General features: G+C 38.6%; 4 protein-coding genes and 1 long non-coding RNA gene across 5 annotated transcripts; 4 read left to right on the plus strand and 1 right to left on the minus strand.

Annotated features, from left to right (window-relative positions):
* Positions 1-56,742: 56,742 nt before the first annotated feature.
* Positions 56,743-63,441, minus strand: LOC111588373 (alcohol dehydrogenase class-3-like). The gene is made up of 10 exons (XM_035943119.2): positions 62,943-63,441; positions 62,772-62,818; positions 62,478-62,579; positions 62,003-62,153; positions 61,814-61,901; positions 61,510-61,729; positions 60,452-60,712; positions 60,094-60,226; positions 59,130-59,268; positions 56,743-58,270 (listed from the first exon to the last, which is right to left on the minus strand). Exons 2-10 carry the CDS (start codon positions 62,787-62,789, stop codon positions 58,207-58,209), a joined length of 1,176 nt encoding a protein of 391 aa, XP_035799012.1. The 5' UTR covers positions 62,790-62,818; positions 62,943-63,441; the 3' UTR covers positions 56,743-58,206.
* Positions 63,028-66,359, plus strand: gar1 (GAR1 homolog, ribonucleoprotein). The gene is made up of 7 exons (XM_023298747.2): positions 63,028-63,125; positions 63,405-63,594; positions 64,870-65,024; positions 65,149-65,208; positions 65,298-65,412; positions 65,585-65,713; positions 65,837-66,359. The coding sequence occupies exons 2-7, from the start codon at positions 63,420-63,422 to the stop codon at positions 65,845-65,847; spliced, it is 645 nt and encodes a 214-aa protein (XP_023154515.2). The 5' UTR covers positions 63,028-63,125; positions 63,405-63,419; the 3' UTR covers positions 65,848-66,359.
* A 1,749-nt stretch (positions 66,360-68,108) lies between these two features.
* Positions 68,109-73,033, plus strand: LOC111588371 (alcohol dehydrogenase class-3). Its single transcript, XM_023298742.3, has 9 exons — positions 68,109-68,216; positions 68,751-68,852; positions 69,978-70,119; positions 70,231-70,318; positions 70,424-70,643; positions 71,204-71,464; positions 71,607-71,742; positions 72,173-72,311; positions 72,843-73,033. Exons 1-9 carry the CDS (start codon positions 68,199-68,201, stop codon positions 72,865-72,867), a joined length of 1,131 nt encoding a protein of 376 aa, XP_023154510.1. The 5' UTR covers positions 68,109-68,198; the 3' UTR covers positions 72,868-73,033.
* A 1,687-nt stretch (positions 73,034-74,720) lies between these two features.
* On the plus strand, positions 74,721-80,833 carry LOC111588375 (eukaryotic translation initiation factor 4E-1A-like). The gene is made up of 7 exons (XM_023298748.3): positions 74,721-74,771; positions 76,097-76,200; positions 76,533-76,628; positions 76,999-77,062; positions 78,321-78,434; positions 78,755-78,894; positions 79,371-80,833. The coding sequence occupies exons 1-7, from the start codon at positions 74,754-74,756 to the stop codon at positions 79,483-79,485; spliced, it is 651 nt and encodes a 216-aa protein (XP_023154516.1). The 5' UTR covers positions 74,721-74,753; the 3' UTR covers positions 79,486-80,833.
* Positions 80,834-85,081: 4,248 nt separating this feature from the next.
* Positions 85,082-167,644, plus strand: LOC118469578 (uncharacterized). The gene is made up of 4 exons (XR_004846483.2): positions 85,082-85,334; positions 89,059-89,186; positions 138,616-138,688; positions 160,269-167,644. It is a non-coding gene; the product is annotated as an uncharacterized LOC118469578 (long non-coding RNA).
* Positions 167,645-288,358: the final 120,714 nt, after the last annotated feature.

The raw sequence follows: 288,358 nt of genomic DNA on the forward strand, positions 1-288,358 counted from the left end.
GCACTGTTTTTATTTGTCAAGAAAACATTCATGCAGCGTTCAGCCGTGTCGGTACTCCCTGTCGGTCTGATTATCGCTGCTGTTTTGTGTTATGCTTGTCTGTCTTAAGTTTCCAAAATGGTTTCTGCAAAATATCTATTTGCGTGTAACAAGATCTCATGCTTCTTTTTTGTGCAAATTGCAAAAGATATGTGAATAACATTGCAACCTAGCTCTAACAAACACAGTTCTGTTTCATTTTTAGTTTTATAAATGAGAGCAATGAGGAGTAATTATTCAGGCTTAATTTCTAATTTTCACCAAATCCAAGGCAGTGAGGACTAGAAATCATTAAAGGTAAATAAATAAAAAAATACAACTACTATTCAAAGCTCTGTGCACAAAACTGAACCTATTAACTGAGGCCTTTAACTGTTTATGCCACTTATTCCACGAATGTCAAACAAATCTTTAGTGAAATCATAAATAAGAGAAAAATGATGAAATCAAACATACATAATGTCTACATTTGTTCCTCAACAGACGCACATACGTGATACGTCTGTTTCTTTAGTACAGGGTGGAAGCAATCTGCTCTGCCCAAGTGTGGCATGCATCTCACTATATTTCTTTTCACTGGAAAATATGAGTCAGTTGTAGAAATCTATCCATCTAAAAGCCCAACGGCTACAGCATCAGTGAGTTAGTGAGTCAGTCAGTCATTCCAGCTGCAGCTTGCAGCTCTCCTTTAGTGACTTTAATTTATTTTGAAATAAGATTATGTGGGGAGTTTTAGGTCTTAATCTGTCAGATCTGAAGTTGGTTTGGCTGTAACCCTGATGCTGAAAAACCGCTATACTGCATTTGATCTTCAGCTTGAATAAACACGAAGAATATCAGTGAAAATTCCAAGAACAATTAACACGAGCATGAAAATATTCAACAGGAATTCTGCTGCTTGAAGCTCTAATAAATGCTGAGAGAATTTAAAGATGATCAGAAAACATTCTGCCTGCTTTGTTTCTCCAGTTGGATTAATATATATTTTTTGGCATTTTTTCATTATTATTCTATTCAAAATTGAAGTGAAAGGAAAAATGTAAATAGTAATAAGGTGAATCAAAGGGAGAAGCTGTATTTTCCAAAACAGGCAACATAAGAGAGATTTGCCAGCATCTCCACCCATAATCCTTCCATACAGTAGCATGATTGTGATGTAGCTTATGTGCTGTCACCACCACTGACAATACCTGTTATTCCATGGAACACCAACTAAACACGACCCTGCTCAGTCTAATGAAGTCACTAATTTAATATGCCACTGTGCTTTGGTGGCAATAGATTCAAAATCTAATCTGGGCCAAAACTGATTAGGCCTATTAAGTGGTAATGGAGCAAGGAGCACTTAGCATGCTTGGAGGTTAAGCACCTTTATCTAAGGCGTGGCTGCTCTTTTGTTGTCCTGCTGTTAAGCTGATTGCATCGCTGTGACCAGCTGTCTACTTGTGTGGTCTTCAATTTTGGTCAGATTCTCCGAATGTGTTCATTTGTGACACTGATATTCACAGACTCAGATCTTACAGATGTCTCCTGAAAAGCAAGAGTCATCTGCAAGTAAAGAAAATTAAAATGACATGTAACACTTACTACATTTGTAATTTTATTTATTATTTACATTTCTCAGGGTTTTAGACACGGACTGTGCCAAATAGCTTGATGTATGTTGTGAAGTATAATTGTTTTTTGACAAAAATCTGAAAAGAAACCATATTAAAGACTGGTGAAAGTGTGACAAATGTTGGAATGCTGAACATCTGAAGCATTATCACGTCATTTTGACATATGTCACATATTATCAGAGACACTTTTAAAAATATATGTTATTTAAATAAGACTGTCTTTTTTTTTTAAATAGCACCGCCTCCAGCTTAATCAAGTGCCAGAGAGAGAACTCTGTATGCAGTAAAATCTTCCCAATGGCGAAAGCCTATTGCATAGTACTTAAATAGTAGAATAAGCCTTCGACATCTTTTGATGTGTGACTGATCTGCCGACCAGCACAACCAGAAGGCATTCCTTACCCAGAGAGCTGGCTGTGGATCCTCGCTCTCTGCCAGCTGAACGCTCACTGCCACGGCACGTTTTCTTCTCACTCCCAGAAGGCCTTGACACTTTTCTGGCATGTAGGAGGGATGGATCGCAGGGCATAAAAAAAGACAATGTCCTGCAGTGTTGAAAATTTATGGTCGAACAGCTCGCACAGACCCATATGTTAAGCAGGGAAGATGGGGCCATTCTGAAAGCAGCAATCAAATATATCTCAATTAGAGCTTTTTTTCCTCCCCATAAGACCTGCTTTAATTTGATGGACTCAAGACAGACACGGCAGAGTGCGATACAACAGACATTTAAAGCCTCTGACATGATTTTTATGGTAGCTGTGTGTAAAGTTATTTCTGCCTTTAAAATCAGTTTCTCATAGGGCCAGATTCTTTAAAATGCTAAAGAAAAAAAATGTATATATATTCTTTAAATGGTACAAAATATTGCTTGTTTTAGTGGGCTCAAGACAAATAGTTAACTAAAAATTAATGTAATAAAAGAAGCCTCTACAGCCTTTAAAGAAAATTAAAGGTTTACAAATCCCTGAATTAATTAATTCAGCTAGAATAAATAAGTGAATCTAAATTACACTGATAAGTCTGGGATTTTTATTAAACAGCAAATGTCTTCATTCTTAATATATGTTTAGTAGTTTTCTTGTCATTATTACAGTTTTACTTTGCTTTGAATATTATAGGCTTATCCATTGTTACCTAGAAAGTGGTATTTTTAATATATTTGTGTTTAATGGGAATTTATTTGTAACTAGGAATCCACCAGTAACTGTAGATGTGCAGGGGGATGGACTGTGGGGCAGTATATGCATGTAAAGCAGGTATCAGATGCCATCTACTGGCAGCTCAAACTGCTGCATCTTTCAACAAGCTGCTTCACATTCACAGTCTTGCAGAGAACTTACAAAGATATGGTGAATTTCGAGGTGTTTTTATTGGAAGGCCATGAATATTTAGATTTACTGAGTGCAAAATAAAAGCAGAGCTGTAAGGTGAAAGGAAACCAAGGAGCACGTTTGTGTGATGGATGAAACAATTCTACGATGCATTACTTCTAAAAATCTTAGAAAAGAAATAAAATAAAATTCAAGTAACAAACACTATTACATTGTGTGATTTGAAATATAAATGTGATAGAATAGTGGCACGGTCCAATAACTGATCAGTAAACATCCCAAATAATTAGAATGTGTCTATTTTGAGTGCTAAAACCAAAGTTAGATAAACAACAACAACAAAAAAGTAAATTTGTCCAAAAAGCCAAAGTCAAACACACAAACTATACAGTCTGAATAATTCCACTCAATCAACTCCCGTCCCCAGCCGTTTCACTGTGGACTCATAAGATTTCGAGGCTGACAGCAGAGACAGGGAGCAGCTGAGCACCATCCTGTCTGTGACTCCACCATGTGACCCTGCGGCCTGTCTATCCAGATGGCCACTTTTCTGTCTGCCTGTGTGTTTGCCTCTCTTCCCCGTCCTCCTCGTCCCCGTCCTAGCATGGGAGCTATTCCTCTGACAGCTCGCTGAGCCCGGCTGCTAACCAGCAACCAAAATATCAGGACTGGCCCGGGTTGATCGCGGTTCAGTGTGTGAAGGGTTAAAACACGTGTGTGCGTGTTTATGGACGTGGCTTTGTGTGCGTTTTCACAAGGGGTTATAGACAGCTCGTACGAATTCCAATACAAATTGTAGTAAAAGTGTTGACGTCTCTTTGTATTCCCCAGCATTTAAAATTGATTGTTTTTCATGCTAAGAAAATGCCTCAAATTTTAGCATGATAGTCTTCTTTGAGCGAAAAGCCTGGAGAAAAGCATTTAGAGCAAACTGGAAGACAAAATCTGTAGTCAAAACTCAGACTGATAGAAAATTCCTCCAAGCAGCTGTGCAACTCTTTGAAGAGATGACTCAGTTTAATGGCAGCAAAAACTCTGAAATATAATTCTCCCTTTAGATGAAGAAATAAACTAATTAACCTGTTACATAAGTAAAGCGTTCTCACTAATGGACTGGTATCTGCTGCTTCAGTATCAGTCTGATGTGTCAGTCTAGTGTGGATATAAACGTCTGCTCATCTGTGTTTATCAAAGAAAAATGAATTCAGAGAGTAAATCATTCATGTGTTTATAATAGAGAGAATGTAGGTCATCATGTGCAGGTACATAGAAGCATTTGTAGGTTATTTTTACTGATGCCATTTTCCATGACCCTGTTCTGTAAGATGACTCTGCCTCTCCTTTATAAGCAGGAGAGATGGCAGAGCTCAGGTGGGTGTCTTCCTCACAGAGGACTGTGCAGACCACGCCCCCGACATGGAGGATCTCCTTCGAGTTGTGTTTTTATCGTTTCTGGACTTAAGTGTAGGCCACTTAACTATCTAAGCTTTCGTAGTGATCATCCCATTTATCTGGGATTATTGCAGTGAATTTACTGTTTGGTCTTCTTCCAGGCCTAAAATGTCAAGTCCAAAGTCATGTATGCAGTAGCTTTATTCGGTAAGACCTTCGCAGATCCGTCCAAAGCTGGTAGCAGTTGATCTTTGGATAGAGCATGAAATAAATAAATCCTCTTTAGCAGATCAATATTCATCCTATTTAATGCTGGATGTGAAACTGCTGGATTTGAGGTGGTAATGCTGATGTACAGCTAATCGTTGGAAAATAAGCAGCAGGGCTTTGCGATTCTCCAGCAGATAGTTTAAACAGGAAGACGGATGAGTAAATGCCGATTGTCTCGGCAGTGGAAAACCTGATAGTGATTACTTGTAATTTATACCTTCCAATTAATACGCAGAACATCTCCTCTGGAGTGGGAGGCGACGGAGTGTAAGGACTCATGTTGATGAGTGTGTTACTGAAGAAGGAAAATGAGCCGGTGACACATTTCCTGCTGCAGTTTCACAGTAATGACATTGTACACTAATGATATTAGTTGACACTGCTTGTATAAATAGAGAGACGGGATGGGAATTGATATAACAGAGGGAGAGTGAGGTTTCGTTATTATTCTTACTCCCCGTGTAGCTCATTGTGTAAAGAACAAGCGGGAGGACATGACCTCTGGCTGGATTGGGTTTTGGCATGAGGGAGGAACCGTTTCTTCCTCCATGTGTAAATTCACTCTGTAGTAACAGCACTAAAGCACCTGTGACAGAGTGTGACAGCGGAGAGCCCTGTGGACTCCTGACAAGCACTGACTGCTGAGTTTTTCAGTGTACACTCGGGCCGGTTCCCATAGCGTAAAATACATTAAAGCATCGAGAAGCTGAGCGGTGTAATTTATGGCTGAACTTTCGGTTCCCTGTTGTGAAGTGCCCCACCCACACAGACTCTCAGCCTTACTGGCCAGTGATTTACTTCACTTGTAGCTGCTACCTATCGAGGTCTAAAGTCTGCATATCTAGTCCTTACAGTCGTCTCTCTAACGTTAGCTGGACTGCAGCTCACTTTGGTGGATTCTCCCAAAATGTGTCCCTTGTAGCCACAAATGAATAAGGAAATACTTTGCAAAAAAATGGGCATGTGTCCTTTCAAAAATTCCAAATCATTACTGCAGTGCTTGTGTGCCTTAGCTAAAGAGCTTTACTGGGATTTTAACTATTTTACTTTTAATAACAAAAAAGACCAAAGCATTTGTTTGCACATAATAGGGGGTTTTGATCTCTTTTGTCTTCATGTCAACAATGTTTTCCCATAGAGCATCAAACCTTTCAGTATTATAATGCTCAAACAAGCTAATAAAAACTTCCTCTTTGTAAACTTGCTACACACATAAATATATATTTTAAAAAGGCCCAGATTTCCTTGTGCACCTTGTGTAAACCATAAGCTTTAGTGCTGTCAGTTGCCATAAATCATCTCTTCATAATGAGCAGGAGTGTGACACAATGACGAAACTCTACGAGACAATGACACCTTAAAATATAAATATTAGGCCATAAAGCTGGTATTTGCCAGTATGGGATTACACTGATGAACCAGCAGGTACAAAATATAATATTTTTCCACTGGCCACATGATAACCATATGGCTGTGGAGCGGACACGAATGCACATCCAGGAAATTTTAAAACATAGATGTAAAACACCTGTTCTTGTGGCTGCAGTTTTACTAAATAACACCATCTAATAGGGATGATGATTTACTTATTGTTGTTTGGAGCCTATTGCTTCATAACATCACTGTCTATGGTATTTTTAATAGAATAAACAATGTCTATAGTGAAATGAACACCAAAGTGGTGAAAATTGTTAATTGTTTGATACTTTGCTCCTTGTTTCTGTGAGTATTTAGACACCACAGACTAGTGGGAATGTAAATTCATAAAAGACAAGTATTAGGTCACCGAAGCTGCACTGGAAACCAAAGATCCCAGTGCAAAGGGGGGATGCGAAGAGGGAGACCGGCTCAGTGCTACAAAGCTGCCGGGCCGGGATGTTTACCGAGGATTTTTGGCTCACCAAGCTGAAGAGCTATGAGAGAAAAGAAGAAAGGAAAGACGAAAGAGGAAGAAGATGAAAAAAAAGATATTTGGCATTTCTGACTTTTCCTCAACAAACACCCGAGGGTCTAAGAGTCTCATTTAAATAAACAAAACCAAGGGGGCTGGATCAATTTGTGGACAATAAGCTTTGCCTTGGGGCCCTGTGCTCTGACAAGCTTTGAAAGTGGCGCCGGACTGTGTCTCGCTGAGTCAGAGGTAGAAATCCCATCCTTCAACAAGCTGTTGTGAAGCAATGTTCACAGGCTTCACTGGTGGCCTCACCCGTCTCTGCTAAACTTTGAAGTTAGTGGAAGCAGACGCAGGCTGCAAATAGGCAAATCTCCATGTACAAAATGGCCGCTTGCCACAAAGTGTGTAGGAGTGGTGAAAAAAGCAGCTCTTGGCTGTGGGGAGTGCAGCTTGGAAGGAGACCATCTTGGACCACATTTCGAATTTTAGGAAACCGACTGGAGCACCTGCAGGCTCCATCAGCCAGGCCCATGTGCTGAACCGACCCCAAAGGTCACGATCTCTCTCCAGAGGTAAATGAGGGGGTTTCATCATGTTTGTATCTTTGACAGCATTAATACAGTAAAGCCAGTACTCCTTGGTCTTTGCAGTTACCATATGTGGCCAGCAGATGGCGGCCATGACACAAAGAAATCCCACAAAATCAGTGTCAGTACTTTTAAAATGTCATGAAAGATGGCAAAAAATCTTTATTTCGACAATTACTTGGCAGTTAAGGCTGGAAAAATGTGTCTAATATAGTTAAGAAAAAATGTTGGTGCTTCATAAGATATAAATTCTATTCAGAAACACTGTTGGGTTGCTCTTATTAAAGCATGTGAGCCTCAAGACAAACAAAATAACACTAAAACCTACTTTTGCTTTTATGAATGTACTGGAGAAAACTGAGGCAAGATGCATTTGCTTAGACTCACACTGAAAGAAAGAAAGAAAGAAACCATTCATTTACTTTGTTTAGAGTAATTATGTGCACTTAAGTGGATAAAATTTTGTCATTGAACTTGCACATTTGAATAGTTGGGCTCTGAGGACTGATGTACAATATTACAGGTTAAGACATTAAAAAAACAAACTACTAAACAAATAAAGTCACTATAAATACAGTGGTGACTGTTTGAACTACATTAGGACCAGCTGTGATGTGTGTGCTACACCACTAGAGACTGAACTGCATCCACAAAAGACCCCTTTTTTGACCAAAAAGAAAAGTTATGAACAAAAACACAGATTTCATAGAGAACTTTAATAAATGTAGTACTGAAAAAATGTCACCAGCTTTAATTTTTTTCATATATTCTTCTATGTTTTCACTTTCTATTTTTTTTGTTGTTGTCCTGTTCTTTTATTTTCACTGGAATGTATAGTTCTGCTTTTCATGTAGTCATAACACCATTTGATCTATAATGTATCATAAACATATTGGGCTGTTGTTATCTGACATGGCTAATGAACTTGCGGACATCAAATGTGACGTCTCATTTGCTGAGGTGTATGATCACGTAGCAGAAACTATATTTTGTACACAATGCTGGAATTCACAGGATTGTGGAGCAGGGAAGCAGAGGTGGGGTTTTTTTAGGCTTTTTACACACAGATCACCTTCATTTTGCCAATAATTGCTTAGGAAAGCTTGTGTGCTGTTGAAAACCAACTGGCTGAAGCTGAAGGACACACTTGGACAATTTTACACAGAAGAATTTGAAGCACATTAATAGAATAGAATAGAATAGAATAGAATAGAATAGAATAGAATAGAATAGAATAGAATAGAATAGAATAGAATAGAATAGAATAGAATAGAATAGAATAGAATAGAATAGAATAGAATAGAATAGAATAGAATAGAATAGAATAGAATAGAATAGAGGATCCTTTATTAGTCTCACAAGGGGAAATTTGCAATGTCACAGCAGCAAAGTGACAATAAGAAAAGCAAGGAAGCACAATAATTAATTAAAGAGGTGACGTATACACACTATGTATGCAATATAATTAAGAAAAACAGAAGAACACAAGGATACTAAGAACACAAATTTAAGAATATTTACATGAATGAATTGCACTTGAATTGGCTTATTGCACATAATGACAGTTGGCTAACTGTTATTATGTGAGTGGACATATGGCATAATAGAGGACAGTATCGCTGGTTAGCATAGAAATGTTAGTAAATGTTAATTTTATTTGCTTTAAATTGCAAATAAACATATAGATTTACTGTAGATTTAGTCTGTAACTCCAATAATAAATTCCTAAACTTGTTCCCAGTAGTGATGAACTTCACAGCCGGGCCTTTGGCAACTTATCTGCTCTTCATTGTGCAGTGAGGGGTCACCTGGGGTCACTGACAGTCTTTTTGACCCCCCTACTCTAGTCTCCAAATCTTATCGGGACACAAACGGCATTTCCACAATGTATGACTGTCCATAAAAGGTCAGAGACCCGAATCCGACAAGCCTGTTACAATAAAAAAATATGGCATCAGCACCGAGGCGGGACAGAGAAGTGCGATACCGGCACCAGTGTGGTCCAGCTGCTGTCAGGTTTGCTCGAAAAATCTTGCTTCCTGCTTATCAGGGAAATGAATTATTGACAGTCTCGGCCAGCTTTGCCTTTAGCTGGATTTGGTTTTGGGAATACATTACCAGAAGTAGCGGATTCAGTGAGAATGATAAACAGAAATTTTCCCAGAACATCGGCTGTGCAGGAACCAAATGTTTGTTGAAACAAGACTGACAAGATTTGCAGTGTTCTTAATTTTCAAGGCTTTTCCTGCAAAATTAAATACGTTATGTGGCAGACATATTATTTATTGTTATAGGGAAAACAAGAATGAGCCAAAATGTTCCATTTTGTGGGCTGGGATTATTAATTTGCCAGATTTTGGCTATTAGCGCTGCTTGATTAGGATGGAAACACTGAATTTAACATGTGACATTTTTCAAAATATTTTTCCACAATTATTGTCAGCCCAAAATCTCACAGTTATTATTTTTTCATCCACTTAAACTGATACCATTAGCATGAGTGTATTACATCATCAGCCACTCCACGACATTCCCAAGAAAATATCTGAGAACTGCAGTCAGTAAAACTTCTTGAATCAAAGAACAGTTTACACTTTAAAACAGATACTTTTAAGGTCCTGTTCGAACCTCTGAATCAGTCAGATGTAGAATTATTCAACTAAAAGTCCTTCACAGAGCTTATGTCACACCCTCCAGACTTACAAAACAGAACCTAGTTCTTGTGATTTATGCTGCAGGGTTGTGGATGACGATTAATTTGCTGTCGCACTGCAATGAAGTCCTTTCAGACAATATTTTTATTCAACGTGATAATTAATTAATATAAATCTTTCCCCTTGTCCTGACATTTTTTAGGGGATGGGACTGCACAGTTAAAAAAGATATTGAACTTAGCTGTTCTGGCTGCCAAAAGATTGATTTTGTTCAACTGGAGGATTCATAAAGCAAAATGTTTCCCAATAAAAGCTTGGTTAATTGCGTTTTTCAAACTTTCTGGTGTGAAATTAGCTGATGTGATTACTGATAATTAACCTTACTATTCAGTTCTATTTTCTACAATTTTGTAGGGTTTTAACCATGATATTTAAATTACACAGATAAATTCACATAAATAATTCTGATCTTAGCCTTAATATTAAAAAAACTTGTTCGGTTCATTTGCAACTTCAGTCTTATTTCTCTACTGGAGCATACTTGGGCTGCTGTCTTAAATGTGCTTTGCAAATAACAGTGACCTGGCTTTTCATTATTTCACATCTGCATTCAGTACAAACTAATACTGAGCAGTCCCTTATGAGTTTATTTTGCAACCGTAATTCCCTTCATATATGTTATGCAGAACCTAAAATGATGAAAGATTATGTTAAAGTACAATATTGTATGACTTTGATTCATTGTTGTGGTTATTTTTGTTGTCTAAATAGTTTTGTTTTTTATTTTGTACGTCTATCTTCAATGATATTTGTAAATGAATATTAAAGTGCAAAAAAAGTAACAGAGACTTTTAAAGTTCTTTGATTGTTGTGATCTGAGTTGATTGCTCTTATCGCTTCATGCTGTGATGCCACAACCGCATTAAAAGAACAGCCTTTCATTTATCCACTTGCTGCATCTTTACTAATTTTTGTGTTTGATATCAACACTTTCACAGGGGAGGTATCACTTGTTCTTCAGATTGTATAAATGAAGGAATTGAGACTCTTAATTTCTTTGATCCCATGGCTTCCTGAAATTGCCGGCTTAAACATTGTTCTGCTGTTCTCTCTCTTCCCACAGGAGACTTTCCATCCCATCCCAGACACTGAACGAGCTAGTGTAAGCCTCACTAAGTCACTCTTAGCTCCACCGCCCCAGCTTGTGTGAGCCAATTCATGCTGAATAAGACCATGTTAATCTGGGGTTTACAACGGGACTAAGTAACTTGATTTCCATCCTCTGTTAACCTGAAATTGCTGCGATGGCCAACTGGACTCATAGCTGAGGGGTTTTTGTTGTTACTGTTCCCAAGATGAAGGCATGCACACACATAGGCACAAACAGGGTCTTTATACACACACAAATTCAGTTTGGTTACTGCTGTCACAAAAATACAAAGAAATGTCCTCAACGTGTTGCATTTGAAAGTACCGATAATTTAAAGAGGCAACAGTTGTCTTTTATCATTCTCTGCAACTCTGTGATGTAGTTTGACAAGCTTTGGAGAGTTGTCTGTTACTGGTAAAAATAAAAATAAAAACATTTTCTTACATTTTCATATGGTTTTATGCAGAGTTTCTGGATTTTGCCGGCAAAACTCAACTATTGTCTTCTGCAGTAATAAAATGCTTTAAAGTTTCTGAACCTGGGATAATAATAATTACATAAAAGTACATTTAAAATTATTATTCAGTTGACTTTTATGATCTATCCATTTTGCAAACAAACCTGCTCTGTGTATTACTTTGGCAGCCCTGACAAGCAGTTTGAAGTTGATGAAAACCTGTCATCAGGAATCCTCAGATTCAGGCCTTGTGGCGTTTGTTGCCGTGGGAGACTTATCTGCAACTGTCTGCACAGTGTGATGTACGGCAGGACTCGTCTGCATGAGGTAAACACACAATGAATGGCAGCTGCAGTTGATGTATTGTATATTTAGATGACTGATCCATGAAATTTTGATGTATAAAAAGAGATGGTTTGTTACTGTCTCATATTAAAGGCTATAAAGTGATTATATATTTAGCTTTCAAAATGTCACTTCACTCACCCAGTGGGTAGTTGGCGCCACTATAAATCCATCTATCGATTTATCTATTAAATACAATGGTTAAAAGTTTAACCTTCATATGTTTCCTACAAAACTGAATACAAGACTTCAGACTTGTGAGGCTTGCTCTCATTGAGTCCATGTTATCCAGAAGATCCATCCTGCTGGCTTATCGAATTTTCTGGACAAAACACAGATAATCATTTCACATGTCACTTGTGCAGCTCTTTACATATTCACACAAAAACTAATCCACACAAAGTGTCCAACATTACTCAAAGGTACCTCTAAAAATGCAGTTATCAGAGGCCCTGTGTGGAGTACAGTCAAAGAACACCCTGCCTTCTGCTCCTTATCTCCACACTCTTCAGCGTGGGCGAGTGTTTGGTGGAGGGAGATGGGGAGGGAGATGAGAGGGGTCTCGGTTGTGTTGTGTTCGGGCAGTGGAGCCTCTCGTGACTGGACATTGTCAGGTGGGGTCAGCAGCAGGGCTGGCCTGCGGGCTCACCAGGAATGCAGTCATCTTATCAGTTGTAAAGGAGCTCAAGGCCCTCTGAAAGAAAAGCAAATGTCTCTGTAGGAAGACACAGATATCCTTCTTGTTCTGCTTCGCTCTGCTTGGCAGATTTAAAGCCGGGGTGTAGATACCAAGTGCTCTGACTGTCATGGAAGCTGTGATTTAAGGCATGTCTCCCTTTTTATCCCTTTACCTCCCTCTCTACTAATATTTTGATAGATGTATATAACATACTGACAGGTGATTGTTCATCAGCCAGTACAGTAGCTGCAGAAGCCTAAGAGACTATTCTGTAATGCTTGAGATGTATCCAAATTCAAATACTCAGAATTCATTATAAGGTTCCATCATTTAGACTGAATGTGTTCATATAACCTGGATTTAAGCATTTTTAATAAGCCTGATGAAGCTTGTAGCATCTTTACAAAGAGGATTCAAAGTAATAAACAGAGCGGGAAGTTGGCGAATGTATGCTTTATGGAACTTTTGTTCTCATCATTTCAGGTCGCAAACTTTTTAAACAAACAGTAATTGCAGCCCCAGTCTGTCACTTATGGCATAAAATGGAAATCAGTGAGACTGGAGTGTCCTGAATTGTTTACAGTAATGATGTGAAAATGTCTGCAGTCTCTTGTTAATATCAACCTCTTCCCCATGATTACATAACGCAGTGCAGACACCAGGCAAGAGCTGGAACACTCAGACATCCACAAAGCCAAACTTGTAAAAAACTAAAGGTGACACAACTGACACTGAGCTTGGGGCTACAAAGAAAAAGTTTTCTATTTTCATGAAAATTCCGAAGGATTTGCTATCAGCTGTGAAGTTGCCGAACTCAGACTGCCTCTTTCTCCTGGGCCATTCCTCATCCCACAATCCCTTGCTCTGCCTCCTCCTCTCCTCCTTGGCAAGCTTGGCCAATCAAAGACCTTAAAAGGGTGAGTGATAGGGGGTCGGATGAACCAATTACCGTGGTGATGACTGCAACCCTCCGTACAAACAGCCAAGTCACTAAGTCGCAGACTTGTTGCTCAGCGGGAAGCAAGCGCTAGTGGATTAGCGCTGCAGCAAACAGGCACAAGGGCCAACATGGCAGGGGGCTGCGACCCCATGAGAGGGGGTAGTAACCCCTCCATGTGAACCTCATAAAAAACATGCCATTGGAAGGTAGGGGAGGCCCCTTCATACTGAGCTGACCAGCTTTGCGTTGTAAGGACTGGCGTGGCGATGCATTTGGGTGGTCATGACCCCGTCTCCATGGCGCTGAGAGTTTGACAAACCAAAAGTAAATCCTCCAGCTCAAAGAGAGCAGATTTATATATAGACTCAGTCTGGTCTCTACTTTAAAGGCATCGTCGCTGGAATAAAGCGGGGCATGTGTGATGATACAGTGAAGTCTACGACAAACAAATTGTGTATTTTTTATTGTGGCACCAGGACCTGCTGCTACACCCTGACCCAGAGAAGGAGAACAAAGCAGGAAACACAAAGAGGTCACCCATTCCAGACACATAGCATGTATGAAACCAGTACATAAGTATACTTGTGTACTTAAGTGCACTTGAGTAAGTTAATTTTATAGCACTTTATCCCTTGACTCCACGACATTTGGAGGCATATATTATACTATTTATTGTCCCATATATTTGGCAGCTTTTCTTTCTGTTCATTTTCATGATGATGCTGATAATACATTAAGATACTTAACATTTTACAGAAGTGCCAAAGTGCCAAATCACATATATTAGGAGCTTGGAGTTTAGATTTGCCACCATCATTTGGCATTTACAAATTACCTTTAATATTTTACACTAAATAATCATTTTGGGATGGTTTTCTCAAAAATGATCAATTATGTGTCATACAGTCTCAGTGAAATCTATCACTGAAGGAGCTTGAAGACCTGTTTTGATGTAGAAAAATTCCACTACAGCTCTTCTGCCAGGAAACAAATGTACCACTGTCAGTGTGTATAAATGAGTACTACCTTCAACTGGCTTTGGCCGTCGTCAGGTGCACACACACAAGCCTGCGTTGCATGTGTGTTTTTATTCCCACTTGAAGTTAACTCAGTTATTTAGTATTTTCTGTGCATTACATAATTTACAGACAATCACACCTAAGTCATAGCTATAAGGTTGAAATTATGCATCTACTCACATCACATATCATTTCTACGTGACTCTTTATATGAACATTACACATTTCATGCTGCATTCCTCTCAAAATACAGAAAACAAATGACACCAGACAACATACCTATCAGCATCAATGTAAATAAATTGACATGTAGCTGACCCCAGGAGACAGAACATCTAAACAACCAGAGAGATGTGTATATTACACACACAGACACACATTCTCCCTCTGCCTAATGACCATTACAGAGATAAATTAGAGAGAAGAAGCGTTATATTCAAGTTTCATTAACATGCAATGAATTGGAAAGTTCAAATCTCTCAAATGTGTCTGCAAGCAGCACACACTGTTGTTGCTTGAAGGTGTGAGAGGAGAGATTTCTTGTCCTATAATGAACAGAAAGACAAGACACTAATCTCAAAAGGAAGCAGCAGCAACAAACTTCTCCTGGTGTTTTTATTCCATCCATTGTACCATTGTCTCACTAAAGGCACATACTATATGTTGTACTTTCATAATATCACCAGTGTTTCTGCTCTATTCTGAAATCAGGCTCGGGTATCCACCCATTTCTTACTGAAAGCAAATGCGTGCTCAGGAATGTTACTGCTTTCGATTTATTCACATGACTTTTCCATATATTACATTACAGATTATTATACAAAAGAAGCGTATTAAGTACTTTCAAAATGATTAATAGCACAACAGTTGAAGTCCTTGGCTGGCACTTTTGCAGACTGGATCCTCTTCTACTTAAGACAGAATCCTGAACTGATAGTTATCCGAAGAGTTGTTATTCCACTGAACTCCTCACAGGGCCTTAACGAAAGTGTTATGCAGGGCAACGGTGACAGAAATAAACGTCTGATTTAAACATCCAGCATTCGGTCCAAGAGTGGCCCATAATTCTGTGGTGCGTTGGTACCGTTAGGCCACTGCGTCCTGCTGAGCCAGAACATCTGAGCGATGAGCTGCAGGAGCGCCAAGGCTCGTCTCTGCAGAGGCAAGCAGGGCCTCATCTGTGACTGAGTGGGTGCTAGAACGCCAAGCAGAGAAGTGCCGGGTCGCGGTAAAGGTTAACAAAATCAAGGAAGGGAATTTACGAGCGTCCGTGCTTCACAAGCGATGTCGCCAGCAGTGAGGGAGGGAGTGCAAAAGACAAGGGTGGATGAGAGGATTATAGAGTGTGTTGCGGCATGTGTGCGCCTCTACGTGTGTTGGTGTGCGTTTGGTAGTGAGATTCTCGCCTACTTTGCAAGCAATACATTGTGACAGAATGATGAGGGACCTTTACTGGGAGTGTGTGTTCGTTTCACACACTGTTGGGCCTGGTGCCCTCCATACTAGCTGGGCTGAGGACAGTGCGTGCATTATCTTCAGATGAGTCCACACACACACTCTCATCTGTCAATCTGTCATTTAATTTTTGCCATATGCAGTTTAGCCTGCTCATAATGTGCAAGTCAAATCAGGAGCAGTTACGATCACAACGATGGCCTCAAAAAGGTAAATTAAGCAGCTTCTTTAGACAAAACAACAAAATCCTCCATCTGCGTACTTGCCATATAATGGGTTGTCAAATAAGATTTAATTAATAATTAACAAGGTGCCCCTGAGTTATATTCTTTGTAAAACTGTTGGCCTGCTGTGTCATGGTGGCCACCATGAATCAAAGCATCCCAAATTTACCGCCCAACTCCTGAAGTTGAAAGATGATGCATGCACTTAACGTAATTGAGCATTTTGCAACTCCTCCATTAGAGGTTTATTTGTAAATCATCCCAAGAGGTTCATGTTTCTGGAAATGTAACTAATATCAGTAATATGTTACTGAGGAGGCTGACATCAGCTGCCAACAGATGCTGCCAGAAAATGTGCTTCTCAAAACAAAGCAAGAATTACAGCGAGCATTTTCAAGCATACGAAGTATCGGCTGTCTGATTGGTCTTACCTTTCTGTGAGGCTTCTTATTGTTGTATAACAGATTCTGTTACAAAATGACTGAAATAGGCCAAACCTTTTTTTTTTTTTTTTTTTTTTTGGTTTCAGATTTTCAGACACTGTCGAAAATAAATTGTCACTGTGACCGCCTTAAATATTTCTCACATTAAAATCACATTTAATGTATCTATTCATATCAAACCAATTTAGTCTTTGTCATTATTCAACTAAAAACACTATCCAAGCGTAAAGATACTGACATGCAATAATGGGGAAAATACACACACACACACACACATCGCCAACAGACACACATATAGACACTCACGCTGTACAGATAAGATGCCTGGCCGGTGTTTTGTGGCTGGCTATAAGTGGAGTAGAGGCCCTAGATTTTGGGAGACAACCTAGCGATAGGACACTTCATCACGGTGGTTTGGTGAAGGTTCTCAGCTCGCTCCCCCACTGATAGCTCCAGTTTGTCTGGAAGAAGTTATGCTTTGTGATAGTCTGACAGAATCATGGATTTGTCTCCCCAAACCAGTTGGAGCCCGTACAGTGTATCAAGTTCTAGCAGCATGTGGTTTCAATTTGATCCCTCCGAAACTGCTTTCATTTCTCTTGATAAATGGCAAACAGTGCTAATGCTATTATTCTATGCATTATCAAAGAAACAACAGATGATATAAGTAGTGAATTTCCAACCAAGTGAGCGGCTGTGGCTTGAGCACGCATGCTTAATGCTGCGCCACATTCTGGCCTCCCGACTGGCTCCTTGCTGGCATCTTTTGGTCCGCACCACATGTCAACACATTCATCATTTTCACATTTAACAACACAGAGCGTTGGATTTCCCTTTTCTTATTTTTACAAAGCTGCCCCTGAGCTTAGTGCACAGTAGGCATCGGTCTGGCTGTCCATCTAACCTACTGCGGTGCTGATGGCTGATCTAATTTGAGCAATATTTTGAGTTTCCAGAAAAGCTGTGGGGGAGAGTCTGTGGCCGATGGCTCCACCCTGCACCATCCATCTCTCCCCCTACCCGTCGCCTGCTGGCCCTCTGCAGAACGCCGCCCCACTTGAGATCCATTCGGAGAGCATATTTGCCAGATGACAGCGCGCTCTGTGTACCATCCATTATGGCTAGGGCAGATACATTGTCATCAGGAGCCTCTCATGCTGGCATAAATCCAGGGTCCACAGTAAGTCTAGGTCAAGTGATTTATACACCGGGGCACGTACGGACATACTCTCGCTCGTCTCTCCTACAGACATATACATAGAGGCATGTTCAAACACACATCTGCCATGCAACTGCTTCGGGCAAACTATGGAAACCTGTTACTGTACTCACAAGGGCTGTAATGGGAGTCTTGTTTAAAGTACAGAGGAATCTGGTAAAAGTCTGGCGGCGGTCAGTTTTTGAGGAAATGCAGAGCCGGAGGGAGTGAGTGCTAGCAGTTGTCCTCCTCCCTGCTCCTCTTCACAGCGGAGGAGGAGGAGGAGGTGGTACAGTGTGAATCACACAGATACACTTATACTCACGCATTTTGCACATACATGCAGGCAGCATGGGAGCAGAGAGCTGTGCACAGACAGGAGAAGATGAAGTGCTAAGTGGCTTGACTGTACTTGACCGTAATCTCTGGAAGAGAATTGAGGAGATGCAGTGTGTGTCTTGCAGGCTCACATCTAACATGTCTGGTAATACTAGTGCATTACAATATTCCAGAGAGGGACATCTTACTTGAGTCAATGGGATTGTTCTCAAGGCCACCCAGCGTTAAATTAGCACACAGCCACGTTTGAAGAATTGATACATTCAGTCAATAAAAGGATGTCTCCCCTGTGATATAACTCATATGTGAGTCTTATCAGCTATAATAGCAGCACAAAATGTAACCATTGCGGCCTGAATCCGGATTTAAAGTGTTTCTAAAATAGCTAAATAATGTCTTCTCCATCATAGCAAACAGACAAGTGCTATGACAGGACTATTGGGGATCTGTCAAAGTCTCATCACTGCAGGCAGAGCGACTGATCCTTCTGATATTGCCCACTGTCTCGTCTTTGAAAAATACAACTGACAGTTGCTTGTCTTAGCCGTAGTCTTCATGGCCCCCCGTTGTACATCATCAGACTTCAACAATATTGACTTCTGTTGAGGAGATTAGCTGTCAAGCTTTTATTTTGTTAAGGGATCAAGGTCCTTCATGTTCTTACCTAAATATAACTTTACCCCATCGCAGGTTTGAGATTGCTGGTGCAGGTGGTATTTCATTTATGCGAGCGCTCGAGACCCAGAATGCCTCAGCTTGACCACTGGGGTTTGGAGGGATTATCTGATGAATTCATGTTTTACAGCAGCTGTTAGTGAGAAGTCACCAGGGGTCTAAAAGTGGATGCGAATGCCCTCCACCAATTGTGCCATGTGGTCACTTTCATTTTTCACTTGTTTGAAAACTCGGCGTTACCACATTCATTTTAAAACTTTGCTTTGCCTGTTTCATTTAACATGTTGTTGGTGGTTTTGATTGGTGAGGGAATGGAAAAAAGCACCTGACACCAGGAAAGTACTGTGTGATAGGGGTTGTATCAAACTACACCCAAAATTAAACGTCCTTAACCCTGTCTCCGAGAGCATCAAGTTAATCTTGTGCACGTCTACACTGATAAGGATCTCCTGCAAGATAACTATGCAGCACCTCTTAGGTCATTGGAGATTTTGATTTATGAGGCAGGAGGGGTCACGATTGACGAACTGCTAATGCCCACTCGGATGCTTGGATTGCCATTGCCATTCACAAGAGGCCAGCAGACCAGGACTAAATGAGACTGGGCTGGAAATGTCACCTGCGTGCACAACCTTTTACGCCCCAAAGGCCTTCTCAGAACTGTAAACTCTATCTTACAGGCCTCTGACCACTTCCATTGATGGCTTATGGCAGAATCCTAGCAGCGACACCGGCCTTCCCCCACTTCACTGTAAATCAAATTGCTATCTAAAGCAGCAGGACTCAGCCTTACAGTGCTGGACAGCGACACATGGGAAATCCCCAGCGCTGCAATATACCACTGGACGCCCAACAAGATCATAAAGGTCACAGGCTGCACTTGGCAAAGTGCATTTGGATTTCTGTTACATGGTGTGCAAGTACAAAAGAGGCCGAGTGGCAGGCCCCCTTCAGCAAGAGAAGCCTTGTTGACAGAGTTTAAATAATTGAAAGCCAATTGACTGTGTAAATGAATATTGGGTTTAGCGAAGAATACACTCAAGCATTTCAGAAATCCTGCTTCTGATCAGGCCTCTAAAATTGCTTAACCTGCAAATGAAGTGTGTTTAGATCCTTTAATAATTAGATTAATTAAACTAGAGGCAGATCTCTACAACAAGAAAGTAAGATGTCATAGGTATTCGTTGTGTATTATTTAGAAATCACAGTTTAAAATATATTGGTAAATGCAGAGATAGTCAAACTTTTGAAGCACTGAGATGTCAAGGACTCTCATGCTTTTGGTTTAATATGAAGTTTATGCTGATGAATGTTATTGTCTCTGACTGACTTCAAGGCATTTTTGTGTCTGAAGCAGCTGACTCTGTTGCTTTGGCTCACCAGATGCTACTGTCTCTCCAGATGACTGGATCTTATGAATTATCTGTCACCAATGTCCCAGAGATAAGGCAGACGTGTAACTTCTGAATTCCTATTTTGTCACCGAACTTGAAGTCTCCATGACTGAGTGCAGTTCAACGTGAGCTTAGTGACCCTTGAACAACTGGAAATTTTTTTTGGATAGGTGTTATTTTTAAATAACAAATTGCTTTCTGTCTTTCAGAAATGTGCACCCTTGTTTTCAAAACCTAACTCACCATGCACCTGTACAGGCATGATCACTGTGTGAACACAATTTAAACTACATTAAGCAGAAAAATTTTGATAGTACACCTGTATCACTTCAGTATTTGTGTTGTGACAAATGCTCCAATTCTTATTCAACTTACAACATAATATTAGCTTGAATTACAGCTCATTGTAAGCGGTGTCACGGGCTTGTCAATGCTGCTGTACTCTTGAAAATTTGAGATATGAATTTGAGTCTACAGCACTGATGTGTCAGTGGCAGCTGGCCTCTACACTGCGCCTTGCTCACCACATGCAAACTGCTATCTCCTCAGCCGTCTTCTATCACACACACACACACACACACACACACACACACACACACACACACACACACACACGCACATGCACACGCACACGCACACGCACACGCACACACACACACACACACACACACACACACACACACACACACACACACATGCAAACCCTCCCCCAGGGAAGCGCTCTCTGAGTAATGAGACATAGCTGGGCCTATGTTCAACGTCCCGTCACTTAATGTGACATGAATCTCCATGGCTATGTGTGATCGATCTATTTATTACCCTGTTTATGTAAAGCCAAGCAAAGTCTCCTGGCGCGGGATTTCGTCAGGCTGAAATATCAATGGCCATCACTCACTTTTTATTGCTTTTTTCTTGTCCTTTGTGGTCTTGTGGCATTTGTTTTGTGGTGTATTGAGGGCAAGATATAAGATATGGAACAGCACTGCAGCAAATCTACAAGTACATGTACTTGTTCCCTCTATCAAATTTGTGATATTTGCCGTTAGTCAGGAATAGAAGTCCTACACAGCAATTGGGCCACACAACATATTTTGAAATATAATGCAAGAGTATTGAGAGATAGTATCAACAATTACCATTTGTAACAGAACAATGAAGATGACCTCAGCATGGAGAGATCCTGAAGTCTCTCTGCTCTACTGTAGTTTGATATGTTCTCCATCAACACCTTTTCACAACTATTTTTGTCACATTGTGTGTTTACAAAAGCATGTAACACTATGAAAGCCTTCTAGGAGAAACTAGCTGGAGGTATTGGCTGCTTTCCATATTTAAATATTTGAAGTACTGTCTGTATAATAGCAATCCTGAACACTTTTGTCCTCCAATGTAGTGGAACAATGCAATATACAAACTATTTTTTTTTTGGAATATGCTACATCTTTGATTCCGAATATTTAGCTTTCAGAGAATGTTCTGCATGAACAGCTAGAACTCTGCGTGAAATCTGAGGGATGTTTTCACCCTATAAATTTGTCATTGTCACCAGCTGACGTGTTCACATCACCTCAGAAAGAGCAAGTGTGAGGTTCAACATTTCAACACGCTATGCCAAAGCTGATGAAGTCAACCACTGGAACATACACTGGAGCAAAAAGATATGCGGTCCATGTATTATTATATAAGGAGTTTGCTTTATTTGACATTGTTTTTTTTTCTTGTGACTATACAGAGGACCAAGCATCTAAATTTCCTAGAAATAAAGGTTTATCAACTCTGTCACCAATTCAACTAAACTGCATTCTTAGTCACATTTCAAAATAAATGTAATTTCTCTTTATGTGCAGTGTAGAACCAGTATTTTCAGATTTAAGTTAGGTTTTCACCCATTGTTTGGTTAGATATGGGCACCAAGTCCTACTTGGTTAGGTTTAGAAAAAAAATCATATTTAAGGTGTAAACACAACCTTTCACAACATGTTAAAAGCACCTCCTCCATTTTCTGGGTGATCAAGGTGATGAGTTATGCCAAATCTAATATATGTCTAGTTGATTTAACAGGAGAAACAGGTGAAAAGCAATGCAATTAATGATATCCTGAGACACAGGGCTCTTTACGAAGCTTCCTGCTTTTTGGTGATTCTTGGTTGACTCTTGACCATCCTGAGCAAATGTCTTTCAGCAGCAGGTAATAGTTTGCGTTTTCTTGCTGATTGTGGCAGTGACACAACTGTAAAATACACTGTTTGCTTACAGTTGTCTGCACAGATGATTTTGTGATCAGTAGATGCTTTGAAATGACTCCAAGTGATCTACTGACTTGTTCAAGTAAGTGACTTGCTTCTTTAGAACAGTGCTGAGCTCTCAGACTTGTTGTGGCTTACTGTGATAAGTGGATCAAATGCACCCTATTTAAACTGACTCAGAGAAGTCACCAGCTGTAGTTGATCATAGTCATTCATGAGATGTTCAGAAGCCATGGCACTAAGAAACATATCATCAAAACTGATAATTCAATCATTTACTCTATGAATTTTTTTAAAGACAGAATCTAAATTCAGGATTGTTTTCTTTGTGACAAATGTTTCATGTTTCAGTGATTCTATCATGGAAAATTAAGAGTTTTGGAAGTCATTTCAATCTCAGGACTGCTATGATACACATGGTCCTTACAAGTGTATGTATACTTTTGTTCAGAACTTTAAGTCGGTGCAGTGTCTGGTTTTCCTACCACTGTTCATCTTCAGAGGTGTGCTGTCTGCTTTTATCCAAACCAGCATCCAGACCTGCTGTGTGCAACAGTCGTGTGAGTGTCAGGGCTTTTGCTATCGTGCAGATGCCAGGCCCGCCTAAGAGAGCTTCTTGGGGCAATCCCAGGTACAAGCTCTGGTGTTAACCCGCTGGAGGACTCTTATCAGCTACATGTCATGTTCGCATTTTCCCTGCAGGTCCGCCAACCCTCTCACTGTCATCTCAACACTCTCCTAAGCTCCACCCTTGAAGGCCAGTTTTATCTGGAGCTCTAAAGTGGCAAACATATTTGTCCAGAGCTTTCCCACAGTCTAGGGAGTTGGAAAATGTACAAAGAAGCAGCACTGTAAAGCAGAACAAGAGTCAATATGTCCACGTAGAGCCCCAGGTTTCAAGTGTGCCTGCTAGCAACTTGGTGTTTATGTTGCAGTTTCTTTAGAGGATCTTTATTACATTAATGTGCTATATGTGTGTAGCATTTCTGCTGACCATTTCCCAAGACATGTTCTTTTAGATCTGATTATGATGCAGACTGTCATTACTTTCTGTTAATTTTAAGAGACGAGTCAGTTTTGCCACTTTTATCTAAAAGTGCACAGTAGTATTTACTTGCTTCCTTAGAATGCTGCAGAATTTCAGACAAATCACTGTTTCTTTTTATGTGGCACCTTGATCGTTTGGGATCTGTGCCCTATATGGCATTTTACAACACACTATATTTTTATATTTTCAGTTTTAGTTGCACACAAGAAAAAACCTAATGAATTTACAGAACAGTTTTATGTTTCCAAAGATCTACTGATAAAGTCTGATAGACATTGACAATGCGATCTTCTAACTGTTTTCCTCTATTGATAGCCACAAACCAAGACCCCCACCTTCCACAGACACCCTGCTGAACCACTTCCTTAGAGGGAACAATGGAAGAGTAGAACGAGGGTGAAAAAAAAAAATCTGGTCAAGTTTTATTTCTAGTGTTGAGTCATGTCCACTTAGAAGTTCCTGAAACTTTGGGTTTTGTTGATGGGGGAGTTGCCTTAGTTCGCCTCCCTTTGCCTTTGACTACTGTCAAGGCTTTTATGTTCTTTCTGTGGATTTTGGGTCACTGTCAGGGAGACTGTGAGAGGGTGTGAAAGAAATTTAAATGTGGCTCTCCAAGGCTGGGAGAGAATATTGATTGGTTGGTTTTCTTTTGGGGAAATACAGAATTTGTGCCCGTTAAGTGTTGGAGTTCAAACCAGTCTTTGATGCCTCTGGAAAATATGTGAGTATCTGTTTTGATATACAAGATAAAAAGGGAATTTACTGCAGAAGTGTTTATTTTTCCTTTCTTTTGTTAGTTTGTAATCTGGTATCCTGTGTTCAGAAGAGGAATTCATTGCATTGATTAGATATTTTGACATAGAAATACGCAAATATTTAGAATTACATAGTGCAATGGTGCAGTTTTCCCTATTTTTTAATGCTGTCACTGAAAAACTCCTCACGTTGGTCTTTGAAGGGACACCCATCTCTGCCTCATGTTGGCACCTTTTTCTCTCCTTGGGGATTAGGAGCTGTCAATGGGCCCCTGTGCTCCACATGCACACTCATACCCTGCACACACACGGCAGTAGCCACTCAAATCTCTAGTTCTTAGGGTACTGTGTATGATAGTGACTGGGCAAGCTTGGGGCTTGATTAGTGCAGTTAGCCCTTCTAAGGCTCTGGCTGTTTACAGTGGATTACAGGGAGGGAGGCAGGGGTTAAGTCTACCCAGGCACAATGCTCCCCCCACCCCACCTCACGGGAGCCACTGCAGCAGGGCTGGCAGCTCGTCTGGGCTCCGCATCGCAAGGCCAGGCTGACAGGTAGCGGGATTTGGCAGAGCACTTTGCATGAGAGCCAACAAGAAAAACTGAACATGGCGGATTAGCTCGGGATTATGTTGTCAGAGTTAGCCTTGACGGACAAACTGCAGAGGAATAAATTGCAATCTGTTTGAGGAGCGCGCTGCCACGCAAACAGGAGAGGCATCGGCTTGCTTCACAGCCTGTCCAAAATGACAGGGAGGGGAGAAAATCATTAATAATTTATAAACAAAGTCCATGGCCATTACTGACGTCTGCCCACTCTGGCTGGACAAGACGTCTGGTTGTCTAACCCCTAACATCAGGAGCTGGTTCATGTTAAATCTTAAAACCAAAAGTGACAGGGAATGTGTGGAGATAAGAGGAGGTTATACTGAGACAGGCTTGTAAAAATGAACTGCCTACTTCTGTGATTTAAAGTATATCACTCTGTTTCTGATAAGACAGTGAGTAGAAAGCAGGCAGAAAGATGTAGATCTCCACTGGGCATTTTCTGAACTTTAAGTTTAATATTTATCAGCATGGGGTGTTGACTAATTTTGACACCTGCCTCCTTAGAACAAGGTTTCAGTAATGCTGTGTAGGCAGGGAGACCAGTAAACAAAGCCTGGCGTTAAGTTTGTGATGCAAAAATTGTAAAAAAAAAAAAAAAAAAAAAAAAAAAAAAAAAAAAAAAAAGCACCTTACTGTGTTTATTTCAAATGTAAATCTGTAAATGTTTTGGTAACTTGCAGCTTAAGTATAGAGCTCTTTTGTGTTTTCTTTCGCAATATTTTAACATTTGTTTGCGTACATTTGACATGCAGTCAAATATTGTCAAGAGTCTAATGTGAGGAATTGTTTCACAAGCACTTTTACCAGTTGTTGCCTTTTTTTCTATTTATTTTATGCATTCTGTGCACTTTACAGACTAAATATATATCTAGCAGTCATAAATATTTTCACCTGCGATGAGATTAACCACAATACTATTGCCATTGCATGCAAACATTAAATGTACACCCACATGCTTCACAAACCCATTTTTCATAGTGGGATTTAAAATGATTTAGGGCAGTTTAAATTGACACGGCTTGGGTTCTCTACCCTAAGAAGAATAATCAGTCACTTGTACATAGGTGAAAGGGCAAACAATCTGACTGTTAATGTCTCATGTGAAAAGTGACAAAAAAAAGCTTCAGAACTGAGAAAGTAGTGTCTTGGTGAATAAGAAAGTGTCCTACAACCATAAGAAATATTAATCAGAAAGTACAGATTCTCCACTGAAAGAGCAAACACACAGCAACGGCTACATTTCATTTTTCTCTGTTTTCTTCTCACATTGGAGAAATTCTTTGTTGGTGAAATGAATTAGCTCAATTTGACGGCGTGCAGCAGCGTTCTCGTGCTGAGGACTGACTGGCATGGTAAAACGCATTAATGAGCTTTATTGCATTCTACTCTTCCCTACATCATTAGGAATGCATGTCTGTATGTTAAACATATGAATATGCATCGGCATAGAGCATTTGCTCTCAGAGTTAGCAGTGAGCCAACATTGTGCCTGGAATAATAATCTGGCTGAGAAATGAACTGCATTTTCTTCGCCTTCACCTTGTAATTGAAAAGAGCTGACAGCACTTTTATTTTTTAATATTAACATCAAAGTGTGCTTCAATTTAGATAACTGCTGAATTTGTACATGATGATATTTGCCCAAATGATAAGTAAATTTTGTGTTACATGTCTAAATTAATCTTCATTCATCTAACCATTGTGTGTATTTGTCATGACAGAACAGTATCTTGTAATACATTAGCAAACAAATGGATTGAATTATACTCTTTTATTATGGTAATTGGAGGTATAAGTTGGTCGGCAAACACGTTAGACCAAGATATATTTCATTCCTGTCTGTTTCACTAAACAAATCCAGTCCAGTGTTCCTGGTCTCGCTGTCAGACTGAGGGTGATCCTGAGGTCAGCGCAGATCACTGGATAAAGGTTAACAAATTACCGCAATGCCTCTCACACACCTGATTGATGTCGAGTGGGGGAGGGGATGTGCGTAGAGGTTAGGTCAAGATAAGGTAAGCTTAAAGCATTGCTATTAAGATGTGTTTTACAGATTCTAAGAGCTTTAAACAAAGATAACCCAACACACAATTAACAGTGATACGAAGCCAGAGTTTCATTATATTTGTCTGCAAGGGAGACCAATAACCAGCGAAAATGCCATACTAAAAAGAAACCTATTTTCCAACACAAAAATAAATGTACTAAACTTACATCCATGCATTTGTTTGTGTTGTGGGGCTGCTGTAGAGCTCATTTTCTATGACGATGAAAGAATATGTTTGATAATCCAACAGCAGCATTCAGTGGTCTCTCATGTAAATGAGAAATAAGGGTCCCACAGGTGGAAACTGGAGCGTTGCCCGATTCTAACAAAGGACGATTTAATTGATCTGTTCATGACGCACTTTTTTTTTCCTTCTCTGGGTTCCAGTTCTCCTACCACCTGTGCTCCCGCTGTGTGCTCCAGCTTTGGCCCAAAGAAGACCTGCTTTTCATTTGCCTCACAGGAGTGGCCAGTGAAAGCAGCCGGTGCCTCTCCTGAACAAAGACACTGTCTGAAAGCATCAGGCAGCATGTTGTAAGAACGGGTGACATGAAGCAATGAAGCGAGGGAGGAACCAGGGCTACTGATTTACTGACAGGACAATTAGAAGGAGCTAATCTGCTATCAGAGCTAAATATTCCAGATAGGGTGGGCATGCAGGGAGGGAGACTCTCAGAGGAAGGGGGCACTCACCCAGTAGGGCACCATGGGGGTATTTGTGTTGACTGATTTATCTGGGTGAAGGTGAGAGACTCAGCTGTATCAGACTTCTTACTATTACTGCTGAGCTACCATAGATCTCATTATGATCCAAGCAAAAAACAGAAGTCTTTCCTCTAAAAATAGCAGCAATAGCAACAATCCTGAATCCCGAGGATAAGTCCATCCAGTCCATCCAGAAATATAAATGCCAGACATCAAAATAGTTTCCAGGATAGACATTAAGCATTTCCAAAGGAGACTAAAAGCCCAAGTTAATCATACATGCTGCTCATCTTCTCTCAGTCCCCACTGCAAATAAATAGATTAGCTACATCTGTTAATGCAATTTTTGACCTGTGGTGACTTCACTCACAGAAAATTACAGTCTCCATTTTCTCTTTGATTTTCTAACACTATTATCTTTGCTCTCAAGTAGAGGGAGGGCAAACAGTAGCGGCGGAGAGTCATATATCTCTTTAAATAAGCTGCATTGTCTGATGATGTTTTAATGGGCAAAGCTCGATCCCCTGAGCAGTGACCCTTCTCAGCGTGCTTCAGCTATGTACTCTGCACAGGGTGCTGAGATGTAATTGCTATGTACATACCAGGCTATTCTCTGGTTACAGCACTGCAAAAAATATCCAACCTAATGAATCTTGACGTTTCACTATATAGAAGATGTTTCCTTCAATACATGGTCAAAAAACAAATCCCAAATATGGTCTCAAAATTCTCATTTCAGCAAATTCCATGCCACTTATGGCAAATTATTTGTTTTTTAAATCTTGTAGTAGCTAACCTATATGCCTCTTAAATATTTCTGGAATCAACTTGAAGAGACTTATTGGAGAAAACTGATAACCTGACTCCACTCGCAGATTTGGTAAAATTTCACAATCAACTTTTGCTAAGATATGAGTAAATACAGTATGCTAATTGTGTGTTTCTTTTTCCAGGTTTGTTTTCAACAGAATCCAATGCAATAGAGTGCTCTTTGGAGCATGAATATTTGATCCAAACTGACGCTTTAAATATGTCATGAGTCAACATAAAAATGATTAGCAATATAACGAGTTCCTATGAGCACTGGGCCCATTGTTAGCCAATGCTCAGCAGTCCCACTGGTGTTTTGAGCACTCCCTTATGACTGTGTGACTCAACAGATTAGGGATAACCGCTCTCTCATTCTCATCATTTGTCATCACCACAACTGGACCAGTGAAAGTGACGCACTGTGGGAACCCTTCCACTGCAGAATGCACTGAGCATGACTTGCCGATGACTCAACAGATTCTAATATAACACAAAAGAAAAGCAATATCTGGTGGAGATCATTGCTGACATAAGCACGCTAGGGCAGCTTACTGTGGAAGAACTGCAAATGAGATTTCCCAGATATGGAGTGTTATAAAGGGGCAGATGTCTGGTACATAACCAGTGCTTTACAGGCTTGTTGATGGGAAAATAAGTATTGTTTCAGTACTTACAGGACTAAGACATGCTCCAGCCAGTTAGCACACCATTCCACAGCCACTGCTGTGGAAAACACCAATGTAAAAGCAAAAAGATTTAGCTTTTAGCACTGTTTCCACAAGCTTTTTTAATATGGTTTAATTGTTTTTTGACAATAAAATTGTGCATGATAGCTACATAGTGGATATTCTATCACAAAAGAGTTGCCCTAATGGGTATAACACCAACCACAAAACTATAACGCCCAAGTTTCCCATACAAGAGACCTTTGTTGTGTGCCTTTGTGTATTGGCCCCAGACTGTCAACTGTCAAAAAAAGAAAAAGTAAAAAATCTAATGTTTTAAAAGTTAGAAGAATTAAAGTTGATTTTAAAGTACATTTGTCAAGGACGACATTTTTTTACAGTGCTGTCTGCCAGTATGGTCCTTCTAGCTTATTTCCACATGTTGGTCTATTTCCAGTAAAAACAGAGAGGGTGTCCACAGAACAGGCAACACAGACTTTTCTTTTCTTTAAAAAAAAAATAGAAACACCAACAGCTTCAGTGATGTTTTCATGGGAGGAAACAGAAACATGTGCTGGAATGAGGGGATGACAAAGAAGATGGGAAACTTTTGTGGAAAAAAAAAGAACAGAGGATGTTAGATTGGAGGAGTGAGCATGAGAGGAAAAAATGAGACAAAGTACCTCAACTCAATATGTGCACTATACTCCCCCGTTTTCCTTTTCTAGCTGAAACTAATGAATTTTTGCGGGGAGAGGAAATGCTTTGGGAATAGGTAAAAATTTCATCAAACACCGGATGTGTGCACTTGATTAGCAATTCAGACCAAAGCTAACTTTGGTAAGACAATATTACAAGAGGGCTCAAGGAAATAGCTAATGAGCAGCTAAGCTAACTTTATCTTGTTCCAGAGCATACAGTCATCTGATGTTCTAGGCGTTGAACCCTAATTGGATTGTGGAGAAGTGAAGAGGACAAAGAACATTTATCTTTCACAATTATCAGGAATTCATATCTTGGGCAAATTTGCTGGCTTGCATTACCATTTGATTAAATTAAGTATTGATGAGCGGCAGAAACCGATGTCATTTCAATCTTCCGACCCTTGACAGTCAAAAGATTGTTCTGATTCTGGATATTAGAGAAAAGTTTGAAAATCTTCCATGAATTTTGACTATCTTTTTCTGTCCTATGCCTCTGTTTCTGTTCCCCTCTCAGCACCTGTCTTGCATTAGGATTCAGTGATCACCTATTGACTCAGAGAGCACAGGAAGCGAAACAGTGACGCGCTGGACAGTCTAGAATCACGAGCCGACGCTGAGGAAGCGGCCTGATGAAGACGTAAAGTAATATCCCAGCAGCACATGAGGTCAGTCGGCCCCCTTTTACAGACAACATGAAAAGAGGTTCGAACAGCGGTCACGAGACAAGGCGGGGTCCTTTTGTTTCGACAAGAGTTCATCAGTTCAGATAACATAACAGGGCGAGGTGGCTGCTGCAGACCATTTCTAATATAATTAGATAATATCGCACGCTTGCATTGACATTTGAAGACATAAGCAACGTTCCGAAGTGAGAGATATCTCATTGTTGTCACGTGAAGTCTCATATTTCCCGAACGTCAGTTTTTAGAGATTAAAACTTTGATTTAAAATAAAAATAGAAGAAGTTTCATGAGACTATAAGGTCAAAGACTTTGAAAACCTTGTAATCTGATACTGGAGCATTAATTTCTTCTTTTTTTTTAATATTGCTCATTGACAAAAAATTTTTTTCGTGAGAGATTTCAGCTTTTTACGCCTGTTTGTTCCCACAGTTGAAGGTCAGTGGCCACAGTATATTGTCGAAGTAGAAAACAACAGAGACAGTTTTTGTCTATTTTGACCTTTTTCGCATGTTAGGGTGGCAATTAAGCCCAGATGGATGGAAATCGCCCACACGAGAGGTGACATGAGGTGATTCGCCATCACTTTGGTATTAGTTCCATAATGCAAGCCGATGGTGGGGCTTTCAGAAGCAGGGGAGGGAGAGTGGGGGGTCTACAGGGTTCGTGTTCAGGCCTCTTCTGTGAATCATGCAGCCTAGCGTGCAATCGGCACACTGCCCTCCTCTTGACTCCTTCATAAGCTCTGTTACAATAACACACTTGCCTTTCACTCTGGTCCTAACCCCGAACCTCCCCGTCCTAAACTCCCCCCCTGCACCCCTCCACCACTAACACTCCACTTCTCTGAAAAACACAAGGGGAAAATAAAAAGAAGCAACAGCCCCATACCTACAGTTTAAACATAAAAGTTGGAGGGTATTTATTTCAGCAGCTGCCTTCCCTCAAACCTCCAGTACCGTTGTTAGCAGAACTGTGATGACAAAGATAGTCTTTGTTATCATTATTACTATTATTATTATTCCCTACTTTAATTAATTTCTCCCCGGGGCTCAGAGCGGTAATGAGGAGCAGATACTGGCTGCTTCCACGCCACTCCACTTCCTCAACGCTAAAGTCCCAAACCCAGTGCAAGTCAAGGTTAACAGTGCCATCTACAGTAGAGAGAAAACTAGTCCATCATGTGGCTTGATGATACAAGAGGTACAGACATGGACAGATCTGGAGCATCAGCCATTTTGTACTGATGCGATGTTACTGCTTATTTGGGGTGGGTTCAGCAAAACTAGGCTTCTACTTTTTTGGCAAATGCTCTGCAGTAGGCTGCAACAAGAATCCACTCGCATTAATTATGCTGTCAAATTGTGTTATTCTCCATTAACTAACCATCACAGAATATTTTAATATTTAAATTCACATATAAAAGATTACATATATACTTGTACATATGGATTAGAAAATAAATTTACATAAGAGGGAAAAAAATGTGCTTTCTTATGTTGGACCCTAATCCCTAAAACTGGACGTAGAGCCAGGATATGGCTGTAGTGCTAAGAAAATATGTTTTAACATATATATATATATATATATATATATATATATATATATATATATATATATATATATATATATATATATATATAGTAATACAGGTATACAGTCAGAAAATAATGAAAAGTCATAATCATTTAAATTGCAACATCTCTTGTCAGGCACAATCTGAATAACAACCTCTACATTACAGCAGAACAGCTTTAATAACATGGACTAATTTGTATTTGTCCAATATTGAGTAAAAATTGCAGGAATGCAGCAATGAATGTAAGTGTTAAAACACTAAGAAAGCATGTTTTGTATGCTCTTAGTTTTGAATAGGGAGACTGAAAACATGCCTTTTTAACATGCAATGCTTGCAATAACAGGTCAGTTTCTACTATTCTTTGTTTTTTAGCATCCAGATTACTTGCCGGTTTGCTTTCCATGAACAAATGCCCTTCTTTCAATTTGCTCATATCCACAATAATGTAACAAAATGCAAAAAAAAAAAAAAAAGTCCCATAACAAAAATTCTTGATGAACACAGAAACCTATTTTCAGCTTGTTTTATTTTTTCCTACATACTCAGAGTATTCCTCAATTTTTACATCTTTTTTTGGCGAATATAATCATTTAAGCAGGAATAAGGCTCATTGAGTGACACAAACTAATTCACAGCTGACTAATTTAGCACATCAATGTCAGGGACTACACGCAGGGATTCGGAGATTTAACCGTTTGCCTTGACAAGAGAGAGAAAAAAAATAGGCTGAAGACGAACCATTACTGTTTATCCTCAGCCTTATCACTACTGGCGATGGGCTTGTAAATATTATCCTATTCTCCTTAATCCACTGCACGACGCCGTGCTCACCCACTTACCGGAAGCTCCGACATTTACCTCGGGATTTGCCGGGGCTTGGGCTAGAGTGGCTGTGAGTGGGAAAGTGCTAATCTACAAGGCAGATTTAGGATTAGTCGGTGAGCCAGGTGACCTGAGGGCCTGAGATCTTATTGGCCACAGGAGATGCAGGCCTGTGGTCCGTGGCGGGGGGCGATGACTGAAAGGGAAACGAGGAAGGCGAAGGGGGTTCTGTCCGACTCCACGGTCGCCTTGTTTCTCCCACTCTCCTTTTCTCTTGCTCTTTCTCGTCTGGTCTCTCTTCCACGCTCGTTCTCACTCTCTCTCACTCTCTCTCTCAAGGAGCCTTGATGAGAATTCCACTAATCAGCTGAGGATTAACAGGGACTCAGACAACACTACATCTAATTCCCCCTTCACCGCCACTGGGGCAACAAGAGGCCTCACACAGCACTGCAGCATATCAGCACACCAGCACCGGAACACATCACTATGCACGAATAAGCAACTAGGTTCTAGAGATTTGGATTTAATAGAAATTCACGTGTTGATTTCTGTATCACTGATAACAATGAGCCAAATTGTGTTATCAGTAAGTTGATACTAAGTGTACTGCTTGTTCTGCCATGCGCTTTTTGCAGTAATTGCTGCCTGGATTATGTTATGCTGCAACATTTTGTCCAGTGAATAGAGGGTTACGTTTTGGTTTGTTTTGTACAAAGAGCAAAACTTAGTTTGCAAAGACTGGGGTTTATGCCCTGAGGAGGTCTGCATCTGGTTATAGATTTAGAAGATAAAAGCACTTTGGTTAAAGTTAAGATTGTAAATTAAATGTAATTAGAAAGAAAGAAAGAAAGAAAGAAAGCAAAACACTATTGACTATCTAAATATTTAACCAGGGCCCATGTATTCTTTGTCTTTAACAAAGTGCTGTGGGTGCCGAAAGTTTGTTTTGTAAAAATGTTGTCCGTGAACATTTTTTTTTTCATGTGTCCAATATGACCTTTCAGTTTCTGTGCATGAAAACAGGTAATTCTAGATGGCATTACCTTTTTCCCACAATAGTTTTATCAGTCTGTACAAATGGAGAAGAGAAAGTTGTTTTGTTGTCACCTGTTGCTTAGTAGATTAATCAGTTCACAGATTAGTTGACCAACAGGAAATCAATTTATGATGTGTTTGAGAAAAGAATTCAGTTAAAAAACAGAACAAATATCTTAATTGCGAGGCTCTTTTTCCTTTTAAATATCATTACATATTGACTTTGTTGTGTTTTAGACTGTTTGCGATAATATACACATTTAAGTTTTCTTATTTTTTATTTATTAACAGAGATGCCAACACGTAAAGAGAGGACATATGACATAATTCTTTCCATAATTGAATCCACAATGGCAGCAATTTATCAAAAATCATAAAATGAAAAGAAAAAAGACAACATTTGCTGCAGCGATAAATTTAAGTGAGTTCCTCCTGCAAATATGTTGAGTGACACTATTGTTGAACTCAACAATGTTGAAATATGTCATAAAAGAAACGTATATTTAAAAAAAGCAATAAAAACATTGATTGAATATGGGACTCATCTTGGCAAAAAGAAATGCGCAGTTCAAAGGCAGCAAAGCACAATGTTTAAGTCTCAGTATGTTCTCTTATGTTTTATTTTTTTCTGTAGGAGACAAGCCTACATGACTGCTCTGGGTGTAATCCTGTGAGCTCGGATGAAAACACGATGGTCAGCTTGTGTTTTTCAAAGTGACACTGGCATGAGGAGCTCATTCATTTTAATGCCGAGACTCATTCACTTGCCGGGTCATGCTGGGCCACCCACAAAGCAAAAATACTCCTGTAAAAAGCTGAGCATCAAAAGTGTGAAGTTGAACACCTTCTGACACAGGATACGTGATACATCTCACAGTCAGAATGTCTCCATCTACACAGTATCACTGCATCAAACTGTGCATTGTGAGCCATGCACAATTCAGGGTAATATATTAGAGACATCGAGGCTAAGTGGGTTGCATTTTCAGTCTGGTTAAGTAGATTTTGGCAGCCGTCCCGTGCTATCTCGGAGACAGGTTGGCTTCCCAGCCTCCCACAGTTTTGCAGTAATGAAGGAGCTGTCTTACCCAAACAAACAGGCTCTCTGGAGATGTACCTCAACTACCTCCTTAATCCAGGAAGTCTCTCTTATCTCCCCACAAATGGCCCCGTAGTGAGGCGCAGCACACTACAGTGTCATTCATCAGTAAAACCCCACAGCGATGAGCAGGTACGATTGCTTCGGGAAGTGAAAAGTGACAACACACGCTGTGGTGGCGTGGATCAGGGTGCTACCGTCAGTTTTGTCAATGTGGCATCAGTTTATTTGTCACCATGCCGAATCCACAGAGAATAATGTGCTTTTATATTTCATCGGCAGAGTATCAACAATTGTTTTCCTCAAGTCCCCCCTGGGTGTGGCGGCGCTGTTATGTTGGACACTGAGGATTTTAAGATTATTCTGCTCTGGCATTTGTCATAAATCTTCAGAGGAGAGTGTTTTTGGTCAGTTCAGTGGGAGTATTTTGAGCAATTCTGTTCACAGAATTTGATAACTGGACTTTGAACTATGATGAAAAAGCATATTTGTAGAGGGGAATTTGCATTCACAAGTTGTAGCAGCTTAAATTTCAGTTTCAGCTTCTATAAGTTTTTAGTTTTTTTACTTGACAGTTATTTTCCGATCAGTGTTTCTCCCTTTTGCTCACATTCTCTTTATTTTTCTCATTTTTCTTTTTTTATACTGACCTAATTGTTATCAACAGTGTTTGTCAAAGACTTCGATAAAACCCTGGGCATCCTGTGGAACTAATTAAAACACACCCTGTACTGTATCTTTGTCTTTGCCCTGTGTTCTTGTTGGTTTTGCAAGAAGAGAAACAGAAGTAGAATCTTAATAGAAAAAAAAGACACAGTCATCTGGGTGTATTTGTGCATTTCATAATCATCTCAACCCAGTGTTACTTTTACACATAATACTATTATATTTAATCTGTGAGCTGGTTGCTTATCCAACAAATTACTTTTTGTTCTACATGACAGATTTCCCTTGAATGAACCCTGTGGTCAGATTTCATCATCATGTAGTAATTTCTAGAGCGTGAAGTGTCTGATGGAAATGTACTGAGATGTTTGATGGCTTGTCCCAAGAGAAGGCAGCGCCTGGAGGTGTTGAAAAGGAGAAAATAGGAGCAGAAAAAGTAGGAGAGTCAGAAGCAGCAGCAGAGAAAAGTCATTTGCGTAGGAGTTGTGGCGCTTGGCGCCACTCATTAGACAACTTCATAAAGAGCTAAAAGCTTTGCTTCTCCCACTGAACACACTCCCACACAGAGCTGACTGGACCATGTCAGGCACCACACTGTCAGATGAACAAAACACAGGAATCTACAAATGCTTGTCAGAAATTTTAAAAAGAACGTTTATATTGTACACATGTACAGCATTTTTTACATATAATTTTAAGACATTTTCATTGGGTTTTAATTAAATTTTAAAGGAAAAATAGTTAATCAGTCAAGCAACACACATTCTCACACTGAATGTTTTTTTGTTTTGCTTTTTCTTTAAATTCACAATTACAGGCATGACAGAGAGTTTGATAATGTCAGTTATTATGACATTTGTGATGGAAAATTGCTAAGAAAATTCAAAGCAACATTACTCATTTTTCTCAGTTAATTTTATATGTATGTAATGAAAAATATACATCATTATATGTGTTTAGTTATTCACTTAGTAATTTAGCATTCAACACTTCCATGTAAATAATTAAACTCTTCAAGAAATACAATTTTAAAAATGAAAATAAAATCACTCATAAGTTAGGAAGCATGTTTTTTCATCTTTTCTTAACAATTGTAATTAATATAATTTTTTTTCCCTTTTGCTCTTTGAAATTTGAGTCATTGCATTTTCCCCCCTTCTTCTGCATCTATTTTCTGAGGGAAACAGTTGTCATGTATTTGCCTAAAATATTAAAACAGTTTAAAAGAATTTGGGCTTGAATAATGAGAAGATAATAATAACTTATCATTTTATAAATTAGGGCCAATTGAAAAAAAGGTCATATTGTTTGTTTTATTTCTAATATTTCAAAGTTTCTTTGTCATTTGTGTGTGTAGTGTAATTTGAATGCTTATATTTTTCATCAAGTACCTGCTCTCTTTTTGGTCATCTATGACTGAATTGTTCTCTCTCATCCTGTGTTAATATGTGTATGTGTTAAATAGCCAAGCAGTTTCCCATTACTATCAGTTACTCTGAGGCCGGTTTTGAGCCAGTTGCTAAGAGCTTTCATCCAACAGTGTTGATCGTTAATACTGATCTGTACATTTTCCCAACTAAAGCTCTTATAAAGAGCTAAGACCATAAGACTGTGTTTGCGAGTTTAGTGACTACGCCAACAAGGCAACAAGGAGCTGGAGAGAATTGGAAACCGAGCACGCAGCCGGTTCAGAAAGCTGAAAACAGCTGTGTTTTTACAACCACTGAAACACAACGCTAGAAAGGATTTTTTTTTTTTCCATTGGCTACCCATACTGCACCTGCCATTTCCATCACAGCCATGTGGTCACAAAGGGAGCAGTATATCTGTCAACAGGATCAAGTCCTCAATAGACCGCGCAAGCCACTCAATCCTTCAAGACACCCCCTCCACTGGCCTCAACAAAGCCTCAAAACCCCTCAACCTGGCCATCTCAACCCAATTCATTCAGGATATCCTCCTATTTTCTGTGAGGAAGATACTTCCTCCACCTGTCTGAACTGCCCAAACTACCCGGGGAGCAGTATGTTACCAATGCAGGGGCCAGTGTGTGAGCTGTGTCTGCTTTTGAACATTGCACCCCTAGTTTAAGAAGATTACCAAATAAACTTCCTACTGCACTAAACAAAAACTTTATCTGCAAACCTTGTCCTGGTGTGGTTTGGTTGCAGCAAATGTCGCACTCAATGTCACTGAGTTGACGACAATATTTACAAGTGTCAGGAGAACAATATCACGGCAAATAAAAACTCACTGCTCCTCGTAAAGACACTTGTCAACGTGGCTGAGCTCTGAACTCGACATGAGCATTAAATAGTCTGGGTCCTGACGGTCTCCCGATCCAACTCAAGTGTCATCATGGGGTAGCTGCCCTCCGAGGTGCAAACCAAAAAGGAGACCAAAGAAACGGAGGGACTGGGTCGACCTGCTGGGGATTAAGGAGGGGTCGCGGTGGATCAGCTGGGTCTTCCTCTCCCGCAGAGGAGGGAAAACAAATATTAATCACCTCTAGCACTTCACACACAAAGGGCCCCGAGGCACAAGGGCAGGAGGGCTAGCTTAGACGAAGACACAGGCCTCGACAACTAATGAAAAGCCCCCTTAGAAGCTTTGCTGTGGTAGGGCCGCTGCGCTCAAGACACCTCAGTGTGCGAATGTGAGTTTGTAGTGTTTGGATTCAAATTCAGTTGCACTTCATGCAGGTGAGGGAGGTAATTGTAGTTGTAAGCGCATGTTTACATCCATGAAGTGTAGAAGTATTGAGAGTCTACAGAAAAGAAACGGAGTGAAGACGATAGAGAATGAAACTGAGTGTATCAGCGAAGGTAACTGGAATGCGCCTTTGTTTACTCTGTTCCTACTTGGCAACACGCCTCTTTTCCTCCCACACCTCCTAAAACTCCCCCCCGTCCTCCGTCCATGAAGCATCTCGCGAGTGGCAACGACGAACCCCACCTGGCATACTGGTGACGGTGCCATCTGGTTGCGGCCAAGGCTCGCCATCGGGCCTGCAGTCAGTACCCACAGTGCCAGTGTGGTGTTGTTTAATGAGCGCATATGAGCAAACATTTGACTGCCAGGTGGCGTTGCAGCCACCACCACGCAGACCAGGCGGGGTTCTGCCATTGCCGTTCAAACCCGGGGCCATCAAAGGGGGGCCTTGGATTTCTAAAGTAACTAAGCCATAATCCACCCCCTTATTGGTCCCATTCATATTGAAATACATGATCAGAGGAGTTGCAGAGGCCCTAATCTTGCCAATGAGCGGTCCGGCACAGCTGCAGGGATAAAGTCAGAGTATGAGACTGCCAGTATATTAGAAAAACTCAGGCCTTGCTGATTGGATTAGGGGAGACAAGGGAAGGAGGGAGGGGTGCTCGGGGGTGTGGAAATGTCATCTTCCAGTGTTATGTGTGGCGCGGTGGTCTCGGTGTTTGGCGACCAAGGATCAGGAGGTGGAGCAGACACACTTTATCCCGGGGTTCGGCGACCCACAAAAGAGAAATCGGAGGGGGTGAGACGAAGAATAGCGACAACAAAATGGAAAGCAAAGGCAAAGGCTGAGTGTGTAGAGTCAGGCCTCGATAGCACCTCCCAGCCGCCCAGCGTGAGCTCGTCTGGTATTAAGTTGTAGCATGGCAGTTTTTAGGAGGGAAAGAAAGAGAGAGAGGGAGAGAGAGAGGACTAAACCGGGCATTAGCTGTCGACTTAAAGGTTTGTTCTGGTTCCTCTGGTAGGAAGAGCCGCCCCGTTTAAGTGTGATTGAGCGTGGCTTAGATGGGGATCAATGGTTATCCTCTCGACTGTTTTGTTTTGAGGTTTCTTTTCTGTATTTACTGTGAGGAAAAAGAGAAGCCATTTTGTTTCACAAAGCAGGAGCCAAATATTTCCATAGTTGTATGTCTGGCACTGACAATATGATTTATTCGTTTAAGCTGGCAAATACATCTCAAAAAACAAAATTCACTATTTATCACTGTCTCACGCTTGACTCCGCCTTGGTTTTTATCTTTAACAGTGGCTGCGAATGCATTCAAATTGTGGAGTCTTACTAGATTATCCATGGGGCTCGATTGATACACTTCTTTTCAGGGGGTTCAGTGGGCATTTGACCCTGGACCTCTTCTGCAATCTGCAGTGATGTACTGTATATAGTGATAACTTTACAATAAAATAACGTGACTATGTTCACATCATAGCAGGTAAAGACAATCTGCAGACACAGGGTGAAGAAAACTTTGCCATAACTCTGCAGGTTTTTGGAAGCTTAATACGATTAATTATAAGTTATAAAGATACTATATTCCAAATAAAACAATCATAAGTCATAGATAGTTGTTTATGGCAGGTGTAAATTCGTTAATGAACAATTTGGGCATTGTTTTTCTGGTATTTTCTGCACTCTAAGATGTTTCGGGGAGTAGCAATTAGACATCACTTCATTCTTACAACTTTTTTTCACAAATATCTCACATTTCGTCATCTAGATAAGATTAATAATTGTTGTAAAATGCACAATTAAATGTGTTGTTTTCAAATGTAAAAAGGACAGCTGCTTATTTTTTGCAAATTTCAAAAATGTTCTTGATATACATTAAAGGGATTGTTAGCATGCTGGGTTTTGTATACATGGCATAATATAAGCTACAAAGCAAATCAACTTAGCAAAAAAGGTTTTTTAAACACGGCATTTATTGCATTTGGTGATTAGACTGATTCAACTCGAGTCTCTCCTCCACATTCTACAGTTGGGCACAGATGCATAGAGTCACACAGACTATATACGCAGGGCTGACGGTGGATTTTTGGCTCTTGGTACACCTGCACAAGATATTTGAACTGGATTGACACTTAGCCTGCTGTTAGGGTGCTGAGAGAATGACATGAAATCCGTTTCTCTTCCTTTTGGAACTTTGGAGATGGATAACTAGTAGGCAATACAAATGATATTTTACCTTACCCTAAAGATGGCAGGTCATAGACGTGTCCCAACTGTTCTGATGAAGCTTGAAAGGATCTGTCAGGAAGAATGGGATAAACTGTCCAAATCCAGGTGTGCAAAGCTTGTAGAGATTTACCCAAGGAGACCTGAAGCTGTAATTACTGCCAAATGCACTTCGACAAAGTACTGAATTAAGTGCCTGAAAACATTTGCAAGAGAGAGATTTCAGTTGATTAAAATAAAATGTCTATAATGCCTTTTTTTAAATGTCATTACAAGTTCTTAAAGGTTGGAATTTTTTTCAGTTTAACAGTCTAAACACAATTAAATGTGCAAAAAAATCTTTGAGTCCACTGTGTTTTTCAAATATTATAAACAACAGACTATAAAGCGCCAGTATTTCTTACTGTGACTTAATATATTATTTAAAATGCGCATATAATTATGAATGGGCAAATGTATGCCTCCACAGACATACACGTATAGTTGTGCGCATGTGCACAAACACACACACAGGTGGGACGTCTAATCTCAATCATCATCTGAGTTTGTAGACAGCAGACTTTCATGGAATCCCTCTGCAAATTCATACAGCCACAGTGGAGAAACTTCACCACTTCTTCCTTTGACTGGGAGGATGGTATGCCAAGCACATTTCTCTGTAACATGTTAAAGATAGATTTTAGATCCAGGAAAACAATGTTTTAATCTGACAGATGTACCACAAATAGCAGCTTTCAATTAAGGTACTTTGTATCTTTATTTAGTTTAGATTCATTTTGAAACCATTCCTTAACTGGAGGGTCAAGATTATAACTCTTTTCCTAACTGGATTCCCACCATTTTTTTCTTTCTTTCTTTTTTTTTAATCAGGGCAACATATGATCACACTAGAGGGCAATATGTAATGAAATAACATGCTATCATGCGTATATACGAATGACTACAGAAGGTTTTTTAGAACAGTTACACATTTTTTTGGAAATATATTCAGGTATAAGTTACAGCTTTCTCACATTCATAAAATGTTTCAACAGAATTGTACCCTTATATGTGTGATACTATCTTTGTATTCTTATATATGACTAGCTCATTTACTTAAACATTTTTAGAAAATCCTGCCTCAGTAATTTGATGCATTTCAAAGGGAGATGGTGAAGGGAGTTAGATTCTTTCTTTGCACTTACTGTTATATTTAAACAGGCAGCACAATGTTTTTTTTCTGAATAATTCATCTATATCCTCAGAGAATATGCAGACATATGAGTCATCCTGCCTAAAAGCACTTAATTACAATTGCTAAAAAACTTTCTTAAAGACTTAATAGATATCAGATAATAAAAAGTGGCTCAATGATTAAAATGAAAGCTTTTCTGTGTCACTACAAATGTCAGTGCCACATTATATATCTAAATTCCACATCACTTGAGGTCTGCATACCTGCATCATCTATCACATGATCATCATCTGTGTTGGTGCACTCTGAGGGTCACTCCAGTCTAAAACAAATGTCAGCTTTGGTCCCCGTGGACTAAATGTGCTAGCTCAACAATGCTATTGTTCCTCAGAGGGATCTACAGTTGATTAAGTGCCTGTTGAGAGACTGGAGCCGTTGCCAAACGCATACTAAAATGTCCAGAGCAACAATGGTTGGTCAAGTGCCAGAGCTCATTATCCACTGTGCACATCATTACATTAGCAATTTGAAAATGAACATTTACAAGTGGTATTTTTACACGTGCACAAGTAGAATTAAGCGCAGGACACGAAGGGGCCTAAGCTGTGCAAGTAGAGGCAGGAGTATGAGGTCAAGGTGGAAAGTCTGCTGTGATCTTTTTGTGAAGGAAAATATGATGATCAAGTTCTTGATGCTTACTCTATTTAAGGAATCAGTGAGCATTAAAGTCTAAAGTTAATTCTTTTTAAATGTTTATATCTCATTAAACTACTAAAAAAAATTGAAATACAGGAATATATAGTTCTGTGAGTTAAAAGATGTTTAAATATTAAACAAATCTGCCATGAAAAAACAAACGTCCGTGCAGTTTTTCAGTCGTTAGGCCTCTGTTGGCATGACTTTGCCCGATGACAGAGCACCACCGAAGTACACTGATTCAAATTTCTCACAGCGTGAAGAACACGTTGATAGCCATTAATATTTTCTTCAGTTGACTTAATTATAACCACAAAGATTTTCCTTCTCGGCATTGCAGGGGTTTTAGGTACCCTCCCTTCTGCTGCTCAGGCTAATAGCCTGTGCCAATATGCCAGACTGCAAATCTGCAGCCCCAGTGCTCCCTGGGAGTTGGCTGACAGTTTGTGTCAGCTGCGTCTTTTACCTGTCGTCAGAAAGCGGCTGCTATCCCTCATCCTCTATCTGTGAGCGCGTTTCTTTTTTGCCCACTTGTATCCGAAGGCTTCCCACTGGGTGACATGCCCAAGTAATGCTAAAGAACTCCAGAGCTATTTATCTCCATCTCCGCACCTTTCGGAATTGGCGACATCCCATTTCGCTAGTGATTCCTCAGTCAACAGCTGAGTGTCTGACTATCTGGTTGTAGCGGTGACACTTGTATATTCTTACATGCTGGAATAGCAGCAAGTAAGTGAGTGAGTAGGTGAGTGAGTGAGTGTTGAATCTGTCAGTGTTCCACCATGTTTAGTGAGGCCTTCAGCTGCAAGCAGAGGAGTAACAGCACAAATGTATCAAGTCTCCAAACAGCAATGACTGATATCATTATGAGGTTGTAGAGGAGCTGCACTGAGAAGTGTTGAATATTAGCTGGATTTATTGTCTAAATAAACTAAATAACCAGCTGCCTGCTAGCTCCTGGTTGCACTTTACACACTGGACAGCGTGCTTTCAAAGTAAAATTCCTGAAAACCAAAATAAAAGCTACTTTCAAAATAATTATCAGTTAGTATTCAACACAAAATAGCATAAAATAAATTCTTGTGCCGCAAAACTTCTATTTCCCCACATACTGTTGTATATTTACTTATTTTATTTCACTGTATTGTTCTACGGACCCATCACTCCTCAAATCTGAATGAACTGTTGCTCAGTAGTTCAAAACTTACAACGGAGGATGCATTACATCACAACAGAGCAAATACAGCCACTGTTGAGCTGGATATTCAGCCACGTCAGACTACAAAATCCACCCATGTTTTATGAGACAATGTTTGTCTAAAATGTTGAGATTTCAGTCAGCTTTGGATCCATTATAGCACACATTAAAATGCTTTACTCCCCTTTATGCTGTATCCAATAAATTACCTGAAACTTACAGACTGCTGAGCAAACATTTAGAAGGAATGCTGGTAAAAAACAAAAATCTTTAAATTACTTAGTTCTGTCGCTGCAGCTTTACATTAATGAGAAATTAAATTGTCTGAATTCACTGTTGACACAGAAGTCAGCTTCAATGCTGAAAAGGCTCCATTTTAACTGTAACCCCTCAGATTATCTTAATTATACACAATAACCGAGTCATTTCTTTGAAGGTTAAGCCCCACTTACTTCTCCATGTAACCACACGCACCAGTAGAAGATCGCTGGAAACCCCCTGGAATCGTGCGAACATGTACGAAATCTGCTGTAACTACAAAGAGAATGCATGCATGTAGCGATGCTGTGCTTTCCATAAAATAGCTTTTCCATGTATTTAGCAGGTCCATTACATGTGTATTTACACGTGGATTGTGCAGCAGTGACTTCAGCTTGACCTCAGTAAGCAGCTTTGATATACTGAATATTGAGTAGACATTATAATAAGAATGTTTTTATAGGGTTGGGGTTAGGTAGTTAGCAAATGGAATAAAGATATATGTTTTGTTTGTCCAAGATCCACTCAGGTTTGTCACCTGACGATTTGTTGTTTTTGGCCTACTCAGCAATTTCAGCTCAGTACTTAAGTGATTTTGACAGCAATTTTGTCAGGCCTTTTTTTCTAAATGAGAGAGACGATAAGGTAATCTTCTCGGGTTTACTTGAAATAAAGTTGAAACACGCTCTTAAATCCATCTGCTGCTTCACTGCTTGCATGAAAAACACCTTAAAAACTGGTTTATATTCCTAATTTTTCTGCATTACAGCATAAAAGTTTTCTTAACGACATTCTTCATCAACATTTAAAGCACTCCTTGAAGCTCTACCACACTTGTTGAGGAAACCAGAGTGAAACCAACATGATGCCTGAATGTTCAGTTAACTTGATTTATTATAGATAATAAATCACATACCTGCTGTTAGGTCATATGACTTTATTGAGCACTTGTTGGATGAATCATATGGTGAGCGAACGGCTCCTGTAATGGAGAAATGTGTATTTTGCTTTTCTTTCATCCATGTTTTGGTGTCATAAAATTCTGGGATGTGTTTTACCCAGTATGTTTTAAACATACACTACTGTTCAGAAGTTTGGGGTCACTTAGAAATGTCCTTATTTTCAAAGAAAAGCGTTTTTTCTCAATGAAGGTGACATTAAATTAATCAGAAACACAGTCTAGACATTGTTAATGTGGTAAGTTACTATTCTAGCTGGAAACGGCTGATTTTTAATGGAATATCTCCATAGAGGTACAGAGGAACATTTCCAGCAACCATCACTCCTCTATCTATATCCTGTATCTGAATCTAGCATTAGAACATGCTACATTGTGTTAGCTAATGGTGTTAAAAGGCTAATTGATGATTAGAAAACCATTTTGCAATTATGTTAGCAAGTAAGTAAATGTGTGAGTTTTCAAAACATGAAATTGTCTGGGTGACCCTGAACTTTAGAATGGTATCGTGTATCTTTACCGAACAGCTGAGGCATAATTCAGCGGTTGTCATAACTTCGCCATAACTTTTCTAACTAAGGTGCAGCTGATCTTCCATATTGTGTTTTTGGCTTCACAGCCACATCAGATTCAGTCAGTAAACTACATGTATAACTTCCAATTATGTCTCTATTTTCTTTCCATATTTCACTTATTGATAGAGGGAATCGTCTGTTGAGGTCTTTTGAAGTAAGTTTGGCCATTAATTCTTTATGTTTATTGTAAATTATGGTTATTTTAGCAATTTAAATGTGGACATCAGAAACATAACTAATTAGATCTCAAAAGATGTAACTGTGTCATCAAAGCCACTCTTTTGGAATGGGAAACAAAAATGAATGTCAATTCAGCACACTGAAGGAAAGTGTTTCACATCAGAATGGGAGCCAACACGATGTGTAGAGTCATTATTCGAAAACTTTGCAAGTTTCTACATTTTTCCCCACACTATTAAACAGTGGAGGTCATGACCCGACTTAGAAACAGGAGGATTTTAAAACAATATACCTCTCTTACATGGAGAGTTTAATGGCCATACATTAGGATCTAAGTGTTTCAATTCTGCCAATAAACTATTTTCAGTCACTTTTTTCCAATACTAGCACAAAACATCTATTATATACACATTCCATACTGTTACAGATCCAGCCTTATTACATAAACATAAAACAGCACTCATGCTACACTGAACCTGACAATATCAGGTCAGAGCACAGAACACATACACCACTGATGGAGACACACTAATGCATGCAATATTCTGTTTTCAAAAATGTTACACAATAAAGAGTTTTGGCAGTGAGGGTGCATTAATTACGCTTAGATGTTCTGGCTCTCAGTTCAAACTAACTCATTTTCTGTTGGAGAGCAGTAAAGGTTCAAATTTGTCCTCTGAGTGATACGATTGGAGGACACTAAATCCTCGTTCTGTTAATTAAGGCTCAAAGAAATATTGTGGATGAGAGAGAACGTCTTGGCAAGAAGCACCCGCACGGGATGCTCATGGGAAATTATTGTTTTTAAGTTAATAAGTTATTTTACTCTTAGCAGAGAGAAAGGGGATTTTAAGGGATTCGCATCAAAACAAACAAAATGTCCAAATGCACTGAAGTGCAAGGGAAGAATCTTTGAAAGGAAATCAATTTTACACAGGCTGTGACCAAAATAAAGTCCAGATGTAGTCAGCTGAAATTCTGCTTCAGCTGTATTTATGCACATGCGTTGACTAACACACACGCAATCTGAAAACGGCTTGTCAAAGATGAAAAATTATAAAGGAGCCCACAGATTTTTTTCACGCTAATCAAGATGAATAGCTTCTACTGTAACAGACTGAACAGGCTCCATTTAATGCTTCCCTAATTTCTTATCTCGGCAGAGGTGCACCATTAGAACAAACTGCGAACACGAAGGTTTAGATAATATTTAAAAGCTAGAATGCACAAGTCACATGATTGATGTGCTACAGTTGGCAGATAAGAGGCAGACTAATGACTCGGAGAAGATGCCAGTTATATACAGCAACTTGACAGCCGACGTTAACTGAGCGCTTTTCTAACCTGCACTTTGAACACATGTAACTTCTGAACTGATATTTCCAATAGATTCCTTGGATTGTTGGGTTCTCTGTTTCTTGTTTAAAATTCGTACGGTCTTTACCTCACTATGTGCAGTGCTACGGGATGACATATGTTGTGAATTGGTGCTATATGAACAAAACTGAATTGAAAAGTAATGTAACAGTTTTCATTCATTCAAAGTCCTAAAAATGCAACAAAAAATTGCTCACATTTTTTAAATATGTAATTAGGAAAAACTGAACAAAACAATCAACAAAACAAAATGCAAAACAAACAAAGAAGCTGCGTTAATGCTTCCTTCAATTTAGACTATTACGAGAAAAATACAGATGCAAATATTATAGTCAACATGACAGGAAACTAAAGGAAAATTTGATAATTTGCATGTCGAGGAAAATTATTACTGATGTCAAAGCTACAGTATTAGTGGTGCAATGATTTAAAGTGACCCTTTTTAGTATCATATAAAATTAACTCTGTTTTATTGTCTCATCAAGCTGCATACTATTAATTTAGTTGTTGAAATTCAAAATTGGTTTAAATGAAAAAAGATTTTGTAGATCAAAGCTTAAAATTTTGAAATCTACTATTCTGTCTGATTTTAATTTTTACTGTGCAATAATGCAGTCTGTTTACCATCAAAGAGGAAGATGCTGATTTATTATCTAAGTGGAACAAAAGATTGCAAGTAACTGGTTCTAAAATAGTAAAATATATCTAAAGCATATTTTACATTTAAAATAATGAATATTAACTCGACACTTGAAGATGAAAATGCTTCTTTGGACTTTTCTGCTTTGACAGAAAATGTTTCTCACACTAATACATTGGCAAGAATTAGTGCAGCCTTGCTCCCCCCAGTGGACGTAAACCTCCACTGCATGTACAAGAAAACATACACAACCCAACACAATGTGAACAGGAGACTTTGTACAGGCAGAACTAGTTCTTTCTTTATATCCCTGTTAGCTTTTAAAAATGCAACACTTTGCTTCCAACATGTTTGCAAAGCTGCAGATTTCAAGTCTGATGGTGAAAATGAATCACATCAGGCAAATCTTTCTCTTGTCTTCAAACGGCGACTGTATCTCAAAGAGCAATGCTGTCGCTGATCATTAAGCACAAATATTTTCCGGTTCAAACTCTCCTTGAAACGGTCCAATTAGTGCTGATCCCTCTGGGGCCAGTCTCTGCAGCGTTAAACCTGCTTTCTTAATAAGTCCAGAGATGAGGTCTTGTTTGTTGGGAACCGGGTGGGACACGGACACACACTGACCATAAAATCAACCAGCTTCCCCCCTCTCTATAGGCTCTTATTTTTATTTCACATTGACTATGCCACAAACAAAGTCATTTTCTATTTGCCCAACACCTAGGTAAGTTACTGCCTAAAAATAAGGGTTACATCCATGGTAAATTGTGTTTAGGTTGTTCTCTTTGCTCCTGCTAGTTCTGAGGTAACTACGTGTTTTTTGCAACTGTTCAATTTTGCCAACTTTGCTGTTTGTTGCTTGCTGGCATTTGAGTTGATTCCCCTTTTGAGATCTTTTTAAAAATCATTTTGGTGAAGCTAAATGCCCTAAAACCGATATCTGGTGGTGGCTGTGGGTGTTCCAAGGGCCTCTGCAGCAGACTAACTTGTCAGGGCAGGACGCAGCTCTGAGGTGGGTAAATCTTCCTGCAGTACCCTGGGGATGAGGGATTACTCTGGGCCATTTGGCTGTTTCCAAACAGGTGAGGATCCAGGTTAGACAAGACAGACTTTGTTGGGGTGTCCAGGGCTTAGGGGATATTACTTTAAAAGCAACTTGGTGGGTGTTCTCGGTGCTCTCTCCCCGTCTTCTCCTGGTTGTTTGTTTGTCAGTCATTAGACGTGGAGCATTTTGTGCGGGTAGTAGTTCTTAATCCGAGTGGTAGTGATTATAAGGGCGGTCAATAGAAGCTAATTGTGTGCACTGCAGAGTTAATAACACAAACAATCAGTCAGCTTTAAATGATGAAGCAATCTTGTGTTGTGCTGCAGGGCTTTCTTTGCTTTTTGTAATGAAACAACACACACAGCACAAGAAACTGTCCAATGGTGAAATATATTCATTTTTTGGTGCTAATGCAATCACTTTTGGCCTTTGTGGGTGATCAAAACCCACAACTGGAATTGTTACTGGGCCCTCTTGTCAAGCATAAACCCTATCTAGGCTGGGGACTTAGTGTGCCTTAATAAAGTCCTAATAACTGGGAAGCATTGTTTATTTTCTGTTACACTGGCCCTGGGGCCACACAAATTTAAACCCTCTGGCACTATGGCTTTGCCTCAAAGCCTCACATATCCGCTAAATACCATCGGAGATCTGAGACTTTTCCTCGACCGTCCCTTTCATTAATGTTGGTGATGACCTGGCTCGGCCTCTCGCACCACTTTCGGTCACTAATGGTGAATCAGCAATGCTTTCCCTGTTAATCATAATGGACTTCACTCCACAGGGACAGAAATTATGTGCTATCGATTGCTGAGACACTGTGCCTGATGCTTTCGCTCCTTACTATTTGTCACCTCACGTGTAATGTTTGTAATTTAGGATTTGTAGCTTGTTTTGCTATTACTTCCACTAGCCTGGTTAAGAGTAGCAATTTAATGCTGAAAAAGACAAGAGGAATATCTCTAAAATATCAATGTAAAGCTAGAGTTCTGTCAAAATAGAGAATACATAAGCACTTGAATAATAGACAAAGAATAATTTTGATTAACAAGCTAAATTCGAGTAAACACGGCAATCTGGTCTTTTTTGTTGTACTAACTCTTTAAAAAGTTCTGCGTATTTGCAGTAGCAAACAAATGTTTTAAAAAGATTTGATAGTATTAGCTTGGAGTATTTATAATGTGGATGTGTGGATCTGTGGTTCTTGCGGATAATCACATCACCACCTAGTGGAGCTTGTAGTTTTTACAGCTCCAGCAGCCTGCTCTGAATGAAAAGGGGGCTGCCAACAGAATGAGTGAGAAAAGTCAACACCAAATCATTTGAAAAATAATATCAGACTTTGTGTGTCACTTTCTAAGGTCTCTGTACGTCGGACATTTCAGTGAGGATCAAAACATCCCATCCCAATTATCACCGACTGTCACTGATATTCATATCAAGGCCCAGATTTTCCCCGTTTGCTCAGGCAACATCCCATTCAAGCAAATATGTTTGCTCAAACTCTCAAGACATGTGAGCTGAGGAATGAAATATCAAACAGGACAACTGTTTAATGGGATGCGCGCATGCTCGCACAGCCACATGTGCGCGCACACACACAATTATGCATGCATTCAAATACACACACACAAGCAAAGTGAATCTGTGAGCACACACTCACTGACACTCCATACCTCAGTGTCCTAAATGATAATTAGTCCTCTATCGTGCCTGCTGAATGATCAATGACTGCACTGTAGGTTTTGCATTAATAATTTGCAAAGGAGAGAGTGTGACAAAGAGAGCGAGAGAGGCAGGAGATGTGTCCTGTTGTGTTCTGGGACAGGGGAAGGCTAGATTATCCATGTGCCAGGGGAATCTAATGCAATTACGAGTGTTTGCTTACACCATGTGTCCTCTTCCGTCTGCGCAGCGGCATCGGGACTGCACCCACCGCCATCCTCCCATTCAGCTCTCTTGTTTGTTTTCAGTATTTACGCCACCCCAATCCCCTCCTCCTCCTCCTTCACCACCACCACCACCACCACCACCCCTCCTCATTTGCCCCTGCTTTCACTATCACTAATTAAAGTAAACCAATAAGGCTGGGGGAGGGCAGAAAATAAGATGTGTTTGAAGACCAGATTGAACTCTACCGGCAACTCAGAAGTCAAAAGAGACATTCATTGTGGGGGTTGTTGTTGTGTGTGTGTGCGCACTGGTGAAATATACATTATTTATAATTCAAGAAAGGAGGCCACATGGGAAGAGAGGAGGTTTGTTTAAAAGATTAGCGATGGCCTGCTTATTAGCTTTAGCTCTCATTCCCAGTCATTTGCCTATTCTCCCATGCCAGCCACAAAGAAGTGGCCAGATTATTGATTAAAATCCTTTTTTTTTCAAATTATGGGTTCACATACACATTTCACTAGATAGATAGATAGATAGATAGATAGATAGATAGATAGATAGATAGATAGATAGATAGATAGATAGATAGATAGATAGATAGATAGATAGATAGATTTCAAACATCAATAGGTAATTATTTGTGGATTGAAATGTTGCCCTTTGCACTCTAACATATAAGCAGGGCAGCCCTAGTTTGACTTTCTTATTTTGACGTTACCCTGGGACACGGATGACATTTAATTTTTGTGTATTTAGTGCCAAGGATGATATTAAGCTAATCTGCCCATGCTCCTGTTTGCTCTTCGGGATTTGGGAAGTTTAGGCAAACATGAAGCACACAGAGACTCCAGCTAAGATCAGGGGCAACGGAGAGACTTTTGGCAAAGCGAGGGAGCCGAGGCGGTGGCAGCGAAGTGTTGGCTCTCTCAGTGTGAGGCTGCTGAGAACACTGCCCATCTCCAGACCTCCTCGGTTAGGATTACATATTTGATGTTTAATCTGTTGCTGAAGTTTAAATCTGTGTGTTTTACTGGCAGCGGAGTTGACCTTACCGTGTGAACCATGGTAAAAAACTAACTTCCCAAAGGCATTCGGGATTTCTGCAAACATGAGACAAGATCAGAGGGAAGGGGTCGCACTTTAAAGCAATAAACATATGGATTGCAAAAGTGGAAATGACGGACTAACTGCAGATGGTGTATGATCACCATGATGCACCACTGCAAAGTCAACTTGAAGTTTAATTTAACTGGTAATTGTGTTAATGTTATATATAGGAGTTGGCAGCTTTAAGACCTTTAAAAATCCACACTCACTCTTACTGCAGACTTTGTTGCACATGAAGTACAGTATTCTTACTCTGAGAGGTATCTGACCAGACTTATACATTGAAAGAAGCACATTACAGCAAAACGACTGCACCTTGTACTGGATGACACAGTAATATACTATGATGTGTGTTGTAGTGTGTAGCATTCTGTTTTGCATCGTTTATAGAATACAGCATAACATTCGTATAAAGGTCGTCTGCACCAATAATTATTTGTATTTAAATGGCATAATATTTATAGTGTGCATAGCTTTTAAGTGCCATTTCTTCATTTGCTGAATTTATTATTTCTTTATCTGTTTCCTACCCTGTTAGATTGTTTCTTGAACTGACTAAAAATCTACATTTTGCCCCTGGGGATCAATAAAATTGTACACATCATAAATCATTAATTTCCACTTGTCACAGATAAATTAAGCTTCTGTCAGCTGTCAAAATCCAAGTCATTGTTTGCTGCTGCATTTTAAATTGTTCAGTATTTACAGAACAGAAAATAACTACATATCTCTTTGAGATTGATTTTGAGCAAGTATTTTATCAACTACATTGTCTTATTTGGAGCTTTTTGCTAGCTATCCAGCCTCCCAAAGGCAATACCAAAGTGGATAAGAATTATTGAATCATTTTTATGGCTTCAGATATACGTAAATGTAAATTCAGCATTACTCACATCCATCCCTCTTGCCAATGTATAATTGAAAGTGTGGGATGCTTGAGAATGAGTAATGGGACCAGGCACCTATAATGGATCATTTCAGGTTTCTTTTTCCTTCACCACAATTACCAGTCAAAGAAGAGTGTTTCAACTACGCTCAGTTAGGAGTGTATTTTTTGGGATTGGCCCAATCTTTTTGTGGCGTGGCACTGAGCCACAGAACTGTGATTTGGGAGACAACAGTGACTTATTGTGAGGAGAAGGAGAAAAACAGAATGATGTACTTTACTGTGGTGGTATAACAAGGTAACTGTGACCAACCACATACTCATTTTGAATTTTCCTGTCTTACCGCGACCTTGAAAATCATTTGCGCAAGTGATGCAAGATACATGAAGCAAGACAGAAATGTAAAAAAACCAGACATACTGTAACAACTCAAGGCCAAACACAAGTGGCTGTCTTCCACTGACCTGCAGTCTGGACAAGTTTGTTTATTCAAGTTATACATTTTAGTATTAGAAATCTCTCTAGCATTTAGCATTTAGTTATAAAATGCTAACCTGCAGTTGTTTCAAATGATAATAGTTCATCGCTATACCATAAATAGACCATTGTAGATTGTTCCATAAAGGTGCACTACCATATTTTTTTGCACTAATCATATTCCTGCAATCACAAAAACATGACTTTCACAAGCATTCCCAGAAATTACCTGAGTCCCATGTGGCTGTGGGAAACTGGGCAGCAGCAAACTGAGCAGGTTTGGGAGGTAGCTAAATCTCCCAGTACTTTCCTCACGCTTGTGAACTTCTCAGGGATTAGGGGGTAAACACATAGGGTCTGTGGGAAATATCTTCTCCTACCTCCACCCCACAACCACATCAAATGACTGTGTTGACTCAACGTTGGCACATTGAAAAGAAGCATAAGTGGCAGAGGGGATGGGGCTACAGTCAAGTTTGTCATGGATAAGTCCTGTCAAGCCCACAGGGTCAAATGATTCAAAATAAAGTTATTGTACTTCTTTTGTTCTAGGGTACTACAATCAAGTGTAAATGAATAAAGGTGTATGAGCACATTAACACATACATACCATCTGATTTTACCTTTCTGACCACCAAGGTATCTGCATTCAAAAGGTTTTATTGTCTATGTCTTTACCACGGATGATATTTTTCGACCAGCTCATGCATGACAGATTCAGAAGAACTAAAATAAGGCAAACTACCTAAACTATCTGAGCGTATGACTCCTTCTCATGCCTGCTGGTAATGTGCAGTGTGACCACTATGGGAGAGACCAAACAAAGGAGTGCCATGATAGCACCTTAGAGCTAATCTCTCAATTACTACTTTACTGCTGCTGTCAGACAAAGCACAACAAAAGCTTAAACCTGTCACGCATATATCTCTTTGTGTGTGTGCATGTGTGTTTGTGTCTCTATTTGGTAATAGCCATGTGTGGTCCATCTAATCCTTGTCTTTGTTGTCTATTTCTGTTGCAACTTAACTATAAAACACCGTCGCGATTGACAGGTTACAAAATACAAAACACATGGTCCTGCATGGCTCAGTGAGAAGAGCATGATGCAGTCATTTTCAGGGTTAAAGGTTATATCTTACCAAAAGGCCTCTGAGGATTGGAACAATAGATTTTTATACTGTATGCATGGAAGCACTGACAAAAAAAATCTGTGACTACACGATTTTGTAACCCATGTCATAATTCTTTATTTTTTATGCATATCCATCCAAAATGTGGATCTGTACATTATAATAAAAGTCGACTAGTGTTGCTCCATGAAAAAGGTCAGGACTGGCACTTTCAAGATTCAATTCTAAGATCTTTTATAATGTCAAAAGCATTGTTATTCAACCTAACACATGGCAGTCATTTTATATTTTCTAAAAGTACTGATATTTTCCAGATAAAAGTAGGCTTTTGCTTGAAAACAACATACCCTGCTGTGCTAGATTTGTCACTGCACAGTGCACTAATGCAGCGGAAAACCAGTTGTCCTTCCAAGACACTAAGCACCGTATTGTGCTGTCCTCTAGTGAAGCTCAGTATATTCCACTGACACAGAAGCTAAAGCTAACCGTGTCAGTGAAAGACCGGGGATGTCACAGGCAATGCCTGGCATTAGGCGTATAATGGCCAGGATTTGCTGATAAAACAGGGGCCTCACATTGGCAGTCTTTAGTGACTTAAGTGGGCCGTTCTTCCATAGCCATGGGGCTATACAGTATATCTGTCCCTAAGTCTATGTCTCTTTCAAATGTGCCTTCCCTCTAGCTTATTTCTCACTGATGTGGAGTTTCTTGGGATGATTAATTTGATTCCATATTTCACGTTTATGATGTTCACGAGATATATGGCACACATTATGAGCAACAGGTGCATATAAAATTTGTGTGACGGCACAGAGATGCCACCTCTGTACAGAACATAATCCCTGTAATGACTTTGCACAGGAAAGAATAGAAAAATGCAGAATGAAAATAGTCAGTGTTCATAATGTAATAGTACTTTTTTCATAGCAGACATTTCGACTCGTGTCACAAATTTGAAGTATCTCAGTAAGCCATGGAAGGATGACACACAATATTGGAACACTGAAACAGAAGCTGTAAAATGGAATTGAGCTCCATTAATTATCTAAACCTGAGTTTTTCCTACTGTGGCATGTCAAATAGTTTTCTTTGAAAACTGTGTATCATATGGAAGATTAGTTGCTCTAAGTTCAACTAATGGTTCCATAAGGTTTGCATGACTTTAAGAGTAAATATGCAACATTTATGTGCCCCAGACAGAAAAAAGTACTTACTCAAGGTGTGGCATCAGAGTGTGTCAGACTCTTTCATCTGGTCTAACACATTCTGATCTTGAGAAATGCAATCTGCAGATCACTTTCCAACAAAAAAAAGCCATTTACTCTTGATGCCTGCTACTGAATTCTCACCACATGTTGTTTTCACTGAGAGAAACAGCCAGAATGTAAAAGCAGAACTAACATCAGGTAAAGCTAAACAAATATAAAAAATATCCTAAGTTATTATTGGACATCTAGTGCTGGAGAACACATCACTGACTAATTCTTTCTTGTGCAGAGAAGCGCTCTTCTATATGTACTGAAATCATTTACAAAAAAATCATAAGAAAACATGTAAGACTAAGCTGGGGATACTAGACAGTAGGAGTTGTAGCTTCTGGTTTATATCTTTTATGCCTTGAATGATTTGAATGATCGAATTATTGTGAGAATTCCCATTTACAAAGTGTACAAATGGGCAGCTGTGTAGTCTATTATGTGTTGTTTTTGACAATAAAACGCCTGTCCTTGTTTTAAAAAAGGGTGTTTCCCACTTATTTTTTATGTTCTTATCATATTTAATTTGCCATCAGCCGTCTGTCACACAGGACTATAGCTTAATAAATAAGAGGAAATCCCTTGATCCCAATCTAAATATTGCGAAAGGCAAGGCAGCACTTTCTGACATTTTTTCCAGACATACCTTTATTTGTGCGATGGCATTTACGTCATCTAGCATATCTGCTGTCAGCTATTTTCATGAAGTCTCGTGTTTAAAAAGAGATGTCACAGTGGACGGATCATAGCAGGAGGTAAGATAAAAAAGAACACAGGCATAAAAGTATAAATACGATTTGCAAATGTCAGGGTTGCTCTCTATCACTATTCGACTCCAATACCACTTCATGCTATCCAAAAGAGATCCGCCGAAAAGCTGCTCAGATGAATGTGAAACACGACAAGATGGACAGTTAAGACTTTCGAAAATGCACGCAAGGCTGTGGTTGTAATTCAGATAGCATGTCCTCCCTGTATCGGTTGCACAACACTGTGACAATTCTGTAGGTTGCAGGGATCAAAAACAAAGAGGGGAAAGAAAAAAAAAGGTGGGAGACTTATGGTCGTCACTTTGGATAGTTTTCCCATAAATGAGGCAGACATTGAGACACATGTCCCCAAGAAAGCCTTATAAATCTGCGAGCATGTCCAACATTTGCAGATGACGGTGCCCAGTCGCATAACCACCTGTCAAAACTCGTCTTCCCTTTTCTTTTGATCTCCGTCTGCTACTCCACTATCTGCATTATTCTGCTTTCTATTTCTCACAAAAAAAACTTTCTTTACTTTAGGAATTTTCTGGCAGTAGGTGATCTAAACTAAGCTGTATAATAGGTGATTGATAGCATACAGGCAGAGGAGACCAACGTAAGAGGAAGAGCACCAATTTATTTTCCATTTTAAATAAAGATGGAAAGTGGGGTAACTGCCAAGGGTATTCATTTGATCTGAATGGAACTCCAATAAAGCAAATTCTTTCAACAGCTATTTCAGTTCTTCACAGAGAGGCATTCCCCAAACAACCTTTTGTCTTCTCTCCTGACAGCCCACAACTGTTATCCAAGCCCTTCTTGGTGACTCCCTTTTAAATCAATATATATAACATTACCGAGGATGAAATCTGGTAAGCCTGACCACATGAAGCAGATACTTCTCCACGGCTGATGACAGATTCAGCCATTTGCTTCTTGTGTCTTTTAGTTCGTCTTCTACACAAGGATATTTATTTCCATCTATCGCTGCACATTGATATCTGGAGCAGAATCACGATCAGTGTAGCTGCCAAATGTGGCAGATGTAGAGAGAATTTGTCCTGATGTTACTGCAGATGCTGTATATTTAGGATTTACATTCTGTATCATTTTACATAGGAGGAGTGAACATTCAGTGTTTTTTTTTCTCTTTCTTAAGATAAATATTGTGATTTTAAAAAACCCAACAACCTCAAAATTTAATGGGAATAAAAATACTGAAGACTTTGCAGTTTGAAAGGCAATGTTTTTTATAGGGTTAGATGCTATTCTTGGACGCATATATTAAAGCTTTTACATGATGTAAGGCTGCCATCTAGTGGTAAATGTGGCGATTTGCTACCAAGTAAAGCAGAGAAAATACACTATATTGCCAAAAGTATTTGCTCACCCATCCAAATAATCAGAATCAGGTGTTCCAATCACTTCCGTGGCCACAGGTGTATAAAATCAAGCACCTAGGCATGCAGACTGCTTTTACAAACATTTGTGAAAGAATCTGTGCGACGCCAGTGCACAAAGCAAGGTCCATGGATGACAGAGTCTGGTGTGGATGAACTTGACTGGCCTGCACAGAGTCCTGACCTCAACCTGATAGAACACCTTTGGGATGAATTAGAGCAGAGACTGAGAGCCAGACCTTCTGGTCCAACATCAGTGTGTGACCTCACAAATGTGCTTCTGAAAGAATGGTCAAAAATTCCCATAAACACACTCCTAAACCTTGTGGACAGCCTTCCCAGAAGAGTTGAAGCTGTTATAGCTGCAAAGGGTGGACCGAGGTCATATTGAACCCTACGGATTAGGAATGGGATGTCACTTACGTTCATATGCGAGTCAAGGCAGGTGAGCGAATACTTTTATATACTGTATTGTACTCATCAATATCTAGATAGATAGATAGATAGATAGATAGATAGATGGATGGATAGATAGATAGATAGATAGATAGATAGATCGATACTTTAGTAATCCTGAGGGAAATTTAAGATATTTTACAATAATCTCAGATAATCTTTTAAGAAAATCCCACAAAAAGTTGTGTGTTGTCTACAAAATATTATTATGATTCCTTCATCTCGTTAGGTAGCATATGAAGGTCCATCTGTCTCTTGAGGGCCACGCAGATAGATGACAGTACGGATGCTAAGAAAAAAAAGAAAAAAGCCAAGTTAGGCTAATTGTTCACAACCCCCCCAACAGACCTAATAGATATTACAGATGATAGAACTGCAACAATCACACAATTAATCGATGAAGAGAACTTGAAAATGTTTTAATAATTGGGTCTTTAAGCCAACATTCACTGGTTTAAGCTTCTCCGATGTGAATATTTGCTAGTTTCTATGGTTTCCTGCAACTGTAAACTGATTATTTTTTGGCTTTGGCTCAACAGTTCAGCACAACAAGCCCTAAGTAGGTGTAACTTATGGATGAAATGGAAATCATAGACAACTAATAATTGATTTATTAAAAAGTATTTTGCAGACTAACTGATGAAAACAACGAGACAACATGTAGAATAAACTAATGCAGTGCATTTGCAGCATATCATCCATATCTTCCTGAAGCATTTGTAGAATTCTTGATATTTTCACAACAACTTTTCAACTTTCCCTGTTTTAAATACTGAATCTGTTGGTTTGCGCAAAACCAACAGAACATCTTGACATGGTTTGTCTGATAAGACCAAAGAGGAAGTTGAGCTGATGCGGCATATGCGTGTATTTCCTTTCAATACCATATGAAATTGCATGAAGTTGCATCCGGTATAAAAGGGTAAAGCTTCAGGAAGTAGAGTTTTGACAGTGTTTTAAACACGCATGCATTTTTATGGACCTAAGACTAACTTCTACCATAAAGCAAGTCCGAACTACAAAAATGTGAAGGTTTAATTGCCTGTAATGCGACTATGTGAAGCGATTTGATAATGTAAGTAACAAAAGGATTGCACGCAAACATAAAAAACTACCAACTACATAAACCGTATATGATCAGATCTTACCTTTTACCATTTTTTAGGAGATCGAAGGCCTCATTGATTTGATTCAGTTGCCGTGTGTGAGTGATAAACTCATCCAGCTTCAGCTTGTTGTCCATGTAGTCATCCACCAGTTTCGGCACATCCAGTACACTCTTCCAGCCTGTACAAGAAGAAGACAAAACTCAGGTCTTATGAACCAACACAGTGATCACTATTGATCCCTGAAGAAAGCCACTTTTCCTATCACTGTCTCTTTAGTGCCATGTGAGAGAAATCCTCCTCCTGTGACTCTGATGTTAGATTCAATGCATGTCAGAAGTTAGTTTGTGATTACTTGTTGACACAGTGTTCATCATTTTCTACTTCTTTTTGTGGTTTCCTGTGTTACACAACTGACCATCTTGATAATGAGTACAAACTTTTTAACTTTTAATCACATCAGGATGTTTGGTCACAGGCTGCATGATCATACATTGGTGTTAGAAATACATCAAATGTTACATGTTGTGTGGTTGTGTTGTATTTGGGTCTCAGTAGTTTGTGGTTACTGTGACCTGCCTGTCAGCTGTCAGTGAATCTGTGCTTGTACTCCTGTTGAAAAGTAACTCAAAACTGCTGTATTCTGTGATAGCGGGGCAATTTCATCAAAATTCCAGCTAAATCCATGAACTGATTTTAACTCTTAATATTTGAATTATTAATCAACACAACTCTGTACCTGAAGCCATAATCAAAACATGTTTACAAGTGATATTTTAGTAAACACTTTCCTGAAGTCTAAAATCAAATTGGCCCCAGAAATGCCACATCAATTTTTTTTTTTTGTATTTGGAGGTAGATCTTTAGCTGAACAATAATGCACACAATTTTACATTGCAATTGTCACTCAGGTTTCAATCATACCATTTCACATTAACTGACACATTACAGGAGCTCATTTTTTGTGCCTGAACTAATAGGCTCAGTAGCATTGTATTCAGTTCACCTCCAAAATAAGTCCCCTTCAAAGTGCGGCCCATCAGCAGCTTTTCAACCAGGACAGATATTGATTCTGTCTCTGTCCACCCAGCAATGACACACATGCCCCAGGCATCTGTTGTGGACTCAAGTGCAGCACTCTAGGACAAGAGGCAGACCTGACATCTTCAAAAAAATACTTTTTAAATTACATATACAAAAACACATATAAAAAATACAGTTGTAAATTTGTGCAGTGTGTCACTTTTGTTTTTGCAGAAACAAACATCAGTGGTGACACTGTTTTAATATTACTACTGTACTTGCAGAACTGCATTTGCAAATACTCAGCTGTCTAAAGTTTGGAGCGAGGTTGAGACACCCACCATGATAACTGGACTTCCAACACACTCCAGAGCATAGTCCACCCCTCCGTTGGTCTTCTCCACCACAACCTCTTGGATAGGCTTGCTAAAATCTCTGGGGTTGATACAGTCAGTGGCTCCAAACAGTTTGGCTTTCTCAAACTTCTCAGGGTTGATGTCAATCCCAATGATGGTTTTTGCCATGGCAACCTTGCAGCCCATGATGGCAGCCAGTCCAACTGCTCCAAGCCCAAACACGACACACGAGGAATCTTTCTCAACCTGGACGTACACAAATTGGAAACCAGTCAATCAAAAGGAATTTATGATCACGTCATAATTTCCACAGATAACATTTGTTGCATTTCGAGTCCATTCCTCTATCTGTGTTTATCACCATTTATTATTTTATTTACACTGTATTGAATTTTTATTCCTATGTAAACCTAGTCATAATTAAAGATCCCATATTATGCTCATTTAGAGGTTGATAATTCTGCTTTTGGCATCTACTAGAATATTCTTAAATGCTTTAATGTTTAAAGATCACATTATTTTTCTCATGCTATAAATTGCTCGTAACACCTTATAAGGTCCCCTCCCAAAAAGTCTAGTCTACACTGATTGGTCAGTTGGCCTGACAAAGCGAGATAATGTTTGTTACGTACCATAATCCCGGATGTTTGAGTATAGGAAGAAAGGTTTACATATCTTATTTTGAAAGAAGCATCCTAAAATGTTCAGCCAATTTTTGGAATAATATTTATATATAATATATTGATGAACAAGAACAACATCTTTTATATTCAACTTATATTATCTACTACCATTTATCAAGAAACATTTATGACAGTCTGCAACAGATCATAGTTAGTGACTTTTGTTGTTATTACACTAAGCTTAACTCTTAATAAAATGACATTTCTAGCAATAAATATTTCTAAATGTCTTGCTTAGGCATCATTCTTGCCCTGAGAATAGAGAAGGCTCTGCACAGAACAATTTCTAGTTCGAGTAACAGTTGATGTCAAATCAAAAAAATTTGCATGTAAGCGTCCAGCAGATTTGAATGATCTTACCTTGGCTGCCTTAACAGCGGCACCGTAACCAGTGGAGACACCACAGCCTAGCAGACATACTTTGTCCAGTGGTGCATCGGCTCTTATCTTTGCAAGTGAGGTGTCGGGAACCACGGTGTACTGGGAGAAGGAACTGACGCCAAGGAACTGGTAAACCTGCTGCCCCTTACAAGATATCCTGCTTGTGCCATCAGCCAATACACCCACTTGTGCATTTTCCCTAAAACCCACATAGAACAGTGTGCAGTGATACTCCATGAAAAGAATATGGTAAATTTGTATAGACGTACGGTAATGTAATCACCAGTTCTTCCTGCAGTGATTCGTTTTGGGACTTTGACATCGCTCACATTCACCACAATATGGTAGAAAAAGAGGAATAACTTTATCCCCTGAGAATGCAACAAAAACAATTCAGTCAGCTGTGGCAAAAAGGAGAAATAAGAACTAAACCAAATGTCATGCTTGTTGGTTGGAAGTGAGAGCAATTTACCCGGTGAGAATGTGGTGACATCTGGACCGACACTCTCCACTATGCCTGCTGCTTCATGACCGAGAACTAAAGGGAACGGTCTGGATTTCATCCCTTTGTGAGTCTCATACAGGTATTCCCAGTCGGTGTGGCACACGCCTGTGGCAACTGTCTGCACAGGTAGAAAGGTGTTGGTTTTAGTGATAGTTTCAGGAAGTAGATAGAGATGTTGCAGAACCTGCACACATTTCATGTTAGTATTTATCACACGCCTCATCAAATTAAAACTAGATGACACAAATGACTAAGACAATTCTGATATTTAGTCTCCACTAATGCGACCATTACAGAATTTAACAGTGTGTCTCATTTTCACATTAATTAACCATGTTGACACTGACTTTTATGCTGTGTGGCATTACATATTCCAACACTTATAACCTATGCCCCCAAAAAACAAACATGCATATTGTTTGTGTTGGGGTGTGCTGCTAACCTTGATCCTGACTTCATGGGCCTTGGGTGGGGCCACTTCCACCTCCTCAATAACCAGAGCTCTTCCAGGCTCCCAAGCAACAGCAGCTTCACATTTGATCACCTAAAGGACAAAAACACATATGTTCTGCGATTTTGGTTGTGAATTACATCACATTTACAGCTAAATGAGGGGAAACTAGGTTATGAAAAACATACTTTAGCTGTTGTCAGAAATAGTTGGCTCAAAGCATCAAAAACACCAGTCTATTTATAACAGAATGGAAATATCACAGAATGAGCTTTTTTTTCATACCTGACGTGCTGTTGTCATTTTTGAGTGACGTTTCCAAAATAAACAACCTGCATTTCAACAAAATAATTAAATTATCGAAACATACACCTGCGTTTATCACAAAGTCACAAAGAGACAACTTCGTATCATTTTCTATCTATTTTGTATTAGACTACGTGAAATAATGCTTACCGTGTTACTTGTCTCAACAAGTCTAGCGCCAACAGCCAGTGTCTGTTCCTTTAAATATGGCTGATGGGCAGTTTACGACATTTCCCAACACTACTGCCTACCTTTACGGCAATGTGCGGTCACACGTGTTGACATCGCATGGAAGTCCGCGGCAGCGAGCAGGGCAGGCAGTCGATTAAATTTGTGTGTAATTTGGTTTAATTTTAGTCTAAATGAGGTTTCCGACTTTCTTAGTGTTTCTGTTTTGAAGTAAATACACGTCGTCTTGTTTTTTGTTTGAAAATGTGCATGAATGTCGTAGTTTGAATGACCGAATTAAGCTAACACGTTAGCAAGAAGTTGTGCAGTGCCTCTAAAGCCACACTGTTGAGAGCAGTGAATTCACTCCTGCGTACGCTTTGTAATGTTGAATTAACGTGTTTTTGTGTCGTGTTTAATTTATCCTGGCTTCCTTATTTGCAGAGGATTTGAAGAAGCATGTCGTTCAGAGGAGGAGGAGGTGGACGAGGCGGTGGAAGAGGTGGAGGTTTTAACCGAGGTGGAGGAGGCAGAGGAGGGTTTGGAGGAGGCAGAGGTGGAGGATTTGGACGGGGAGGTGGAAGAGGTGGTTTTAACAGACAGCAAGACTATGGTCCTCCGGAATATGTTGTTGGTAAGTTGATCAGACTTCATTTGGGCCCAGTGAACTGGTTGACCATGCTGTATCTGCTTAAGCTACACACTGGTAGCACTTTCTGCAGCTCAGTATTGTGGCAGAGTGAGGAAGTAATGCTCACTGTGTTATCTACTAGATGGGTGCGATGACCAGTTCATCTCAAAACAAATTTACCACAGTTAGCAGTTTCTTGCTTGTACACATTTTGGCTCAACAGTTAACTGATTTCAATCAGTGCGATTGGTTTATTCCATTTTAAGTAATCACGCCCTTTTGCTCAATCATCTTTAATGTGCTTGAAACGTTTGTCACAAACCAGGATATTTAAAATGATGTCTGAACTTTTGTACTTATATCAAGTTTTTTTTTTTTTTTGAGGTAATCCGTCATTTGTAAATTGCCCGTTGAGCCACTGTCACACATTGATATTAAATGGTGTCAATGATTTTCCAAGTTCATGCCATCCCTCTCCTTGTCTGTCACGCTTTTGTTGGTCATGTTCACTGCGTCATCTACTAGATGGGTGTGATGACCAGTTCATCACACTCATGTGATAAGGTCCCATGGAATGTTTTAAATCTGTTTAAAAAGGGGATGATTAATAAGGTAAAGCTGGAAAATCTGATAGCAATATCTGTCCCAAAATTGCATTTAGATATTTTCCTGACTCCTCAGCCCCAGTAAACATCCAAGCTGTAATCACAACAGAATACTGCATTTTTAAAACCCTCCCTTATATCAGACGTTGGGCTGAATAATGTGGGAATGTCTAAAAAAAAAACAATGCAATTTAAGTTGAATATAAAAGATGTTGTCCTTGTTCATCATTTGTAAATAGACGCAACAGACTCTGCAGTTGTACAGCTGTCTTGCATTTTCTGAAGATTTTACAGCAAGTTGTAAAAAAAATATAATGGAAATTTTATATATCTTTAATATTAATTCCATGTAATAAGCACAACAGATGGTGTATGAGGATGCTTTTGAACTCACATCCCATCATGACATTGTAAAACAAATAACTACACACATTGGTGGTTATTGATGTGTGCTATTACTACTGAGTTTTAAAAAAAGTTTTAGTTTTCCTCAATTCATTCCATGTTTTATTGATATTTCTTATTTTAATACTTCAAAAGCCCCAATGTCGCCATTGTGTTTATGTCTAAACTGCATGGATTCTGGTTTGCAGAGTTGCAGACTTGCAAAACTGCTCATGATGGTTGCAGTATGTTTTACAGAACTGTGTTTCGTTGTCTTTCCACTCTGCAGCGCTTGGAGAATTCATGCATCCATGTGAAGATGACATTGTGTGCAAATGTACTACAGAAGAAAACAAGGTTCCATACTTCAATGCCCCAGTTTACTTGGAAAACAAAGAGCAGATCGGAAAAGTGGATGAGATATTCGGCCAGCTCCGAGACTTTGTATCCTTTCTGTCTTTATTTCAGCCCCTAAATCTCTGAGGTGACACCTTGTGGGGAACCGCTGGGGGTTAAATATCAGCCTTGTTACCCAGAATCCTGTTCACTCCTTAACCTATCTCTGCAGTATTTTTCAGTCAAACTTTCTGAAAATATGAAGGCGTCTTCGTTTAAGAAGTTACAGAAGGTACAAAAGGTCTTCCTGAACATTTTCAAGTACTGAATTTGGATACATCTATTTGCTAAACAGTATGTAATTAGTGCTTCTTTTTTTAGTTTTATATAGATCCAATGAAGCTCCTCCCTTTGCAAAGATTCCTCCCGAGGCCACCAGGAGAGAAGGGGCCACCTAGAGGAGGCCGAGGTGGAGGAAGAGGTGGTGGACGTGGGGGTGAGGCGTCAATTTCTCATTTTGATCTATTAAGTGTGCAGCCTTTTTTTCCTGTTTGGGCACTATTTTTAAATGCTGTGAATTTAAAGTGGAAAGAAAGATTTAACATCTGCTTATTAAGAGTATGACTTGTAAGAGAGATTTAATTAATTCTGCTTTGTTTTTATTTCAGGTGGTTTCCGAGGCGGCAGGGGAGGAGGATTTGGAGGTGGACGAGGTGGAAGAGGTGGAGGTTTCGGAGGTGGACGAGGCGGAGGCTTCAGAGGAGGAAGAGGAGGAGGTGGTGGACGTGGATTTAGAGGTTAGCCGGTTTCCTGTGTGCTAAAATTTTTATTTGTCTTTCTGAATGTAAAAGTTGTCATGTGGTTTATCAAGCATATGTTTTCTTGATGTTCATTATTGTCATTGTTTTCTTTATTTGCAGGTGGGAAATGATCTGACAGAGGGTCTGGCAAGATCGTCACATCTTTACTTCCAGCTAAAAGGTTGCGCTCTACATCAGAATCGTGGCTTGTTGGACTTGTATAGACATTGCCTTCATTTGTAGACCTTGAGAGGAGTTTTCACTTTGCGTTTTATGTTTTTTCTTTTTACCAGTTTCGAATGAGTGATGGATCTTCATGGTTTTTATTTAAAAGGTTCATAAGTATGCTTGTGTGTAAAATAACAGGGACCTTTTCAGCTTTTTATGGAGGGTGTTTATTGGAAAACCCTTTGTAAGAAAGTGTGTCACCATTCTGTGCTGATTATGTTTAAATGTTTAAGATTCCGGGAAACATGTTCACAAACCTCCATGTACTAATTTCCTTTGTAGAGGAAAATGTGTGCAAATCAGACTGTATTCAATGTTGGTTGATAATATTTTCATACTCATTTTGTAATATCTGAAGATAAATATTGTAGCTTTTTTCTTAAAGGCCTCGATTAAAACATGCTTTGTAACTGTATGTCCATTTTATATTCTCAGGTTTTGCAAGAATTTTTGACACCATGACATGGAATTTGTCATCCCACAATGCTATGCAGAATAGGCTAATCTTACTTATGCAGCAAATAAGCAAAAGTTGATAAATTAATATTCTTTTAGACCCCCCTCACTCAAAAATTTGCTTTTTTTTATTAGCTTGAGAAATTATTGTCACAAAGAAATTTTGCCTGAATTCAAGATGATTCTGTGATGCTGTAATTACTTTGAAAGGCAATTATGGTCTAATATGCTGAAAATGTGTTTGTACAGTCATATGAAATCATAAGTACCTGGAAATTGACATATTTGGAGTAGGATCCTTTTGATACAGTGCCTGGTGCACTTAAACAACATAGGAAAAAATGCTTTTTCAATTATACATTCATCCACAACAGCAAAAAAATTAAATGTCACTAAGTGGTAAAAGTAATTGGGTTCATAATATAGTATTGCCGTCTTTAAGAGAAGGAATGAATATATTCCCTGTTTCACAACACTTGAATGAGAATCAAATCTGAGCTTTGACTTTGCCTATACATAACCCTCCATTTCTTCTATGTGAGCAATTCCATGATGAAGTCTAGACAGAAAATCCTCTTCAAAGGTTCACTTCTAGTTCAGCTTCAAGCACCCTTTGATATGATGCAGAATTCATATTTCAACCAGTGAATGCACTGTGAGTCACAGGTGGTTTGAGGTTCTGTTGAAATGTATGTATGGACAAACATATACATTAAGATCTTCATGTTCACCAGCAAAGTGTAGTTTTGCACTGATGCTCTTTTTGGACATTTTTTCAGACTTGCCTTTCATGCAGCTCAAATCTATATGTATGCACTTTGATGCTAAAATTTAAATTTCACTACAAATCCTGTGAATACGGTGTTATTTTTGTATCAAAAAGATGTCCACAGGACTGGCTATCTCAATTGACAGTTGTTTTAAACCTACTCTATATAAAAATTATGCAAAAATGATTGATCATCTATTCAAATCCCTTGCCAGACTAATTGAAATCCAGAACTATTTTATTATTTCTTCTTTTTTATTTTCTGAAACCCTAAAGAGTGCTTTCGATCTTGGGATGATGACACATTAACTGCAAAGAGAACACCAGACCATAACTTTCAGTTTTAAATAAGAGAGATTCTAATTATTGCCACCTAATCTCCAACCCCTGATTATAATTTAATTTGTTTAAATCTGTATAGGCGTAGGTTTTATTTGTCATGTTTGAGGATGTCATCTTTGTTAATATCCACTATTGATTTAATTAAATTTTATTTTTACAGCGCCAATTCACTACATATGTCATCTCACAGCACTTAACATGGTAAGGTAGAGACCTAACAAATTATTATTATTGTGTCTTGGTAAAACATGTTGAATAGGTCAACAATTCCCTTCATTATTTTTTTTATAATCATTATTTATATATTTAAAACATTTACATTTAAAGCAACAGACCTTGAGCCAAAGTCTGTGACACTGTGGTCAGCAGTGGAAAAAACAGTTGTAGATTGTTGATAATTCAGTTAGGGAGAAGCAATTTTTGAACAACAGCAACATAATAATAATAATAATAATAATAATAATAATAATGTCCTTTTTTTTAAAGTTTAAAAAAAATCAATAATATCTTCCTACATTTCTTTCAGACTCAAATTTTGTTATCTATGCATCTGCTTTAGAAATTACTTTGTTCCCTCTACTGCGGCTGCGCCATTCCCACGCTGAGTGTTCTGGCCTCTGATTGGTCCACACGTTAACTTCTTTACGGCCGTTCACTGCTCCTCCCTCTCGCGCTGAAGGAAACAACATGGAGACAGCTGGCAAAGTAAGTACAATTCCCACAAAATGTGCAGGAAACTCTTTCAAATGCACTCTTTCTTTAAGTTTTCGCCGTAATCGTGCGATTAAATGCACTTTTAGGATGAAAAACAACTCACGGTTCTGTCAGCTGACGTGCACGTATTAACAACCCGCGTTGAATGAAGTGCTACAAAGACCCTCTGTTCCACTGTTCCAGCACTAATCAGGGATCTTTGGTCAGTCAGTCGCAGTATATCTGCAAGCTGCTGCAATGCTTGTCCAAAGAAATACAGCAGTGGCATGTTTTACGTTATACTATGAGCTAATAATGCGATTATAAAATGTGCAAACTCCTATTTAGCATCAAATGCATGAGGTAATTGATGGTGAAGCAGAGTATTTCTCCTAACTGGAGCTCTTACATAAGCACAAGCTTGGGTAGAGTTCAAAGGCTAACTACACTGTGCAGCTGGCTGGACCTGTCACAGACTCTGTAGAGCTGCAGCTACACATTTAGTTGCATTGTTTGACCAGGAAACTTTCTGTGCTTTACTTTCAGGTGATCAAGTGCAAGGCAGCTGTTGCCTGGGAGCCTGGGAAGCCTCTGTCCATCGAAGAGGTGGAGGTCGCCCCACCTAAGGCCCATGAAGTCCGCATTAAGGTAAACCAAAAGACACTTGCCCATTTAAAAAAAAAATGCCTGACTCAAATGCACCTGTTGAAACATTTTAAGAGTAGCTCAGCAAGGAGGATCTTTCTAGATTGAAACCAGTTTTAGTTTTGTATCAGGGATATGTTTATCAGCTCGAGAAGAAAAAAATCCCAACAGTTTTCCCCATAATCATTTTGTTTTGTGCTTGCATGCATGATATTAGGTTGGGCGATATTGTTTGTAAAGTCTGTCACAATAAAATGTTTTATAATAAATCGTTATTGCTAATTTTTGCATGATCTATAAGTTTTAATGAAGGCCAGGAGAAGAAAAAAGGACTATTTTGAATATAACTACCTTACTGTGAATGTAGCCACTTACCCTGTTTATCAGAGCACACAGATAATAATTTTAATGTGAACACAACCATATAAAACAAACAAAAAAAATTGTACCAGTCGTATTTCATAATTTTAATATATCAAGTCTCATTTACTTGTACTTCTCTGTACATTCTCTAAATCTTGAACTTGCTGCTTATTGCACTTCTGGTTAGATGCCAAACTGTTTTTCGTCATTTGTACTTGTGCATGTGTAATGACAATGAAGTTGAATCTAATCTAATCTAAAAAATGCACATATGAAAAAAATGTACTCATAAAATTAATAAGGATAATGGAATGCTCCCAATTTCAAACGCATAAAATAAAGAAAGCAACAAAACCCTGAAGATGGAGAGAGACCAGGGTGTAGCTGTTCCTCAGGAAGTCTGGATGGCAGCAGTGGGAGAACAGTTATTGGTGAATGAGCTCTCTTATTCTCTTGAAGGTCTTGGACTTTGTTCATGGAGCTCAAATTTGCATTTTTGTAATGTTTTTTCATGGCAGTTTGCACCTAATGCTTGCCATTTACAAATAACTACTAAGCAGTTTCCTTATTGTAGTTATGAAGTTTTTATTGTCTGTATGATAAGCTTATTCTTTTATCTCCCAGGCTTAATAATTGTGTTTCATAAATGGGGTGTAGCTTGAGTTAGACATTATATTAGAAAAAGTACCGGTAATATTCCACTTTTGCACCTAGAGGCATCTAGCCATGTCTGACATGAACTGAAAGCAACACTGTGCCTGTCAGATCGTTGCCACAGGCGTGTGTCACACTGATGCCTACACTCTAAGTGGCTCTGACCCAGAGGGACTTTTCCCTGTTATCTTGGGACATGAGGGTGCTGGAACAGTGGAGAGCGTCGGTGAGGGTGTCACTAAATTCAAGCCAGGTAGGCTGCAGCCAGAGAAAACATTCACATTTTCATATTTGGTCAACATGTTTAGCAATTAAAATTCTTTGCATGGCTCTTTTTAATTATTGACTGTTATTTTTCTCTAAGGCGATACTGTCGTCCCCTTGTATGTGCCACAGTGCGGTGAATGCAAATTCTGCAAAAATCCCAAGACCAACCTTTGCCAGAAAATTAGGTAAAGTGTCCACATAAATTTATGCAACCTTGAATTGATGAGGACTTTGTTTCATCACGCATTCATGATATTAAATCATTTGTTCCTCGTGCTTGCTCTTTGCAGAATCACCCAAGGTCAGGGCCTGCTCCCTGACAAGACCTCCCGCTTCACTTGCAAGGGAAAGCAAGTGTTTCACTTCATGGGGACCAGCACCTTCTCAGAGTACACTGTAGTGGCTGACATCTCTCTGGCCAAGGTTAATGAGAAGGCTCCACTGGATAAGGTGTGCCTGCTTGGATGTGGCATCTCTACAGGTTACGGTGCTGCTATTAACACTGCCAAGGTGGGTACACAGCTTGTTGGCCATGTGATGAGACTGCCTTCCTACAATAGATATTTGTTAACAGTTCTTTTCTAAAGTGAGTTAACCACCATAGTAAATGTGTGATACATTTTTTCATCTAAAGGTCACTGCACAAAACGCACTTGTCACACAGTGTTGCACTAAAGAGAACGATAAAAAGAGATGCAAATTGTGCTGTTGTTTGCAGGTTACAATCTCTAATATATCACTCTTATTAAATCATATAGATCCAGTGTGAATATGGATTGTTGCCAGGGGGTGGAGGTCTTTGTCCAAGTTGTGTTTTTCAACCCCCAAAGTTTCTTTTTGTTTACTAAAAACCTGTTTACAACATGTATTTGGTGGGAAGAATGACCCTGGACCTGATGTTTCCACTTATTGTCATTTTTGATCTCCACTACCTGCATACATTAAAAAGAGAGAATCACACTATAAAATGTAAAAAATAATCGAATTTATGTTTTTCATGCATTGATATTCTGCTTGCAAAATGATTTAGCAACACTGTCACATTGTCATTCTCCCTAATGCTCGCTCAGGTCGAGCCTGGTTCCACATGTGCTGTATTTGGCCTTGGAGCTGTTGGTTTGGCTGTCATCATGGGCTGCAAGGTTGCCGGGGCAACCAGGATCATTGGCATAGACATCAACCCTGGGAAGTTTGAGAAGGCCAAGGAGTTTGGTGCCACTGAATTTGTGAACCCGAAGGACCACAGCAAGCCCATCCAGGAGGTTTTGGTGGAGATGACAGATGGGGGTGTGGACTATTCCTTTGAGTGCATTGGAAATGTGCAGATCATGGTGAGACTCAATCTGTGTACACATTTTATTATGCAAAACATGCAGCACATTGTATAGACGCAGAAATAAGCAACGCCGCAAGAAGCGTTTTTAAATTCTGGGAACGCATGAAAGCAGCAACCAGATATGCTTATTATTTCAGAGAGCTGCACTGGAGGCCTGCCACAAAGGTTGGGGTGAAAGTGTCATCATCGGTGTAGCTGGAGCTGGACAGGAGATTTCCACCCGACCGTTCCAGCTGGTGACAGGCCGAGTGTGGAGAGGCACAGCCTTTGGAGGTGAGTAACCGTGTTAGAGAGTTTATTGTTGTGAAAGGATTAATGTGGTCTGACTGCAATTCCCACTTTCTTTTGCATATTTTAATGTGAGCAAAACTTTTTCCTTTATTAAGCAGACTCAAAGATGACAAATTGCTTTGTAATGAAAATGCCATTTTTGGTGGTATTTTATTAGCCTTTATGTAGCCATGCAATAAATCCAGAAGACATATGCTTCTCTTAAACTTTTAAATTCAGCAAAATATTGTAGTTTTATTTAATTTCTGTTACTTGTAGTTGTTGTACAGAATAGAGCGAGATCAGCCTTTTATTCTATTTTATTTGAGAAAAAAGTGCCTTGCCTTAGGCTTTTTGGTGAAACATGCAGTTCAGTTTAGTTTGCATAAGTGAAAATCCCAGGTGTTAAAATAGTTTTGATATTCACCTCCAGGATGGAAGAGCGTGGAGAGCGTTCCTAAACTGGTGGACGACTACATGAATAAGAAGCTGAAGGTGGACGAGTTTGTGACTCACACCCTGCCGTTTGAGAAGATCAATGAGGGATTTGATCTCATGCATGAAGGAAAGAGGTCTGAAAATCTCTTAGTTTATACAGTCGGTGCATGTTAGAAATATAAGCTATTTTCTATTGCAGGAACTGGCAGGTTGCTTTATTGCGGCCCAAACCTTTCTGCATACACCAATCACAATAACCGCCCCCTGTAGAAGCTCTTTTGGAGACTTTGATTGGGGGCAAAAAAGTAATTACTCCTGGATAGGTACTGCTGAACGGCCATGAAAATAAAGCTGTGTGGTTCTCTTTGCTGATTGGTTTATCTTCGAGACCTGTCTTCGTCCAATAGCAGTCTTCTCCTTCAACACCGCCATTAACGGTGTAAAATTGACCATACAGGCTAACAGAGAAAACCCTCCATTGTTGTGTTCTATATGATCTGTGCTCGTAAAACTGGATTTACATGCAGTTAGTTTCTGTAAATGCCTGCCCCAAGTTCCTGCAGTGGAAAGACACCCATTGTCCTAAAATGTCTCTGCGATTTTAATATTAGAGCTTTATTTTGCTAACCTCACATATTTTCTTTCTTTTTTCCCCCCCATTGCAGTATCCGTGCCGTGCTGACTTTCTGAAGTGCCTAAACTGACATCCTTCACATCCGGCCTTTAAACACTCTCCTTCCATAGCTGCAGCACTTGTTTCTATAGCGTCACTTTCAGTATTAGACATTTTTTATTACCAACACGATGTATGTTAGAAACTGACTGAATGGTGTCCATAAAAATGTTGAAAAAAGCAGATCTCTTCTGTTGTGTGTGTTGCTTGTGACTGATTTGATGTTACACTTGCATGTCTGACATTTGGCTGCTGCTCGTATTCAGAGCAGACAACAATAAGTATTTCTCAACTGCATTGAGTGTTTAACAAGTTCCAAGCATGAGAACAGCATTTAATTACTGTTTGACAGTATCGCATCCATACTTATTACATATTGTGCAACACAAACATGCACATGCCACACACTAAATGTTATAAAATGAATTAAAACTTAAGAATGCTGCTTACATATTGCAGCATTTACAAAAATATAGTTTCATGTTTTGCACAAATAAACATTGTTTTTGTTCATTTTGAATTGAATTCTTGCATCGTGTCTCCTGTGGAAACCAAGCTATTGATGTTCGGAGGATTATGCCACCAAGACAACACAGTGAGATTTCTGTAGACAGTAACACAAAGAGCAATATTAAATTCTTCAGTTCTTTAATTTCATTTAGCAGGTGCTTTTATCCAAATTGACGTACATCTGAGAGTAGGAAGAACACACACAAGGATCTAGTCAGGAAAAAACATGGAAAAGTGCCATAAAACAAGCTCAAGTGTGATAGGACCTTTCTGCCTACTGGCAATGTGAGAGGTAATAGGATTTTATTTTTTAAATGTTATTTTAAAAAGGCTAGAATGATTCATTAAAACTGAAAAAACACATTTTATTGGTCAAACATGGTTTTAGAATCCCCTGCCTGAACCCCTCAACCTGACATTCCCTTTTTTGGCATTATTTGAGCCATAAAATGCTATATACTAAGTTCAGAAATACTTTCCCACAACAGAGAGTTCGGGATGATGGTGACACAACTGTTTAAAATGTATTCCTACAATTGTACACATACAGTTTATCCAATCTATTGTTATCACTCCACAGCTGAGTGATTAGTAAGATTTTCTCTCCTCTCATTTCTTTCTCATCAACCTTCTGCCTTATTCATTTATTTATCTTTTCACCTATCCTTTCTGCTATGTTGGTAAATGGTGGAACACTGAGCACTTTTTGTCTTTTGTTTGTCCGTCACTCAAGCCCGTAAGGTTCAATATCTGTTTTTCTAATAGAATCCCAAATACAGTCATTTTTTCTGCAAAATAAATCTACCCATGGGTAAAAATAAAGTAACCTTGAATCTGGCAGGAGGTACAGAAACACTGCATGCAGGACAAACTGGCCGAGGAACAGTTTTTATCTGTGTTCAATTAGGCTTTTAAACTCAAAGGAGTAACCCCCACGGATACTTCCAGGCAATTTTTCTCTTGGTCAAACATGGCACAGTCCAACATATGTGTGTGTGTACATGCAGACTTTTATTGTTCTTTCTATTTATTAAGTTTGTTATGTCATGCATATTGCATATTTGTGTTCTTTAGGTGCACTATGGGGAGATGCTCCCACCAAATTCATTGTACAATTTTTGTGTACAATGAAAATAAAGGCTATTCTATTCTATTCTATTCTATTCTATTCTATTCTATTCTGCTTTTTCCAGATAGGTTTGGTGTTTATTTTATCTTCATCCATGATGCTTGTTATCAGTAAGTGCAGGAGGATAACATTATTGTATCCCACAGCTTGGATCAATGTGTACCTTTTTCTTGCTATCTGTTTGCGCATGCGTCCTGTCGTGCACCAGATGACCCAATCAGCTATTTTAACACACGCCAAAACACTGAATGTGATTTCCAGAAGATGGCGACCGCTCTGGTGGTGAGTATTCTGAGAGACGCTGGTAGCTAAACCACTCAGCGTGGGTTTTTATCCTCCTAGCGACACATTTGTCAACGGTTTAACACATTAGTGACAAAAGACAAGTTAGGGGCAGTTTCCACGCAGTAACAGAAAGCGGCAGAAATTCAGTAAACTTACTACCTCTGACAGGTGACGAAGCTCGCTAGCCAAACTTAGCATCGTAGATTAAAGTCGCTCGCTTTTATATCGGTTGCTCCTAATGTTACAGCTTGTAAGGCCGTTTCTTAAAAAATAAACAGCAACTGTATGAAGGCGTGGACCGAGTAGAGAGCCCGGTTAAAGAGTTAAACTCCGAGGCTCGGATGAATGAAGGGACGCTCACTCCGGTAACGTTAACGACGCTGTCAACTGCCCGGTGTGTTCCAGCTAACGTTCAGACTTCATGCTGTCTAGCAACAATGCTGTTAGCCGAATTAAGATGCAGTCAACAAAAAGGTGGACAGTGATGCTTATTATGCAGCCTGAAAGGATGTCAGCAGCTCTGCAAGTTTTCAAAGAATTGAGTTTTTCCACATGGAAGTTTGGTGGGTGGCAGGTCAATGCAGATAAGCCACAACATTAAAACCACTGACAGGTGAAGTGAGTAATACTGATCATCCTGTTACAATGTTGGGAAAACCTTGATATTCATGTGGATGTTGCTTGGACACAATTATCTAAACATTGGTGTGATCCGAGCACACAACTGGCACATGAACCCAAGACGTTGGACCAGCTGCCAAATTTCTCAGATTCCTGTCCGATCAAGCATCCACACTATGTGCCAGATCTACGGAGGACCCAAAAGATCTGCTGCCAACATCAGACACCACAAGACACACCTACAGGTCCCATATAGGTCCCTGTGATATTAGCTGGGTGGTTTTGATGTTGTGTGCATGTGAAAGCAATTTGCTTTCATCCAAACCTCAGCTGCCAAAGTCCTTAGTGCATGTACACGAGCAGAAATTGAAATGTCTTTGTCACAGGTGTGTTTCAGAACTAATGAATATTAAATTTTGTTCTTAAAGAAGGAAATTAATTGGGTCTGCAATGCAAAAAATGCACTATAAAGAGGCAAAATACAAAAATGTCCTCTCCAAAAGTGCTAAACTCCTAATACATTCCAATCTACAGTACAATGCACTCACATACTTTAAAAAATGTAAACTTCAAAGGATGAGTTAGTCACAGTGTAAAATTGCTGGCAGCTGTCGTCATAAATGTTGCACGAGAAACATGACAATTTCTAACAATATTTTTTTTTAAATGTAAAGCATCGTTGTGCTTTTCTTGTTTTCTAGGTGTCAACTTCAGTTCCTTCAAACCCCGAAAAGGAAAAATGCGAAACAACCATTCAGAAGGTTGTGAGTCCTGATGCGTACATGAAACACCCTTTGCAAAACAAGTATGTTTCTTTTCCCTTCTGTTTCTTTTTGCCTGATGGAGTCAAGAAGTTGCAATTGCATTTGTAGAAAACTTTTCGAAGAAATCCGTGAATACAGGTTAGATTACAGTCGCACCCCAGCTGGGGTTTTAGAGTTTAAGAAGAGTGATGTTGCCATTAAGTTAATACTGCTACAATCAAGGAGAATACTTAAAATGTACTAGATTATATCTCTTCCTGCTATCAAGTACAAGAGGTGTCATGAAAGTTTGTGCGTGTTAATATTCTACATGACAAATTAAGGCAACACACAGAGATATGAACTAGTAAGGCATTTATTCTTTGATTTCCAGGTGGGCTCTTTGGTTTTTCAAGAATGACAAAAGCAAAACATGGCAAGCCAACCTTCGTCTCATCTCCAAATTTGACACTGTGGAAGACTTTTGGGCGTAAGTATATTACCACTTTGTGCTTCACTGCTTCAGTGCTATAAAATTATGGCAGACCTGTTCATGATCGTATTTGTTGCAAATGTATTTCAATTTTTTATAAGTGGAAAATATAATGTCACTCTTAGTGTTAGACATTGCAGATTAGTTGACATTGAAGACTAATAATATTCAGGTTCATTTAGTTTTCCGTTACACACTCCTCTCCTCCCTTTTGTTGTCGTCTTGATCTGTTTCAGTCTTGTCTCTGTGAAAAAAGTAAATATTTGATCATTAATTTTTTTCTCTGTTGTCACCAAGACAAGGCTGTCTGCAGTTGTTGACACAGGAATTTACACTAAATACTAAAAATATCCTCTTTCCTTCCCAGATTATATAATCACATTCAGCTATCAAGTAACTTGATGTCTGGCTGTGACTATTCACTCTTTAAGGTAGGAGTGCTTTTGTCACTGTCTTTCATGAGTTTACAGTTAAACTCACTTAAAACTTAAATCTGTTGTTCTTCTATTTTTATTGAATCGTCACTTTCATATAAGGGAGCTGGATGGAGATAAAATTTCAGTTTTAGTTCTTGGTTTTGGTTCAGGTTCACTTGTTCAGAAACTCAAAATACATACAATTTCTTTCTGGTCCATCTTCTTACAAAATAAGCAAGAGTGTTAAATGTAAAGTTATATGGTCTGATGATCCTCTTTCATTTGTGATACATTTGATGGAGGGAATTCAAGCACATTACAGGTAGTAGCAGCAAGTAAGGCTACACTTTACTACACTTCACTTTATCTTCTCTGGTGGCCACAAAGAGCTCATGAAAAAAGAGTCTGTTATGATTATCAATCAAGATGAAAATTATACCTAATCTGTCAGACGGATAGAAACGGAGTATGCAGCGGAGGCAGCATCTTTTACAGTACAGTCAAGAAATCATTGTTAGAAAATGGGGTTTGCTACAAAGGTTTTATTCATTTTTAATGAAGTATTGCCACAGTACAGGGTTTTTTATCTTTGTGCAGTCACTTGTTGCATTAAGCTTTTCAATTCTTATAATGCCACATCCATGGTGTTCTCTTGTTTTCTGAAAGAACTGAGGGGAAAAAAACTCAATTGTTCTGTCCTCCCCAAAAACTGTCTAAAGTTAACCACTTAACTTCCAACCTCACTTTTTCAATAAAAAGAGCTAAAAGCTCAGAGGCATTTAGTGTGTTAGAATTTTACACTGAAAATACTGGGCACCACATAGTGATTCAACTGGTATGTGCCCCTTTTTAGACATCCCTATATATCAATACAATACAGAACTATTACTGCTGGTGCTGCTATTGTTGCTGTGGTAATGGTGTCTTAAAATGGTGTACACCGTTTGAATTGTGAGGCTGTGTGCTTTTAATTGATGCCTCAGAAGAGCCCAACACCATTTAATGTACAACAGCGGAATTTTTACTTGGCCTGCATTTGGGCCAGTGTGTGTTACGCGATTAAATCCCAACATGGCTTGTTATTTTAACCTCATTAATGGGTTCAGTGCAAGCACATCACAGTGCCTAAATCAAAAGACCACTCTGCTGCTGTTCAGCTGTATCTGGAGCTTCTTCTGACTTAAGCACTGCATGCTTCAGCTAGTAGATCAATACATCTCTGCACCATGTGTATTTTCATAAATTCATATTTTTGGCTTGTATTTGAATACAGGATGGGATTGAGCCCATGTGGGAGGATGAGAAGAACCGACGAGGTGGCCGCTGGCTGATAACTCTCTCCAAGCAGCAACGAAAATCAGATCTTGACCGGTTCTGGTTGGAGACGGTATGCTCACATTTGTTGAGTATTTGTCATTTTAATTCCCTAATATTTCACTCATCTGCTGGCCTTTTTCAGGGAAGACAGTTTGACACATCGCTGTAGGAAAAGCAGAGGTGAAACCAATATAAATGAACAACTTAAATTATTTAGATGTGTGTTTAAATTAGGTCACTTGAATACAACCAGCCCATCCCACTGTAACAGCTACTTTTCCTATGAGTGAGTCAATGACTCCTTGGAATAAGGCCCATCATGTGCTAATTGCATTTGATCAGGAACTGTCGCAGTAACAGGGCTTTTGAATATGTCTGATTTTCCTGCAGCTGTTGTGTCTTGTGGGTGAAGCGTTTGATGACTACAGCGACGATGTTTGCGGAGCCGTCATCAATGTCCGAGCCAAAGGAGATAAAATAGCCATTTGGACCACAGAGTATGAAAACAAAGATGCCATCACACACATAGGGTGAGCCGAAGACGCCGCAAGTACCGATGATAAATTTGTTGAAAGAAAATCAGCAATACATTAAGTGCTCGTTAGCTTTTATATGTTTTCATACATTTAACCAGTTCTTTTTTCTGTTTTTTTGCCTGTTACTTTAACTTAATTTTTGCTGCCTTGTACACTTATAGATGCTCATTTAGCTTAATGGCTGGACAGGAAACCCCACGATTAGGTTTCAGTCTTTCAGACCTTTGGAAAAAAAAATCCCTCTGGGCTAACATTTAAGATGCAACATCATTTGTATAATGGTTCAGAATTCGATTAGAAGCTTTCTACAGCAGATGCAGTAATGGAGCCAACACTATAGAGACTAAAGTGTAGTAAAGACCAGTGTCTGTATGACCTTCATTTGTCTCTTATGGCCACCACATAGAAATGTTTAGTGATGTTTTTTCCTTGTGCATCTTCTAATATGCTATACATGTATGTTGTTTTAGGCGTGTGTATAAAGAGAGGTTAGGTGTCCCACCAAAAGTGATCATTGGCTACCAGTCACACGCAGACACAGCCACAAAGAGCGGCTCCACAACCAAGAACAAATTTGTTGCCTGAGGACCTGAGGATTCATCAACCAAGAATATTTTTCCTTTGTCTGTCAGCATAGATTTTCTGTTATGTTTCCATGAATGTAACGGTCAAGTTTAACCACCAAAAAAAACCAAACATTTGAAATGGAGATAAAATAACTTCTTTCATATTTGCCTGTTGGTTGACACTTTACCAAAGCTTTTGTTTATGGTGACAGTATGTGCAGTCAGAAATGTAGCACTTATAGCACTTGTTTGGTTTAAACTTTGATTTTTGTGGTCATGGGCTGAAGATGCAAGTTTTAATTTTGTAATGCAGCTGGAGAAATTTAATTTATCTAGCCCTTTAGTATAAACCGATCATTTTTGTTCAAGTTCTTAACATTGAAAGCACCAATTAAAGTAAAAGGTTTTTAGTTTGGTATGAAGTGTAGATATTAGTACTGTACGTGTCACCCAGTTTGCAGGATCAATATACAGATTTACTGAAGGTTTTGATGCAGTCAATATTTTAACCATACATTTGAATTTTACCTACATCTTCTGGAAATTAGCAGAAATTTAGCACAGTGAGAGGAACTTTGGTTCACCTTGTTTTCATAGTCAGACAATGCATTAACATCTTTGTGCAGTTGTCATACAATTTTGGGAAGTTGGACATCTTTAAAAGTCGCTTTATCGGCAATGTTGATAGGTTTGAGTTTAAACTGTCCAGTTTCTTTTCAGGCAGCTTGGGCAATATGAAAACTGTCAAAATTGAGATTTTCATTAACATCTCAAATTTGGATGCTTGTGGTGTTTCACGATGAGTGTCTGATATTCTGAAGGTCAAATCTTAGCCACTATAACCTTGAGCTATACTGTTTACAGTAAAATGGACCAACAAGCAAAGTTAATCCTATGTCATACTTAGATTTTCCATGTGAGAAAATACATGCTATAAATGCCAGCTGTTAATACCTGAGGTATCTGAGTGTCATTGAGGGTTTTAAGTTGCAGACCGCACAAAGATCTCACAAGGAAAGATAGTTCTACCACAGTATGTCTTAAATGAATTTTCCAAATATACATACCTAACAGTATTTCTTTTTTTTTTTTTCTTGTGCAAGAGCCATATTTTTGTGTTCAGTTTGAAAGTTTACTTTTTTGGGTATGAGTTTACATGATCTGCTGCTTTAGATGAAGTTTACATAGCATAACTATTTCCATTCCAGACTTTGTTTTCTATGTGATAAAAGCAGAACAAATATTGTTTGGAGGGACTGAACTGTGCCTTTTATGTAAAACCCTGCCCCATATTTCTGAGTTTCTGAAATGTACAAAGAAGCAATGTAAATAAACTTGTACAGTGAAGTACTTTCTCTCAAAAAAGAGATGCTGTGAGCCAATCATTAATATATCACACAGAACAAAGCACTGTTTAATGGAATTTGAAGGCTTTTTTTTTTCCTGTATACATATTGTATGTGATGTTATGAAAAGTCCAAATGACACTGATAAATAATTGCTAATGATGCGGAAATGTTGTGCTTTGGAACATGGAAACGCATCACTACCATTCAGTGTGGAAAAGGCTGTTTTTTAAAGTTCCATTTACGTTCCCTATGATCCTCTATGCAACTACAGCCAACTTCCGTCTTCCCATCACTCTTTTAGCATCCCAGTATTTGCAGAACGGCATGTAAAAACAAGCTTTCACATCCTGTTCCTCAGTAAGGAAAGGGAAGCTGCTGTAAGTAATGACCATCATAACGTCACCCTTGTATCTTTCTCCACTGACATTAAGTGCTGGGTGTGTGTGTTCAGCTTTTTATTGGCTTTGTTACTATATTAAGGTAGATTAAGAGATTTCTGTAGTAACTGCAGCTACAGTAATTTACGGTCCTCACCTTTATTAGGCTACACAAATTGCAGTTTGGCTTAAAGGGGACTTTATGTAATCTATGGCATCCTATCTGAGAGCAACAGCAGCACAGCCCATCCCGTCCATTTAAAATAACTTTCCTTGTAATTGTCACTATCTATCAAGCCGCATTTTCACACTAGAGACAACCAGGAGGAAATGAGAAGAGAGATTCGCAGAAATGTCTCTTGGGGTTGTGAGGAAGGGGTTTACCTCACAATGAAGAACACAACAAGCGGACTTTGTTAAGTTTTAGGGCATTTTTGTTGTGTTGCTGTTAGAGATTCACACCACTATGTACCACTGTTGGAACAGCAGAACGTAACTGGACATATTAACTGTTTCTGGCTCTTCAGTAGCTGAAAACATACTAAAACTAGACTTCAGTAGGAGAAGCTCCTTGCCACAGTGACACAGGCACTTATAGCTCATGTGTATAAAAGTTAAACAGAAATAGTGATGGCCCAGTATCTCTGACAAGCTCTCATGCACCAACCCTCCTCCAATTCAAGCTGAATTGTAATATCAGTGTTGAAAGAACATGGGCACTTGACAGGTGATATGGAATTTTTCTGCTTGTCGTTTCGTGATTGTGTCAAGAGGTTTGTCGGTGCCTTATGTGTGAACCGTAGTTCAGTTGAAAATGATATCCAAAAAGGCATTCAGATGACACTATGGTCAGATAACTGAATTCAGTAATATCCCTTTCTTTGTGTGTAATCTTGTATTCATCATTAGTTCTACGTGTCCATTCACATGTTTTTATAGACTGGTATGTCGGACCATCTTTATGATTGTATGTCTGTTTGATAAGCTGTAAATCCTGCCTGGTGGATTTTTTTCCCAGTGTTTTCATACCCCTCTGTTGAGCTGTAAGCAATGAACTAACTCACTGCAGGAATAGTAAATCCTTTAGATGTGTTCAGATGTCCTCTTGGAGCGGGTTTGTGAGATAATTTTTCAGTTTATTGTACAGAATTGAGTGAGTTATACATTGCAATTATGTGTTAAGGGATCTAAATGTCCCTCAGCATGGGTACAGTTGTGATAAAATATCTGAACATAATTATCTGCATGATAATGTGAACATCTCGTGGTGATAATGTAATAACTCCTCGATAATGTAGCATGTAAAAGCATTTTTTTCTCCAGTTATTGTATCAAAACAGACATCTTATTACATTCTGACAAGTAACTGGATAATATCGTGTTTCATATGATCCCAGCAAGCCTGTGTTTTCTTGACTTCTGCCTACCATTTTAAAGCCTTGAATAACACAATGATGTTGTCTGATGATACTCATCTACTGGCAGTGGTATGAAGTAAGAGTTAAAACCTGCATTCCTTCATATGCCAATTTTAGCTGATTAGCACCTCTTGAGCTCCTCTAGTGTAAACAGTCGACACCCAAGGTGTGGATCTGAGAGATCTGATGTCCTGATGCATGCAATTGCTAATCTGATGTGACACCTGTAATGAACAGAGATGACATAAATGTGCTAAATCTCAAACTCTTGCACAGGATAACAAAATATAAGGGATTTTTATTTATTTTTTTTTAAATGTAAAAAAAAAATGAAACCTGTCGTGTGTCTCTGAGCCAGTGGTGAGGATAGTATTCACATCATTCACTTATGTAAAAGTGGCACTCCTTCAATGTCAAAACACTAAAGCTAATAATAATAATACACTTTTAAACTACTAGTAGTAATTTTTTTTTATTTAAACCGTGTACTGCATCTCACACAATTGTAATATCCAGGCCCCACACTATATGTTTTGCATTTATATTTTGGTTCTATATGTTTTTTTTCTTGTGCGTGAATATTGCCTTATATAGTTCATTCTTAATGCTGCTATACGGAGAGTGCTAAACTGATTTTCCTTGTTTTCTGTAACAGTCACAATAAAAACCTATTCTATTCTATTCTATTCTATTCTATTCTATTCTATTCTATTCTATTCTATTCTATTCTATTCTATTCTATTCAGTGCATCAAAATTGATCTGAAGCAGAAGATTGAGTGAATGGCTTTGCAACTTTTCATGATTTGGGTTAATGTGGATGATGAGAGGGCCTTATAGTCAGCAGGTCTGGGTTCACTGCTCATCTAATCAAAGCACACTTTGATATAATGTTTGTTTATGAGCTGACTGGCTGCTGTATGGATCAAAGCTCACGCTCACAAGCGATCTAAAGATTTACTTTATGTGATCTTTGTTTTTGCTCTTTTCACCCATTTGCATGCCTTATTAGTCACATATGCGCATTACAATGAGCTGATATGCATACCCTAAGTAAAGCTACATTAATGCACTTATATTTTAATACAAAAGCAATTAGTTACAGCGTCCACTCTGCTGGCTAGGCTTTCCACAAATTATTGAACAATAAGGCTTGGTGTGCGGTCAGTATTCTCAGTTCAAAGATTTGTACAGGTCGTTCAATTCCTCCTCTAGTCAAAATCTATCTCACCTTTCTTGCTATGGGTAAAAATTAATGATGGGACAGCATACCCATCATGTGACCAGGACAGGGGATTTTCTTTTCTTTTCAGAACTTGTCCACCAGGAGGCAGTAAAGCTACACACTTGACTTTAGCCTGCAATCTTTGAATGCTCCAAAACATGTTTTGGAAGAGGAAATTTGGATTCCACTGAGTGTGTCTTTGCTGCACACGCTAGGGAAAGAAGATATCTGTAAATAGCAGCTGGGTGTCTTATTTATTTATATACCCCCAATCCAAAGTTTAAAAAAAAAAAAAAAAAAAAAATCCACATTCCATGCTCCCCCTGTTGCCTCAGGCAACTGTCAACCTCCTGCTCACCGGCCCACCTCATATGCACAAGTGCAGAAGGTACAAACCCAGTGACATGACACCGCTATGGACGAGGCTGCAACATAAAAGGTTGCAGATAGTTCCTTGCATCTGCAGGAGGTGCTGATTCCCCCTGTGTTTCATGACAGGCTGTCCGTTCACTGTACCTCACCAGTGGAGCAGCTTCTGAGGACTCTAAGCTGGCCTCAGTAGGTAGGTTATTATCCATGGTGCTGCTGACAGAGACCTAGACTCAATAATATTCTTGTCATCTTTCTGTCTGAACCAGAGACAGGAATCCACTCGTTTGCTGAGAAGTGTTCAGCATAGGAGGCTTGATATCATGCAGACACATACACGAGTGAACAAAAGCACACACAAGCACAAGCCAGGAAAGTGAGATGCTTGTAACACAGATCCTACACTTTCAGATCAGTGGAATAAGTAAAGGAGTTCTTGGAATTAATTTTTCCCTGTTGAGGGAGTACATGGATGTAATGATGCAATTAATGTAATTTCTATAAAATGGGTACGTGGACATTTAAGTGGTACGCAGCTGTAATGATGCAATGAATGCAATGTCTATTTATTTGTTTGCATAAATATGCTTCAGCGGAATTTCTTGGTTTACAGCAATATCTTTTTATGATGTTTATATATATATATACACACACACACACACACACACACACACACACACTTGGGCTGTCAAAGTCAGTGCATTCACGCGGATTAATCCATCATCATGATTCAAATTTTTAACGCATCTGCAGCGCAAAATGATTCAAAATCCCTGAAATGTCTGGCTACGCATTTCGGGCGATTTGTCCAAGTAGACTTGCCGTCCCGCATGCCGTTGCGCATGCGCAAATGGGCAGTTGCGTCAGTAATGGCACAACCAAGCAACTCCACATGGAACGCGTAAACAGTAGGGCCCTGCTGATTTATCAGCCAGCCGATTTAATCGGCCGATTATAGCCCTTTTCAAAATAATCGCCCATCGGCCGGACTTTTGCGAATTAAACGCCGATATATTCTTGATTTTTTATATAGCAATAAATGCTGTTAAGTGTCAGAGTCACGAAGAATGATGTCCTTGCGCTGTTTAAGATACAGCTAGGCAACATTACTGGAGTGGGCTGAGCCGACAGGTAAGTTTATTATGACACAGACTGTAACAGCAACTCACTGTATATGTTGTTATGGAGAACATTAGTGTCGGACTATTAGTGACCATTATATATTTAAAACTCTGTCAAAGATGACATGCTTTGACTTCTGAGAAAGGTGTCTCTGGTTTTTATTTTGATTCATATGAGTCATGACTTCATGGCAAAGAAAATAATGGAGCAGAGAAAATGTGACTTAACGTTAAAGGGCATCAGAGGGCTGCAGAAATAATGTATTACCAGTTTTTACCACTAACTTCACTCATTTACCAGTAATTTAACTCATTTATATATATATATATATATATATATATATATATATATATATATATATATATATATGTGTGTGTGTAAAGATAGAGGTAGATAGATATATACCCTACCTCTAATTTGCAGTAACTAGAAGTACAAGACAAGATGTATTTCGTGACTCATTTATAGATTTTAAGATTATACAATTTCCCAGAGGTGTAATGCTTTGTTGCATGTTTTTGTACTTGAAAATTCTTCTCTGTTGTAAAGTTACAAAAAAAAAACCAAAACAAGACAGAACAGTCGACCGACATCCAGTAATATGCACACTCTGCAGCCGAAGCACTTCCAGCTTCAAGTACCACATTAACGCAAAGCATGTGTTAGTTGGGGATTCTAACATGAACCTTTAAAGGTGTTTAATAAACACCTTAAGTGTTACGTGTTAAGTATATTCTCCTCTTTCTTGAGTTTGCGCATGCAAAGGGAAACACGAGTAATTTAGATTAAAAATGAATGATATATAGTCATTAATCAAAATGAATCCACAACAACCCTGTGATTAATCTGATTAAAAATTGTAATATTTGACTGCACTAGTTTATATATATATTTAGGTAATTCAACCTGTCTCATACAGAAGTACACATTGGTGCCAGTTTGTCACATGGCAGTCCTTTGCATCATGTTTTCTGAATGCAGCATTTGGATTTTGATGTGAATCTGAAAATCCCAAACAAATTAGATTTAGATATGCTACAAATTATTATTTTGTGTTTAAAAATAAGAGACCAAAGAAGAAGAAGAATCAGAATTGGGTCGAGGGTTGTGACTTTAGTGCCTTTTTCATGATACTCACCTGCCACTTTGCCATTTGAGGATAGTTGTAAGGGGATCCCTTCCACAGTTATTATTGTGTGCATGCAGCCAGCCCAGTGTCCCATTTCTACACTCAGCCGTTCCCCATTGATCCAATTCTGCATCACTACATGCCATCGATATCAGGAAATCATTTGGTGGGGATATTTTGGATCCTTTTTATTAAGATTATCTGTCCCTATTATTAAGACCGGCATCGCATAGTTCCAAAGGTGGAGACAAGAACAATCTGAATATCTATCACCCTGTTTCAATATTGTCCTGTCTCTCAAAAGTCCTGCAAATACGAGCAAATAACCTGAAATCTTTATGTTCAAAACAAATCCACACCAGTCTGGTTTTAGGGCTATCACAGCACCATTTGTAGAATCAGTTTCAGAATTACTCATATGACAGATAGCAGTGTGTGAGGATGCAGGATGCAGGGAGACCAGTGTGGATTGCTGCCCTGCCACAGGGATCTTTCCTTGGCCCTGTCCTGTTCAACATTTATATCAATGAAAATATCTCTTCACTGCATAGCTGCCAAATTCATCTTAAGCAGAGGATACTAGTCTGTACGGTATTGCTGACTCTGTTCAATCAGCTATCAAGAAACTACTCTCCCGTTATGAATTGCAATATTCTCTCATTAATCTTAAGCTGACACTTGCAAATGCAAATAAAACAGAATTCATAGTTTTCTCAAGATCCAAAAACTGTAATCTGCATATCTCGACTGCTTAAATATTGAAATGCTTCCAGAAGACAAGTATCTTGGCGCATTGCTTGATGCTAAATTTACATTTAAACACCATTTAAGGAGCACTGTTGACAAACTGTTTGTTGTGTGGTTGTTGAGCCAATTTTCGTACCAGTTCTGGACTATAGGGATGTAATTTACAGACATGCTGCCTCCAAACTCAGGCTCTTCTGTTTACCCATCAGCCCTGAGGTTTATTACTGGTGATAGCTACAGTAGTGTATCCTCTATGGTAAGGCTGGTTGGTCCGCTGGTATCAGTATCTATGAAGCCTTGGTCAGAAAATTACCATCAAACATCACATCTATGTTGCACTGGCATACCGATTGACTTCCAACTTGCTTCAGAGATTTGTTGGTTCTTTATGTACTTTTCTGCAGGATTGATCTAGGAAGAACTGCATTTATATTAATAGTAATAATTAAGAATTGCATTTTTATAGCACTTCCCCTAAGAATGTTACAGATTGTTTCATTATAATGTTTAATATTCTATTTTATTTCCCATTGTGTAATCTCATACTCAATCATTTCTCCAGAAATCTTGCAAAGACTGAAGAGTAATGTTATCAGTTTAATATTTTGACATTTCTTACAAGTTAGCTGAGTAGCAGTATTTAGAAATTCAATACACGCTAACATAAAAAGCCAGTTAACTTTCCTGGCATTCTGAGAGGTGCGTAAATTCCACTCATCATGCATATCAAAGAAGAATTTATAGCTTTTCGCTCCGAACTGCATTTCTCTCCTAGTTTAAACTGTCGTACTTTGTTCTGTAAAACACATTGTGATAAACTTTAAGGCTTTGCAAATAAATTTGACTGTTTTTTACCTATTGGAAAGAGAAAAGCTGTAGCGCTAAACGCAGCCAACACTGGGATTTGCAGCTCATATTTCTGCTCATAATTGCTTCAAACAAAGCCATGTTCAAGTATGCAGAAGACATTTTACTACACAAACAAGTTTCCACTTGTGGAAGTGCAATCAGCATTATCCACGCCTCACACATTGGGATCCCAATCCATTCAAATAATGATCAATGTCGCACTCCATCATTGCTTTTTCTAAGAAGAACATATCAGCCACAGTAGCTTGATTTTCTTTTGTGCAACAGAAATGCAGCAGCAGCTGATTACAGACCCTGGATCATTTTTTAAATTACACATACATTTAATGTGCTAAGCAGGAAAAAATTAGCCATGTTCTGTCACAGATTTCTCAGGCTTTTCTGTGAACAGACTGTGAAATGGCGAACACTAATATGTTAACAATAAGCTGTATGCCTTCCCCACAAAGATGGACCGTGTTTATCTGTGCATGCCAAATGACATCGCTCAATGAAGCGAGCAAAAATACAAAGTTAATTTATTTAGCAGTTCGCTGACTTGTAGTGTGAGAGTACAGTAGTGTTGCCCTCCACTATGGTGATCTAATCTGGACAGCAGCCTCAGCGCCCACACTGCTGCCAGAAACAAAGATCAGTTGCAATCAGTTTTTATCCATTTCTTGACCTTAAACCCGATAATGAGATGTAATTGTATTAAAGGAATGGAAATCTGCTGAAAGCAAGAAAATGAGGATGGGGATAGCAAAGCAATGGGAGTCAGAATACATGCATTATAATGCCGCGGAGCTTAATTTTACATCTCTGCATGTGGGTAATCACAGGAATGAAACTCCGCGCCTACCACTGTCTGTTGAATCCACAGCTTCTGAGATTCACTGGACTCAAAATAACAGCAGAACTGCTGCCAAGAAGATCTTAAAAAGTTTGCCACCCCTTTTCAAAGTGAATATTTAAACATTTGTAATTGCTTTTTTGTCATTTAAACAGAAAATGTATCGCCAGTGCTTGCCCTGGCAAGATGATACCTGCGACCTGACCAAGAAAGCAGCATCATAATCAGCAGGCAGACAAACATCGTGCTGCAGCCTACGTGACAGAAGAAAAAAACTAAACTCGTGAGTAAAGAGCAAAGTAAAAAATACCATGAGTCAACCTTCAAAATGTCAGCAGTCCTAAAGCAGCCCAGCAGCCGACCTTTATGGATTTTGGCTGAACAAAGCTTAGGAAGCTCTTTTAAGCTAGATTCTAAACACTTTCTTAATTATTTTAAGCATTTTAAAAGAAAGACAAATCAACTTATGTGTTAAACAGTGAATTTTATTTTCCATCCATCCATTACATCCATGTACACCATTTAATCCTCATTAGGGTCTCGGGGGGGCTGGATCCTATCCAAGCTGACGATCGCCAGTTAACCTCAGCATGTTTTTGGACGGGCTGCATGGAGTTTGCATGTTCTCCTAGTGTATGCATGGATTTTGTCCAAAAAAACATGCTGAAGTTGATTGGTAACTCCAAATTGTCCATAGGTGTGAATACGTGTGAGATTGTCTCTATATGTAACCCTGTGATAGACTGGTGACCTGTCCAGGGTGTCCCCTGCCTTCGCCCTAAGTCAGCTGGGATAGACTCCAGCCCCCCCATGACCGTAATGAGGATTAAGTGGTGTACAGATAATAGATGGATGGATGTTTTTGGACTGTGGGAGAAAGCCAGAGCATTTAGAGAACATGCAAACTTCATGCAGAAAGATCCCGGGAAGGTTGGGATGCAAACCGGGGATCTTCCAGCTGCAAGGCAAAAGTGCTAAATATCAAGCCGTTGTGCATTTTCCAATCACCAATTTTGTCCCACAAAATATATTTTTTCTCTCGTCTTTTTTCTTGTCTTTGCATTTTTTATGTATATCATACGAATTCTGAATTGTAATAGAATATGATAGCACTTATTTTTGTATGCCTGCTGAAAAAGACCCACGGGTAATATGCAACCTTTCTCAGTACAAAACCAAGTAATAAACAATAACAGAATCTGATTAGAGTCTCCGAGGGAAGGAACGAAACAATGTAAAACAAGGGAAAAGTAAGAAAACAAACAACCTCTGATCTGTATTATACAGGGAAAGTAAATAGCATCTCTTCCACATTATATGCAGTGTTTCTGTCCACGGTGATTTGACCTTGAACAAAACAATGAACTCCTACCTGCTTCTGGCAGTTTTGTGCTCTGATGCATCTGGTGAAACAACAGTGTTGATGTGTGCAACATAACAAGTAACTTTCTTTTTAGAAAAAACACTAATTTCCTTTCATTACTTTTAGTACACAAGTTCAGTCTGAGCAGGAAAAAGATCCCCTGGTGGTTACTTAGTTAAATGAGCTTTCCCTCCTGTCGGTTCAGCAGTAATCACTGGTGTCACAGCTCCAGAATCCAGTCTATGTTAAATTTATTCCCCAAAGCTTTGGGTATCATCCATCTCTGAGCCTGCTTTCCTGGACAAGTTGGGTTTTCTGACCCAGTTTTTTTCTTCTTCTTGTCTCTCTCTTTTTTTTAAAGTCTGCAACACATTTACATCAGGTTATACTGGGGCAGGATAAGCTGCTGCTTCTCATGCAGAGTTTGATGTTGACTCTGAGGTCAGCTCATCATGCGTAAATGGTGTTTCCCTGGCAACATATTCCATATAAGAAATGCTGATGAACGCAGCCGAGTGAGTGGAGATCTCTATCTGGAAAATCATTCACTGACTGCAAGAGCTTATAATGATCACAGTGGATTAATATTTTAGAACTTTAGGACACAATTGACATATCAATAATTAGAATTCAAGACACACGTAGTGAATATATACATTTTGTAGACTATGTACATTTAAATGCAGAGGATGTTAGGGAAAACATATTGGCAGACATTACAATCAGACATCCCCGGCTGACTTTATGAATCAGTGCAGATATGTTTTCTAAAACATAACTCTGACAGTTCAAGATATAAAACCTGTGACCTTTTTCTGTACATAAAGGTCTCTCTGACACCAGCCTGCTTTGCTACCTGTGAAATATTTGCAAAAAGTCTCATCGAAAGCTTTGCGAAAACTTCTCTTGGGAAAAATTCTGCTTGAATGCGAATACATTTGGTCACACCACGCTGACTCTTTGTGTTCTGCTCTAAATATTTAGGCCACATCGCATATTGATATGCCATTATATTTGAAGCAATTGCATTTTTGTGATGGATCACAGAGGCACAACACTGTTTGTACGACAAACAGCGACTCGCTCAGTCGTCCTGTTCTTCGGGACGGAGGTTAATGCAACAAAATCCTGCATGTTCGACATTTGTAACTATACAAAACTGCCTCTAATCCAAGTCTCCAGTGTTTAGGGGAGCGTGTGTGTTTTTTTTTTTCTGTGTCTGTGCGTGTATATGTGTACATCGATTTGTTAGCTGTGTAATCCCCGATTGTGACAATGGTCAGCGAGATTAGGGGCTAGAGCCACAGCGTCGGCCCTTTTAGTCGGGTAATGGGCAAAAAAGCGTGTTAATTGCCCTTGACTGTTGAAAGTAAATTAATTATTGATCGCTCTCTCGACTCCTCTTCTGTACTTACATACCCTTACAAATCCTTTTATCTCCGGCTCAGAGTAAGAACATTTCCTCTTTTCCCATCATTATGCAGGCTGGCGAGCAAGAGAACCACTAGCCAACCTCTTCAACTCAAGCCATCTTGTTTTTTTTTTCATGCTTGTAGTTATTTAGTGTACTGAACAGGTCTGTCAGAAAATCTCACCTCAAAAGAGACGCCCTCCGTTCGTCTGTGATCTCTTGCTACCTCTACCTCGCACCTCCTCTCTCCTTCTTCCCCCTCCTCTCTAATTTTCTAATAGCGTCTCCTTCATGTTCTTGCTTCTTCCTACCTTCTCCTGCTGAAACACACACACACTCATGGCCCACATGCTACATACACATGGTCTCTCGCCCCCACACCAGCAGTTGTTACAAATAAATAAGAGAGGAAGATGAATAAAAACCGGGGTTGAGGTCTAAAGGCTGTGTCGTAAATTGATGACAGTGAATGTAAAGGCGTGGAAGCGGCACAGACAGCAGCATCATTATTCTACCTATTGATTTTCTTCCTCTGCAGCTAAAAGGAAAAAGCCACCTTGTATTTGAAATGAGATATAAACAAAGTCCAACATGATAGAACTGCATATATTTTTTTCTGCAGCCACAGATGTCAAACCCCCTTAAACCTTTAGGCTGAAAATGAGCTTGTGCGCAGTGTCTGTTTCTAGTATACATGCTTGACATTGTAAAGAAAAAACCTGAATAAACGAGTAGAGAAGCACAACAAATACAGATGTTTCAGTGCAGGTGCACTGGACAGTACAATTAAGCAATTAACATTCTATCAAGCTTTGCTTTGTGTGTATAAGCATGCTGAGTGGGCCCAGTTGATTCTGATTTTGCATTAATTTGGCATGGAAAAAAGATCTAAGCTGCTTTCAAAGAGAGTTCATTGTTGGGGCACAGATGGCAGGAGCTTCAGTCACAGGTGATGTCTACAGTTAAATCTATGTAAAAGACAAATGGAGTTAGAAACTGTATTTTGACAGCTTTTCACCAGGTGTCTGAGAATGTAAACGCAGGATCAGATTGTCAGCAAGAACAAGCCATCAACAATTTCATATTATAGTAGAGTAACAGGTCGAACACCCCTCATTGCAAAGACGAATGTGTTCAGCAGTGGAATAACCACAGGCCCAGCCAAGCCTATAGAGATGTGGAAAAAAGTGATACAGTCACATGAGTCATTCTATACTATATTCTTGACAAGTGGGCGAGTGCATGTGGGCGTTAGTGGAGAGTGATACAGGTCTGAATGCTTGATTCCTACAGCGAGGGGATCTGGTGGCTCTGTGATGCTGCTGGATGCACTTTGCTGGCATTCTTTGAGTCTACTTGTCCCCTCAGAGGGAAGGGTCACTGCAAATCAATACAAAGTTGTTCCGAGTCATCACCTTTATCCTATGATAAAAGCATTTCTATCCTAATGGGAGTGGCCTCTTCCTGGATGACAATGCCTCCTATCTGTGGGGGTCACTGGATGTTTTCACGAGTTTGAAAATAATGTGAATCATATGCTATGACCTTTGCATTCACTAGATGTCAACTCTCTTGAACACCTATGGGAGATTTAGACCAAAGTATTCGACGGTGCTCTCTACCTACATACATGATCTAGTCTAAATTAGGGGAACATTTTTTCATCCATGAAACCATGTGCATTATACTTAATGCACAGCACTCAATGCCTACCAGCCATATCTTTTATGGAATATTTAGACTTTTTCTTTTTTTAAAAAGTGCCTTTATATTGCCCAAAGTTAGATAAAAACTCAATATCACTCTGTCTCTTTAAAATAAAAGTGCAGTCAGGCAGCATTTTGCTTGGCTTGGCATTAAAAGTGGAGATAGGGGGAAACAGCTATCCTGATGAGTTTTATGTCAACACATTTGCACTGTGGCTTCCTGTGGTTGCTGCCAGTTAACTGGAAACCTCACAGTGATGCTAGGAGTTGCGTTGAGTAGATGTCCTTTACAATTACAACCTGTCATCTGACTCCCCTCTTTATGTGTGGATTAAAAAAAAAAACAGACAAAACATGCTATTATGTGAGATGAGGTGCTGGCAGCTGTGTTTTTTTTAAACTTTGACAACCAGCCTGAATGTTTCCCCCTTGCTTCTACTGTTTATGCCGTGCTATGTTAAGCTATGCTACTCGCCCTCTGGCTCTAACTACATAATTAACATAACTATTTGATAGATATTGATTTTTCATGAAAATAAATAAGCAAATTTCCCAAAATGCCACACTTCCTTTGCAGGTTTATCCTCTGTAGATCTTTTAAGATATCTCAGACTCAGCTGTCACCAGACTGCAAAAACTGCTTAGAGCTAAATTTAATAATCATTTGAATAAACATGCCCATTGACACTGGTTAATTAGACCTCTGGTTGCTATGGCTACATTCGCCTGCAATTCTGTGATGTCAGGAAGTGTCACCATGAACACTGGCCTGTCCTAATGTAGCAGGTGTCTGTCCAACACAATACGTGGTCAACCAGTAAGAGTCATCAGGTATAAGAAGTGAGAGCACTTATGTGGGAAGTGCAGGGTGTTTAACATGCCGAGCGTAATCAGCATGCTTTTTAACAGTTGTTCCAAACAAACATAATGCCCTTCAACATGTTAACATGCTAATAACATGCAAATAATGCATAACTCGCTATGAACATACATGCCAATTTGAGCATATAGCATTCAGCATATTAGCATTCTAGGGGATTTTCCAACAGTCTGAAGCCAGATTTGATCGGACACATTTGAAATGTGTTTCTGCAGTCAGTTGAGGGGTTCGTGCGTCATATTCCGTAAGAGGTACCAACAAAACAAACAGCCTTGTTTGTGCACCATTTTGAATTTGTTATTTTATTAAAGCTGCTGAATGTGAAAATTCTTTTGGCAACGTCTTGCGTTATTGTGTCAGAGAGTGACAGCGGCTGTATTTGCACGGAGCAAACGTGTTGTGAAATCCTATTTGTGGATTCTCGGGAACCCAATGTCTGCTGTTGTTGCTGTACAAGAAATAGCTCAGCGTCATGTAATGTGACATATGTCTGACTACAGGAATAGGAAACATATCTCACAAAAACCGGACCCAGAAATGAGGCAGCTGTTGCGTTTGTGTTTCTTGTACTGAAGTCTTGTTGTACTTGAAGTTGTACCTGCCATAAAGTACTTCCATGACTTTGATAGTCGTTTCCTGAACGTTCCTGCAGCAATGTAACAAATAAAATTCAATTCACATCCATTGCAATCGGTGACTTGAGCTATTCTTATTCTGACATCTTTATCATCGAAGGACCTTGAATCCTGCTGTAGCATTTCTACTATGATAATTGAGAGGAGAGATTTAGACAGATCTCAGGCTTTTCTGTGTCCTCAGCATCAGCAGGGCAGTGTTCGTCTCTTTGAGGCTGGGATCTTTATGGTGATCTAATCTCTGGCATTTAGGTTTTTGGTCAGCTGAATTGTATCCTTTCACTTTGAGAACAAGAAAGCAATTTCTTCTTGGCTAAGGTGTATGTGCTGAACCATTTCACTGATTCATCTTGAAGAAGATTAGAGGCACTAAGTTATATGTTATATATATATAATAGCCAAATTGTTTTATTATACATTTTTTCGTAACATTGTTGTGAATAGCTTTTAACAAATAGGTCTGAAGTGAGAAAGGACAACAGAAATGTTCTATCTTTTGGATTCCAGGAGTCGACTAAAGAGGTGACAGCAGCAGCAGATTAGATCCAGTGTACTAACCAGCGGAAAAGTGTGTTTATTTGTGTAGACACTAATCTACAATTGGCTCAATCTACCTTGACGAGTGACAGTACAAACCACACTGGCATTAACCATACACATGGAAATGCACAATCTAATTACACTGAGAACATGAGCACCATGTTTTCATCATGATGGTTTCCAGTGTTTTCCTTCTAATCTCTAGTGGACAGATATTATTGCCTGTGATTTGGACGTGACACAGAATCTGAAATACTCTCGTTTTAAGCATAAAGCCTAGGATCCCAATACAGTCGATGCATTGTCTTTAGAAAGATAATTTTAAATTGATACATGTCCGTGAATCTTTTCCTGAGTTTCAATTCATTGATAATGTATGTAGCAGAGCGTTGTGTGTTAACCAGGTACTTGCTGGGATTCAATCACATCCGTTCCCAGGATCCTCTTGTTCCACTGGCATTTGCCTGGGTAAAGGGTTCCCTCTGTCATTTGTTCCTTCTTACTTTTCCATTACATGACCCATGAATCATTCAGGAGCCACTGTGTTTGTTGCAAATAGTCATTCATTTTTTATGGCAGCTTTAGTTTGAAAAACCTTTTCTGTCCTGAACCACTGTGCTGGATCATGGTTGGAGTTTCATCACTGGTGGATGAAGTGCCATGCAGGCTTTTTTTTTTTTTCTTTTTCACCCACCCAGATGCTGAAATTCATAAATTGTGGATGTGATACTGATGGACCCCCTTGTTTTCTCTGATGACATTTCCATACATGGCTATCTGTGTAAAATGCCACTTTGACTCACAAGCATCACATCACCACGGTATCATCATGGTAAATACGATATTGTAAGTGTTTCCAAATAGCACACACACAAAAAAAAAAGTATTTATAAATTCCCACTGTTTTGCATATCCTCTGTACCAAGCCCACATGGCTTATTTTACCCCATCCACACTGCAAATGCTTTTCAGTGGGAAGACAAATGCATGCGCATCACTAATTGACTGTGCGTGGTTATATGCTCTTAGGTGTCTGTTGAGTCAGCCTCATTTGAAGCCACTTCCTGTATAGCTGATCTGGATAAGTAGCTATTTACTGAATAACCAAAATATCAAATGATATAAATGCCTTATATAAGAGGTGCTCTGTTTGAAAGAGACAAAAACAGCTACGTTGAGTCTCAGACCCCGAGCTATTAGTCGAGGTATAATACAACCGCACATCAACTTTTTATGGCTGTGGCTTATCATAAAACAAACACTATATTGAACTGAGGCATTTATACTGCAATGCAATTGAATTTTGACCTGAAGAACAGATATAGAGCTGCAAGGTGGAATCAACCCGAGGTGGGATTGGATGCAACGGGGCGATCCACAATGTCTGCTGAGTCAGTTGTGTTTCTGGTGGTGTGTGTCTGTGTTAGAGAATGCACCGCTGTTCATATGTGTGTCCCTGGCTGCAGTGATTTCCCGCCAGCCTTAAGGGGACAGTTAGCTCCTTGACTTTTCTTTACCTCCAGCTAGTGGCAAACTCTCCACCCACCTAAATTTGCAGCTGTGCCAGATGAGAGTGGCAACCTCATTTAGCTAAATGTTTTTTTTCCTCTCTCTTTTTTTTTCCCCCCTCAGGAACTTCAGCTTGTAAAAGGAGTTCAAAGGGAAGCTATCTTGTCCTTTTCTCACTCCACGTCCCCCTCTCTCAATTCAATTCTCTCTCCCCTTCCCTTTTCTTTTTCTGCCTTTCTTTCCTTCCACATTTCAAGATTAATAATGCTGCATAACTGATCTCCCCCCTCCTTACTTTATCTACACCAGATAGTGCTCAGACAGCACAAGCTAATTTTAGAGGATGACACTGCTGAGTGCTTGCGATAAGCAGCTCACAATGAGTGGGGCATCGTTTCTCTCTCTCAGATTCCAGTCCTTCTCAGGTGGAAAGCTCTGTAAACACACCGTGCCTCAGATCTTTAAGATTGCAGAAATTGCAGCATTTTTTTTTTTTTGCATCATTACTCTAAGCTTTGGATCATACGTCTGACATACATCATGCGTCCGTTTCCCTTCTGTACTTGGCTGTTATGTCTGGAATTGCTCTTTATTACTATGTAGAACAAATACAGCTGTTTGCCTTTGAGAGAACAAACTGCAGTGCCGTGCTCTCGGTAAAATGTTTGTGCCAGACTGAGATGAAACGAATGACACTATCTCTGCCAAAATCTTTGATATTGCATTAAACATACATCATTTTTCAGCAGATTACAAGTGCTCCAAGACAAATTTCCAGCAAATAACAAAGAGGTTGATTAACAGCAGGGGGCTCCAGATCCTTGGTTGGCGCAGCAACCTGTTTAGCATTCCATGTTTAGAGCCCATGGTGCAAGTGTTTATCATATGAAATGTATTATTAATTTCCAAGCCTTCAGAAATATTGACCTCAGTGTTTGTCTAACCTAATCATGTTTATTTTATCTTGCCCACAGCGTGTAAATCATGCTAAATCAGCTTTAATTACACTGGAGTGGAGTTTGTCTACAGTCGAGGCAGCAAAGATTAGATTCAAGGACAGGATTATTTTATTGCTATCAGTGAATTTTTGTTGCCTGCTGTTCTGTGTGTGTATTGCGATGCTGACATGTGGGCGTATGTGCGTGTGATCTTATCTGACGATGGAGATAATTGGAATTTATAGGAGGTAATAGATAACATGTCTGTACGTTCAGACTGTCTGACAACAGTGGGAGCAGGAATATATATCCTATCGTGGCTGTTCATTTTCCAAGAGTGGTTTAAAATGGGAAGTCGGAGGCTGGATGATACAGTAAAATCTGACACAGACTGAAGATGCTGCACCTGGGATTTCTTCTTCTGTTTTTCAAGCTGGTAAACCACGTGCCCAGAGTGCAGGTGGTGCATGGTCGTAACCGACACATTATCTTTTAGAAAGTCTTCTGTGGTCCCAGAGGACATTTCTGCACCTGTTATCTGTTTTCTCATGACTGTAGATTGTGCTTCTGTAACCTTCTTCCACTCTTAGTCAAGGTGCTAATTACAGAACAAGAAATGTAATGATACCACCAACGCTGAAAAAAAATGGAATCAATTCATTTGAATCATACAGTGTATGATTTGAATAGGATTACAAGACAGCCAATTTGTTTGGTGGTGCAAATACGTTTGCATATGTTGTCATTTTTAATATTGTCTTGTTTTATACGTACATTTGATTTTACTATTTAATGTTGATATTTTATTTCTTATGGCTTGTTATTGCCCAGTGGACAATAAAGCTATTCTATTCTATTCTATTCTATTCTATTCTATTCTATTCTATTCTATTCTATTCTATTCTATTCTATTCAAATAAATCAACGTAAGTTTGGTAAACTTACCTTTTGAGTCCAAAATGGGGAAAAAAAGCTGTAGCTCACTGACCGTTGCACCTCTAGGTTGGAGATAAGAGGCATGGAAAAACTGACGTAGATCTTGAAATTAACTGTTTGAACCTCAGTTTTCAAGGTGCAAAAATATAAAGCTATCAGTTAAGGGAAAATATAAAGAAACTCAGAGTAACTTCAGTTACCAGAGTTCCTAACTTCCTAGCACATTAGCCATGCTACTTTCTAGTGGCCCACATTAGCCTAATTATTTTCTATAAATCATAGTTATTTTTTTTTAATGACAGTTTAACAATAAGTTCTTTAGTCAGTGTTTTTCAATGTACACATTTCTTGCATGTGTGTGATCACATCACTCTGGTTACATGCATTTTAAGGAGTACATCGTCAAAGCACCCTTTCAGAAACCCATCAAAGGTCTTTTTTTACTTTGCGCAGTAAGATGTACTATGTCATAATGCTGAAAGCAATAATCTGTCACTGCAAAGGGGCTGGAGGAATGTATGCTGAGATTCTTGTCGTATTCAAATGAATGTTTGACAAATGAGTTTCTCTTGAATACATATTATTACCATTTTATTATAACTAATGATGTGGGTGATCAGAATTATGTGGAAAAGATAAATCATTTCCCTTCCTTTCATTTAGACAATGACAGTACTGTATGGCTCTTAGCTAGGCATTAGGTCTTGGTCAAACATTTCTTAAATCTTGTAAAGGAATATTTTTAATTTGGCTCTTATTTTCATTTGTTTTTAAATCATAAGAGTTGGTTGTGGTAAAAATCTTACCTCTGTGGAACCTCAGTGTAACTATCACATAAAGAGCCAAGTCAGTTCCCAACAGCTCTGTTTCAAAGCAAAACCAGTCTGCACATGTGCTTAATTACTTTTAAAGTTGCATGCAGTCACAATGAAGGTCCCCTCTCCTACATCTTTACTGCATTAATACTGGAATGTAACCATGGTAGAGGTCCAAGCTCCTTCATCTATATTACATTTATACTGCAGTGATAAGTCCCCCTCTCGACATCTACACTGCATTAATACTGTAATAATAGCAAAGGTAAAGGTCCCTCGCAATGCATCTATCTTACAGCAGTCTTGCAGGAGTTGATTCAACTTATTCTTTAAAAAATGTAATAAAGCAGAGTTGAAGACTTGCAGTATATTGCGACAGTGACCTCATATCTCAAACAACTGGGTGCTCAGCTATTCCTTTTTCTGCCTGACAGCTGAAAAGAGAGCACATCTGAATTTTTTTGACCGTTTTTTCTGAGGACAGAGCAGCACTATAAAGTGGCGCTGTGGTGTGCAGTGAAAAACGGTTGGTATGACAGTGAGGGCCTTGGCCAGTTTTATAAGGCTGGCTTCGAGACAGACTTATAAACATATAATACTAGAGAGAGAGAGACAGCATGAATACACAGAACCCCCTATCATTCTTTGCTCCTGGCGGTGTGTGCAATCCAGGCTATCTTACGGCTTCATCCTGGGAGTTTTCCATGCAGGACTGATGTCTTCCAAACTGTACTGAAAGACAATTCAGGTTAAGAGTGTTGGCTGCAGAGACACAGGGCAGCCTCTGTTTGGGGATTTCAATTTGCATTCAAGACTCTGCTTCACTTCCTTAACTGCTTCCTTCTGTCCCACGGCCACTAAAAGACAGAGCAAGCACACAGACTGGCTTAATTAAAAAGAAAATGCAAAAAAACCCCCCAAACAACTTGTTTATTTAACACACAGCATTGGAGTGTTGAAGTGTTTCTTTCTAAAATGTTTGTCATTTGCCATTTCATTTCCAAACCTGTTCCATTCTTTCTCAAATTGTTTCTGTTCTGTAATTACACAGCGACCACCTTTTGCAAGATGTTCTCGGCGATATGTCTTAAAATCAAAAAAGTGACCATGCATAATCAGTGCTTGTGTGAATGAATATAATAAGGACTCTGAGCTCTTGGCATATGGCTAACATGGTGGAAAAAATAACTGTTTTTGCAGCTTAGTTGTTACCCACTTAAATCCCAAGTACTCAACTCATGAGCCCTCAAAACCTGTTAACAACCTACTGTATAATTTGAAATGTCCATGGCCAACAAAAACAAAGCAATTTTTGCATCTCATCTTACACTGAAGCTGATCCTCCACGCTGCTTTTCATACAGGTGTTCATCCACATGAATGTGGTGGAATTAACAGATGGACAATTTGTGTTATAGTGTATCTGAGGATTCTTTTCATGAATTTCACGGCGCTTTATATGTACATCTCATGGTACATTGCTCACCTGTAAGACCCTTGTTGTCCCCATTGGTAGCTGTAAACCTGCTATGTGCCATGCTGCTTTCAGGCATGCCTCAGTGCTGAATGTGTATTTGAGGTGGAGAGGAAGTTACGGCAAAACAACCAGCTGGATGCTGTTTAACCAAAATTTATATTGTTTTTATTAAAAAAGGGGTATTTAACACTAATTTAATGACAGATTATACAAAGGTAGAACCCTGAGGATGGAAGATGCTGCTAAAAAAACAAAGCAATTAATTAGTGCTGGGCAACGATTAAAATTTTAAATTGTGATTAATCACATTGCTATGCACAAAAATTCAATAATGTATTCAAAAGTAGGGTCTAAATACTGCTATATGAACAAAAATGCTATAACATTTGGTTTGCAAACACTTTAAACAAATTAAGAGCCTTTTAACAGCAGCATTCCCTTTACATAGTAAATCTCAACTTAAACATTAATGTAATCAAATCAAATAGAAAACCAAAGCTATTTGCCACTGCCAGGGCATTAACATTTTATCTAGTTTGTTATAGAAAAACAAGTTCACCCACGATCATAGCATTATAACCTTCCCAGCAACAGCAAGTTAACATCTGGAAATCTGAACCAGCAGAAACACTTTTCAGCATAAACAGTGTCTGTTCAGTCACAAGTACCAGTTGGAGTGAGGTGAAATGGTCGAGCACAAAAAAAAGTACACAGATGTGTATTGAGAGCCAGTGAGCAATGGACTTTCAAAATAATAATAAAAATAAAACTGCGTTAATGGTCAATTAAATAATTGACATCATTAATTACTTAATGCATTAACGTGAGAAAAACGCATTAACTTGCCCAGCCCTAAAAATAATACAACAAAAGAAGGACAAATGGTTCTTAACCTAAGACAAAGTCCCCAAATTGCCCAAACCTCCTCAAATTCAAACAATTCTCACCACAAACAGGGAAACACATGGGAGAACTGTACACTACACACACCAGCTGCTCACTGATTGACAGCCTGGCGGCGCTTTTAAAGCAGGTGTAGAGGTTAAAGGGGTTTGATTGGAGGTCAGGTTGAGTCCCGGTCCAATCACATGACGGCTTGAAGGAGGAGCAGGCAGGATGCTGCAGGCTCCAATTTCTGGCAGGGGCTTATTTGCATATAAAACTCTAAAAGATTAATCCCACAAAAGGGAGATGGAGCACAATGGCCGGGGGCTGTAACATGGTTGTTATATGTACATTCTCTGTGTTTCATGTTGGTTTGAGACAGTTAGACGAATCTGTTGTCTGTGTATTGTCACTGTGCACCTACTTTGTGTATTATTCAGCAGCTATATGTAGTGTTTGATTCGTCTGCATCATGTTTAAATTAGGGATTTTCCTTTCTGATGTGCCTGCCTTTTCAAAATCTGCCTTGAGTTCTTCAGTGAAGGATTCTCAATGTTTCCCTGATTTCCTTTTGACAGGTTAAAGACAGCATGTGTGAATTTGTTGCATTCATTTTTAGGTTTCTCACATGAGAAAACAGAGCAGATGTATAGCTTTTCCAAAGCATAGGAGAGAACTCTGACTCAAAACATCTCCCACTTAAACACTGGCTGGTGAACGAGTGGTTAACATGTTATAAACAGTATTGTACCGATTTACACAGAATTTGCACCAACCATGCCAAGATTTCATTATATTTCTTGTATGTAGCTATTCTTTTGTCTGTCTTGCTGGACAGTAAGCAGCACCAAAGACCGGTGATGGATGGAAAAGGTCACACCATCCTCTTTTCAATACTGATAGACAGACCTCTGGAGCTGTTTGAACGGGGCCAAGCCTCAGAGCAGATCATGCAGGCTGCTAAAATTCAAAGATGCCCAGCAGTTGAAACAAAACGTGCCCTGTAGCTGAACTGAAACATATCTTTATTTATTTATTTATTTCAGAATACAAGAATTATTATCTGATTTTTGCAAGACAGTGACTACTGTTTATAAATCAGTCCATCGTGAAAAGGTTTTTGCAGGATGAGAGACATATTACATTGCCTTTGCAATCCTGAGGACGTTAAATAAAATGCTGCTTGGCTGAGGATTTAGATGGAACTGAGAAAGCTTTTGATTGAAAGATAAATTGAGAATGCTGACGGCTCATTTGTTCCACTGTCTATAGTCTAATAATATCCCCAAGTCTTTCATTTCGTCGCACAGTTATTCTTAAAAAGTATTGTTTGCAAAGTGGTCAAATGAACAAAAGATGGAATCTCTATACAATAGGTGAACTACCTCAATGGCGAGGTTTAATACCATCATCTTCCAATAATATTGTCCTTCTGACTGGGTGAACACCAGTTGGTCCTTGTAATCAGGCTCCACATCCGGAGTCGGCATTAAAGATTTTACAATACAGATTCATCAACAATCCCATCACAACCCGATCAAGCATTATGTCTGGCTGCCCTGCAATGAAAAACTGCAGACATCGTGGTTTCGCAGGATTGATGCAGAAAGCCATTGCTTGTGGGGTTAAAGAGTGCTCCCATTCCATCACAGTGACACAGAGGTACATAATCCATGTGGGACATTTTTAACTGATCACTGTCGATTAAAAGCCCACGACCTCGTCAGGTCTCTGAAGTGCTGAGGCGGGTTTTTCAGCTGCTTGTCTGGTCTGTATGCTTCAATCTTGTAGAACAACTGCATGACATGGAGTTGTGTGTCAGGTTTTCTTCAGTGATGAGATCAGCTGAAGGTGATTGCATACTGTTTGTGACATGTCCGCTTTCAGAACCACTTAGCTGTCTGGTAATGTCCTGACCAGCAGAATGGCCGGACAGTTTGACCAACAGCTCTATGACAAAACTTACTGGGTTTCACAGTCGTCACCACTGACAGCGGGGCTGATGAATGGAACAAACCTATAGGGCTGCAGAGTACCGGCATTAAGAGTAACATGCTACAAGGTCAGAAATTATGCTAATTCCAAACCATAAATAAGAAATGTAGAATTGCTCTGCTGAGGCTCCCTGGAGAACATCAGTTTTGTTGAAGCTGCAGATTTCTCAGAGCTGTCTTGGAGCAAGTTTACATCAATTTGTGAAAATGTGCAACAAAAGTTATGATTCCTACCCCCGATGTCTCTAATGGTCTGTCAGTATCGCAAACAGGCTATTTGATAGGATGACAGTGACAAAACTAATTTCTGTCCTAGATTTGAATGGTTGTGACAAACTGATGTGGTCTTACGTTGCATTTTGAACAGTGTGTGTCCACACAGAAGGCATTTCCATCATGTTTTTTCATCTGATGCAAGAATAAGCCCCAGTGTTCAATCGTTACTGTGGACGTACACACAGACAGAAGCGAAAACTGCAGATGTGTTTTAGTTCTTGTTATACCTTGCTGTTACACTTTCGAGGCTGCTCAGAGAACACGTTCTACATGGGGTATGTTCAGCTGCATCTATGATGTATTTTCCACATGCACACAGCAAATCAAATCATCATTCAATAATACGAATTATTGCACAGTTGCGTGTCTTTATATTGTTTCGAAGAAAAAAGCGTATTGTCGCGGGTGGTGACGGAGCTCTTCACAAAGCCTCTCTCCAAATTCAGCATCTATTTTGTTGATGCCCTTGTAGCCTAGTGGCACACAACTGAACAAACACCAAATTGGGGGATACACAGATGGAGCACTCACAGCTGCTGCTCCTCTGCTGGGCCTGCTGCTCGCACTGTGCTTTCTGTGTAGACAGAGTGTCATTCTTATGAGTGTTTATGGGGTGTTTTTCATGTTTCCACGTAGTCCCGTGCTATCTTTGGTGTCACACAAATCTTCCTGAGCGTGTTCCCCTTTCTCATTTATGTAGTGCTGTTTGTAGTTTTACAAAAATCCTTGGCAGTCTCATTGGTAACCAGATGAGCCAAGCTGTATGAACTAATATTGTACATAAATACATAAATTCTGATTTGCAGTTTGAATCAAAAGGTTAAATAAAGGACTTTGCAGGGAGAGAACTCAGCTAATGGTCATAGTTTTGAGATTTCTCACCAAATGCAGACTATGGTTTGCCACAGTGTGCACTAAATCCCCTCACAAATTACACATCAGTATAAACCCAGACCTGGCATGTGGCTGTACCCTGAGCATGTCCTCAGTCAAACCCAACACCAAACTGATCATGTCTGTTCCCTTATGCATGCAGTAGGTCCACGTCTCTGTACTTTTCTGTTTCTGTTCTATATTCACAAGAGCTTATCTTCACTAAAGAACATGCCTACATTCACTATCCTGCTGCTTCAGCTTAGGACTTGTCTACCAGGCATGACAGAAAAAGGCTGAGATGACTTCATAAGAGAGAAGGCGACTATAAATAATAGCATAAGTAGCTTAATAAGTGACGTGAATTTAGACTTTAGTGTCTTAAAGAAGACCTAAGAAGTAAATATCCAAAAAAGAAAACGTCGTGTTTCTCATCCAGAACTGAGCTACAGCTACTTACATTTAAATTATCACCATAATTCCACAATTTCAGTAATTGCTCTGCTGCAAAAACCATGATACAGAGCAGTGAGTTTTATGAATCATTAGATCGGCCATTAGTTAAGTTTTTCTGCAGTTTAGGACCACTTTTAATATTATTGGTGCATTTATTTGCTTCAACACCCAAGTTGGTAAAACATTTATTAGACAGTCTGTTATGACTCAGTCTTATTTTATTTGCCACATATGAGTATGGGCTATGCGCTCAACATTTTTACTCATCCTGACAGAGACATCCTGCCTCAATCCACCCTACAACGGCTTTTAATCAAATTAGAATTATAGGAAGCATATCTCAATGGACACATGAAAAATGTGCGAAATAAACAAGATCCACGAAGCACAGCTCAATGTATTTATCCTTGTGGAGAATCGTCTTCCCACATTGGCTTACAGAGGATGAACTGATTAACAATGTGGGAGCAGAGAGGTCTTTTTACAGTTGTAGATGAACTGTCTGGGAGCACAATGAAATATGTGCTATTTATTTGTCCAGCTGTTTCAACCATTAATACATTTTCAGCTCTGGTCTGTAACAGCTCTATTTATTTGTTTGCTTAGAAGAAATGCAGAACTCTCACAATGAATCTCACAGTGTCCATTCTCACCACTCCTCGTCAATGCATCCTATTTTCTGGTTGGCAAATAAACTCACAGGATTTCCATTCATCCTTTATCCTTGGCAGTCGTTGTTTTAGGAATCGGGTGCATGTTGTCAGTGATAACATACCAGTAGACAACACATTAATGGTCATATTTTTCCTTTTCTACTAGGTGTTCTAATCTGCTGTAGGGGTTCTGAGGCTTAGTTTGCTACAATTTTAGCAAAGATGTGTGCAATTCTAGTTTGCTTAGAATGCAAGAAAGGTCACAAAGTACAAAAAATGTTGCACTTTTATAGTTTGGTTTTCAGTTTTGAAAGCTGTCCGACACCTCTACTTCCACCATACAGGTTCACAGCTACACAGCAAACTAAGTACACTTTCTAAATAAGGTTGAAGCAAGGACTTAGCCTTTGAAGTTCTCTCTGGAAGCAAGCGTGAAGCAGAAAACAATATTGGACAACAAAGCTGGCGAGAGTTAGGCCAAAGGCATTACAAAAATTAATTAGTTCAGTAACAAAGAAACAAAAATTACAAAAGCACATACTATGAGATTAGTTATATAATGAAAAGCATCAGTGCTTCCCCATAGGAAGTGCCACACAGTACTGCAAACGTACACAGAGTAATACGTGTACATGAAGTCGGAGTATTTATTGATATGCTATATGAATTACAATGGTAGTTTTGATATGTATTTTCAGAGTAAATGAAGGGATGAGAAGAGCTCCTCTTTTAGGAGAGGAAGAAACTTGCTATGCAACAATGAAGACAAAGAATGGAGAGTAAGAAGGTGAGATAGACAGTTATTCAGAAGGAACCCTGGAGTCAGCTGAGTGGGAGACATGAAGGTTACAACCTGAGAGGGCAGAAAAACTGATGGTCTAACTTACTGATTTTTAAGGTGTAACTTAAATCCAGCTAGATTCTAATTAGAGAAAATTGGAACCTGCTATAAAATGACTGACAGATGCTATATACGCAGGCCAACACTATCAATTTAGTTTTCTTTTTCCTTTTGAAAGGTTACTTTACAGTCATTTCACCATCACAGGCTTCGTGGGCCCACAATAGAGTAGTAGAGGAAAGGAAGAGTTTGCACACCTTTTATTTTACCACTAAAGCTGTAAAGACACTGTTGTGTCAGTTAAAGTTGTAATAGTTATAATGATTTTCAAGAACTCAAACTCCATTTTTGATTCTTTACCATCTATACTACTTTGAATTATTATTACCTTTGAACATCGTAGTTCATACTGGTACACCAAGGATTAGATTTCACTAACACCAGCGTCACTGTGTACTGTTCACTGTCTTCAACCTGCGTCAGAGCTGCATTACATAAATCACTGCCTCACGTTCTAAGCATCGAACTGGCAAAACACTGGGTGATTTTTTTTTTATATCACAATTACAAAAAAATGCAGCGTATTTGTCACAGAGTGCAGCGTTAACCCCGACGGTGCGCTGCAGTTGCTGCTGCCACAGAAACCACAGGCGTTGTCAATTTAACCAAGACTGAAGCTCACAACTTTAAATTGCACCTGATATGGTACAGCAGCGGTTGCTACTAGCAACAGGATGTTCATCTTGAAACCAGCTGATGGTTGCAGGGAAAAAGCACAACAAGGAAAATATGTTTAAAGTAAGCCTTGTGCTGGGGGATTAAAACAACATTACAGATGCGTTCAAAATCGCATACTTTCTTTTTAATTCAAGCACATACAGCTGCAATCACAAAGTGCGTACAGATTCATACACATTCAACTGCGACATACCACTTTGTCAAAATATTGCGTCTTAAACTTTGAGTGTCACAGTCTGTAGTTGAAAACAAGCTGTCATCTGTCTCAGCGGCTCAAGGTTATACTTACGCTAGAAACTCTGATGTGTTTGATGTAACTGTACAGAGGATTGTGCAGTAGAGTATCCATAAAATCATGCTGGCTTACATACCTCAAAATTCACCCAGATGGCATACTATGTATTGGGACCGGTGAGGCAGTGGGTAGCACTGTCGCCTCACAGCTCGAAGGCTCTGGGTTCGAATCTATGCCTCGGGTCTTTCTGTTCGGAGTTTGCATGTTCTCCCTGTGCCAGCGTGGGTTCTGACCGGGTTCTCCGGCTTCCTCCCACAGTCCAAAAACATGCTGAGATTCAGTGGTGATTCTGAATTGTCCGTAGGTGTGAATGTGAATGTGATTGTTTGTCTCTATGTGCAGTCCTGTGATAGATTGGCATCCTGACCAGGTGTACCCTGCCTTTGAAATTGAAATGGAACCTCTCAAGAGGAAGAACAGAGGATAATAAACTGCTGAAAGAGTTGGTCTGTCCTTCCATCAGAGGAGGCCTAACAGAAAGTGTTTAGTAGAGGAAATTGTCCATTATGTCTCCTTCACAAGCAGATCAACAGCACCATGTGAGGTCTCCATCAGCTGGTGCTACTCATGCATTTTCACAGTGTCAAGACCTTTTAAATTACAGTAATGAAGATGTGGTGATCACAGTGAATTATATACAGAATATATAGCAGCTTGTCAGAAGATGTGGATGACTTTATGTCAGCTGAAGACTTTGTACATTGCGTGATTGTACGTAAGAGCACTTGTGTAAGTTCCGTGATAAAATAATTTTGGTCATTGTGAATGAATAGCAGCTGTAAATAGTATGTATGTTAATCGTAGGGCGTCATGATGGAGCAGTGGCTAGCAAAGTCCAAAGACATGCTGAGGTTAATTGGTGATTCTGAATTGTTCGTAGGTGTGAATGTGGGTGTGCTTAGTTGTGTATTGCTGTCATTGGCCCCAGTTTTCACACAGCTTTCTCCTCGCCTTTTGCAATTTGTCTGTAGCTGTTTTCGAAATCACATTTACTATGGAAAACAGTAACAACTTTCGGGCTAGCAACCTGCCACGTTGAATTGATTTAAAGGTTTGATGAAAGTTTGCATTGTACCATGAAGTAGGTATTTATTTTGTGGCAAATTAGTCACTTTATTCACAGTGCTTCCATTCAAAAATTCCACCTAAAAAGTTCACCATCATTATTGTGAGGGGAATCTGCAGCTTCAGCTGAGCGCCTCCCAACACAAGTGTGACTGGTTTAAAGAAATACAAACAAACCAGAGTATGTTTTCTCCTTGTGGCAGAATGATAATAAGGTGTAACCAGACCGTTGTGCACAGTGCCGTGTCAGCATGAGAGAAACATCTGGCCAGAGACTAAAATCGACTCTAAATCCAAATGATGAAGGGTAACTGAACACAGCCTATCAACAAGCACAAACATCACCTCAGTACAACCCAGCATGTTTACTGTCCACTGCTGTTTTACACAGACACAGGAGGCTTTGTTATGTGCTTCAGCTGAATAAAACCCAATTCACACCACGTGGGTTTACTTTGGTTTACTAACTTGAAAATGTTGAATCCTTCCCACAAACCACAATTAAAGAAAAATGTAATTCCCACACCAAACTGTCACTTAAACATAGTTTATCAGCTATTGCTTAAGTCAGAGTTATGGTATCAGTCGAGTAAGGCAGATGTCATCTCTTTCCACTGAGATGTTTAGGGCAGTTATTTTTATTACCACTTTACCAGCAGGAAGGCCAGCTCAGCATTTATCCTGCAGCCTTTTATTTTGTTAAACTCCTACCAATGACTGAAAGCCAGTTAGGGATTCATACTTGACCTTTAACAACGTCATCATCAGACTTTCAAGATGCACCACATCTTCTTCTTCTTTTCCATTTTATGGTGGTTGGCACCAGAGTTAAAGTGATATCCAGCTAGCCAAAAATACTCATATTTGGCAGTGATGTATTGCTTGGACATCAAACCTCAACAACACAAATTACGTCAAAATTGTATGGAACAGTTAAGTCAAACTGTTACATATTGCTGTGAAAAAAATCAATTACTGAGATGATTTCTGTGAAGTTTTGTAAACCGATGTATACAAAGCCTCTATATCAGCACCATGTTGAAAATAAAAACTGACAAGGGCGCACACACAAATACCTTGTAGCCGTTATTATCTCTAATTAGGTAAGCGTATTTCCCAGATTATGAAGGTCTCCCAGGTTGTACTAATTAAACCTGATGCATGTGTGTTTCTCTATGTGCACATCACATTTCCTTGCAAAAGCCTGATAATCCTCACATTTAGTGTAAAAGACTTTTGTCGGAGATTAGTTCTGCATCGAAGACTTTGCAGTGTGTGTCAACAGGTCAGTCTAGTAATTAGCCTCACGATGTTTTTTTTCCCCTTTTAAAAAAGTCAACAATCCATCTGTGAGGTCGAAACTCCAATTGATTCTGGTCTGAAGCACATTGTGCCAAGAGTTTCCATGAATTGAGTGGCCTAATTTTTGATACTGAGACACGGTGATCTGCTTTTTTTAAGTTTATTTTTTACATTGTCACTTTACTCTGCAACAAACTGTATGAGAAGAAAATAATATCACCTCACTTCACCGTTGGAATTTTTCACTTGGTTTAAGCGAAATAAGATTTGCAAGGATCATTACCAAATGAAATGACTTGTTAAGATGGATATTGTTTGCAGTGGGATTCTGCCAGGGCCATCGCCTGTAATGTAATAGGGAACAGTGTTGTGATGGACTGCGACAAGGGCAGCCACCGACGTTCACCTTGAGATAAGGGTCACACTCCTGCCTCATAATCCATAAAGGAGCCATAATGGCCTTTCCTTGTGCTAGACACGACCCCTTTTTACACCAAAGTAGAACAACACTGTCTGTCGGTGCAGACAGCTACTTTTATACCCTCACAACATAACTGAACACATACTGGCACAAACAACCCAGACGTGTGCAGGATACAGTGAAGAAAGGCATGCATGCAGACACATACATATTTGAGATATTATTTTTCACAATCTGTGCAAACTAACATTATTCTACAATGACAGAATTTTATGATAAAACCACAAGAGTGACCGCCTGATTAGAACATAACAAGGAGAAAAACTAGTGTTAATTAGGAAAGTAGGCAAGTTCAGTGCTTAAGTCTGCTGTTTTTCGATCAACTGTCCTGGAAGGAATACAAATGTATAGATTAAATACATGCTCGAGGTCTAACATGGTTATGAAGATGCACACACGTACATAAAATTACACTCATATTCATTCACTCTTATCTTTAAATCTATAGAAACAAGTACTTAGGTTGCATAACGTACATGTGTGGTGGCCGTGGTAGCTTGCAATCTGAGCATTCTGCCTGAAAAAAAGACATTGCAAAGATGTAAGTGCCACAAGAAGTACTTACTAAGTTATTCTCTGTTCTCCCTATGCAACACTGAATAACCACGCAGCAGGTTCCTGGTTGGTCATAGAGTAAAATTATCAATCACCTTCCACTGAAAACAGAACGCCATTCTCTGTTCCATATTTAAAAGAATACATTCCTTGCTTTAATTTTTTTTAATGCATCACATAGTCCTAATAATGCAATTCTATTCGGATCCTTAACATTTTCTAACACGCCCCTTTAAGCAGTCAGTGCAACCACGCACTTTTTCTTAGCTCTTAATGAGACTTCTGCACTTCTCCACTGGTACTTTTCCCCCACTCTTCTTCCAGTTCTCCAAGTTTAATGGCTGCTTTCTTGTAACTGCAAGTTTTAGCGCTTTCTATAGAAAGGCGTACATAAAGCCCACTTCAGAATGGTTCAGTGTTTTCTTTTTATGCCGTCCTGGGTGCTTTTAGATGTATATTTCAAGTCCTCATTCTGTTCATAAAGCCACGATCTATGACTGAGACTATAATCTTCTGATTTCAATGTACTCTGCACAGATTAAAGGCACTCTGCAAGAGTCTGCAAAGGATTCGCATAACACAACTGACCCTTCTCTGTCTTTCAATGGGGATGGGGGTTTTTCTTTTCTTTAAAAGGTTCATGTTTTTTTCTGTCAACATAAAGCTGATGTTACTTGCTAAAAAGCTCTAATTTCTGTCAAAAAACATGTTATCCCTGAAGAATTGACTCGACAAGATGCATTTTTATCAAACAACAGTTATGATTTCAGCATTTTTCTCTTTTGAAAGTGAGGGTCTGCCCTGGGTTTTCTTCCATGGAGCCCAGAAAGTGACAGACAGGGCAACCAGACAGTTTTTTTTTCTTGACTGTCCTTCCAGTCATTCTGGAGTAAATTTTCCTCCTATAGCCATGTTCAGAAATGTTGGCTCTATGGACCGTAGATTTCTTAATAATATTAGCAGCTGTGGTCATAAGAACATCAAGCTGCTTGGAGAAGGTCTAGTAATGTTGGTCTTCACCATGCTTGGCAATTGTTTTCCTCCTCATGTCCACAGACAACTATTATTTTTCTTTCTTTTGTCCACGTTGACTAGGATACAGAGAATACTACCACACTGCTCTATGAGTATGCTCTCCATTTAAGTAGGAGCAATAGCTGAAAGACGGAAGACAGTTGTGATACTGAATGAAGACAACAGGGGCCTCGTTTTATTATGACATATCTCTGCATGTGTGTTTTGTCAGGGTTTTACGTGGATTTAAAGAGGATCCTCATCCTTGAAGAGTAGCACATGTCCTCATACTTGTACTAACAGGCGCTGCTATTTATGAATAAAAAAAAACATTTTATTTGCATTGCATTAGGCTATTTTTATACCAATCTTGTATTGAGTACTAGTGGAAACATTTTGCAACTTTTTTATATCACTGATGCTCTTTGAACCAGAAATTGAGAAAAAGAGAGACAGAGATGGAAACTGAATGAGACAGACCGATTTGTTGAAAGGTAATGTTGTTTTGCTCTTCTCTGAGAGGGCTCAGGTCCTTGAAATAAGTAATTATGGTTGCTTTTTAGCTGCTAGTAAAAACTACTGTCATTTTACTGAGACATAGACTGAAAAATGGATTCACTTTGATTCAGAACAGAGTTTTATTCCACATTCTGCGGTATGACAGTTATAATTCTGTATGTATGTGAAAACTAATATTAACTGATACTTTGTTTCAGAAGATGAATTAAAACAATTATATAATGCTGATTAATTGAATACTGTACCACAGGCAATTCATCTAATAACATAGCTATTACTTTGTCAGCCAAGTAACCCTGTGTCCTTGATTTTTTTTTTTTCTCCTGTCACTCACTGTGTATCAGCAGGTGTCCTCATTTCAGAATGGTGGATGGGTATCAGATTCATCAAAATGTATTTGTAATTTTTTTTCCTGTCAATCATTCCTTGAAGTGAGTTGTCATGTTTCTCAAATGACAGACGTCGCGTCTCTCTGTGGTATCAAACTTCTTCAGCTGCAGACTTTCAGAAAACAAACTTTCCTAATTTATGACCCCTGAAGTGCTCCATCGCCTGCAGCTATTGCATTAGACGGTTAATAAATTTGTTGATTTTTATCGTTATATGATTCTGCTCAGCCACTAAAATCTATAATCAGCACATACAGTGATGGACTCTGCAGGTCTGACAAAGACAGCTATTAGACACGGAGAAAGAGAGAGACGTGGAGGGGTACAGGGAGTAAAAGAGCAAAATTGGACTAAAGTGAGCGGCCTAATGCTTCCACAGGCAGCTGTCAAACCATCTCACGGTCCCGGTGCTAAATGAACTCCATGGCCCTACTGTTCACACTCCGCCCACCTCCTCCACCTACCTCTGTCTTCCTCGCCGTCCCTCTCCCTGTTCCCCCTCTCTTCTCGCAGAAAATGGGCACTGAGAACCCATTCTGGCCCACAAATCAAATCATATTATATTGTCATTTTCCGTCTCCACTCCGTCTCTTCCTCCATATACGTCATTCTCACTCTATCATTCTCCTACCTCTCCGCTTTTACTTCTTCCATCCAGATCTTCCTCTGTCTCTCTTCCCTGCCCTCAGAAAGGGTGTCTGATGTGATGAAAGATATAAGTCAGGGGGTGGGGAATTTTCCCATTCCTAAGGTGTAATCCCATCAGATCAGCTGGAGACATTAGGCTCAGAAGTCACAGATGGCGTGGTTTCTTCTCAGTCCCATTTGAACATTTCTCATCTCTGCGGAGCCTTTTGTAGCTGGAGCCATGCGCAAAAGGCAATCCCATTTAATAATGGCGCGATATCCTTGAGAAGAGTTCTTCCTACCCAAGTGGAATGACATTTCAATGTCATCAAAGTGGAGAACTTTCGCCAGTCTGCTTGGCTCAATGTGTCCTCCTCCCATTTGTGATATGTCACGTTCACCGCCAAACATAATGGCTTCCACCTTTTAAAAAGAACACAAAGACACATGAATTTCAGCAGACACTGAACCATCAGTTCAGACACACTATAACACAGAACCACACCTCTCTTTCTTGGTGACTGATGATCTTTTACAGAACCCTGAGGTGTCATTTCGGGTGCTTTAGGCTGCTGCTGTGGTCAGTCTGTTAAATAGAGGCGCTTCGAATGAAAATCAAGACTTCAACAGTGGAATCAGCCTCCTTATCAGAAATAGCTGCTGTTTACCTCGGGGACTTTAAACTTTAACATCCTCGACCAATCCTATGAAAAAACTGTCCTGTCCCTTTCACCAGTCCACCTTAGGGTTCTGTATGAGAGGAATATCAAGAAAACCTCTTGAACAACCCTCCTCCTCCCACCCCAGGGCCACAGCTATGCACATATATCAGGGAGTCCAAAAAGACAAAAACAAGTGAATAAAGCAGGTCCCCGGGGGAACCGTGACCGCAGCCTGATTGTATTAGATCCTTTATCCATCACCAAGTAGTGTCCTCGCCTCACTGGGGAAGACGAGGGAAATACCTTGATGTAAAAGATAGTCAGGTGCGGATTAAATTGCACAGCTTTGAACAAGTCACACAGAGCTTTATTACATGAGGGACAGATGGCTTTTGCAGGTGAAGGATGGGTTCGTTCACAGCCCAAAACCAGCACTATGATAATGGGGATGTAAAAACAAATAAGTAGTTTCACTCTGAAATGAAATATTGACATTATTTAAAACAAGGCAACAAAATGATTCACAAATCTAAGCACATTTTCCATAAATACTGGTGTATGAAAGTCCTTAAAAAATATGAGTAATCTGTGATCTTCATGTTGTTTTTTTCCTTCTTTTTACTGAAAAGTTTTGTCAAAGGAGTAGAAGAAATTAAATCTGAATAAACAAAAACAAACACATGATTAATTCTGTCACGAATTTGATGAGGATTAAAAGGGAATAAAGCAGAAAACATGAGAGGAATATAAGCAATTGCATAAAAGCATGTCTTAAGAATCAGCTGAAGGATTATGCTGATTTCGAAGCTGTTACTCCTCAGATGGGATGTGCCAGGTAGCTCTGACACTGTAGCCTCTGGCCCTCAGTCTAGACTTGGCAATTGCCAATTAATCCTTGCTTTTTAAAATTCCTTCACCACCCATGGGAGACTATAGTCGTTCTCTTGCCCTCTCCATAACGAGGTCAAAGCACATGGTCAGCAACAAAATGACCCGTTCAGAAGGGATGGAGCTAATGTCTTCAGCACACGAGATCCTTGAAGTAGTGAGCCTCAGAATGTACCTAATATATTCGAAGATGGACTCTATAACCACTGTGCTGACCTATATCACATCTGGAATGAAATGATTCTGCTCAGCTGAAATCACAGCTCCATCTGAGTCCATCTAGGTACCATTTAGGAGGTCCCGGATGGCAAATAAAAAAAAAAACGGAGAGGATTAAAATACAATGAATCTTTATTTTCAAGCTATCAGAGTCACTGAGGCTAGTGCTCAGCTTCCCTACACTGAAGGTACTTCTAGACTATATTCACCATAATTGCCTGTGAAGGTTAAGAGCAGAGGTTCAGGGAATGACAAGGATTGAAAATGTATTTGAGAACAAGTTATGAAGTGAGCTTTTCTAAGAACTCTGGCATACACACATAGCGCATACGGATGTTACTCCTAGATTTATCACAAAATGAATTTAATGTTATGTTCCTTGTAGGTAGGTATTAGAAGCCAAATGCAAAAGTTTGTGATTTTTACATATAAATGGACATGTATTACATTCAAGTCTTTGCCAAGCAAGTTCACAAAATGCTGATTAGGCCAAGTAAATCTCTCTGTACTCTGTAGAATACCTGAATTTTGAAATACTTGCTGTGACGACATGCCCTGCACTGGTGGTGATGTGTTTAAGATTAACCAGTCTACGGTGAGCTAGGTGTGACTAAGACAGCAGATGGACACTATTTACCATTCGGAGGTGATTTATAGAAACATGGATATTTTAACACAACACAGAAAATGAGGGACTAAGGACGATGGTGTTACTTAAATAAAACAAGAAAAGCACTCAGAGAGCGCAGTACTCCGCCAAGGCTGCTCAGTCGTTGTATGATTTCCCATGGATAAGTCCCAATAAGTCTGCAGCAGTCGATTTGTAGTATTATCGCAATTATGTGATTGTCAGCAGGCAGTTGACGTAGCGTTCATTTGTCATAGTTACAGTGACGCCGTGCCACTATCTCACAACACAGAAATCTTTCACAAATCTATGGATCCAGACTATAAGCTGCATCACTGCCAAAATCTAATCACTTGGTCCTTGTGTCATTTCTGACCTTCTCTGACAATTTCATCCAAATCCGATGTTGTGTTTTTGTGTAACGTTGTGCACAGACGGAAGGACAGATTAACAGACAACATACACCGATTGCCACATAACTCCGCCAAGGAAAGCGGCGGAGTAATAAATAAAAAGAACCAAAAGAGGGCTTCTTCATTACCTAACAGCAAAATAACTACAAAACCTAATTCCAGTACCCAAACAGAAATACAAATGAAGAAGCACCCCTATCTAAGAAGTAACAATGTTTTACTAACAGAAATGTTTTCACAGTCGGATTGTCGCTAACTTAACCTTAACCCACATATGAAACACGTATGAGTCTCAACTAGAAGCTTTGCAACATAACAAATTTGAGAGACACATAGGCGAATTCAACACTACACACAAAAGCTGATAAAGAATGCCTGGTTGACAGGACTTTAAAGTCAGGTGTGTGGCTTGATTGGAGGCTGGGAGTCCAATCAGGTTTTAGCTCCAGAGAGGGGAGGCGGGATTTCGAAGGCAGGGAGGATGAGGGGCCAATCAGGGTGCATCCCAACTGTGTTTTTGCAATTATTCTCAGTACCTCTGCCAGAGTCAGAAGTTGGCCAATTATAGATTACAAAATGTAGCACTGCTCTAACCAACTGTCATTTCTTTTAATGTAAAATAAAACAAATTTGTTTACTTCTCTCTCTATCTGTAGTCAGTAAATGGACTCGATTGACAACCCGCCCACAGTATTATCTGGTTACATATAACAAGTGATAGCCAATCACCGAACAATACCCTACATGCTGAAAAAAAGTCTTTTAATGAAATGCATGTATCACATAAATGAACCTTTTTTTGTTTGTCTCGTTAAAAATTTTGAAAGACTTGTGTTTTTACAGCAGTAATTTCCAATTATCAGTCATTGGTCGCTTTGATTACTACTTAGTATTGGCTCTGACTAAGCCATATCGGTCATCCATTAAGATTTAATATACAATGTAATAATATATTGGCCATAAAGTACAGTAATCTAGGTGTGTGGAGGTGTTACAATGTGTGGTTTAGTCATCACAATTTTGCACTACACAAAGTAGAAGATCGACCTACTAAAACAGTGTTTTGGCCACTGAGCCAGGATGAACTGATTTGCATAAAAACACTTAATATATAATAATATATATTGTGTATAAATACTTGTTTAATGATTTACAATTGGTAATCACATCGGATAGAGAGGTTGTTTTTTTTTTTTTGTTTGTTTGTTTTTAAATGGCAAGGCCAATTCAGTTTCACATCAAATGTTTCTTCAGTTCCAACCATCCAGAGTGGTTATCTTGTGAAAGAAAAGACACTAAGCATTCATAATTAAAGGCCCTTTTAGAAGCAAATGAACAAAGTAGCACAAACATTTTTAAACTTTTAAGCCTGCAGTGCAGAACTTTTGCCAGTGAGAGCACTTACATAAACACTGTTGATGCATACTCATGACAAATGCCTGGAAGCATAATGATTGTAATCCTTCATCTAAACACAGTTTCTTTGTTATCTGCAGCGTCAGAGACATTTCATGGAGGCTTCTTATGGTTTTCCTTCATAGACTCATAGGTATTACTTCGTACTGCATCCTGCTCTGTCTCTGTTGCTATGGTTGCTCCACTCTTCAACTCTGGCAAAGCAATCATTGCTGCTTGACCTAAAATGCATTGCTACCAATGCACCAGTGCAAGAATATCAGAGAGAAGTCTGTTTGATATTTTAGAGTAAAAGAGGAATGCCCATTTTTCTAACTGATTTCATGTGACTGCCTAATGGAAGGTTATCAATGAACTCTACCTACCAGACATTTTATGCTTTTGAGGTTTTGTTATTACAGCTGTCTGCAAATATGCCTCAGGAAGACAGAACAGTGTAGAAAGTCCTTGTTTATGCTGGAGTTTGAGGTGTATGTTATACTTAAAATGGCATTTTGAATTCCGCGAAATGATTTTGGGATTATAAAGATTGTTTTTTGTTGCTTTGGGATATTTGAAATCCTTCTTGGCATTAAAGGCTTTTTGCGATTCACTCGGTGTCAATCACCGACAGGAACTTCTGTGGCTTTGGGACTGAAAGAGCAACAAGCTAAGCCAGCTGCATCAAGGCGCCCAGTGTTATCATTTCAGCATGCAAATATCATCACGGGCATAATTTTAAATTCTTTTCTCAATGGTCATGAGTGAAAAACAAGTCCGAGTTGACTCTGCACACAAAAGAAGCACCAAAAAACAAGCAAAAAAATCTACCAATTTCTTACTAGTCAACAACTGGGAGGAGTGGGGTGTAAAGTGATTTGTTTTTGATCTCCTTTCTTTTGAACTTGGCTACAGGCAGGCAGCTAACCTTTTCATGTGGGAAAAAATTCTGATGATGTGTAAAGAAATTTAACACAGGTCTGCTTTTTTCAAGAGAAATTCCCACACCCCAAAACTAATGCATTAAAGCATTTCACTTAGTCAAGTGTGAATCTGACGTGCAGTCGAGGCAGGTCAAAAGTGCATTCAGCTTTAATCAACGCATACAATATTAACATATGATCTAACAAGCTATGAAGCTTTTCTGCCATGAAATATTTAGTACTTTACTCTCCTTTTAAGGCAGCTAAATACTTCTAGATCTCAGACAGCCAGTGTAAGAATATTGATCTAATAAATGCAACAAATGTAAATAAGTCTGTGAACTATTTTATGTTGCATCCTTGCAGCAGAAGTGTCACTATCATAACCTTTCAGCTGACCTGAATAAGCCGAGAGAAAAGGCTGACTGCCTTCGCCAACATCACACCATTCCTCAGCGACCTTCACCCTTTACCCCTCCTCTTCCCTATAAGCAATCGATAAATATGCTATTTCAAGTCATGATGGGAAAATCAATCGTTTTTTTTTTTCCACCACTTGCCTCACCAACCGTCTCTCTCCTCCTCTTCTGCTACATTTCTCAGAGTGCCTCCAAGGGCCAGTTGTGAAAGTGGAAAGTATTTTCAAGGACTGCTCAGGATACGATTGAATGGGGAGATTAATGAAGCTTGACAAACATAAGAAATGTGTTGCACAGGAGACCAATGGATGCTGTTTGATTTTTATTTCTGACAAATTTCAGTCACCTCAAAAAAAAAGAAAAAAAGGCTTTAAAACTGACCGTGATTAATTGATCATTGCTTTACAAGAAGAAAATAAAAAACACATTCTTCTGACGTTCTCATTTTGGGGGGATTGCATATGAAATCCAAGAGTCATCTTTCATGTGCATATCTGTGTGACCTAGCCTTCACATTTCTGTTTAGGAAGTATTGGAACATTCATTAACACAAGACACATGAAAAGGCTGCTTACTGCTTCTGCGCTAAAGTCTTTTAGAGGAAAATTCAAGACGGTTAGTCAAAAGCTGAGGCAAGTGTACTGCTGCCAAATTTGAAGTCTGAATATTGAAAACCATTTTCTGCATCGCCCCTTTTATTTATTCACGAGCATGTTATTAATGAACTCAAAATGAAAGATCACTGTAATGTTCTGCGTCACACCGTGCTCTTTGTGCACATCTCTTACATAATACAGTTTCCCAGTGTATATAGGTAAGACAGTGCAATTGGTAGACAATACATCCAATAACATGAAACAAACATGAGACACCAATTGGATTTATTTTCAGACACATAATCAGTGTGCCCTGAAGCTGTTCACGTCTCTAACATGTGTAGAACTAATGTGATGAGACTTGAGCACGGCTTGGGGGCCAAACCTGTAACCTCTTCAATAAATCATTTTGCATTTATATATTTTCTGTATATTATATTACCTACAAAACTTAGACATAAACAATGCCATAGACAAGTGAATCTGATGTAGAAAACAAAAACGGTGAAAAACGTAAATGAATGAGTGGTTTATATGACAAGGCTTTCTTTTTTTGTTACATTAATTTCCCATACTTGTGCAATGGGAGGGTGAGAAATATGTACATAGATAGAACATTGGATTTCAAATGTAATATGGGTAGAAAAATGGGGACTTCTACAGGTGACCTGATACATATCCAGCCTGTCACAGTCACAATAAGAACTGTCAGATCAAATTGTGCTTTTTGTTGCATCACAGTTCACTGAGCTGCATGGCCCCTTCTCTTATAACCATTTCAATGCATATTAGTGCCAGCAGTGGCTGCTACAGCTGCAGCTCTGCCTTTGGCCATTTTGCGCCTTTTCTTCAACACCTACCTGCCATTCAGCCACAGGAGCGAATAACCTTTGAGATAGGCAGGTTCACCACTGTTCTGTTGTTTTGATGGACTATTTTGCTAATTTGTTGTTGCAGGTCATGTACAGCAGAATTTTAGTAATTCTGCACACTTATGACATGGATCACTTTTAAACATGGATTCATGCAGCAAGCAAAGACTTGATTTTTGGTTTAAAATTGGAATTAAGCATGAAAGTATTTAAAAAAAAATAGTACTGGATATATCATATGTTCACAATGAAATATTGAAAACACGGTTAGCAATTAGACAGTAAACAATTACACCTACCCTCAACACAAAAAAAATGTTAACCAAAGATGAAAACTATATTATCAACACTGACGTTATTCGGGACCATTAACCTTTTTACTACATAGATATCTGTGTCAATCCCATGAATTAATTTTAATGCTCAGTTTAAATCATACTCTGTATAACTGAATTATTCACAGTCAAATAACAGGTTATATTGGATCAAAGCTAAAGATTCAAGAAGTCATCAAGAAGACGTCACAATGTCAGCTTAAACTTTCAGTAAGTAAAACTTTTTTATTATAGCAATACATTTTCAATTTTAACTGATGTTTTAGATAACCTAATGTAGTGCCATTGAATGAACCAATTCTGACCATATTTTTTCATGTTTTTAGGAAACTATATTGGAAAAGGAGTTACCTCTCTCTCTGTTTCTTTATTTTTGTGTCCCAGTCCAATCTTGTTTTTTGTTTTATTTACTGTCTTCTCTCTTAACACTTGTTTTCAAGTATTAAAAATAAATCATGCCGTTTTTTAATGCTACTTTGTTAATTGCTGTCCTGATCCTGAAGTCTTATGTTATTTTTAATGCGCTGTGGTGAAGCCAATGACGATTTTCCACACTGTGGACAATAAAGTTCCAAACTAACGAACTAACTTCCTTTATTTGTGAGTTTTTCACTTCACACCTCAGCAGTAACAAGACTAACAAAAACCAAATTAACAAGATCAATGAGAGAGCACAGCTCAATTCACTGGCTTACTTGCATCTTTACTTTTTGGACTGTGTGAACTCTTCAAAAGTTCACTCCCTGAAGAAGTTTAGCCTCTGTGTGTGTATATATAAGCATACATTTACACGTAGTACTGTTTGGCTATACAGCTTCAAACCAAAATTTACAGGGAGAGAGAGAGGAAATAAGTACTGAAGCACATTCACTTTGGTCCACGACCATTTTTACTGGTGTAGAATGAATTCACCTTAACCAGTGTGACTTCCACTGACAGTAACAATATTTCTAAACATTGACATTACAATTGGCCAACAGTGCACAGTGCAAGAGTAGCTTAGGGTAAAGTAAGCCAGAAAACTTTGGTTGTGGGTGTCTCACACAACAGGACTCTAAGGTTAACCAAATCAATGAGGAAAACACAATACTGTATGGTAGTATATTCTAATATGGTGTTATTTAATACTATGGACATCCAAAGCTGTTCAGGTCTGTTTTCTGGTCATGCTAATGACTATCTGCTTTAAGTGGCACAGGAATAATGTCATCTCCCACCAGCTGTCGGTGTTTATGTTAATATACAGCTAATTTGCAACATCCCCGACTGAGTGTTACATTGCTGCAGTTCTTCTGAACATAAAGAAAAAGTGTTTACTAAACATACAGTTCCAGCCATATTGTAATAATTGGTGTACTTTAATGTATCCGAGAAACCTTTGCTGACAATGTGTTGAATTAGCTTCTTGCACTACCCAATAATAAACAGTATAATCATGTAGTAACTAAGGCATACTTCAGTGTTTTCATCCTGTTTAGTTTAAAGAACCCTCAGTGGTCTGTACAGAATAAACACTTGGATGTCATCAGGTAGGGCAGCTTGGAGGAAACGAATAACCTTACCAGACATTCTCATAAACATATAGTTTACATGGTTTTTAAATTATTTTAAAATGGAATTGAACAAGTCAACAGAAAGCATATAGCGTCTCAAATAGGCAAAGAGGGTCATGAACCTGCAGTTTCCCAACAAGTCACAGGCTTACTCTATATTGTTTAAGTCCACATGATTATAATAAATATATAATTTATCACAGATTTGTTGGAAATTTGCAGGAATACATCGACTATGACACAATTACAGGGAAGGCTGTAATATTTCATCAAAGGAAACCTGTAAGGCTGCAGACAACAATAACTATAATTACATTTTTAGTTCAGTGACTGATTGGTCAGTGTGTAAAATGTCCCAAAACACTAAAACAGACCCAGCGCTATTACCTGTAGCCCAACATATTTTAACTTCTTTCTTTGTCTGACCAGCTATATTGAGCAAATCAGGAAATCAGCAAATATTTTGAGAGGTACGTTTCCAGCAAAATGTCAATACTTTTCCTTAAAAACTGCTCATTGTATGGACAAATACATGAACTAGTTATTTCAGATCTACATTACTGGCTGTTTTTTTGGCTACCTGGGAAGTAATAAAACAACATATTGAAGGTCAATTGAGGCCCAAGAAAAAAAAAAAAGAAGTCAGATGGTCCTCTAGAAGGTTAATCGAGCCATTTTCTTCACCAGACGTTTTTCATTAACCTGCAGCTGACCCAGCACAGACTAGTAACAACTAATTCATTACTTATTCCTTAAACATTAGTTACTCCTGTTGTGAAGTAAAGTGACTCATCCTGCTCAGTAGTTAATAAGTAGTTCATCACTACTTCATGATTATCAGAGAATTACTAAGTGTGCCCCCTGAAGCAAGACCTCATCATACAAAACTAACAAATAAATAATGAGTCTTTACTGAGGAATTTGCATATTATGTTTTGTACATGAAAACTGAAGTAGTTTGACCACAAAACAAATTTCATTCATATTAGGTTAAGTGGGCTGGTGTGGAGACTGAAAAGCTCGAAACAGCAGGACAAATGACCTGCACTGCGTGAAACCACTTGAGGTAAGGAAGGAAAATAGTTAGCAATTTGACATGACCTGCCACTTCATTTGTAGGATGTCAGCGATGATATAAGTGGGGCTACTACTTTAAAGGACAAAAAAACAAACAAACCCAGAGCTTCATCATCTAGTTCGTGCAGCACATGTACAGCATGTGTGCATCAGTCTCAGTTGCCTGCTGTATACGTGCAGTAGCAGTAAGTGCCTTTGTATGTCTGTGTCTTTTGTGTGTCACGTCTCTCAGCTCATGTGTTGTCTGCGCTGCGTGCTCGTATCTTTAGCCGCGCACGTAGCCCCCTTTCCATCTCCTCTAATGACAGTGCTGTAACACTGCCCAGAGTCCTCACAGATTGAATATCCTCAAGCCAGGCAAAGCTGTCATTGACAGAGAGTGAGTGAGCGCATATGTGTGCTGTGTGTACGCACACGTCTGCCTTTTGCCTTCTATTACCATGTTGCCTTGACAACCACGCCTCTGTGTTCTTTGTCCTTTGTCACTGTACAGAGTGGTAACAGGAAGAAATCATTTGTCTGATCGAGGTCGTTCACAAGCACCAGAAAAGAAGAAAGAAAGAAAGACTCAGAGGAAAATGAAAGTTTTCACTCATGTATTTACTGCGCAGATATTCCTGACTGATAATTCAAAACAGATTTTTTTAAAAATTTGATTTCTTGCAGCCCTTTCATGACATTTCCGGAAGTGTCACTTACATGACTCCATGGTGTCTGTTTTGTATTGCAGCTTGTGTCTATTCATCAGGGGAAGCTTGGGGATCTTTGGGGCCCCGTGAACCTCTAATCCCAGAGAAAAAAGAAACATGATGGTAGCAAGCGCCTCCAGCAATGAACAAAAGAGAAAAATAGCCAGAAGTAGCCAATGGCAAATTGGAGGGTGACATATGTCGGTTAAAGAGGAGCGTCCCGGTGAGACGGTTTGACATTTGAATGCAGCAGATTTGTTTGCGCTGGGTGAGCAGCACAGTGTGGCATTCAAGGTTGTGTGTGAATAAATAACAATACAATGTGTGTGTGTGTGTGTGTGAGAGCATGTTATGTATGTACATATGGGTATTTGTTGTGTTCATGCCTGAATATGTGCATGGTGTCACAAGTATTTTATATCTTCGCCTGGAGGTTCTTTTGGATTTAAAGTCGAATTGAACTTTCTTATAAAATTCTCCACACTTTTTGTGTAAGAAAATAATAACAATAATATAACGCAACTACAGGTGTTTTGTTTGTTTGTTTTTTCATTTATTAAAAGATTTTCCGACAGTTTTTGGACGTGTGTCAACAGGGTTGTCATCTTGGAGTAAGTGTTTCCTTCTCAGTAACTGACAGGCATTTAGAAACTTCCTCTCAAGTTATTATTTTTCAATGTTTTGAACCTGTCTATATGGTGTTTTTAGATGTTAGAAGACACATCATGGGGTTAAATGAGCAGTCAGCGCTATCTCTAAGCATTTCTAACTTGAAACTGCAGTGTAGCAATTACAGTCCCAGAAATATGGAGTTAGACTTTTGGGGTTTTGTATGTAGAAAACAGAAGAAACAAAGCATGCCAACTTGCATGGTGGGGCTTTTTGTATCATTATTATTCTTCAGAATTAGTTTCCAGGTCTAGTGCATATGGCTGCTCCACTCTTTTTTTTTTTTTTTTTTACCAAAGATGGAGCTTGATGGTTGATTCCAACTAAATGTTACTTTTCACTCATGATAAAATATCAACCCTAAATTTTAGTTTTTTGTTAGTAATTACAGGTCCCAAGGACATAGGCTTTTGGATTTTACAAAAGTACGTTTTTAGCCTTCAGAAATTTCATATCAGCTTGATTTTAGATATAAAAATGTTTTCCCTTTGCCAGCCATTCTTACTTTTTGGTCTCTGCGTACAACAAGAAATTCACTCAGAGAGCACAGTACTCTTCCAAGGCTACTCAGTCTTTGTATCATTTCCGAAGCATGAAATCTTTAATAAAAAATTACCTTGCAGTGAGCACAGACATGTGTTCTGCATGCGCACGTTATGTACAGATCCAGAATCATGTGACCTAAATATGTAGCGGGCGGCGGGAATTGATGGGACTCGGAAACACCCCCACAATTAAATCAATTGTTACTTGTATCATTTTGGACAGATAAGTCCCGATAAGTCAGCAGTGGTCGATTTTTAGTGGGATCGCAATTATGTGATCATCAGCAGACAGCAGCCACAGTGTTCACTTGTTGTCATAGTTGCAGTGATGCTGTGCTGCTATCTTGCAATACAGAAATCTTTAACAAATATGTGGATCCAGACTATAAGCCGCATCACTGCCCAAATGTAATCACTTAGTCCTTGCATCGTTTCTGACCTTCCCTGAAAATTTCATCCAAATTCGTTTGTCGGTTTTTGAGTAATGTTGCTGACAGGGAGACAAACAGATGGACAGACAGACGGACAAACGTACACCGATTGCCACATAACTCCACCGGGTTCCTTGGCAGAGTAATAATGTCTTGCATATCTTTATCATAGCACAGAATTTGTCACTTTTGAGTGTGAGACCTTGTAATAAAAAGCAGCCTAAGCGATATATAATGTAGCTTATAAAAGCTTACTGTCATATGCAAGCAGGTAGAAGAATCTACAGGTATCTCTGTGGCCACTCATTCCTGTGTAAAACCGGAGAATACAAATAGGATCTTTTCTGTATTCTTTTACAAAAACAGAAAAGCAAAACACTGCTTAAATTTACAACAGTTGTGCCACTGATTGAACAGAAGGATTCACAAAGAAGTAACTTGCATGTTCCAACAACCTGCCTGAGGGTAAAGACAAGCGTGGCAAGTGGACCACTGCCATTCAGGCAATTCTGGTGTTCAAACTTGTACATGTAGCAGCCATTTTCTGCGGTCATGATACATCCAGCGGTAAAATCCTATTCTTGTCCAGCTTGTCCGCGACTTCATCTTCACTGCTTGTCTGCACTCTGTGGGACTGAAGTCACGATTGTGCTGAAATCAGGCATCTATGCTCTCGGGTGCCTTCAGGCTTTGTTTAATGTGTTCAGGCTTTGTTTATTGAAGCTCCCTGGCACTCAGATAAGGGGACATACAGTTTATATTTCAGTAAACTCAATTTCTGTCCATATTTCCACGTCAACAGATCTTTTTCGCTTTAGATGTGCTTTACTTTCTCAAGATATTTGTTTTCTCCCAGTGTCGCATTTCGCCTCGTTTGTAGCAGCCGTAGCAGGATTCTGTGATGCTCAGTGGGGAAGACAGTGTTGTTGTGCAAAAGTGAGGTCATCGCACATTTTCCATTGTCATAGGCTGAGCAGGTTTGTTTCAGAAATCATTTTGTGGGTGCTAGTGTTGTAGAACGTGTATTATAGGCTACCTTAATAGGGCATAAATTTGTAAGCACTTGCATACAGGGAAGGAACTAGATTATTCAACAGATTTTAAAAAATTTAGCGTTTGGAATGATAAAGTTGTAAGATAATTATTTATATATATGGTTTTCGATTTGCTTACAATGGTATTTACACTTGTGGTACCCATCGGACTGATAAAGGTTAACAGCCCTTACACACTGGTACATGCAATCATTTGATTTTTCAATATATCAAGTGGCCCTTACCAACAGGAAAAAATTCTTGCACCTTTATGCCGCTTAGTGATTAACGACATTCTGATGCAGAAAACATGCATAAGCACATAATTTCAATCAGCTGGGAATTCACACACATAGTGGAGAAGCAATAAAGGACAAGATAACAAGGGCAGATAGCCAGTAGCAAGAATGCCGTGGGAGTACAGCAGTTCAATGCTTATGCCTGGTGAAATACAGCGGCCTATTCTCACATGTAATTACTGACAATATTCTCATGCTACACCACCATAACCTACCTGAACTAATCACTAGCCCATTATACGTATCCAAGCCCGATAAATAACTTTCACATCATTACTTAGCTATCTTGGGAGCAATCAAGACTTCATAAACAACTCCTATAAACATGGCCTGTCAATGACAATGCTTGCCTTGCTTCGTTTTTTTTTTCCTCGGCGGCAATCATCGAGAAGCAAACATCTTACAGCTAAACTGTTATTTCCTTCCTCCACTGTCATCTCAAAGATCACTGCTTTCCATCATTTCTCTTCTTAAACACACAGCAAACCACATGGTCGATGGTGTTGTAAGTACAAATACGGCACACGTGTGTTATCCTGGTGAGAACACAACCCCTGACCCTTGCGGTGTTATGTCGTGCTTCACAACCACAGCGACGCGTCGTCGCATTAACGTGGCAAACGCAACAGAGACTGAGAGGTTCCATGCAGCGAAGCCAAAGGCCCACGTCACCTTTCCCACTGAGCCTGTTTCTCCTGCAAGCTTTTGTTCCTGCTTTCGCTTTACTTGTTTTCTTATTTCATCTTCTCTGCTGCTCTATGAGACGTTCACATCAATTTTAGCCCATGGAATAATTTATTTACTCCCTAGATATGAGGTGTAGCATTGCTTCTTTCATCCCGTAAAATTTTAATGGGTGGTTTTCTTCACAGTCCTATATGTTGTTGTTGTTGTTGTTGTCGTCTCCCTCAGTTCAGTTACAGAGAAGCATCTCTATCTCACTCTTTTTCAAACACTTCCACACATGCTGATAAACCTGCTGAACAAAATTTCAATCAGTCAGAAACAAATAGAGCCCACATCAGGTGCGGTAAGGATAACAATATTTTTAGTTATATTAGACAAATTAAAAACAAAGAAACATTAAGCAGCAAATGAGTGATGGTGAGAAAAATAAGGCATTCTTGTAATGTTCCAGCCAAAACGGCAACGAGTTCACATCAGTGTTCCTGGAGGGGCATTAGGGAGTTTGATGGCGACGCTGGTGGGGGGGCTTGGGTGGCATTATCATCATTTAAAACCCCTGGGAGGATAGATAGAGGGGAAAAGAGGATCATCCTCACTCTATGGACTAATACACAGAGACAGCCACAGAATATTCAGGACAGATCATTAACCAACTGAAAAGCTCGCAGAGTGAAAGGCAGTCTGCTGAATGACAAACCACTTGACATGAACACCAGGGAGCAAAAGTGGAATCCGCTGTCCTTTTAGGAGGGATAGAAAGAGCATGGATCTGTTTGAATTTGTATCATCGATGTTGAATAGTCTATTCTTGGCTTGTCTTGAGGCAGATTTTTCTTTTAAGAAAAATATGAGGCGTTGCCTTCTAAGGCGGGAGACAAAATGTCAAACTGCGATTGAAACCAAACTCTGAAGATAATTGACAATCTACCTCACATGTGCTGTTTGTTTAGGAAACAGCTTCAGCTGAGGAGATTGTTCATTATTATTTCACACGTGCTTGTACATACATTGAGACAATTGCTTTCTGTAATCATTTGTTTGAAACTTCTAATGAAAATGATGCGGCACAAATCAGACATCTTTGGGAGTAAAAGTGCATTTTAAATTTCAGCGGTGCTACTGTGAAGCTTCATAAATTGGAGTTTTGTACCAAAATGAATACACTTATGAAACATACCTAAATGTGACTAACTCAGACTTCTGAGTCCTAATAGTATCAGCCTCAGCTAGAGCACATTATGTCAGTATTACTAACATCACAATAAGTGCTTTAGCAGGGGGTACTTTTAATGGCCAGTGTGAAGAAGAAGAAAATGCCATAATAATGTTTTTATGGGCGCCTGACTATTGTTGAGACAGACTTAGCATATACAAGAATTATTTTTCACTTTTAAAATGAAGTGCTTTTTTCAGACTAAGCGGCTTGCTTTCCCTACCTTTTAACATTCCTCTCTTCATATCCTGTTGACATCTAATTTTAAAGAACAGTCAAAAATCAATAGCTCCTCTGAATAATACAGACAGTGTGAAAAAGGCAGAGGTTAATTTGAGGGGAACTGACAGGAGGGAGTCTTGTTAGGATGCTTAAGCATACAGGCATGCAGTAGCTATACTACAAAGAAAAGAAAACATGGAATATTCTCAACAGAGACGTGTCTTTAGGTGCAGCAGTTCACACAGTGAGCTGATCTATACTCACTGCTGGGCTAAAAATAGTGGACATCCACTGCAAGTTCAGGTATATGCAATGTAATATTTATGATGTACAGTATATGTTTGTCTCACGAGAGACAGATATGTTACACGTAACCTTCCGAGTCACGGCGAAACAATGTTTTCATCCAACTTGAGGGATTTATAATAATAGCGGTCATTTCCACCAAAGCATTTCCAAAAATTCTGATTAGCATTTATGTGTTAAGTGGGTTGGTAAAGTCGTAAATGTAGCGCAGATCATGCAGACGTATTCAAAATGCTTGTGATCACAGCTGACATGCCCCGTCACTATTCTCTCCAGTGTGTGTCACTGGTTAGGAACAGTGGACGGCATACGCTTCACACTAAAATCTCAAGCAGAGGGGAAATGTGACAGAGTGTGTGTGCGTGCGTGTGTGCGTGTGTGCGTGTGTGTGTGTGTGTGTGTGTGTGTGTGTGCGTGTGTACTCCCAAGTACCTTCACTGTCAGCATACTCCAGAAACAAATGGAGCGAATAGGCAAAGCTTTCCACCTTTGTAAGTTTAACGCCGAAAGCACAGACATAATCTAAAGCAAGTTCTGCAAAATTTCTTTTCATACAGGTGTGAAAGGTCCAAAATATTTTTAATCAACAACTATATAAATGTAAAATGTCAACTCACAGACAAAAAGCAACACACAACGTTGGTTTAACACAGCACTCTGCAGCTGAGAAATGTCGAAACAGAGCTGCTGCAGTGGACGTGGCACATTTCACACCATGTTTGTGCTTTTATGCATCCAAATGAACAGCATAGCATACGGTCAGTTGCGTGACACTTCACTAGCTGAAGCGCTATTAAAGTTTTTCAACGGATTATTCATACGAACAGCGGGCCTCTTCGCAACTTTACACGGCTAATCCACCACCTTGACTGTAGAGCTCTCTCTGCATCAGAGGTGACAACATGCAGAGAGTATGGATTTCAACATTAAAGTCATGTCTTTCTTTGAACTAGCATGTCAGATAAATGCCCGACGCAAAAATAAATCCGCTCAGTCTTCTGATGCGGAGGCTGTATAATAAACTTGTCTCAAGGTTGCAGAGGAGAGCAGGTATTTTCTGTTGTTAAGGATATTTTGTACTTCAAACTGAGTGCTTACTGTGTCATGTCTCTGTGTTTCCTGGACTGTCTGGCGCTTGATGGGAGTCGACTTTCATCTAAAATAATCAGCGTCACCTCTTTGTCTGTGTTTTTCCTATTGTGATGGAGAGGAAATTGGTGAGTGATTTGTCATTACATTGTAATGACAAATCACCTTGTTGTTTCTGCCTCTCTTTTCAGACCAATAGGAGCCTCATGAGAGACACATTACCTCTTATGAAATACTGCCCAGACTCTGAGGTGCTATTAAGATTTTCCCGAAAATAACTGCCTACTTTAATCTTCAGCGCACCGCAGACACAGCAGGTGATTCTTTGCCCTTTAAAAGATATTTTTTTATGTTTAGATCCATTACTTTTTTTCTGTGAAGAGGCAAATGTTTTTTCAGAAGAGAGAAAAATCTCTGAAAACCTGAAAAAAAACAAGCTCACAACCGTCCTGGGCAGGATGCTGTTCTGCAGTCATGTTCCAGTGTCATCACATGAAGTACTTCTTATCTTACAGGTACATTGGTATAAAACACTGATGTAGTATATACAGCTGGCGGAGATTAATTAGTGGCATAACTGTAAGTCAGCGCACATAAAATTCCATTCTCAAGGCAGGTACCCAAGAAAATCTGGTTTCGGTTGACAGTTGAAGATGACATCGACATTTCACTTTTTGCTCTGCAGAATGTACACAGCATTGTGGATTCATGTTGACCTAAAAAAACAATCCGATCATTATGTCTTGACACAACAAACAATGTCAAGCGATTTCCTTGCCCTGCACACCTGCGTCCAAAATCAAATCCCCGCAACACTTGAATGGGTTGACAACTAATTTTTACAGACATACTGTACATGGTTCTTCAATTTATAACAAGGCACACTGGTTTACTGTCAGCCCCAGGTGTAGTGTAAGTGTCAGACTTTTAAACCCTATACACTAAGGGCTACCTCGTGTTTTAAAGGACAAGGCAAGCACCGTCATTGACTACTGCTTTATTTTAGCTTTGCCATATGGGTCATGCTAATTTCACACTCTCCACCTCCACTGTAAAGGATTCAGAGGAAAAAAAGAGCTGCAAAAAAAACAGCAGCTTACCAAGAAATGTGATTTTCATATGAAACATTTAAAGCATTTGTCTTCAAAAGTAAACACAGAGATTAGCTGCTTAGCATGGATATTTTGTTAACTGCGTTAGAGACCTCCTTCAGAGGGTACTTGCAGACTGACTTAATCATCCTGCACATCCACTGTTGTTTATCGGTTATGTGTTTTATTGGAATGTTGCAGAAATGCATGGTTTTTATCCTGATAAATGCTGTTTTGTGTGACTCCTTGTTTCACTGAATCTCGACCACAGAGGTGGCGAGTGCAGCGTCTCCATGGCCTTTTGAGCCACTTTGGCCACATGAAAGGTGTGTCTGGGGAGAGATTTTTGATATTTAGATAGTTAGCATGGCACACATTTACATTTACTACATTTGCTTTGATTCCCTTATGCATGAAGGTGCACGAGCACAAACACGCACAGGATACGCTGAAGTACTGTGGTGTTGATTGATCTCACTTAGTTTCCCAGTTACCGAGCGAGGACTGTTTACCGACGCTGGATTTTTTGTACACACAAGGAACAGAAAACTATAGAACCATGAAGAGATGTGTTTGACAAAAGTCTCACACTGCCTTTAATGTGAAATGCTATATACCAGATGGAAAGAAGCCAGAAATATCAATTAACGTGATAGCTTGTTGCCGTGCTGATGTGCGATGCTCGTTAAGGCCTGATGAGTGTCAGCATGCTCACATTAGTGCGTCAGCACAGCCGAACGTAACCAGAAATGAGACCGAATGTTCTGTCGCTGGGTTGCAGCTTTCAGGTGTGTTTAAGTTCCTCTCAATGGAACAGGTACTGTCTAGCATTACAGAATAGTATGGAGTCCCTTCCAGATTTCCTAAACAGTCTTTTTGCATCAATAAATGATGCCATGTCAGACTAGCTTCGAGTTATTATAGCTGAGAACAAGAAATCTGCTAATTGCTTTTTGCCTTCACTGTGTTTAAGGTTTCTTTACTTGCTGGAGTAGAGAAAGAAATAAGTTTGTGCGTCTTTTTTCCTTTTGCAACACGATAACTATCAGTTGGTGCTGACTCCAGTCCTCTAGTTCAGATGTTTGCATGATGTTGTAACACTACTACATCATTTATCTGAGTCTCAGACTCGCCAAAACTGTGTATTGACAGCTGAGACTGATGAAGCACAGCTCAGAATTGCAGGCCAACTCTGAATTATTTGCCTTTCTTTCTGTTCTGCCACTGATCAGAAGGTGTTGTTCTTGAGACAACAAACTAATTTAACAAATTAAGAAAATCTTAAGATAACGTCCCTCAACTTTCATCCATCCAGCAGTTGTTTTCTGTGCTGCGTAATGAATTATAGCATCACAGGGCAGCTAGTGCAGCTACGGCGTTACAGTCTTGTTACTTATTTGTGCAGAGACATATGTAGCCACAAAGGCCGCATCTTCTGCTTTGATCATGACCATGAAAAGAATATTGATAGACAGCTTTGATACAATAACAGTGAGTGCTGCTGTTCATGCATAGTGCAGCTCTGACACATTGACTCTGAGGAACAGTGGGGCTTCATGTTTCTTGCTGAAGGGAGCTTATACATCAATAGCGACCAGCCTAATGAGATAGCTATTGGATTTGGTGTTTTGATGTTGATGGCTTTTGTTTTGACATACTTTAAATTGATCCAGGCACCTAATTTACATGTTTAATTCTGTGTTTGTCTGAATCGAAGCAAAGGATATGCAAATGGAAAATGAAAGATTTGTTTTTTACCAATCAGAGGAATGGATAATAACTGCTAAATGGTTTCATTTGCTTGAGATTGTAGTGCATACTCCTCAACGCACTGATTTGCTTATGTTGTTTTATGTGTCTTATGATATCCGTCAGCTCTGTAACAACCTGTGTGCTACAATGCATTAAACCGACTACAATAATATCATTGTACAGACTCGTCACATTGAAAAATAAATACATTTACACATACTCCGTTATATTTTGGGTATACAATTATCACTCCAAGTTCTATAGACTTTAATTATGAATATGTGTATGTGAATAAGATATTTGATGTCAAATTAAATCTATTATTTAAAAAAGAAACAGCACCACATATGGTTGATTTGATGATCAAAAAAGGCAACTGTTGACAAACTAAGATTAGCTGAGCAGATGAGATATTAGTTGCTAACCTCCACTATTTCACAACCCGACTGTCGCTTCCATTGGGTTTAATTCAAGGAGTTAAGACCCCAGTTGGCTCTCAGCTTGGAGTCATCGCATGTAGGCGCTCTGTCTTTACCTCCTGATATCCTGCCACCACTTTCTAGTTATAGCTGGAAGTGTTTCTCTCCTCCCTCCAGCAGAATGCAATGCATGGCTGTCCAGAGTGCACCAGCATCATCGTGAACATCGGGCCGAATGACACCAAGAAACAGCAGCCAGAAGTGTCAATGTAGTATTTCAGACATCTCCTGGCTACACTTCAGTCTACAGACACAGAGAATTCTGATTTCTGGTCCCATTCCAACTTTTGGAGCAGACCAGTCTCTCTCTGAAACTGAGTCAAGGCAGAATGCCCTTGGAATCCACTTCACAGACTGCTTAAACCTCTTTTAAGAACTGTAGTGAGTACTATAAGAGAGACAGACTCCATCTCAGCTGCACTCGTGCACACTTCCTCTCTGCTTACGTGGATTTCCTACACACCATGCTACACACTGTCAAAACTTACTGAGAAAAGTCCAGGCCCCCACAAGGTAATTACATCACTCATTCCACTACTACACAGTCAATCAATGCAGTTACCGTATGTCTGTTAATGCAAGAGGCTGAGTCTACACAACAGACACTCTTATTGTTTTTAGTCTAATGTTATAACTGAGATAATATAGAAAACATGTGAGATCCATTAGCTATCAGCTAAATTGTATTACACATGGTGTAACTGCAAAAAATCAGATTTGGATCAAAGTAAATTTTCCATCACATTCAACAATAGATGGGAATTTAGAAAAATGGATATGATACTTCTTAATGTTAGATAAGCTGCAGTACTTTTCCATCAATGAACTCCATCCTAAAGATAAATTTTACACCATATTTTGGGGCTGCTTTTGTTATTGAGATGTACACTCCATGCTGTAGTTTTGAGCATTCTACGAGGAGAGACTAAAATAATATTTTCTGATGCTCTTTTGCTCTTTTCAGCTTCATGCTATATTGTCCAAATCCCAACCTCCTGTGTGTGTTTTAACAATTACAGACACTCCAAACTTTTTAGATGAGTTCCACAAATGTTTTCAATTGTTGGTACCACCTTTGACTTGTTATTGTCTTTGCCAGTATTAATCTACATGTGGATGGTACAGCCACTGAGTTCCTAAATGTATTGAGCTCTATGGATTTAGTTCAACATGTCAATGGGCCAATTCCCAGCCATGGTCACATGTTGAATCTAATTATTAGTCAAAGTCTAAGGATTGATGTAACCTCTGTAATTAACTTGGCAATCTCTGTATGGTTATTGTCATCTAGTCTTGCTATTGAATGGGTTGTTAAAAATGTTATCCTTCCACAGGAGTTGCTTGTGAATCATTTTAATAACATTCCTCTAAAAATAATTTCTTTTTCTTGTGATGATTTAGTTTGCAATTTCAATAGAAGTTAACACTAACAGTGAACTGCAGCACTGGAGAAAGTTAAGATTATATCTAAACAGTTGGGAGAAAAGAGAAAACTTTATTATAACATTTTTTTAAAAAGAAAGTACGTCATTAACTTCAACAAAGCCCTTGGAAATGTGAACCTATTTCTCAAAGCTGCTTTCTTAAAATCCCAATAATCCTAGAATGTTTTTCTCACCTGCTGACAGCCTCGTAAATCTAGCTCCAAAAAGGTATGTTTTCATCCCCTCAGTATCAATATATGAAGAGTTTGCTGCATTTTTCACAGACAAGATAAAAAATGTAAGGACCAAAACCATCTTGTAGAATATTTCTACACTACTGCTCATCTGACCCTGTGCAGACCACTATCTTTTTTTAGGACTGTGTTTAGTTGTCTAGAGGATAAAGTGTCGTCACTGTAAATTACTCCCTGCTGACTGGTATTTTTCTGCAGGCATTGAAAGCTGCAGTTGTGAAGCCTCTCCTAATGAAAAATAACCATCCTTCAGTACTTTGCAATTTCAGGCCTTAAAATCTTTTCTTTTTTTTAATAAAATACTCGAGAAATTAGCTGGCTTTCATCCTCACTATAGCACTAAGGCAGTGCCAGTTAGAGTTGGAAAAGATCTGAGAATGAAACTGGTTAATGATAAATTCTCAATATTGATGATTTTTGACTTAAGTTGACCATTACATCCTTATTAATAGATTACAGAACTGAGTTGGTCTCTCAGGCTCAGACTTACATTGGTTTAGGATGCATCTCTTTTTTGTCTGTTTTGGTTAACACACCTCGGCTAACATTTACGTAACATGTGGGATCCCACAAAGTTCCATTCTGGTACCTGTGTTGTTCACTCTATATGCTGCAACTGGGAAGTATCACAAGAAAACATAGGGTTCATTTTCATAGATATGCTGATGACACTCAGCTGTACATTCCTTTGTCACCCAGTGACAGCTGGCCTTTTGATAAAGCGATTCACTTATATGATTTATTAACTTGTGGATGTCCAATAATTCCCTGCAATTTATTCAAGATACAAGGTATTACTAATTCAAGCAAAGGTTCAGAGAGAGATGATTGTACTCGCTTTAAAAACTCTGGCATGAAATGCCAAACCCTTCGCAAAACATCTTGGCATACTCCTAACCTTGATTTGAATTTTGAATCTCTTATCGATAATGTCACCAAAATAATTTTTTACCAGCTCAGGAATATTGATAAAGTTCAACCATTTCTCTCCCAGATAGACAGTGAAAGACTTCTCGATACATTTATCACCAGAGGGCTTGAATGCTATAATGTTCTCTTTACTTGACTGTCTGCAACGGTTATAAATAAGCTACAGGTAATTTGAAACATAGCAGAACGTGTACTAACTACAATCAGACGAGCACGCACCACACCTGTTCTAAAGTCTCTTCATTAGTTGTCTGTCAGCTTTAGAATGGATTTTAAGATCCTTTTTATTGGTGTTGAAATCACTCAATCGACTACTGCCTGAATACCTGTCAGACATGCTCCTAAAGTATCCTCCCTCTAGATCACTCCTCTGACACAGGGTTGTTAGTTGTTCCCAGGGTGAGGACGATGAAATATGGGAGGCGGCATTTAGTGTCTGTGGTTCCTGCCTCTAGAACAGCCTGCCAGAGGAGCTGAGAGTGTCACAATCTGTAAAAAACCTTTATAAAAACTCAGAACAAATCTTTTTACCTCATCACCCTCTCAATCCACTGTTACTTTTATGATTTCTTTTTATCATGCCTGTTATTTTCATTTATCCCTTTCATTTTTCTATGAATCTTCTTTGTACTGCTCTATTTTTATTATATCGATAAGCACCTTGCATTGTAATTCTTGATAAAAATGAGATAAAGTTTTGATTTTATCTGAAATAAAAGTCTTTGATGTGATGTGAATCTCTGGTAATTGTTACTTCTCTAACTAGACCGGCTGTAAATCCCAGAAGTGTTGCACAGTTTGAACAACAAAGTACTCCAGTACTGTCTGAGTAATCAGTACACTGATGTGCCCTAAGTGTAGACTTTGATTTATACATTGTCATCAATCCAATATGCCTCAAACCCAAGTGGTGTGTAGGTGTTCATTAATTTATATGGTTAGGGAGTGGATGCAAAATCAGTCTGCAGACACGCTTTCATTCTTTATGATTTGAACTCTTTTTGCAATTTTTGTGTGTGTGTGGTTTTCTAAATTGAATGTGCACACAACACACTTCTGATATGTAATCTGCCTGGGGTTTCACTGTGCATGATAAAAATAAAGGCACCACTCTCTCAAGGCCAAAACTGGAAAATATATTCAATAAAAAAAACTAACAAGAAGCATGAATTCTTTGTTTTGTGACCTTGATTAGATGAGGTGCAAAATGGATCACAAACAATGTGTGCACACTTCTGCAACACTCCACACAGGCACACAGGATCAGCATCAATTAGCCGATGACCTCAGGCAGGTAGCAGAAGAGGAGAAAATCCCTCTCCTAAACCTGAATAAACAAGCCAGATGAGACTGGAGGACAACTTGTCTTGTCATCTTATAAATTCAATGATGCTTGAAGAGATTTTTTCACTGACCCTTACTATTATTGCACAATGTGTCTTTCAGATGTGTCCATCCTACTGCGCTTTGCTTCCATTTGGCCTCTTCTCATACTGCTGAATCCAGTTTCGAACATGTGGTGAGTGGCATTTATGTAATATTCTGATAGTGTAACAGCTGTACCTGTATGCTAATCCTTCCTGTGCATGGCCATCAAACATGGCATATTATAGCAACCTGCTTTTGCACATACAGCAAACATGTATTGGGGATGATATATGTTGTCTTATTCTTATTGAGCTGATTTATCATTCAAACTGTTTATTCTCTTTATTGGTGACATAAGAACAAATTCCTTGCCCAGGTAGGGCAGTAAACACCACATCAGCCACTTTTTAAGGACAGTATTGCCATTTATTTTGCTTTAATGTCACAGCATATTAGATACAGACCACTGATGACAATGATAACTAGAGTCGAGCAATATGTAATTAAACTGTTTGCTTGGTTAGTTGAATTTGTAGAGTAACAGAATGTATATAAAAAAATCATATCTATAACTTGCAGATTGTTTTTTTTAGTTATAAACAACAATGACAAGCAGTTGACACAGATAATACACTACACATTAGCAAGAAGGCAGACTTTGACACAAAGTTAAACAGTGCATAAGGTGGGCAATTAGCAATGTGCAAAATGTGCCTTAAGAACATTTCCAACACCTCCAGTTCTCTATTTAACAGGAGCCCTGTTGAGCTGAGTACATTTACTTCCAGCCTTGACAATTAATTGGTTTAAGAAATTCAAAACCTCAAATCTCAACCCAGTACTCAGAATGACAGCAAGTTCAACCAGAACCTTCCCCTGGGCCGGCACAGTAGCAAGGCAGTGTGGAAATTAAAACCCCGGCAAACCAAGACTTGGTTTAGGGTTAAAAACTGGAGAGACTACATTGTGTTTGGGGAGTCAGCAAACAGAAAACTTAAAAGTTTTTTATGCATATTTGTTATATGAAACCATGCGGCCGCTATCTGTTGTCAACAAATCTTCACGTTGCAGGAACAATTTTTAATTGTGATTATTTACATAATAAACTGGCTTGTTAATTATAACAATTAAAAGTCTTTTTTCTGGGTGCCCAGATAGCTCAGCTGGCTGGGTGGGCGACCCATGAACAGGGGCTATGGTCTCCGAAGCAGCAGTCATAGGTTTGAATCTAGCTTATGGCAATTTACTGCATGTTGTTCCCCCAATCTTCCACCCATGTTTCCTGCCTCTCTCTCACTGTCCTATCTAACAAAGGCAAAAATAATAACTTTAAAAGGCTCTTTTCCCTTGATTTATATCAATATAAACGGGCTGATTATACCACATGTTAGACCTTTACATATCGACCTCAGCCCAAAACAGTGATCATAGCAGTAGATAGGAAGTAGACAGATGTCTGTTTAAGCAGTGAAATGCAGGCATGGATTTGATAATTCAAAGGTAATTCCTCTAAATCTTTGCAAAATATAATGTATTATCGCTTCAAAACAATTTCATTTGAGCTATTATTCCCTGTACGCAAAATTGCTGTTGTAATTGTGACATTTAACCTCATTCTGCAATGAATAATAGCTGTTGTCAAGTGCTCTGCAGTAGTATGGTACTGTGGAAGAAATGTTTCCAAGAGTTTTCAACCACTTGTTCAGTTTTCTTTGATTTGCTTCATTGTCCACTGCTGCGCTTTAATCCCTCACAACAGGGACCAGCCAGTAAACACAAGGCGCTCTTATCTGCTTAAATTGCAAAGTGAATCTGCAGCAGACAAGACTCTGTCCTCTCTTCTCTAATTGGGACCTTGAAGAATGCCAAGTATGTTTAAGTACAATTTTCGTTTCAAATATTGCCATCTGCAGGTATGAAAACAACAATTATTCATATGAGTATTATAATTTGTCTTTCATGCTTTTTATTTCTACATAACTCATGATGTCTGGACAGCAGAGCTGTACATAGAAAGCTTGTTTCTAGGAAGGTAGTTTCGCGCTTTATTACAGTGCAGTTCGAAAAACTTTCACAGCCTTGAAACTGTAGGAGATAGATGGCATATAACAGGATGTTAATTTGGTTCTGTCATAGTTTTTCAGGGTTTTTTGCAGACATTTTTGAGCGAGTGAATGTTTTTATTCCTCTGCTCCATTATATAACACTCTAGAGACACAGACAGAATTTAGTTCAACAAAATACTCCAAATAAGCGCTCAGTGTCACATTCTAAACCGCCATGTCCATGTTCTTTGATCTCAGGCATCTCTAGCGCCTCCTCAAACATGTCCGCTGGTCATTTCGATTTTTCTGATGCCATTTTAAGGAATGAATTGTGTTCATATCTGCCATGATTGTGCTCTGATCATTTTACACCTGTTTGATATCCGTCACACATCTCTGGAATACCACACAAAGGTAAAATATGTGTCTTGCATGACAGAAAACGCTGCTACCTATACTACACATGTATTTTGCTGATAGTGACACTTTGTTTATCAGCTCTCCTAGTCTACTTTTTTTATGCTGGCTGTCTGTCTGCCGCTCACATGCATGATTGCATGAGGATGCTGAATTACAGGGCGTCTGAATGACCACATTCAAATTTATGACATACATTTGAATTCCTTTTTTTTTTTTTAAATTAGTGTTCCCCGTAAATTTCTGGGAAAAGCTATTACACTCCTTCTGCCTTTTTGTCTGTATCAGTGTTTTTTTTTCACAAAGCAACTCCCACATGCTCACAAACACAATCACATTCACTCTCAGTCAGAAGCTATTCTGCACAGTTGTGATTATCATTTCATCCTGCCATTTGAAACCTGATTCTGAAAATTCAATTTAATGAGATCACATCACGCTGCATGTCTGCACTTGAACCCAAATGGCTGTCATGCATCTCCCGTCACCATCTCCCTCTCTTCCTCACCCTCCCCGTGCATCAGTTGCGTACAAATTGCGGATGAATTGCAAACACGTTAGAAACATCACAATCACGCTTGGAGTCTGACCACTTCTTTATCCAGCTGCGATGACTGCTTTGTAATGTGAGCAGAATCCAATCTTTGTGAACGTATCGGCACTTGATGACTTCTGCTGTGATAAAAGTTGCATAACAAATGCTCATTGTTGTCGTTTTATGGTAATAGAAAGTCATAATGCGTCTAGTAGCAGGAACCAATTCCCAGCCTCTCATTCTGTCCACACACGCTCACACATAAACACAAGGGTCAATGCTGGTCCTCAAGCCAGAGGTCTGCAGATTTAAAACTAGCAAAGCTGCGGGAGGAGACTTTGAAATGAAAATAAAAAGGATTGAGAGATATTGAGAGATGCTCCAAAAAGAAGTGTTTCAGGTGTTTGGTGTCAACTCGGTGAACTTAACTCCGTGGTTTGTTTCTCTTCATGTTAGTTCAAGTACAGCGAGTTGCCTCAGTGCTCTCTACCTGTGACCTCTCTTTTCTCTCTCTGTAATGCACACACTGAGCCTCACACTCATGAATTTCTGCTCACTACATTCCATGTAAGGTGAGTTTTATTTTTTTTTCTGCTGTGTACAACACTTGTAGGGGTCACAGAAAGTCTCCTGGGGGGTTTAGAGGTTCTTCCTGCTGAACCATCAGGTGATAATCCTCCCCTACTGTTACAGGCGATAACTGACATACAGTATTGGCGCGCTGAGCTACACTCCAGCCAAAGGGCAGAAGGAATTTTATAAGTCACAGAGCTGTTGGGGAGGCTTCACTATAGTTCTGAGTCTTAAAAAAAGACATTTGAAATGTTTTACAGCTTTTCCGAGCATAAGAAAGCATCTTTTCTGTGCGTGACAGAATTGAAGGATGATTGAGTAAGCCCAGCAAGTTAGCCAGATAGAAAATGCTGTATCCACAGTGAATGCTTTGTTCAGAGGAAATCATGCTCAGCAGATCTGTCTCCTGTTTGGCTGTCATCACACCACAGCTAAGACCGGAAACCATCTGTGGGTCAGCGAATAATCACTGACTTCCATCTGTCTGCTTGCCCGCTTATTTGTCCATTTCTTCCTTGCACCCAAACCCTTTCATTCCACCATTCATCTCCTTATTGTGTATCCATTTGTTTGCTCATCTAAATGCTCAGTCTGTCTCAGCTGAGTCATGATTACCATTATTACTCCTGTTTCTTTGTTTACTGCCATCCATTGGGAAAGCACGGTCAACCAGTGTGTTGAAAACCTCCATCTATGCACTTTACTATTTTGTGAAATGCTCTGAAAGAAAACAACAGATTATTCACCTGGAAATTTGATAGCGTGACTATCAGATTAGCCCATTAAACTCATGTTACCACATGACAGTTGGAGATCAGAGGCTACTTGACTAATTACGTCATAAATGAATTATGACAGGGATGATGCAGGGTTGCGCTGATAGTAGCGTAAAGCCCCTGAAGGTTAGTGCTGTGTGTCATCACCGGCACAAACAAACAAACAAACAAACAAACAAAAAAGGAACAAATTTTGCAGTCGCATCACAATAGTGGTGGTCCAAGCACTGTCTATTGAAACGTGCCTGTGCTAAAAATACTCTGCACAAGCTCTACATATATATATATATATATATATATATATATATATATATATATATATATATATATATATATATATATATATATATATATATATGTATGTATATATATATATATATATATATATATATATATATATATATATATATATATATATGTATATATGTATGTATGTATATATATATATATATATATATATATATATATATATATATATATATATATGTATATATATATATATATATATATATATATACATACATACATATATACATATATATATATATATATATATATATATATATATATATATATATATATATATATATATATATATGTATATATATAAATGTTTTGTCCGTGTGTTGTCAGAATGACTACTGAGGGGGTCACAGTCTATCACACAAATACTACTTTTTGTCTCGATTCCCACTGTGTTTTTTTGTACAGCATGAAAATGGTGATGACATCAACCAGATGAGCACAACACACATTTCTTCTATTTGCCTTCCTTGGATAAAATCTTACTAAATTGTAGCAACAGTAACAGATTTTTATTCGTATTTATTATTCCCGTACTGAAGCTGTATATTTGTTCATAGTATGCAAATTACAGATTGTATAATAATTGGCGACCTGTCATTTGCATGGAGAAAAAAGAAGATCGGCGTCCTTTAGTTGCACCTAACCATTTCTCAAAATAATAATAAAAAGGATCTATTTTGATTGTAATGAAACTAAATAGTCTAACAAATATTTTTCATTTGTTCATATTTTCTAGTCTATTTTAGTCCCTTTATTTGATGGATCATTACCTGCCCAAGTGTAATTTGTATGTAAAGTAACTTACATTACTTTGTTACTTTATAAAAAGATCAACTTTGCAGCGTGACAAGAAAATTAGACTTGCGCAGACTGACAATTTCAAGCTTGACTGTCGTTAACTGAGGAGATGCTGGCTGACTGATTTGACTGAAGCACTGACACGTGCGCTGTGCAACCTGACCCCACCCTGCATCTCCATTTGCCTGCTCAATAAAGCTTTTCTGCACGCTGGTGTCTGCACAATCCAGCATGCTATGGCTTGCCGCTGCTGCACTCTGTGAATCCATCCACTTGGCCTATGAACCACATGCAAACATGAGTCTTATTCCTGCTCTGCTGTCCCAACCAACATGTGCCTATGAACCATAAAATGTACTTGCGAATGTCTTCTAATTATGCATTCAAAAGGGGGAGAAGTTCCTTCAAACCTCCATTTGGTCCCCTCCTGCTCTGTATCACCACATATAGTGCGTTTTATTGCAGCTGGATTCATTCAGTTATTATCATTTACATAAGCGTTTGTGTCTGATGTCAGATGTCAGAAGTAGTTTGAAACTTAACAACTCATAAATACTTCATTACTTCAGCGCTCATTATGGTTAAAGTTATTGTTTTATGATCACGTCATTGTCTGATAAAATGAGCAAAAATGTCATTAGACAGCAGTTGTGCTGTGAGATTGTTTATGCTCACATTTAAAATGTGAGGTGACAGAAAATTTTAGAAGCTCTTGTCCGTCTCTCCCCATCCTCCCACTGGAGGCGATTCATTGGTGCTGTCAGGTAATGGCCAAATGAAAATACAGATGATTACCCAAGTCTAATTTAAAGTAAGTGGCTTTTTGTTTCATGCCGCATACGAAATTTTGAGCAAAGTTCAGTGAGTATGAGTTTTTTTCCCCCTTTGCTTTTCTTTCTCTTACGGAAATCCTGCAGTTTTCTTGCTTTTCAACTTCAGTCATTAGACAGATTTTCTAATGTTTTCAACATCCTTATCATAAATTTTTGATAGTGCCACAGCTTTTATGGTATGGATTCAACAACATGAAAGCTGGATACGTTTTTTTTCGAAATTTTTGTCCATGTAGGCATAATTGCATCACAAAATATCTGCAAATTTGGCGGCTGAACATTCATGCTTCAAATCTCTTCCACCACATCTCAAACCTTTTGTGGTGGATTCTGATCTGGTTACTGGACAGACCAGTGAAGTCTACTGAACTAACTTCCAACTAACTAAGTTCCTGAAACCAGTTTGTGCTGATTTTAAGATGTGACATGGTGGAAGATGCCACAGGCTGCATTAGAAGTTGGGTAGAGGGATGTTCAGCAATACAATACTGTGATGTCTGAATGGTATTAAAGGACCCAAAGTGTGCCAAGAAAACATTCCCCAGACCATTACACTGCCAGCAGCCTGGACTGTTGTCACAAGGCAGGTTTGGATTCTGCTAATGCCAAATTCCGACGAGACTATATTTTTTCCGGTCTTCATCTGTCCAGTTTTGGTGAGCCAGTGCAACCCAGCTCTGATTTCTGTTCTTGGCTGATAGGAGTGAAATCCGACGTGGTCTTGCTGTTGTAGCCCATCTGCCTCAAAGTTTGACATGCTGTCTGGTCTGAGACGCTTTTATGCTCACCACAGTTGTAAAGAGTATTTATCTAAGTTACCATGGCCTTTCTGTCAGCTTCAACCAGTCTGGCCATTCCTCTGACCTCTTTCATCAACAAGGTTTTTCCTGCTGTCTGTGGAGCTGCTGCTCACTGGAGGGTTTTTGTTTTTCGCACCAATATAAGTAAACTCAGGGGTCTGTTGTGCATGAAAATCCCAGGAGATCAGTAGTTTCAGCAATACTCAAAGCAGTCTGTCTGGCATCAACAAACATGCCATGTTACTGAGATCACATCTGAGCATTAACTGAAGCTCCTGACCCATATCTGCATGATTTTAAACACTGTCGGCACATGATTGACTGACTGTGTCTATGATCAGGTGTACATGTGTGCCTGATAAAGTGCTTTTTTTTTGTTGTTTTTTAAAAACAAAATGTAATGTATATCAACTCAAATGATTCTTTATAGAACAGAGCTGCCATAAATGTTCAGCGTTGGGCAGCAAAAGTCAAAGCTTTCATGCAATAAGCCTACATATATGCTAAACCAGCATTTAAAGTAATGTATGTTCCATCAGCTGCCTACATACAACAGAAAATACATATATGTAGCGGATTGAGGAGCAGAACATTACAGAGAATCCAGATAGCTTTTCACAGAGCTGAAACCATTTCAGAAGACAGTTAACTTAAAACTCCCTTCCTAATGGAACATCTGCATATTGGATGTTTACATCAGAATGACCACTCACAGACCTCTTGGAGAAAACAGGACGTTTCCTACCTGCACAAGAACTTGATGAGAGTCATAAAGTGCCATTTGAGGAAAACCCTAACCTCTGGAGATTCTTCACTATGACCTCCTGACCTTTCTACCTAACATCCAGAACTGTTTTATAAATAAAAGACACATTGAGACTTCATTCTAAGCATATAGACTTAAGTCTTATATTTTCTTGCTATTGAATATATACGCTTGTGTTCTTTCATTTATCCTAAAATTATCCTAAAATTCCACAGTTTGTATGCACATTTACACTTTTTATACTATCTCAGGAGATGAACATATTCTGTTTGGTGTCATTCTAATCACCAATTCTATGTTATTTCAGATCTGGGATCAACATAGATATTTAGCAACTGGAGCTGTACATTTAAGAAATGAATTAAAAGTAAGTTGTAAAGGTATCTGGCCTCTGACCTCTCCTGGACAGTGAAGCTCAACACCACTGCTTGGGATGAACACATCCATGACTGGTTAGATGCTGATTTGAATTTGTCTCCAAAATGTTTTGTATAAAAGAAAGTTATTGGAATGCAACTGGGGCTTTAAAAACTTAAGGCTTAACTTTAAACAAGGGCTCTTTCGCGATGGCTTAAAATTTAATTCTTGAGTTTTAATTGGGTTTTATTTTTATGCGTGTTCTGACTGCTTGTTGAAGATCCTTTTCTACCATTTAAGTTGGGCTTTGTTTTCCTATGTTTCACTTAAAATTGGACTTCTTAATTTATATATTCACCGCAACAGTGCGAACATTGTCTTTATAACTATGCGCTTTGACTCTTAGTCGTAGTGTTTTTATTTTGGCACACTTTTACAACGCAAACCTGCCAAAATGCCTGAACCTACTCATCCAGCAGATCTTTACAGCTACACATCCTGCAGCGGCCTCCCACTCCTCAGACAAAGGCTACAGAAGTATCATTTTCCTTCTGCTAAACGGGTGAATTTACTCATTATAATTGGCTTTCCAATTCCAGAGTGATTGTAAATTCCTCCCCTGTCTACCAACTCTTTCCAGTGACAATCACAGTTAATTAATTAATTTGTTTACCTGTATTCATTTATTTTCTGTCTGTTGTTTGTTCCATCATTGTTCTTTGTTGTTTGTTCTAGTATTAGTTACTAAAGCTTTGTGTATAATTATCATTGGTTCTACTGTGTATTTCTTTGTTTGGGAACTGGAAGTTAATGAAATCAGAGTTCATGACTTTTGTTTATGACATTGATCAATACAAGTAAGTTTGATAAATTGTGATTATTCAACCTGAGATATTCTTGATAAAGGTCTCTTAGATGGCCTAGTTTATATATTTGCGTGGTGCCCCTGATAGATCAAAGCATAGTTTATACATATGTGGTGCGACTGTGTGAGACTACATTTCTGCTACACAGTTCATACATTTTTGCAAAATATAATTATGGTTCCATGCATGAGGCTATTCACGCTACATATTTTATAGTGCTCCCGCGTGGGGCCATTTTTACTGCATAGACCAATATCATTGATTGTTACCTGCCAGTTTGCATACTGTATAATCTAAAGAAACCTCAGGTAAATGCTTATAGCGTTCACACACCGCCACAGTAGTGGTAGTGATCGTGTTGAGTTGTCAATCCCCTTTCAAGAAAAACTGAAGTGTTGTTTGAATGCTATCGTCGTGTAGCGAGGTGCCGTATTGCACCCCAGAGCTCAGCATGTTTCCTTAACCTACAGAATTACCCCTTCACAAATACCTCACTGTGAGATACGGCACATAAAAGGCTGAGATAGAGGAGGGAAGAGATAAGGGCGAACGATTTTTAAGTTTAAAGCCCAAATGTGGCCTGGGAGGGGTTTATTCTGGGTGGGATCCTCTCTTTTTAAACTTGCCATGTCAAAAATATAATCCCTTTATCTCCAAACCATTGAGCAGATGTGTAGTAGAAGGGGACAGAGGTATTGGTTTTGCAGCAGTACTCTATTATGTGTCATCAAACACATGCAGCACTGGAATTGTCAGTGGCACATGAAAGACCCTTTCTAAAAGACATTTCCGCTGTTTCACTACAAAAAAGAACACAGCATGCTTTGATAACTTGTTGACCCTCTGCATTACATAAAGATGTTTACGGGTTTTGTATTCAGAGATATAGTGTTTATATACGGGGATGTGACTAGGAAATACAAACAACCTTCACAAATTGCAATATATATTTCAGACAACGCAATTTCACTTGAACATTTTTCCACAAAATTCTTAAAGAACAAACTGCAAATAACAGAATGACATCAAGATAGAACAATTCTACATATATAGTATACACTGAATAAAAGCTTTCTTTTTTCTTGTTTTTGTACATCCAGCTTTCATTTCATGCTTTCTAAAAATTCCGCACAGCAACTACAGCATAGTTACCCTTAAGAAAAGACTGGGGCTTAGGTAAATATATTCGAGCAATACTGACTTTATTTTTCTCGTCAACAAACAAAAGTTTTGCTTCCATTCAGTGGTTCACAGGCAAAAATGTACCACTTTTGGCCTGGTTTGTGTCTAACGGCGGTACTATGAAGCTAATTTGACATTCCCAGGTTCCCAAGTTTTCGATGTCTGGCTTCACTAAGTCCATAAAAGCAGTCACACTAAAAAAAAAAAAAAAAAAAATTACACAATGCTGGTTATCAACTCGATAAGTCAACCCATTGTTTCTCAATCTAGCTATGAACCGGTTAATTTCAAAAGGACAGTGTGGGCACCAGAGGACCAATCTCAAACATAAACACCCCTAGAGATGCATATTTCCCACAAGAAGAACTCAAATCCTAAACCAGCATGAGGACTTTAAAGTATAATACAGGCTAAAAGCAACACTGCTGTTGCAGCCAAATCCAGGAAGGTAATCTGGCAAAAAAAAAACTGCCAACAGTGTGAATGTTTAAGTTAATAGGCTTATCAATATCACTGTGCCGTCATTCAGGCACTATAATTACAACTGTGTATACCATTAAGTTCTTTTCATTCTTAGATGCAGCCTATATTTATGCTGTGCAAGGCAATATTAGCCGTACTGTTTCACCTGCAATCCTGCTGGTGTTAAATGGTCTTGGGAACAGGTAAAGAATATAAAAACATCATTCAAACCAGTAAGTAGGCTTACTACAGATCTTACAAGGTCAGCAAGTACAAGGCTTTAGTGCTTTAATCAGCCTCTGGTTTCTTATCATAACTTACCACTATGAGGCTTAAAGAACAATTGTTTTGAAATTTTTGGTAGCCAACTGACAAGAAATAAAAGCAAGGAAGACTGAATTCCCTCCTGCTGAGATGCTACTTTCTCATATGTACGCTTTTTCAGGGAAGCAAAAGGTTTTAGGTGGCCTCCAAAAACTCTTACCCCCCTGACTTAGACCCACAGGATTTTCTAGAAATAATGACACTGTTTTCCAAAGAGAACAGAAAGAACTCAGTAAGCACTGTTTTTAAATGTATGGATGTTCATCTCAAACATATCTAGCTCAGGAGCGGGTTAGGTGAGCATCATGAGTTACCATGGTGATGTACCCCTTTAAGAAATAAACCACTATCAGCGCAATGAAAACCTGAGTTAAACCTGTAGTTACCCCGCCATCTCCAAATCTGCTGTACTCTAAAACTCTGTTTTCAAAAAGCAAGTAGCCTACACTCCTTTACAAATCACTAAAATGTTATATCACAAATAATTTTACCAACTTACAGTAATTGCACTATTATCTTAAAGTGTAGAGTATTGGATCTTATCTGTAATTAAAAACCAATAGGTTCAGGACACTACACTGAAAACCCAACTCCAAAGCCACAAAAGTGAGTACGCCTGTGACCACAGCGACAAAGGTCATAGCATAATAATGTAATTAACTGGATAAACGAGGTTGCAAAGCATCTTATGAACACCACAGCTTTCACACTTTTAGCCTGGTTTGTGTCTAATGGCTCCACATGGGAAAGATCTCAAATCAACAAGTAAGAAACCTAGTTATAAGTCTTGATAATGACGGGGGACGGGGTTTCAGAGGATCAGGAACTACGGAATATAAGACAGAACGCAGTTGCAGCAGAAGCAGAGCCATGCTAAGAAAAACAGACGCCCAAGTGCTTGAGTTGGCAGAAGGATTGTGTGGAAACATATTTCAGTGACTGCTCAGTGTGAGGGGCAGTGAATGAAGTCTGTAAATAGTGTCCAAAAGGAAAACCATGAGTTTAAAAATGCCACAAAACTGAAACAAATTCATTTGGATGACATGGGGCCCAGCATGTTTGGCGTGCATCGAGCCAGCACTACTGTATGAGCTGAGCCATGGTGGTGGGGGTGTGCTGAGTGATACTGAAAGAAAAGATGACTCCTGGTCTAAAGAGCTTGGCTGCAGAGGATGTTTTCCCATACGATAACGATAAGAAACACACTGCAAACATCACATTAAAATTTCAAAGGAAGAAAAAAAAAAGATAAACCCAACCTGGTCAAGTATGTCACCTGACTCGAATCCAGTAGAACAACTCTAGAGTATTTGAAGTGGAGGGCAGAGCAGATTGGAGTGGAAGAAGGGCAACAATATTCCTCCTAGCAAAGAGCAGCTTGAAAAGAATCATCTGTGAGGAGTGACAGATCATTTCTCTGCTGATTTGTGCAAGAGTGGCATCAACCATGCCCGGGAGCGTTAAATCCATCATCAGAAATAAAGGCACATGTACAACACATGAAACAATGAAATGATGGGATCCTATTAATGATGATTAGGATCATTCTGTGGCATTTACATTGCACTTCAGGGGCCCATAATTGTCTATTTAACATGTTTGCATTCAAGCAGACATAGAGTAGAAACAAAGACCTCACACTTTTTGTTAAAAATACTACAGTTATTGTGAAATGATGCACTTTTGAGCAAAAAACATTGTTTTAGAGATGTGTCACATGCAGGTTGCGCTCAGTTTTGCTGTACATGGTGTTGCCAGAAGTGATTTCTACCTATATTAATGAAAGCAGACAACCTTAAGTAGCATTACAAACCCACTTGACTTCAGTGTGGCAAGGTTTAGCTTTACTTAAGCAGTGTGTGTGGTGACAAAGCTGCATGAACTCACCGCTGAGACTGCTAAGAACAGCAAACCTGTGCACTTGATTCTTGGACTCAACTTGTCCTTGTCACGTCAACACAAGCACAACAGTAAGTTCATTTTAAATAATCCTTCATTTTATAAGTTATCAGTTTAATGCAACCTACAGCTGTTTTCTTTTAGGAGGAGGTTTGAAAACACTTGAAATACGTGATACATTCAGAGATCCAGAGCGAGACAAACATAGTACTTTAACCTCCCAGCAGTTGTTTCTGGAAAGCGTTTACATGGAGATTCTGAGCTGTTGCTGGTGTGATGTGAGATCTGTGTTGATGTTGAGGGCACCTTTCTGTGATCAGACTACATACGGCTACAGTAGAGAACAAATCAGGCTCCCTCAGCAGAGGAAAATGAAAGTGGCCTGAGCATATAATGTCTCTTCTATACTGGGATGCAGATATGTTATTATGTAATAAGAAAAGAAGCTGTGTGAGCTGTGTGTGTGCAGACGTGGGTATTTGGCATAAATTAGGCAAGCTATAGCAATTTCCGAGGCAGATAATTGGACATGGACTTATGCCACGGGTTGGCCAAAGCCCCTGGAGCTCGGAACTCATTTGCTGGGATGCAGAACACCTTTTCAGGGTCACAGTGTGGAAAATCCGCCTCTTACCAACATGCACACACACATGCATCAGGCCTTGCACTGGCTCCTTGCGTTCTATCTGATATGAGTTAATTTTACATGAGATTAACTTCTTCGTTGCAGAAATGCACTTAGATTTTCTGGGCTAAAGGTTAGATTTGCGTCAAGGTTGTTTAATACTGAGGAGATTGAGAAACTACTCGCAAGATGTTATCTTTCATTGGGAATTTTCCAGACTTGAAATTGATGGGCTCATGTCAATTGCTAAGCATTTAACTCGGGGGTGTCAAACTGATCCCTTATGGTTTTAAAAGGGTTAAGTAGAGTTACTCACTGTTTAATTTTTCTCCCAAAACTTGGCATCTTTTTTACATATTGCAAGGTCATCCCGCGGACCAGATTGGACCCTGTGGCGGGCTGGTTTTGGCCTGCGGGCCGTGTGTTTGACACCCCTGATTTAAATGATATTGCGTGCATTTTATATAAAATAGAAATGCAGTCTTAACTTAAATCACAATCACAGCGTGTGAACACAACCTTTGTAAGTAAAATACTTACAAATGATCATATTTCAGAGGCGATACAGTTACAAGGTTGCAGTCTGAGGTTAAAGTGTGCTATCCTGTGAGCCCAGTCAATTTGCCTGTGCTATGCCCCATAAACCAACAGAGAAAGTTATTTTTAGTGCATCAGAAGACAGTGAACATCTATTCATCACAGCAGCATTGTCTCCTCGGAGTGCCCTTCCTCTTAATAGCATCGCTCAAACTTCTTGGTCTTATGCGTAGGTAAGTAGCGGATGCAGTGACCTGTAGTGTAGTTTTCCCTTCACATTGTCTAACTGTTGAACCTTTATTGAGTGGATGTGTCCTTTTGACATAAAGGATACAGAGCCCAGTAACACAAGAAAGAACTTCAGTTCCTTGTTTTTTTCTTAAGGAAATGCAGAGGTGGCCTTCTGAGAGAGGTCTGCCTTGTCCATTGGTTTATGTAACTGCCATTTGGAGAAATATCACTCTGTGGATTTAGTGAGGCTGAGCCTTTGTAATCCTCAGCACAGATACTTTTACAAATCCTGTATTTAATTAGATTTTCCCATTTAGTCATTTGCAGTCAGAAGCCTAATTCCTGCATAATGCCTACAGTGAGAGTGTATTCCTGGCAAGCCCCTGGATTGCGTCCTATGTTCTACTTCAGTGTGTAATGGTCCACGTAGTTCAATTTCACCTCAAATATCCTTTTGGTTGTTCGAGCTTAACAGAACAGCAATGGGCTTACCAGATGTATTCTTCTCTTTATCAGAAGATCAGTGTTACACAGGGGTGCGCTTCGTTATTTGAGCAGCCTCGGAAATTCAGGTGGATGTTTCACGTTTGTAGGACAAGTGAGGAGTAACTCAAATGGACAAAAGCTTATAATACAAAGAAGTAGTCTTGCAGTGTATGCCACTTTTATAATGTTTGATGGAATTAATGCTGGAATAAAAATCTTTATAAAGACTTAAAGCTTTAAAATGTAAATTGTGTGTTCGGCACTTGCTGGATATTTTATATATGTGATCGATGTTTGTGAAAATATTAAGTGCCGCGTTCAGTTTCACTTGAAATGTGTTATTATTGCTAATATATTTACACAGTTTCTTTTCATAATTCAGTAATATTTCAACATCTTATTTGGCTTACATGTGTCACCTCTGACTACACTAAGCAGTTGGTTGTGTGTTTGGTTGTGTGTGGCTCAGGTGTTCTCTATTTCCACCTGCAACCAAACCCAGCACTGCAACGTTTAGCACTGCACTAATTTAAGATGCTAAACCAGAGCAGGAGAAAACTTCTTATTTTTAGCTTCTGTTAAGTTTCCCTTTAGCCTTATTTGTGGACCTCTAGTGCTGCAGTGATGGCTAAATAACGTTGACCTGTCACTATTGTTTAAAATTCCACCCTCCAGTCAGGTCCCATGTTTTCCTATGAAGCGTCTGGCGAACATTTGAGGCTGTTTTCACCACCCACATATTCAAATTCGGAAGAAACTTCAGCAACTATTCCAATTTTATTAACACAAAAATATTTTAAAAATAAGCAAAGTTACTTTTGTTTATTTATTTCCCCCAAAACATCTATTTATTAATTTTTTTCATTTTAATGGTTATGTTTATGCAATTAAAACACTTGTTTATCGTCAGTCAAACACTGTAATCTTCAATATAAAACAGAAAACGGTGTATTGAAGCATGACACTGGATGCTAAAAGAAATAATTATTGCTGCTAGACATCAGTATATCCTATGATGAGTTCAGTCTTCATTTGTGGACATGTATTAGCAGAGATCTGTATGTCCTTTGTAACACTGTAAAAGCAGGAACTAAGATAATTTAATATCATGTCATGCCATAACCAATAATTCTGTATTATTTCATTATTTTTTAGACTTTTTTTTCCTATATTGTTGCCTGTAGGTCAGTTCTCTTGGTTTAAGTTATTAGGTTACTAGGGTTATTATACAGACACATGATAGTTTACTATTCATGTGCATACTTGTGGTATATGTGTATCATGGCAATTATCATCAGGTAAACATTTTTTTGTCACATTGCCAGTGAATGCCACAAGGAACACTAAACTCTGCCATTCAATAACAAGAGAGCTTCCACTGTCATATCATGCCTTTTTATGTGGCCTGTTAAATTTATTAAATTGACTTTATTGATTTTCTGACAAACTGTATGGTTTAATTACACCTTGTGGTCCTAAAGGGACTCCTGACAGCCCAGCTCCTGATCACATAATTACACATATGATTCAGAGAGTCAACAGCTATCGGTGCTCAGCTGTTTCTAAAATCTGAAGTCATCCAGATGCTGAGTAGCTTCAATTGATTCGATTTAACATAAGCTGTGATTTATACAATCAGAAAACATTCTTGCACACTTTTTTTTTTACATCATAATACCAGTGAACACTATATCAGCACCATCTATTTGCCGTAATTCATTATTGATTTTTTTTCCAGTTCAGCTCGCTCTCTTTTGAAATCCATGACATTCTGAGAATTAAATAGTTTGAGGGATTAGGCCCAGGGTGCAGCTTCATCGAAAATGCCCCACAGAGGCAAGTAGAACAAAACACTCTATCCAGTCAGTGCTGGAGATGAACATGTCTCTAAACACTTTGCCATGGCGTGCTTGAACACTTATTTTCTCTCACGGCCATCTTTTGACAGTTTCCTTTTTCAAAGCAATAGTGCGAATGAAAAGTCAGCGCTGCTATGTAAATAAGGAACACAGCAAAATTAGACGTTGCTGGATGCACCTGCTTAAAGGGCAACTTTATTCTTTCAGCTAGCTAATAGACTGAACATTTCTGATTGTGAAGGCTGTTGAGAGATAACCTTTAAACATGGTGAATCGCTCCTGATGAAACAGACGAAATTTAGAGTACATACATGCACTCTTGTAATTGGATTCATACTGCAGGCTTTAGAAAACAATGTGCACTGGACACTGTGCAGACTACAGGCCCTCCTGTATTCTAAAGATAGGTAAAAGAGAGAATGGATTCATTTCCTATTATGTATTAAAAGTGGACTTTAATTCCCATCATGGTAAAGGTCATTTCATTATCTCTCACTTTATATAATCCCTCTGCAGTCCATAGTTTTAATATTGATATCTAAAACAGTTCAGATACAGCATTTAAACCACTGACAGTTTAAGTGAACAAATGCAATGTTCTGCTGGTAAACCTTGGACTCTGACATTCATGTCTAGAAATATTATGGCATATACCATCCACCTAAAGATTGTTGCAGATGAAGAATACCACCAATGACAAAGAAACTCCCTGAAGGCAGCAGCCTTTTCCAGTAGGACGATAAGCCCCATTACACCACCAAAATGGCTGAATAACGGTTTGAGGAACACAACAGAGTGCTGAAGCCTTCCGGCTCCTCAGATCTCAGTCTGATCGAGCATCCACAGCCAGAATTAGCCTGATTCATGGAGACCCTACCCAGCAAACCATAGGACTCAAAGGATCTGCTGCCAGCATCACAGTGTCAGAGACCACAGGACACTCCCAGAGGTCCCTAATGGGTCAGAGCTGGTTTGGTAGCATTAAGGGGACATACACAATAATAGGCAGGTGGTTCTAATGTTGTGGTTGATACATCACAGACAGGACATAATCACAGCTTTGTTGGCAAAAATACAGTGAAAAGTAGTTCCCGATTTGCTCTGAATATTCATCCCCATGTCACCAAAAGATTCATCTTAATTTATCAACAACATGATGACACATACCTGTAGAGAAGAAGCAGGTACAGTATGTCTCATCTCAGCAGTGTGAAGATTAATGGAAAGGCCTGCATACAGCTCACAAAACACATTTTCTAGATTAGTGGTTAGTTTTCCAAAAAGACAGATCTCATTGCATTCCACTATAAGTTACAGATGCTTTTTTAAAATTTACTTTGGCCAGGCTTTGTCTTATACTGTAAAACCAAAGCAGCCTACCAGTGAATCACTGCTGGGAACAAAATAAAAATAAATTTAATGAGGTTGGGGATAATCCTTCTTGACAGATTCTTTTGTCACTGCAGCATGCTTTTGGTTACTGAAGTGAAGAAAGCAGCTTGTACACCACAGTAAGCGGCCCTTACTAACTCAGGGTTAGTTAAAGGTAACCTCTTGGAGAGATTACCACAAACAACAAGCTTCCACATAAGTGATCAGAAGATGCCATTTATTCCGCTGTCCCTAATGAAAACGGAATGCTGTCAGGTTTCTATGCTGTACTTTACAGGTGGGAAACAATATACTGTGTGTTTCCTCTACCTAGCTATCCCTGTGTCTGCTACGTCCACTGGTGCACTCAAGCTGTGGCCACACCAGATTTCACTTCCCTTTTACATCTATATGGAACAGTTTGAAACGTGTTAGCTTTGCACAGTTCATTTGATTGAACTTCAGCATCACAAAGCTCTTCAGCATTCAGCCAGTTTGGGAGAGGGGCTTGATCTCTTTTCAAAAAGGATGGTTTATAATTCCGTTCATCATAGCTGGCATTGTCCTGCATAGCAAATTAACACAAGCAGATAAAAAAGAAGGGATGCCACAGCAAGTGACAATACCCATCATACATACTAGTCCTTGTCCATGGTGGGTCCTTGTCCTTGGGGTGTTGTTCCAGACTATGAACTCAAACCAGTAAGTACTTAATTCCACTCACCTCAGCAGACGTGAAACCCAGTACATGTAAACACATATTTGTCCCCTACAGGGATGGTTTTAATGAGGAAAAAAATCATTACATTTTCTTTGAAATAGATCAGAAATCAGGGTGTAGTGGTTAGCACTTTTCACCTTGCAGCTAGAAGATCCCCAGTTCGTGTCCCGGCCTTCTCGGGATCTTTCTACATGGAGTTTGCATGTTCTCCCTGTGCATGTGTGGGTTCTCTCCGTATACTCTGGCTTCCTCCCACAGTCCAAAAACAGGCTGAGGTTAATTGATTATTCTAAATTGCCCATTGGTGTGAGTGTGACTGTTTGTCTTGCCCTGCGATAGACTGGCGACCTGTCCAGGGTGTCCCCTGCCTTCGCCCCAAGCCAGCTGGGATAGACTCCAGCAACCCCCACGACCCTAATGAGGATTGAGTGGTGTATAGAGGATGGATGGATGGAGATCAAAAATCAAGACATGGAACATGGAAATGCATTCCGTGGGGCTATTAAACTCATGAATGCAATTTGCACTGGAAGCTACATTTTATTTTTGGAGTTTTTTAGTATTATTTCTAGTATTTTGGAGATATTTTGTATGTTTAGACTTTTAAACTGTTGATCTCTGGCACTATAAGGTACATTTTGTTTTGAACTAATATTGTGTTTCCTTTAAAATAATTATTTTGTGCATTTTACTCTGATGATCTGATTTATATGCAATAATCAATGTCCCATTCATTCAACATGATTACAAGCTGAGCAAGGCAAGTTTGTATTAACGTACATAGATGTGTGGATAAACCATCACTAAACCTTTTTTTTTTTTTTTAAATTCATAAATGTGAGAATTTCTCGGGCAAGTTTCTGCTTTTTTTCCCTTTGAGATGAATCTAAAAAACATCTCTGCCGTTGCTTTTAGGAATTTATTTGAAAACCCTGTAGAACCATAAGCATGTCCAATATTTCTGAGATTTCCAGATAAAAGAAAAGATTACTGATGCCTGACATGCAGCCTCTAATGAGTCCTTCAGTAAATACAAAGCCAACACAGTCTGGCCCCCCAAAAAAATCACTTTCTCACTCGCAACCGCACCCTTGTAACAACTTAGAGCAGTTTATCAATCAACTGTAAATGAGCTGGGTTAATTAATAGGGAGCCAAAGGGTATCTACAAACATTAATATTCTTCACTATCACCACTGCATCCAGACAGTCTATTGGAAGCTGCTGTGATAGATGTATTGTGGCTGGCCGAGGAATGTGAGGGGAAAACGCAAGCCAGGAGAGAGGTTAAGCGCCCTGGGATGTTCTGCAACCTCAACCTTGGGCAGTTAATTGAGGAGAAAATACAAGCCAGTGCAGAGTGCTGAACCTGTCTCTACACTTCCTGCTCCCACTTTCATGCTCATTGTGGCGCCACTAGATCCTGGTTGCATTGTAAATGCACAGAAGTGAGGACTGCTTCCCTTTACTGTTTTGAGAGAAGCTGAAGGCAATTACACATGAATTATTTGGCTTGATTAGAGTAATACCTCAGGGCAGCCTGAGGGTACATAATGAGTTCATTTCAAAGGGGAGCAGTGAAAATGTAATATTATTGATGAATACACACATACACACACACACACGATCATTTTAAGACAGACTCCATGCCAGCTCACTGAATACAACTGTTGACCCAATATGCAAATGTAAACAAGACGGTTTCATGTCAAACGGGTGGGTGCACGCATTCGTGTGCTCATGTTGCATGTATATTGGAATAATTTACCACTTGATGAGATGCTAAGTGACAGGCACCTGCCCGGGCTGTGAGCGCTTTATTCGTCCCTTCCTCAACTCCCAGTTGATGGATTAGTTGGCGTGACAAACACCACTAGCACCATTGTTTAAAATGTCATTGTTTTCTAAAACACGGAGTTTATCCCTTTCACTATATCATCGCTACAGGAAGTCGATGTTGTAACACAGCCTTCTTAGTTGCTTCGTTTAATCAATAGTAGTTGATTAAAACCTTGCTGTCTTATCTCATATGCTCTGCTTGAAATGATTGCCTTTGGGAGCTGAAATTGTATCTGCACAGTCTCTGAGGATGGATTCTAGATGAGGAAGCAGTATACTTAAGTTCAATTAATTGAATATTAATATTATAAAACAGGTGCGATTCTCCTAAGTTCTACATTATGCAGTATGTGTCTTCCCTATTAATAAACATTAAGTGCCATTGATTCAACATAAGTGCTTTGTATCATGGCAAACTAAACTATGATCCTGTCTGAAATAATATATGAGTGCTCATTAGTCCATTGCACATGATCACAGTGATAGCCTCTGGGAGAAATATGCAATGCTAGGAGGAGCAGCTGTGTGTTCCTGCATACATGTCCTCATGTATGGTACAATGCAAACCATTGTACTTTGTTACTGTTTGAGATGAACATCTTTCAGTGTTAAGGTTTTCATGTTTGAGTCCCTTTCCTCGAGTAAGAAATACTGTTTCTTGCATTGTGTGTGCTCTTGTCGGTGACATTTGGCAGTTTAACCACAACTCCAAAGTGCTCTGCAGAAGTTCCTTCAATAAGATATTTGTGTGTTTCTCTATTTAAGGCCTCAGGTTTGAACGTACAGCAGAGGATTAGAAAGGAGTGATTTTAATATTTAAATCATTCCAGTAAATGTTTGGAGTAAAAATGATTAAAGTTTTGATTTAGATAGATTTGTGTCAAATAATAATGTAGAGTCTCACTTAAATGTCCGCTAAGGTAAAACTATCCTTTTAACGTACGCTTTCAACGGATTAAATGCACGAACCAAAAGGAAATACATATGACAGTGCATTGTATTTCAGTTTCTTGCTTTAATTTGTTTTTATCTAGGCATTTCAAATCATCTACAGTTGGGCCAGTTTTGGTTTGCTTCTCTAAAGCATGTTAAGCCTCAGGTGACACGTCTTTGTCCCACTGCAGGTCGCTGGTCGAAGCAGATCGTAGAGTCGGGATGCTTGGAGGAAAATGGGGTTCGCCGGCTTTCACATGGAGATGCTGCTGTAGATGCTGCTGTAGAGCTGATCGATCTTCGCCTTGAAGAATTCCTTTTTTGTGCCAAAATTCATGATGATTTGTTTTTTCAAAGAAAACCTTTCTGTAGTGTTTTTCACAGCCTCCTTTACATTATTTCATCATATGGCACGGTTTTACAACATGTTGAAAAGTTGCATTTTTTTTCGACATAGTATACTATGGCGTTTCTTTGCGCCAAAATTCATGATGATTTTTTTTCAAAGAAAACCTTTCTGGAGTGTTTTTCACGGCCTCCGTTACATTATTTCATCATATGGCATGTTTTCACAACATGTTGAAAAATCACATTTTTCGACATAGTATACTATGGCGTTTTTTTGCGCCAAAATTCATGATTTTTTTTTTTCAAAGAAAACATTACCATAGTCTTTTTCATGGCCTCCTTTACATTATTTCATCATATGGCACGATTTTACAACATGTTGAAAAACCGCATTTTTTTTCGACATAGTATAGTAAGGCGTTTTTTTGTGCCAAAATTCATGATGATTTTTTTTCAAAGAAAACCTTTCTGGAGTGTTTTTCATGGCCTCCTTTACATTATTTCATCATATGGCACGATTTTACATCATGTTTCAAAAATCATATTTTTTTTCGACATAGTATAGTAAGGCGTTTTTTTGCGCCAAAATTTGTGATGTTTTTTTTTCGAAGAAAACCTTTCTGGAGTGTTTTTCATGGCCTCCTTTACATTATTTCATCATATGGCACGTTTTTCCAACATGTTTGAAAAATCGCATTTTTTTTTTCGACATAGTATAGTAAGGCGTTTTTTTGCCTCAAAATTCATGATGATTTTTTTTTCAAAGAAAACCTTTCTGGAGTGTTTTTCACGGCCTCCTTTACATTATTCCATCATATGGCACGTTTTTACAACATGTTTCAAAAATCGCATTTTTTTTTTCGACATAGTATAGTAAGGCGTTTTTTTTGCGCCAAAATTCATGATGATTTTTTTTTCAAAGAAAACCTTTCTGGAGTGTTTTTCATGGCCTCCTTTACATTATTTCATCATATGGCACGATTTTACATCATGTTTCAAAAATCATATTTTTTTTCGACATAGTATAGTAAGGCGTTTTTTTGCCTCAAAATTCATGATGATTTTTTTTTCAAAGAAAACCTTTCTGGAGAGTTTTTCACGGCCTCCTTTACATTATTTCATCATATGGCACGTTTTTACAACATGTTTCAAAAATCGCATTTTTTTTTCGACATAGTATAGTAAGGCGTTTTTTTTGCGCCAAAATTCATGATGAATTTTTTTTCAAAGAAAACCTTTCTGGAGCTTTTTTCATGGCCTCCTTTACATTATTTCATCATATGGCACATTTTTACAACATGTTTCAAAAACTGCATTTTTTTTTTGACATAGTATAGTAAGGCGTTTTTTTGCGCCAAAATTCGTGATGATTTTTTTTTCAAAGAAAACCTTTCTGGAGTGTTTTTCACGGCCTCCTCTACATTATTTCATCATATGGCATGATTTTACATCATGTTCAAAAATCGCATTTTTTTTTCGACATAGTATAGTAAGGCGTTTTTTTGCGCCAAAATTCATGATGATTTTTTTTTCAAAGAAAACCTTTCTGGAGTGTTTTTCATGGCCTCCTTTACATTATTTCATCGTATGGCACGTTTTTACAACATGTTTGAAAAATCGCATTTTTTTTTCGACATAGTATAGTAAGGCGTTTTTTTGCGCCAAAATTCATGATGATTTTTTTTTTAAAGAAAACCTTTCTGGAGTGTTTTTCATGGCCTCCTTTACATTATTTCATCATATGGCACGATTTTCCAACATGTTTGAAAAATCGCATTTCATTTTCGACATAGTATACTATGGCGTTTTTTTGCCTCAAAATTCATGATGATTTTTTTTTCAAAGAAAAACTTTCTGGAGTGTTTTTCACAGCCTCCTTTACATTATTTCATCATATGGCACGTTTTTACAACATGTTTCAAAAATTGCATTTTTTTTTCGACATAGTATAGTAAGGCGTTTTTTTGCGCCAAAATTCGTGATGATTTTTTTTTCAAAGAAAACCTTTCTGGAGTGTTTTTCACGGCCTCCTTTACATTATTTCATCATATGGCACGTTTTTACAACATGTTTCAAAAATTGCATTTTTTTTTTCGACATAGTATAGTAAGGCGTTTTTTTTGCCTCAAAATTCATGATGATTTTTTTTTCAAAGAAAACCTTTCTGGAGTGTTTTTCACGGCCTCCTTTACATTATTTCATCATATGGCACGTTTTTACAACATGTTTCAAAAATCGCATTTTTTTTTTCGACATAGTATAGTAAGGCGTTTTTTTGCGCCAAAATTCATGATGATTTTTTTTCAAAGAAAACCTTTCTGGAGTGTTTTTCATGGCCTCCTTTACATTATTTCATCATATGGCACGATTTTACATCATGTTTCAAAAATCATATTTTTTTTCGACATATTATAGTAAGGCGTTTTTTTGCGCCAAAATTCGTGATGATTTTTTTTTTCAAAGAAAACCTTTCTGGAGTGTTTTTCATGGCCTCCTTTACATTATTTCATCATATGGCACATTTTTACAACATGTTTCAAAAATTGCATTTTTTTTTTTGACATAGTATAGTAAGGCGTTTTTTTGCGCCAAAATTCATGATGAATTTTTTTTCAAAGAAAACCTTTCTGGAGCTTTTTTCATGGCCTCCTTTACATTATTTCATCATATGGCACATTTTTACAACATGTTTCAAAAACTGCATTTTTTTTTTGACATAGTATAGTAAGGCGTTTTTTTGCGCCAAAATTCGTGATGATTTTTTTTTCAAAGAAAACCTTTCTGGAGTGTTTTTCATGGCCTCCTTTACATTATTTCATCGTATGGCACGTTTTTACAACATGTTTGAAAAATCGCATTTTTTTTTCGACATAGTATAGTAAGGCGTTTTTTTGCGCCAAAATTCATGATGATTTTTTTTCAAAGAAAACCTTTCTGGAGTGTTTTTCATGGCCTCCTTTACATTATTTCATCATATGGCACGATTTTCCAACATGTTTGAAAAATCGCATTTCATTTTCGACATAGTATACTATGGCGTTTTTTTGCCTCAAAATTCATGATGATTTTTTTTTCAAAGAAAAACTTTCTGGAGTGTTTTTCACAGCCTCCTTTACATTATTTCATCATATGGCACGTTTTTACAACATGTTTCAAAAATTGCATTTTTTTTTCGACATAGTATAGTAAGGCGTTTTTTTGCGCCAAAATTCGTGATGATTTTTTTTTCAAAGAAAACCTTTCTGGAGTTTTTTTCACGGCCTCCTTTACATTATTTCATCATATGGCATGTTTTTCCAACATGTTTGAAAAATCGCATTTCATTTTCGACATAGTATACTATGGCATTTTTTTGCCTCAAAATTCATGATGATTTTTGTTTCAAAGAAAACCTTTTTGGAGTGTTTTTCATGGCCTCCTTTACATTATTTCATCATATGGCACGTTTTTACAACATGTTTCAAAAATTGCATTTTTTTTTCGACATAGTATAGTAAGGCGTTTTTTTGCGCCAAAATTCGTGATGATTTTTTTTTCAAAGAAAACCTTTCTGGAGTGTTTTTCATGGCCTCCTTTACATTATTTCATCATATGGCACGATTTTACATCATGTTTCAAAAATCATATTTTTTTCGACATAGTATAGTAAGGCGTTTTTTTGCGCCAAAATTCATGATGATTTTTTTTTCAAAGAAAACCTTTCTGGAGTGTTTTTCATGGCCTCCTTTACATTATTTCATCATATGGCACGTTTTTCCAACATGTTTGAAAAATCGCATTTCATTTTCGACATAGTATACTATGGCGTTTTTTGCCTCAAAATTCATGATGATTTTTTTTTCAAAGAAAACCTTTCTGGAGTGTTTTTCACGGCCTCCTTTACATTATTTCATCATATGGCATGTTTTTCCAACATGTTTGAAAAATCGCATTTCATTTTCGACATAGTATACTATGGCATTTTTTTGCCTCAAAATTCATGATGATTTTTGTTTCAAAGAAAACCTTTCTGGAGTGTTTTTCATGGCCTCCTTTACATTATTTCATCATATCGCACATTTTTACAACATGTTTCAAAAATTGCATTTTTTTTTCGACATAGTATACTATGGCGTTTTTTTGCGCCAAAATTCATGATAATTTTTTTTTCAAAGAAAACCTTTCTGGAGTGTTTTTCACGGCCTCCTTTACATTATTTCATCCTATGGCACGTTTTTACAACATGTTCAAAAAATCGCATTTTTTTTCCACATCCTATAGTGAGGCGTTTTTTTGCGCCAAAATTCATGATGATTTTTTTTTTCAAAGAAAAACTTTCTGGAGTGTTTTTCACAGCCTCCTTTACATTATTTCATCATATGGCACGTTTTTACAACATGTTTCAAAAATTGCATTTTTTTTTCGACATAGTATAGTAAGGCGTTTTTCTGCGCCAAAATTCATGACAATTTTTTTTTTCCAAAGAAAACCTTTCTGGAGTGTTTTTCACGGCCTCCTTTACATTATTTCATCATATGGCATGTTTTTACAACATGTTTCAAAAATTGCACTTTTTTTTCGACATAGTATAGTAAGGCATTTTTTTGCGCCAAAATTCATGATGATTTTTTTTTTCAAAGAAAACCTTCCCACAAGCCCAAAAACACACCACAGTAGCACCCTAAAGTAAAACTACCAATGGGTTCCCTGTTTTCCTTTGTGAACAATTCAAAGGTCCCTCTCTATCTCCCTACACATCCACCAACCACTGGAACACATCTCCAAAGTTCTGCCGGGCCAGCTCAGCTTCCCCTCAGAAGAAGTGCTGCCACCTGCCAGATGAAGGAGCCTTTTGAGAGGCAGCTGGCATCGTGATTGGACTGTACTTTGGTCTGTTCCAATCCAGCTTCAGCTCCAGAGACGGCAGGCGGGACGAGTCAACGGAGGCCGGATGGACGAAGGCATGCAGCTGAGTACAATCCAGAAAACAACAGAGGAGGAGTGCAGCAGCCCAGAGCCAGAACAAGCAGAGTGGCATGGTATGTCTCTTAGAAAACATCATAGTATAGCCTTTGGGATGAAAAACGACATAATATACATCGTATATTGTACAAATAACAAGTCAAAGGAAAGAGACATCAACTGTAGAATTGTAGTAATTGTGGGCTGGCTGATTTACTGATTATCAGTATTTTATTTTTTACTGATTTACGGTAATAAATAGGGCTGCACAGTGGCGTAGTGGTTAGCACTTTCGCCTTGCAGCGAGAAGATCCCTGGTTCGCGTCCCGGCTTTCCCGGGATCTTTCTGCATGGAGTTTGCATGTTCTCCCTGTGCATGCGTGGGTTTTCTCCGGGTACTCCGGCTTCCTCCCACAGTCCAAAAATATGCTGAGGTTAATTGATTACTCTAAATTGCCCGTAGGTGTGAATGTGAGAGTGATTGTTTGTCTATATATGTAGCCCTGCGACAGACTGGCGACCTGTCCAGGGTGTCCCCTGCCTTCACCTGAGTCAGCTGGGATAGACTCCAGCCCCCCCATGACCCTAGTGAGGATTAAGCGGTGTATAGATAATGGATGGATTACGGTAATAAATACATTTAAAAATGGTGCTACTTTGGCTCTGAACCTTCATCTACCTGTGGTCACTCTGTCTTCTGGAGTGATTTGATTGGTTATACGTCATGAATAAAACTCCTTTAACATCTGTAAACAAAACAAAAACGTATCAAAAAAGTTTTCTGTTAGAGTTTGTGTTCATCTAAGTTTAACTCCAAGATTTTAAATACTTTCATTTACTGCAAATGAATATCTACTCCAAATGTCTCACTAATAATCATTATCAGCCTTAAAAACCCACAAAACACCCTTCTATACTCGACCACACTTAGTACAGTCTGGTTCCCCCTTCTATAAATCTGCTTGGAATCTTCCACTTCCTGTTTGTCAAAGTGGCCTTCTACCTGGACAGGTTTTGTTGGAGCTCATGCAACAAACATTTTGGGTAACTGCACTTTAATATGGATGGATGACACTGAATTAGAGTCTGTTTTAATGAGACTGAGTTAAGATGTGTAGCTCTGTCATTAAATAAGAAATTATTCCTCGGAATTCACAGAGAAAAGTCTGAAATGTTTGCTAGGTTAGGATCCCACATGTTCTTTGGCTCAGCTAAAGCTAACTCTCTCCAACTTCTGGATCTCTTGAGTTGCTTGTTGTTAAAATATCTTGCTAGAGGTGCTGAAGCTCAGAAAGTCTGAGATGTTTGTTCAAAATAAGCTCATTCTCAAGTCTTATCTGAACTGTCCTCTTTTGTTTGAACTTTCCCTAAACTTAAGAGTTAATGACAGAGCAGCACATCCAGACTCAGTCTCATTTATGTAGAGATTAAACTTCAGTGTCATTCATTGATGTTAAAGTGCACTTTTTCAAATGTTTGTTGCACATGCTCCCGACCAAAGCAGTCCAGGTGGAAGACGATGTGAAGAGAAAGCTCCAGAGAATGAATATCACACATTTACGTTGGAAATAAATGTCCTTTAATTAGACATTGTCATGCAAAAGTTGGATTTCCCTTTAATGATGTTCAAGTCTTTGTTGAGTGTTTTGTTGATGTTGGTTTCTTTTATTTTAGAGTATTCTTTGATTTTTAAATGTTTTCTGACAATCGGCCCCAAAGATTAAAACCTTCTACGGCTCACAAGCTGCAACAATTCACACATTATCAACTGTCTTTCTGACTAAACTAAGATAAAAAGTGAAAAACTTTCTGATTCCTGCATCATGAATGTAAGTATTTTTGGTTTTTTATGACAGTAAACTGAATATATATGGGTTTGACATTTTATAAACCAAAACAAGAAATGAATTACTGGAGAAAACAATCAATAGATTAATGGACAAAGAAAATGTGTTTTCCAACATATATGGCTGAATTACTCCAACATTACAAGATACATACACTTTTAATTCAATTTTATTCATATAATGCCAATTACAGGGCAAATTGTCTCAAGACACTTTATTTTTATGTTTTTTTGTCATATTTAAAGTATGACAAAGTAAGAAATTTAAACCTCTTGACTAATCCAATTTATTATCTGGTTTTTAAGAGACTAATTGACAACTAAAATAACTTTCTCTACTAAAACTAATAAACATGATGTCAAATAGAAGGAAGAGTTTTAAATACTGCAGTCCCACAACGACAAGAATAAAGTGTGTCAACAAAAACTAAATCTGCTGGTGGATTCCATTAATGTCCTAAGAAATGACAATAAAATGTGATACTAAAGTTTTGTGGTGCTAAAAATGTCAAAGTAAAGATATCAAGTTGAAGATGTGGATGGAGGTTGATAAAAGTTGACCTCCCTTCATTTCTCTGGAGTCGACTCCATGGATTTTATGGATGGTGGTTAAAGACCTGCTCTTCTCGTCGTCTTCCTTCGAGTCGCTGTAAAAAGTCAGTCCTTCCTGGCCGACTTCAACACCTCTTCATGACAACTTGTTCTGCCTCCGACCTGGTGGAAACTCCAGAAACTCGGGAAAACCCTTGGAGACTCGAAGGACTCGTGGAGACTCGAAGAACTCGTGGGGCGGGGGAAGGTGTGGTGGGTGGTGGAGGGAGGTGGGGGAGTAGAGGGGGGAGGCCGCCACCCACCTCCCCGCCTACTCTCCGCCCTGACTCCACCCAGGCTCCGCCTTGGCTCCACCCATGTGGTGACTTCAGGAACTACGATGCCAAAGGGACGACGAAATTATTTCTTTTCATCTGATCTGTAGCTCAGTGAGTTAAGAGTTTGCCTGTGGAGCTGCAGGTCGCTGGTTCAAGACCAGACCCTTCTTAAATTCTTATGAAAATCCTGACAAAGACAAACAAAGAAAACTGCCCGTGGCAGGTCTCGATCCTGCGACCCTCCGCTTGGTAGTCTTCTTCTTATCCTCCTGAGCTACTTGCTCAGATACTAAATCTTCTCGTTTTTGCGCATTTATCATCTATTTTTTGTCATTTTCGAGTTTTTTTTTTACTCGGGTCTCGACTCCACCGTTTTTCTCAGGAGGTTGGACTTCAGCCTTTGTGCTGGAGGGTTGAACCCTCAGTTCCAAGACTTTCCAAGCCTCCACACCTCCCGAGTCCTCAGGACCTGAGCTTTCACACAGTCTGAGGGCTGAAATTTTCTAAGTCCCACAGTAGTTCCCTGTTAGTTTGAACCTTCAGACAGTCCAAGGACTGATATCTTCTAAGTTCCTGAGTAGTTCTCTGTTAGTTTGAACCTTCAGACAGTCCAAGGACTGAAATCCTCTAAGTTCCTGAGTAGTTCTCTGTTAGTTTGAACCTTTAGACAGTCCAAGGACTGAAATCTTAGAAGTTTCTCAGTACTTCTCTGTTAGTTTGAACCTTCAGACAGTCTGAGGACTGAAATTTTAAAAGTTTCTCAGTACTTCTCTGTTAGTTTGAACTTTCAGGTTAACAGAAGCCTTAAAACTTGTGACCATGAGTCTTGATTTCACATTTAGACCATCAATCTGAGTTCTTCTCAGACCATCACCTGTGGGTTTTTAGAAATCCTCAACAAACTTTGATTCTCTTCACTGAATAGCAAAGTTTGTGGAGATCAGAAGGTAACATTAGTTTGATCGATGCCTTCAACTACTAGTAGACTTTATCTGGAAAGCAGTTTTCTGAAATGAGCACTTAGTAAATCTGTCCACAATCAAACCAAGAACATAGAAAGAGGAAATGTTTGAAGAAACAACTTGATGTTTTCATTTCAGACGAGAAAACGCTTTAAGAACTTTATCTGTTTTTGCTCTTTTTGATCCTTTTATTGTCTCTTCTGTTTAATTTGATCTTCTAAAGTTTAACTGGTGTCTTTTCAAATGTTTTGTCTTTAGTTTGATTCTTCTTAAATGTTTAGTTTTGCTCTTTTCTCACCTTTTATTCTTTTCTAATGTCTGATTTGATTTAGAAATGTTTTGTCTTTTTAATGTTTGTTGTTTTTTCAAATGTTTTATCGGCTTGTTTGAAAGGTTTCCTTTTCTTTCCCAATGTTTAATTTTTCGATTAAATCTTTAAGGTTTTTCTTTTTAAATGTTTTACCACCTTTTGATGTTTAATTTTCTTTTTAAATGCTTCATTGTATTTTCTGTTTACTTCCTATTTAAAGTAATATAAATAAACATGAAATACAATTAAACTATATAAAACAGAAAAAATATTGAATTAGATAATTCAACAAGATACAAAACATGAAATTATGAAATTAAACAAAATTTGTAAAATACTAAAAATTACAGAGAAAATATTTTCGAGAATTACACATTTAAAAAAATACTTTTTAATAATAAAACTTCTTAAAAGTTTTATTGTCTAAGGGTCTAATTAAATGTTTTGAATTTCTTTTAAATGTTTAATATTCTTCTTGTTTAATTGTATTTTTCAAATGTTTAATTATGTAAAATATTTCCTCTTTAATGTTTAATATTTTTAAGAATTTTTTTTAATGTCAGAATTACATTTTGCATCTTCTGTTTAATTATCGAATTAAATATTTTGTCTGTTTAATATAATTTAATTGTATTTAGTGTTTAATTTTCTTTTTAAAAGTTTTACTCTATTAAATGCTTTTTTCCTTGGATTTAATTGCTTTTTTAATGTAGTTCATTTCTTTAATCTTTTTTTCTGTCAAGATTTTAACCCCAACCTTAAAAATGCAATAAACACTTAAATCACAATGAAAATACTTCTTTTGTCACAATCATGAGTTAGTCAATTATTCAGTTTATCAATTCAACTTTATTTGTTTAGCACCTTTCACACAGATGACAAAACTAAACAAGCGAAGAGAAAAAACTGCTAAAACTATGATTAAAACTCAAAACCATTAAAAAAAAAAAAAAAAAAAAATTTAACATCGTAATAAAACGTGTCCAGGGATGGAGGGAGTTTATTGAAGTCTTCTTGGGCTCGCATGGTAAATCATTTAAAATATAAACTTGATATTCAGTCTAAGGAAACTGCAGAGCGACAGAAGAAGCAACAATATCTCCTGTTTTCTCCTTTAATGAGTCGACTCTTGTGCTTTCATACCAAAGAACTACAGACTCTTCACAACCTGCTCAAACTCTTGGTACAGGACCTCACCACACGGGTCAAGAAGGTTTCTGTCTCATTTCTACTCTGAAGCTCACCTTCTCCTGCTCAAACTGCTGACAAATGTTTCTGCTGCTCTAAAGTCTGGTCTCTAGAACTTCCTAAAAACTCTTAAAGTCTCTTCTGCTGCAGGTTGCTATGTAGAACTGTTACAGAAAACCTCACTAAACCACATGGAGGGGCCTCAAGATAGTCGTCCAAATGAAACCATACAAAAACCAAACTAGCACAACCCAAATGATAAAGTCTCCTGCAGCCTACCAGAGAACCTCTGAGAACAGAGAATCAGGACAGGAACTCTTACCTTCTGGACAACCAACGTTGCTTCACAAACAAGAATACAGAATGTGCCTGACCAAAAACCTCTAAAGACTCACTACAGCCAAGATAAAGACACAACTCAGCTGCACCAAATCCACTAATCACTGCAAACATTAGCACCATGTGCTATGTGTGGCTAAAGAACCACATTTACCAAGACAACTACCTGGTACAAAGCCCTAAAACACACCAAGAAACACAAAGATGATTTTACTGCTGGAAGCTGCAAGCCAACGCCTAAAGAACAAACTAAATCAACGAAGCCAAACCCGGTTCGGTGGTGAAGAGTAGCAGAGGAAATGTTTTACTGCAGCCAAATAAAGCAGGAAGACAGTGAGCTGCTCAGGTGTTCCTGATAATACCAAGCAGCCACCTGGACAGCCAATAGGAACACAGCTTACTGGAAGTCCAGACGGCTGGGTTAGTGAAGGAAATTTAGTTTAAAGTTGAAGCAGAAAGTTAACAAAGAAAGTTGAAAACCACCTTCTGATCCCTGAAATCTCTGAGTTTTCACACAAAGAACACCTGAACATGTCAAACTGGTTTCATAGTAGAACCATCATTGTAAAAACATCATAGTATGGTGTTTTGCTCAAAAAACATTAGGACCCGGCTGTCTAGGGTCGCCGAGGAGCAACACAAAAACAGGACAAACACTGGTTTCCAGGGGGTTAGGTGGCTATTTATTTGAAAGAGTAAGTTTACAACAACACAACATGTGAGCAGAAAAATCACAGTCTGTCTTTAGTTCAGCTGAAAATATTAGTTTTTGTCTTTTTTATTGACCAAACTTTTCAGGAAGTAGATGAAGAATAATTAAAGCTCTCATGTAAAAGTCCAACTTATTTTGGATCCTTGTGGAGAGTTTAATCTTAGAGTTTGTAAAGCTGTTGAGTTTTTAGAGTCACATGGATTGTTTTGACATTTAATAACAGAGTCCTGAAATAAAATTACAGTTGTGGATTTCTGTCATTTAGTCTGGACTAAACAAATAACAGCAGCATAAATCTCAAACATCATTATGAGGAGTCTAGATGGAGGTTTCTCACTTGATAATGATCAAAACATGAAATTTAGGTTGATTTAAAGGAATATTCCACCTTAAATCTTTGAATGTTGACCTAAAAGGTTGGTTTCAGGAAGTATTCCACCTACAAGGTCCTCACATATCCACCTTAAAGGAACATTCCACCAAAAATCCTTGGACATGCACCTAAAATGTTGGTTTAACCGAGTATTCCATCCAAAATCCTCAAAGAGACCTGAGGGGCTGGTTAAAAGGAATATTCCACCTAAAACCCCAAATATAGACCCAAAAGGGTGGTTTAAAAAAAATCCTTCAATGTAGACCAAAAAAGTTAGTATGGAGGAATATCCCACCTGAAATGTAGACCTGAGAAGTTGATTTGGAAGAATATACCATCCTAAACATCCTTAAATGTAGAGTAAAAGACGGTTTGGAAGAAAATTCCACCTAAAGGATGGTTTGAAGTAATATTCTACTCTAAAATCTTCCAATGTAGACCTAAAAGGTTTATCTGATGGTATATTCTACCCAACATCCTGGAACATTTACCTAAAAGGTTGGTTTAATGGTATATTCCCAGAAGAAGCCTTGAACATCAGGCTTAATGGTATATTCCACCCTAAATACTTGTACATATACCAAGAAGTCAGTGTAAAGGAAACGTAGACCTAAAAGGATTGTTTAAAGGAATATTTAAACGATTATTTTCATTATTTAATAATCTGTTATCAGTCAGAACCCTGGCAAACTTATTTTCATCAGTTTTTTTTAGTGGAAGTCACAAATAAAGGAGCTCTTGGTTTTTTCTGGCGTTACTGAGTCCAAAGCTGCTGTTTCAACACAGATACGTTCACATGCATCCACAAACCTCTCTGCACTCAAACACCCACAGACAGGCGGCTAGCTGGGCTGAGACTCGGCAGCGTCCTCAGACCCACGAGTCGGGGAGTCGGTGAACTTGTTGTTCCGGTTTGAAGGCCTCCGTGTGGTCCAGTAGAAGTCCACGTAGTCGGTGTTGGCTTTGAACTGCAGCGACTGGCCGCCATCAGGTGGACCGGCTCGTCCTCGTAGGGCTCCTCCTGTAGCCTTGAGGGGACCACAGGAACATTCAGTAGCTGTTGGAGTTCTTCCTGTCAGGCTCGTGGTAGAACTGCTCTGAAAAATCTTGTACTTGTCTTATCTGGAACAATCTCACAGCCTAAACTGTTAACAGCGGTGTAAAGAAGCAAACACACAGGCATAGATTAGGACTCAAACTAGATTTATTTTAGAAAACAAATCAACTTAGAGGCATTTGTTCACACATGTGGCTGAATAGGAGGCTGTCCAATCAGATTCAAGGTCTTCACTCTGTAGGTTGTTTGTTTGGTGAGACTCTTGGACCTCCATCAGCTGACGTGGATGTTTGATGGTCTTCCTCTCTAGTGCCAGATGATTCATCCATGAATTCAGCAGCTACAGACTGAAATGAAGCTCATGCTGCCGTTATTAAATTCCTGTTCCAGATCAAATGTTCAGAGCTCACCTTGAATGCAGCCGTCTGCTGTCTGATAGTTTTTCTCATTGTAGTCTTCAATAAAGTCTTTTTCCTCATGTCAGGATGTGGTGAGACTCTTTCTCAGTCTCTGCAGACGTCCCTCATTGTGCATCTCCAGAGAAGAAACAGAAAAACTGGTCACTGCTTCAGCATCACAAATGCTCTCCAGCATTGAGAGTGTTTTAGGAATTCATTCATTGTGTTGTGAACTTTGAAGGAGCAGAAACTTTACAATTGCTAAAGATATGAGCTCCAATTCTGTATGTTTTAGGAAATGAAGTTCATCAAATGAACACTTGATTTTTGATGATAACTCTCATTAAATTACTGAAGAAATGTAACATAAAAACCTGTGAACTCTCAGGCAGTTTTTGTTAAAGTTTTTCTGTAATTCCATCATCATCTTCTGGAACCAGGACTCTGCAGAAATTCCTTCAATCAGATACTTGTGTGTTTCTATTTAAGGCCTCAGGTTTGAACGTACAGCAGAGGATTAGAAAGGAGTGATTTTAATATTTAAATCAGTCCAGTAAATGTTTGGCGTGAAAATAATTAAAATTTTGATTTAGATAATTTGTGTCAAATAATATTGTAGAGTCTGACTTAAATATATCCAAATGAGTTCAGTGTATTTACATTTTATAGAATACTTGATTTCTTAATCTCAGTACTGTAAGGTCTGACCCTAAATATTATAATGATGTCAATTTAAATAATATTTTAGTGCAGAGTCATAAACTTTAATCAGCTAAACTTACATAATAAATATCACTGCACAATCTTAACCTGAACATTCATATTATTGAGGTAAATTTACATAAATCACGATATTCTAGAGTCTTAACTGGAATATTTCTAACATTAATCTTTTTGTATTGTGCTGATAAACAAAAATAACCTAACTTTCAGATAATATTTGTTGTCTGTGATTGTGAGACTAAATTCCTCCACATTCTGGAACTGGACTTCATTTCCCAAAATGGAATCATGGACAGAATTTAACACTCGTATCCATGGCAACGCTAACGTTTCTGCTTCTTACCAAAGTTCACAACACAAGTAAAGATTTTAATGTAAAACTTCAGGGATGACTGCTAACCATAAGTATTCTGATCAATACTTCATGATAGATATCAGGACAGATGTTACAATTCCAGCTGTTGCATTAGACTGCAGTTATTCACAGAGAAATTAAAACATCACATTCCTCATAAAAACTAGATGGGACTTTTATTAAATAAAGTGTTGGTGAATAAACAGTGTAAAAAGTGCAAAGCAGCTCCATTAAATCAGGAGATGTGAGACTTCCACAGCATGGATCACCATCTGCTGTGTTGATTCATAGCTGAATGTCAGAATGAACTGAGATAGAAAAGCTGCTTTGAGCTGCAACATTACGGTCTGACAATCCAACACCATCACAGTTTTCATCTGGTTGTTTTGCTCCAACATTCTGTGAAGTTCAGTTTTTACCTGAATCAATACAGAGATTCTATTTCCAACCAAGACTGGAATAAAAATTAGAATGTTATGAGGTTATTAATGCAACTAAATCCTTTCAGATGGAAGGATTTACTTCTAAGTTCTAATTCAAGTTTCAGTTGGAGCACATTGCATTCACAAAGAAAAACAGCGAAACCTTCATAGCAACATTTAATAAACCTAAAGCTTCCCTGTTGGCACATTGGTGGAGTTTGTTACTGAGCATCTGAACCTTAAATCCAGTGAGACGACCATCTTCAGTCGAGGCCAGTCAGAGAACTTCAAGACCTTCCATCGGCTGGACCAGATGTGGCATCATCTTCCTCTGAACATCTGGATGACAGGAGAAAAGACAAAAATCAAATACAGATCACAGAAATACAATTTATTCACTTTCATCATTTTATAAAAGTAGCATGAACTTGATTAAAACTTGACAACATCAGTAATGAAAGTAAATGTTTTTATCTCGTGTTGAAGCTAAATTTAAAGTCAATTTAATGACAGTTTATCCTGAGAGGAGTGAGAATGGAGCTTTTCTTTATTTTGTTTATTACTGGCTTTAGAAGCATTTTTCTTTACTTATTTATTTTTAGACACCTCAGACTGATGCACTTTGCTGGTTTGCAGATAATTTCATGTACAATAACAATAAAGACGTTCAATTATAACATTTTGCTAAAAAAAGAACTGAAACCTACTCAACCATCTCTCAGTCTGCAAAATTCCAACTGCAACAAAGAATTATTTGATGTAGTTATAATCTTTACTGAACCAGCCCTGGAATTAATAAAAATCTGTATATGGATATGATATTCTCTGATGGGACCAATATGGAAGCCGTAGTAATTATTAACTATCCTTTGAAGGGAAAGATTGGGTCTTCATTCAAAAAAAAAAAACAAAAAACTGCATACAGTAAAGTAAATCTCTTCTGCACTGCACACATACTACACTTTTGTATAACTCTGGATGTCAGAGTAAAGGCAGACAGATCCACTGATCAGCCACAACATTCTGACCTCTGACAGCTGAAGAGAACAACATCCATCATCTTGTTCTAATGCTACGTTCTGCTGGGAAACCTTGACGTTCATGTGGATGTTTGACATGTACCACCACCTAAACACTGCAGGACAAACAACCCCCTAGTCTCCATGGCAACAGCAGTCCTTGATGCCAGCTGTCACCCTCAGCAGGACAAACTAGAACTGCTCAGGAGTGGTCCGAGGAACACGACAGAGCGAAGCTGTTCACCTGGGTTCCACACTCCCCACATCCAGATCTGATTGAGCATCTGTGGGATGGTCCAGGATCAGCCTGGTCTAGGTAGGACCCACCCTGCAACCCACAGGATCCACAGAATCCACAGGACATCCCCAGAGGTTCTGATGAACCACTGGGTCAGAGGAGTTTTAGCAGCATAAAGGGACCAACACAGTATTAGTCAGGCGGTCAGAATGTTAGACTGTTATATTGTCATGCTGATTATATGATCAGTAAATTTACCATCAATTAGAATGTCCACATTGATCAGGAAAAAAAACAACTATCAGTTCATTCAGAAACAGTGGGGTTAAACCTAAAAACACAGACACCAACAGCAGTTTGTTTCAAAGCAGAACACCAGCTGGTTTTCACTAAAGAAGCTTTCAGAGCAACAATTAAATGACAGATTTGTTCTCATTAAGTTCACAGAGTCAGAGTCAGCCAAAAATAATGTATACACACATCAGGAAAAGAAAAACTTTAATAAATATTTCATTTGTATAAGTACTTCTATACATATAGATTCCTCTTTCTAAGTTTGATCAAATCACGATAACTGTGTGTCCTGTTGTACGATGTTTTTCCAACAGATGGCATTACCCTCATGAATGGAGCATCAACAAGTGATGTCTACAACACAACAGAAATGTCTGGAAGCCAGTGGCCACCACTTTGAGCACCTCTTGTAATTGTAGAGGCCAAAGATAACTTTTATTAATCTTGTGATGTCTGAATAAATTTGGTATTGAAATATTTATGTAAGTTTTTCTTTTCCTGATGTGTGTAAACATTATTTTGGCTGACTCTGTATAATGGGTTTCTGACAGGTCACCAGGCAACATCTTTTTATAATAATGACAAACATACCTGCATTCTACAGGAGTGATTTTCCTCATGTGCAGGTAAAGATGTGTGAGGAGCTTAGAGATGACAGGAGCAGGAGTCATCCTCACTAATTCAGCTTCCACCTAGAAACAGAAAGACCACAAACAAACACACTGATATACTCTCAAACATTCAACCTCACAGCCTCAAAATATCTGTTAGGAAGTGTTGTGTTTCTAAATTCTGCTGAAAGCATTGACAGACATTCTCTTACAAGGTTGTGTAAAAATCAGCCTGTCCTCTGAGCTACTGAGAAATCTTCCTGAATAAAGTTTCTCTGTGTAAATCAGCTCAACAAAAACTAAAGCCTCAGTCAGAGATAACAGGTATCTCAAATTATAAACAACTTTCTTTGTTAACTCAGACTTTCTGCTTCAACCTCACATAAAAAGGGGAGTTTAACTCGTCAGGTGACTGAAAATGAACGGCTTGTGCAGTTCTAGATCCAAAAGTAGGATGTTTCAACTCATGTTTTACTACAAATACATGTAGTAATAAATAAATACAATGGCTGGTTGCTAGTTTATTCACCATTAATGTCATTTTATATACTGGATTGAACTTGAGCAGTGGAAGAGAGAAGGAATTTAATGAAATTATGGAGATTCAGAGAGGTAATGTTGTGCTATGTTAAGAGTGGTTTAATTCAAACCTGCTGAATGTTAAACTTCAGTGCAACTGAACAGGTTTCAGTTAACCTTAAAGTAAAATAACTTTTTTAAAAGCTAAAATACACAGCAGACAAATACAGGTTGAGAAGTTCATTCTAAAGACAGACAGCTGTGGCAGCAATTAACACAGGTGTTCAGCGGTAAGTTAGCCACCTGTGCTAATTAGCCCGCTAGCTAACTTAGCCGCTTAGCTAGCTAACGCGTCCCGACCAACTGCTCAAACACGACAAAACACAACTCTTCACAAGTCGCTGACTTAACGTACAACAAAACAACGCTGTTGGTTAGAAGTATTTATCTTCTTACCGTGTTTTACTCCAAAAACAAGGTCAACAGCAGCCAGAAATGCTACCAGACGTGCCGACCACAGATATACACAGACTAGATACGCCACCGCGCTGTCTTCTATACTATCTATGGTCTGACCAATCACTGCTCTCTGGCTCCGCCCTCTGAGAATCTTGTTGTCGTTTGGCTCTACACTTGCTGATGACCACTTCCGGTCTCAGAAAATGAAAAAACGGACCTTTTTTCATTTCTGTCTCTTACTGATTTTATTTTTTCTCATTCTAAATATAAAATGAAAATCAAAGCATTTTTAAAATTTTGTACATCCCTTTTTGATCATGAAAAGGAAAAACGCTTCATATTTCAATTTTAATTTTTGTATTTTAAAACGAAGATCAAATAACCACTCGTTTTTTGTTTTTCAATACCCGTTTCAGAACGGAATATCCAATTGCCAGATAAATACACGGACCCATGACGCTGCACGTTATGTGAATATGTTTTTGTTATTGTCAGGTGTTTTTTTCAATGTTGGCGAGGTGTGTTTGGTGTGTTTAGGTCTTATCTGTTTGCTCGTCCCCCTTTCCCCCCGGCTCCCTGTCTCTTTTTGCACGCCTGCTCTTCATCGGCAATCAATACACCTGCCTGTCATTAAGGCATCATCACTTCACCATAGGAACCCTGCACCGGCAGTCAGTTTCGGCTGGATTGTCGCACTAGGCATGATTTACCGTTGTGCGATGATTCCAGCGCTTACCTCTGTAAATCCACCTGTCTGGCTGGTCGGAGACAGTGTTTGCCTGCCTGCCTCCCAGCTTTGCCTGACACCTGTTTTCCTCGTCCCTGGGATTACCTACCTGACCGGTGTGCCAGTCTACCAAGCCCACCAGTCAGCTCCCAATCCCTTCTTCCTAACCTTCTCACGGACCTCACTTCCTCTCCTCGGCCACAAACTCCAGCCAGTCATCACCTCATAATTCCAGGCTTGGGTTACACCTTACCTGACTGTAGAGTCTTGATATGTGACAACTTCATTCTATTGTACTATATGAGTTCCCCAAGAGAAAAAAAATAATATGAATGACTACAGATGGAGACAAAGGGTTACTAGCCTGACTGTCCCTGGTAACGCTGTGTGATCAACCCATGATGAAAGCCATTATTTTGTGCACTTGCACATTTAGAATATGTAGCATATATCCAGATATATGTTAGTATTACATATGGGTCAATATATAATTGAGGGACTTTTGAAGTCCATGGGATATATCCTGCATACATTTTTACTAAAAGTAAAAAAAATAATGTTTTTTATGTTCATTATGATCATGTCTTTCAACTTCCATTATTATTTATTATGGAAACAATCACTTATTAATTAAAAAAATGACTGGATGTCACTAAAATGTCAACTAAATAATGGTCTGAATTTAATAACAACCACTTTCTAATTAGCTAAACAATAATAAAATGAGCTTATTCAAAAATTGTTTTGACTGTTCATTTTATTAAATTGAGATCATCATGACAGATATTTCTTTTTTGGAAATATATCAAATTCTATATGGAACATAACAAATTGTATCTGTTTCCGAGAAATCACTTTCAACTAAGTTAGCCATTACAAAACCACCTCTCAAGGAAGTGTGTTAATTCCAGATCACGTGACGTTATTTCCTCCTGAGGAAAAGACTTGCAAGACTCCAAGGCTTTCTTAGTTATTTAATATAAAGCAGTGTGTGAGTCAAGTGTGGATTTATCACGTCAACAGGTTTACAACAATATATTTATGAATAGCTTTCAATTTCAATTTTACTCAATTGTATATAATATTTTAGAAGAATATTTCTCTAAAAATGCCATGTGGTGTTTGGTTATAGGCGGCCATGTTGGTTTTTGGCCTGAAAACAGAAAAGATGTCAACTATAATACCTGTCAACTATGTTACAAAAACTCCCACAATTACATTTTGACCCACATAGTTTAAACATATAGCCGAAAGCTAATAGAATACTATTGTATGTGGTAACGTTATGTTTTCTTTTCACTGTCACTGATCCAAACTTGTTTGGTTAAACTGTATGATTCAAAAAATACAATTACACCTTAAGAATTCTTCTCCACAAAAACATTAAAAAAAATAAATAAATGGATGCCATCTCAAATATCTAAATACATAAAATTACATTGCTGACCCATCAGGCACAACAAAAGAAAATGTTCCAGCATAGCATGAACCAAACTTAAGCACATTAATTTCTGACTGGCTGTACAAAGAAAATATTTCCAAACAAAAGTGAGCTACGGCTACCACAATTTGGAACACAAAATACTCGATAAACGGGATAATGCAAGTGCAGTTTTGGTATTTTGTTCTGTCTTTAACTGCTAAAGAAAAGTCGAAACCCAAAAATTAGTTTCCCACAGTCTGAGACTACTTCTAATGACTGCTGTAGCTCAGGTTTTCTTTTCATTCCTGAACTACAGCAGCAAACTCAGAAAATAACACCTATCAGACATAATTAGGGAGTTTGACACAGTTTTATTTTTCAACTCTCCTATTATTACACATCATGCATTTATTGAAAAGTTCAAAGGAATGGCAGATATTTCTGAAAACGTCCAACACAGTTGAAGATTCAGTGTCCATGTTGATCCTCTAAAGGTGATAAAAACCTTTCATTGTGCATGCTGGCTCACTGTGTTATGTGATACATGTGTGCATTCCCACCATGATAATGTGTAAAAGGTTTAAAAGGTGGGAGAAATTTTCACTTTTTGTTGTAACATACAGATTTCATTGGACTACAGCCTACCATTATTGGTGGTTCTGATCTGTTTACATGCCGCATTCACAAGCAACTGAGGATGCACATATTACTCTTCTGCATAATGAATAAACAGTCAAAATAACCCCAAATCATTTTAGAGGTCAGTTTGATTGTGGATATGTTTTTTTTTTTTTTTAAATATATCTCTTGTGCAGACAAAAAAAAGCAAACAAAAAACATGTAATTAAAGCTAGACATAAACTCCACTATGGTTAGCTGGAAAATTGGTGTCATTTGGAAATATTTTTCATTAATCTGGACTTGCCATGCCACTAATTGCTGACTAGAAATAGTATTGTAACATCTGTCTGCAATTACCACTGGTAAAGTGTGACTGCCTGGCGTTAAAGTTTGACTTCTGTTCAAATTGCTTTGCTCTGTGTAAAGCTAGACGATCTTATTTAGGGAACCGGTTTAGGTCCAGTTGGGGCCTTCTGGTCTACAAACCTTTCTGGGTCACTGGCTATGAAGGATGCACCCACTGAATTGTAAAATAAGCTGTGTAACTTTTTCAGTGTTTTATTGCTGAGAATCACTTGAGCTTGATCTTGTATCAGAAGGAATATCGCCTTTATACAAACCACAGACAAGGTTCCAACAGTCACAGTTACAAATTGGCTGTTAGACGGTCTGCACTTTGAAACACACAGCTATCATTCTGCCTCAGTGACTTTGACAACCCAGTTCCATATATTCTCCTCACAATGTGCACAGCCATGTTGTTGTGACAACAACCTTGCTTCAGCAATAAAGAAAGTTATAGTTGACGTGATTCTGCTGTCTGCAGCAATGGAAAACACAGCCAATTGAGGTATTACTGAATCAAACTTAATACAAAACCTATAAAAGTTGTGAAATGTGTGCTTCCATATCCACTTTAACCTTCAAATGCGTCTTATTCAAGCATCTTTCACAGCTGTGTTGGTTTTGGATTGGCTGTCATCTTCACCACTGATTGAAGTATACAGACAAATCCAAAGCTATTTGTAACTTTCTACACAAACGTTTAGATTCATACAGTGCAAACTATAAAACATACCTTCCATTGCACAGACTAAGTACAGTCTTTCCCCAGAGGAGGATTCATGCACACTACGTCCAATGTATGTAGTCCTGCCATTGAGTAGCCTTCATAGTGACTAGTTATTTACAGACTATTTCATGTCATATGGAGCTTTGCCCTAGTTCAGACCATAGACTGGTATATATATATATATATATATATATATATATATATATATATATATATATATATATATATATATATATATATATATTTACAGTCTATGGTTCAGACAGGTATGGAGTCAGGGTGTCACAAGGTCCTTTTCTGACCAATCCAGCCCCTCTACTTGGAGAGCTTTATAACCGAGGCAGAGTTCATTCATTCATTCTGCTCCACCAGCCTCTACAGATCGTCACTGCTGTTCATCTCCTCCTCAGAGATCCCTCGTACAGGTTATAAAACTCAGTGTTTGGAGGTTTGTTCTCTTGACTGTGATCATGTCCAGGTCGATCCATCTTTAAAGTAGATTGCAGCGTTCAAACCAAACCGGGCCGGAAGTTGTCGATGTCCGTCGACTGGAACGCCGTTACTGGGAAAATCACTTCCACCCCATTTTAGAATCCAGTTAGAGCTTCTAGCAGTCAAATCCAACCACGAACTTTAACTTGTTTCGGCTGCTTCAGTTCATTACTTCAAACCCACATCAGAAGACTTCGGGCGTCTCAGCTCCGCCCACCGGCACCAGCTCCTCCGGGAATATCCGAGATGCAACCACCTAAATCCTGCTCCAGCTCCGGAAGTCCTCTCCCTCGACCTCCACTCGTCATTTGTCCAACTGTATCTCCTCTAAACACCATGAACTCAAATTCAAGCCCCGAAATCCAAGTTTACTCAGCGCCCGTTACCTGCCGTACAGCTTCCGCGTTCAAGTCCGCTGTCTCCGCCCACCAGAGTGACGTCATAACCGAGCCACCGCTGCACCGTGCAGCTCCAGCGCCCTCTGCCGGTGAGGCCCTTTTCCTCCAGCCATGAGGTAACGATGTCATTCTAGTACATGTCTGTTGATTTCTTCTGAATTAGACTTTGGATAAAAAGTCTTGGTAGTTGTGTTGAAATATCAGTTATAGTCAAGATCGTGATTCAAGGCTGAAATATTACAATGACTGTGTTTAAGTAGCTTTTTAAGCTTACAGATAAGAGTCCTATTAGTCTGGCACGATAATGTTGATCATCAGCTTATCAGTTCTTCACGATCAAAGACTTAATGCACCATCAGTCCCACTCAGGGCTTGAGAACATGCAAGTTAAAATTTCAAGTGGCCATATTTGTACGAGTAAATCATGAAGCTGTTTTGGTGTCATTCTAATTGACATGGGCAGCTACTGTGTTAGCTATATTGGTGAAAAGTATTACTTTTTTTTAAAATTGACTTGAGTAGCTCTGTCAGTCTGTCCCTGCATGGTGCGTAAAACAAACCATTTAGCTGCTGTGTGTTCTAAAGATAAAGGCAACTACTGGAGACAGACAGGTTCTTGGTCTTCTTGGATTATTCTGACATTAGAATGCCTTATTGTTTTACTCTTTTCGAAGTAATTTTGGTCACACACCTGTCTGAGCACACTGCAGCTACCACAGCCTGCACGGTGAGGCATTGAGGGAACATCGGTATATTTAGTGTCTATTGGATAAGCAGATGTTCAGCCCACGAGGCATTTCGCCTGTGACAAGATGGGAGTGCTAAGAGTGAGAAAGTTATTCTGGAACCCTAATCTGTGCCATCTTTCTTCACCATTGAAACTGCAGATCGTGCCTTGTGCGAATTAGAATAGCAGGTACAGGTGGAACAGTGGGGCAATGACTGGCACTGTTGCCTCACTGCTCGGAGGTACTTGGGCCTTTCTATGTGGAGTTTAAGGTCTCTCTATGTGGAGTTTGCAGGTTTTCTCTGTGGTGTCTCTCCTAAGCTACAAAGCCTATTCAACTCATTCTTCATAGAGTATGAACATTTCCTCTGCCTGAATGCCATCAAATATTGCTCAAAGGCCATGAATAGTTCATAATGTGTGAAATTTGTGAATATCCCCACTGAGGCATCAATAAAGTTTATCTTATATAATTGGGGCACTGTTTCATGTCAGTTCATGAAAGTTGCGCATGCACAAATTCAAAGGATATACATCATGCTTGACACGACTCATAGTCTCATATCTCACATAGTATATTTCCTTTGTATCAATTCATTATAATAGTGCCTTGCTGGATGTTCATCTGGGTTAGGGTCAGGGTCAGGGTCATCTGTTTGCATTTACCATCTGCTGATTCCATGCATTCAAATGAAAAGGAAATGCGACCCACTTGTCGCTATACTGAGGCTAATTACATGAAATTCCATTTCACTTCAAGGAGCACATATTTGTGGGCTTCTTATCTCAGGGACTGTCTGTGTCGTGTTTGGTCAGATTATTCCAGAACATCACTCGAGTAGCATCGCCACCAAACTCAAATGCATGTCATTCCGAAATAAACGGTTAAAGCCACAGATATTGTAACAGTCCATTTAGAACTGGGCTAAAACCCGGGTATTATAGCCACTGTAGAGACAATGAGCTCTGTAGTATTTTGAGCTGAACCTTCAAATAGGACATGTACATTTACGGGTATATTTGTGAGAATTTTTTCATTTCAAGGCTCCAGCCCACTGTGACCCTGTGCAAGACAGAGTGGCTAATAGATGGATGGATTAAGGGTTAATTGTAATAGTTTGTCTTGACCAGGAGAGGATTACTGTTTACCACATTTAACAGCAGTTCCTTTTAAGTACAACACTGTAGACACTGAACAGTGATTTGATTAAAAGTGCAGAGATCTTAGTCTAGCACAAGTATGTGCTTCTGTGCTGTCCTTGTTCAATGCCTTATGCATTACACTAAGCCAGGGGATGTCAAAAGCCCAAGAGGTGGGGAAACACCACACTCACTCAGCAGATCTAGTTTTAATAGCTCTTCCTTGTGTTGGGGTTTTATGTGTGTTCTTGGCTTTCAGGTTAGCGGAAGTGGTATAATGTAGGGCTTGACAATGATCTTAAAATGCAATAAAACGTTAATGCCTGTGTAGGCTAAAATGAACCACTGAGGGCGATTCACAATAAACTCAATCCATTTGAGAAAGGCAGAGCTGCTCTCCATTCATAATATACCACACCATTACTTCTAATGGATGTGGGAAGATATCTGCACTACAACAATTATGGAAGAGCTGTGGTGGAAAGGTTCACTCAAGGACTGTGAAACTGTTTTGGAACTGTTTAAAAGATATTTTAAACCGACTTCACTGGAATTGTCAACAACAACACAAAACAGATCCTCCAGTCAGGGTAAATCATTTTTGTTTCACAACAAGGCGGATGGATGGAATAGAAACATTAACAACACAAATGGATATTGTGTTCTGTAACTTTATATGTCCAAATCTCTATATCCACTTCAGGGAAGGATGTATATTAAAGATATTAAAGAGAACACATTGACCAGTATCCCCTCTTAAGTGCTTTGACTGTGTTGCACCTGAGCAAGACAATTAACCTCCAACTGTTCCACTAAAATTTTACTGGGCACTTGCTGGTTGTGTATGCGTGTCTTGCCTGAGGCCAGAGCTGGAATTAACAATGTGCTCCCAGGCAGCTTAGCTGGCAGACTATGTGGGAATACTCCTTTTGGCTGATTATGCCCAGCATGAGATTTTTGCAGAGAAGTAAAATATTTCCACCCAGTTCAAGAAATAAGAAATAAAATTTGCATAAAAATCCTTTGGAGGTTTTAGGGTAATGTGACCATTTTATGTAATTACCTGAAGACAGAAAATTCCCCAACAGTGTTTTATTTCTTGTGTTTAAAAAGATGGCTATGTAAAAATCTTGCAATCTTAAGTACTAAATTATACTATGAGCTGTTTGTCCCATCCACGGAAGTCCACGGGAGCATAGCAGTGAGAGGTGACAAACCATAGATAAACCTTTAGATGTTTAGAAACACTACTGACAAATATATGAATGACCTCTATATAATGTGACAATGCTATGTTTTAAGTTTGGTTAGGTGGTGGCACAAGAATAACTTGGTCAGATTCGGAGACTGATTATAGTTTAGGTTTCAACAAGTACTTTACTGAGGTTAGAGGACCTTCGACATTGTTGTTCCAATAATAAACATGCAGGCAATATTATGGAATACTCAGGTTTAAAGAAGAATAATACTAACTGTCAATCTGAAATGCAAAACATGTTTAGAGAGTTCTATCCCATCATCTGCTGTCCAAAGTATTAACAACCCATTCATCCACTCCGGCCTCCTCCTTCCTCCTTCCTCACTCTGACTTCCTCTCTTGCTGTCCTAGTTGCTACAGCCACCGGAGGATTAATTATGACAAATGAGTTGCACAAATGGTTTGCTGTTCATATTAGATACTCTCCAGTTATTGTATGTACACAGAATCAAGGACAACTCTACTCAAAACAAGGTGCAAACACTGGCAGCTTGTCCTGAGATGGCTGACTGGTGTAACATAAGCATAGACTGTATAATAAATTAAGTTTTAATCACAGTTGGACAAAGTGAACAGGCACTGGTCAAACAACCACTGATGACCAAGAAGCAATTTAATTTGCTATCATCATGACAATGCTGTATTTTAATGACTTCAAGCCATTTTAGGAATTCTCTCAATGGTTTTTACTCTGACAGAAACATTACATAGTTGATACTGCATAGACTTTCAAATGAGGTCTATGTAATACCAACTACATAGGCTTCCAATGACGTTAAGCCCAATGAGATTAGAGTATTTAACCATCAGGATCGGAGAAGGCATGTTTCTCTACACTGAAGAGCAGTGGCTACACATAGAAGATGTACATTTAAAACACAGCACATCTATTTAAAGCAGTAATCCTAGTTGGTTGTTGTTAACTGAAAAGAAAAACAACGACACACATTTGCCATCTTTGATCAGTCCACTCTCAGAGCGTTAAAGCAGCACAAGTGACATATTATATTTCATGCTGTGTTTGCTTTTTCACCCAAACATAAAGCAGTGTTGTGCTTTATTGACTTGGCTTAATTTAGATCTTTCACAGATGCAAATGGCGACACAGGGTGAAAAATATGGATTTAGGCTTTAACCGAGGCTACAGTGTCCTGATTACATAGATTCTTCAATGATGCAAAGGCTTTAGGTTCGATCCCCTATACAGCTGCTAAACAATATATCACTGCTTCATCTTTGAGCAACATGCAGAATTCCTGTTTGCCTATAAAGACGGATTAAGTGAAAAGACATAAAATGTAACGGACCGCTGAATTTTCAATGCCAGCATGTTGTGATATTCAACTCGAGTCAGCTGTATTTACTTGAAGGTGAAATTACAAGCTGTTTGTTTTTACTACAGATTCAAGCTCCATTCAGAGTGCAGCTTAAATGTCTTGATATGCCGACATTTTAAAACGGAGCTGGGACTCAGCGACACCTGGTATAATCAAACAAATGCACCCAATTACCTCAGCTACATTCTGTTTTTCTTCTCTTTAGCTTGAATCTCGCTGCAGCACGGGAACGCATGACAGCTGTGACATTCAAGGCAAACCAGATTTCAGCACACAAGAATATTAACAATCTGTGAGGTGGTGTGGGATTGTGAGGGTGGCAGAGGGAACAGACTAGCATGTTGCTGCATTCAAACATGAGACAAGAATACTGATTGACTCTTCACATGGCAGTTTGTTTGTTTAGTCCCCTTAGTGCAGTTGTTTACTCTTAAGAGAGGAGTCCTGTCGTTCGGCAAACACTTTAGCATGTTGACGGGCAGAAAGTGACAGGAAAGCTACCCTCATTTTTGATTCCAGGGGGTGTCTGTGTGGCCCAAGAAGCGAGCACAGTCTGGAGTGACTCGAAAGCAGATTATCACTTTCATCCCCCCCAAAATCTTTGAAGCTAGTCCTTGAACCTGAGACGCAGGAGCCAGCCTTAAAAATGACAGAATCCAGTCTGCTTTGTATTCAGTCAAAGTACTCCACAGAAGAAATGTAAATTCAGTTGCACAAGACTGCATCAATATTCAGGTCGATGCATTGTTAAAAGCGGGCACATTCATGTAGATAATTGGTTTGCATTCCAGTTACTGTATTTAAAAGCAAAAATAGAGTCAAAGAACAGAGAAACTGTTTTTACTCTAGGGCTGAATTTTTAACTTCCCTTATCTCAAGGTGGCCAGGCAATCAAGAGAATGGTCAGGCTTTTCTGGAGCATCTCAAGGATCAAACTCAACGGGCAAAATCCCCGTGAAGTTCCTAATGGTTTTAGAAGTCTAAGGAGAACTATGAAATTATTCTAAATTGTGGTGCGCCACAGCAGATGAATGGAAAAAGGCAAGTTTAGGAGGGTTTGGAGCATAACTGTCGGGAAAGACTTGAATTTAGGCTTTAAGGATATTCACCCGCTCCAATAAACATGTTATATTGCTATTTCAATAATGTATCAGTGTTTGTGTGCTTTTATGCAGACTTTGTATGCTCTGAAATAATAATTATTATAAAAAATCTGTTAGTGCTCTGAACAAATGTTCAGTTTTTTAAACACACATCTGATGCAATGTTGTCAGAGCTTTATAAACTAAAATGACCGGAGCTTAATGCCTCCATGCTCATGTTTCCTAATTGCAAATCTCAAATAAATCAAAGAATTTTCAGATACTCGGTCCAGCTCTTGTAGCAGATCTGTATTTTGTCCTGGTAGAGCTTAATGAAACTTCATAGCCTCTCTCTTACATGAGTAAATGAGAAATTAAGCATCAGAGACAGTTTCTCATTTCAGCCTAATTAAAGTTTTAATTGCTTGATGTTGAGCACAGCGTCTTGTGAAAAAGCAGACTCACCATTAGGCACACCACGAATCAGAAAGAGCAGTGAAAACACAAACAAAAATAAAAATAATATGCGGCAGCTCTTCTACATAATTGGTCATGAATAGTCAACTCCTCCAGATTTCTTAACAAAATGACAGGGGTGGGTCCTTTGCTTTTAACACACGTACACACAGTGTTTCATCTGTTGTGTGCCCGGTATTCTGATTATTGTGTGGGGTCGACATAACACTGCAGTGCTGAGAAATACAGTAGGTGGACAAAAGACCTTGGAGGCTAATCCTATTGGTTTTGCCATCTCTAGGAATCTACATTTCACACGGCTGGGTTGAAGCTAATGGCTGTGGGGTGTGCATGCCAATCGCATTAGAGCCAGGTGTTGGGATTCAGCTCACTATTCCTTCCTTTCCTTCCTCTGGCAGGGTGTACGTGCTGTCTAACACTAAGACCTGACAGTGGCTTACTCCATTTTCTCTCATCCTGAGCCCAGTGGACACCTGTGGTGACAGTAATTGAAGGCCCTCAGACCTTTTGCGATCGCTCTGTCTTGTCTTCCTGCAGTTACTGGTCATCCTGCCAAGGAAAAATGTACAAACTCGTTTATGTTTTACATAAGTGCACCTTTGAACTTACGGCCTGCATTGCAGGGCACAAAGCATGAAGGGCATTTGTTGAAAAATTTTTCATTTTATGCTTCTGGTGATTTAGTAAATGTAGCTGCAAGGCTATTTCAGTCTGAGATGGACAGGCGACACAAAAGGACACAAGGACATTTTTCAAACAGTATGCTTTGTGTCACATGGTCATCACTTTAGCTAAATCTGGTCTGGTTCCATTTTGTCCTAGGAACAGGCACAAATGAAGTTATAAAAAAAAGTCCTTGTGGTTCTTCAGTACAACTAAAAATGTTTTTTTGTGTGTGTCTTTTACATTGTTGACTTGATTACTTGATCAAACTGTAGTTATGGAGAAATTTTCAGACAATTTAAAGCTGTTTGCAAGAAAATGATGATGGAACTATAAAAATGAGAGTATCACTCTTAAGGAAATATTTTAAAATAATCCACTCTATAGGGACCCTAGAGGAAGAAAAGAAAAGAATTAGGATTCAAGTTGTTGTGCTGATGTTTGTGCACGATTTTACGGCAGCCCATACAAAAAAGCTAGGATCAATCTCAAAGCAATGGTCTGAATATAGATGCCATCATCATCATCATCATCATGCTGCTTGCATGGCTAAAACCCACACCAGTGTAGGAGAGTCTAATGCTCATTCAAATATGATAAATATTTATGGCATCGTCTTCTGATATTGTGGCACAGTAAAACCAACGTTCTCCTGCAGCTGAACCCACACAAGCAGCAACAATCACAGATTCACTTAATAAACAAAGTCGTCATGATGAATATTTTACCCTGTCCTGGATTATGGTTAACAGTGTTTATGATCATTTAATTTGACTGTTTTCCATTGCTTAGTCATTGCCTAGTCACTGCTGAGTCAAGACTTTGTATGAAGAATTAAAAAAAACTATCTATGGTGCACCTAGTCATAAAACTTACATCTTACTACCACTTCCGTCTCTATATCGATCTCAGCTGAGTACTCTGAGATGAATGTGTTGACAGTAATGCACAGACAGCACCAGTGGTTATAGAGTTTTAAAACATCTCAGACTAACTGTCAGTCTATCAGAGGCACTAGCTCTGTTCTCTGGCATTACAGTCTGAGCTACTATTGTACTGTACACCCTCTGACAACTCCAACCTCCACACTTTTACTTTTTTACTGTGCTACATGAAGGATACACCATTTCCTGTAGTGGCACTGAACACTGACACCAGATGAAAATCAGTTGCAGCAACATCACCCACTATGCAAAAAAAAGTCCCGCAGACACAGTGCTGCACTGAAGATCAACAGAGCTATGTATTTCAACGTTTTTTGTTGGAAATAAAGTGATGAACCAAGGAACATGAATACATATGGATATACATACATGAAAGGGGGTTATGTAGTAACCAAAGCAAAAGATGGCTATTTTGAAAAATATAAAATATAAAACATGTTTTGACTTATTTCACACTTTTTTTGTTTACTACATAATTCCATATGTGTTCATTCATAGTTCTGATGCCTTCAGTGAGAATCTACAAAGTAAACAGTCATGAAAATAAAGAAAAAAAACATTAAATGAGAAGGTTTGTCCAAACATTGAAGGTGTGAGAAGGTGTGTCCAGACATTGTGACACACATTAACATTGATAAAACAGGGGAGTAACAGCTAAAATACAGAGCAGCAAAAACATAAATACAATAATGCAGCTACAGGTCAACCAAAAGCTTGTCTGAAAAAACAAAAAACAAACAAAAAAAACAAAACATTTGCAATAACACACTTTTAGATATATGGCAGAAACGGTCACACACAGAGGGTATACCTCAGCTATTATCATGTTATAAATCCCATCTTATTCAACAAAGAAACAAAAAAAATAACGTGCACCTAACAGGCACCTGTTTTGACCAAGTTTCTGCATTTAGCAGCAGTTTGCATTCACCACAAGTTCTGCATTCCTGCACACTGCAGCTTTATGGATGCTACCTTGGTGTTGATAATTCAGAATGATGAGTGGCAAAACTGTTGTGCTGACTAAGTAAATGGAAGAAGCGCAAGATGAATATTGCATTAATTCCCTTAAAGCAAAAACAAAATACTGTGGCAAGAAGTTCATATCTGTGATGGATGTTATATAGCGAGTAAATAGGAGTTCTAACTCCATCCACAGCAGTCCATCTAAATCCACTATGAATGGGCAACACTGTGGAGCTTCTGTATGTCAAATAAATGCACCACTGCAGGACTGCAGACTCATCACCATCACACAGTCAGTTTGCTAAGTGAGAAGTGAGGAGGACTTTTCTTTTGCTTTTTTTCCCCCCTTCTTTTTAGTCGCCTTGCCTGACACATCCAGAATATTGCCATGAATACCAGCTGGAAGCCTCATAAATCATCGGAGCCTACAGGACAAAGGGGATCACATGGTGCCAGGGAGCAGCAGATGCTAAAGGGTTCAGCTTTAGTAATGATAAGAGCCTCCATTCAGAGAGCAGGGTTGTGGGAAGTAGATTATCAGTACAAGCGAGGTCAGGGGATGGGAGTATAATTAATACTATAAGAGTTAAACCTATGACATGCTTCTCATGCTACCCACCACTATCAGATTTAAGTAGAAAGGATGGAGGGGAAAATGTGGGTGGAGAGCAGGCACTATGGGTGGGTGAGAACTAGGGGGTGGATGACCCTGCAAGGAGTGAGGAAACACTTCTTTCTCCCCTTTCAGCACTCGGTATTGCTCTGTCTCTTCTTATTAGAAAGCTAATGCAACTGTCTGTTCTAATACTGGAGAGCAGCTTTTATTCTTTTACCCCCCCCCTCCTTCGCAACCTTTTTCTATTCCGTTCAGCACTAATCTGTGCAGTGGCAGCGGATGATAAGACGGGGCACATTCGCTTACTCGCCGCGCTTTTTACAAGCTTTGTCTAGGCACGAGTCGTACAGTCGTTTGTTTCAACAACTTTGCAGTAGAATTCGAAGGGAGAGAAGAAAAAAAATGCAGCAAACTTTTCCAGGTGAATTTTTCTGTCAAGTTTCTGTTATTCTTTAGAGGTTTGCTGTTGATATTGCCCTCCAAAAACCTAAAAGAAAGCAGGAGCTTCTTTGTTTTAAGCACAAAGAAGCCCCAGTTTTAAGGCCTTTGAAGTACACAAAGTGTTGGAGCTTATGGAGGTATTGTTCTTGTGGAGAGAGGATGAATTTTAGAGTGAATTTAAATCTTCAAGCTTAACTTTTACTGGCGCTCGTATTGTAAAGATCAAACATGTCTTACTGGACCTTGAATGCAAACTAAGAACCCCCAGGCCAGAAAGAAGGAAAAAAGGGATTCATGAGTATGTGTCTGTAGATAATTCTGATGTAACTCCAATTTTTGTTCAGTGGAATTGCAAAGCACAAGACAATTAGGTTCTATGATAAATTCATATTATGCACATTTTCTATGTTGCTCTTTGTAAGAGTAGAAGCTTAACACATATAATGTAAATGTCAGTTTCTCGTCAGTGCTCCAGTGTTTCTTACTTTTCATGAACGGCTGCACGTTGAAGCACAGGCAATTATGGGCAACAAATAAGGCTCACGATAAGGAAAAACAATAACAGTGGAGTGATATGCAGACATTGGGGAGTTCAGTTGCTAATTCACTCAGAAAATGTCTTCTGTGGCACTGTTTGGGAAATGCAATGTTGTGTCATTGTTAAATGTAATAGACATGAAGCAGCAACGCAGACAAGTGAAGTGAATGATCCTGATTGAGTCTGAGGGGAATTAGGACTTACAGTTATCTGAACAATGTGGAAAAATCTTTCAAACTAATGTTCCAGGAGTCACTCTGGTGTTGAGTTTTCTTCTAGCTCACAGTGAGAGTTAACCGTCAATAGAAAGGCAGCTGAAAAACAGAAAGAACAACCTTTTGAGGTGGTAAAACTCATTTGTTAAATATTGGAAGGAATCCAACACAAACCACAGGTGTAAAAAAAACAACAACAAAAAACAAACGGACTTCCCACACACCTGCTGAATGTTGGAGTTCTTTCAACATTTAACTGCATTTTGATTTATTTATTTATTTATTTTAAATATTGAACTCTGGATGTATTTCAAAATTTTGGAAGTAGGGAACAATCATTTCACACTTTTATCCAACATTTACTTAGCATGCAAAACCTTTTCAGACATTTGTTCAGTGTTAGAGGGGACTAGTCAGATGAAAGAACACTTGAATATTTCATTTTATCATTTATTTTTCATTTTATCATTTATCATCATATTTATTGTTCAGTAGTACCATATTCAAGCAAATTCCAAAAAAGGAGTACATCGCACAATACTCATCATATCCAAAGATTTCACATTTTATACTGCTGCATTTTATACACCTATTGAATCCTGTGCCATACAGTACAATGGCAGACTGTGTTGAGAATTCATTTTCTGAAGATAGATAATTATAATTAATTAAACTGACATACCATATTTTTTAATACATTTCTGGCTGATGCTGCAAGTTAAAAGAAATACAACAAAAATCAGAAAAGGACCATATAGCTGAAATACAGCATTTTATCACAACAGGACAAGAGAGAGAGAAATAGGACTGGGATGGATCTCTACAATGGAAAATAAAGGAACAAATCTAGTTGTGTTTCTACTTTATTATCTAAATTGTTTCAGATTTGTTATCACATGGAAAAATCACTATGGGAGGATACTGATGAGATGAGAGGCTGCTGTCCTGTAAAGCAGTGCACTCAAGCCAGTTGTTGAGAACCACTGATCTGACAACAAGTATATGCACAATAATTGTCTGCAAAAGCACACATGAGAGCGCCCCATGAGCCATGATAAACAAAAAACACCCTGCACATGTCCAGATCAATCACGTTACAGACATCGCTGACAGCAGATACAGTCAGAGCTGATCCAGGGTGAGATTACTGCAGCGCTCTGCACATGAAGGGTGAAGAGTTAAGATTTGGGTTATCCAAAGTCAAAATCTCGCAGTGATTCTGATCTTAATCTTTGCTGCTTTTGTGGTCTAATAAAGGTGATGTGCACATCAAAGTTACCACAAACCAACCTTGCTTAACTCTCCTGTTATGCTACAGGTCAAATTGATGCATTTTAAAGTAAAAAAAAAATGTAAATAAAAAACATTGTCAAAAACATTTTTCAGTATGAAATTTCCCCTGCTTGGCTGAATAAGTGTAATTAACATATACAATTAAAATGGTTGAGTTCACATATTTGCACATATTGCATATCTGGTTATAAACATTACAAAGTGTTTACTGTCACAACAGGATGACATGTCAAGTGTGCTGTGGAGACTCAGAGACACACGCATCGTCTTCATCTTGCTGATCTCCTAGTTTGTTGTTTTATTTGTTCATTTCTGGTTCAGAAAAAAATGCAGTTTACTTTCAGTGCAAATCCTCATGCCTCACTTGTCTTGATTTTAAGTCAGTGGGTCAATTAGACCCTGAACAGAAGGGTTAGAGCTGGAAGAGTTTGTGTTAATTTATCAACATTCACTCCATAAAAAGAAAAAAAAATCAAAATGTCAAAAAATAATAAGAATAAAAGTCAATATCATGTAAAACTACTGCATTTTATATGTAGTTTGAACATGTATTTTTTTAAATGAAAAATGAGTGAATTATCCTCATTGAACCATGATCTGTAAGAGGTAAAGAGCACTATTACACTAAATATTGATTGAAATTATTAGTAATGGAGTGAATAATGAAATATAGACAATGTTTTTTGGGGAATTTTTGGTTTCTGATGCTTTTGGATAATTCAACATGTCATTGCTGTTCCTGAGAGACAAACCTAATAGGAGGGTTAAAAAAAATCTAGTTATTATTGGTCAAAAACTGTTGACTTTGGGAAGCATAAATCCTCCATCAGTAGAAGTTAATGCATAAACACACAGTATATTCCTACCAGGTTTTCTCACAAGTGTATCAGCAGGGGGGCTGCAAGGCATACAAGTTACGATATGTTAAAAAAAAAAAAAAGAAATCCTAGATGTCATTTCATATCATGAAACTTAGAACATTTATGGGAACAGTCTGTGGCCATCCGACATTAAAAGTCTCATGTCGTGTTGTGCATGACATTGTGGAATCAAGCAGCGCTCATAAAGAAACCGGTTTGCTGGAGTGGATACCCCAGTGTGTCATTTGGTACTCGTCAGGTCCTCCTTTGCCCTGGTGGCATGATTAAACTTTGGAGGAGTCATCAGATTTGCTGGCACTTCGAGATTAAGCTGATCTCAGACAATCCCTCAAGCAGAGGCAACCCTCCGCCATTGTAATTTTATGCTAATAGAGAGATATCGTTCACATTGTAGTCGGCAGCAATTCCAAATCTCTCACTCTCTCTTCCGCTCATTGCCTCTTCTTTTCTCTGTCTTACTATCTCTGTGTCTTTCCTCTCTTTTCCCCATCCCTTCTTTTAGAGTTTGATTCAGTTAGAGAAATCCCCGGGACACTATTCAGTTCCACTCAGTCTAATCTTATGTGTAGAAGCGTCTGGTTGTGTAACATTTTCCCGACCTTTTGTAAACACATTATAGTGGATATAGAGTATAGTTTTAAAGGATCACACGGAAGGCTTAAGAGTGCTGTTCCCCGTCTCATATCGGTTTGTTTCCTTGTACATAAGCTCATGCCATCCTCGGGTTCAGTTTGTTTTAAGGTCAGCTGTTTTCCCAGCAGATATAAAAGTGCATTTTAATTGTTAGCTGTCTGTAGTTATTCTGGCACTGGCATCCACAGAAAAGGATGTTGATATTGGACAGTTCAGTCAGGGGCAAGTTTGCAAAGTTCTTGCTTTACTGCAGCATTTGCACATGACTGAATGTTAAATGTTAGAGCAAGATCCCAGTTATGTCAAGTAAGCTATTGTTCAGGCATGTTTAAGGCGAATATAGAAGAAATGCCTTTTAAATCATGAGCTAAAAAACTGAAACTGAATTTTCTTCTTTCTTAGGGAGATTTCAGTACTTGTGCATCTATGCCCTTCGTGGTGATTTTAATTAAGCAAGCCTTTTTTTTCAGGCATAGATTGTGATTCTAGTTCAAAAAAAGGACATTGATTTCTAATTTAAGATTGGACAGGAATTGGAAAAGATTGTTAACATTAACAACAGGCTACTTCCTGGATTTGCATAGAGCGTTGGAATTGGATGTTTTGAGGTGTAAAATCCACCAGTATTGATGTAATTTTGATGGATAATGAGCTGTTTGTTCATATTGATATTATCATTCTAAACATTTGTATTTGTACTATGCACATGAATTCAGAAAGCACGTGTCGGTACATGTTGACCTTGTGGCTTAGTGATGGAGCCATTTATCCCTGTGTTTGAATATGGCTTTGTATCATCTCCCATTCTTCCACTAATGCAGCTTAATTATGGCATAGAATCGTCAAAAGACATAACATTAAGATTAAAAAAATATGAAATATATAAAACAATAATTTGCCCTCTTTCTCACAGAGCACCATATTATGTCTCGTTTTATGTCTAGAACTGTGTCCACATTACTTTGCATTTAGGCCTCAGTCAGGTCTTTGCCGTGTCTGGACTTGACTTGAAGTCTCCAGTGTCATCTGAAAACAACAACAACAACAACAACAACAAAGCGATACAGTCACTTCTCATGCAGTCCATCACCCATCAGGGAGCTCAGGCCCAGCCATTTTTATTTTACTCAACAAAAAAATCAACAAGTCACACTGAGTGATTTGACATTTATTCTAATTATGTCATTGTTGTTCAAATGACAGATAATAAAAATAGCAGTGACAGATGAGGACTGGCACAGCTTGGGGGAAAGACGAGATGGTTGAAATATTTTGACTTTCCCTAAACCACCTGTAGCATCAGCCAGATGGTGGAGTTGAAAGGGAGTGTGTGTGGGGAGGGACATCTCACTGATTATGTCCCTATTCACTTGAGGGTGCATCTGGTGTATAAAGAGTCTGTTCATGTTTCCTCTCTGCAAGCGGCAACCACTACGTTTCTTTCTTTTTTCTTTTTTTTCCACCCTTTTCAGAATGTTTAATATGAAGCACTGTGTTTGTGAGGTGAATTAGGCATAATGAGGCTGTCCACAAAAATGTTGTGCGGCATACTCTGCTGCACTGTTTTGTTTGTTTTCTACTGTCAGCAATGTTTAAAGCTGAATAGCTTCTTTATTGTTTTTGTAACCTAAAAAATGTATTGTAGTGGATTATTGTGCGGGACACTGTGACTCGGTGGTTAGCACTTTTGCCTTGCAGCTAGAAGATCTCCGGTTCGGCCTTCCCAGGATCTTTCTGCATGGAGTTTGCATGTTGTCTGTGTGCATGTGTGGGTTTTCTCTTGGTACTCCAGCTTGTTGAGGTTAATTAGTAATTCTGAATTGTCAGTAGGTGTGAATGTGAGTGTGATTGTTTGTCTGTATATGTAGCCCTGTGGGTCTCCCCTGCCTTCTCCCTAAGTCAGCTGGGATAGACTCTAGCCCCCCATGACCTTAATGAGGATTAAGCGGTGTGTAGATACTGGATGGATGGATGGATTATCGTGCAAAAATACATTTTGTGCTTACCTTGTGAGAGATATTTAACTGTCTTCTGGGTCATTTATTCATTTTGTACTGATAGTGTGAGGGTAACGGGTTGCTTTCTTTCCAATAATATTCTGAAAGATACCATCAAGAGGAATGAAGCACAATATTTTGAGCTTCAAAGATCATTCTTGACCTTAGAAACAGCAGCTGACAAAATGATATCACTTCAGACCTTTGGCTCATATCACACAGCAGCAGAGCATGGATGTAATGATATAACAATATGTCAAAGGACAACGTGAAAACAAGGTGACAATGAGAAAGAGGCTGTTCATAGTGATGACACAGAGTTATTACTCAAATCAGTGGCTTGTCTCTGTCTTACGGAGCTTTATAGCCAATATCGGCTTATTGTTTTGCCGCCCACTTTGCATTTTACTGACAGCTCAGCACTTAACTGGCGACAGTCACTGTTAGTGACTATCTGGTGAAGTAATAAAGGATTTAGCAGCTGAAGAGGCACATATTTGACCAGATACAGACATTAAATGGATGTTGATATTAGTCAGCTGTTTGCCAATAATCATCACCCTAAAAAGTCAATGTCTAAATGTTATATTTACTATCAGCATTTCAACGCAATGCAAGTTTACCCCCGAGAAAGTCTCCTGAGGAAGATATATGTTGGATTGAAACGTCACTAATAAAACCTGAAAGGTGCTCAGATTCCTCTTTGAAGGTACATTTCTATTATATTCTCTCGATTTTTTGCTACCTGCACATACTGACGTCACGTTGATGTGCACAGGTTTATTCTAGCCTAACATACTTGATGTATCTACTCGACACAAGTGACAGCTGCAATGATCCGAAGGACAACCCAACATTATTTTTTCCCCCAGAGGTGTTTCCTCCCATGCAGGCCAAACTATTTAATTCCACATACCCAGATCACGCAGGAAATATTAGCAGATCTTGCTGACGCTCCTCCTTTTCCACCATGTCACCAGGCTTAAAAAACGATTCCATCTACATCTCCCTTCATGAGTGAAATGGGAGTTAAATCAATTAAAGATCATAACCTTCACCTTATCAGTCTATTTCATGTCAGGAGCATGTGGTTCTGATACTTGCTGCTTTCTGTATATTTGAGGAGCAGCGGTCTGATGCCAGGTGTCAACACTCCAGCTTTCTGGGTTATTTCTGAGGCTCTAATTTGTGATGTGATGAAGAGAGAAAACCTACAACTGTTCCTTTGACAGTGATAGGAATTGAGATAGGAATGCAATTTGTGCTCAAAGTAGATGGAAAGTACCTGAAATGGTCGGACCATTTTGAGGACAGTCTATTGATAGATATAGATGTATAGATTATATCGACACATAAATATATGGAATTGTGCAACAGTACATTTCCATTTATAATAGAATTCGCTGTGTCATTTTGGGATTTTTTTGAGTTCCAAGGACAATAAGCCTGAATATCATATCCGTCAACTTGCTCCTATTACGTTCATCCTACCTTTTTTTAAAAAATGATTTTCATATCCTAACTTACACTTTTTTACCCAGAATTTTTGAGTCAACATCAGAGGGGACTGCACGTGCTCTGATTCCGAGTCTTTTGATTTTTACTTGGCATACAGGTGAACTCTGAGCTGTTAACATAAAACACTATCCTTCGTCCTCAGGCATTCTGAGAGGGGAAGGTTATGGAGCTCAAGAGCATGAAAGACTATTCAAGAGTATGTCACGGCTGTTCTGCAGGCGTAAAGTGTCTGCTTGTGTTGGCCTTGGAAGGTACTGTGCTGTTTTGTCACTTAACCTGAGGCCTTGTAGAACTCACCAAGTACTTTATCAGCTCTGTAGTTTAAGGGTAATACACTCTGGTCACTGCTGATACAAGTCACTATTTTCTGTAATGCAAAGATTTGTTTTCCACTTTCACAAAAAGGACTAAATGTACTTCACAACCGCTTCTCTCAAGTACAAGAAAAAGTGCTAGTGTGGGGAAGTGTCTGATGTTATAGGGAACTGATAACACTCTTCTGCACAAAATTACACGCTGCTTCCTCACGTTTTACTGTGACAAAATAGGTGCCTCTTTTAAAAATAAGTACCCATCTGCATCAGATTTAGGACCAGATGCAATAGATTAGATTATCTTTCTCGCAATACAAAATTGCAACATTATTAATATCAGGTGCAACAGACTGAGTGCAGTATATGAGGTGCACAAAAACTAGAGAAAGTTAGTTAATATTCAACAAGGATTTATTTTAAATGCTTTAGTTTTATGTGTTTAGGACAGCACGGGCGAATTTGTACAAAACAACCAAAGCTGCACATCCTGTTTCTTTTTGCTTTATGGGTAATTCAAGTACAAAGCACAGCTTACCTTGATTAATTTTGAAATGAAATATTAACGTGAACAGAAGGAAAACTGGGATACTCTGTGACTAATCCACTAGGCTGGAAGGGAGATAAAAAAAAAAGTCCAAGTAGTCACAAAAGAGACTCAAAAAAAAACCCCAAAACAAAAAAACAGTTACATAAAGTGAACATTTCCTCCAAGCCCTGTAATCAAAGTTAACACAGAACACAGTTTAACATTACAAGGAGAACGGTGCATAGTTAGCAGGATGCCACACCACAGAGGTTAGTAATACTTCAATGTCTACCTCAAGTCTGCTTCGACACACTGGTGTGGATGGATCAGGCAGCTCAGACCCCTGGCCCTTCACTTACAGGCTGGCCTCCATCCACCAGGTCATCCTGTCATCCCAGGAGGATACAGACCTCAGGACTGACTGGATGGAACAATCTTAAGGGTCCGGGTAGACCGTCACAAGAGAAGGAGCAGGACTGAAATGACAGGTGCACAGGTCCATGCCACTTGGGGCTGCTCACTTTCCTTTTATGCGCTGCATCATAGACCTTTCTTCTGTATGTCTGAGCTCAAGGCTATGTGTGTGTGTGTGTGTGTTTCTCTGTGTGTGCTGCACTTGTTTTTCTTGAGGAAGGGGCATCCGGTAAAGTTTCCGTTAGAAGTCACGCAGCAGATTATAAATAAATAAATCAGCTGGATCCTTTCTGGAAGTTAATAAATAATAAGCATTAGTTCAGGGGATGAAACGAAGCTGAGGAGGTCGACGGGCTAGAGAAAGCACGGCAGGTTGTTCTGGAAGGTGAATGATTTTCTGGACAAATAGAAATTAGATGACTTTATCAATCCCCGGAGGGATATGAAGTTGTTACAGCAGCATGGATATTCAATAAAGGGTATAAAGTGATAGTAAAAATAATCTAAAATAAAATAGAAATAATGGAAATAAGATAAAAATACATAAAATATAATATGGAAAAATCAATGGAATATACCAGAGTGACAGAGTGTAATGAGAATGTGTGGATGTGCAAATGAAACAGCTAAAATGAGCTACATGTGTGAAAATGACAACTGCAAACTTGATTCTTTTCACTTGTTCATTGTTGTGCACAGTTATTGCTGAGTCACTTTCTCCACGTCTGCACTGAACAAAAAACAGCTTTAACCTCTGATAAATGGCGACATAATTCTCTTGTCTGATCAGGTTCTAACCACCATTTAAACAGAACACTGACAAATGTACCATAAATGTGCCTCAATTAACATGAGATGACAGTAAAAGAAAGCAACATTTAATTACATGCTGCACTTGTTCTCCTTCCAGAGGAGTTATTGCCTTTTATGTGCAATAAAGAAAAGAAAAAAACAAACAAACAAATGAAACTTGAGCTGTAAACAGATGCAGCATTTCATTCTGTGGTTTTACAAATAAACAAGCTCTGTGGAGCAAACATCTCATTGTAAATGTGAAATTGAACATATCTTACTGTCGATCAAATATCATCGATGTCTGTATATTGAATATCGATGAGTGTACAAAATGAATGATGTAGATTCTGAACACATGAAGTGTTCTGTGCCCTTCTAAAAGGATGAATAATGCGTTAGACCCATAAGTAGCTTGTGTTTCAGCTAACGTCCAGTCGAGCCCACCCCTCTTCACTTATTCTCCAGCAAAACCATTAAGGATAAGACATCGTTTTTGCCCTTTTCCCCCCTGATAGTGGCTCTTTTGAAAAACCATTATCAGACTGCTAGAGAATGTTGTAGAAATTCCATGAGTGAAAAAGGTCAAAAAGGAGATCACGGAAATGAAGTGAACCATGGACATTATGGAAGCCATTAAGAGCAGAACATTGTGGGTTTAAATGGAAACCAAAAGATGATCCTGCACCACAATGACTGATGGATCTTTTAATACACAGACTAATATCTGATTAAATGCATTCAGTTATACCAAAGGTTGGTTAACTCTAAAAATGTTGTATGCACAGTTGTTCAACAGAAGTATATTTTCGCAGAGAAAATATAAAATTATCACTCAAATACTTCAATCATTTGGGAACATACTTGTTGTTTTCTTTATTAGGTGCAATTTCTTAAACGATTAAATGGTTATTCATATTTTTTTAGTGTACAGGACAGAAAAAGTACATAGATGAATTTAGTGATTTTTTTTCCACATTGACTTTTATAAACTGAATTTAGTCATTAATTTATTTAGTTTATCTTTTTATCAAATAAGATTAAAATCAATGTCGAAATTAAGGAATCATATACACAGATTACATCAAAGCTTTAACCATACACATATCAAAACATAAGACATCTACATTTCTGTTTTTAAATTGCCTTATATAATAAATATTGTGCATAATTTATACAAGCCAGCAATATTTCACCTTGCAGATTTGCAGGTCATGGCATTTTCCCTGAACCGAACACACAGGTCTGCTTTTGATCATTAAACAGCACTGGTAACAGCTGGTATTTATGGAATTTACCCAAAGGAAGTGTTCGACATCTTGAGGAAAAATCCACACAGGTTGTGATTAAGATTCTCAGCCCAACAGTGTGAAACTGTCCTCCTTGTATCTGATATCTGATAAGGTCTCTGCATCAGCCAGTTGCAGTGACAAAACTCTTGAAATGGAAAATTTACCTCCCTGATGCCACCTAACTTCTGCAGGTATCTGTGTGTGCTATCACTACACCGGCGTCTCAGTGTTATTTCAATTTGGCCAGTTACTGTGTTGATGTTCAGAAATCATTAACACCTCCGTGCCTCTGTCTTGGCCGTGACCAAACAACTATATATATATATATTGCTAATTTACTGTGCAATTTCCAAGAAAACGATAAAGATATTTGTTGCCAGTTCTTAGTGTGAAGCTCAGCTATTGCTGCTGCCAGCCCTTCTGTAAACCTTGGCAGGCTGCACGCGGCCATTTGCCTCCTCTAATGCAGGAGGACTTGTCAGCTGCTGCTTTTCATTTGACAGTGGGGAGTTTCTCTGGGAGAGTGCTTCACATGTGGAGGTTCTTGCTATCTCCCCACACCATTTACCTCTATTTTGAGTCATGACAAAGTGAGCAGCTTATACAAGTCTTTTCTGAATCATCACATCTCCCCCAGTTTTGGAACTCCCTGCCTCAGACTGCAGCCAAATCAGTAGAATCTTCCTGAAAATGTGTGTTTATTTGCACATTTGCACAACACTAGTTTGTTAGGTTGACTTATTTTTTTTTAGATTCATATACTGTATATCCAATAACACATTTTCCAAACATTATAAATCTGCTATTACACCAGAATGCACACGTTATTGGTCAGAGTGCATTTTTTTAGACGACTCTGGTTGTTGAAGCACCCTGATGATGATTTAAAATACTTAAATATGTATTATTTCTGCTTTTATTAGAAAATGGCTTCGACTGCTTTTGAATAGTTATTCTGATTGTTGGACTGAAAAGACACAAAAACATACTGCCCAAGGATTTGACTAAACAATGATCATAGCTTGGTCACTGACAAGCAGTCATTAGAAGAATTTGTACTGAACATATGATTATGAAAAAAAAATTCTAATAAAAAATACTAGGAAGATGGTTATTTGGTATTTAGCCTCCTTTTATGGCTATATCACTCATCACAAACTATTTCTTACTTAAATGGGAATTATTGATTACTAAAATTGAGATGATATTGCCAAAACTGTGCAATAAACACATAGTACCCTAGTGGTTGGGAACAAACCTACGTATATGATTACCACCTCATATCTGTTAAACCATTGAGTTCATTTTTTATGATAAAGCTGCAATCTTGGTTCTAACTACAGTGTGGAACTTACTGTTAAAAACAATAAAGATACTTAAACCCAAGTTATAATAAACTATTTTTTAGTTTAGCAGAAGAAAAGTACAAAATTATTTCTGCTGCTTCCTTTCTCATGAATGCACTCTTATGCTTCTGCAGAGCAGTGCTCCAATAATACAATTAAGTACTATAAACACTCAAGTGAACCTATTATCAAACAGGCGGTTCTTCACTTGTACATCTACTGAAGCTCCCTTTATTGAACACCACAGAGAAATTCAATTTAAAGCTCCTTAACATCTCCACTTTTTTTTTTTTTTTTTAACACTGCGAAAAAAAGCAGCATCACCACGCTGACATGTGAAGGGAAGAGCCAATCAGTTGGTTCCCCGGCACCTGTCCAGCCTCAGCCTAATTGAGATGGGTCTCAATGACGGAGCATTAGGTCGTCTTGACATGCTTTGCTTGGTGGTAATTCTGTGTTGTGTTGCCAGGCGGACAGCAACCCAGTCACGTAATTGTAACCACAGTCATTCTCCCCAGCACCATAACAGTGCACTGGCCCATGATGCATTATCACATTAAAGCCATTGGTCATGTCTGTGCAAATCAATCTAGTTTGGAAATTTAATCTGTGAGCCTGGTGGTCTGGGACAAGGGCAAACCTGCAGCAGGTTTAAACATATTAGTTATGTGTGTCTATTAAAGTTTAATGGTTGTGGAAGCTATTAAATGGCCTTATGCTTCTTTTAGTCAGCTGTTATTGTGTACATGTGTCACCCTGTGATGCCCTGCAGCCAAATGTTCCAAAGGAACACATAAGGAGACATTAGAGCGTCTGTGTTTGCCAGGTGCTTTCCTTTTTGTTCACTTTTCTGCCATTATGAAACATATAGCGCAGTAGCTGGGTCTTATTGCAACAATACTATTTGTTTAGTTTCATGACCCTGAGCTCAATGGTTGCTTATCTCATGTCCAGTGTTAATATGAAGATGAGAGCTTATTGATGCTGTGCAATCCTAATAACCATAATTTTCTTACTTCATATGCAAACATATTTGCATTAAATTGACATGTTCCTCGTATCTTTTGATTATCGAAGCTCGAGTCACACAAAGGAAAATTTCATCATCACCAGCATTCTTTCTTTCTTTCTTTCTTTCTTTGAAGTAAACCCAAACTTCTCTCCAAGCCCATATTATTTCTGAACAAAATCATAACAGAGTGTGAAATTACCCTGAGGCCCTTACTGTCTGTGTTCTGGGACTGAGCAAGCATTTGAGGGCACTGGTGCATTCTGAATGGCTGCATGCTGGGCCTGTGCCATCTCTGAGGATTACATGAATTAGAATAGGGTTTGCCGAAGATATCCTGAACACCGAAGAAAATTCACACAATAAGTGTTTTTGCTGAGAGGGTGCATTTCAGTCCAGAGTGGTTGCACATGCCAAGCAGTCAGATGGAAGACAAATGAGAGATTAAACAATGCACAACACCTGAAAAGACTCTCTGCCTAACAAAGCTCACCGGGGGGTCATACTGTGTGTGATATCCTAGCTTTTTCATTAGATAGGAGGCTTCAACTCCCCTCTAAACCTCCTGAACTAACCTAGGTGCTTTGTTCAGATGTTCATTGAAATGAACATGATTGTTAGAGGACAGTTGTTTCATCCTTTAATACTCACATAAGTTGTATCTTAAAAGTTTGATGCCTGTCCTTATCTGAACGTGTTCCTGTTGCCAACACCTCTCCATTACACTAATTATCAAGCTATAGCTTGTTTCATTGCTAAAAAAAAAAAAAAAAAAAAAAAAAGGAAATGTGGCAATAAGAAATTATAGTTTTAAGGAGAGTTCTTGTCAGCAACGTCCTGGAGTTTCTTCTGGTTTCCTGGCAAACTCAGAAACAAGACTTACTGTTTATACCCTCAGACAGAGCCAGACTATCTCTACGGGAGTGGAGAATTTCTCAAACTTTTGGCAACAAAGTAAATGATTGTTCCCCAAAGTGCAGAAGTATTGCTTTAATATCACACTCAGATAGCAATAATGCATGTGTATGAACAGTGGTGTCGAAAAGCTGTTCAAAAACCTGTTCAGATTCTTATCCATCACACAAAACCATCAGAGCCTCAGCTAGTTCCAAAATAATTTTGCAGCATTGAAACATTCCCCAACATACAAAGACAAAAAAGAGCTAGCTGAAGTGATCAGAAACATAAACAGAGAAGTTATTTGGTGTCTACAGAACCATGATTTCAACATCATCAGTCATATGAAGATTCCATAAATATGGATGTTTAAATGAGAAAGTCTAAATCCACAGAATTGCTGCAAGTTGAGCAGGTTGCTTGGAACAACCTTGACAAACACTCAGATAGGTGCATACCTCCACCATTGCTGTGTGTTCTATGATATGTGATTTTGGAGAGCAAACCACTTCTGCACCCAGATTTACTGGTTTATTTTTTGCTAATGCTGCACCTCTCCACCAGGTCTGTAGACAGACTGACCGACAGATGGTTAATGATGAAAGCTGGTCACACTGGTGAAGGTAACAATGCAGTGAAGTGTATTTTGGAGAATTGGTGCTGCTGAAGCAAATGGTGGCCACACCAGAAATGGATTTGATGTAGTTATTTTTCCTGTTAACTGCACTTTGTAATACATTTACTCATAATTAGTTGCCTGAAGTCACTGCATAGTAATGCATGCACAGTATCCAATGTACTAAATCTATAATGTCAATTCAAGTACTCTATGAACCTCTCAAGCCCAAAATTTGGAAAAGAAACTTCTATCAAAAGTCTAGTAGTTGGCAGTGTCCTTAAAGAATATAAAATCTATTACCATTCTGTGCAGGAAAGTGTGATGTGTGTATTTCTGTTAGTCACAATCTTTTGAATTGCATTCTACTATGATTAATAAATGTTAGTGGATCCTGCATCATGATGTCTCTTTACATAACTCAGTCAAAGCTGATACAGACATGATAAGTAGAGGCTTGTGTGCTTTGCAAATGTGCACAGCATCTGCTATCAAGTACATATAAAGCGAAACCTACTGTTTCTCTGTGAATTCCCTGTCATTATCAGAAAGCTATGTTACTGTGCTCCAGACCTACAAAAAAAGAAAAAAAAAAACAAAAAACAGACAGAGAGCAGAAGGCTTGGGGGCTGATAAGGACTGCCACTGGCATTGTAGCCAAACTAATTAGCCAAAAGGAAATTGGGCTCTAGTCCATATCAGTTAGCTCCAGAGAAGCCAATCTCCCAGGGACCTCTCAAGGTGAACAGCAATGCTACTGGCTGCCTGACATTGACAGCCATGATAGCTAAGTGGGTTCAAGTGAAATTTGGAAGTAAACAAAGTATTCCCACTTTTTGTACCTCCTAGCCAGAGTTCTAGGAAACTAGTTTCTCTCAGTTACAATCCTTAACAATTTCATTGCATCATTTAATTATCAACAAAATATAATAGTATGTCAGAGCACAACCATCATGCCTTTACTGCATTCTGCAACCTTTGCATTTTGCCTGTGTAGATTCTCAGTCATACGATTACCATGATCTGGATGACAGTCTAGGATTAACAAGTGCATTGTTCAACAGTCTGTTTTTGTTTTGTTTTGTTTTGTTTTACCTGTGCAGTTAAGGTAATTTCTCTTTTTTCCTTACAAAATGTTGTGACACAACAAACTAGCAAACAAGTTAAGACCACATAAGGGAATAAACACAGTGCTGATGGGCAGTCTGTGTTTTATTCCTTCTATTATATAATACATTTAATTTAGTTTATTTTATTTGCATACATATGGAACTGGAAGAATGAAAGAAATGCAAATTTTTGCAAGCAAGACAAAGACCCAGGGGGCTTTTAAAAACACTTGGCAACAAAAGGAAATTCATGTATTATGCTCACAAATGGTGACACCAGTGAATTGGACATCAGTAAGCAATCATGGGACTCTGGGAGCTTCAAGACTCTCGGGGGAGTGGAGGGGGGTTGTTGTTCTTCTGCGAAGTGAGCCTTGGATATCAAAAGTCTCAACACCAAAAGAAAAAAAGCGAATCAATACGGCTTGATCAACAAGCCTTTCAACCCCCTGCAGATATAGTGTAGTCATTTTGTGTCATGGGTGAGTTAATATTGTACTTTTTTGCTTCTTGAAGGAGAGAAAATGTGGTAGTGCTTTGTTGTTGGGTGCACCTCCATGCAAGGTCCTGAACCAGCTGGGAGAGTGCTTTCCCTTCCAGCTATTCAGCTAAATTTGGACTGTGGCAGAAGCATTGTGGAACAGCTGTAACTCAGTGCTTCTTGGCACACAAGCCCTCAAGAAGTGCTTGTTAAACGAATTCATTTAAGGGAGTGGGACCAGCTTAAGATGCACAATAAGGATCAGTTCTTGTTTTCTAAACCCCACCAAACAGCTGAATATAAATGCTGCTTCCCCAACAGAAAATTCAATATGTTAGAAGCCACACAGGGTAAAACTATATTCATGAACTGTGGAGTATATATCATTTCAGGCATCAAAGTGTTGACATTTTATTATGCGTCAGAATTGTACATTTTTTTTTCTTCAACTTTAGGCTTGTGCAAGAGTGAAAATGCATTGAGATGTCATTACAGAATGCGTGGCCGACAATAATAGGGTGTTAAGCTTGTAAAATGAATTGAAAGAGGAGGAATGGAGATTCTTTGCCAACATATATGAATTAATTGGATAGTGACAAGTGAGCTGTAGTAATTCCAGGAATTTCAAAGATCTTTTCTTCGACGTATGTTATTTCCCAGCAGCCCAGTCTAATAGGCAGAGTATTATTACTGGTCACAGATGACCAATCTATACTTTATTGGACCTGCATATACTAGCGCACCAAATGTACTGCAACAAAGTATATTATTAATTTGCAATGCGACCTCTCATGTGGAAATCCTGTAAATGAGGTTGGCAAAGTATAACTGGTTTGTCAGGATAGCAGTGTTCTGCATTAAATGTACATCTGAAAATATCTTTTTTGAGTGACTGCCTGTATGTTTTAGTTTAGTGTATAATTTCATTAGCACTATTATTCAACGCTGTTGAGTCTGTTCTGGACAGACACATTCTGTTCCATTCAAGATTTTAAAAACCCACGAAGTCTTATGTTTAGTGTTGCCATTTGTAACAGAATCAAACACTTAAAGGATCAGTGTGTATGATTTAAAGGGATCTTTTTGCAGAAATATAATATAGTATTCATAAATCTGATTTCATTCATTTGCAGTCACCTGTATATATGAATTGTTGTGTTTTCCTTAGCTTAGAATGAGCCCTTCATATATAACTAGGGAGCGGGTTCTCATCCGCAGATGTTTACGACAGACGCCCAGTACAGACAAACCAAACACTTCCTTCTTCAGTGTTTTTCCATATAAAAGTGGCAGGTTCAACTACATACTCGGGGAGGGAGGAATGAGGAGATGGTGTTCAGTCTGTTGCAACCTGCTACGTCACCGCTAGATGCCACTAAATCCTCCACACTAGTCCTTCAAAGCTGGAAGTGTTGTAATCCCTCCAATAAGAAGCAACACTTTCTGTTTGACAATTGATCAGACAGTTTCCATATCAAATTCTTACTAGTTTCCATGCATATATGCTGCATAAACATTTTAGTAAGCATGCCATAGCCTTTCATAAACATCCAGAAAATATAAAGGGTACGTTCAACCGTGGGGGTGTTTTCAATCTTGCCTCCTCCAGGAAATGGAGCCCGTTTGCCAACTCTCTCTGGCTCCCTGTGTCTCATTTGACATTGGCATGCTCTCAAATGCATCTCATAGGGATCATACATTTCTATTCTGTGTCTATTATAAGATCCTTTAGCTGCAATTAAGCCTTTAAAGCAAACAAAGCGGTCGTGACTGAGAATCCCTGTTCTCATAAGTGTTTGCTGAGGAACTATTGCTGTCATTCACAAATGTCCTATCCCTTCACTTTACATACATATTTTAATCATGTTAGTTTCCAATTCGAGTTTGCTAGCAGGGTTGTGAGCACATTTTGATTATGAGCCCAATTTCATTTGCCCTCAATAACTTTAGAAAACGAGGACAAATCTCTTTAATCGTTTATATTTGTGTTGTGGTTTCACTGTATTGGATGGTCCATTGTTCACTATTATGTGCCCCGGCTTGTTGAGTGTAATATCTTAAAAGCTAACGGTTGGATTTCCATTACATCTGGTACAGCTAACATAATGATTCCTAATGTATTTTGGTGATCCTGTGACTTTTTCTTTAGAACAAGCTTTGGCGTTTGTGGTTTTGAATGAAACAGTGATTATCTGAATTATCACGACATTTTATTTCCCCAGTTTATGGAATATCATCGTTTTGTCATGTAGTTTGTTGTTAATGCTAATAAACAAATGCTAGCATGTGAAATGAATTACTCACATGGTTCCACGGTGTGCCATATGCTCTCTCGGCATCGCTGTAGAATTGTCATTGTGAAAATGTTAGCGCACTGTGATTAACGTTTAGCTCACCGCTATGCCTACATACATCTCACCAAACCACTAGCATGGCTGGAAAGTCATGCTCATTTTCTGTTTTTTTTTTTAGTCACTGTTCAATTATTTTTCATATTACCATTCATATTGCTATGAGTGTTAAGTCTCTCTGCAGTGCGAAAACCACCAACTTCTCTGAAAATTCAAAATTATAGGAAGCAAATGATCTCAGTGTCATTACTGGAAAATGCAGTGTTCATTTCTTTACACATAAATTCATGGTTTGTTTATGTAAGCATGTCTGGTCCTGTGTTGCTGTCTATGTTTGCTTTCTGTTGTTGCTGTGCATGTTCTTCACCGCCTTTCGATATCTAGCAGTGTTCAATTACCTTCACACCTGTCACAAAATTAGATGACTCCTTGTTGAAGGCGATATGAAGCATGGCGCTGTTTCTGCTGGGCCATCCATGATCAACATCCTCTGCTGATGATTTTACCCAATTACATTTCAATCAAGGGAAGCATGTGTGGGGTATAACAGAAAATTGTTGCTGATTAGCATCATTCTTTTTAGTGAGATTTCATCACTCTGGAGCTCAAGCAAACTGAGCTTACAAAACAACCGACAGAGCCATTGCTGCGATAAAATACTTCTCAAGCAGCTAAAGCAGAGGGCAACTTGGCATGGGTTTAAAGACATTCAATTCAAACCACCTGGGCATAGTTATTCTTGGTAGACCAACCCAGACTATTAAAGTTAAAGCCTGAATAGTCTTCGCCATTTGGTTAAAAGGGGCCAATGGCATCAGAAGACACAAAAGGCGAAGACTATTCCACATCAGTGCACAACATTTCATGGGAAATATACCTGCAGTTTCAGATGAGGGACTCTCCGCTCGTCTTAGTCTCTTTGTTTCCTCCCCAACTTGTTAAAATTTTAAACAAGCCTGACAATGCCTGAAAAGCTCAATCTACCATGAAAGGATAGGAAGTGCACGAGATGAATTTGAAAGAGGAAGCCCACAGAGAAATTGAGAGAAAAAAAATCTATTGTAAAGTAACCACACATTAGCTGTGCGTATAGAGTATGTTTTGTGTATGTGCGAGGGAGCCCTATAGATGCATATAGGAAGGAAGTGAAAGGAGTCACATGGTTTAGAGATGACACCTCACCCACTCAACTGACCAAAAAAAAAATGCTTTCGGAAAGTGTTTTTAAACTTCATTCTTGCACACAGTAGCTAAAAACATTGTGAATGTCTTTGTTTATTGATCCAAAAATCCTATTTCACAATTTGATAGGCATCCAGTCCAACTGAACAAATACAATATGCACTGGTGCAGAACACTTTAGATCAGTTATTGAACCTGTGAGCATAGAAATAAATACAGAAGAATCAGGGATTTGGAAAATGATTAGCCAGTCAGTTATACTGGATGAAAAACTAACTCCCCCTTGCCACAGAAACATCAGAAGATGAATAGGCAACTATCAAAGGAATGCTGAAGAGTGAAGGCCTTTGGTTTTCGTTTTTGAATCACAGACTGAAAAATGGAATGACATACTGTACTGTGACAAGGTTTTAGGTACTTTATGTGTTTAGGTTATTATCCATCACACACTACCATTTGGGAGGCATTTTACTGGTCCCGGATTCATTCTGCAGCATGACAAACATACAGCCAGAGTCATAAAGAACTGTCTTCAGTGGGAAGAAGAGCCCTGCAACAGATGGCATGGTACCAACAGAGGCCTGATCTTAATTTCACTGCATCACTCTGGGATTACATGAAGAGACAGAAGCAATTGAGACGGCCTAAACCGACAGAATAACTGTGGTTTTCCAAGACGACTGAGCAACTTATCTGCTGAGTACTTCACAAGACTGTGTGAAAGAGTACCTCGAAGAATTGGGGCTGTTTTTATGACAAAGGGCAGTCAAGTCAAATACCGATTACATTTTTTTTGTCTGTTTTAGCTGTGTTAATTGCTAAATATATTAAAGGCGCTATTTAAAAAAAAAAAAAAAAAACTATTTACTCTTTTTAACATATAAAACCTTTGAGTTTTGCAGGCTAAAAGCTATATCATTTTGACCTTTTTCTCCTTTTTGGGTCAACAAGTCCTTGAAACTCATCAGCATAAGACTAAAGTCACAGAATGTAAATCTAGTCTGTTTTTCTTATAAGGCAATTAAAGTCATTGATTCAAATATTACATATCTGATAGATTCATGAGATGCATATACATGACCTGATTTTAAGTCACACCCTACAAAGTTCATGATCCAGTCAGCATTTGTATTGATTACATGCACTCTAACCACCTGATCAATCCGGGACACCTTCCCTATCCCTATTGTATTCATCACTGTCATGTGCTAGGTGCATGCTGGAAGGGATTCTGGGTTGTTAATGAACGCTGCACTTTATACAGCACATTGTATCTTAGCCTGCATTGACTCCTTTGTAATTGTTTTTAGTCGGCTCCCTAAAATCAATTAGAAATCTTTGGTTCCTTGGTAGCTTGTGGATATAAATGAAAGCTGCATCAAGATCCTCTTAGTACCATTTTGTTTCTTATCGCTGACTTATATGTTTTCTGTATTAGATTATGTTTTCAAGTAATGTTGTGAGTCTGTTAGCTAAAGTTGAGTGTGGCCAGTGGTGAGTAGACTTTTAGCTTTTAAGATGAGACTGTAATTGCTCTGATGCATCAAAGTGATGACATTGACATCGATGCAGGAAAACAGTTTACCAAAAAAACCCAAAAAACTATTGAACTGAAGGCCTGGCTAATAAACTAACCTGAGATCATGGAATACATCACATCTGACACATTTTGCATGTAATGGCGTTGCCTTTTTACCTTTTCCAGTGTCATTTTTTGGTGTTAAACTAACACCAGAGAGATAAGGTTAGTGTTGAAGGCAGTGGGAGGGCAATTACATGGCATGCAGTGACTCATGAAAGTGATTTTGAGTATAAGGCACATGCTTTTTCACGGTGCCAGGATGTGCTTTAGATTCTTTACGTTTCTCTAAATTGAAAAGCTCATCACATTGAATGACAAGTGTTGGGGGATGAACTTATCCATCTGAGGGTTGTTAGTTTACAGAGGTCGCGTTTCACTTTTCTATGTGAAAAGCCACATTTTGTGTTTCAGGAATTCCGTGCCCGTTGCTGTGATGAGGTTTGCTAAAAACTCATTATATAAATTTACAAATTTGTTCCTCAAATTTCTCCCCATCGGTTCTGTGTCATCCAGTCAATATCTTCTATATTATCAGTCCATGAAGGATGTGAACACCTCTACAATCTACCACAACTCTACATAATAACCCTGCAACAAACAGTAACTTTGAAAAGTTTTAAACGTTGCTTGTGAAGACTGCTCTGTGAAGTGTCAACAGCATGGTAATTCATTTTGTCTCTGATGTTTGGATTGAATTTCAAAGCCAATATTTTGTCCTGCCTTCCGATACATACACTGTGGCAGCAATACAGAGGTGGAACAAAGCAGGTGAAAAGGGTCGCAGTGTTTTCAACAAGTCGTAGTAGATTGTGTGCAATAGTTTTGGAATTTTTCTTTGTCTGATGTTTGCCTTTGTGAAATCAAAACATGTAGGTCAAGTGGAGACGGCAGCATTTTCTGCTGATTTGAAAAGACCTTCACCTGGCATACGCTTGAGTTACAAGTACAATTGCGTATCCGAATGTAGAAGAGATTCAGATACAAAATTCAAAAGGAGATTGATTGTACACACAGTCCGAAAACACAGTTCACTCTGCTGTTGTCCTTAATACAGAGGGGTTTCAAACTAACGGGACCAAGTGACGTGTACGCATATCAAGTGCTACCAAAGTTAAAATTACCCTCTCGTTATTATGCCATATGCTGCGCATGACATTTGCACATTTACTCAACATCAGCCTCTGCAGCAAGTCAAAACACATCAAATGAAGTGGAAACGTCACTTTATATGACAGAGGTGTGAAATCTTTTTCATCTTTATTCAGATTTCATATTCACTGAGTCAAAACTGCGTTTCTAAGTTCTGTCTTATTTCAAAAAGCAACATTCCCATGTTTTATTGATATACAGTGTCTATGAAAAGTACAGATTTCCTCTTGGGAGATTCCTGTGTTTTATTATTTTATAACTTTTGTCACACTAATAAATAGACAATGAATTAATTTCAAACATAAAATGTAAATAAAGTCTTTATTCGTATTTCCTCCTATAATGGGAGGGGGCAACTCTTTATGCCTTAAATGAAAACATATGCCTCTGGTGTGAAATATGGGAATTAATCATTCTTTATGATCAAAATTGCTATTATTATTCAGCATGCTTAAATTCCAGATTATCATGTTCTGCAATTTGCAGTAGAAGATAGAGATGTTCTTGAAAACGCAGGGCTGTAAGCCTAAGATAAAGCTGGCAGCAGATTCAGTTATAAAGAAGAAAAAAAATAATTTCACACCAACTCTACACAGAAATTCTTACAATATTGGAAAAGTCTTCTGAACGAGAGTGCAAATGACAAACCCCCTTACGCCGTTTCAATTAAATATCTGCTGCAGACAATGAGTTCTCATCCTGTGTTTCACTTTCAAGCAAAAGGCATTAACTGAATGAAAGAATCCATGGTTACCACTGAACTCTCTTGCCTTGGAGCCCTTTTGACTGAACCCCACTGAATAAGACTTCAAGTCCAGCCCTTTTAGACCATGTGAAATAAGCACACTGCTTTTAATATCAAGAGATTTTCTAACCCTGCTATACAGTCTCATGATTGTGGGCACCGCTGCAAAAACATCTAATTTCACTTGTAGAATTACATCCTCTAGAACCTCTAATTACAATAATCTCCTGAGGGCAGAAATAGTTTCTCCCAAACCATTAACCTTGGGCACCTAAGCCTCTGCTGTTATATTTTTACCTTTATTTATCAAGGTTAATTGTTTTGCTGACCAAACATACTCTTTATCAAGCCTGCTGTGCTTCACATTCAAGCACCGAACATATTCTAAGCAAACCTCTCCGTCTTTATTCTACCTCCTCAGCCATCAGCTCCTAGATGTAAGAGTGTACTCGAAAGGTTTGATTTCAAAAGGGTTAATCGTGAACTTTAATCAATCCAGTGCCAGAATCGGGGAGACCTGCTGCAGTCGGTGTGAAGTGCGGGGACTGTGATGAATCGATTCCAGTGTTGTTTCCACCTGCATGTCTCAACACTATATACTTCTGTGCCACAATGGTGGGCTGAATTATTAATCTGACACTTGCTTTGTGTCACTTCATATACATTCATCAGGACCAACAATCTGCCCTGGCAGTTGATTTGAATGATGCGGAACGCTGACGTTCCAGTTTAGTCTGATTCCAACAGCTCAGGCTGTGCAGCATTATTATACACTTTAATTTACACCAGCCCGTCTAGAATGAGCCGACTCCTCCGGATGCATCTTAAAATGAGATTAATCACTGGGGACTGCCATGTTGAGATGAGTCGTCCACCTGCCATCGGAAATGTGCCATATCAATCAAACCCAGCACACTAATGATCATCCAGCAGAAGCTCCAGCAGAGGGGAATTGTCGTCCCCCTGGCGCAGTCATTTGCGTCGATCTATGACCACGAGCGCATTTGGCCTCCTCCACAGCCCTAATGGCTGTGCTGCTTTGTCGCCCGCCGATCTGCTCTCCTCAGCTAAAGATTAATTTTTCCCTTCACTGTTGAAGTTGAAGAGCCTGACAGTGTTCTCCCGAAACAAGAAGGAGCCAAAAATAGAGGAAACATGCAGAAATAATATACTGTTGAGGGAGTACTTCAAAGTAGGCTATAAAAAAGTGGCCAAGTTCACTGGCAATTTAGGTGGACCGCACCACTTTTTTTTTCAACTTGTAACACCAGTTAAAGCAGCTTAAAATTGCCACACAGCCAATTTTAACATCACGTTTTTGTAGAAAGAGCCAAGCTAATGAGTAAATGCTGGTTTGCTGCCAATGTAGATAGCAAAAAACAGACTTTATAACATTGAAAAATTAAATTACTAACAGCAGGATGTAGGTTATCCAAAAAGAAATAAAAACACACCAGTCAAAAAAACATGAAATCTTTACTATAAATATGCTAACACTTTTTCACCTTCTACCACCTTTTTGTGTTTTTCTGGCCACTGAAGTTCTTCTCTACACTTATGCTGTCTTTTTGTCATTTTCGATTTCAAAACCACATCTTCGGGAAACAATTTTACCATCAGGAAAGTGCATATTTTGTTTCTAACCAATCTGCATCACAATCTTTTGTAGCAACATCCATGTAGTGCAGTAAAATACAGAGATGTGGCTGTCTGGCTTTAATTATACATCTTAGATTTCCACTTGGCGAGTCACGCTAGCCAGTGCTGACATTTAACCACAAGCACAAGAACAACATTTATTGTTAGGTGTGACTTTGAGATGGAATTTATTATGTGTAAATGATGTGTTGATGTCTCTCAGAATGTGATTATCTTCCTGCAAGTGCTTGCTTTCTTGCAGGGCTTAATTATAAAACACAGCTATACATTAACCTATTCTATTGCAATTCTTTGAAGTGTTTTTTTAAAAAAAAAAAATTTACTGATTCCAAATGGATTAATGTGGAATACTCTACTTAAGAAAAAGCAAATACTTCTCAATATTTCCTGTTCTGTTGTTGGCCTGAAACCATGTTGTTCACGTGAAGCATTAACCTTACAAAAAGAAACAAACAAAAAAGTCCCCAAAGCAACATTTTCCTTGCCTGACCAATGTGCCATGTCTGTATTTTACCTTTGCCACAGTCACACCTGACACCCAGTGCTCCCACTACAGTACTCCTTCCTTTAAAACTGGTTGCTCCATCTGTCACCCTAAGAATGTGTAGATAACGATGCTGTTATCCAGTTTACTCATTGCATTGTTATCATTTAAACTGGCTGCTCCAGAATTCCTTTTTATACATTTTGAAATGAATAAAATATGATTTATATCATGGCTTGACTGATTATGTGATGATTTTTTTTTTTACTGAGAGATGTGCGTCTACATACTGGCAAGGATGCTGAAATAATCCACTTTTTAGATTAATAATTACTATATAGTCGTTCTCAGTCGATTCTTTTCCATCTTACATTTGTCCATAGGTGTGACTAAATCTTAGCCCAGACGCTAGATAATCATTGTTTGGTTTTAAAGCTATGCACACCTTTGAAAGGCACCATGTCGCTCATTTAATGTCTGGACCGGTTGCCACAGAGGTTGCTGGAAAGTGCAAGCTTCATCGCATGAACGTGAACACCGATCAGCCCCAACATTAAAACCACCTGCACCTGCTGCCAACACAGCTCTGATCACTGTTACATAAACATGGGACCTCTATGGGTGTCCTGTTACGTCTGGTCCTGGGACATTGGCAGTGGATCTTTTGGTTCCACTGGGTGCTGAATGAGACCTTCATGGATCGGGCTTGTATTAGTAGAAACTGTGTTGGTGCAAAAATGCGCTCTACCCCAGATTTAACCCATTAATGCTCACTGGCTTTTGATCTGGACCTGGTCTAAAGTGGCCCAGATACAAAAAACGCACTAAAATCTCTATGTTTTTACAATCTAATACAAAAAATAATGGTCTTCCTTGTGAAAATGTATGTTTTATAGAGACTTTAGCTTTTGTATGACAGCCTATTCAAGATTGTTTTTTGATGAAATAAAAGAGAGTGAAATCTTGAATATTTATTTACCTATTTATTTATTTTGCATTTTCAAAAAATAGAATAACAGTTTTCCAAATCAGAAACTGTTGGTTAAATCATTTTAAATCTCTCTGTGGCAGTCTAGTCCAGAATCTAGTTAATTCGCTTTTACCTCTCAATAGTTTTAATCTTGTTGCTGATCTGTGTATGGAAATACATGTTAACGTGCAACGGCTTTACAGTGTATAAACTTGCCCATTGGTGCTTATCAAACCTAATAAATAGTTGTATTTTGCTTCCACTTTTGTCAAGCATCATAATGATAGAGCACAGCCCTGGAAGTGGCTGTAAGCAAGCAGACTGAAAAAAAGCACAGCCCAGCTAAGTTAGCAAGACAGATGCTGCCAGCTCACACTTGAACGTAGCTGTGTTACTTGATGACAATAAATATGGAGAGGAGAGAACACACTTTAACTTGATCGCTGTTCTCACAATTCATTCTCACGCGTTGGTTTTTTTTCTTCCTTTTATTGCCAAAAGTATAGTTCCGCGTCATCATCTTATTAAAGTTGTAAACACTGACGCTTTGACACAAGGAGGAGGCGCACTAGGTGTGCCTGTTTGTGCGTTAAGATGTTGTATCCAACATTCAGAACCACTGGATGCCATCAGCACTTGCCAGCATGGTAGAACACACTGAATGGCTGTAACAACTTGTTGTCAGCTACTACCGCCGCTTTATCTGTCTCTCTTCAGCAGGATTCTAGATATTGTTTTTGATACTTGTCTATTTTTAGGATGTATTTTTCCATGTCTGTGCTGTTTATCCGTGGCTGTTCCATTTCTCTTCACAGACCACACACATACAGTACAGTCTAAGTGCATTTGAAACTAATTTGTCTGTAGGTGAGAACGTGAGTGTGAATGTCTGTATGTGTTATTCCTCTGATGTACTGCTGAGTAATCCAGCGCATCACCTAATGCATTATGGGATAGACTCCAAACCTTGACAGGAATAGATGAAATGGATGGATTTTAAATTTTTTATTTTTTAAAATTTTTTTTACAACAGATGTTTTTTTGGGCCATAATTTCAAGCTAGGAGGTAATTAATTACATTTTAGGTGTGGATGACTCATTTTATGAGTAAAGCAGATGCCTCATCAGAGACTGTTGTCATTGCATTCAGGTAGAAGTTAAAAACGGAAGCCATTGCCTTGTGTATGCCACCGTGGGTTTGATTACTGTATTGTCTAGATAAAAAATTTTAGCAGTGCTTTGAGTTCTTCTGTGGAATTAGTTTTTCATTGTCTCAGTGGGATAATTTGGTTGCAGTTGGAACTTACCCCGTGGCTCTGCCCCTGTGTTTTATTGCCCCGTTGGCTATGTTCTGCTCTCAAAGACTTGTAATAGCAGACAAAATTGAGAGCGCTGTAAGAGTGATGGGGTTTTTTTTTTTTTTTTTTACAGTAGTCAAAACTTTTCAACTGGTTACCCTTCATCATACAATCTTGTCAGTTGCTGAGTTGCAGTCTACACACCGCATGTTGTTGTGAACTGCGGTAGTGATTCTACATGTGGTTTTACCCCGTGTAATTCACTACTAATCTGCAGTTTGCTTTCTTCTTTTTTTTGCCGGTAAAAGTGTCAATACAATTGCCCTTCCTGAGTTAAAGTGGACAGCTCTATTGTTACTTTCAAGCTTAGCAGTGCCAACAAACTGCCCGCTTTTTAAGTAATTGAGAGCTTCCTGCAGTGTGTGAACCACCAATAGTTTTCGAGGCGGCTCACTTTTCTCACTTTTTTTTTGGTGGTCAAAACAACATTTAGAAAGCACTTGACTTAGCTTTTATCTATAATTATTTTTGTTCCTAAGAATATAAAAGAAATGGAAGAATAGAGATGAAAAATAGCTGCTGCTGCCTGCTTTCAGCACCATTAAGGGTTAGGTTTGGTTCTCTGTTTTGTTTTATCATGCTGTTTTTTTTCCCAGAGAAAATCTTTCTGATCTTTGAGGTAAAGTTGACTGAAGTTTGTGATATTTTGTTGCAACGCTTTCATGGTGATGGCAAGAGTAGCATGAATGCTGGTATCTTTATTAAAGTGAATCACTGACTAATCAACATTATGCATAAATCATACCTCAGTAAAAACCTGATTTTATGCAAGATCAGTGAAGATGAAAATATAGAATAATGGAATTGCATGGTAAAAATAGCATGCTGCCCCCCTTAAACTTTCACGAGTCACATTTTCAGGGGATGTCCTGTCCTATTACGGGAAATTACCGTAGCTTACCTCGGCTCAACTGTATGCAATCATATTTCCTGTGCACCCAGCCCTCAGGCGGTGAAAATTTTCTTTTCTGTTGCATCTTGTTTGGTTAAATTCAGATACAAACACCACTTTAGCTTTGTTTTCCTTACACCTTAAGTAATGCTACAAAGCATGTCTCATACTAGATGGAATACCAATTAGCAGACAGATGCAAAGTGTCTGGTAATTATCACATACATACTCAGTTTTTTCAATCTCACCTTGTAAGCCTTGTAAATGTCCTCAAATGTTTCATCTGTATTTGTAACACAGGTGTTAACTGTGCTAAGATGGCTATTTGATGTGTTTTAAAACAGTAGTACAATGGGTGATTTAAATGATTAGGGAGTCTTGGTTATGCAGAATGGTTGGAAGTCCATGCTGATGATGGGACACTGATGGCAAAATAATGAGAACAAAAAGATGCAGACACTGTTCAACTTAGTCCTTGGGGGAACGACGACCTGAAAAAAGCCAGATGACTCCTGTGTTAATGTGTTTCCTGCACAACACAAGACAACTAACAGAGGTGAAGAGAGTCCACACCATCTGTGCTCATATTACAGGTGAATAAGACAGAATACCATACAGCTATGTGATTTTTAATTAGGACTGACACTTTTTTTTGGTGTAAACTTAATCACATAGATTATTGTTTGCATAAAATGATAAAATATAAAAAAAAATAAAAGAAAACTTGCTGGAAAATAGCATCTCATATGTGCAGTCAGTTCAAAGTGAGAACATTGGCTGACTCACCCTTGTATGATCTTGTCAGGATGATGTCCTTCGACTTATTGTTGCCGCTGTGACACATGCATTAGTGATGATCAGTGAGACATACAGCTTAATGGAGTATATTTAAAATGGTCACATAGTATTTCAGAAAAGTTGATTGGAGAAGCACTTTCACCGACTGATTCTTTGAATTCAATGTGATGTGAAGCAGATCGGTCATATAGTAAGGCCTATAATTATGGTAACTTACAGAGCCTATAATAATATTCAGTCTCTTGGAAGTTTTCCCCTGTAAATGCCTTTCACCAGTACATCATGGTCAGTTTAATATGGTTTTGTTGATAAGAATTTAGGAAAGAAAAAGAAGATTATTACATGTCAATGTGAAAACAGAATACTGCAAAGTAATGTCAAAGTTAATTAAAAATGGAATGTGTAAAATAAGTGATTTTATAAATATTTACCCCCTTGAGGTCAGTATTTAGTAGATGAACCTTCAGCTGCAGTATTGAACCTGTGTGGCTACGTCTCAGTCAGCTTTGCAAGTAAAGATGATGCACTTTTACCCCACTCAGTTTTGCAAAACTGCTCAAACTATGCGAGGTTATGCAGGGATCATGAGTGAACAGCCCCTTTCAAGTCCAGCCACAAAGTCTCAGTTGGAATGAAGTCTGGCCTCTGGCTCAGCCACTCTGAAACACTCACCTTGTTGACTTTAAATCAGCTTTGTGTAAATGTTCTCCTCAGTCACAGTTGTCTTGCAGACCCCAGGATTCCCTTATACATTTCTGCATTCATTTACGAACCTTCAAAGGTCACATCATGATGCTGCCACCACCATGCCTCACAATGAGGATGGTGTGTTTTTGATAATGTATATTGTTTGGGTCCACCAAACATAACATCTAGTCTGATGGCTAGAACAATGTCAATGTTGGTCTCATCAAAACAAAGAACAATCTTCCAGTTGATTTTGATTTCAGAGTTTCTGTCTGGTACGTGTCTTGTGATAAACTGGCAACCAGGACAGAGTGTCCCCTGCTTTCACCCAAAGTCACCTTGGATAGGCTTCATGACCCTACAGAGGATTAAAGCAGCGTATGGCTAATGGATGGATGAATGTCTGGTGAGCTTTCTTTTTACTTAAAGCTTTGTCTGGTGAAGAACCCAATCAGAAAATGTTCTCTCCCATCTCAGCCGCTAAAGGTTGTAACTCCTTCAGAGGAGTCATTGTTGCCTTTACAGATATGCATGTGCCATTTTCTTTCCACTTCTTAAGGATATCATTTACTGTACTCAAAGCAATTTTCAGTGACTCGGACATTTTCTTGACTCATTACCTGACTTATACTTTTAAATAACCTCTTCACTGAGTGTTCAGTCAGAGTCTTTTGCCTTCATGGTGTAATTATAGCCAGGAGTATTAATTTACCAGTGACTAGAACCTCTAGATGGCCAGATGTCTTTGTAATACAATCGCTTGAGACACATTCACTGGTTTCAGACAATCTTTATTTCACTAATTGTGTGACTTCAAGCCAAAACTGGAACAACACTTCCAAGGGGCAATGAGCACTTTTTATAAGCACTATATTCCACTTTGTGAAGAAAAAATAGGCTGTGAACAAATTTGAATAGGTAATGGGGACATGCATTAAAACGCACGCACACGCACGCACACGCACGCACACACACACACACACACACACACACACACACACACACACACACACACACACATTTCTGGTCAATTTTACCACAAAGACAGTAAACAAATAACTTATTGGTCATTTGATTCACTTAAAGCCCTATATATTCATTACAGACTATCAGCAAAGTGAAAGCCTTATTTGCATTCTAATACACCTACATCCATCCGTTTTCTCCTCGCTAGCATGTTATCTGCTATATCTGCTTTAGTAAACTTTAAGTGCCATTGAGGGAATGGTCCACAAGGTCGGAGGTCTTCCACTTTAATGAGACAAACTCAATTATGAACACATGGATTGACGGTTTCTTCAGAACCAAAGGTCACACTGAGTGATGCACACAAGCACACCCCCAGTCTTCATGCAATAAGTGGGACGTTGTGTGCAAGTCTGTTTGTGTGAGTGGTTGATAAATGGAAAGTGTTAAATCTTCTCACTGTAAGTTAACCTTTAGAATACTCTATTTCAAAGTAATCCTCCAAATTTTAAAGCTTGCAGTCAATGGAATGTCAAACAAAATGTATCAAATGGATTGAACAGGAAGGTAGTAAATGTTTGATGCAAACTGGATGTCAGCAAGAGCGAATTGGATGGAAATGGAGTTTTAGACGACTGAGAAAAGAGGTGCAGAAAACTGGTCTCTGTTTATACTGGGGATTTGATAAAAGTATTGGAGAGAGCTAAGCTGGCAGGTGAGTGGGTCAGATGATCTCTAGAGGAGGGTAATATAGTACAAATAATGCAAAAGGGAGTATACTCAATCTAGACCAAACACTAAATACGTCCAATTGTGTTGTGACTTAAGTTTATTTGGCAGTGATGTTTCAATGTTCCAGTTGGCCGAACATCTGAATTTGCCCATAATATATAATTGTCACTAGAAAAAAGATGTGCTGATTGTTTTGTTTGTTTGCTTTTTGTATACTTCCTGCTATTACAATGTGCTGTGATGATCAGTATAGCTTCAGGAGTGGGTGCAGACTGAAAACAGGAACTGGCTGAGACCAAGACAGAATCAACTACAAACTGAGAAACACACTGCGAGAGGTAGCAACAAGCTTTAACAGACAATGATACAGGTGCTGACAAATAGTCAGAGAAACAAAACAGACAATAAGACTTTGGAAGGATGACAGGAAACAGGCAGACAGCTCATTTAAACCTTTTACATGTCCTAGAAAGTTGGAACAGCTTTGGTTTATCGAAAACGTCAAATATGAAGAAGCATTCAAGAACTCAAGATGGGATGTGATGTTTAATGTGTTCTAGGCAGGTGTAGAGAAGGTGTAAATGCATGCATGTCTCCAAACACATATAAAACACTCTGCCTAGTGTATGTATGTCGATACGTATTCTGTGGAAGCAACCAGTATTGCTGTTATGCCCGTCTTCACCTCTGAAGCTCTACCAGCCTACCAACCTGTTGTAGGGTTTGTCTGATCCCTAATCAGTGCTAACACCGACTGCTATGTGTGGAGGTTGGACTGGCATGAATCAGAGTCCTTAAAAACAACTGAAAGTTGTCACAGTCGTTAGTTACCAATCTAAACTGGTCTTGTGTCACTAAACTGGTAAAGTTATCCTTCTTGTGGTGTCCTCTGAGCAGCTACTGAGCAACTTCAGTTGCATTACTATCACCATGTGCACTGGAGTGAAGCTTACACTGATTTGGAAAAAGACCTTGGAAAACCAAGGCGAATGCAATCAGATTTTCAATCTGACCAATGGAAACATGTGATGTGTGTGGCTGAATATAAACAGAACTGTACAAAATTGCATCTGGCTTTTATCTTGATATGAGACACAAAAATAAGAGTGAAAACGAGGAGAGAAAAACAGTATCAGGCACTGGCAGAGGAAGACACACTGGTGGAAAGATGAAAAGGGCGACTGAACCTACCTGCCAGCTAAAAAAGGGAAATAACCTCCAGATTTCTCAATCATTTTTTATCTTAATTTCCTACTGATCTGTAATGTGACCCAGGTATTGTGACCACCTACTGAAATTCATTTACCTCATTGTGAATTTAAAATGATTTAGTTGCATTCTGGGATTACTCGGATTCTTCATGGGCTTTTCTAATAACAGAGCTAATGGTGTAAATGAGACATTGTCATTGTATTGCACAAAATTAGACAACCCTGCTTCCAATATACACACAAACAAATCAATAGGAAAACATTCTGAATGTGTGGTGTACTCATTAACTGAAAGTGGGCACATTTAGAAGTCCAGCTGTGAATTTATTCCAAATTCTCACATGCAGTGAGAATGCATGAGGTCTTAAAGTGGAGTGACAAATCTAATTTACAAATGAAAATCATTAGATGTAATGAGGAAGTATGGTTTGTGTATCTCAAGTTGTTCTTGCACTGGGTTCAAATTGACACAAATGTAATTATTAGAGATAGTTGTCTAGCTGAGGTGTTATAGCAGATCCTTTTATGTAATCCATATTTCTTCATCTCACTAAAGTGCTGCGCACATAACATGAGTGTGAATGACGACATAGTAAAGCTGTAGATACTGCATAAAAAAAAACGATTTGTCCTCAGCAACAAAAGCGATGCAAAGAAAGATGAAAAACTTTTTTTCTTATTGGTGGAGTCAGAATTGCAGTAGAACATTGTCACAATGGTATTCACAGCACTCAATGAAAATGGCTCTTTTATGTGCAGAGTTGTATGACCTCCATGGCACAGACTGATACATTCAGTCTTTGTAGTACTGTTTAGTAGATTGGTGTGGTAATCCACCTATTATGCAAAAGGTTGCTTATTCAGTCCTCTTACAGCAGGAACACCTACTCTCCACCCATGTACACACACTTAAACCTTCTACAGGACAGCTATTGAAAACTGGCTGTCATTATATTTACTGTGAAGTTGTGCAAAACATCATGTCACTGTTTCATTAAATGAGCAGTATGTTGAACCATTGTTATTTGAATGTAGATAAGGCAGTGAATTTTATTTAGTTGCATTTAGTGGCAAAAGTTTAGCTGCACGTACATGTTGAACCCAGTCCTCCATGGTTCTCAGAGGATGAATCTGAGTGGATTTCTCGCTCCACCGTTTTTTTGAAATTTGAAAATTGTTGTTTTTTGAGTGAAATACATTGACGACTATCAAACAGGTAGACGCTAAACATAGTGCAGGCTCTCATGCTCCTCAGAGGATGAAGGTCCACAACACTGATGAACATCTATCGGCATCATCATCATCAAAATTGTGCTTTTTTCTGCAAAACCTGACACTGACATTGACTGTTGATCTTTAAACAGAAGTGATTCAGCTAAGTGAGTTGGGATTTGTGCTTCTGTTTCCATCACTGTTGAGATTTAAAGCATAATGTAATATCCACAGAGAGGAAATTATTTTACTTGTGCATAGTTATATAATATATATATAGAACAGTGATGCCCAGATTATACCCATACTTGCACTTCTTAGCCGGATCAACATGTATATCTTTTCTAATCCAAAATGTTAATAATGTGTAGTGTATGTCAATGACAAATCTCTAACATTATTATTATAATTATTTTTAAAATTTGAAGTTCAGTTCTTTCTTCAGTGGTTCAAGGGTTTAGTGTAGATGAAGCTTTTCCCTCCCAATGTTCAGCTGACATTTTTCTCCAGGCTTGATATACTCTAAAGGGCGTTTTTGTGTCACTATTTTTAAACTATACTCTAGATCACAGAACTTCTTTGTAAGTTATATTTGCCTTTAGTTTAGAGCTCACAGTGAGGTATTCCCACTTCTTGGAGATCTTGATCTTAATTGAGGTCATGCCATAGTTTAACATTTCCTTCAGTGCGTTGCAAGGATTTGTTCCTGCAGGCAAGAAGAAAAACTCTGCTTGGGGCCATTCCGGCAGACACCTCGTATGGCGTCAACTTTCTTCAATGCTAAATTTAAAAAAGACGATTTGAATATTATGAAATAAAACTCACCATGATTTTAGACCTTCCAAAACTTAGTTTGGTTTTTTTTGCCTATGAGGTTTTCATTGAGTTTGTGAGGTACACAGTGATGAAATATAATCCATCTGAAGGCTTCTGTCAGAAATCAGTTCATTTAAAACATTAAGATATTACAGATCTGTCTTAAAAGATTGTTTCAGTAACATGATTTTTATCCTGACTGAGTAGAAGAGTAGGTGAGCCCACTTAGCCCCTGATGTTCACTGTTGGAAAGTGTTGATTGTTGCAATAGATTCATTTGGCTAATACATGTAACGGTCAATATTTGCTCGTCACTAATTAGCTTTTAGCAGGGGCCCTTTGCAATTACATGCATGTACTGACTGGAGAATAAAGGCCTAACATATTGTTTGTCATGTATGCCACTGCCTCCTGGGGTTTGATGTATGCATTTTTAGAAATGCATTTGCTGTAGCTGGTGTTCATTTGTGTTATTTTGTATTCGTGTCACACTGATGGAAACTTATTTGACCCTTTTGCATTTTTATAGCTGTTTGCTGCTTAAGATCAGGCTATTTTCCTTATTTATTACAAAATGCCAGTTGTACATTTTGTTTTCTGTTGCTTGGCTTTGACCTGTTACAGAATATTTAAAAGTAAATATGCACATGGATTTCCAATACTTACAATTTCAGAGAAGACAGTACAAGTTAGAGCCAAAACCTGTTAAAACCAAAACCAAAGCTGTTATCAGAATAACAAAGGAAAGACAAACTGGGAGGAGAGAGAGATTAAAACGCTTATAAAGTATTTATCTTTACTCAGTAGAAAAATTGCCTTGCTTGAAACGCTGATACTGTCACTTTCGATTTCTCTTGTATTGTTTGGGTATTCATGAATGTTCCATGTAGATTTTATGTAAGTCATTTCCCGAAATTATGAATGAATGTCATTTTTTTAAAATAAAGTTTTACCCCATCAGCAGTGCAGCCATCTGAAGACTATTCAAAAGGGAGTTAAACCAACCTCTCGCCAAGTCATTTAGAAGGTTCTGAAGCCATTTTCTAATGAAATTCAGTCTGTGAAAGCAATAATTATTCTCAATTAATTACAGTTTCAGCACACAAGCTTTAGGATTGTGCATTAGTCTGTCAGTTTCCAGGTTGTGTGGTCGACCGTTTCCCTTATTAAGCCTGTTAGTTTTAAATTGCTGCACATATGAAGACTTTTGAGAAACTAATGGCAAAAATGAGACCTTTCACCTCAGATTGATGAAAGAAATGAATCCTGAACTGGAAGAAAGCTGCATTTGATTGATGGGTTAGTTGAAGATCATTTCCTTGGATGTGTGCCAAAACAATGGAGCATTCGGGATACTCAGTGTGTTTCTCAGAAAACATATGATATGATGTGCATCTGTGCACATATCTCATAATTGTGTTTAGCTTCACAAAAATTTTAGCAGTTGCCTTGTGTCTCAACTCTGAACACAACATGAATCTGAATAATTTTACTCTAAATGGTAAGTTAATTTTTTTCTTCTCAAACTATTAATAATCAGGAAGTTTAGCTTCCCTTTATGACTACATTTTATTGAATTGCCCAGTAACTGACATCAATATTAAGTTTTTGCAAGGCAAACTCAGATCCTTGTGCTTTACAGATTCGTTTTATTTAGCTGCATTTAGTGGCAAAAGTTTAGCTGCAGGGCTGCACAGTGGCGTAGTGGTTAGCACTTTCGCCTTGCAGCGAGAAGATCCCTGGTTCGCGTCCCGGCTTTCCCGGGATCTTTCTGCATGGAGTTTGCATGTTCTCCCTGTGCATGCGTGGGTTCTCTCCGGGTACTCCGGCTTCCTCCCACAGTCCAAAAATATGCTGAGGTTAATTGATTATTCTAAATTGCCCGTAGGTGTGAATGTGTGAGTGCTTGTTTGTCTGTATATGTAGCCCTGTGACAGACTGGCGACCTGTCCAGGGTGTCCCCTGCCTTCGCCCGAGTCAGCTGGGATAGACTCCAGCCCCCCCCGCGACCCTAGTGAGGATTAAGCGGTGTATAGATAATGGATGGATGGAAGTTTAGCTGCACGTACATGTTGAACCCAGTCCTCCATGGTTCTCAGAGGATGAATCTGAGTGGATTTCTAGCTCCACCGTGTTTTTTGAAATTTGAAAATTGTTGTTTTTTGAGTGAAATACATTGACGACTATCAAACAGGTAGACGCTAAACATAGTGCAGGCTCTCATGCTCCTCAGAGGATGAAGGTCCACAACACTGATGAACATCTATCAGCATCATCATCATCAAAATTGTGCTTTTTTCTGCAAAACCTGACACTGACATTGACTGTTGATCTTTAAACAGAAGTGATTCAGCTAAGTGAGTTGGGATTTGTGCTTCTGTTTCCATCACTGTTGAGATTTAAAGCATAATGTAATATCCACAGAGAGGAAATTATTTTACTTGTGCATACTTATATAATATATATATAGAACAGTGATGCCCAGATTATACCCATACTTGCACTTCTTAGCCGGATCAACATGTATATCTTTTCTAATCCAAAATGTTAATAATGTGTAGTGTATGTCAATGACAAATCTCTAACATTATTATTATAATTATTTTCAAAATTTGAAGTTCAGTTCTTTCTTCAGTGGTTCAAGGGTTTAGTGTAGATGAAGCTTTTCCCTCCCAATGTTCAGCTGACGTTTTTCTCCAGGCTTGATATACTCTAAAGGGCGTTTTTGTGTCACTATTTTTAAACTATACTCTAGATCACAGAACTTCTTTGTAAGTTATATTTGCCTTTAGTTTAGAGCTCACAGTGAGGTATTCCCACTTCTTGGAGATCTTGATCTTAATTGAGGTCATGCCATAGTTTAACATTTCCTTCAGTGCGTTGCAAGGATTTGTTCCTGCAGGCAAGAAGAAAAACTCTGCTTGGGGCCATTCCGGCAGACACCTCGTATGGCGTCAACTTTCTTCAATGCTAAATTTAAAAAAGACGATTTGAATATTATGAAATAAAACTCACCATGATTTTAGACCTTCCAAAACTTAGTTTGGTTTTTTTTGCCTATGAGGTTTTCATTGAGTTTGTGAGGTACACAGTGATGAAATATAATCCATCTGAAGGCTTCTGTCAGAAATCAGTTCATTTAAAACATTAAGATATTACAGATCTGTCTTAAAAGATTGTTTCAGTGACATGATTTTTATCCTGACTGAGTAGAAGAGTAGGTGAGCCCACTTAGCCCCTGATGTTCACTGTTGGAAAGTGTTGATTGTTGCAATAGATTCATTTGGCTAATACATGTAATGGTCAATATTTGCTCCTCACTAATTAGCTTTTAGCAGGGGCCCTTTGCAATTACATGCATGTACTGACTGGAGAATAAAGGCCTAACATATTGTTTGTCATGTATGCCACTGCCTCCTGGAGTTTGATGTATACATTTTTAGAAATGCATTTGCTGTAGCTGGTGTTCATTTGTGTTATTTTGTATTCGTGTCACACCGATGGAAACTTATTTGACCCTTTTGCATTTTTATAGCTGTTTGCTGCTTAAGATCAGGCTATTTTCCTTATTTATTACAAAATGCCAGTTGTACATTTTGTTTTCTGTTGCTTGGCTTTGACCTGTTACAGAATACTTAAAAGTAAATATGCACATGGATTTCCAATACTTACAATTTCAGAGAAGACAGTACAAGTTAGAGCCAAAACCTGTTAAAACCAAAACCAAAGCTGTTATCAAAATAACAAAGGAAAGACAAATTGGGAGGAGAGAGAGATTAAAAGACTTATAAAGTATTTATCTTTACTCAGTAGAAAAAGTGCCTTGCTTGAAACGCTGATACTGTCACTTTCGATTTCTCTTGTATTGTTTGGGTATTCATGAATGTTCCATGTAGATTTTATGTAAGTCATTTCCCGAAATTATGAATGAATGTCATTTTTTTAAAATAAAGTTTTACCCCATCAGCAGTGCAGCCATCTGAAGACTATTCAAAAGGGAGTTAAACCAACCTCTCGCCAAGTCATTTAGAAGGTTCTGAAGCCATTTTCTAATGAAATTCAGTCTGTGAAAGCAATAATTATTCTCAATTAATTACAGTTTCAGCACACAAGCTTTAGGATTATGCATTAGTCTGTCAGTTTCCGGGTTGTGTGGTCGACCGTTTCCCTGTTAGTTTTAAATTGCTGCACATATGAAGACTTTTGAGAAACTAATGGCAAAAATGAGACCTTTCACCTCAGATTGATGAAAGAAATGAATCCTGAACTGGAAGAAAGCTGCATTTGATTGATGGGTTAGTTGAAGATCATTTCCTTGGATGTGTGCCAAAACAATGGAGCATTTGGGATACTCAGTGTGTTTCTCAGAAAACATATGATATGATGTGCATCTGTGCACATATCTCATAATTGTGTTTAGCTTCACAAAAATTTTAGCAGTTGCCTTGTGTCTCAACTCTGAACACAACATGAATCTGAATAATTTTACTCTAAATGGTAAGTTAATTTTTTTCTTCTCAAACTATTAGTAATCAGGAAGTTTAGCTTCCCTTCATGACTACATTTTATTGAATTGCCCAGTAACTGACATCAATATTAAGTTTTTGCAAGGCAAACTCAGATACTTGTGCTTTACAGATTCGTCATCTTTACATTCTGATGGAGTTGCCAGTGAACTCCATCAGAATGTAAAGATGCATCTAATGGGGTTCACTGGCAACTAAAACCAGAAGCAAAGATCACAGAGGATGCAGTGCACAACTGTTGGACCCAATGTGAAGTACATGATGTAGGCACTGTCTGAAAATGGAGCAAAATGGTAACAACAGATGATGCTTTGGGTCTCCACTCTCCAGTCACCTACACACCACAAGCCTGTTACCTTGAGTGTCAAAGATAAGAGTACATATTTATTCCATCATGTACTTCATATTTGTCACTCCAAACTACACCTGCTTTTCACAGGTCAAGTCTTCCCCAGCTGAGGACACTTCACGTTTTCCCTGTGCAAGTAGCACAGTGCACATACAAACAAGTCTGTCAAAGACATCAGCTCATGGTACATAGCAGAGAGATGCTCACTGACTTCCTGGGCACAAAGGCGTAGAGGGGAAAAAAACATGAGTATCTCCTGGTGAGACATCTCCATGATGGCCTTCTTTGTTGGAAGGGAAGTGATTCCCTCGTCCATTGGCTCCAACTCAACACGGTCGGAGAGAAGAGTATGGAAATCCGCCCTTCTATAAGGGAAAGGGTTGACAGCTGAAGTGAAGCACACATCTTCTCCTCGGTGTGCTGTGCCATCAAGGGGTGAAAGGACCACAGATCTCCAGCTGCACAAAGTGACAATCTGCAAGTGTGTGCGCTGTGGGGTTAGCAGTCTAAAGCTCTGTGGGATCACCTGTCATCCTCCTCCCCAGAGGGAAGGGGACACATGGGGCTACTGGTGAAAAGGGCCACTGCAGTAGGAATACACTGAAAGAAAGAGACGCTTCATTTAACTCTTTCTCTGAAGATCAGTCAGTGGAGAAGGATGAGAAAGTCACTGTCACAAACGAGTAATTCCACATAGTTCTCATGGCCGGTTAGACCTTTGCTTCTGATCAAACATGATTCAGACAACACTGGGTGCAAAGGGTCCCTTATTCCTGATGCCGCCCCACTGCAGCTACTGCAGCTTAGCATTTATGCTGACTTGTATAGCGCACAGGGTTCTTCTGCAACTAATGGGGAAGGCCTGAGAATCCTAAGGGAACATTCACAAGCAATTATTACAGTGACATTTCAGGCAAATATCTCTTCATTTGAATGAGACCACTGTGATCAGTTTAGGCAAAATAAATGTGCACCGTGCTTTTGCATAGAGCCTGACTTTCTGAACTTTAAAATGCAATAACACTGACCAGTTACAGAATGTCATGACAGTGCTGAACTTTACGTGAACAATGAGACATGCAGGGTCCAGAATGGAAAGAAGCTATCACACTACATTCATCAAATCATCTAATTTTGTATAACGCTGCTCTGCCAGAATATAAACGGCTGCACAAATGAGATAAGTGGTGAAAAAGGACAGGATGGTATAAATAAATTCCCCTGAATAAAATGTCTTAATTTATTATCTGACTAGTAACAGAGAGTTCAAGTAGGCAGTGCATCACCACACAAAGTCACTTGAATAAATTTCACAGTGTAACCTTCCAATGTGGAAGGCAATAAGGCTGCCAGTTTACTTTTAAACTCACAATTTCTTCTGACTTGCGCTCAGTCCCTTGATAGATGAGGAGACTGAGGGAGCCCATTAAAGGCTCGACTGCAAGCAAGTGTTACACCGCATCTCTCTTTAAAAAAAGGTACACCCCAGCTCTATCTTCAACCTGGGTTTAAATCTGACTTTATCTGCCGACATTAACGCCTGTAACTCGATATACTGAAACGTATGATAGAGTAAGGAGTTCAGTCATTCGGGAGGGACTCGGAGTAAAACCAATGCCCCTCTGCAATGAAAGGAGCCAACTGAGGGTTGTTTTTTTTTTTTTTTTTAAGTATAGTCATTCTGACCACAGCTTCTCACAGAACAACCTTGTCTTCCAAAAATTGTGTTTCTATAAACTAGATTCTCAAATTCGTTTTAAAAGAAACTTGTTTTCTCTAGGGGCGGTAACAGATGTTTCGTCACTTTTGGGCACTACAGCTTCTTGCTTAGATTTGAGAAAATTTTATGTTTTCAGTTCAGACAGACCCTTTGACAACAATAGCTACTTGTTATAAGTTTGGTTTAGCAAAATACCTTGATTCTTGGTTAAATGTGACCCTTTCGCAAATGTTCAAGTTTCTCCTTCATTTCTTCTTGCCCCATCTATTAAATGATTGCTTGGCTGAAGAAATGACATTTGGAAAGCAATGCGATAAATGGCAAAGATGTGTCAATTTGAAATGTATTTGTGACATGTCAAAAACAAGTGTAATCCTGCAGAAAATATGTTTTGTGAAAAGACACTTGAGAATGCAGTTTGATTGTCTGGGAACATAGTATTTGGGAGACAAGGCTCCACTGAACCGGATGTTTCGATCCACGAACATTATCTCACAATGCATTAAAAAAAGAAACAAACAAACAAACAAAAAGCAATGTGCAGACAACATTTCACTGTTTATATAAGATCCCCTGCGGTCATTGAACAAGTTTGAGTGTCTTGCAAGACTTCGCAAGACTGTCAAGCTACAAACTGAACTTTTCTAAAAGTCTCCATAGTTTTTTTATTTTTCAGAAAACCAGCTGGCCAAACTATAGTACCTTCACATTTATGTTGTGTTTTTACAAATAATCCTACTCTATTTAAGGTTTTCCTTTTGTCTGCTTATCCTGTTACAAAATCTTACTATCCAAACTCCAACCGTATCTCCTGCTGTTTGCTAAATGTAACAAAACAAAGTTGATTTTCTCCTATACTTATTACCATATTGCAGAATGCATTGTTACTATCAAAGCCGAATGTATGTGAGGTGCAACCAAATAAAAAGTAAGTTGTTATCATCATGTAAATGAGGGACAGTGGAAGAGTGATTGTGTTTTCCGCTGCCGTCCCTCAGTCTAATACACAGAAGGCATTACTATTCACACTCAGTACAGTAGTGCAACTAAGAGACTGTTTTCCAGCAAGAATGGGATTGGACCCCAAAATGACCTCTTAGCCACAAACTTCTGTAAACAGCACTGTGGCAGGTGTGGCCGAGAGGTTTGCTTTAAGGTATCCAAGATATCGTACATGATTGGTTTTCTTTCGATCAACATTTTCATTCCTTATAAGGCTGTATGAATATCAACATCTTCACTTTCTTGTTTTTCCTTCTGTGTAAAACTTTCACATTGTTGGATAGCCTCACAACCCGAAGCCTCAAGGGTCCGCTTGTCTGACTTCATGTTTTCCGTCCCCTAATGTTTGATGACAAAGAAAATGCTGGCCAATTGGATGTTTAATACTCGCGGTTCACTTCTGCTCCTCTCTCTGATGCTTTTAGTGCTGTAAAGCTCTGATAGGAATTACCGTGTAAACTTGTGTCAGCGTTCCTTTGTGGCCACGTCAGGTATTTACAACAAAGAATTAAGAAAAACTGAGGAAAAGGAACATTCTTGTTGTTTTTGCACAGAAAATCTTCCAAAGACAGACAAACACATCTACGTCTGTGTGTCTGCTGGGAGCCTCCTCCTGCAGTAACACATTTCCTTTTCAGTGAAAAGACATTTCTCTCGCTACTTCCTAACAATGCTGAGTGACTTCATAAACTCAACACAGTGGGGCCTGAAAGCTAAAGAAAAAACAATATAACACCCAAGCTTAAGTAAAGGTGCCATGTTTCCTCTGGGTTTTATGTGGTTGCATAGCAACAGTCAGAGCTGAGACTAGCACATTCCCCTAAGAACTCCTGTTTGGACGAGAGGTTTTGTGGGAGCATTGCATAAACCTTTTACAATGTGCTAAAAGACAGCCTCTGCTTTTTTTTTCTCAAAGAAAATGGTAAGAAGGTTTTAACAACACACACAAACTTCTGAAACAACTAAAAGCTTTATGGAAGATGGAGTAAGAATTATTAGATTCTGATCTCACTCACAAATACCAGTGAACTCTTTACAACAGGGTTTTATGTCCACTGGTCCAGCGGCCATAAAACCAACATTGTCACCACTAGAAAGACTCAGTTTGACTCTCTGCTCCATACCACTTCACAGAACAAAACATCTTAACGCAGTGTGGGAGGCATTCACATGATGCTAGTGTTATACTGTACAAACTAAAGTGTTTTTTATGCCAGTGAGGTTTTGCCTCCCTTTTCCATCTATTTACACACACACACACACACACACACACACACAAAGACAATTGTGCTTAAGACATTTTGAAAGTATTTTGAACCTTGGGGCTCAAACGGCTACAGACAATGCTGTAATTAATGTCCAGCAGAGTCTTTGCACTATGAAACCAAAGGCTCCTCCAGATGGCTCTCCAGTCTCACCTGGTTCTCCTCTTGCAGCTCTCAGCATTTCTCCAAGAGCTGGGAAGCAGGCCAGAGTCCCACATCCTTCCAGGAAGAGAGAAAATATTCCGCTGCGGAGTTCAAGCCCAAGACTATCCAATCGGAGAACAGAAACTACTTAAGGTAAATGGGGCTGTAGTGGGAGGAGGGATGAATCATTAAAACCCTAGCTAATAAAACGCATACTTAATAAGGTAATGATCTTTTTTCAATATACAGCATTTTGTCCAAGGTCAATTCTGAATGTATATAATGAGCTTCTATCTCGTGTCGGTACCTCCTGAGATGTTGCGTCTCTTAGGCTTGAGGCAGGTTTCTACGAAGATTCGTGTTGTATTAGAGCCGACATGCTGGGACGCTCTATTCTGTGGATCCTGCTTGTGACCACAAACATGTAGAATGTGTTTTCATGAATGTACTGAGACAACTGGAACCAGGTTCCATGATAGTACCATGCTCATTCCACTGCTATTTTAAAGCTTCCTTATGCTTTAGCTTATTAGGCCCTTAAAATCATTACTTTGGCTGAACCAGGTGATGTTCTGTTGGCTGCTATATCATTTTTGAGACAAGTGCATGAGACCTCTTAATTTTGTTGGCTTTCATCTTTCAAATTTGAATATTACAAAGAGTCACTGAGGAGGTTTCTTAAAAATGATGCAGTTGTTTTCTGGGAATCTGATTCACACTGTGGCTGCTGCAGCTTAGCACGATTCTTTCAAGCTTGGCTAAAAAGCATGTTGATTCTTTGTTCTTTTTGCCGCTCGCTCTTACATAAAGATGAATCATACTTGCAGCACGAACACATAATTATTTGGTGACTTAAACTGTCATTAGCAATGTAAAAAAAATAAGAATAAACTACTGAATTCTTCTTTTGAGCAAAATATGAATACACTTATGTTTAAATGTGATCTACCAGTAAAATATGTTTTGCGTTTTTTCAGTATGTTCATTTTTACTGTGTTCTTTTAAAGGATGTTTGTAACCTTTAATGCATCAATATAACAAAGTGTTTAACATTTTATCAAACCATGGTGAATTGACACAGCCATTGTCCGTACTTCATGTTGCACCACCAGGGGACCCTCAGTAATAGTGATCAGCTTCTTGTTATCTCATTCAAATATTGTTTCGTTAATAATGCACACAATACTGTCTGTCAGTAGCTGCATCTGGGCATCTGTTGCTGCATTGTATGAGTTTGTTTTAGTTAATCACTTCCAAAGATAAATGACACTTCCTCCTGTTTACTGTCCTTGTGTGAGCTCATAGTGAAACATGCTGGGTGAAAAGGTTGTGCAGGTAACTGATCAAAGTTCTAATGCAGCACACCCTGTTCCCAGGTATAATACACACTGTACTGCACAGATTTGTTTTTGAGCGGAAGCCGGCCCTTGTGCCGGCTCTACAGCCAAGCTGGTTAACTACACTCCCACACACTGTGCATTCTGTTAGGAACAACAATTATCATCTCTGCAATGAGCTGCTAGATATTGTTTTTCTTCTTGGAAATTTTCATCAACAGGGAGCAGAGAATTGCGCATTACCAGCGATGATCCTCATATTACTGCAGATCTAAAATTCATTCAGATCAAGATTGGTTTTCTGAGGGTTCATTAACTAAATGATGGGAACTGTCACCCAAAAGTACAGAGGTAGCTTCTCCTCAGAGCTGACAATTAGGATGGAACCTTTTATTTCTCAAAAATAATGGCAGTTTATTGTTGTTGTTATTTTTCTTTTTTTTAAAAGATGTAATTTATTCTTCCGGCTAGCAATTCTCCAAATGTCACCTTAGCTAATTAACTTGCAATTTTAATGTGTATAGTAATTGCAAGATTGCATTTGTCTTTGTAATGTAGAATTAAATACTTTATAACCAATTATCATTGCAAGGTTATTTACTGGGCTGGGCAATTCAAGTGGAATAAGAAAAGAGTTTAGAAAGACCACATCAAAACTGGCAGCTGTGTGATTTAATCATCTCACAAGATACAACACTCCATCTGTCTTGCTCTGAGGCATAAGTAATCTGAATCTAAACACATGCAGTGTCAAATGAGAGAGTGTGAAACATGTAAAATTTCAGAAAAAGAGAAGGAATGAGGTTACAAGTCAAAGCAGTGGAAAGCCTAGATGTTGAAGGACTCTACAGAGTTCACATCTCTTCGTAACTTCAATAATATCACTGTGTGTTTCCAAATTGAGCAATCCGGTGTCATTCACAGAAAGTTGTGGAAGTACAGTAAAGCAAAATGAACTTCTGAGATGTGATGCTGCAGCAAGACAGCATAATACTTTGTGTGCACTGTACATTCCTGAGCCTATGTATACATACACAACCCTACTCTAAAAATATATATTTATAGTCAAAAGTGTTAAGGAGGAATGGTATGTGCTGTTTGAAATGTGCTGACAAGTAGCATTTTTCCATTTTTCACAGACTATGGGAGGACCATACCATGAAAATAAAGCCAAACATATGCATATATACATTTTCAGATCTTAATATGGCGAAATAATGTCAAAGAACAACTATGTTTGAATATTACCATTGCATCATCAAACAGAGACAAATGGGTTTCACCACTTCCAGCTAGCTTACATTCCCTCAGATGCAATGACACAAAATGGATCAGATTTCAAAATGAAAAAAAGTGATGTGTGGGATACAACTCTGTGCTAATGAAAGCCCCAAAGCATTTGGTTAGATGGTACGACCGTGAATACATCAGATTTGGATTCACAGTGGCAGGCAGTGATGCTGACAGGAAAGCAGAGTGTTGAATGTGGAGAAATCCAGTCAAATGAGGCACTAAAACCATCGAAGCTCCAGAGACATTTTAAAACACAAAGCACTGAGGATGTGTTGGGAAGTCAAAAGAAGTCCTAGTGGACACCCAGTGTCTTAGAAAGGGAAAGTCGAGCAACAAAGCAGGAATCAGCAGAGTCTTCACAGGGCCGAGAATGTGGCTGTGAAAGCTGTTAACTAGATTAAGAAAAATGCACTTGGCTCTGTGTGACAGACTTGATGCAGATCACTTGCAGTGTTTGTACGGCAGTGAAGTAAGGTGGCTTTCAAGAGGACGTGTGCTTAATTGCCTTTTAGAATTGAGAAATTAAGTGTTTCTGGAAGAGCAGCACTCCCCACTTGCTGAGCATTGCACTTCTTCTTTTTAGCTTTTGTGCAAAATGACCTATTCATTGGATATGTTTGACCAGTTAAATCTACTCAACAAATCAGTACAAGACAGAAAGCAGTGCAGTGTTTCTGCAAAAGAAAAGAAGGAAAAAAAAACATATTCTGTGGGAAAGAGTTAAGGAGGGACTATCTGATATGTTTTCACTCCTGATTGAAAATCGGAAAGTTTCTTCTCATGCCAGCGTATCCAAAGCTTTAACTCAGTTTACTTCCCAGAGGACCTCCAACATGGAAACCTTTGGATTTTTGGGTCTTTTTCTGTGAATCTTCCTTCAGAAGACTTAGATCTGTCCACTCAGTTGGAAAACAAACTATCAGCAGACAGCAGCCTGAAGCTTCAGCTTATTCAGGTTGACCTTATTTTCACTCTGGACTGTCAGTCAGTATGTGTATATATGTAATATATGTGAACCAAGGATTTTTTATTGTGACTGTTCCAAAATCAAAGGCAAAGAACAAACTAAAAGCAACTTTGAATGCTGCTCTGTGTGTCAGCCTCTCGCTCATCCCACCACAACTTTATCTCATTAATACCCAGAGGCAAGCACAAGTGTCTCACCGAGGGTAAACAGAGGGTTTATTTCGGTCATTACAGTTGACAGGGCACACATATTTTTAGCCCAGTTTATTTTTCCTCTGTTTTTGTCACGTTATGTTTTTCTTTTTTCTTTGTTATTTATGTGAGAAGGTGATACCTGGAATTTTTGGGGCTGGGAACCCCTGGCGTAGGAGAAGGACGTGTTTGAGATGGTGGATTTTTCAAAGACTAAAGGCCAAATTTGTGTTTTGTGTCCTGAGTTTGGGCTAATAGAACACTTGACTGACTGTGGACTGCTTTCGGTCAGCACAGATGTAGTTTTTGGTTAAATGTTAAAAAAGTCACTGCAGTCTGTACAGCCTTCAGGCAACAGTTATCCACCTGAAGTGATCCAATCTTGTAGTAGCAGCTATTCATAAATGCAGCTATATAATGCACAATAAAGCACATTTAAAGGAGAATCATACCAGCCCACATCCAACCGTTATGATGAACTACAAGTTGCAAACCAAGCTGTAGCACCTTGAAGAAAATTCCAAGAAAAGATGCCAGAAAAAATTGGGATTGATTGATACATTCCTGAGTGAATATATTGCTAGATTTCACTTCCTAAAAACATTTTCTTCCAAAGCATGAAAAGGTTGACTTGATACCCAGTGAAAAAGTGTAAATAATGACTAGAGAATGGGCGGATTGACGAGATCATGGGCTGTCTCTAGCCTTAATCGAGGACTCATAGTGGCCTAAACATAACTATTAAAGTGTTTAAGTTCAGGTTCTGGGAGCAGGAAAGGAAACACATTTCAGATGACTTAGTCTGACTCACCGGATGTAGCTGTGGATGTAAGCCCACCATTGTCCTCCTGATCCACTCCCTTGATGTTACTGGTTTCAAAATCAGATTTACTGCAGACAACAACAAGAACAACCTCTGGGCTAGCGGCCAACCACACTGAAAGTTTTGCAGGGGTTTTGGATGGTTCAGTAAGGCAGTCTTGACAGTTTTTGTTTTTTTATTTCCAGTGAATTATCCTTTTTAATGACAGTGCTTGTCTCTCTGCATTCAAATTTTCCACCAAAATAATTCCACCCCGTCACTGTTGTGAGGAAACACTAAAGTTTTGCCCCACCCAAGCAGATTGGGATTTATTCAAAGAAATACAAACAAACAAGAGTTTTTAGATTTGTTTTATTTTGCTTTTTAGTTTTTTCATATTCCAGAAAGATGGTGAGGCCATTATGTACTACAGAATAGGCTAAGTTCCACTACAGATGCCCTGATCCTCAACACCAGTTTCCCTCAATGCTCTCCTCTTCTACCTGTCCACAAACACCTGCATCTCCAGTCACAAGTCCCCCAGGCTCCTTTGTTTGTGATTGAGGCCACAGTCTTTGGGCTCCTTTCTGACAGAGACTTCCAAAACAGTCCATCTCCACCCACCTCCATCACCCAGTGTGACTTGGCAATGGTGGATTCCGTCCACATCTCGGGTAACACCATCACCCAGGGCCTCACCAAGAAGGCACAACACGGGTGCAGCAGAGGAGGGATTTTTCTGTGGGAGTAGAAGAAGTTCTTCCTGCCAAAGTCAATGATGTGGTACATATTCACCTCCTCCACCACAGGGGCAATGTGCCATGCCTTCAGGACAACTATTCCTGTTTTATATTTCTGATTCTTGACTTTTGCCTTGTTTCTCTCTTACTTTGTTTATTCTTATGCACCTTACAAACCGAGTCAAATTTACAAAAGTAAAAGCTCTCATTGTGTGTTTAGAGAAAACAAATAGAATATGCTGACAACAAAAGTTTGCATATATAGTTAACATAAATTATATTGTTATTATTTACATAAACAGAACATAGGCAACAGTATATGTTTCTAGTCATATGTGCTGTTGAAATTAGTTGTATTTAAATATATTCCCCATATTTTTGACTTGAAAAGCTGGTAGTTGCAGCACATGAGCAGCTGTCCACTATTGCAGCTGTGTCTTAGATTCATTTGAAGGTGACTCCTGTCCTGTTTTATCTCTTGCAAGGTGTCATTTTGGTGGGAATAAGGGAATTACTCACCACTGAATCATTCCCCCTGCTAACTTAAAAAGAGATAAGTGTAACGGTTGTCTTTTAAAAAACAAAAATGTATGCATAGTTTGACAAACTGCACTACTTTTACTCTTTGCTTTTGGCGGCTTTGTGTGTGTTGTCTAGTTAGACGCTTTTGTGCATTAATGGAGGACAGTAAATCTTTACTTAATACTTTGTATGTTTTGCCGTTCTGTGCTAGGCATTAGAAAAGGCATAAAGAAACAAAGACATTAAAGCACAGAAAACCACATTTTAATGTTCAATAGCACACAGCAGTTAGGGAATTCTGTCACATAAAAAAATCCATAATAATAATAATACAAATCAACTAAATATTCCTTTTTTTTTTTGCAAAAGTGTGTTTGAGTCAAACTTATGAAGGTAATAAAATATGCTCTGATGAAATATGGCAGTTAAGATGATAATATGACTTTTAGAATAGCAAATTTATAAATAATAATACATTTTATTTATAGGTGCCTTTCAGAACACTCAAACAATGTGAAAATGGCTGCTATAATAAGAATAAAGAATAAAAACACACAAGAAACACACACATCCACTACCATTCAAAAGTTCAGCGTCACTTAGAAATGTCCTTGTTTTTTAAAAGAAAAGCTTTTTTTTAAATGAAGATAACATTAAATTAGTCAGAAATACAGTCTAGACATTGTTAATGTGGTAAATGACTATTCTAGCTGGAAACGGCTGATTTTTAATGGAATATCTCCATAGGGGTACAGAGGAACATTTCCAGCAACCATCACTCCTGTGTTCTAATGCTACATTGTGTTAGCTAATGGTGTTGAAAGGCTAATTGATGATTAGAATGATTAGTTTGAACACACCTTCTCATTCAGTGCTTTTTATTTCTTTTTATAATTTTCTACATTGTAGATGAACACTGAAGATTAACACTTTTTTTGTTTACAACATAATTCCATATGTTTTCTTTTATAGTTTGAATGTCTTCAGTATTAATCTACAATGTAGAAAAGAATTAAATAAAAAACACGGAATGAGGTGTGTCCAAACTTTTAAGTAAATAGGAAAATAGTGATAGTGATGACATGAAATTTCTCACCATAATCTATACATTCACTGGACTTCATAGTGAGTGTCAGCTCTCCGTTCGTCTGTCTGGCCGACAACTGCACTTTTTTTTTTTTTTTTTTGGTTCAATCTCACCACCTTCTTACTGCTAGTTTCATTTGTAGCAAGCAGCAGTTTTCAGCAAAAATCTATACTTCTGAGCGACTCGATGGCTGAGTGATTAGGGTGCTGTTAGGAAGCACCAGCTCCCTCACTGACTACATGCTAAGCCCTGTAATATAGAAAGGTGGACATTAATCACGGATGGCTTGTTTTTTTTTTTTTTTTTTACTTTATTTCATTTTATACTCCCACTAGACAGAAGCAGAACTGCCCTTCATCTTAAAGTTAAGTTGATGAGAAAAAGACTGAAAAGACATTAAGTTTTAAAAGCCACTGGTGATTCAAGAGGAAAAATGACACAAAAGCAACTCTGAAATGTAATATTTGAGTAGGTGGGGTCTCAAATTTGATTATATGGCAGCATTATGGTGAAACAGTGGGTAATTAAGATGGATATTTAAGAAAGCACACGTCTGTATTTTTAGATTCACTGATGACTTATTTGTGGTTTATGAATTCAGCTTTGTCAGCTCTATTTTAGAATTGTGACCTGACTGGCCAGTTTGAACAGGGAAGGCAGGAACTTTATGATCTATATGAGTATACAGGAAGAGAGAGTTTAAAGTTTTTCCTCCAAGTTTATTTTCCCCCATTTGTTTCATTTTTGTTTCCTATTGTAGGGCTGCTATTTATTTTGAAGACCGCAAATAAATGGCTTCCTGTTTTTCTAGCTCACCTCTGCCAGTGTTTTGTCCTCCCCATGCGTCACCAGGCCACCTTACACTTTGCTTTGCAACAAGCTCATACCAAACGGGCACAAAATCCCTGAACAGCAAGTCACCACTTGGACTCCTTCATGTCATTCACCTGCTCTGTTTTACATATTTCCTGTCTGTCTTTACTGTCACTGCCAAAAATAGGCACTGAAAAATAATAAAAGGAAAGAAAAATAAAAAATCTACACGTTCGTCAAGAGTTAGCGTGAGACCAAAAACTGTGAATATTTGACCTAAGAGAAGAAACAAGAGTCCAAGTGAATGTTAGTCTTGTTCTGTAATCGCTGGAAGTGTAATCAAACAACTCAACTTTAAGCTGATAGCATGTGTAATAAACCTATTTATACTGTTTCCAAATGACTAAGTCAGTTTTTTGAGTTTATGCAAATCATTACATGACTGTAAACTTGTAATTATGAGAAATAACATAGTTTATATATCATAAGAACAAATATGTAATATGAGATATTCTTGTTTACTTATTTGCATATTAAAGAAATGACATGAATCACAAGCACGCAGGAACCTAATGTCATTTTTAGGCCCACACAGAGTCATCCTTCCCTCAGTTTCCTTCAACAGCTGGTTTGCAAAAATTCTTTCTGAGAGTCAGCCAAGAATATTCTTAAGGAAAAGGAGAAGGGGAGTTTAATCTAAACAAACACCTTGTTCAGATGTGAGCCAGGGTCACACCAAGTGTTCACCCCACAGGCTCCGTATAATTGCCTTCATGCTCATGCCTCTGCCAATAAAAATACCCGGCAGTGGCTTTTGAGTGGCTGCAAATGTAACTCCTCTCAGTGGCTTTTGTTGCGTATGAGCTGGTTGGATTGCCACGGCAGCTTCCCTCAGCATCTTGTGTTGACGCCAGCGCCAAAGAGGGACATCAACACTAATTTAAATAAGTGTCACTGATAGTCATAGCATCAACATCAGCATGAATGCCGCACGGCAGTTAAAAATATAAAAATACACCGCAGGGGGATTAATCATTAAGATGTAAAAAGAAAATTAGCCGTCCATCATCCTGAATGATTCGGAAGGTTGATTGCTCTGACTGTCAACCCTCTAGATTAGATCTTGCTGTCCGGGAAGTGTCCCTCCCTCTCCCTCCCCTCCACTTGCTGCCCATCTGTTTGAAATGCAGGATTATTTTATTTGCCCAGCTCAGACACATAAAACAAGTAGCCTCAGCTTTGTTGGCATATACAGTATACAGTCCATACAAGGCTGTGTGTTGCATACAGACTATTTCACAAGATAAACACAAACTCACTTACCAACTGTCTGAGAGTCCTGCAGCTGGCAAACTGTACGTATGAGTCAGTGAAAAGGTTTTTATCATTTCAGAAAAGTAACACCTTCCTCCTACCTCTCCTCCTCCTCCTCCTCCTCCTCCTCCTCTCCCTACACACAAAATGACAAATACTATTTTGTAAGGGCAAGTCCAGAACTGTGCATGTGACCAGGATGCTAACTGCAAAACAAAATCTGTCGTACAGTTTCTCTGTTAGAAATGAAGGAATTAATCATCTTGCATATTGTGCAGATAGTGTTTTTCCACTCCTTACTGTATTATGTGCCCATTTGAAGACTGTACACCTTGTTGCTAAATGTTCAATCCAGACTCCTCAATTTGAAGATGTTTTAAAACACACAATTACTACAGAAAACTGTCCTTGTCAAACTTCAACTCCTGAAGAAAGACAATGGTGCTGTGAAATTGTCATTAAACTGTTAAAACTCGGTTCCAGCGGATTGCAGTGAGTGATACATCAAACCAAGGCTGTTCTGGGTTCCTACTAACTGGTCGCCTGGCACTTTTCTTTGTGCACCTAGAAGGGTTTTCCCTGGATGGTCCAAATTCTCCAACAGTCCAAAGACATGCATGCTAGATTAATTGATTCCAAATTGGCTTGTCTCTTTGTCTTAGCCATGCAACCTGTCCAGGGTGTATCTTTCCTCTCACCAAGCAGGTACACTGTAATAAAATACTGTTAAAATACAGCCAGGTTCTAACAGTGGTGTATCGTTTTTCCAAAATGCTGTTCAATACTGTAAAACGTTATGCTGTTTTGGATCAAAAAAACTTGAATGAAAGTTGCCAGCAGATGTAAATGCAATATTTTTGGAGCCACATGAAACAACTAATATTCATCGTCCCTCCAAGAAACCAACAAAATGTTTGTGACATAATTCTCTGGCATCAACACTTAAGTTGTGAATCTTGTTTCCCAATTTGTAAGCTAGGTTCAATCGATACTAACTCGTCATAATCGTAGCAGACCTCTTGTAGGTTGAGTGCACATGAGAGAATTTTCAGACAGTGTGTCATCTGCAAGTTTGAATAATTTATAAACACTGTTTTCTTATGAAATCTGGACTTCTGTTTGCAGGTCCAGTTTGAACATTTTCATTTGATTGCTTTTTGAGGTGACTACTGTACATATAGGCCTCACGTTCTTTCATGATATAGAATCTGGCATTTATGGTGTTAAAAAAGTAGGAATTGGGTTTGTATTACAATGCTATCACTGTAAAAAAAAAGCAGTAAAATACTGGCGACCACAGTCACCATAGTTACCTTGCACAAGCAAAGCTGCTCGGAATGTCTAAAAACTTTGATGTTCGTGTTCTTTCACAAGGCTAAAATTAGCTTTGACATTTGATTACACCCTTACCACTGTTTTTACTTCACAATATAATCCCTATCTGGATTGTAACCATAATCATACCATAATCATAGTTAACGCTAACATCAACCAAAAAGCAAGTCATAGTCCTAAAACTGTAATGTTAGTTCCTTGTATGCAAAAATGACATGATGAGAGATTACAAATACATCACAGACAGAAATAAAATGGCCACTTTGTCTTTTTATGCTGCATGTTTTAGCTTAGCGAGGAACAGATCTCCCCTGTTTCATCACTATGCTGAATCTGTGCAAATGTGTGAGGCTCAGCGCCGTGAAGTTCAGTTCTCAGCCTGAAGGTCATGTCCCTGTTTCAAATGAGGGCCAGAGGGCACAGAGTCTTGGACAGCAGGACACATCCAAAGGGAGTTTCCACACATAATGGCCTCGAACACTCGTTGCAGAGAGAACAGGGAGTGTTTACTTTGTGGACTGACCTTGCACCCCCTTACTCCCTGCAGGATCGACATTGATTGTGTATGATCTGTTCTGGCATCCCGGCATCCAGTTGTCTGGTGCAGGGTTAAAGAAGGAACACATATATTTTGACAAAGTGTTAACCCCGACTCTAAAGTGCTAACACTCGCCCTGTAAAACATCCAAAATATGTTATTATTTGTCTTTGAAATGTTATTTTTTCAAATATTTTTTTCAATTTTATTTTAACAACGGAAATGTACGTCATCTCAAATTAAATTTTAAACATGACTTCCTCAAGGAACAAGAATAGTTAATTTGATAGAATGAGAATCATGCTTAGATTGCCAATACATGCTGTATTTATTTTTTTCAAAAAATATAGCAGCAGTTAGTTAATATAAAACTCATGTTAAGATGGTGTTTTATGTCTTAGAAGAATTAGACAAGAACCTGAAAATTCTTGTGCAAATTCACAATGAAATGTATCCTGGTGAAAACATAAATAAATAAATGAATAAATAAATACCATTTTAATATAGTTTTCAGAAAATAAATGTCTTCTCTCTTAAAAAGAAACATATGAGTACAATATCACTATATCAGTCTGTGACAAGTTAATTTGGAATAAATTTAGAATAATCATCAAATGTTTCAAAATTCTAATTACATAGTTTCCATGTTAGAATCCTATTTTTAAGTTGTCATTATTGCGTGAGCTGATTTACATATATTCAAGCACCACTTTTGCATGTAAAATATCCATTACATAGACAACAGAATTAAAACAATCCATTAACAGAAACTACCTGCACACTTACATGCCTGAAGGCTTTTCCCAGAGTAAAACTGTTTTGATTTTGAACCAAACTAATATACGCCGATTGCATTAATTATTATATTCAAAGCTATATTTCTGTCTCTTTTGTAATAGCAAACTGTTAGTGCTGCCTTGGGTGATATACAAACTGTGAATAAAGAAATTGTATTCAATACCGCTGCTCCCAGCTTGCTTTAAAAAAATATGACCTCATTTATTGGTCTTGACTTATTGTGAAAATCCAAACATTTGATAACATTTTTCAACAGCTTTCCAAACTAATGCAGCACCTGAACCACTGATTGAACACATGCATTTGCATAAAAAATAAAAATGAATAGAAATCTGAGTCTTTGAAATGTGTAACACGAAAACACCTTCAGCTTCCTCTGAAAACGCTTTGAAAAGCAAACAGCAAGTTCAGCAGATTTGACAAGTAGGATAAGGGAGCATGATAGATCACCTTGAGGACACAGCGCTGCTCAGAAATCCATTCCAACGCATCAACCTTTGTGCTTATACATATGAATGTATTTCTTCCTGTGTCATGAAAACAAAGGTAACAATAACAAATGCCCACACGCACGCTTATATTTCATATGATCCACTGGGGATACAAATGGGTGTTGTTAGGATAATACAGGCACTTTTTCTTTCTAATGAATGAAGAAAAACAAATGCACTCAACAAAGGTGACCAGCAGTTGCAGAGTCAATATATTTTGACAATGTTGGGCTTCTTTAGAGGAAAACCCTGAGAAATGTTGAGTTTTCTTTGTTTTTCTACATTGTTGTCAAGCTCTAACCTGAATTTGATGCTTGTCGATTGTTCTCTCCACACTGCTGGATCACTTGAGGCCGTTTCAACCTGGGACGACGTTATCCGAGGAACCAAAAATAGCATGTCAGGTCTAAGACGTTCAGACTTTCATGTACCTTTTGGGTTTTGTTTCTTTTTTTTTTGCCTTCTTCTTGCTTTTGGGTTTTATTTTTCCTTTTCATCATTGGTTACCAATTGCTATAAACAATATAGTAACAATGCAACTTAACATAAAAGCACAAGGACCTACTAACTGTAATGTTCCTTTTTTCTTCATATTACATTTTATATTATTATCCATGTCAGAGAATTTCATATTATACTCTCCTCTTTCTTAGAAACAGAAAAAAATGTATCGTTTTGTTACATTATATGTTGTATGTTACAGAAAGCTTAAAATGTTCAGTTGACGGTCAACATTAAAAGTGTAACAGCTAGCAGTTAGCTTCAACTGATTTTTAACTAAATCCTATATCTAACTACTTGCAATAATTTGATTTATACGTGTTGTAATTTCTGATACAACAGAACCAGACACAGTAAGTGGGCTAAGTGCAAGAGCAAAATCTAAATAATAAAAGAAGAGAGCTGCCAGACTGGGCTGGCCAACATTGTGCTACTGCAGACTGCAAGGGCACATCACTTCAGTTCTCCTCTCCAGCACCTGGCAATTTAGAGATCTACAGTCCAGAGACTCCAAACAGCTTGTAGTCCCTTATAACGCTGCTGACACCAGCATGAACCTTTGTTCACGGCAGACAATTTGAGTTGTTATGGTAGGAAAAGCTCAGGTGCTACTAATAACATTAATAATGCTCCTGTGTCATTTGTGCGTCCCGCTGAGCAGGCTTGCCGAACAACACTTTAGAAGGCTTTGGGACCAACACAGCTGAATGAATTGCAGTCATGTTTGACGTTAACAATCACACCTGTGTTTTTACGGCTATGACATGTCAGAATGTTTGCTGTCAGAATGGTCTTTTGTGTAAAAGGCTGCATTTAGTTCATTGCACAAGGCTGTCGTCTAAATAGAGCTTCATACCTGGTACCTGTGATCCTTTTAGATAAGAGCATATACCAGATTCGAGAAGTAAGGCTTCCTGCTGCAGGTGAAAATTTAATGACACAAGAGTCGTGGAAGACACAAAGCGACAGTTTCAATGTGGCTGTTTATTGTCTCACATACAGTACCGTTCAAAAGTTTGTGGTCACTTGGAAATGTTCTCATTTTTGAAAGATAAGCATTTTTTTTTCAATAAAGATGACAATAAATTAATCAGAAATATAGTCTAGGCATTGGTAATGTGGTAAATGACTATTCTTGCTAGAAACATCTGATTTTTAATGGATATCTACATAGAGGGCTCATAGAGTTTTCAGGGAAAACATGAAATTGTCTGGGTGACCCCAAACATCTGCATAAAGAGCGTAGTTTAGTCAAATTAGTAATATTGTCTAAAAAGTGTTGAATGACCAAGTTCGTGTGTAAATGCTTTTTTCTCTACATACTTACATTGTGATCCTTTTATTCACTGTATTTTAAAAGGCTTAAAAGTCAAGTTTGTAACATTTTTAACATATGGAGTGTTTTTGTTTGTTTTGTTGTTTTAATATAGTAGAAGATATATCACAAAGAAAACAATGCAGTCAATACAGTGCACCAATGAAAGTCTCCAAAATATAAAATTAGACAACAGAGTTTTACACTTCACCAAACCAAAGAAGCGGTCCTGTCAATGTGCAGGATTCATTCATTCATTCATTCATTCATTCATTCATTCATTCATTCATTCATTCATTCATTCATTCATTCATTCATTCATTCTTTATTTATTTTATTCTTCTTAAAAATTGGTTTCAAATTCCAAAATGTATGAATAAATCACTTCAGTACTGCAAGTTTTCATTGTGCAGTACAGAGAGGCAAAGATGTAGAGTTACATCTAAGACATTTAAGGCATGATTGGCTTATTTTTACGGAGAAAAAAATTTACAGATATAAAATGTAATTCTGATGAGCAGAGATGTCAGGAACAGGAGTTTTAATTATTTTGCATAATATTGATTTCCATCTATATTTCCCTGTCTAGAGTGCAGTTAACTGTTCTACAAGACTAACGAAAGTTAGATATTATTATGGGGGTATTGTTGTAGCTAAACTATTTGTAAATGTGTTTGGAGAGCTGTGTGTCTGTATCTCAGTCTGTGTGTCCATAGTGAGATCTGTAATTGTGTAAAATAATTTGTAAATGCAGATTGAGATTTTTTTCATGCAATCTTCAAATGTGAGCTCAGGGCACAGAAACTCTGAAGTTACAGACACAAATCTCTCATGGCAAGAAGTGCAGTAAAAGTCACGTGTAAAAAGACAACCAGGCATTTACAGATCTTAGTTTGCACTGACAAATCTTATTACATGTACAAATTTTAATACAGATCAGCATTTTTTTTCACATTTGAAATCCTAATTACAGAAACACACATTTTGAAAAGACATTTGCAGATTCCAGTTTACTTTGACAAATCTGAGTATGCATTTGCAAAATCACATTTACAAATCTCACTAGGGACGCAGACACACACCTCTCCAAATGCATTTACGCATAATTTTGCTACAATAACACCCCCATATATTATTGTTTCATTACAAGACAATTCCACGCTCCCAGTCAAATGTGCTCTAAACAGGTGCACATTACCAGCTGAGGGCAAATGGCCAACCTCCTCACACTGCTGCCTGTCTCAGAGAAAAGCTGTGGATTTGTTGAAGTACACAGTGGTGGACACCACCATCACACAGTCACCACAACAGAGCAGATGCATTCTGACATAGCCAACAACACCAGTCTTCCCCATTCAGTCCCAGTTCAAGAACAGGTAAAGTCTAAACACCCATGGCCAGCTGATTGGAAATAAAATGTCCTGACTCTGTTTACCACAAACATTTTCTATATCATTCCACCTATGTGCCTTTTTCCGTCTTTGTTTTGTTGTTTTATTTATTTATTTTGTCATATAATACTTTGTGTTCATTTTCTCATCTGCAGGTGGGAGGTTTAGTTATAGATGTAGGTGCTAGACATGTTTTTTTTCCCCCCTCAGGTTCACTTCATCAACATTAATGTTTTCTGACACAAAGATCTCTGTTGTTTTCTGTTTACGGGTGACATGCTAAACACAGATTAAGAGTTAAAGCAACTATAACAGAGAGAGAAAACAAGCCTTTTATCATATGTAAATGTATTCAATTAGTAAAGTAATCACACCTCTGGAATTATCTATCCATGCGTCCTTTATTTACATGTCACATGTACCACACATATTCAGAGTATTTAATTTTCAGCTGTGGTAATGTGACATCACTCTACATATTGTACAGGGCATGAAAAAGAGATTTATTATTATCAAACATTTCCCAGCATCGGCAGGTTGGTTTGGGCTATGCATTCATGCCGCCAGGGCAGGTACAAGATGGGAGCTGATAATAATAAGATCTCTTGTGACAGCATGTGTAAAGTTTTCCTGAACTGTACTACGAGGGAGTTAAAAGACTGAAAAGTAAAATTAAGATAAAATTTAATAATGCTTTCTCTAAATAAGTTTTCAGTTTCCACTAATGTCCTTAATGATTTGAAGTAAAACATCTTGTGTGGGTTTGGCTGTGTTATAAGACTATAAATCTCCCGAAAACCAGTGTGTCTTTTTCTGCCTCATAAAAGCTGTAATAGCTGCTTCTGATGTAAACTTCAAGGAGCTGTCTGTTGACCATTGTTTGTCCTCTTTAGAGTCCAAGACTCACCTCATCTCTATAGAAATACTTTTCAGGCACAACCACCTGCCAAAGAGCAATTAATTAACATCGGCATGTTCACCAGCTCTAATTGTTCGCTTAGCATGTTAGCATACTTAAAGTTGAGTACTAGACGCAAAGTATAGCTGCGTCTCATGGTGATATCAGTTTTACAGGTGCTCAGGAATAAACAGAATTTTATATTTTAACCTGATGGTGCCTGAAGATAAATAACCAGAGTTATTGGAATTTATCCAGTGAGGGTCATTGTTGTCTTTTCAAAATTTACTGGCATATGTTCCAATAGTTATTAAGCCATTTCAGTTCCACTGCGCAAACGAAAGAAAGGAAGATTGTCAAATTTCTACAGTGTGACAGTTTTTTCTGCCTTATTCAATGATTAAGAGCTCAGTAAAATGACAGCAGAGCAGGGAACACCATGACTTGTCATACTGACTGTGATAATAACATAAATAAATACAAAAATGTAAATACTTAGGTCATTAATTAAGCAACTAATTACTTGACACAATTTTAGAAGGTATCACATAAGAATGAAAAAAAAATACTCCATGCAACTTGACTGTAACTTGTATAAATGGAGAAACTAAACTGAAGCACAATCTGTTTGAATGCATTTCTCACCTATAATTATTTCTTTTACACGCTGAAAAAAAAGATTATATTAATTTGCACAACACATACATAATTAGGAATATGATGAAGCATATAAGGTAATGTGAGGCCAACGTAGAAGTGAAATTAATTTTTCTTCTCTTTTATATTAGAATTTCTTATTATAACGTGTCATCATGAAGAACTTTGTATTCATTTGCTGCACAGAGTTGCAGAAAGCCTTATCTAAATGCAGTGAGTGGGCATGATACCAAGTAAAAGAATTCTGATGGATGGTAATGACAGCCTCCTACAACCCCACTAACCAGCACCAGAGTTGCAATCAAAATCACTGTAATCAGCACAATAAGAGATGTACAGAAAGTTATTTGTTAACTCCTCCAGTGCAAAGGCGCAATATTATCCTCCCCTCATCCTCAAGCTCAGGCCTTTCATCTCGCCTTGTCAGATGCTGACATGCTGTAGTTGCTGTTGTGTGACTGAGCATTTTCCAGCGTAGGGCTATCCGAGACGTTATCGAGGCCAGGACTGGCTTTAGCTGACACTTGTAGTGCAGTAATTCAGCGTCATCATTCCTGTATCTGATTTCTTTCTCACCTCTATTGCTGAAGCGGCCAGATCTCTTCTCATTCTGTATGGCTGGTGACCCAATTAACTTGTTCCTTATCAATCCACGGGTTTCCTCTAAATGCATTTTATCAGTCAGATGAGTCAAGTGAATCAGAATGTTATCAGTTTAAATTGATAGTTCACACTCATCAGTTTAAAAAAAATGGCTGCGCTGCAATTCATTTAGCAGCTGTTGAGGTGCTGTTATATCACAGCAGAATTAATTCACCAAAATAACTGTATTCTTCGAAAACAAAGCGGTTCTATGTTTTGGGAGGTTATCGCTACAAACAGCACATCTCATGCCATGTGGGAAGCATCGGTCTACGTTCAAGCGAATCCTCCTTTTTTCCCAGCAGTAATTGCAATGCTGTTGAATACTTTGCCACTGCACACTGAGGGTATAATTGAGACTACCTGTCACTTCTGATGCCAGTGCATGACTATCATACAGAACAAGCCATGCTGCAGTTTTCAGTTTGAGACCTGAATGTTTAAAATCACAGCAAGGCATCTGAGCCTGCACTCCTATGTGAATTTCTACTAGGCTGAAACATGTGACTTGGGCATTGTATGTCCTTTCATAAGCAAAGGAGCTGCTCTTTCTTTTAAAAGGCAGCACCTGTCTTTGTCTGTCTACTTAATTTCTTGTTGTGATGTTCAAGGAAAGCACTTCCGTACCGGTGATTCTACCAGCTAGTGAAAGCTAGCTTTATATACATTGACACACGTGGTTTACAAAGACACGCATTTACAGGGATAAGAACAAATAATGTAAAGATCTCGGTGAAAGACACTAAAAATGTCACACATTTTAAAGATTTATGCAAATACTGCTACAATGGTTGTAAAACATGATTGGAAATCAGTAATGATACATTTTATGATATGATTATGAAATGATATGATTTCAAACCACTCGCTAACTCTGCAAAAAAAACTCCAACTTTCATATGTCAACACAATATATTGAACATTCACAAATTTGTGTAATTAACATGCACACGCAAAACAGATAGATGGCAGTAAGTAAACAAAATGGAAACGTGAGTACTTTGTGACATCACGAAGGGTGAACAATATAGTCAAAAATGCTAGGTGTATTATATAACTAAGTCAGAGGGCAGTGGTGTAAATGTATATTGGGGTTCTCATACTTTAATTGTAAGGTTAAGGTCTTAAATCTGCCAAACCACAGTTCCTTTGCGGACTTCACCAAGTTGTCCTCCATAATATCTCTATGTCTTGCTGCATTTATTTTATCCTCTACTTTACAAGCTTTACAGGGCCTGCTGTCTAGAAGCATCCCCACTTCATGATGCTGCCTCCACCATGCTTTGTGATGGTCATGGTGTATTTGTGATGATGTGCCAAACACAGCATGTCATCTGATGGCCAAAACACTTAGTTTTTTGAGGACAGCCTGCACTAAGCAGATTTACACATGTACCATATTCCTTCAATTTTTTAAATGATGGATTTATCTGTTCTCCAAGGGACAAATGTTGACTTGGATATTGTCTTGTATCCATCCCCTGACTCATGCTTTTAATAACCTTTTTACAGATTTGCCTGTAGTGTTATATTGTCTTCATCATGTAATTATATCCAGGAGTACTGATTCACCAGTGACTGGACCCTCCAGATACAGGTGTCTTTATACTACAATCACTTTAGACACGTTCACTGTCCTCAGATGATCCCCATTTCACTTCCAGCACCAACCGGCTGTAGCTGTGTTGAATTAGATGAGTCACTTTAAAGAGAATCAATACATGTGCAGTCACTAATGTTACATTTTATATTTTTAAATAACTGACATTACTTTCTGAAAATCGGTTTTCACTTTAACATAAATGAGTCTGTTTTTGGGGGGAAATTATTGCAATGAGAAAAAAAAGCCAAATTAAATTGATATATTTCAGTGTCAGAAGAAAACATCTCAGCAGAGTGAATGCTTTTTAGAGGTACTGTATACTATTTTCTGCACTCGCATTGCACACATTAAATGCCATTCTTATACCCTACTGTGATAGGGTGCCCAGTGTGATCTCCACCAACTCCAAAAATAAATAAGCATCTCTTTTGTTGCAGCTAAAAACTCCAGTAATGTAATATATACATTTTTCTGTGCTGCTAGACAGATAGCTGACAGTTTATTCATTAAAAATAACTGCCTGCTGTGGCTAGAAACAAGGCAACAAACTGAAAGGTGCTGAAACGGTTTGTAGAACTGCTGGGGAACTGCAGAGATGGGTAGTTAATTCTGGATTTGTCACTATGACCTGCTCCTTTCACTTAAACGTAGTCTCTTAAGCCATTGTTTTAAATAGAAATGCTGTTTATAGCAACTCTGAAGTTACTTTTAATAGGCTTCAAAACTTTTTAACCTTGGTGGCCCCATAAAAGCCAGAATTACCAGAGTAGAACAAAAATGTAACTGGTGAGTGATTGTTTATTATTAAGGAATTAGTGCATGTGTAAACGAGGAAGCGGTTCTGACACAGCGCTGATGTGTTTTATAGCAACACACAGTTATATTAGATTTCATCATTGCATGTCTGTAACACAACTGCATGTCTGTCGCCCTCCCCTGCGGTAACGCACCACCACAGCTGCACAATTTGATGAAACCTAACAAGGAGTGGTCAGCCTTGGAGCCTGCAGCCATGTGTGACAGTGCTTCCTCTCTCTCCCCATGTCTTTCTGTTGCATATTTCATCCTCACTCACCTTTTAGTCATTATGGAGACTCCAAATGTCACTGATTTCTATCATCCAAATCCCCTAAAGCCCTCGTATGGACATTACAGAATAAAAAAAAAAAAAAAAAATCATCTCACACCATAAGAGATACAGAACTTCACAAAACACACCCGTGGGTGCACTGCACACCATTTATGATCTATATCACAATTAGAAATCAAAGGTCTCCCTCAGTGAAAAATGTTGGTTGGGTTTGAAAGAGTTCAAGTCCTTTTTCTCTTTCTCTGTGTCTCTCTCTCTCTCTCTATCTCACTGGGAATAGATGGAGAAAGGGTAAATGGTAATGATTCTTTCACAAGGTTCTTGATGTCTTTCTTGACCTCTGGAGTGCTGGTGGTTAGCATACAGTGGCACATATTGCTAATGTTTTAATGACTGTCACTGACAAGTGCATGCAATAATAACAGCTAAGGGTTTGGAATGTGGACAAATGAATAACACTGATGTTTTATAAGGTTTTCACTCAAGTGGTAATGTTAATGTGAGCGTATATCATGTAAACTATGGCACTCCTCTGGATATAAGAAGAAATACAACCTCCACTACACTGTTTTTTGAACCAATGTATTAAAAATACAACCATAAGACTGACTTTGAACTGTTTCTTCTCAAATTAATAGTTTTCCTGCCACCTAAGTAAGGAACAAAACTAACTAATAAATGACAAATACTTATTCATACAAATCGAGGATATCCTTATATTATAATTTCCCTTAAAACATGGCAATTACAAATATCGCCCCACAGCATTGCACAGCTTTATTATTATTAACCTGTAAAACCTGCAGCTTCACAGTTTTAAACATGGCATATATGCCATCATGTTACACTGCTGCAAAACCAAAAATCCCTTCAGGGGATTAACTTCAGGCAATTGTCCATTTCATCCCCCACAGCTGATCTATAAATACGCCATAGCCACCAAAATTATATGGGGTGATAATCTTTGTTTGCAATACTCAAAAGAGGCAAGTAACAAGCCTGCCTGTGCAAGCTAAATAAGGCTCTGACTGTCAAAGCAGTTTGCCTCCACTGACTCCTGTCACTGTTAATGTTTGACATGAGAATAGATGGAAGAGACGGCTCTGCTTAAACTAACATACACCATGTGGCAAAATTGCAAATTCCTAGTTATTAAGCAAATGAGACTGCAACATCTGCAAATAACATCTATAGTTACATTACTTCTCTTTTATTCCACTTTAATTTGCAATTGGATTAAAACAGTTTCATTTCTTTTATGAGTTCTGTTTGTATTATGTTTTGATGTTCTTTAATTATTATTATAGAATTTTAAATACTTAAACTCTTCTTCTGCCTTTACTAGTTGAGTTTAATCAACGTGAAATTTCAGGAAATTAACATGATTATTATTGTAGAATACTGTAGATAAATAATTGTGGAAAAACAATACACTTTGAGATGAGGATTTCTGCTGTTTATCTTTTTAATTGTTGGATATATTAATTTTATAATAGTACAATAATAGATACTATATAATAATAGTATAATGCTAGTATAGTACCGGCACTTTTAAATGCTGTCATGTCTAATATTGAATTAACATGGCCATATTTTAATTTGCAAAATAATCCAATTGTAACATTAAAAAACAAAATTAATGCTTTAAAAGCTAAACGGTACAAGACCTATTTCCCTACATTGCCAATAATGCAATGAGATTTAGATACTTAATACATTTTTAAAATACTGAAAGTGTTGATAGTGTTGAGAAAATGTGTTTACAGACATACTCAAGTGAGGAAGTAAAAAGACACGATTAAAAGAAAAAGCAGTATAACAAAGAAAGAAACCAAACCAAAAGCAGAACTACGTCTTGACAGGTGATTTAAAAGAGAGCGCTGTTTGAGCGGGTGCAGGAAAGCCAGCATCAATAGAGCCCTGCCTGCGGCTCCAAACCTGAACAATGGCTCATAGATGGTTAAAAGGTCCCAAATATAGCTGGAAGCAAGGCCTTGACAAGCACAAAAAGTTATCAATCAAATTTTAAAATCAGTCATGAAGCTGACAGGCAAACCTGTGCATGGGTGCCAGCATAAGAGCAACGTGGTCCTGCCTCTGAGCTGATTAAAAGTCCTGCTGCAGCATTGCTTGTTGCTAAATAAAGTGTCATAGTAATGCCAGGAAACATGAAAGCACATATGACTCTTCTATGGTAGTGATAGACGCTGCTAATCTGATTTTGGCAACATTAAAAGCTGGAGACACCATATGAGTCTGGGATTGAGTGAAAATGCTGCAGTGTTTCAGGTGCATCGTGATACATGTCAAAAGATGATAAGATAGCTGAAGTTGTCCGTTTATCATACTTACACTCCTTCAAGCTTTGAGACATCCAGTCCTTTAATGTCTGCCAAAGTTACGGTATGTCCCTTGAAAGATATGTATCGCGTTGATGTTTTACTTTCAGTTCGGACAGAGTTTTTCGGGTTGATAACATTGCTGTTTGCAGTGTCACCAGTGTAGTTTATTGCATGGCTGCCTTGCTCAAGGGTCACAGAGTTTCTCCACCGTTCAGTCACAGGCACTAGCTGCCGTAAATCTTTAAAAATGGCAAAATACCCTTTTGTAGTTTTACAAGGAAAACCTTGCAAGGGCTTCTGAATTCATCTTTGAATAACCTCATTTCACCGACCTTGTATGCGCTGCAGTTTCTCTTGTTCATGATTCGGTCTTGTATTCTGGATTTTCCAAGGTTTCCTCTGAATCAACCTCCCTACTCACAATGAAGCTTTATGCAACTGACCAACTTAACAGCCTCCCACATAATGAGAAAATAAGCTTAAGCATATCAGCATTAGTTGTAACATAATTTGTCTGTTTTGTCGTCTGATCCATCTAATGCTGGTTGAATACATTTTGATTTAAAAATTAGTAGGACAGAGTTTTATGGTTTGGTCACAGTGCAGAATACTAAATGAGGGTATAAGGTTTAGCGAGCCATTAAAAGTTCTTTTGAAAGTCTGTTAAATGAATGAATGATGTATTCTTTAGCTGTAGCGAGCCATGATGTTAAAGCTGTTCATTTGACAGAGTTGTTACCTGCTTTTATGTTTCTAACAGGAAAAGCTCTTTATTATCAGTTATACAATGGGTCATGACAAGAGACCAAAATGACAGAACCTTCCCTGTAAAAGGTTGTTTCACATTTTAATTAGTCAGATGTTCCATAATTCAAGATGAATTGGAAAAAAAAAAAAGTCTAAGCAGAGCTGTCCAAAGTTCCCTCTCCACCGGCACCTTCTTCAGCTCCTCTAGTAGATACCAAGGTGTTCCCAAGCCAGCTGAGAGATGGAATTTCTCCAGTTTGTCCTAAGTGTGACCCAGGGTCTCCTCCTGGTTAGACCTAATGGAAACCTCTAGAGCTGAAAAAATGACCAACGTAGACATGAAAAAACTATAGTTCCTCGAATGACCACTGGATGCTGGCTCCAAAAGAGAGTCCATCCACCCATTATCGATACACCACTTAGTACTCTGTATGGTCGTGGGGGCTGAAGTCTATCCCAGCTGACTCAGGGTGAAGGCGGTGGGCCACTGTGGACACTCCATCTCAGGGCTGCACAGAGACAAACAATCAATCACACTCACAGCTACGGACAATTTAGAATAACCAATTAACCGGAGCATGTTTTTGGACTGTGGGGGGAAGCCGGAGTACCTGGAGAAAACCTATGCTGCACAGAGAGAACATACAAACTCACAGAGAGATCCCAGGTTGGAGTGTGAACCAGGAACCAGTGATCTTCTGGCTGTGAAGTGACGGTGCTAAAAAACAGACCACCGTGCAGCCCCCAAAAGAGAGTCAGCAGAAATCGACAGTTTATGACCTGGTACAATGGTTTTGATCTCTATGGCTAATGTCATGACAACTGTACCAGTAGTAAATGTTTCACATAATTCACACATTTAGGTTGTACTGGGGCTTAAAGTTATGCATAATTAATGCTGTGGCCGCTTGGCAGGTGTGTATCGTCCCAGGGCAATCCATGGCCAAGAGACATTTGCATGTCTCATCTCAGTTCCAATCATGCTCCACCTCATTTCAGGACTAGCTGGTAGGTAGTAGGAGTCAACCGATGGCCGGAGTCACCACACTGAGCTTGAAAATTGTTATGTCATGGAGGGTTTGTCCATCTTTATATCCAGACAGTACATTCGCCTGAAACACCTCCTAGCATCCGAGACAAATGCCTGAACTATCTCATCTTTACTTTTGATGTAGGGAAGCAGCGGTTCTATTGTGACCCCTTCACAAATGACTGAGCTCCTCAGCCTCTACCAGTGAGAAAACTCATTGTTTTGCAATCTTGTTTTTTTTAGCCATTAGAAAGAGTAGAAATGTAGTTTCACTGCTAAATCGACAGCTTAGCCTTTTAGCTCAATTCTGTCTTTGCCACAACAGACTGGTACAGTATCTGCATCATTTTAGATGGTGCACCAATCCAGTTTAGCTATTCACACCAGCACAATTATTATTGATATCACAAGGACTAACTGTTAATATCACAGTGGCATGGTAACAATCCAGTGGTCTCTTAGTTCGTGGATAAGATAGGAACCCTGATTCAGTGAGCTCTTAAACACTAGCATAGCAAACAATGGCAAATAACCAAGGATTTGTTGTTTTTCAACATCTGATTTTTAAATATAAATGTAAAACAATAAATATTCAATAAATATTGTTGCCAATATGATTAAAAGAACAATAACAACAATTTATTGATGCTAAAATCACATTTTGTGTAGCCTGAGAGGAGCTATTGAGCTACAAAATAATATATATAAAATGACATCAGCCTTACTCTTTAACCAGCCTAATGATACAGCTCTGTACAAGAAAAGCCTTAATTTTGTAACACATAATTATATACATTATTAATATAATCTACTGCAATATTATCGTAAAACATGACAGTCTCATACTGTACTTTCACTGAACTGTAGTGGCAGCATCTCATTTTCTCACTATGACTTTGCATTAAAAAAAAAAAAACCCTCAAGTAGAGCCTACCGTTTGCTCCATGACGCATGCTGCAGTGGACCTTTGAGCACATGCAGAGAGAACTGGAGGTTTAATGAGTGAATGGTCTAACACCTCAGGCTGCACCAGCGTCTAAGAAAACCCACTGGGTCATGTGCAGAGGATGAGGTGGACCTTAACCTGGCCCCTTCCTTATTAATTAGCATATATGCAAAATACAGGCATATATACAAACTTTGAGAATTCAAGCTATCAGTGTAAATGGACTTGGAAACAGAAGCGGAAATCTTTCCAGTATCTCCAGAAGATCGTTACAAGAATTGTTCCTGAAGTTTAAAAGAAGCAGTTAAAAGAATTGTTCTTCAAGTTAAAAAAAAAGAAAAAAAAAAGCTTGCGGATTTAGGGCACTCACTAGAGAGCCATCAAGATAGAGCCCTAGTCTCCTTCTCTTTGAAAGTGCTGTATCTGTTTCACAAGGTAACAATTAAATTGCAGCTGTCAGCAGAGGAGATATTAAACTCGTTCCCGCTTCTGTCTCCCTTTCTGCTGACGGTGACCTTGGCGGGGAGACGGAGGCTGGCCGCTGAAGCCTCATGCTGGTTGAGAGGGTTTGCGCGCTCTGTGTCGTGGAGAGCCAGCCATCTGGGATAGGGATATTTATCACATTGGAACAGTACACACACAGCCACTGGCACAGACACCACCACCATCATCATCACCACCATCATCCTCATCCACACTCGGCAGCATCATCACATGTTCCCGGGCTCTGTGAAAATCCTGGACCGCCAGCTCTACTGTCTCATAAGCTGATGTCACACAATGTCATCTAATCACCCAAGGTGGTAGTATTGGATAATCTATATTATTCTGTTTAAAAATTGAATGTGACCTGTAAATGTTTGCTTGAGGTTTCATCTCAAACTCCACACTGACAACCACTTCTTAATAGCACAGGATCATCTCAAGTCTTTACACCTGTACTAAAAAAACCACTTGCCATATCCAATGTAGAGATTAGAGAAACAAGGAGTCGCACAAAGCATAACCATATAGGGCAAACTGCACAGGCCTCATGCAGCTTTCCAAATAAACATGAATTACATGAAATACACTTCAGTCAGACAAAAAGTAAACACAGAAAGTAGCTCCTTGGAACTTGACTAACATTTCCAAACCCAGCCAATGTCTGCTGACTGCAGTCACAGGGGACGTCTGGGTACATACCATTAGATGTCTGTTGCAGGTAAAAAACATCTGTTCATTTAAAGTTTCATCTCTGTAAGGTCCAGCAGCCCTCCAGCACTGAGTATACTGCAGTTGTTATTGTGTGACTTCTGTTGTGTGTGTGTATGTGTGTGTGTAGCTTACTTTATATATATATCAGTTAGTCATTGTTACCGCTCTGTCGATTTCTTGTGTTTTTAGATTTTCCCTCCACTGACTGCGATGTCGTAACCAGTAATTATTGATTGATATTTGTCATATGTGCGGGTCCCCTGATTGACTTGGGTGACGGCTGGCAATTGGTCCATTAGCTGGAGGCACTTGCAGTTGATTGGTTGCCCAGACAACATCTGGCCATATACAGGGTCAGGCTGACTTCTGCTGCAGGGCAGAGCTTGTTCCTCATTGCCTCCTGACCCAGACACAGACCTTCTTTGTATGCAGTATGGCGATGGTTAGATCTTGTATATCTCTGTTGGAGCTCTCTGTTGGGGTGTTGTCTGTGTGAGCTGCCTGTAATGTTATCTCTGATTTCTCCTGTGATATTAGTTCAGTTAGTAAGTAATAGCACATTAGCTTTTAGCTTGTTACTCTTTTGTTCTGCAAAATTGGACCTTTCTCACATTGAAATTGAATTATTTCTCTCTTAATGCACAAACGACTGTATTAAAACCAACATTAGTGGATAATTAGTAGTATTACTTGTAGTCAGATATTTGGTAGTGGCCTGTGAACACCAAGAGTTGCTTTCATATTGCTCCAACATCATATTCCTAAGAAATTAGGAAACACTTAATAAATAAAAATATGATATTTATTGTACAGTTGAAGGTAGAATAATGCAAACCATTTAAAACAATAATTTAGAATATATTAAAACAAACTGGTTGTTGTACTGTTGAAAATCAAATGAAAGTATAACCTGCGAGTATACTGTGCTCTATAACATTCTTCATTTTTGTCTAAAATATCCATAGAGGATGTCAGAGTGAAACAATAGCATGCTAGCTGTGTGTTTAAATATAATTAAAACACATGCAAAAGAGCCATTTTATTCTGTCTTCCACTGTAAGACAATCTTGACAGCTGTGGTTTTTGGAGCAGAGATCCTTATTGATACTGAAGAGGTCATAAATACCGATATTAAAATGCCTGGATTTACCCACCATGTAAAATTAATTACGGAATTACAGCTACTATCATTTCAAGGTGTAAAATGTTGTTTATCATATTAGCCTGTCTTTTGTAAAAACACCTGATTCACTGCACATGATTGGAGTTAAGGATGTTCCTGTGTACAAACAGTCTTAATTCCATTATTCACCCATAAATACAGTAGCTTTAAAAGGTCTATTGTTTTAAATAATGAAAAAAATTACATATATACACCATATACACATACTGTATAGCATTTCCCTTTTGTGTGACACGATGGAAGCAGCAAATCTGATGTTTTCCGGAGGAAAAGAAACTGTCCATACATATTCCAATGACCCTTCTCGCCTAGTGAGCCTATTCTGTCTGCTTGAATGGTTGACTATGAAGGGCGTTTACTGGTGGATGACAGAGGCTTCACCAGAATGGCAACCTGAATCACATGCATTATTAAAAAATGTCAACTCTGCCTGTGTGTTTTCATCTCCAAATTGTGTGACATTCTGAGTGCCAAGACACACTTGTCATGCATGATCATGAACTTGTTATGAAATGACCAGAGATTCAAAGAGAGCTAGGGAAGAAATTTCCTTTAATAAAGCATTCAAAGATATGGACATGTGCTTTTTAGATACCTTCTGCCTTTTCAGAATGAACAGAAAATAGATTTCTGATGTGAATTTGGCAGAAATAATGCAATTTAATGTTGTTCTAATGTATCTGCACGTACAATATTAGTTAAAAAAAAGTACTTTGATGTGCAAAGAAGAGCATTTGCACTATACTCAATGTAGGATTTAATATTTGAGGTTGTGAGAATTTTTTTTTGATTATTTATAAAAAAATAAAATAAGACATGCATTCACCATACAGTAGTTGTAACGATAAAAACATCAGTAATAGCTTGCTGTCATATTATAGGCTGTTTCTTTACTGTAGTGACTGTAATTTGTTCGTGTCCGTCTCTTCTTACAGAAGAAATGAAACAATGTTTGCGATCACACCAACACTGGTTGCTGAGTCATTATAATCTGAAAGCAGTTAAAAGAAATAAGCAGCAAATGGCAACCATCACTGCTAGATGCAGGAGCTCATCTAGTGCCACAGGTGCTAGTCGGATTTCCAAAATAAAAAACTAATTGATGCTATCAATATTTCAGGGACATGTTTGGTTGACTCTGTCATGATGGTTGCTGTTTGCTAGTTCCACCCAGGTGCCACCACGCTGCCCACATTTGGATTTTTCTGGTGCCAAACATCTGCCAAGATGGCAGCGATCAGGAAACTAAAACCCAAACATCATAACATTTCCCTCTAAAACTGTGGGCCACATTGCAATTCATTCCATCCCTGCAGTTTAGTTTCTCGTCACATTTTCCAGTAGCACAGTGCAGTGGCAGCATGAACAGAACATGCAGTCTTCCACCTTGCTTATCAATCACAAATGTACTCCACTGTTGAGATTAAAATTTAATCAGTCAGTATAATTTTGTTAAGGCTGCAGAACAGTTATCATCGCCCGCTTTAATTCTGTCCACACCACACACCGTATGTGGTGCATGGTCAAAATGTATTGAAGTTCCTGTTTTAAACTTGTCAAAATTCATAGAGGATAGTTATTTGTTGAGGGGCTCTAGGTGAGAGGTAATTTCCGAGATGCATGACTTTATTTGTACATGCGGACGTGTAGTGTGTGCTTCATTAATACAGATGTCACACCTGAGGTGCAGTGATGTCAGATGTTAACATTTATACTAAATGACTTTATTTATAATAGGACATTTTGCCACAGCTGCACCTAGCTTGCAGTCTGCACTCTCTATAGATTATACTGACATATTTCAAGATATGAAATCAGTCAGAGAATGATTCATAGAGATGATTCCTTTTGGGTTCTTTTTAATTAGCCTCTCTTGCAAGTTTGTTGCATCACTGTGACTAATGTGGATTGTTGAGAAATTCTGCAATTAGTGAAAAAGTTCATTATATCTCATGCAGAGGGTCTTGTCTGAGGGTCCCAGAAGCTTCGCAAAGCTTTGATATAAACAAAACTGAAGTTGTTACTTCTTATGAACAAATCAGCGTAGTCACACATTGTGAATATTGTACATTACATTAAAATTTTATTTCATTATCTCCTTATTGCTCCATTGTGCAGGCATGTTTGCTTTGTTGCCTTGATTGACCTAAAAGTTTTTATGGCCTCGTATAAATTCAGTCTGTTTCATAAACTTTTGACCTCTGTAGCCTGTGACTGTGTGTATAATTACAGACATGTATGACAGATAAGTTTCACCCAGCAGCAGTCTATATTGTTTATTCCTTCCTGCTTACCATGATCCATTCATCATGATCAGTAATCCCTGGCAGATTGTGCTGCAGCTAACTATTGTGACCAAAGGATCAATAGGGTACTGTGTTCTATAACAAGCTCTTTTGAATGGCTGATAATTAAGACATACTGTATGCTGCCAGTCGGGAGCTTCAGCTGCATGTTGAAATAAATGCAGGGACTTTAAGTAAGTAGCCATTTATTATCCATTAAGCTAAAACTAAATATTCATTACATGAAACAGTTTTGTATATTTTTCATAACAGTGGGTCAGTTAGTTGACTGACAGAGATATAGGATGTCTGCTGACAGTTGGCAATATTTTTCTTCTTGAACATTTGTTCTTCAGCAATTCATTGAAAAGATCTAAATCAATAATGAATGCACCTGCTAACAAGAATGGTGTGTGTAGTCTATATCTTGATTGTCTGTCATTTCACCCCTTTGTTGTCCAACGGTCATCAACTAGACTCATCTTTGAGAACATGGGTGCTTTGTGATTATTTCTCATGTACTAATGTTTTACAAGTATAATATTCAGCATGTTCACTGTCTTAGTTCACAGCGGCATGCAAACATTTGCTACATAGCGCTAAATATAAATAATTGCTTGACCTGACGGGAATGTCATATTTTGCAAAAACGAATGTGGTGGACAAATGGAAACTCTGACCTTAGGGCCGTCAGTCAAATACATAATGACTCTTGAGTAAAGTTGAAGAGATCTCCAAAGTCATTAGTCAGTTCTGAGGATAACATGAATATTTGTTTTAAATTTCATGACAATTAGTTGAATTATTGGTGAAACATTTCACTACAAAACACATTTCAACCGTCACCCCACTGTACTGTGTGATGTGTCTGGTCCATATGAAAATAATCTCCAACAATTGCATGGTTTGCTTTAGTTTATTTGTTTGTTGGATTGGCTGTTGTTGGATTGATTCATGTATTTGTGGGTGTCCAACACACATGGATATGTGGGACACCAAGACACAAAGTTTCTATGCTCTACAATAAATACTGTTGCAACAATGCTCATACTGTATTAAATCTCAACCAGGGTTCAGCAGAAGACGTGTGGGGAACTCCGAAGTCACCTGGAAAACCATTCTTTGATCTGATGAGACAAAAATTGAGTTTTCTGGCCATCAGACTAGATGTTATGATTGGCAGACACCAAACACTGCACAAGCACACCATGCCTACCGTGAAGCATGGTGGTGGTAGCATAATGATGTGAATATACTTCTTGGCAGGAGGCTCTGGAAGGCTTGTGAAGGTAGAGGGTAAAATGAATGCATCAAAATAAAGGGGAATCCTGGAGGGTGACCTGATGCAATCGGCAAGAGAGCTGTGACTAGGGAGAAAATTTGCTTTACAGCAAGACAATGAGACAAGGCATACAGTCAAAGTTAAACAGAAATGGTTTAAAGATAACAAGGTGAATGCTTTGAAGTGGCTGAGTCAGAGTCCAGACTTCAATCCAAATGAGAATCTGTGGCTGACTTAAAAGGAAAAGCCAACTCACAATCCATGTGCAACCAAGTATGCACAGTTTTGCACAGAAGAGAGGGGTAAAACTGTAGCGTCCACATGTAAAAGGCTGGTTGAGACCAAATGCTGTGATTATGGCCAAAGGTGCAACTACAAAAAAACTGAATTGAAGGAGTTTAATGCTTACATTTTATATTTTCAACAAATTGATATTACTTTGGAGAAAAACATTTTCACTTTGACATAAAATAGTCTTTTTGGTAAATTGTTGTGAATTGTGACGTGGGTGAATGCTCTACTGGGCAAACTCCCACAATACCTCAGCCCCCTTCTCATTTTCAGTTCTAGTAGTTACCATCTACGCACCTCCAAGTGGTTGCTTTTGAATGTTCCCCAGACTCTAACAGACTTTGGGAAAACATCATTCTCCCATCATGCACCATGGTCATGGAATAATCTCCAAAAGACTTTTAAACTAGAAACATCCATTAATGAGTTTACGAATATCATAAAGAATACAGTGAAGGAGGAATGTCAGTGTTTTTCTTAAGAGGTCACTGTTGTTGAACAGCTGTCAATCTGTTTTTATTTTACTGTTTATTGTTTATTCGTGTATCATGTATCTGTTTTATATAACTCTTAAATGTTGTATGGCTGCTACCTTGGCCAGGTCTCTCTTGTAAAAGAGATCTCTAATCTCAGTGGGACTTCCTGGTTAAGTAAAGGTAAATAAATAAATAAATAAATAAGTGGGTTACACTGGAAAAGGCTGTTCAAAAGTATATTGCTAAAACATTTGACTTGATGCTGGAAACGACTGATTTTTAATGGAATATCTACATAGGGGTACAGAGGAACATTTCCAGCAACCATCACTCCTGTGTTAGCCAGTGGTGTTGAAAGGCTAATTAATGATTAGAAAACCCTTGTGCAATTATGTTAGCACATGAATAAAAATATGACTTTTCATGGAAAACATGAAATTGCAGGGGTGACGGCAAACTTTTAAGTGGTAGTATTTATACTAGGCAATGGTATGATATTATCTGTAGTGCAGATCTACCAACAGTCCTTTCTCATTTGTAAGGAGCTATTCGCACTAGCACAATGTGAATATATATATATATATATATATATATATATATATATATATATATATATATATATATATATATATATATATATATATATATATATATATATATATATATTTCACATGGAAGTCAGCTACCTTGACACATGAATGTTCTTCTTTTTTATTATTTTTTTACTTACATCCATAGAGAAGACTGGTACTGTACCATAAGCCACTTGTTTCCTTTAGAGAAGAGAAGGCTCAGCAATACAAACACACCAAATAACAGGGGCACTCAGAGGCTCTCCTGCCATGATGTTGGAAAAATATTCTACTTGAGTGCCCACGCTGCTGTTTCTCTCATAGCTGGCTGAGCTGCTCCTAACCACCCTTACCCCCCCCCACACCCCAGCTCCATCCCTACTTCTACCCAGAGCACTTTCTCTGCCCCATTCTCTCTCCATTTCCTGTGTCACTGCTTCCCCATCTTCTCTTTCTCTCTTTCCCCTCTGACACCTCCGCTTCATCTCCTCTTTTTCCACATCCCCGATGTCTGTCTCTCTCTGTCTGTGTCCGGACTTTTGCCTTGCTCTCTGCAGCAAGGATGCTTTGAACCCACATCGTGTGTGGGTGAGCAACCCCTAAAAGCAAAGGGCTCCTCTTGCCACATGTGAATCACTTTACTTTGCTTTTATCTGTCAGCCACTGAGTCCCACGAAGTCAGACATTTGTGCCTGAGCAGTAGCATAGGGTTTCAGATGTCCATGTTGTAAAGCCAAACAGTTATGAATAATGAAACAGAGGTGAGATGTAAGAGGAGACATTCAACACACACACACACACTTTCCTACAGGTTTTAAATAAGGAAGAGGGATTTTTGTTCCTACATAGTTTAAGAGGACTGTTTTGATTTGTTTTGCTTCAACAAGACATCTTCAGTGACACAGAGAGCCTGTTAAGTAATTTGATCTCTTAAAACACTATGAATATTCATTTGAATGCATGATGAAATGTCTTTTTGAGTCAAGGAGTGCTTTTATTTTTTTTTTCTTTTAGTGAAGTGAAAACTCCAAGGTGGCCTATTTAAGAATTCAAAATTTATTCATTCCCCAAAATTCTGATTCATCCCATCAACTTGCTCTGACACTTCTCTGAGTCCCAGCTAGCTTCCAAACAGCAATACTTGCCTTATACGAGAGACATCTCAAGGTCTTCCAGAGCAGCTCTCTAGGGTTGCCTAGCTACCAGGCAATCGCATGTCTCACAGCTCCCACTCTTTTCTTGTGTCTTGTTCAACATGAACTGAATGTTTGCATCTCTACAGAGAGAGGGAGAGAGGCCAGCTGCCAAACACTACAAAAGAGGACACACTGACACATGTTAATCATGCTCAATAAAAATCCCTATTCCTTATCATACAAAAAGGGTCTTTCACTAAATAATTAAAGGCTGACTGGGATTGATGAACTCAGTATAATGTCAGTGCAGCCTTTAATAAACTCTCTTTTTCATATTACGTAACTGAGTGGCTCAGCAGCACATGTCAGGGAGTCATGATTGATATTGGATAGGCACACTGATTTTACTGTAATATCAAGCTGTCATTGTGTGTGCCATATTTTATCTAACTGTGCACAATGTCTATCTATCCATCTGCAAGTGCTCTGCTGGCAGCTACCTAATAATTAAATGGTACATCATATTTCAAAAGAAATACTGTGGCAAGCACAAGTATACACAGAAGCTGAGAACAGCCATGCTTGCAATTATTTTTTAATGCCGTTATCTCATGATAACAAGTTGATTTATCTCATTATCGCCGCGGAGCAAAGCTCGTTTTCTCGTGATGTCGTTATCATGAGAAAGCAAAAGGTCATTTCCTCTTTGTTTATCAGAGATCTGGAGTGCCACGCCAGCAGGGTGCGATCTGCAGGAGAGCCAGGGGGGCTTGGCTGCCTTTAATAAGACATGAGCTCCCTTGAAAACTTGTATTGTGAAAACATCTGAGGGGTCTTTAAGTTCGTGGCAGTGTCCTAATTATGCCATGCATTTCCATATTTTCGTATCTTTATCATCATGGATTGTGCCGATGATTAGGCTGCTGCTAATGTATGATTTATGCACGATTCAACACTAATGTACTTTAATGAAGATACTAGCGTGCATGCTAGTCGTGTGACTTGGATTTGTTTCTCCCCTTTGTGAATCAGAAAAGTAAATAATTAACAACGGTGTCCACACAGGAGGGTGTCAAGTCCATAGTATAGTTCTCACGCTGGATGCCGGCATGTATTGATGGCATCGTGACGACTGTAGCAGCTGATTTAAGTTGAAAATGTCAGATCAAGGAGTGCCCGTTATCGATCAGTGCGCAGGGTTTTACTTCAGCGAAGGTCGAACGCAGGCAGACATTTCCCAATGCGTTTCTGTTAGAGATAACATTCAAATCAGCCCTCGTCGTTTAAAGACAAGACTCGTCTGGCTGCAACTTCACAGAGAAGTGCCCCTCAGTGATCCTGCTGAGATTGTTGACAGTCATGACAGTGATCTTGATGGCTGAAATCAGGCATGATCTAATGAACCAGACACTCATTTAAGAGTTTTCTATAATTACTCTGTGTATTCTCATGAAAGCATAAGTTGTCCTTTTTTTGATGAATGAACTCACTATGCCGACATTGTGACATCAATGAAACTGTTATCATGTGAAAACAAGCTCAATTTCCCAGAGAAAATGAAATAAATAACTCATGATGTTGAAATAACGGGATTTATGAAAATGAGAAAACACATTACCAAAGTAGTACATTTGTACCAGTGCTTGTTTTTCTACAGCATGTATAATAATAATAATAAAAAAGGTTATATTTGATATCGCACTGAACATAAATAGCATACTTAAAGCTGCGTTGGTCATTTTTATATAGATGATGGTTTGAATGACAATGCATAATGTAAATGGCGTTGTTCCAAATGAGACAAACAAAATTTTCAACTTATTCTTTTGTTTTTTCCATCAGAAGTTGTTTTAGGATCTCTGTGTTAAATACAGAGCTAAACGAGGAGTGAAAGTTAGATTTATATTCATCATGGGACCAGATAAATAAAAATTAATATAATTTTGCTCTATTTGTACTAGATGTACAAATAAGCAATTTTTTGTAATCAGTGGAAGTCTAAAGCTAAACTGTAACATCCTCTACCAGGCATGAAAAACTGCAATTTACACAAATTACAACCTCCTGTAACCTCATAAAAACACACTCCTACAGATCCCTGCTTCCTGCGCTGCATTTACACCCCCTAACCCCTCCTTTTGTACCTTCCGGGTGCCTCTGAAGTCACCCTTTAATCAAATAATTAAGATACACACTGCAGCTGCTCGAATTCCCTGTGTATACTACAGGATTTTTACTGACTCGAGGTAACCCAGTTTGAGGATAATTTGTACTAAATACAGCCATTGTGCTGTGAGCCCTGGAGAAGTCCTGGGTGCCAAGTATTTAATGCCATCATCTCATCATCGTCTGTGTTAAGGTTATTTAAAGTTGAGTGTGTGTTGGTGTGTGTGTTCCTTCGCCATGGCACTTTTTAAAGGCCTATTTGATCATTCAGATAAACAGATTTTGAAAGGAAATTGATAAGTGTTGCTTTCCTGCTTCAAAATTTTAAGAGCTGAGATAATATGTGCGCTTTTTCATTTGCTCTTATACATTAGTGTGTACAGTGCCCATGTGATAAACGAGCAGCAGAACTTCCACCATTTCAAACCACCATACCATTACCATTTGTCATAGATCTGCCTGTCCATTTGTAGATCATGTGACACAAATAGCAGAGTATTACCATCACCATGACGGGCGGTCTCACAGTGCACGATCGCAGTCACTCCTCACCTTTATTCTGTGGCAGCCTAAGTGGCCCTTTCAGTCCGGGTAAACATTTCCAACGGGACATCCAATTATCTGAAATAAAAGTCCTAGGCAGCAAAGGCCAATGAAAGGCCCTGGACACCATACCTTGATAACATGTTTTTTTTTTCCCCCAGACTTTCACGTCATCTGCACTCTATACATCAGAATAAAATGTAAGTGGTAATCCCTCATATTTTACCCACTCTTTAGTAAAAAGTAATACCCCTGTACACCATTGGGGTTAACAGAACTGTTGAGTGACTAATTGACCAGCAACTGGAAAATTGTTAGCTTTCTCTGACTATTTCTGGACTTTCAACAGGTTCATTGTAATGCTCTGCAGTTCTTCGTTCAATTTCCTCCATTAAAATGAACCAGCTGAAAAACAGGCTTGTAACTTTTGTTATGCAGTTTTGTGACTACTTAATATTTCTGTCAGTCGGTTCAATTTGTAATTGTCCACGTTTGGGTTCTTCCTTCAGAATTGGGTTTTTGAACATGTTTTTTAAGAGTCAATATTCTAATTTTCTATTTCTATGTTTTGAACCACATATTCTGCACAGTGTATGGGCTCAACCACATTATGTATAGATTATATAGAGCAAATCTGACTTTGCGATCATCTATTAACTATCCTATTTTAGTAGGGTTTGTGAATATTATTCATGGACTGGAGCTTTAGATTAAAGATTAAACATGGATGGATGGATGGATGGATGGATGGATAGATAGACAGATGGCAACTTTTTTATTTGAAAATCTTATTCTGAAGCAACAACATAAATGGGAACAATTAAAAATTCAGCCGTTAGTGCAGTAATCAAATAATATGTAAAATAAAATTTCAACCTCATTCATCATTTTAAATAATAAATAATTTAATTTACTCTCATGGTGCGAGCGTTAAGCAAAGAACTGCAAAGCATCAGTTTCTCAACAGTTGTTTATATACTTTACATGTACCTACTGCTGCAGTAGAATCATCCATGCAATGACACGAAATAAATCTGCATGAATATCCCTTGTAGAATAATCACCTATTGGAACAGTTTTCATGTACTTGAAGGACAGCAGTCAATAGTACAAGCACTGATGGCTCCACCAATTTTACATGGAACTAGCAAATGTCACTTTGTGTTGTGGCGGTTGCTTACCATTGTATAGCAGGATCTAGATCCTCACTTTAGGTTAGAAATGTGTCTTGTTCATAATGTCACTGCAGAGTTTCTCTGCTTTAAATCCCATTCATGAGCTTTAACTAACTTTAACCAAGTTTGTTGACTGAAAAAAAATTAACAATGCTGTAGTTGTTACACACAGATGCTGCAATGCCAGCAGATAATGTTGGAAAACAGATGGTTTACTGTACTTTGTAAACAATTTTACTTTCTGCAACCTTCCACAACCACTAACTAACTACAGTTTTTCAATTTCTTGATAAAATAGTATTTGCTGTTGCAAGTAAACAATACATAACAAACACAGTAGTCATTAGTTAACTGAGGAAAAGAAGCATGATTGGTGACATTCCATAGCCAAATGACAAAGCAGCCCTCATTTTACACACGTCTCTGTTCCAACCAACTATTCTTCTTAATCAGCCGTGTTTAGAAAATGTGGCAAGAACGATCGCAAGCATTTCTTATTTTGAAATATGATGCATATTTACAGAGCATTTTATGCTGAACTACAATCAGTTACAGTGAGTTTGTGGAACTGATGCCAATACACTCAAAACTTAAAAAATGTTCGGCACACACTGACTCTGACACAAATGCACGATTCAAGTTTGATCATCCAAATTAGAGGTTTAGGCAGCCAATAGCCACTGTTATCAGTAACAGAGGAAGTAATCTGGGTTCCTATCTGCTGCCAAAGTGATTTGCTGGGACAGACTGTTTGCTCTGACTTGCGCACTAAATTAGATCTATTTTCCACCTTTTGTAAGCCCTTGGAGAACACACACAGACCACAGACACTGTGACTGTGAGTGGCTTTGAAAGGCACATCAAAAGATTGTATCCAAATTCTTAAAACATAATAAGATGCCTGATTTTCAGGTAGCTTTGATGTGAAATTTCTTGATGTTCCTTCATATTTTTTTCTCATATAATACAAAATACCTGCAAGTTGTGAGAGACTTGGAAATGATATCCTGTTGCATGACTTTTGTAAACCTGCAATTTTCTAAAACCTTTGTTGTCAGGTATTTTTAATATAACACCTGCAAATATAGCAAAAAGAAATTCCAATATGACCAGCTTAACATAATGATGAAGTTAAAAACGTATTTATATGTTTAAAACGGAACTTTTTCCACAAAAGCTGCTAAAAACATGGTGGTTGTTCAGTGGGATTTAACGTTTTTCAGTTAAGCAAAACATTTTAATTGGGCCCTTGATATATAATCATGAAATGAGGAAATAAATATTTATTAGCTTCTCATCACCCATATATAAATGTACACAATAGAAATTAAATTTGAATGATTAAATAATCAACCAGATCTTGATGGAATTGAAAATGCTTTGCTGGTGAAGATAATATTATTCAGTCATTATAAGCTCATGAAATGGTAATGGAGCAGGCTAGTTTTCAGCTGAAGATTTTCTCACTTCCAATAAACCAGCAGAGTGACCTTGGTCACATACTCAAGATAATTATCTCCCAAAATCAATGGTGGGGCCTTTGACAAATGTGATCATCAAGACCACTCAGCATGCTTGAGAACCACTTCCCATTTCAATCACATCTTTTCTTACCAGGCTAGTCTTAGTATAAGTCCAGCATAGTGTGTTATACCTTTGAACTCGATCCTGCGAGTGAAATCTCTGCAATTTGTTCTTTGCTATGACCACAAACAGACCGATTTATAGAAACTGAGCTCAATATTCTAATTCTCATGAGCTCAGTTTTAGTTTAAATTGTAATTATGGTTGAGAAGTTCAAAAAGCAGCCAAGAATTGGATTGGATAGCATTCTACATTCTGTTTGAGCAAAAATGAATCTCTTCTTCAGAGCCTGTGCTGCTGGCAGAGTGCAAATATTTTGCGTTTTTTTTTTTTCTTTTTTTCTGTATGACTGTAACAGCACGATGTAAGGTGTTTCTCATCTTGACGGAGGTTTTGAGGATCACCCACGCTTCAATAAGCGCTTGTCGCCCACAGCTTCCTATTTAATGAGGTCACTTTTGGTGGCATCTGCTTATCATATCACTCTGACAATGTTTCAAACTCATCTGCTATTTAAAAGACAAAGTCAAGATCTATTTGTTGGTATAATTTTACCAAACACATTTATCATTCACTGAAGAATACTCTGTGCGGCGAAAAAGCCAGAATAAGTGGATAGAAGTAGCAGAGAAGTTGTTAAACATAGGCTGGAAAAATCATAGACAGCTGAACATTGCAAGTCGTTGGTATCTGTAGTTCACTGTTTTAGTACAGCATGTTGTCATTGTGACTGCTGGGCATTAACACAGTAAGTAAGAGAGATCAGATAGTACTCTGAGGATGCAGTAACGCCTTTTCACATTTGGAAAGAGTTCCGTGTCTTCAACCTAAACGGTCACATGGGCTGTTTTTCTAACCCTGGGATGAGGCTTACAGGAATAGATGAAATGTTGAAAGTCAGTGCTGTAAAATGAAATAAAATAACCCATTTCCAATGTGGCTTTGATACACAACCTAGCTAAACAACTCAGTTAGGTTTTGGAATCCATCGTGGTTTGGGTAAAAATAAAAATATTATTAAAATTGACATACATTTGTCATCATGTTTGCAATGATAAATACAAGGTTAGAATTATGGAATGTTTAAAAGAAACAAAGTTAGCCACTAATTTGAAGCAGGAAACAAAATCAGTGATGATTGGTTAACCCATCCACCCACCTTGACCTCCATGAACTTTGTGGCTCTAGGACACCTGACTACAGTCTAACTATTGGTTGTAATGAGCTGCTTTATACATTTATAATTGTATTCTTGGTGTACATCCACATGTTTAAAGCACTCAATAACCACTGAGTCAAAGCTTTTCTACCTTTGCAATGATTTTTTTCATGGTGACTGGTAGCTTCATGCAGCTGCACCTTTTCCATATACACATCCTCATCATAGCTCTAATGAGAACAATTGCTGCCTTCAAAGGTGCAGTAACGTTGTCGTAATCTGCCTTGCCTCTACATGGATCACTTCTCTGTTTGTTGAGTTATTGGCATTAAGTACAAAATCATCATCATCATTAACGAAAATGTAATGTTTTACTAACAAGTACCACATAAGATTTTTAGTTCTGTTTTACAGTACAGCTATTAACTAAAGTCCCACCAAACCTCTTGACTAAAAAGGCTGAATTTTATACCTCTGTTTTATTGGCAGTACTTTTATTTTTATTGTTTTGTTACTGAAGTATCTTTACAGCTGGAGAAAATGCAATCGACCGTCCAATCCAATTACTGTCATCATTATGATATATTAAAGGCAATTCTGTAGTGCTTGGCTTATTACAGTGGATTCTAGGGGTCATTTGCTGCTTAATTGACTTGCCAGAGAACAGGAAACCACATAGCCAAAGGCTTTCCTTGCTGTTTACATTTCCCCTGTGGCAGTCTTGCTGTTGATCACGGCAGCAGGTGCATATCACAGGATTACTTTCAGGTGATATGGATAGCCTTGGGAAAGTGGGGAAGAAATTGGCTTTGAAAGAACAAGGAGTAACTGTGTCATTTAGTTGACACAAGAGTGAGAGAGCACTGAGGAGTGCTGTGTTTTGCTTAGCAGGGTCAACTAGAAAATGCTGAAATAGCTCAGTGACAGTCGGAAATAATTTACTGTGAACGCCAAAGTTGTTGTAGTACGTGATAGGATTTTAAGAGAATACAATTGGTCTGCAGGAAATTACAAAGGCTGGTATAGCCAGTCTTGCAAGATTTAGGGAGAATTTAAATGAACCATGATCCAACCGAAGGGTAATGAATTCAGTCCAGTAATAGTGTTTGTAGCAATAAAAGAGATTGTAAAGTTGACAAGGCAGCATACTGAATAGTGACTTTAAAAAGGATTTAAAAGTTGGCTGCATTCGGGTAGATATTTTGCAAGAAAGCAACAATTTATACAAAGACAGAATGTCCAAATTGCCTTTCAAAGCTGTCAAAAAGCAAACATAAGGACCGAGCCTCTTTTGCCAAGCCTGGAAATATCGACTATTTATCAGGTTAATAATTCATTTCCATGTAGTGCAAGTCTCAGTGCAATTGTTGCGTAATGCGTCTTAGGATATCTGTACAGTATCTGATGCTGTGTGTCATGGGAGAGAAATTAATTATAAAGCGGATGATATATCAACCAGTGGGATGCTTCACACAACCTCTGGAGTCCTCCAGAAGTCTAATCACATCACTTAAAAACATCTTCAGATAAGATTTTTAATGAACTTTTGAGAATCACTTCAGAAAGCCCAATTAGCATCATGTTATGATCAGTCTATACCACTGAGGTGTAGGGAAGGGAATGCTGACAAGGGTATGAGTGAGGTCAGTGTTGTCTTAACTTAATTATCAGGCAGTATAGCAAAAGCAAGTGATAGAAATAACAGTACTACCTTCATCATTTAGCATCGCCTCTTGTATTTTATCCCATTAATCTGATGGCATCTGAATGTGTTGACTTCATGTCTGATTGAGCACCCTGGACACTTTTCCATTAAACTTGTTACGGCATCCTCACGAGGACAAACCTAACGACATTTTTGTAGCACTTTCGACATGACAGACATAAGATTTCAGCCCACTCACTGTCCAACATCACACATGTACATTGGTTTCTCTCTGTCACTGCCATGGCTATGTCTGAATGAAGCTGTAAGGAGACACTGGTCACACTCCTAACCCACCACATATTGCTGGTTTGTCAAGACCCCTCAGCATCATTTAAATGCACCAGGTACCCTTTAGCGTCATACTTACTCTTAAACCAATAAAAATCCATAAACGTCAAAAGTAGATGCCATGAGTCCACTGCCAAATGTTCTCAACCGTTGTTCTGACTGTCACTCCTTGTCAAGTATTAAGAACTTTGCCTTGTAACATGTAGTTATTGTTGCAAAAGGGCTCTTTTTTTAACTCATCCCATGAGCTTTTCCTAAACATGAATAAGTAGTTCTCATGCACAGCGAGTGAAAACAAGGCTGAACTCACAAAATACCAAAAATCAGCTGAAACATGAACATGAACCTCTGTCTGCTGGGTGACAGTCCAAAGACTTACACCTCCTTAAAAACTTCAGCTTCTTTATGCCACTCTTTTCAATGGAAAAAAAAGTCCTGTATGTTTGTCAGCGTTGAACATTGAAGCAGGTGGCACTGAAACCAAAGTATACTTTGTGCGTTTCTCTCTAATGCATACAGTTTGGGCAAAACGATAGTACTGGACACCCTGGGTATAAAAACAGGTTGGTGAGGAACATTGAGGTAAACATGGAACTAGGTCTTTAACGGTTTTAACTCAGCAGTGCTACATATCTCATGTCTGAAAAGGGCTTTTGTTGCTTTCCTACATTTCTACTTTCACAATGTCAAGAGTGTTTTCCGACTTATTGAGCTGTAGACGTGCAGCGGTAGAACTTAATAATCTTAAACTGCTAACTGAGGCCTAGCACATATCTAACTTTAAGGAAAAAGAGTAGTTTAAAGGGCACAATTTAAAGGAAATTTAAAAATCGGGAAACTACCCCATGTGCGGCATAGATGTGTCTGTTTTTGCATTTGTTTTCCCTCTGGGAGTGGCTCTTACATTCTTAGACAGGCCAAGATCCACTCAGCCTTGAGCACACTGAGCTCTGTTGAGTGAGACTATAAGCCCTGTAAGAAGCCTTGAATTGGTGTACTGTCCTGCCAAATGGAAAGAAAAATAAATTCCACCTTGATTATCCTTTTTAATGTTACTAAGACATTTGGCTATTGCTTTGAAAAAAAAAAAACAAGCGCTGCATTGCTAATCCTCATGCAAAGCACGGAAGAGGGAGAATTCAAAAGGAATGGTTTGAATAATAAATGCCCACAGCTGGAGAAAAAAAATGTAGAAAGAGAGAGGAAAGCATCAGCAGATCTGGGACAAACAAGTAGGACAGGGGGGTTGGCAGAGGCTGCAAATTTTGACTAGTCACCCTGCTTTCCTACAGGCTATGCGAGCAACTGGAAAACAAAGAACTCAGCACTTGACTTGTACCACTGAAGCCCCCCAGACTAATTTGCACACTGCTTACTGCATCATATTCATGTACTCTCTCTCTCTCTCTCTCCACCCCAGTATCCCACCTCCCAACCCCCCATCACTTCCTGTGTTTTTACCTCACTCACACCAGCATTCAACCCTTCAGAGTCGGTAGAGAGTGAGCTTACACAAGCCCTGTCCCAGTTGTCGCAGATAAATGTGATTGTACCTCATAAATCTCTGCCTGCTTGTCGACTTTGTTCACAAGTGGGAAAGCAGAAGTGACGTCGTTCGCTGTTGCTTCCACCGCTATTCCTTTTCACGCGATGCGAGGGGACGTGCAACATGTCTGTGAACCCAGAGCGATGTACCGCGTGGAACATCTTTGGACATCAAACAAGAGGAGGGAGGATTAAAAGGCCGCCACGTAAAGCAAAAGCAGCACTGCTAAGATCATTGAGTAATGTTTGTTATTTTTAGAAACACTAAAAACAGCAAAATGAGGTGCCAGTAGGGGTACTCTTTGTACACTGGTAAGGTTTAATTGGTCTGAAGCTTTAACATGCCTGTGTGACTGTTTTATGCCCATTTAGAGCTCCATTGCTTTGGCATCCTGCATGGATTCTGTTTAAATTACTCGCTGAGTCTTTTTTTGTTTGAATTACGTAGATTCGTGTATGTTTGTTTTACTTTCTGCATTTCTTTGTTTTTCCACCAATCTTGTGCAGCACCTGTGCAAATATACCCCTAGGTGTTCACTGCTCATTTGCCAGATTGTCTTTGTGCTCCTTGTTCCAGCTGTTTTTGCTCTTTGTTACATCCTCATGCATGACCTTAGCTTGGTCCCGACTTTCCATTCAGCCTTTGTAAGTTTCATTGCGTATTTTTGGATGTTGTCTATCACTGGCTTTTGCCTTTGTCTGCTCTCTGACTGTGCAGCTTGCCCTGCTGACTGCCTTCATGTGTATGACCTCAAACCTGTGCGATACACTTCAGTTTTTGGACTTTAGGCTGGTTTGTGTGCCATCACAAGTGGACAGTTTGTGTTCTCAGCTACATAAAGTCATTTGTTGTCTTGGCAACATGGATGTGTTTGCAAGATATGATTGGCCAGGTGACTGACATCTGTAGATCCTCACTGCTTGAAAACAGATGGACAACTCATTTTTGAAGTAGTTATGCAGAACAGATAAGTACAGATTGTGCTTCTACCATATGTGACTGACGGATCCTTTTTGCCTGAAGTGAACTACTTAACTACATTGTGCTCTCTGAACTAACATATTTGTCAGGGTTCAGAATGAATGCAGAGGCAGCAACGCAGACAGGCAGGCAGGCAGGCATTAACCAAAACCGTTCTCTAGCAAATAATGCCAATCAGACTTTTAGAGTGAGAGGCCACTTACATACACTGACAATAGGCACTTAGAAAATAAATAAATACAAGCCTAAAAAAAGGATAATACAGGGCTATTCATTCTGTGTGAATGCCACTGCAAAACCGCTTTGACACTGTTGGAAACTGTGTGCTTATATTCATACTGACCGTTGCCTGTAGTGTGGATTTGTGCCCTCAAAGTGCTTCAGAAGAGAAAAAAATCCTCAATTTCACTTCTTTCTATTGAGTCCCAAGTTAGCCAATATCTGGTCCACTAGCACTCAATCAAATACTTAAAACAAATTTACGATAATTATCCAATGAATGGTTCAACTTGATGGTTTTCATTAAAATCATCATTTTGCCCCTTTGCTCAGGGCCACACTTAGCTAATAGTCATTAGATGGGCGTCATTAATTATGTCTTTCTGCCAGACTGAGAACCATTTGCAGCTGGTGGGTTTCATGCCAATGGACCATGGTTTTGAAAAGCTACTAAAGTTCTACTCCAGTCTGATTAAAATTGTTTGAAAAAAGGAAAGGTTTGTGATAGTTCAAAGACCATTTTCTTCCAATCCCTTTTTTTGTCGTCTGATCACTTTGGTGCTTTCCGTTCTCCATCTGGAATGGCCAGAGGATTTGTGGGTTTAAGAAAAGGCCATCATGCCAATAGTTGGATATACTTAAAATAATTATAACTACTGTTTCCCTGTGGGACTTTCAAAATCCTACATTGCTAATTTGAATCAGTCTTGAGTTCGATCCTCCTCCAGTGATTTTCATAATGGTAAGTGGCCTGCCAGAGAGAACACATTTAAATCTGCACAGCTTGGATATACAGTAAATGGTGGGCGGTTACCGTAATTTAATTGTGTGTACACGTCATTGTCTTGAGCAAGTCGCTGTTAAGCACAGCACTCTCTGAAGAAGTGAATAAAATTAAAGCACCAGCTCCTTTCTCCTGTCCTGGTCAGGAAATTAGACAAAATAATGTATGAGTACAGGCCTCTGATTTTAGTGTGTTGATTTCAGACAATGTAGGTTAGCATAATATCTCTCATTAAAAATGCAAATAGTTTCATTTAAAATGAATAAATTTTGAACAAGGTGATACGTGACCAGCTGCTACGGATGTGAAGTTTCATACTACTTGCACTTAATTAACACATTTTAGTCCCACGCCAATACCAGTCACTGACGGAATATTTAGAGGATGTTGTATAAATAAATCTGTGGATGTTCTCAGTCATCCAGGTCATGATAAGTCTCAAGCAAGCATAAGTTATGGCAACTGGACTAACCTCGTGTGAGTCGAAAACGTTTCACCTCTGTTGTATGTGCGTTTTTCTGCTCAATCAAAGCTGGGAATACAAGCTTCACACCTACAGACAATTTAGAATCAATTAACCTCAGTATGTTTTTGGACTGTGGGAGGAAGCCGAAGAACCCGGTGAAAATCCATGCTACACAGGGAGAACATGCAAACTCCACACAGAAAAATCCCTTTGAGTTGTGAGGTGACAGCGCTAACACCGAGCCACTGTGCAGCCCCATCATGACAAACTTGCTCATGTTTATCATCTTTCAAAGTAGATGTATTAAATGATTAAAAAAAGATAAATTGTAATACCTCAAAATCCCAGTTTGTTGCCAGATTCGACTTTGTTTTACTGATGAATGAGGCTCAACAGCTGCACTCCACTTTGACATTTTTCAAAACATAAAAAGATGGAAAAATAAAAAAACAGTACAGTTGAATTCTTCATGTTGTTTGTTAGGTGTATGTGGGTAGTTCTCATATGCTCACTTTCACTAACAGGGTTCAGATGTGGAGGATTTATCTTGGAGATGGAGTACTTCACATGCAGTGGTTGATGTTGACAGTTTTGCTCAGCAATGTTGGTGTATTATTCAGATCTGGTAAATATTAAATGGCAATTCACCACTTAACTTTGAAAACCGAGCATGTTGTGCAACATGTTTCTGTCCACGAGCTTATTGGAAATGAGAAAACACACTCAGCTCCAAAGAATTATGGATAAAAGGGTTTTTATTGTTTTGTTTTGTTGTTTCATAGTAACCCTTTGTTTCATAGTGACTCTTGACTGCAGTTCAGGGCCTTATATTGCTTTGATTTCCTGCTTTCTCAAGAAAGATAAAGCCAAGAGGAAGAAGACGAAGAAATAATTAAAACAAAAGAATCCGCCTTTGGTTATGAAACAGAATATTAGATTTTATCAATCTGGAGAGTTAAATAAAAGGGTTTTTGATTGTTAGGTCGCTGGTTCAAATCCAGAGTGCTTATAATAAAACTTGTAATGAAAGAATGAAAGAGAATGAGTAATGTTTTCTATTAATGATGCCAGTGAGGTGTCCTTGAACATGGCACTGAAACAAAAGCTCCCTGACCCCACACTGCATTAGATGACAGTGCATTATGTAGAATAGTTTCCATCAAGATTGTTTGACTTGAAAAAGTATAAGAACTTATCATTAAAGTCTGTCCTGAATCTTGTGATTCAGGGCAGACTTCCGGGGCAGAGAGATCTTGATTTTATTCCCCATTTGCACCTGATATTAGCAAGCGTTCTGTGTCGGGGCACATCATCTGGATAATGAACCTTTTCATTTACATTTGGCATTAATCATATTTGACTTGAAAGATGGCACTGAGCCATGGCAAAATGCCACAAATTGCTTCCCCTGTGTTTCACAGTTCTTCAGCTAACTGGAGGAGCTTCACTGGACAACAGAACCCTGCTGTATTTTAATGGCTATGCCCCTGTAAATGATGTAAATGATGTTAATAGTGTTCCTACAATACTCTCTGTTGTACCTGAGGATTTTTATCTCCAGCCAGAGAAAATGGCAACCTCAAGTGCAGCCGAGGTAAAAGAGGATGGCGAGTGTGTGTTCTAGTCACACTGCAATGGTGTCTTAACTGGCTTCCAATTCCCTCCAGCCAATGGACAACAAACTGAATGATTGCATTATCACACTGACTCTCAGAGAGGAGACCTGATTGGCAATGCAGTGACATGGCTGGGACTAAATACACCAGACAGTAGCACTGAATCACATGGTTTCTCTGTGTGCCAAGCAGACTGCAGCTATGCAGCCGTCAGTGCAGAAATGATCTCCCAGCCTTGTCTGCCAGATATGGAAAACCTGATAATAAAAGGCCGGCCCTTCTACCTTCCCATAGATTTCTAAGTGGCACCATTGTGTAGCCATTACAGAACTGCAGACACATGGATGATACCATAATTATAGTGAGGGAGTTTGATCAGACAAGCCTGAAGAATTTCCTCTTGAAATACCACCAACATGTCTCCTTTCAAACCAGAGCCGACCTGAAACTGACGTGCGGAAGACATTTTAACATAATAAATCAAGCAGAGCTGCCGGTCCATTCCTGCAGGTGTCCACAAAACCTGCACCACCCAGCTGTCACATGTCCGGTGCCTGTCACTGCACTCTGTGCCCACATGTCTTGGCCATCCTCCTCATCAGTTCTAATGAAGAGTCTGAAAATATGCTTCATAACAATTACATCTGGTGGATTTGCAAACTCTGCATAATTTTTGCACTCCATCTTTGATCTGTGTGTGATTTGTTTCAAAATATGTTTGGCTCGGATCCAGACTAAAATCCAATCTTTTCCTTGCTATATTATCAAATAGTTTACATTTAATTTCATTAAACCTGTCAGTTTTGAGATAATAGACAAATAAAACATACAATCACATACTTTTCCTAAACAATACTTGAGTCCATAAAATATGAATGCTGCTCAGTGGTGTGATCCAACTGCACTCACAATTTTTTTTTTCTCCTCAACTGACATATTATTTTAAGCACAGATAAATTCCTGTTTGGTGTATTTAAGCATCAAGCGTAATTCTCTCTCGAAGCTCCCGAAACTTAAAATGAACTTCGTGGGAGGTGTTTGTTTTTAAAATTTATTACTGTCATTATAAAACCAGCAGCGCGCCACAATAAGGCTTGATTGAGTGACCGAGAAATGCTGATAACAGGAGAATTAGGTGGTTCTCTATCTCTCGCCATGCAAATCAATGATACCCAGCTGTGAAACCCAACAAGCACATAACAAAGAGAAGCTGCTAAATGAAAGACATTCGCTGTGTAGTATTTCACCAGGAGCACAGTGAACGAGCCCCAGCTTTGCATTGCAGATGTAATTGCATCTTAAAAAAAAAAAAAAAAAAGGTGAGAGGGGAAAAAAACATACTAATTCATGCAAGAACAGTACAAGTATGCATATTGAGGTCTATGGATAAGTGGAATAAAATTAGCAGTGGTTCGAGTGGAGTGGCACACTGAGGTACATCAAGTGACTTACCTGTATCATACTGTGTAGAAAAGTCCTGATAAATACTAATAACATGAACATACGTCGACCTCACCTTAAAAAATGGATGCAAAGTTGTGTAAATATCAGAGTTTTCAAACGTGAGAGCAATACATCTGTCTATCTATATAGGAAAATCTTGCACTTTGGCAAAGATAAATCCAAGGCTGTCGTATTTGGCTGTTCTGATACGTCTGCTGCAGTTTGTGAAAGTAACAGCTGATAGTCTATCAAGCCAACCCCCAGTTATCAGCTATTTTTAAGTCTGGTGTGAAATTCAAGTACTGAGTCAAAAGTACTGGATGCTCATCTCCTAAGTATTCGTTTTGACTTTTTTAGTCCATAACCCTAGCGCTACTGATATAAAACTGTCTTCTAAAAATGGTGCAGCTCATATTTACATCAACTAGTATGTTTTTCTTGACACATGCTGTCTGGATTATGTTTTTGATTGAACATATAGTGCTTGTATCTGCAAAGAGCATGTGTCATTTGTTTTCCAATATTATTCACTCCAGTCAACTAAAGCATGATTACAATAACACAAAACAATAATTTTATAACCTAAATTCCCTTTAAATGCCTTAATTCCAGTAATCTGATGGGTTTAAAGATGTAAATTGTATTTTTTGGTGTCCTGCACTTCAAACGTGCAACTTGTCATCCTGACCTTTAACCTTTAGGCAATGTAAGCAGCAAATTACTGTTCAAGCCTTTAGTCTTTTACTACCATCACTACATTCTTGACTGACACCATTTCCAAACTTCAAACCAAAACTGGATTACACTACCACCCAACCGTGACACACTGTACTGTGGTTAGAGAATACAAACACAGGGTTTTCTCTTGCTTTGCTTTTCAGTTCGTCACCTCTGGGGTCACTCCGCAAATGGATCTTACAAGGCTTTAATATCCCACACAACCATATCTGGCTGTCAATTCAACGGCTTGTTCCAGTGTTATCAGACGTCTGCTGTAGTTTGACCTGTTTAGTACCTCCTATGCCAGACCTAGCATGGCTTGCCAGTGTCTGTCAGGGTTGGAGGTGTGGAGATTGCTCACTCATGTGTGGAAGCTGACATTTTGCAAAATCCCATTTAAAGCCGTTTGCACTTGCTTGTTGGTGTGGTCACCTGCTGTTTGCGGTGGCCCGAGTGATTTGATAGCTTGTCAGTGGTCACTCTGTTCATAATAGCAGACTGACTGACTGCAGAGGAGGTGACACGCGAAAACCCAGCTGCTGTTGCATCGAGGAATCAATGAAAATACAAATGTGAAGTGTCTTCATAAAATGCATAAAACTTTACAGCAAGTTAATAAATACCTGAGACATTGCACCATAACATTATTGCTTTGTATTCGTTCACTATACTGGTTCCTTTAATGTGGTGTAAAAAGATTATTATGGTGCTGACAGAATGTCTAATTTTTCTCCCCAGTGATTAATGATGCTTGGATCTAATGAAGATAATGAATATGTCTAACAAATTGCTTCTATTTTGTTTTCCATATTCAAGAATTATTTCAGATGAAAGTAAAAATATAATATATACAACAACAAAATGGGAGTAAATTCCAATAAAAATGCAGCATGTTCTTTGTTTACATATTTCACAGTTGCTACTTTTGTACACATTTTCCATGGTTGAGTAATAAGCCTAGACATCGTGTCTTGCCATGTTGAGTTCTTTTTATGCTTTTTTATGCTTCAGTGAACATATGAAGATGCCCATTGTGCTTCTTATTTTGTCAAAACAAATGGAGTAGATTATCCAAATGAGTGATTTTTAGGGATAGACTGTATATGTAGGGCAGCTGAGATGCAGGACGATGTTATTTGAATGCTGTAAGATGCCACATCTATCAAGTGCTGACAGAAATCATATCCTGCACTGTCACATTTCAACCCTAGGGCATCAAAACATGGCATCTGTAAAGGGCAGACCATATCCTAGGTGTGAACACGTTACCATGGATGCTCAAGATCAGTAGCCTATATTCTACTCTCACATCTCAGTGATCGGTTTCATACAGGCTTTCAAATGGCACAGAAAATTCCTGGAAGATGCCAGGCACACATAAGTGCTAATACTGTGAAGAGGCACTTCAGTGGAAGACCTTGTTGAAGGGTTGTCACCAGAATCACCATCCCAGGTGGACCCTGTAGCAGTGGAATGATGTCATGTTCTCAGACTAGTCATGATTTTGTCTGTCAAAAATTGATGAACGTGGACGTGTGTGGCGAAGGCATGATAAATGTGGTCAGCACCTTGCACGGATCAAGTCAATGGGTGGAGTGCTACCAGTGTTACGGTGTCGGCTGGTATCTCCAGGAACCACACATCTCCTTTGATTGACAAACTTGGCAATACGACTGCCTGTTGTTACATTATTGATGGTCTTCATGCTGTTGTTGTACTCTTCTTTGAGAACCACCCTGAGGGCTGTCCCACGAAGCAAGTTCAACATAGCTAGTCTTTCTTTGTGTAAGTCAGCTCGACAAAAACTAAAACCCCAGTGAGATTTAACGGGTAGCACAAAGGTGGTTTTCAACTTTCTTCACTACCACAGACTTTCTATTTCAAACTTTGTGCACGTAGACACAAAAGGGGGCATTTAACACATCATTTGACTCTTCTTCTGCACAAACTGAATCTATCATATGCAGCTGCTTCAGTCAAGAGGTGGTTTTCATGGAGAGCAATGAGGAATAACGAAAAAGCGTTGCAACTGC

Source organism: Amphiprion ocellaris, chromosome 13 (assembly GCF_022539595.1).
Source record: "Amphiprion ocellaris isolate individual 3 ecotype Okinawa chromosome 13, ASM2253959v1, whole genome shotgun sequence".
In the NCBI taxonomy this organism is placed as follows: Eukaryota; Metazoa; Chordata; class Actinopteri; family Pomacentridae; genus Amphiprion; species Amphiprion ocellaris.

Bases quoted from the DNA above. Each gene is read 5' to 3' on its own strand.
- LOC111588373 (XM_035943119.2), bottom strand. The intron at 60,227-60,451 runs GTGGGTGTCTCA...CTCTTGTCCTAG, and splicing joins TTGGAAGTCCAGTTATCATG to AGTGCTGCACTTGAGTCCAC. The intron at 59,269-60,093 runs GTGAACTGAATA...CTTCTTGTACAG, and splicing joins GAAGGGGACTTATTTTGGAG to GCTGGAAGAGTGTACTGGAT.
- gar1 (XM_023298747.2), top strand. From the start codon at position 63,420: ATGTCGTTCAGAGGAGGAGGAGGTGGACGAGGCGGTGGAAGAGGTGGA. The intron at 63,595-64,869 runs GTAAGTTGATCA...TCCACTCTGCAG, and splicing joins TCCTCCGGAATATGTTGTTG to CGCTTGGAGAATTCATGCAT. The intron at 65,413-65,584 runs GTGAGGCGTCAA...TTTTTATTTCAG, and splicing joins AAGAGGTGGTGGACGTGGGG to GTGGTTTCCGAGGCGGCAGG.
- LOC111588371 (XM_023298742.3), top strand. The intron at 68,853-69,977 runs GTAAACCAAAAG...TGTGCCTGTCAG, and splicing joins CCCATGAAGTCCGCATTAAG to ATCGTTGCCACAGGCGTGTG. The intron at 70,120-70,230 runs GTAGGCTGCAGC...TTTTTCTCTAAG, and splicing joins TGTCACTAAATTCAAGCCAG to GCGATACTGTCGTCCCCTTG.
- LOC111588375 (XM_023298748.3), top strand. The intron at 77,063-78,320 runs GTAGGAGTGCTT...ATTTGAATACAG, and splicing joins GTGACTATTCACTCTTTAAG to GATGGGATTGAGCCCATGTG. The intron at 78,435-78,754 runs GTATGCTCACAT...ATTTTCCTGCAG, and splicing joins ACCGGTTCTGGTTGGAGACG to CTGTTGTGTCTTGTGGGTGA.